This window comes from Pimephales promelas, chromosome 20, assembly GCF_988280905.1.
Source record: "Pimephales promelas chromosome 20, fPimPro1.hap1.1, whole genome shotgun sequence".
NCBI classification, from domain to species: Eukaryota; Metazoa; Chordata; class Actinopteri; order Cypriniformes; family Leuciscidae; genus Pimephales; species Pimephales promelas.
Genome location: NC_142788.1, coordinates 29,772,908 through 30,061,265, shown reverse-complemented (window position 1 = coordinate 30,061,265; position 288,358 = coordinate 29,772,908). Strand labels below are relative to the sequence as shown.

Sequence of the window (288,358 nt, the reverse complement as noted above, 5' to 3'; positions counted from 1 at the left end):
TGTTGAGCGGATCATCTTTTACTGTGGGCTTTGAGGAGAAGGCCGAGGGGGCGTTCCCAGAGACCGTCCAGCCAGAGACCGTCCAGCCAGTGACCGTCCAGCCAGTGACCGTCCAGCCAGTGACCGTCCAGCCAGTGACCGTCCAACCAGTGACCGTCCAGCCAGTGACCGTCCAGCCAGTGACCGTCCAGCCAGAGACCGTCCAGCCAGTGACCGTCCAGCCAGAGACCGTCCAGTCCGAGACCGTCAGCCCTGCCGAGCCTGCACTTCACTCAAGCCTCGCGAGTGATGAAGCTCCAGTTCAAGTGAGTCATCATGAGTCTTCAGTTCATGTGATTGAATCTTCAGTTCAAGTGAAACGCCGCCGCAGGAGGAGGAGGGCTCGTTCAGTTCGCCAGGCTTCGGTGAGCTTACCAGGACTCCTCGCCCTGCCGGCCCCGCCTCTGCGCCTCGCCCTGCCGGCCCCGCCTCTGCGCCTCGCCCTGCCGGCCCCGCCTCTGCGCCTCGCCCTGCCGGCCCCGCCTCTGCGCCTCGCCCTGCCGGCCCCGCCTCTGCGCCTCGCCCTGCCGGCCCCGCCTCTGCGCCTCGCCCTACCAGCCCCGCCTCTGCGCCTCGCTCTGCCTGTGCCTTTCAAGCTCTGTTCAAGCTGTGCCCTTCAATTCCCTGTGGACTTCTCCAAGTATTTTTTGGGGGGGGGCAGTAGGTGCCTTGTGAGGGCCATGGAGGCGATACAGACATGGCCTTCATTTCGTCCTGCTCCGTCGTGGTCTCCTGAAATGTCTTCACCGCCGTGGCCGCCCGAGGGGTTCTCACCGCCGTGGGCAGCCGAGGGGTCTTCACCGCCGTGGTCGCCTGAGGGGTCTTCACCGCCGTGGCCGCCTGAGGGGTCTTCACCGCCGTGGCCGCCTGAGGGGTCTTCACCGCCGTGGCCGCCTGAGGGGTCTTCACCGCCGTGGACGCCCGAGGGTCCCACAACTCCGCCCTGGTCACGTCCACAGCCTGCTCTGCCCTGGCCATGCCCACATTTTGCTTCGCCTTGGAAGCCCGAGGGTCCGACAGCGCCGCTCTGGTCTTCGACTGCTCCGACCTGGTCGCCTCCACAGCCAGCTCCGCCACAGTCTCCAGGTCCTCTTCCGCTCCACGGGCCTGGTCCTCCACATTTCTCCTGGACATTGTAAGGAGCGTCTGGAATCCGCTCCTTAAAGGGGGGGCTATGTAACGGTTACCAGCTGGAGTGCCCTATTTATCCACCAGAGGGCACTCCAGATAAGACTAGGTTTCACACGAACTCCATTTCCCATAATGCCCCGTACCTAGGTCTAATCACCAACACAGGTGTTCCTCATTTACCCCTCCATATAAGCTGCTCTCTGACTCTCAATCAGGGCGAAGTCTTGTTTTGCCCTGGCAACATTTCTGAGCGTTTTCCCTGTGATTATCTGGATTCTCTGGTTATCGACCCTCGACTGTTCCTGGACTTTGATTCTCTGTTTGCTGCCTGCCTCGACCCTTGCCTGTTATCCCTGGATTCTGATTGTTGCCGCCTGTCCTGACCTCTGCCTGGTATTGTTTATGCTCTGGATTTCCTGCTCTATATTGTATGCCGATCGTTGACTTCTGCCTGTCTGACTATTCTTAATAAATATAACTGCACATGGATCTGCACGCTTCTGACTCTTCATGACAACCTGACTGCTGTTCCCGCAATTCACTCTCATGTTTTTCTTCTTCCTCTTTTCGTGACGAGAAGGATAGTTTCGCTTCATTTTGTCATGGACTTCGTACACATTAATTAGCGCGCGACACGAGATGGAGGCGCGGCCTGAGTAATTTGCGGTGCCTTACCATACACACCGGTCGCGTGCAGTCTATGGTCGCGTGCGGCACTGCAGCCACGTAAACAGTTTGACTTTCCCTTTCAGTGCCCGAATGGAAGTGAATGAGGCTTTGCGATTTTTATATTATTTTTTTGTCTAGGCCTACGTGAAATTCTACATCCATTGTACGATTTTTTTTTCCTCGGAAGGGCAACCTGAGTCGAGAAGGGCATATGGGCAGTTGCCCGGGCAACCTGAGCAACCCCCCTGTGCACGTCCCTGGCTAGAAGGGCTCTCCTCCGATTGGTTATTTGATTTGTGTGTGTGTGTTGGCTTGGGTAAGGGCCGTTACATATGTTGTCAACGCGAGCTACGCGAGAAAGCAACGCGAGTGACGCGAGCGACGCGCTCCCTTTCATATGTCTGCGGCGCCCTCTCTTGAAACTGAGATAGAGTGAATACGACAGTTCACGAAAGCTGTTGCATTAACAGGTAGGCTTATGCAAGACTATGGAAGCTTGTTTTTTCGCCACAGAATGAAAAATAAAAAAGGCAATTGCAACTTTTTATCTCACAATTCTGACTTTTATTCTCACAATTGCGAGTTTACATCTCGCAATTCTGACTTTATTTCTCAGAATTGCGAGATATGAAGTCAGAATTGCGAGATATAAACTATTCTGAGGGGGAAAAGTTAGTAGCCTATTTTTTCCCCTTAGAATTGGCTTGAGACTCGCAATTGCGAGACTCTGTTGGGTAGGTTTAGGAATAGTGTGTGTGTGTTGGGTAGGTTTAGATGTGTGTGTGTGTGTGTGTGTGTGTTGGGTAGGTTTAGGAGTAGGGTCAAAACAGACTAGACGGGCTCTGCTAGCAGACAGCCTGCCATGAACGTGAGATGACGTTTCACGGCCAAATCAAATAACCAGAGCCATTTGTTTCAGAGAGTTCTGACAGTCCGGTAGACCGCCATTGTAACTCAGGAATGCGGAAGTAACGCGTGTCATGGACCCGCCCATTAGTTCCAACCACTGATAGTTCCAGCATTGAACCCCATTCATTTTCAGTGTTTCCGATGTCCTCTCGCTGGTAACGAGTGGTTATTTCAGTCAAAGTTGCTCTTCTATCAGCTTGAATCAGTCGGCCCATTCTCCTCTGACCTCTCGCATCAACAAGGCATTTTCGCCCGCAGGACTGCCGCATACTAGTGATGTTACGTCTGACACCGACGCTCCGAAGCTTGCTTCAAACTCGAAAGGTCCTTGTAATGAACCACTGCTTCGGAGCTTGTATCTTTACGTCACTAGTCACGTGAAAAATGACGTCTGAAGCAAACACACTGGTTCACTCCGTAGTGAAACGCCTGACTGCTTTGACAGCCCGATCCAGTGTTGACAGGTTTGAAACCTGGCGGCTGTATTTCTCATAAAAGTGAAGCCAGAGCATGGCAACACTGTGGGTTAGTAGTACTCGGTGTTTGGATTGGCGTTATTATTGAGAGTGGATTGAGTTTATTTTAGTGTTGTGATGGAGCCATCGAGAAAGTCGTTCGCAAGTTTGGGAACACTTTAAACTTATTTTCCCGAATAAGATTAGTTCTTTGACATTTCTGCATACAAATATTTTTCATATCTAGTGAATGATATGGAGAAAGATAGAAACTTTAAAAACCCTCTGCTACATTATTCAGGTTCAGCCATTTGCACAAGCACATAATTTCAACATACAAAAATATCAGTCCCACCAGTAAAGTTACAGAGTTCTGGTGGTTCCCATAGGAAAGAAGCAGTAGCTAATGTCATGGTTTCAATACTCATGGAAAACATGGTTAAAATGGTAAAAGAAAATGGTTAGGCTACTTATTGGTATTTTAATTGAAACTGTAATATCCTTTGGGAAGCGTCAGACATGAGGAAACATGGACTCTTCAATGAAGCTCTTTATTAATAGCATGTCCGAGCGGACCATGTGCGGACCATGTGCGGACCATGAGTCATCCAAACACCAGTTCAACAGCCAACATAATGACACACACACACACATCTGCCCTCTATTTCTGTGCAAAACCCACAAGTAAACCCCTTCCGCCCTCTACTGGACAACATTGAATAATAGGCTATAGCATTTACTACAGAAACCATTAGAATTTCTGTGATGGTTTCCAACTTTTTTTAAGCTGGTCTGATCTTCTGTCCTTGTCTAAAGAAATAATTACACACACTCATCATCATCCTTATTGTTTTATTATCAAGGTGAACACATGAAATTCATCCGTATCTGTAAAATTCACCTACACGAGTTTCACAGCACTAACACTGCTTCAGCTTTGATCGCTTCGGTAAACTCGTCATAAACGGGGCGTTAACACACGCCTACTTGCATTTTATGGTTGTCAGCTTTGTTGCATTACATTTACTTCACCAGGAGATGGTGCTGCCATTTCTATCTGAATGAAACTTCGAGTAATGAACCATTTTCGACACAATAGTATCAGAAAGCAATAATGCTTCAAAAAGCTTCATTTGGCCATCACTACCGCATACTGGATGTTTTTCCCTTCTCACACCATTCTTTGTAATCCCTAGAAATGGTTGTGTGTGAAAATCCCAGTAACTGAGCAGATTGGGAAATACTCAGACACCAACAACCATGCCACGCTCAAAACTGCTTAAATCCCCTTTCTTTCCCATTTTGGAGTTCAGGAGATTGTCTTGACCAGGACCACACCTCTAAATACATTGAAGCAAGTGCCATGTGATTGGTTGATTAGATAATTGCATGAATGAGGAATTTAACAGGTGTTCCTCATAATCCTTTAGGTGAGTGTACATCTTGGCTCTTCCAAGCTTGATGATGAGACTGAGAGTGAATGGTTGTATGTCTTTAGAAGCCCATCAAAGCCTATATATTCATGATTAAAGTGCTTTAATGTCTATTACAGTTACTGCAAGTAATACCCTCAATTTACAAGTGCGATTAAAGAGTAGCCTACCAGTTTATTCTAGATTGAATGTGTTAGTTTCCATCAATGCGCTAATGACGCCATCTTGTGGTAAAGAGTGGCTATTCTCTTCAGTTGCCAGTGCCTGTATTAAAGGCTCCAAACTGTTGTTAAATTCATATCTGTAAAGTATCATACAACTACTACACAAACAAACATGTTCATGTGAAATGTTCATGTCTCAAGCAATTTGATTTTATGAGACATTTAATAAATTTGGATAATTTCAATAATCAAAATTACAGCAATCCCGTCCTCTGATGGTTTGCTTTTACAGAAAAATAGGAATGTAAGAAAATGTAGGCATACAATTTACAATTCATGGGGAGACATGTTAAATGAGACTTGAATATTAATTTGTAAATAGAGCTAAGACTAAATTGCTAACCAGTTTATTCAGGGATTTTAATGTTACTCATTGGCAGATTATATAGCAATGCCTGGGAAACTCATTAAAATGAATTAAAACTTAAGTCATAATTTCTAAAGATTAAACTCCAAGATTAAGATTAAGAACTTTTATTTTGTACCACACAAACAAACATGTTCATGTGAAATGTGACCTCACACTCTAAAAAATGCTGGGTTGTTTTTAATACAATTATGAGTCAAATATCGTTGGGTTAAAAATTTTAATTTAAAAATGTTTAAATTGAATTTAAAATGTAACATTGGTTTTTGTCCATATTTGACCCAAAGTTGGGTTGAAACAACCCAGCATTTTTTAGAGTTCATGACAATTTAATTTCATGATCATCATTTTAACTCGAATATTTTTTTGTATTTTCATTTCTCGTTACGAAATGAGAAATGTAATGAGAACACTCACAAACCGTGTATCATCTTTCAGCCTAATTCATAAAGTATTTTAATCACCAATAATGAGCACGTTTTCTTTCATGTTGAACGATTTCTTTCTTTATTCTCACAAAGCATTGGGAAGAGGAAGAGAGTGGAGATGGCTCAACTGGGGTAACATAAAAACAACATAATGGTTTGTTTTAGTATGATATAAATTTGCCATATTGTTAAATGAAATGCCTCATTTTGAGGACGAGGAGCTGATTGGTGGAAGACATGTAACATGAGTGGGAAATATGAGTGAAATATGCAAAACAATGCTTGAAAATAACAGAAGATGTGGCTCAGTCTCTACTAAAGAAGTTTTTAATCATTTATTCTATCTGGCCTTTACAATATGTTGTCAATGAATTTTCACCTGAAAGCTGAAAAAAAAACCAAACATGTTCTTTGCATGGCATTGCGTTTGGAAGGTCATTATTACCAAATATGACAACAGTGTTCTCCGTTATACACATCGGGAAGTTCGGCTGTTTTGGCCAAATAACTCAATTCAGACTAACTATTTCCCCTTCTTCTAAAAATATACGCATATCCTAACGTAAATCATAATGTGTGGCTCTGATTCGTTGCATTATCTCTGATACATCAAACCTGCAATCTCAACAATAAAATAAAAGCTGCCTAACTGTACTTAAAACGATTAAAAATACAGATTATTAGCAGCAATGCCAGCTTACATGTTCAAATACAAATTCAATCTGTATTACCTCAAGTCTCAAAATTAGGTAGGCCTAAAAATTAGGCCTGCCTAATTTTTTTCCCACATAATACTTTCCTTTAAAACAAATTCGTATTGCATTAATAAATACAGTCATCTTAAACTGCACACTCAATACATTAATGTGTATAATTTAACATTTACGATATATTACTTAAGCAGTGAAGTTTAACCAGACAGAAAACACCAGATCTGCCTGGTTAAATAGAGTTAAAATAAAATAATAACAAAAGCTATAGAAACCAGCTGCAAATTGAGCTTGATGGCTGCATGACACACTTTCAGACACAGACAGCCCAACGAAATGGCTGTTTTCTTTTCAGCTTTTTTGAGCTGGCAGTAACACCAGAAACCTAACTAAATGCAAAAAAAAAAAAAGCTTTAAAAAAAGTGAAAATTTAATCCGATGTCCCAGAGAAAATGCATTTTTCTATAGTTTTAAAATATTAGTTCCAAAATATTAGTTACGAATGACAAAAATGGAAAATTAATTAGTCTAATGAGGGAACAAGACTCTGTGCTTTAATTTTAGGTGACTTTTGTAAATAGCAGATTTGATGATTTCAAATAAATAGGTTGATGAAACTGATCACTTCCTGATGAACCTGACATGTCATCACATGTTCACACACACACACACACACACACACACTCGAGTGAGCTCCAGATGCAACATCAAGAGAAGACACAAACCTTCAATCCTTCCTGGTAAATGTTCATCAGGATGTGGATTTTCGTTGTGTTTTTCATCGGTGTTAAAGGTAAGATTTCTAAAACCTCATTGTTTTTGTCTTTCATTAAACTCGTTCATTGTGCTCTCTGGTTGCTCTCTTGCTGAAACACTCAATAGTTGGTCGTCTTTGCACTCATTTAGTACCTTTTTGAACTTTTCTGTTCTTGAAATTGGGTATTACTGCTAATATTCTTGGTTCCTTTATTACCTTTATGTTTTTTTCTTTTACTTTTGGTCATGTGAAATATACAGAACAAAAAGTTTTATAGTAAATGTGTTTAATAAAAGTTGCTGTTTACATCAAAATGAACGACGTCCCACGGTTTTAGGGTAAATCTCGAAAGGCCCCCTAAATCACGAAAGTGTGTTACCTTTTGATGCACAAACTGTAAATGCAGTGGCGGCTGGTGAAAAATATTGGAGGGGGGGCTGAATAAGAGGGGGGTCTGGGGGTCCCCCCCCAGAAAATTTTGAATTTAGTAGATGTGATTTCCTGCATTCTGGTGCATTTTAGGCCTAAGGCCCACTAGGGGGCCTTAGCAAACTTACATGGGTCAATAAGTCTTAAAATAATTTAGATTTAGTTATATTAACATAATCTTAACTTAACTGTGTTCATTATACCATCAATTACCATTCACTAGTTTTCAACAATATAAATGAAGAAAAAAATACTGTTTTGCCCTTACCTATAGCCTACCAATAAAATAACTTAAACCAGTCAATACCAATGGTCAAATAATAGAATAATAATAATAACAGTTTGACAGTTAATGATAATGAACAAGTTGCATGTTTATTATGCTCTGTGTGCTGACAGAAAAAGTGAAAACGCATAATATTGATAAATTATAATATAGTTAATACAAAAAATAATAGGTAATACAACAATCTAGTTTAATCAATCCCCAGCTGTAGACTACATATTTTTGACAAATTGACAATTGGATAATGGATAACAATGTGTTGATACTAGAGAAAGAGAGAGAGAAAAGGCTCTGAAAGAGAGGGTGGGACAACATTCTTGATTGTAACACCCAAGTATGAGAATAAAGTTGATTTTAACTAGTATGAAACACAGTAATCCAGCTCAGAACTTAAAAACATCAAAAACAAAGCAAACACACAGGTATTAATATTCCTATAACTATTTTAATATCAAATGTGTGTGAAACAGTGTTTATGTGTGTGTGAGTGAGTGAGTGACAGAGACAGACAGGTCAATTCCCACGACTTACTTTACATTATTTCCACTCGACGTCACTGGCGCTGCCATTCTGCTCTCATCTGAGGTAAAAAATGTCCCGTGATGCGCGTGCACGGTGCACTCCCCTAATCGGATACTGTGGGCGATATTTTCAGCGCCCCTAAACCATAAAATTTGACGACGCTGATTGGCGAAATATAAACTTTTTTGCATAGCAACCGGGGAACCATTGGCTTAAATTCCAGCACTGTGGGGCTGAGCGAACTGGCGCCCTGAGAAGACAGCCTATTGGCTATACTACTACACCAACATGATAAAAGTAACGAAAGTGAATGCAAATATCATTCTGGTGAGTTCAAAACACTTTTCAAAGTAAAACCATTATTAGCATATAATTAACACAGATTATTTTTCGAAATGATAAATTTTAATATATATTAAAAAAACAGACAGACAGGTCGGAGGGAGGGCGGCGCCCCAGCGCCCTCTATGGGCGAGCCGCCCCTGTGTAAATGTATGTTTTGAGTTGGCTTCTTTTTTACAAATAATTGTATATTCAATTGTAGTTTGAATAAATGGCTGAAGTTTAAAGTCTTTGTGGAAAAATCAGTGGGTCGACCTCTTTGTGAAAGTGGAAAAAAAAGTTTTGTTTGCGTCACATTAACGGAAGGGTGATGATCTGAATACTGGCAGCGTGATGAACATTTCCTCTGTGGTTCACAGGAAATCTCACCTACAATAAAACAACCAAAGAAGTGAAATCACCTGCAAGACAGAAGTAGACCAAACCATTACTAAAACACTGCAATCTTTTAATCCTTATAGGGCATATACTGTGCCTGAACATCTATTCTGTGTGTGTGTGTGTGTGTGTTTTTGGAAATTGCATCTGGATGGTTCGGTCATACACTTTTAAGTGTATTTTTTTCCCATAGCAAGTCATGAGACGATAATATAGTTTTTCTTGGCGGATACTATCTTAGAAATTTGAATTGGACATGTCAAAATCTATATTTAATATATATATATGTACTATATGCTGTATATTATAGTTTATAACAGCTAGTGATGTTCCTCATTTGTAAGTCACTTTGGATAATAGTGTAATTGTTTTATTTGTGTATTATAAGTGTATTTGTTTAATTGTAAAAGTGTAATTGAAAAAGGAACACCTGTTCAATTTCTCATTAATGCAATTATCTAATCGACCAATCACATCGCAGTTGCTTCAATGCATTTAGGGGTGTGGTCCTGGTCAAGACAATCTCCTGAACTCCAAACTGAATGTCAGAATGGGAAAGAAAGGTGATTTAAGCAGTTTTGAGCGTGGCATGGTTGTTGGTATTTCACAATCTGCTCAGTTACTGGGATTTTCACACACAACCATTTATAGGGTTTACAAAGAATGGTGTGAAAAGGGAAAAACATCCAGTATGCGGCAGTCCTGTGGGCGAAAATGCCTTGTTGATGCTCGAGGTCAGAGGAGAATGGGCCGACTGATTCAAGCTGATAGAAGAGCAACTTTGACTGAAATAACCACTCGTTACAACCGAGGTGCAGCAAAGCATTTGTGAAGAAGTAGGGCTGTCGCGGTTATGGAATTTCCCTTGCGGTAATGTTGAGTGGCTCAATAGCGCGATATGCGGTATTACCGCCATTTATTTATTTATTTAAATAATTATATGTTTTTGTTGCTATATAAATAATGTTTACGATGTGAAAAAAAAACGAGGACATTTTCAGTAACCAATGTAACCGAAACTAAACAGCGTCTACAGTATATGCGCATTGAAAGACTTTCACTCAGCGCGCATATTGTTATGACAACGGACTTTGAGCGAGTCATTGAACCGTTCATTCAACGAACACGTTTAAAAAAGCTGATTCAACAAGATGTTATTTATTTTTAACTTTGAGATTCAACTTTTCAAGGCTCAGCTGAGCAGCAATGCGTCGCATAGGCAATGCTGAAGCTGATGCTTCACTTATTAGAGACCCATTGATTCAATGCGTGACTCACTGATTTTATTTCGGCTTCCTTGTGTTGTGGGATGCTGACCAGAGCTGCTGCTGACGCGGATTTATGGGAAAATACCCGTGAAGAGAACGTTAAAATGATGATGCGACAAATTTTTCGCTTCCCTTTGACACGACAAGCTTTTCACGACTTCAAAGACAGGCGCAGGTAATTGCACGCGCAGCGCGTGACGCGCTCTGCCGATCTCTTTCATTCACTGTCTGTGTGAAGCCTGTAGGCTACACATCACCATGATAAACAGTCTTGTTATCGTTATGAACTTGTTTAACATTCAATACACATGCATTAAGTTCAAAACAAGAAGGGTATAGCTTTATAAAAAAAAAAAAAAAAAAAAAAAAAACGTGAATATCGCGGTTGCTGCGGTTACGTGCTATCCTCTGCGGTTGACTTGTCAGAAGCGCGGTACTACAATATTGCGGTTACCGCGACAGCCCTATGAAGAAGACACAACACACACAACCTTGAGGCGGATGGGCTACAACAGCAGAAGACCCCACCGGGTACCACTCATCTCCACTACAAATAGGAAAAAGGGGCTACGATTCGCAAGACCTCACCAAAATTGGACAGTTGAAGACTGGAAAAATGTTGGCTGGTCTGATGAGTCTCGATTTCTGTTGAGACATTCAGATGGTAGAGTCAGAATTTGGCGCAAACAGAATGAGAACATGGATCCATCATGCCTTGTTACCACTGTGCAGCTGGTGGTGGTGGTGTAATGGTGTGGGGATGTTTTCTTGGCACACTTTAGGCCCCTTAGTGCCAATTGGGCATCGTTTAAACGCCACGGCCTACCTGAGCATTGTGTCTGACCATGTCCATCCCTTTATGGCCACCATGTCCCCATCCTCTGATGGCTACTTCCAGCTTGATAATGCACCATGTCACAAAGCTCGAATCATTTCAAATTGGTTTCTTGAACATGACAATGAGTTGACTGTACTAAAATGGCCGCCACAGTCACCAGATCTCAACCCAATCGAGCATCTTTGGGATGTGGTGGAACGGGAGCTTCGTGCCCTGGATGTGCATCCCACAAATCTCCATCAACTGCAAGATGCTATCCTATCAATATGGACCAACATTTCTAAGCACCTTGTTGAATCAATGCCACGTAGAATTAAGGCAGTTCTGAGGGTGAAAGGGGGTCAAACAGTATTAGTATGGTGTTCCTAATAATCAGTGAGTGTATATCAAAGCTGAGAATGCAATCTTGAGTGAGAGGAACTTGTTAAATAAGATTGATGTATAAACAACAACTTGAGAAAAGGTGAGAAATTGTGAGTCTCACACATTTTTCTGCACACTGATGCAAATGTCCTCCAGTTTTAAATACTCACTGTAAAAAAAAAAATCGAAACATATTTTCAGACAACCCATGCATTTTACAGTATAAAACTGTAATTTACAAACAAGAAATGTGTAATTTAAACTGGCAAAACCAACAAACCACACTGCTAAAATCTATTTTATACCTTTAACATACTGACAACCACCATAATTATGATAAATGAGGAAGCCACATGAAGAATCATCACAAGTAGCATTTCCACAAGCTGAATTACACATAGAAGCTGCTCAGTCATTAACATACAATCATACTAAAATAATGCAATGAATATTCATTAAACAACTTTTTTCATAGTGTTTTTACTACATTTTACAGTAAAAATTGCACTATTTTTTTTTATTACACTCTAAAAAATGGACAAACCCAGCCATTGGTACATTTTTAAATGACATTTTTAACCCAATGTTTGACTTTGTCCATATTTGATCCAAAATTGGGTTAAAACAACCCAGAATTTTTTAGAGTGTGCCGTTTGAACTGGGAATATCTACATCTGCAGCAGAATTGATGTAGGGCTGTAGCCGCTTTTTTTAATCATTATTCCTATGGCAGCCCTATCAACGGAACATAGAAAAATGATGAAATTTGGCACACTTGTAGAGATGGTCATGAAAAGTAATCTGACCAATTTTGGAGTCTCTAGGACCAACTCTATAGCGGCATCACAAGTTCAAAAATTCACTTTTCTAAAGATTACAACTTTTTAAACCTTTGTTTCATGAAAATGTTATTTAGTAGTTCACCCGATTTCTCTCTTCACGCTAATCATTTAGCAATTGTAATCATATTTGTCTTGACTTCTAAAGAATACGAAACAAATGATTACAAACCCAATCCAACAGCATGTAACCCATATTTAATGCATTGTTTCAGGTCTGGTGAATGGTGAGTGGGTAAAGACAGTGATGGAGGGAGACTTTCTGACTCTACATACAGAAGCTGAACCGGAGAAAGACTCTGAGGCAGTGTGGTTTTTTAAAGGAGAACATCTTACCACCCGTGTAGCGCAGATGAATAAGGGAACAGTTACATATTTTGAACAGGGACTTTCTGGAAGATTGCATCTAGATCAAGAGAGTGGATCTCTGACCATTTGGAACATCAGTACCAGTGATTCTGGACTTTATAAAGTAACTCTCACCATGAAGTTATATATCTCTGAGCTGAAATTCAAAGTTAATGTGTATGGTAAGTTGCAGCTGCTGCACATTTATTAAACATTACACTATTATTTGTTGTAGATAAAGGAAGTCACTTAGGATAATTCACCCAAAAATTTCAATTCTATCATTATATTTACTCTCCCTCGCCTCGTGTCGTTCCAAAGATAAGATATTTTTTTTAAATCTTCATTTGTGTTCCTAGGAGGAATGAAAGTCTTACGGGTTTGGAACGACATGAGGCAGAGTATGAATGACAGAATTTTCATTTTTGGGCTGAACTACCCCTTTTATAAACAAATCTCATATGGTTTCTGCAAAATGTCCTTAGTAAAGGATGCACGTTTCCTCTTGTCCTGAAGCACCTGTCTCTGAACCTGCTATTGAGTGCACCTCATTGGTAACTGTCGACCAATCTTCAGGTGAGTCTTTTAAATCAGTTCATTCTGTTGCCATCTTGTTTTTTATGTGCCTCTCTTGACTTCTATCATTGCTGGGCGAAAGGGGCATGTGTTTATGTGTCATCAAAGCCATATGCTGACAGAATAAAGACCTGGTGAACTTTAACACTGAAATGTAATTATGAAAAATCAATCTACCAGGTACTATAAAGCAGCCTCGAGCATCTGAGGAAATATGCTCTGTGCTTTGCTCTGTGAGAAACGATCGAGACGTGTCCATCTCATGGTATAAAGGGAGTGAAATGATGAGACAGACCAGCAATCCTGATCTCAACATCATCCTCAGTTTACCATTAGAGCTTCATTGTAATGATTCAGAGATCTACAGCTGCACGGCTGAAAATCCAGTGAGCAACAAGAGCGTCCGTCTTCTCACGAAAGAGATCTGCCAAAGACATGAAGGTACAAGAATTCATTTACCACAGAACTCTCTTCCTGCCACAGTGACCTCTTCTGCTTCAGTTTTTCCACAAACAAAGACATATGATGAGACAGATGTTTATTAATAAGTCTCTTCTGTTTCAGATTGTCTGGATCATTGTTGTGGCGCCACTATTCGACTTGTTCTGTCTGCTCTAGTAGCAATTGCCACTGTTTACTTTCTGGTTGACCATGTAAGGACCTGCTCAGTTGAGAGAAAAGCTGCTGCTTCTGTTTAATGATACTTTCATGAGAATTTGGTGGTTGTGAACTAGACATGGACTGTGTGAACTCAAAGGGTTGAGGTGTAAAAAACATCTAATTTAGTCCTCAGTTGTTCCCTTGGATGGTACCAGCTATGATAGTAGTAGCCCATGCTACACCTAGGCTAATTGCCATGCAAGTACATAAAATGCACAGAAACTTTTATGTAGCCTATAGTTGTGTATATATTTTTAACAAATGAATGTGTTTGACTTTTATTATCATTAATAATGTATTAAAGTTTTGGATAAAACTTTATACTTTGTCCAGCAGTGTTTGAGAACGACAGCACAATCCCGGCTTTTTTAATCAAGAACGATTGATTTACATAAAAAAAAAAATAATACATTTTACCCTCGTTAATGTCTTTCACTAATTCAGAGTCTATTAAAGTTTCCTCAACTTTCCTCATGTATAAAAGATAGTCCATTACGCTGCTTTAACGATGAATCAAATCCCACGTGACATCTGTTACTTTTCTCATCAGTAACCCGTATGAACAAATCGCTGTGGTTTATGATTACTCGATGAGGCACTTTTAAAAACGGAATACATATAGAAATACTCGGCGAATTTTCATGTTTTTGACATATTTGAATTTGTACAATGAGTAGATGTGAAAGATTACACTCGTTCCAGTAAAAACACCCACAGTGAAGACAAAAACCAAGCGGATATTTGAACGAGGCTCAATGGAGAATCGGTTCTCCGGTCCGCGAGCGCCGCCTAGTGAAATAATGGTGTAACGGGAACGGACTTTTGATCGATTGGAAGGGCGGGTTTCAGGAAAGCGTCTTTGATGACGTATTGCCGTGAAGATGGCGGAAGTTCATTCCTGATCTGAGCCGCCGGAGTCGCTTGGTACGGATTCTGTAATAAACTATTTCAGGACGGATCGGTTCGTCTTCACGTCTCACATCTGACCCAGAGACAGATTCAGGTAAGAAACGGTCATCTGTTCGAGGCCGTGTCGTAGTTCACCGTCTGTGTTTGTTCTTATCATGTGTACATTGCGTTACAGTGACACTGAGTCTTGTTGACAGGTTAACTAATCACTTTGACTATTTCAATCTCATATAAATAGCTCGTGTTAGACAATGAGAGTCAGAGGGAATCAACAACGTGACTGAATATGTATCTGTGAGTTTGTTGTTTGTAGTCATGATCGGGTCATGTATGATGAACACATGTGGCATGTTTAATACCCTAATATCAGATGGTCGGCTTCAAGTTTGTTGTTGGTTTTGGTTTCAGCTGATTTGACGATTTAAATATTTCCTAGCTAAACCGGTTTGACCTGAAGCTCACCTGTCCTCCATTATTATTAGCGAAAGACCGCGGTATCTCCCTAGTTTTACCGTTTTTTTTTTTATTTGTCATTAGCCACCACTGTCATCCAAAACAACATGGTAATACTATGGTACTTTGATGCCATGGCATGGTATTAATATGACCATAATTACGTCAAAGTGCTTCCTCAGGAGTTTTCATATCTTTTATGTCACTGACCCCACAAATAGGATCATCCTAAAATCCAAAAGACAGCTACATATTTTTGCAACAGTGCAAAAATGCAAGTTATCAATGTATAAAATAATTATTTTTTTATTATATTACTTTATTTTATTTTTCTACTTGTAGATGTAAGTTAGATGTATTTTTTTTTTATTCTAGTAAAATGTTTTATAAATTGTATTACTTCGCCTGTTTAAATTGATTTGGTTATTTACTTTTTATTTATTTTTACACCACTTTTCCTATTTTTATTAATTTAAATCCTTTAATTCATTTTAATGTTTCTTTAATAATTTAAGTTACATGTATTTTATTAGTTAATTATTTTTGTATCAAATTTTAATAAAATGTAATTCATTTATTTATTTTTACATTTAAATTTACACTGCTTTTGTTATTGTTATGTATTTATTCTAATTTAATGTATTCAATAATGTTATTTAAATAAACAACAATTAGTTAATGCATTATAACTGACATGAACTAACAATAAGCAATAGTCTTACAGCATTTATTGACCTTTGTTAGTGTTTGTGTATGTTAATGAATTTTAATGTTCACAGTGCATTTTAACAGATAAAACTTACAAATGTGATGGTAAAATTTCGAGATTATTTAATAAATGCTGTTGAAGTATTGTTCATTGTTTTACTAATAGTTTTTTTTATTTATTTCTTTAGCACAAATAAACACAACAAGAGTTGGCCAATGTGCTTTACAGAGTAAAATGTAGTTAACTGAAAATGAAACCTTATTTCAAAGTGTTACCAAAAAAAATGTGACTATATTACCTGATTAATACAGCAAACAATCGACAGATTAATGTTTACCAAAATAATCATTAGTTTGCAAACCTAGATTTGATTATAAAATGCAAAGTCCCGTGATCTCACCATCTGATGGTGTGTTTTTGGCTTTAAAACTGCATTGCTATGCGGTTGCTAGGGTGTTCTGCATGGTTGCTAGGTGGCAGATCTCTGATACACGATATCTCTCGGGTTCTTCTGTGTGTTTTTTATTTTGTCGTCACAAACCCTCCCTTCTCCTCCTCCCCCTGACAGGTAGCCCCGCCCCTAAACGCACGCTATTGGTCGAGTCAGACGTTGACATGTCGAGTCATTCAAAGCGTCACAGAGTGTTTGACTCTTCAGGTAGTCAAACCTACAAATGATTAACATCTAATGACTGAACATTGCAGACAGTGCTGGTGTTGAGAAGACGACACACTTCTCCTTTAAGAGAAAATATCTACTTTGATTTTCCAGAGCAGATTCTCTCTATAAAGGACTTTAAAGGATCATGTCAGTCGTGATCTATAACCTGGAGATTTAAAACCGTGTGTGTTTCCTCTGGGTTCGGCCCGTCGCCTGTTATTGAGGCTCGACACACGATCAGTGATGAATAATTAACCCAGAGATCAGCTGGAGTGAAAGTTTATTCAGATCTTGTGTGAGACACACACGTGAGCGTCTCGGTTTGATCTCGGATGAAGCTGTGTGATGTAACCGGAGGAGAAGCAGCGCCTGTAATCTGGAGTCTCTTTACAACACAGAAAGAAAACTATCAACACTTTCATTGCTAGTATATCTAATATTTGCACTTCTCCAAAGATTTTGCAGTGATTGTGGATTTTGTTTCATCATTGTGGAATATGGTGAGCTTGATTTGTTTCAGTTCCTTCGTCATGTTTGGATATGCCATAAATTCCTTGAAAAAAATTACATTTTTTCTTTTTTACCGTCATCCAATCTGACCTAGTTTACTTACTAACTCTTTTTTTTACTGTTTTACTTCTTACATTAAACATTTGAATCTATCTGGTGATTATAATGATGGTTCCTCTAAATAATTAAGCCCTTTTAATTAATTTCTGAATAAGTCTACTGAAAATTAGTCTGACATATCTTTAATATTTTTTAAATATCTATTTTTGAATACTTTTATTCATTAATGATGCATTTAATTGACCGTAACGATATAACTTAAATGCTGTTCTTTTGAACTTTCTATTAATCATGAAAACAAATGTTTCCTCTAAAATATGATCAGCACAACTATTTTTATAATTGATAATGATCATTAATGTTTCTTGAGCGTCAAATCATCATATTAGAATGATTTCTGAAGGATCATGTGACTCATGATGCTGAAAATACAGCTTTGATCACAGGAATAAATTACACTTTAAAATATATTCACATATAAAACATATATTTTACATTGCAATAATATTTCACAATTTTGTCTGTATTTCTGTTTAAAAAATGTCCGCTTTAAATCCGTATCTGAAGTGCAGCGCAGCCTCACGTGTTAAAACAAACACCACAAGACGTCAGTGATGGGTTTATTTGTCCTCTAGAGGGCGCTCGCGTACTATATAATTATATGAAAACACGTACGGTAATGTACTGTATAATATACCGTATGTTTTAAATCCGTATCTGGGGAATATTCGTTTATCTAAATACAATATTAAAGAATAGCAGAGTTCACACCACAGCTATAACCATAACTGCACAGAGGAACGATATCGTGGGAATCACTTTATCCAGCGGATGAACGATTAAAACACTGACAGCCAATCAGAATCCATCCTGCTGTCACGAGCTGGAGCATTTAAAGCGACAGACACGCACAATATCATCCGCTGGTGTGGTCACTGATATAGTTATCGTTCTTGGTGTGAACGGGCTTTTACAAAGTAAATTGCAGAACTGTATATTGCTTTGTGTGATGCTTTATATCCAACCAAGCAGGTTTGTAGCATTTGAAAGATACACAAATGTGTGTGTTCCTCGTCCAGAATAAGCTACATCATTAATCTCGTGTGTGTTGTTGCTCACAGGTCTCAGCGTAGCTCTATGTCATGGCCTGCAGTGTCGCTAAAGCAGGTCCTACTAATGGCTTCCCGATGAAAGCACAGCTGCAGATCATGGGTACGTTTGCATGTGTTCCCACCTGTCACCATCTGACACTTCCTCGTCAGCTGACCGGCCCAACGCTGGACTTCAGTCCCACTTTAACATATGATAATATTACACTTCTAACAGTGCTGAACAGCTCCCAGTCTCTACTATCTTAAATAAAAGCCCCAAATATATATATATATATTTTTTGCTTGAATTCATTGTTGATCTCCAAACTAAGGAAACTATCTTCAGGATAGTGCATGACTGTTAATATAAGCAATGCTAAAAATGTTAATGCTTATTTTCTGTATAGTATAGAAAGTTATTAAACTTCCTGATAGTTTTAATACTTTAACTTATGGTTTATTTGGTTTTGCTGAATTGCGTAAAACACTAAACCACTGACTGTGACCGAACTAGAAAACATCTAAAGTGACTTTTTTTTTGGAAATGGTTCTTTTTAATGCCAAATATGTTTGTTAGCACACAAAAAAAGTCTTGACCCCTTATCATAATATCTCATGCTTCTGAAAAGGACCTGTAATTTTACGCTTTGTGTTTTAAATTATATTACTAGTATTACTATTATTCGTAATAAGTAATTAAATATATTTATTATTTTAAAAAAATATTATTTTCATTATAACATGATAAAAAATTGGATTTTAATACATTTTTATTATATTTAAAAGTTCTTTAATTTGTTTAAAGGGTTATTTAAATAAAACCGTTTTATTTACATTTTGTGCTTAAAAACATTTTTGATAAAAGGGTCTGATAATAAATATATGACGTCACTTTATAATATGCAAATTTGTGCATATTTTTTGCACATTATTTTTAATAGGTACGACCTGTAATTTTACATTTAAGCATTTAAATATATAGCTAGTAATCAGGAGGTTTTTTTTATTATCAACATACGGGACTTTAAAAAACATAAAAAAAAAATTCAAACAAGTTTTATTAAAATAAGGCTTTAAACATGTTTATTGACACATTTGTGCTTATTTAATGAACATTATTTTTAAACCAATAGTTCCAACATGATGTATTTTTAAGATTTTGGCTGATTCCTTCTCAATAACGGCAGCTCTCCTGATGTTTAGGGTCACCTGTGTTTGCTGAAATCCGTCATGAATCATGCCGTGTTATTTTGAGCACGTGTTCTTCCTGTTTGCAGTGATCTCTGCCAAACTCAAGGACAACAAGAAGAACTGGTTCGGGCCGAATCCGTACGTGGAGGTGTCTGTGGACGGCCAGTCCAAGAAGACGGAGAAATGCACCAACACAAACTCGCCCAAGTGGAAGCAGTCGCTCACTGTGTGAGTGTGCTTTCATTTCAGCACTAACAAGTGTGTGTGTGTGTGTGTGTGTGTGTGTGTGTGTATAGCAAACACAGGCCATTGTGATGTGCCTCAATTCTCTATTAAATGCTTTTATCCTCCCGACGTGGAGTGATTGTTCAGAACGACGTCAGTGCTGTTTGTCGAGTCGAGCGAGTGTGTGATTCTGTAGTTTTCCAGGTTTGTAATTTCTGTGTTGTTCATCCATCAGGATCGTCACTCCGTTCAGCAAGCTGATCTTCCGTGTTTGGAGTCACCAGACGCTCAAGTCGGACGTTCTGCTGGGCGTGGCCACACTCGACATCAGCGAGACGCTCAAGTCACATGACATGAAGAGTGAGTTTCTGTGCTGAGTTTCTATATATATATATATATATATATATATATATATATATATAAATGGTCTTCCTGTTTACATCAAGTCTTGCGATTCCATTGTAGGTTTTAAGTCTTTGTTGAAGACATATCTATTTACTGTTGCTTTTATTTGCTTTAGCTAAATGTGGCTCTGAATGCTTTGTATCTATTTATGTCTGTTTTTTTTTTACATTATTGAAATGTGGATTCTGTAAAGCACTTTGGTCAACTCGTGTTGTTTAAATGTGCTGAAGAAATACATTTTTATTATTATTTATTATTATTATTTTATAATACACACGTCAACATTTGAAATGGATCAAAAAGTTGTTCAAAAAATGTTCAAAATTGATGTATAACTTTTTAATGTTTTGATCAACTTCAAATGTTGACTACTGTATATATAAAGTTTTGTATACATTTATCTTAAGTTAATGTGTAATGTAAAAAACAGTTACAATTATAAGAAAATATTGATATTGTAATATAATTTATATTATATAACGTAGATTTAATTTATCATATAGAATTGTAAAAATTGCATAAATTATAATATTATGTGTAATTTAATATAAATGTTTTATATATATATATATATATATATAAAATATGTTTTAATATATTTTTTATAAATAATCTTTAAAGTATTCAACAATTTTTTAAAAATAAATAATATATAATTGTATACATTAAAATTATATTTAAACTAAATAATACTTACATTAAAAAATAAACATTCTAATAGAAATATGTATATAATGTAGATCTAAATTTGTATACCTGTGTATAATCTAAATTATTTTAATTTGTATGATATATATATTTTGAATAAATCATTCAATGATGTTGTTATATATATATATATATATATAATATGTTTTAATATTTTTATAAATAATCTTTAAAGTCATTCAACAATTAAAAAAAAATAAATAATATATAATTGTATACATTAAAATTATATATAAACTAAATAATACTTGCATTAAAAAATAAACATTCTAATACAAATATTGATATAATGTAGATCTAAATTTGTATACCTGTGTATAATCTAAATGATTATTTAATGAATAAATCATTCAATGATGTTGATATATATATTTGTTTTCCTGTAAGTAATGTTTAAGTGACGTGTGTTGTTGTGCAGTCTGCGAGGTTGTGCAGTCGCTGCAGTTGTGCGCAGACCAAGATCAGGCCGATAACATTGGCGATCTGTCCGTGTGTTTGGACGGTCTGCAAGTGGATCCCGATCTTTTCCAATCGGCCGAGGCCAACAAGCAGAGTCAGTCACTCTATTCCTTTCAATAACAATGATATTTTTATGAAAAGATCACAAATGGCTAATGTTATTTTTTCTCCAGATGCTTTAAATGGCGAGTTGGAGCTAAACGAAGACTCGAGCAGAAGGTATCTTCATATCATTCAATAATTAACTAGTGTAAATGAGGAACTGATTGTCTACGCAGTGTTTCCTTTGTTGTTATATTGTACCATTAATGATCAAATGAACCTGTGATTGGTTGAGGAATGTCCTGTCTGTAATAATATTGAGTACATTAATTTAATATTCAACACTATTACTGATCTGCCTGCATTGACACCATTATACGAGAACTGAACTGAGCTGGACGATGACATCACAGTTTTCTCCAGAGCAGCTATTTATGTAAATTAACTAAATTAATAACTTTTGGATTCACAAATGTGTGTGTGTGTGTCTGTGTAGTAGCAGAGATCCTTCCCCAACGGTCTCGGACGGTCAGGATCGACCGTCTGCTCCTAACGGTCGTGTGAATGGATTGGACTCTCCGTCAGGGTCAGCGAGAGGGTCACGAGCTCCGAGACCCCCACGACCCTCGCGACCTCCCCCGCCGACCCCACGCAGACCCACGTCCTCCCCAGGTGAGACATGTACACACTCACTGAATCACAAATCGCCCCCTATTCACACAAATAGGGTTTTATTTGAGGGGACAGCCATTTGTAGTGGTGTCCAAAATTATAGATCAGATATAGATCAGATTTAGATCGGATATGTAATCAGGTATAGATCAGATTTACATCAGATATGTGATCAGATTTAGATCGGATATGTGATCAGGTATAGATCAGATATGTTATCAGATTTAGATCGGATATGTGATCAGGTATAGATCAGATATGTTATCAGATTTAGATCAGATATGTGATCAGATATAGATCAGATTTAGATCAGATATGTGATCAGATATAGATCAGATTTAGATCGGATATGTGATCAGATATAGATCAGATTTAGATCAGATATGTGATCAGATATAGATCAGATTTAGATCAGATATGTGGTCAGATATAGATCAGATTTAGATCGGATATGTGATCAGATATAGATCAGATTTAGATCAGATTTAGATCAGATATGTGATCAGATATAGATCAGATTTAGATCGGATATGTGATCAGATATAGATCAGATTTAGATCAGATATGTGATCAGATATAGATCAGATTTAGATCAGATATGTGATCAGATATAGATCAGATTTAGATCGGATATGTGATCAGATAGTGGTCAGATATGTGATTCTGGTGAAATCCCTTCCTCTTTACAGCTTCCTCCACTGGTTCGATTCCTGACGGCAGCGATTCGTCTCGTTCAGACACTCCAGTTCGGAATCCCTCTGGGGGAGGAGCCTCGGAGTCTAGCCCCGCCCCCACAGTGGACCAGCCTGGCAGGACGGCTCTCGGTGTGGTTCCCGCTCCCAGCAGGATTCCCAGCATCGTCAACACCGGACCTCTCCCACCCGGGTATGACATTCATATTACCCAGAAACCCCTTGAGAGCATTAGCCATAACTGCAAACAGAAGTGTTGGTTCCTCCTTACGTCACGTCAAGTCACCTTTATTTCTATAGTGATTTTTACAAAACCGATTGTTTCAAAGCAGCTTTACAGTGATAACAGGAAAATAATACAACAAAGTTTGTTTCTAGAAGAAAATAGCATCATAGTCCAATTAATTAAATAATTAGTCCAAGTTAATTTAGTTAGTTAATACATGATTAAATAACTGTATTTTTTCTATGTACATTTATGAAATGGTCTTTCTGTAAAGCTGCTTTGAAACAATATGTATTGTGAAAAGCGCTATACATTTAAAAAAAAAATTGAATTAATATATATATATAAATAGCCGCTTTGTAGAAAACCGTCACTTCCTAAATAACTTAATTTTGATCAATATTTCAGGAATCATGACATATCTTAAGTCATTTTGCATATCGAGTAAAAGTGTCTTAATTTAAGAATGTTTTAGAAATTTTCAATGGAAAACATGGAGACAAAAATACCGAGGAAGAACATCTTTTTTTGCAGTGTTTTTCTTTATGATTCAACCACTAACTGTAGTGTGTGTGTGTTTGCAGTTGGGAGCAGCGTGTCGATCAGAACGGGCGTCTGTATTTCGTCGACCATGTGGAGAAGAGGACGACTTGGGAAAGACCGGAGCCTCTGCCCACGGGGTAGGAAACTGCATTATGAGACACGCCCTTAAAAGAATGCAGTATGCATACTTGACTCATACTTTTGAACTGAAGCGCACAGTCAGAGTTTGGCTATTTCAGGTGGAGTTGTTTAACACTTCAGGATCTGGATGCTTAATAAAGGTGTTATGTTTGGACACAAGATCTCGTGTATATTGCATATTTTCTGATAATTATATTTAATATATACATGAAAAAAAAAAAACGGCCAAATGTTACCTAGGTCAATCTTATAAAGCCATTGTCAAGTTTCACAACAAAAGAATTGATTTTGTTTAAGAAAATGCTGCTTGTCTGTTAGGATCACCGTTTTCTGCAGTGATTTAGAGATGTGTAAAACTACATATTTGCCTAACAAACTTATCAGCCTGTAATTGGAAACCATTTCCTATGGTGTATTCACATAAAACACATTCTTGGCTACACGAGCAATGAGTATATTATATTTAAACTTGTTAATGCATAAACATTTTTGGCACTTTTATTTTTTTATAAAGCACTTTTAAAACGATAAGAATGGACCAAAGCGCTGTCCATAAATAGTAAATAACTAAAAATATTCAAAACACGACACCAAAAAAATCATAAAACCAATCACTCACCGTTCTCAGACCCAATTAAACACCAAAAGCTTGATTAAATAAGCAAGTCGTTTTTGAAAACACTCCACTAGGCCTGAAGCAAGTTTGTGAACATTAGCTGCCTGCTCTGAGATGACGTTGAGACTGGTAAGGGGTTAACATGTGCTTCTGTCTTGCAGCTGGGAGCGGCGCGTGGATCAGATGGGACGGGTGTATTTTGTGGACCACATTACCAGAACCACCACGTGGCAGCGGCCCACGATGGAGACGGTGCGAAACTACGAGCAGTGGCAGCACCAGCGCAGTCAACTACAGGGAGCCATGCAGCAGTTCAACCAAAGGTTCATCGTCGGGGTGAGGAACTCAAACACACAGACAGATCTGATATATGAAGACTCTAAACACGTAGGCCCTGTTTACACCTGATGTTAAAGGAGTAGTTCACTATTAAAAAAATTTTGCTGATAATTTACTCACCCCCATGTCATCCAAGATGTCCATGTCTTTCTTTCTTCAGTCGGAAAGAAATTAAGGTTTTTGATGAAAACATTCCAGCATTTTTCTCCATATAATGGACTTCAATGGGGACCAAATGGTTCAAGGTCCAAATGACACTTTCAGTGCAAACTGCAAACTGTTCAAAGGGCTTTAAACAATTCTAGATGATAAATAAGGGTCTTATCAAGCGAAACGATCGCTCATTTAAGAAAAAAAAAAAACAAAGAACAAAGTTTAAGTTTTATAAGCTCAAATGCTCGCTTTGTTCTGTAATGCTCGTTCGTAACTCTCCTGTTCGAACTCGTTCATCAAAATGAACGAATATTTTTTTTCATGTCATTTGGTTCATTCAACGAACGAAATGAACGAATTGACTCAGAAAAAGATTTGTTCGTTTTGATAAATGAGTTCGAACAGGAGAGTCACGAACGCGCGTCACAGAACAGAGCAAGGCGAGCATTTGTGCTTATAAAACTTAAACTTTGTTATTTATTTATTAAATGAGCGATCGTTTCGCTTGGTAAGACCCTTACTCATCGTCTGGAATCGTTTAAAGCCCTTTGAACAGTTTGCAGTTTGCACTGAAACTGTCTTTTGGACCTTGAACCGTTTGGACCCCATTGAAGTCCATTATATGGAGAAAATCCCGGAAAGTTTTCATCAAAAACCTTAATTTCTTTTCGACTGAAGAAAGAAAGACGTGGACATCTTGGATGACGTGGGGGTGAGTGAATTATCAGCAAATGTTTTTTGAAAAGTGAACTACTTCTTTAAATACAGAAATGTCAGCCCTCTGAAAAATATAATCATGCTAGGGCTGTCAAACGATTAATCATGATTAATCGCATCCAAAATAAAAGTTTGTGTTTACATAATATATGTGGGTGCACTGTGTATAATTCTTTTATATATAAAAATACACACACATGGTTGTATATATTTAAGAAATATGTTCATGTATATACTGTATATAGATTTATTTATAATTTATATTATATATAAATATAAATATTTTATACATAAATAATATATTTTTTTAAAATATAAATGCATGTGTGTGTATTTATATATATACAAAACAATTATACACAGTGCACCCACATATATTATGTAAACACAAACTTTTATTTTGGATGCGATTAATCGCGATTAATCGTTTGACAGCCCTAAATCATGCATATGTATATAATAAATATATTAGGTCCACCTTTTAATTACTGAAATACACAAACGTTTGCACGATATTCGAATTTCCCCTGTATTATACGTTATCCGTAACGCTTTCCTTTGTGTTGTTCTGCAGCTGCAGGATCAGGCCACAGCCACCCAGAATAAGGAGTTTGACCCGCTGGGACCTCTGCCACACGGATGGGGTGAGAAAGCCACAAACCAGGAGAAACTGCTGTGAAAACTGTGTAATATGCTGGACTAGCAGACACTTTTTTTATTGTTCCGCTAACCTTATTATCTGCACCTGCAAAGCGGCACTAAAATTAGCCGCTACATCCTTCAGTGTCCCGATTTAACAAATGAGAACCGATTGCCCCGTGCAAAAACCAGCTGGAGAAAATAGCTCAGATGCTGAGAATAGCTTTGAGGGAAAAGTTTGCAGAGGTTTAATCACATCTTGGCTCTATTATTTCTTACTGTCGTCCTCTTATCATCTTTTTTCCTCAGAGAAGAGAACGGACTCTACCGGCCGAGTTTATTTCGTGCATCACCCGACCAGAGCCACGCAGTGGGAGGATCCGCGCACTCAAGGGTCAGATCCTCTTTATCTCCTTCTTCTGAACGGTTAATGCTCACGTAATGAATAGCTGAATCCTCAGATAAAGCCACAAGTTGCAGGCGTGGTGTTTAAAATCTACAGAGAGACACAACAATGGACATTAATGACCTTCAGTGTTAAATAACAACTCAGATGTTTTCCTGTTGATATGCGAGTTAATGTTCCACATGATGTGGACGTTGTCCTGTAGTTTCACTCTGATGTGTGAATATGTTACCAATAATACATTTATGATCTTCATTTTATTCTTATTTGTTAGTGAAGTATTGATTTATACAAGTAATTATTGAGCAGCTTGTCTGAAGAGTCTGTTAGAGTGTTATAATGACTGTGTGTGTGTGTTGTGCAGTTTGCTGAATGAGAAGGCACTGCCCGAAGGTTGGGAGATGAGGTTTACGGTCGATGGCATCCCTTACTTCGTAGATCACAACCGGAGAACCACCACTTACATCGACCCACGGACTGGAAAGTCCTCCCTGTAAGTGTGAATGTCCATTAAACAAAACGTTAGGACTGTCAAAGTTAACGCGTGAGATTTTAATGCAAAATTCTTAAAGGGATACTCCACCGTTTTTTCATATTAAACTATGTTATTCCTTTAACTAAGACGAGGTGATGCGTACTCTCTCGCTCTGGCGTGCGAGACACTTTGATAGCGCTTAGCTTAGCCCAGTTCATTCATTAGGAGATGAAGTTAGAAGCGACCAAACACCTCCATGGTTTCCTTATTTAAATACAGTTACATGACCACACTTAGAAAAGCGTCACGTTTTATTTTGTCACCAATCTTTGTCGCCAGTTCGCGCCGTGTTAACCAATCAGGAGCCTAGCTGCTTGCTGCTGTCACGTGGTGAAGTGTCTGGATGCTTCAATAAATTATTTTGTAATATAACTAAATGCCTGGAGTGGTTTTAATGCACAACAAAGCAAATATTTTATCCCATAAAACTTGATTTCAATAAATGAGACTAGAGCCAGACCGATATATCGGTAGACCGATATTATCGGCCGATATTAGGCATTTTTCAAACTATCGGTATCGGCAGTTATAATGGCCGATAAATGAATATTTCGAAAATAAAATAAAAACGGATGAAACACGCTTGAACCATGTCATGAGTGTTGTGTAGTTTGTCCACCAGAGGGCGCTCTACAACATCCCTGTTGGCAACACTAGTTGAGTTGGTCACGATACATACATTGCTTGAATAACAATTAAAAGAACATCCCCATCAGTTCTCGTAACTCAAATAAACATGACAAAAAATAAATAAATAAAATATCGGCCGATATATCGGATTTTAAAACCCAAAAATATTTGTATCGGCATCGGCCTTCAAAATCCTTTATCGGTCGGGCTATTTATGAGACATATTAATTTTGTATTGAATTCTATTTATTCCATGTCTAGATTATATGAAATATTATTATAATGTAAAGACAACCAACATACATGTGCTTAATTTCGTGTCTGTGTTGTGTGAGAGAGAAAAACATCACAGGACAGGTTAATAACTTTTGAAGGCTGGCTCCATTTATCATCAAAACAAAAATAAATGACAGATTAGGTGGATGAGGGCGAGGGTGATCCTCACTCCCGTGCGGGACAGCAGCATAAATGTGGATATCTGTGGATATCTTCTCTTTTTTTTACTTTAGTGGAATCGATAAGAATCATAATCATTAAAATTGAAACGATACCCATCCTTAATCATGATTAACAATTTGAATCTATTGACAGGCCTAGGATAAGTCCTAAATGTAGTTTATCACCTTGAGGCTGACCTGAGAGATTCATATCGCATGTTGATTAGATTTAGCTTGGAGATGCACAATGATCCGTTTCAGGCCGGACCGTGTGTTCATCAGAGCTCTGATGCGTAACTGGAAAAACGGGTTTGTGTGTGTGTGTGTGTGTGTGTGTGTGTGAAACTGAATTCGTTTGTAATCTTCTGTGATGAGTCAGCTCAGAAAGTGCAAACACACCTCTCGCTGTCGAGCTGGAGAATGTGTGTATTGATTTACATCAAGTGTTCTTAAGGTACAAAGCGATCCTCTATGTCATAGGAATGTGAGACACGCTTTTGATGAAGAGATATTCTCAAAAAAAAACAAAAAACGGACGAGCGTCTAGATAAGACTGTTATTAGGGCTTTTACTCAGTGTTTCAGCTGATCTGGGTTCAGTTCAGGGACGTTTGTGAAGAAACAAAGTCATTGTAATATTTTGACATTGAATTGGTGATAGAGACTTCAAAACACTTCTGTGAATTATAATAAATAAAGATATTGCACATTTTTTCAGCAAGTCATTTGTTTCTCAAAGCTTTATTACTATTATTTGTGATTCGTGAACTTGCCAGTGAGGACTACAGAATAGAAACATGTTTTTTTTGTGACTAAAGAATCATAACCGCTCTAATAAAACGGTCTTTTTTGGCATTACTGCTATAGATTTAGTGGTCTGTTGACTCTACAGATGCAGATTGAAACTAGGACCAACATGTAAAACAGTTTTAAGACTTTTATCCTTGAATCTCTTCGTATAATGAGCTATTTCACTCTTTCCACAGTGAGAACGGTCCTCAAATCACATACGTACGAGACTTTAAAGCCAAAGTTCAGTACTTCAGATTCTGGTGTCAGGTGAGGGTTTCCCTATTTCATCCAAATGTGTTGTTATGGATGGATAAACACTACATTTTTAATTATTCATTTATGATAATGTGAAATTTATCTCTTTTAATCACCTTTTTGTTTGTTTTTATTGTCCCTCACAGCAATTAGCGATGCCACAGCACATAAAGATCAACGTCAGCCGCAAAACGCTGTTTGAAGACTCGTTCCAGCAGGTACTGTCGTACATCTTCGAAATATACCATAGCTATGATGTAGTTCATTAGTAGCTAAACCGGATCCCAGTTTTAAATGTCTTCAGACACAGTTAGCATGAGAGTCTGGTGACGTTGTTCATGTGTCTCCCGTCAGATCATGAGTTTCAGCGCTCAAGATCTGCGCCGCAGGCTGTGGATCATCTTCCCCGGGGAGGAGGGCCTCGACTACGGTGGCGTGGCAAGGCAGGTTTCACATTTCACTCTTTCTAGAGAAGAAATACCTAATCAAAACATTCAAAGTTATTTTTGACGCATATTTTGGTTATTTTAGCTTGTCTACAATGAAAGTACACACACAATGTTTATATATTTTTTATATATATGTATAAAAAACAGGCTTAGTTGACCCAAAAATGAAAATGATGTCATTAATGACTCCCTCATGTTGTAAATACAGACATCGCCGAAGTAGTCATGTGACATCAGTGGGTTAGTTGCAGTGTTTTGAAGCATCGTAAATACATTTTGGTCCAAAAATAACAAAAACGACGACTTTCTTCAGCATTGTATTGTGTTGTGGATCAGCGTTCAGTGACGCGGCTGACGTGTGTCTGGTGCGGCTGAGCTTCGGTTACAGTCTGAGGGAGACGCACACTGTACAAAACAATCTTCACAAACATGTCTAAGGATTTCCACTTGCATTTTGTTGCCCAGACATATTTATTTGAACCCGAATACACCACACACACGTCAGCCGCGGCACTGAACGCGGATCCACAACAGAACCGGAGCACAACACAATGCTGAATAAAGTCGCAGTTTTTGCTATTTTTGGACCAAAGTGTACTAACTGACCCACTGATGTCACATGGACTACTTTGATGATGTCTTCATTTCCTTTTATTACAGTTTTTTTTGTATTTTTAATAAAATAAATGCAGCCTTGGTGAGCAATAGAGACATCTTTTAAAAACATAAAAAAAAAAATATAATATTATAATATTATATTATATATTAGATGTATACAATATATATTAAAGTAATGTGTGTTGTGTGTTTGGTGCAGGGAATGGTTCTTCCTGTTATCTCACGAGGTGTTGAACCCCATGTACTGCCTGTTCGAGTACGCTGGCAAAGACAACTACTGCCTCCAGATAAACCCCGCCTCCTACATCAACCCCGACCACCTCAAATACTTCAAGTTCATTGGACGCTTCATCGCCATGGTAATCTTGTTCTGCCATATTTGGTCATTGTCCGATTTGTATTTCAGGTCCACTGTAAACACGAATAAGTTGGCTAAACTCAAAAAATGTAAGGCAGAACTTGCCTATTGTAATTTGTAATATGTTTTAATTGCTCTTAATATGTGAGCAAGTTAATTTATGCAAAACTTAAAATGATCATGTAATCTCAATTTAAATGCTCTTTAAAAGTGGAAACTTTGCCTAATTCAATAAATGCTTCCTTGCTAATTGGTGACACGTTGCTTTGATGGCATTTGCATAGCACTTGATGAATGAGTACAGCAATTAAAAACATTTATCACACACTGTTCTCATACCAAGCTCATGCTCCACTCCTAACAAAACATTAAACACTAGTAAATCTCCCACTTAACATTAATCTGACACAAAAAACATGACATAACTAGGGATGCACCGAATATTCGGCCGCCGAAAATTTTCGGCCGAAAATGGCCCAAAAGTGCATTTTCGGTTTTCGGCCGAAAGACTTTTATCACCGAAACAATACGGCCGAAATGTTGTGATGACGCAAACAGAAACCGCGACCTGCACGTGCTTGTCTGAAGCAACATGTCTGTGGTGTGGACGTATTTCAGTGTATCTGAACCCGCGATGAGACGGAAACCTTGTTTATCCACCTATAAACAATGCGTGCCGCCATGACGACGACTCCGGTTGCGAGCGGATCAAGAGCGGTGCGCGCACTGTCTGTGGAGACACGCGCTGCGGAGGCAGGCGAAAGTAAACAAGGCAGCGCGAGTCTCCACAAACAGCGCGTGCACCGCTCCAAACGGTCGAGGCGTTTATACTTGACGCGCTCTCCGTTGTAACTGTTACTATTCCTTGAAACGACAGGGGACGACTCAAGTAACTGTCCTCTAACAGGAATCGGTGAGAAGAAGACAGGGTAATACATGACAATGTTTATTTTTTAGTATTCCACCACCAATACAAAAATAATCATGTAAAACCCAGTAAACCTTGTGACATTACAAAAAAAATATGTATATGGGAACATAGAACTAAATTAATGCTCTCTTAAATATTTTCTACATTCACTAAAAATGTTTCATTAAGTTTCATGTACATTTGTATTAAACATGGACCATTGTTCATTTAAAAAGGCTTTTTATGCTATTGTATGCTAAATTTTTTAAAATGTAACTAATTTAGACGTGCAAACTGGGTGCTAATGTGATGAGAAGTTTGCGCTTGGCTTTGTTTTTGAGAGAACATTTCATTTTAAAACCTTTCTGCAGGCCAGTAGATTATTATTTAGTGTACACATGTGGGGTCAAGTTAAACATTTTAGTTTGAATTTTATTTTATACTGTGCATTGTGCTAAATATATATTTGCATAATTTGTAATTGATTTATTCTTTGAAAATGTTATATTAATTTATGCAATTGCAATGCCTTGATTTTAGTTAAGTTTGTACACAGTCATAGCCATAAATGCAATGATAATAATAATTAGCATAATTTCTTTCGGTGTTTCGGTTTTCGGTTTTCGGCCTTGGTTTCCTCTTTTTCGGTTTTCGGTTTCGGCCAAGAATTTTCATTTCGGTGCATCCCTAGACATAACACTTAATTTTAGCATTGACTCTCCCTTTTAAGTGTCATGGCAAAGCATGCCGGGTTAAGCATTTTGAGTTAAATTGAAGTTTGTCTAAATTAAAAGAAACAAGTTCATAGAACTCAAAAATCCAACTTACTTAAAATGTGTGTTTTGTGAACTCAAAAGCAAAAGTTCTCACAAAAGGTAATTTGATTGAACTAATTAATTTAAGTTGGCGTAATGGTGAGATTATTCTTTGGGAACGATTTGAACTGGGTTTGGGAAAATCTCTATGGTTCCAGTTTAACGTGTTGTTTTTCTGATTCCTGTAGGCCTTGTTTCATGGGAAGTTCATCGACACGGGCTTCTCGTTGCCGTTCTACAAGCGTATCTTGAACAAGCCCTGGGCTCTGAAAGACCTGGAGTCCATTGACCCCGAGTTTTACAACTCCCTCATCTGGATCAAGTCGGTTCACCTGCGTTACTCATCCATTTAGAATAAATATAATGCATTAAAGTCTGTATGTGCTTTCTTGGAATTTTAATTCACAGGTGAAACTCGAAAAAATAGAATATCCTGCGAAAGTTAATTTATTTTAGTAATTCAACTTAATTGGTTAAACTAATATATTATATAAACTCATTACATGCAAGTGACATATTTCAAGCCTTTATTTGTTATAATTTTGATGATTATGGATTACAGATATTTAGAATTTGGGGTTTTCATATCTGTAAGCCATAATCATCAAAATTATAACAAATAAAGGCTCGAAATATCTCACTTTGCATGTAATGAGTCAATATAATATATTAGTTTCACCTTTTAAGTTGGATTACTGAAAAGAACTTTTGCACGATATTCTAATCTTTCGAGTTTCACATGTAAACCATAGTTCTGACTGATTACCATATGCAAGTACGATGGATATTTACATAGTGCTCGAAGGTACTTCAAAGAAGACTATAATGCTTTTGGATATTTTGTTTTGTAAATATATGAAGAGTTCAGATGCAAAAGCCTCTAAATGCCATTTGAAATTTTCTTCTTTAATGATGATTTTTATCAAGCTTGTATATTTAAGTTCAGTAATTTCGCTTAAATGACAATTAATAGGTAATCTTCATTGCCATTTAAGTGAAATTACTGGACTTAAATATACAAGCTTGATAAAAATGATCATTTTAGAATAAAATTTCAAATGGCACTTAGAGGCTTTTGCATCTGAACTCTTCATATACACATTCATGTAAATATAAGTATTATTTACTTTATTCAATTAAATTCACATTCATTTGTATAGCGCTTTTCACAATACACATCGTTTCAAAACAGCTTTACAGAAAATGCATTACACATTACAGAGGAAACTGTTTATGTATTTCAGAAGTATTTCAGGAAACTGTTTATGTATTTCAGTTGTACATATACAAAATCACTGCTAGATAAAAAAATATTAATTTAAAATCACTGCTAGATAAAAAATATGAATTTAAACAGTGTAATAATAGTATTAGTATTAATAAATAGTCATTTAAGGCAGAAACAATGAACTCATTGTTTTTTTTATAGTCGCTTTAGACTATATACTGATAATAAATAAATACCATCCATTCAAATGATCACTAGAAATCATTGCATATGGATATTTTGTGTCGGTGCCATGAGCTATTATGACTTTCTGTGTATATTGTGAGTTTATAAACACCACAGATGTTTCTCATGTCTGAAACGCAGCTCAGCGTAACCTGGTTTACGTCACAAACACCTCTCAAAGTGTGTGTGTGTGTGTGTTGTCAGGGATAATAACATCGAGGAGTGTGGCCTGGAGATGTATTTCTCAGTGGATAAGGAGATCCTGGGTGAGGTTTCCACTCACGAGCTGAAGCCGGACGGCGGGAACGTCCTGGTCACGGAGGAGAACAAGGAGGAGTACATCAGGTGAATCTCTCAAACACACACTCTTCCTGCTTATCGAAGCCTCGACAAGCCGAACCACGGACGCTGGGACAAGTGAGCTGAACTGGATTCGACTAGTCGAGACTGTTTTCCAAAGATGGCTACTGTCTGTATACACGAAGTGGACTGTCTTTATAAAGTATCTTCAACATTTGTTATCTTGCAGTTTAAAAAGTCCCATCAGGCTCATATTTTGATATTTGAACCATATATGGAGAATATTTGGTCTCACATTAAACTCAGACGAACTGGGAGACGTTTTTCAACCACTTAAGAACTGTTTGAAGTCATTAACATCACTTTATCTTTATCTACAGTATTTATGCAATTCTTGCTAATTTCCTGACCAGTGAATTGTGATTTCAAATGGTTAAGACCATTAAAAAACTAAACTAAATATAAAAATAAATAAAATAAAAAATAAAAATATTGGTTTTTGGTTTGTCCAATTCTAATTCTGCCCAGGAAAGTGTATGTATAATTTGCCCGTAAAGTATGTTTCAAAACCAGGTTGTGTATTTGTAAGATGTTGTCTTTGAAGGTCAGATGTATGATTGGGATTGGACCGAAGCTGCTGGTGTTGAATGACTGTTGTTGGCTCTTGTTCAGGCTGGTGGCGGAGTGGCGACTGTCTCGCGGTGTCGAGGAACAAACTCAAGCGTTCTTTGAAGGATTTAATGAGGTTCTCCCGCAGCAGTACCTGCAGTATTTCGATGCCAAAGAGTTGGAGGTGAGAGACGCTGATTTAAAATCACAGAAATCCCACATGCCTAAAAAAAATAAAGCTTATGCCCCGTTTACACGAAGGGAAGACGCAGATATTTCCCTGCGGATTAGCCTCTCATTCACATGAAAACCCAGTTTTTATCACCAAAATTATTATTTTAAATAGTTGAGAAAATTAAAATGCTTAACGTCACGTGAGCGCCCAGTTTGATGGCTCTCGACGGCGTATTTAAAAACGATGTTGTGTGTACGATGTTATTATTGAAAACATAGGGGGGAAATATTAGTTTCTCTAAATAACCGCATGTGTAAATGTTGCCTTAAAGAAGACTTATTACGCCCTTTTTCAAGTCTTGATTTGTTTTTAGGCTCTACAAGAACAGGTTTTCATGCCTGAATGTTCAAAAAACACATTATTCTCCTCATATTCTCCATTGTTGCGGCTCCTCTATTCCCAGTCTGCCAGTAACGCTCTGTTTACTTCCTGTCTCCATGAAGCCCCTCCTTCTGAAAAGCACACTGTGCTCTGATTGGTTGGCTGGAGCAGTGCGTTATGATTGGTCAAGCGCTTCGAATGCATTTAGGAAATGTCCCGCTTTCCATAATCACACTACGATCTAACTCAACCAGGCCCCGCCCCTTTATTCTGCATATTCATTATTTAAATGAGGAATATTGTGACGTGTTCGTTCCCGGACACTGATATTGAGAATAACTGATCGTTTTCATGCTCAAACAGCAACGTTACACACTAAAGAAACGCCCTCTTTAAGCACATCTGAATATCATTGAATTAAATAACAAACTGCAGTGACATTAGGAGTGTGCAGGGTTTAACAGTGTTGTCCTGTCGTAGGTGATGTTGTGCGGCATGCAAGAAATCGATCTGAACGACTGGCAGAGGAACACCATTTACAGACACTACACCACGTCCAGTAAACAGATCCTGTGGTTCTGGCAGGTACCGACTCTTCTTCAACTTGTGTTCAGTTACTCATCTTTTATATTGCACCAAGTGTTCAGACACTCCATCCTTCTGTGTAGTTCATTAAAGAGATGGACAATGAGAAGCGCATGAGACTGCTGCAGTTCGTCACCGGGACCTGTCGCCTGCCCGTCGGAGGATTCGCAGACCTGATGGGTGAGTTATTCATGCACATCACTTTATTATACAGCACTTTTACAATACAGAGTGTTTCAAAGCAGCTTTATTTAGGAGAATAATGCAACTTTCGGTTGTACAGCAGATCTAGAAAAAGTAGTGTCATAGTCCGGCTTATGTAAGTTCAGTGATGGTTCATTTTTGTTGCAAAAAAGTTATTTAGTTAATGTATATTTATACATGCAGTATAAACAGCTGCTCTGGAGAAAACAGTGATGTTTTACTAACATAACAACATGAAATAGCATCTAACTTCCATAATGTGAGTTAAAGTAAGACACTACAAGTGAATAAAGAGAACAATTAAATGGACATGAATCTATTTCCCCCAGTAATTAATCACCGTACATGAAGACATTTGTTATGTAATACAAGTTTTTTGAAACGTTATGTTTAAATATGCAAATAATACAAATATGCACTAACTTCAGAACATAAATATGAACACCGGATAAAGGCATGTTTCATTTCGACATATTAGAGTTTAAGATATTTACTGAGGGGATTTTGGATATCTATTTTTTAGGGCTGTCAAACGATTAATCGTGATCCAAAATAAAAGTTTGTGTTTACATAATATATGTGGGTGCACTGTGTATAATTATTTTATATATATATATATATATATATATATATATATATATATATATATATATATATATATATATATATATAAATACACACACATGCTTGTATATATTTAAGAAATATTTTCATGGATATACTGTATATAGATTTATATTATATATAAATATTTTATATATAAATAATATTTTTTTCTTAAATATACAAGCATGTGTGTGTATTTATATATATATATATATATATATATATATATATATATAATAATTATACACAGTGCACCCACATATATTATGTAAACACAAACTTTTATTTTGGATCACGATTAATCGTGATTAATCATTTGACAGCCCTGTATTTTTTTATCACTCCATAAATCAGAAAATGCTGTCAAAAATAAAGTTTTTAGGTATAAAATGTTATATAAAACCAGTGTAAATGATGTATGAACACAACCTTCAGAATATAGATGTTTACTGTATATAAGTGCTGCTGAAGTGTAGGAAAAAACTTTAAAGATATGTATTGTAATCGAAATCTATAAAATGCAATAAAATAAAAACTTAAATGTGTATTTTGGATGTTTTATTTATAATTATCCCAAAAAAAATTCAGAAAACTGATCAGTGTATAGTTTTGCCTGTATTGTCTTTCCTTCCCCAGAATAATCACTGGGAAATAATGTGGGAACCAAGATTTGATTGGATCACACATGTCAGGCTGCTATGATATGATTGGTTTAATATTATTTTGTCCCGCCCACATAGCCTTGCTAATGTCCGCAGAGAAGAAACTTTTGATTGATTCTGGTGAAAACATGTATTAGGATTGTGATTGGCGTCAGGTCTATGTATTTTGCAGTAGATCACAGAAAACTCTTGGTCCGGTTCCCTTTACTCCATGATATCAGTGTGAGTTTTGGGAGTGTGATGTGTTTGATGTGTTTGGTCGCAGGGAGTAACGGAGCGCAGAAGTTCTGCATCGAGAAGGTCGGGAAGGAGAACTGGCTTCCCCGAAGCCACACATGGTACACACACACATTATATTCACATTTCTCTTGATGTGATCTGGTGTTGAATAGTTTCGTTGTTTATTTCTGTATTTAAGCGAGTACAGCGTGACATCATGTGTCAGAGCAGGCTTTTTTTAGTAGTAGTTTACATCATTTCTTTATGATTTAGGAAATGGATTAATATGTGACCATTTTATTTTTTAAATCACAAAATCTTTAAATGCACCAGAAATAATGTTGCCGCTAATCTTTGACATATTCAAGACTGTGATGATCCAAAGCAAAAGTTTTCTCTTTGCATTTAGTGTATGGAAAATAATTTCGTTTAATAATTTCGTTGTGTTTTTTTCCTCTTATACAAATTGATGGTATGAAAACTGGCATTTAAAGGGTTAAAATCCTGAAATTAAATACATACGTGGTAGTTATGATGAGGACTGATGCTGGATAAAAGACTTAACTTGTTAAAAGTGGAAAATTAAAATAATATACAATATTTTAGGCAATGTTTATGTTAGCTCAGGTCCATTAAATAAAATAAGTTATATTAAAATAATAACAGATACAACTTTTGATTTTATCAATGTATAAAAATTAAAAAATGCCTTAGTGTTTTTCATTGTTAGATCATGTTAACTAATGTCAAATTAATTGTAAAGTGTTACTAGTTATTATTTACTTTTTTATTAATTATTCAATAGTTATCTAAATTATTAAATGTAATCAGTTGTAAATCTTAAAGCATTTATTTACTATATTTTTTAATTAATAAATTGATAACATTGATTAAAAAAGTTGTAAATCTTAAAGCATGTTTTTTTAATTAAGTTATCAATTTATTCATTCAAAAAATATAGTAAATATAAAATGTAATTAGTTACTAAATTATTAAATGTAATTAGTTGTATATATTCTATAATTACATTTAATAATTTAGTAACTAATTACATTTTTTATTTACTATAATTACATTTAATAATTTAGTAACTTTGATAACATTGATTAAAAAAGTCATAAATCTTAAAGCATTTTTTATTTACTATGTTTTTTTTAATTAAGTTATCAATTTATTCATTCAAAAAATATAGTAAATTAAAAATGTAATTAGTTACTAAATTATTAAATGTAATTAGTTGTATATATTCTATAATTACATTTAATAACTTAGTAACTAATTTCATTTTTATTTACTATAATTACATTTAATAATTTTGTAACTAATTACATTTTTTATTTACTATAATTACATTTAATAATTCAGTAACTAATTAAATTTTTTTATTTACTATATTTATATATATATATATATATATATATATATATTTTTTTTTTTTTTTTTAACTAATAAATTGATAACTTATTCCTTATTGTTTTTTAATTGACACTCCCAGCGCTTCATATACTCGTGTGATTCTTTACACATTTGCAATATGTATTCATAGGTGTATACTGCATTTAATAATCATAAAATCAATAATTATTGAGATTTTACAGTAAACGTTCCTGTTTCTCTGCTTCAGTTTCAACCGTCTGGATCTCCCGCCGTACCGAAGCTACGAGCAGCTGAAGGAGAAGCTGATGTTCGCCATCGAGGAGACGGAAGGTTTCGGACAGGAGTGAGACGCTCACACACACACACACACACACACACACTAGTTTAACTGAGAGGACAGACCATGACTCGATCCGGCACACCGGTGCATTATGGGAAGTTTGGGGTTTCTGCACTCGCCTGTCACTTGGTATTCATTTTTCTATTCCCCATGAGACGAAGAGGCTTTATGCAAGCGTGCGAGAGACGTGACTCTACATGTGATCCAGCGAGACTGTGCTCCACGACTCCAGGAGAAGATCGTAACGCTTCACGAGAGCTCTGTGAATGTGTGTGTTTATGTTTCCTCGTGCCTTTTCTCCTCACTGTCATCCAAAACAACATCTGGGTCTCTGTGAAAGTGTGTCTCTCGCCAAAACATTCATTCATTTCAAACTGTCAAGAAACGCCCGTTTTCATCCCAAAATCAAAATAATATTTATTTGTGATATTTTGCATTGCGTCTTTGAAATTCAAACAGATTCATGACAAATTTTCACAAATTCTCATTGTAATAAGAAATAAAATATTTCTTGTTATAAATATATAAAAATAATAAAATATTTCCTGTTATAAATATATAAAATAAATGTGTTCTTGTTACGGGAAGGTGTAGACTTAGCAATTGTAAGTTTACATTTTGCTCTGATGAGTTTAACTTGTGCTGATCTAAATAAAAAAAATTAGAAAAATAAATATTTAACCGAATTAATACATATTTTAAATAACATACAGAAATGTTGTGCGGTAAATGTTTGATTGCCATGAAAAATTAAAATAATGATGCAATGCCAAAAATATTAATGATCCTAATGTTCTCTCTCTCTCTACTGTGTATATATATCTCATATATATATATAGAGAGAGAGAGAGATAGACAGAAATATATATATATATAGAATCTCTCTCTCTCTCTCTCTCTCTCTCTCTCTATATATATATATATATATATATATATATATATATGAAGAGTTCAGATGCAAAAGCCTCTAAATGCCATTTGAAATTTTCTTCTTTAATGATGATTTTTATCAAACTTGTATATTTAAGTTCAGTAATTTCACTTAAATAACAATTAATAGGTAATTATCATTGCCATTTAAGTGAAATTACTGAACTTAAATATACAAGTTCGATAAAAATCATCATTAAAGAAGAAAATTTCAAATGGCATTTAGAGGCTTTTGCATCTGAACTCTTCATATATATATATATATATATATATATATATATATATATATATATATATGCATGTTTGTGTGAATATTAAAACATCTATTAATACAGAAACAACAAAAGATATAAATAACTGGCCTAACCATCTTTTGGGGTTGAAAATACTAACGTGCCTGAGACTTTTGCACCGTGTATCTGTGTGTGTGTATGTAATTGCGTTTGTATTAATAGATGTTTTATTTCTCTCACACACACACACACATATATATTTTTTATTTTATTTTATTTGATGCGTATCTTGATTTTGTGGTGAAATATGGCCTTGACATTTCTAAAATGATGAAATTGACTTCAAGTTGGTGTTTGAGGATCAGAGCGTGGAGTTCTTGTACTCTCGTCTCTGGTGCGTTTAATTTCGCGCTCTGGTTCTTTAGCACAGATTCACATTACTGAATAATTTCTCTGAAATTGTGTCATTTTTTGATGCGCGACAGACGTGGCTCCGGCCTCGAATCCCTGAAGCGATAATGTGAGTTAATTTTGGGCCTAATATTTGGACGAGGGCAGTATTTATTAGCGGTGCGCGCGTCTGACCGACCGCGAGTGTCGAGCGCTCTAGTTCTATAGGGCGACTGCTTTTTAACGCGTCTTTTTAAGTATTCTGGAAGCTCTTTGGCTGTTCAGATTGTCGTTTATTTCATGTTTCATGAATTATTTGAAGTGATATTAGTCTAAACCACTGGAGCACAAAAGCCCCACTTAAAGCGTGCAGCTGTGGTTCAGTGCATTGCATTATGGGTAATAATATCAAGGCTCGAATGGGTGACTGTCTTTTTTAATTAAAGAAAATGAATCAACATCAAATATTTATTTCAATAGCTATTTTTATCCAAATTACCCTGTTTGAATGAGTATTTAACCAGTGAAATCCCCAGGACAATGGTTTATTAATAAGTGACAAGGCTTTAATTTTGGCTTTTATTTCCAACTGATCCATGTAAACCAAACAGCTTTGACTCTGTATATGAACTGAACCCTGTACATGTGTGAATACTCTCCTCTCTGTTCTGATAATTCAAATGATTTTAGTATTAAAGTAGAAGCGACTGCTTTCACGGTTGTTTCAGAGTTTATTTACTAGAGTTGATTTGTATGTATAGTCGAATGTGAAAAGATGTTCAGCAGCTGAATAAATAATTCTATGGGAAATGTCTTGTTGTTGGTGTTTTTTTTTTTAGATCTGAACTCTGTTCATAATGCAAGGAAATGAGTTTCAGCAACAAATCATGGGATGATGAGATGTCACTTTCAAGGGGTCATGACATGAGAAATCATATTTGCCTTGATCTTTTGATATGTAAAAAGTCTTTGTACCGTTAAAACACCCTGCAAGTTTTAGAGCTTGAAACATCATCCTCGTTCAAAACAACTCATTTATTTTACCAAGCTCCAAAAACAAGCTTTTGTGACGTCATATATTTGGATAAAACCGTCTCCAGCGAGATATTGACCAATAGTAATACAGCATTGTACCATAGGCCCCGCCCACTGAGGTTCAGTATTTTAACGGTCGACAGAAAATCGATCGCTTTGCCTTTGACTCTGAGGCGTCCATATAAATATAAACCTCTCATTATCGTCTGTGTGTATCGAGATTCAGAAGGATCCCAGCGTCAGAAACAAGTGGGTGCTTTATTCTCAATCGCCAGAGGATTATATGTTTGTTCAGAGCATTGTTTAATAATCGAGAGAGTTCGCATTCGCAAAGATAACGTTACTTTTCTTGACAGATTTGCAACGACGGTTTTGAATCTGACGGCAGCGGCAAACCGTAAGTAAATGATTTTATAAAGCTTTGTCTGTAAAAGATGGTTTTATTGGAAAGATTTTATATGGATAATGTTTTCAAAACACTTGAGTGCAATCGAATGAGTTTTGATGTTAGTCAATCATAACAGGCCATTTAACTGACAAGCCTTAAAGGAGCCGCGTCTTAAAAACTCATTTCAGAATGTAGAAATTAATCGTTTTCTGCTCATTTTGTTTTGTGTGTGTGTGCAGAACTTTATTAACGTTTTAAGTGAACCTCAAAGAACATATTAAAATTATAATGAAAAAAGTCCATGTCATGATGACCCCCTTATGGCATGAAACATCATAAAACAATCCACAGACAGCCAATGAAAGCAGCTATACCCGTACAGAGATCTATGTTTTTACATTTAATTTGTTTTTACTTTAGTTTTAGTAAATTTAGTACTTAAAAAAAAAAAGCCTTGTCAAGGGAGAAAAAAACGCTTAAATTGAAGGTTTGGTTGTCTTTGTCTCAGTTTAGTATTATAGTAGATATTAATTTGTAATTAATATTTAGAGTGAACTTTTGCTTTAATATTTCAGTTTTAATTTTATTTGAGATTTTAGTAAGTGCTGTTTTTTTTAATAAAAAGAATAAACTAATAAAATGTGCTTAAGTTAAGTTACTTAACTTTGTCCATGTAATATTTATATATTTCTTTTTTTCAGCTTTAGGCTATTTAATTAGCAAAATATATCTAGAATAGATTTGGTTTACAATAACAACAGCATTTTGCCAGGTTATTGGTCAATATCTCATAAATTGCACGATTAGAAAAACAAGCCATGATAACTGTACGGCAAACATGCAGAAATACAGCTCAATATTTTATTTCTGTATCAGGTTACAGTTCATCTCAACAAATGCGAGAAAAAATAAATTAGCTAGCAAGGATGTTTTAATATAAAACATATCAAATATTAAAGATCCTCTACAGGGTTTTTGTACCCTTGACAATGATAGACGTGATGCACTCGATTCATTGAGAATATTATCAGCAGCCGTTTATGAACACTGTTTATCCATATTACACATTTAACATAACAATTAAATAACTTGCAGTGTACACTACAGCATCCCAGGCATTAATATTTTAACGATTTATAAAAAATTAATTCATTAAAAAATTCATAAAAATTGTTCATTTGTGAAAATTATCTTAAGTATAATTCACTTTTGTTGATCGCAGAGCTTTATATATTTATATATAATCTAATAATCCAAAAAATAATCCGCTAATCCAAAAAAATTCAGATTCCAGTGATGTAAACTTCCAGGTTGGCCCACAAATGAACATCATCCCCGCTCAATTCTATCCGTAAACAACATGACACAGGTGTGGGGATTCTGGGAAATACATGTGCAAACACATCTCCTCATCCAGATCTTCATCAGTCCCCCGTCTGGAAGCACATGGGTTCAGACAGCAGTCTGACGGCTCGCTCTTCCTCCTGCATGTGATCCAGTCTCGTCTCGTTATTCCTCTCTTCCTCCTCATCCTCCTCTTCCTCTCGGGTCTGTTTCTCCTCTCCATCCATTCCCATAATTCCCTCCTGCTGCGTCTCGTTATCATTATCATCGCCCTCCTCTTCGCTTTCTCCGTGTTCGTCGGGCTCCATGGCAGAAGATCCGTCCCCTGAATGTTTCATGAAAAGTTGTGTGTATATATGTGTATAGTTAAACCAAAAATTATTCAGACATCAGATATCATTTTTGATATTTATACTAGTGTGTGCAGGACACTATAGTTCATTTATTAAATGAGAAGGATTATTATTATTAAAATGTTACAAATTATACCCAAAAATTCTTCATACAGTGATTACCTGTAAAAGTGAGTGTGTGTGCATGAGTGAGTGAGTACGTGTGTGTGTGTGAATGAATGAGTGTGTGAGTGGGAGTAAATGCGAATAAATGTGTGTGTGTGTGTGTGAGTGAGTGAGTGAGTGAGTGAGTGAGTGAGTGAGTGAGTGAGTAAGTGTGTGTCTGAGTAAGTGAGTGTGTGTGTGTGAGTGAGTGAGTGAGTGGGAGTAAATGTGTGTGTGAGCGAGTGAGTACGTGTGTGAATGATTGAGTGTGTGTGTGTTAGTGTGTGTGTGTGTGAGTGCAGCGCACGCAGCGTGTGAGTGAGTGAGTGCGTGGCTGCGTGCGTGTTAGTGAGTGCGTGTGTGTGTGAGCGAGTGTGTGAGTGAGTGCATGCAAGCGAGTGTGTGTGTGCTGTGAATGAGTGTGTTTGTGTGAGTATGCATGTGTAAGTGCGAGTGTGTGTTTGTGAATGATTGAGTGAGTGAGTGTGTGTGTGTGTGTGTGTGTGTGTGTGTGAGCGAGTGTGTGTTTGTGAGTGAGTACCTGCGAGCGAGTGTGTGTGCTGTGAATGAGTGAGTGCGTGCGAGTGTGTGTGTGAGAGTAAATGAGTGAGTGCGTGCATGCGAGCGTGTGTGAGTGTAAGTGTGTGTGTGTACCTTCGCTGCTGTTGTCCCGTCCCTGCGCGGCCCCCGCGAGCGGACACTTGTGATCTCTGTAGTATTTCTGGCGTGTGAAGCCTTTGTTACAGGCGGAGCAGCGGAAGCGGTAGTTGTCTGTGTGTGAGCGCTGATGTTCCAGCATATGAGCTCGACGACTGAACGACTTCTGACAGAACTGACACTTATACGGCTTAATACCTGCAGGAGAGAGAGAGATGAGAGAGAGACATTTGCTTTGCACATTATTATGCAGTTCCACAATATTTTCGTTGGCAAAAGTGAGCAAAACCTGACAATACTGAGTCTAAAATATGACAATATTAATTAGAATTATTTCTTATTCATTGAACTGTCGAATAAAATCAAATCGCTCGTTACTCGTGTGATATTACTTAACTATATAAGAAAAATGTGCGACCAAAACTCTTTTGAGACTTCACCTGAATGAGAGAGAATATGAGCTTTGAGTTTGTCGGGCCTGTTGAACTCTTTGCTGCAGCCCACGTGAGTCCTGCAGAGGAAAGACAATAGAAACGTTGACATGTGACTGATGTTGTGTGTGGCGATCTGACAGCTGTCACTCACCTGAAGGGACACTTGTACTTCTTGAAGGGTTCGTGGATCAGCATGTGCCTCTTTACTTTGTCCTTCCTGTTGAAGGTGGCTTCGCAGACGGAGCATTTATACGGTTTCTCCCCTGTAGAGCGAGAAAACCTCACTTAACATCACTGCAGTTCATCAGATGCTCCATCAAAGCAGATTCATTCATTTACTTGTTTGTTTTTGGACACATAAATCTTTAAATATGTTAAATACTTAATTTAAAGTGCCCCTATTATGCTATTTTAAAGGTTCCTAATTTGTTTTGGAGTCTCTTACACGGGTTTACATGCGTCCAAGTCAAAAAAACACGATTCTGTCTCTCTAAACCCCGCCTTTCCACAAGCTTCCACTGCTCTGATTGGTCAGATGGCCCAGTCTGTTGTGATTGGTGTACTCTGCTCTGATTGGTCAGATGGCCCAGTCTGATTGGTAGACCGCTTACAGCTTATTGATCTTTGAAATTTGCATTAGACTTTCTTACATTCACAAACAGCATTATTATTACACACTACATAAAAGGTCATATCTGAAAAACCATACTAGGGGCAATTCATCATTTCTGATGCAATTCATATACAAATTATATAACTAGCTACATAACAATAAAACTGCATTAAAGAGTAAAGGACATTTCCAAACCTGAGTGGATCTGTGTGTGTAGTTTGAGGTAGTGCTCGGTTTTGAAGAACTTTTTACAGATCTGACACTTGAATTTGCCGCCGACGCCGTGAGTGGAGAGATGCCTCCGGAAATACCTCTCGCACGGAAACACCTGCGACATGCAAACACACGACAGATCTTCATTCTCCAGTGCCATTCTTTTCAGACTCCTTCCGCTATTCTTGACTAAAGCTTAAAACAAACCTCTTAAAAGTCTGAAATAAAGCTACAGTGAAATAAAACAGGTATATTAGATAAAAAAAACTTAAACTTAAAAAACTAAATGAAAATTTGAAATTTTGCTCTTGCACCAGTCGTTTAAGCTGAAGTACTAAAACTGACATAGAATTAAACTAAAAAATAATAATAAAAATGACAAAAGCTCATTACAAAACTACAAACATTTAAACTAAAATTAAAACAAAAACTGAAAATCTTCAAATAAAAGCTAATTCAAAATAGTAATAAATACTATAGTTTAATATTAAAAGTGTTAAAAAATTAATTTTCGTTCATTTAAATAAAACTGAAATATAATATGTATATTGACAAACTTAAACTTAAAAATAATTACTAAAAGTAAAATCAAATGTTAAAAAAGCTAATTTAAAGTTTTAATAAATACTGTAACAGTGTATGAATAATACTAAAACTATTAAAAATAATTTTCATTACCTGAAATAAAGCTGAAATAAAATATGATTATTAGATAAAAAAAACTTAAAATTACTAAAACAAACTGAAATAAAATAAATTAAAAATATATAGAAATATATATAAAAAAATTATATAAAACTTAAAACTGAAGTATTAATATTACTAAAACACACTAAAATTAAATTAATTAAAAAATAGAAATATTAATATATATATAACTTAAACTGAAGTATTAAAATGACTAAAATAAAAATTAAAAATAAATAGAAATATTAAAAAATAATCATATAAAACCTAAATTGAACTATTAACATTACTAAAACAAACTGAAACAAAATAAAATAAATTAAAAATAAATAGAAATATTCAAAAAGATATATATCTATATAAAAGAGCAAGGGCACATGACATAATTACAAAAGGCTTTCGATGTGTGAATGTAAGCGGTGTAGTGTAGAGTACCTTCATGCAGTGTGGACAGGGGTAGTTGTGTGTGGCGTTCAGCAGATGCTGCTCCAGAGCCTCTTGTGTGGAGTATTTACTCTGACACTTCATACATCTGAACACAAACACAACCAGTTCAGACAGAAGCAGTCGAAGATCACAGCTCAAAACACGTCAACCTGAACTATCATCACTGAGAACCGCTGTGCTGTCGCCATATAATCAAATATCAGACTCATTTTTATTAACTAACATTAATGCTATAAGAACACGTTAGTTAACACATTAACTAATGTTAACAAATGAGACCAAATGTTCTTAAAGTAGTCATGTGACATCAGTGGGTTAGATACATTGAAAATACATTTCAGACCTAAAATAACACAAACTATGACTTTATTCAGCATTGTATTGTGTTCCGGTTGTGTTGTGGATCCGCGTTCCCTTTAAAGCGTTTACGTGAGGGCTTTTGAGTCTGATTACTACAGATGATTTGGAAGTCAGTGTGATTGTGTGTTTCTGACCCCTGCTGGTGGTGTGGTGTTACTGTGAGCGTGTCTGACCTGTAGTAGTTGGTCTCTTTGCGCTGGTTCTGCTGCGGACAGAAGCTGTGTGAGTACTGGTGAAGGCCGAGCTCGAAGAGAGACGGGAAGACTTTACTGCACTGGTGACAGCGGTACGTCAGATGCTCCTGGTGTGTGTGGATGTGCTCCAGAAACTGATCCAGCTTCTGAAAGGTCTGAGAGCAGCTCTTCACCACACAGCGGTACACCTGCACAACAACATGCGCTTCGATTAACTCGAAAATTCCCATTCCAATTCAGGAATCAAATACTTGTTATAAAATTAGAATTTCGATTCCTCTCACTTGTTTCCACCAAAAAAGAACTGGTTCGTAACTAGTGCTGGTTCAAAGATGGTTCAACTTGCGAAACGTCTCAGAACCTGTTTTTGTTTCCACTGACTAGAGAACCCAGCGAATTACGTCGTTATGTCACTGTGTACGTCACCATACGTCTCAGCTTTCCCAGAAACACTTGCGCCAACTTCAAGCATAACAATTACAATGGCGGACTACATCGTCTTTCTGCAAATGTTTCTCCTGGCTTTGCGATCCTATATTGTACTATATTATCCTATATTGATACTATCTTTCTACTAGCGCTGTGTTTTTAGCGATCCCGTATTGTTGATGGTCACATTAGCCCCGACACCTCACAAAATCTTTTTGACCCCAAACTTTTGAATGACAGATGTGGTACCTGCTCGTTCTTGTGCTGGGTCATGTGAGACTTCAGCTGGAAGTATGTGCTGAATTTGTCGGAGCAGAACTGGCACTGATATGAGCTGTCGATGAGGATGATCTGCTTGTTCGTGTTCGTGCCGTCGCTCTGCTTGTCCTCCGTCTCCTGGACCTCAGCGTCCGGCTCTTCAATAGCTGAAGACCAGACCAATGAGCTTCAGTTCAGATATTATATATCATTTCAGAGCATTGGGTATTGACACCAATTTCACAGAATGATTCGATTCACAGTTACGATTCAATCCCGATCTGTATCGATTCATTTGGATATACAGTCAAATTTATTAAATTCCTTCAACATTTCTCACATTATTGCAGTTTATTCGCTATAGTTTAGAAGATGCTAATACGAGTTCTCAGATCAGTGGATATTTGACTGGTTTTGTCCGTCCGTCTGTTAGACTCTCACACATGAATTATGTTGAATATCTGTCAGCCGTTAAATTAGATAATACCATTTTAGCTCAAACTATTACCAAGCAATGCTTCATGTGTGTGTGTAAAAAGAGCATTAGCAAAAACACTGAAGCAAAACACAGTCCGGTATAATTTTGATCCCAAATTTGTATAAATGTTCACTGGTAGTCACTGTATGAAGAGTTTTGGGTATAATATGTCACATTTTACACTTAGTTTGCTCTCCTCACTTACTAGCCAGTAAAAAATATCAAAAATGATATCTGGTGTCTGAATAATTTTTGGTTTAACTGTATATCAGGTAGAGTAAAGTGAATTTGGAAGCTAAGCCCAAAAAAGCACAATGTTTATTTCAATTTATTGGATAGTAGGTGCACTACAGATAATGTTTAGTGAAGTTTTGTTCACACACCAAATTAAAACAAGCAAGGTTCTCTCAAAGTTTGTTGTTTGTGGTGAAAATCCAGCATTTAATGTTGTTTATGTGTGTATGTGGTGTTTTTAATACTCTTTCAGACACACCATGTGTAAATTCGACAGCATTGCGGAGTATTTCCTCCTTAAACCTGCAGTGAACCAAAGACAGTCTCAAAAACACGCTTTGAAATCGCTGACGTCACAAACGACCTTGTAACCAATCAGATCAACCAGGTATGTGTGAAAGGGCCCTTAGTAGCGAGCGCCTGGCTGTGTGATCTCACCTTGCTCGTGCTCCTCTTCCTCGGCCGGCTGCGAGTTCTGCTGGTTGCTGAGAGGAAGCACGCGGACAGTGATGGGCATCCTTGAGGCGGTGCTGTGAACGCCGGCGGGCCAAACCTTGTGCGTCTGCATGTGTTTCTTCACGTTAGACTTCTGGGCGAAGGCTCGGCCACACACGATACACTGAAACGGCTTTTCACCCGTGTGACTGCACAGAGGACGAGAAGAGCGCCGCTGCGGCTCTGTTTACGGGGTTTTGCATCAAAACATTTGAATTTCATGCCGTTTTAAGAGCCCTGATATAAATCAAATCATTTACCTTCTTATATGTTGCTGGAGGTCAAAGTTCTTGGTAAACACTTTGTCACAGTAATTGCACTTGAGCTTCTGGGCTTTTCCTTTGGCTTGTCCTGCTGGAACAAAATAAGGCTGTGTTTACTTTTAAGGCTGTTTCCTTCAATGGGTGCTCTTGCCATTGTACATTTTGGCATGTTGGTAAGTTTTATTTTTATGTTTTTTAAAAAATCTGTTAATCAAAGAGCATTTATTTGAACAAAAATACAGTGAAAATTGTGAAATATTATTCTAATGTAAAATAACTGTTGTCTATGTGAATATATTGTAAAATGTAATTTATTCCTGTGATCAAAGCTGGATTTTCATCATCATTACTCCAGTCTTCAGTGTCACATGATCCTTCAGAAATCACTCTAATATGACATTATTTGAAATAGAAATCTTTACTAACTTAATAAATGTCTTTACTGTCACTTTTGATCAATTTAACGCATCCTTGCTGAATAATAAAACTTTGAACAGTAGTATTTGATTATTGAAATACACATGTGTATATGTATATTTCTGCAGGTTTGCTGGTGTAGATGATGTGTAAACTACCATCCTGTGTTTTCTTGGAGGTTCTGGCTCTCTTAGGGATGATGACCTTGTCGTATTCGGCCAGCTCGGAGAGGTTTGTGCTGATGGTGCAGCTCTTGTTTTTGGCGGTGTGTTTTCCTGGACTGTAAACCGGAGCGGCGCTGAACACCTGGCCCTCCACACACTGACTGGGGATCTGTCAAATCAGGTCAGGAAATGCTCAACAATCAGAGAAACCTGCATCAGTATATATATATATATATATATATATATATATATATATATATCCATATTTGTTTTTATTTAATAGTTCTTCTTCTTATTTATATTGCATCTATTTATATGCAACACCTATTTAAAGCTGAATATAAATATTTATATTATTTATACTTATATTAGAGAATATAAATATTAGTGCTGTCAAACCGATTAATCACATCTAAAAAATGTGTATATAAATATATATATGTGTGTGTGTGTGTGTGTGTGTGTGTGTATATATATATATATATATACACACACACACATATATTTACAAACTTTTATTAGATGTGATTAATGGCGATTAATCGATCTGACAGGACTAATTACAACAAATTTACTAACAAAGGCATACTTTTATTTTCAACCAGTGTTGTTTTTGTTATAAACGTTTTTTTGTTTTTGAAATAAAGCTAATAATATTAACATAAAAACTTATATAATATTAACATATACATTAAAAACTTAAATTGAAAATGTTGCAAGTAATTTTGTGCTACAATTACAAAACTAAAATTAAATAAATTAAACCTAAATATAATTAAAAAACAAACACTATTAGCAGTGCTGTTATTGTTAACACTTAAACCTTTAAAAATAGTTTTCATTAATTAAACAGAGCTGAAATAAGTCAATATTAGATGAAAAACCTCAAATTAAAAAACTTGAGAAAATTATGTTAAATGTTTTTATGCAAATAAGTGAAATATAAAAAGTGCAAGTTGAAGTACTAAAATTACTAAAACTGAAATAAAATAAATTAAAGCTCAAATAATATTAAAAAACAAACTGATACAAATAACAGAAGCACATATAATAATTACTAAACCTTAATCTAAAATTAATACCATGATGTTATATAAATAATACTAAAATAACACTTCCTACATAACAAAATTGCTAAACCTTAAGCTAAAATGAAAATAAAGAAGCTAAAAGCTAACTCAAAATATTAATAAATACTTTAAAAGTGTATAAATAATACTAAAAATAACACCGTTAACATTAATAATCTAGGTAATAATAATATTCAGAACATGAAATTATATAAGTTAGTTACTAACTGTCAAAAAAGCTGTATTTCGCTATTAATACTGGTGAGATTAGCATGACGTTTTTGAGCGCAGTACCTGAATGGACTGAAAGGACTGAAGCCCCAGCGCCGGCACCTCCGCAGTCCCGCCTCCAGCCATAGGGGGCAGTGTGCTGTACACCTGCACCACTGAGTTACTGTGGCTGGAGGACACCTGTGACGAGAGGGGCGTGGCCTGTGTGGGGGGGAGGGGCTGATGATGGTGCTGGAGGTACGAGGATCCCGCGTGCATGCTCAGATTGCTCTGAAAAACACCGTGTCAAAGGTCACCATTTCATTTATCCAATCGAGTGTGCAACTGGTGAAGTGATAACTTAATGTAATCAATCAAACTTTAATTTGTGTAGTAATATTTTTTTATCCTGATTATTTGTATAGTTATTGTGAAAAAAATGCATTTTTAGGTACGTTTTGCGACATTGCTCATTGTTATTAAGCAATACGGCGTAATATATATATATTTTAAATTACAACCATGTCATGTTAAAATTATTTATTATAGTTATGTTTTTTCATCCCCACATTTCTTCTCGTTTGAGAAGCCGTTTCACTGGGATATACGTCACAATGCCGTCTTGAGCCCTCACCCAGTGTTTACCTGGACGGATCCCTGCATGGCTGCCATTGGCTGATCCAGAGAGCTGAACGCTGATATGGCCGACATCAGAACCTCGTCACTGACCAACACGTTTCCCTGGACCAGCGTGTGTGTGAGCGGAGACTGCGGCACGGTGATGTACGTCGACACCTTGAGGAATATACAAATCAATATTAGTACTCGATATCAGTCAGTCTCTCGTGGTGGTTCGTAGTATCTGATAGTGGTTCTTCAGCAGGTGAGCTGTACCTGTCTGTTAGAGGGTCCAGTGCTGATGGACGGGACGGAGGTGTATGCGTTGTTGGAGGCCAGAGAGACGGTGGCCAGAGACGGCGTGTTGGACTGACACTGTTCACGCTTGTGTGTCATGAACGCCGGTAAAGAGTTGAACTGCTTCTTACATTTCCCACACAGAAAGACGTCATCATCATCTGCAGGTTTCATGTGACAAACAAGAACAATCACAGAGTTTTCAGAAAAAAGAACGGGCTGAAAACAATCAGAAATGCATAATTACTATGTACACTCTAAAAAATGCTGGGTTGTTTTAACGGACATACCCAAATGTTGGGTTAAAAATGTAAAAATTTAACCCAACGGCTGGGTTTGTCCATATTTGACCCAAAATTTTTTAGAGTGTACACACTACAAATCATTGTTGTTATTAACTAAAACTAAAATATTATTCATTGATTTAGGTATTTGTAATAAAGCTGAAATAAAATAAATATTAGACAACGAACTAACTGAAATAAATGAGTTGAAGTGCAAAAATTACGACTAATAAAAAGACAAATGAAAATGACAAAAGCAAATTATTACTAAAACTTCAACTAAAAATATATACAATATTTTTAAATATCATTATATATGTATTTACAAATTGTATCATTAGATTTATCAAGAACTAAAACTATTATTAATCATTTTAGGTAGTTAAAATAAAGCTGAAATAAAATATATTTAAATATTAGATGAAAACAAATGTTAACTTAAACAAGTACTAAAATTACTAAGACTAAAACTGAAATAAAAGTAAATGAAATCTTAATGGAAATGTAAAAAAATTTAAATGCAAAAACGCTAAAACTTAAATTAATATTTTAAACAATACTAAGAAATATTTAAATACTACTAAATGTTTAAATCAATACTATGTATATAAAAGTCATTGTACCATTAACTAAAACAACAACTAATTGTTTTAATTAAATTAAATATGAAGCTGCAATAAAATACAAGTATTAGATAACTTAAAAAAACAAGAAACCTAACTGGAACAAAATTGAAATAATAAAACGACTAAAATTGAAATAAAAATATATTTAAACCTTAAAACCTTAAAATAAATAACCAAATTACTAAGACTTAAACTAAAATTAAAATAAAAGCTTATATAAAATATTAATAAATACTATAATAGGATATAAAGAACACTGATAAATGCACACTTTGCCTTGATAGATTACATATACTACATTGTGATAAACTAGAATTTGTTGCCATATAAATGCATGAATGAGTCTCACCCATTGGCTGGATGGTCGTTCCTGAGACATTCTGTGAGCCCGGGTCCAAAACACCACCTTGACTGTCTAACAGTGACTGGACATTGAGCACCGTCTGATTGTCCATGCCTTAACCGATAAATCAATCCATCAATTATTCAACAAACCAACCACTTACTACCTGACAATGTGGCCCGTGCAAAATCCATTACAGGACTATTACTTGAGTTATAGTATTAATAATCACTATGAATCTCTGCACTACTTGATTCTAATCGGTCAAATTGGTTAAAATGACACTGAACTGTTTCTCAAGCACTTGTCATTAGTTGTCATTAAGTCCCTTTCTTTGCATATATTATGATTATTGAAACTAAAATCAATATTTCACACTCATTTATTTTTTATTTATTTGTTTAATTAATATTATATACAGTATGTAGTGCTGTCAAATCGATTAATTGCATTTAATGTAACTATATATATATATGTGTGTGTGTGTGTGTGTGTGTGTGTATATAATATATATGTGTATATATACACACACATACAGTACTATATACACACACATTATATATTTACAAACTTTTATGTAAGGTGTGATTAATCAATTTGACAGCACTATACTCTATATATATATAGGTATACAGTATAAACACTGTGTTGGTGTAATGCATTACTTAATGATTTATTACAGTAATTTAATTACTTTCCCCTTGAAAAAAGTAAAGTAAGGGATTATTCTTATCTTTCTGTTATTTAATTACAGTTACTTCTGATGTAATTGCATTGAATACTGTGTAGACTACAACAATTCTATATATAAAACAATAGTGGGTTTAACATCAACATGTAACATCTAATGTTAAATGTGTGTTTTTAATGTAACATTCTCCCTTTAAACACTTTAGTTTAAGAGTAATTTTATATTATTTATTTGAAATCATTAAAAGAGCAGTTTCATGGACATCCTCGAGATGTATATACACACACAACAATGATTTTAGAGTATCATAGAATCAATTGAGCATTTCCTTCCATCATACTACCCAGTCTACCATCAGTTTAGGAAAAGAGAACATCTGTAACATAAAAACAATCAAGTGTGGAGACAAACATAACTACTAATACTAATACTTAAATGAATTATTTCCGCTTTTATGAGAGAGTTCGCGTGTTTAGTGGCTTTTCCAGTGACGTGTCTCTCTCCCTCCGCCATGATCGGACGAGGCTGTTATTCTGATCGCTCTTCCTCCCTCCTCTACGTCAATCTCTCCTCACATACTTCAACTCAATACATCACATACACCGCGACACTGCGCTAGAATTAATATTATTATTTAAATATTAAAAAAATACTCTTCCTATTTAAACACAATGACATTTTCATGAAGCGAAACAACTGTGTAAAATGTGTTTCTTTGGGCTGTTCGTGTCGCGCGCGCATGCATTCTCAATCAAACATTAAATAATACATTATGTTTTGTGCATATGCGGGAAGATTTTAAATAAAGTGCATTAATACCTTCCAGAACCTCAAATATTGCCTGCGCCATCTTGTAGCTCCTCTGTGTATAACGCCAGCAGTGGGCGGAGTTTATCATTATTATTACAATAGTACAATCATCCACACTGAACTGAAAGTTTTAGATAGATAGATTTTAACTAACCCAAACCTTAACCCTAACAACCCTAATTAAATAGAAAGTATGTTGTTAATTACTATTACTATGTGCTTAATTGTATAACACTGTAACAAGGACACTAATAATAATGTGTAAACGCTGTTACCAAGATGTCGATATTTTTTATGCATTAATTAATTTAGCATTTACGGTGAATTAAAGCTTTAATCTTTAAATAAATGTTTTAATGAATGACAATTAAATGTGGAATATGTTAATATATATATTTAATTAGTCTAAAGAATATTTCTAATTTGTGCCAAAACATTAAATAGTATTTAAAGATCTATAAAGATTACATAGCCTAATAAAATTCACAACAATTTTATAATTAGGAACCAAAAAAACTTTATTAAACGATTAGATAAAAAGATAAGCAAGATGACTCTTTATTGCTATATAGCCCATTTATAATGACATTTCCAACCGATTGAAGTGACTTTCATAACGTCGTTGTTTATCTATCACCATTACTCATTCAAAAGAAAATAGATCAAATAAAATAAATCCAATGGCGTGTGTGAAAATGTAGTTTTCCATTCAAACAACTCTTATTTTTAAAACAAAAATAACTCGGAGAGGAAAAAGAAAAAAAAACAGGACGCCGTTGAGTGACAGCTGCCCCAGCCAACCAAAGCCTGGGAACTCTGACGTGAGGCGCGACGGACGCCACTTCTCAGCCAATCAGTGCGCCGCACACTGGCACGTGCCAGTTTCGCGGCAAAAAAGATTTGGCGCGTAAAGCTTTTAGCAGGTTCCGATCAGCTGGAACACAAAAAAACAACAACAACAAAAGTGATTCCGGTCGCGCCGCGCGCAGGGACAGTCGGACCGCACCTTCCCTCTCCGGACATGGATTTAAGCGTTTCAGGAGCGAACATCTGGGGATTATTCTCAATTTATTGACAATACTTCCTGGATGGAGTCATTAAAAAGGACAAAAGCGAAGCATATTTTGGATTAAAGTGTCCGAGGAGTAAAGAAACCGGACTTTGGCTTTGTTCGGCATCTGGATCGGGTTATACTGATGTTTTTACTTCATCTACAGCCATTTTATCATATTAATTACCCCTTTCTAACACGTTTACCAATGCTCACGTGAGAACAAACTTTGTTTCTCTTGATAATATCGCAACATCATCATTAATTTGAGGATTATACTGAATGCGTCCATGTTTTATGCACTTTAAAAGCTGCGATTTGTTCGTGATGTTGTTTATTTATAGTGGAATATTTGTTATGCTTTTTGCTGCCATTTTCAAAAGCACTTCCTTAAACAAAGGATTCACAACTATAAACTTATCATGCATGTGAAAAACATCTGAAATGTTGATCAATAACATGCATGGTCTAATCCTTCACTTTTACTGAAGTAAAGCGGATATTTTCGTTTTGCACCCTGAGGTTGACCTACATTTCTGGCCCTGTGGTTCGGGAGTCTCACCCATATGTTCAGCCCAGGCCTGTTTTTATCATGCGTTTCAGTGTGCACTTGTGTGAAACCTGTCAGAACATGGTTTTTACATTTCCACTGAGCCCTGTGCTCTCTCTTGTGCATGCATTTTAAGAAAGCAACCCGTTCCCATGCGCTGAAGGCCATCGCCAGGATTGAGAATAAACCCGGAGCCCGAGTAACGTTAACCCCTGCTGTTTTAGCACGATATGTCTGAGAGTTTTATATCGGGTCAGACCTCGGAGGATCTGCTGGCTGATTTTGAGTCTCTCTTGAACAATGGCAGCATTGATCTTAGTGACGATCACCAAATCGTCATCATCTCCACCCCGGGCACGGCCTCGACCAGCTCTGCCACGGGGGACTTCTTGCTGTTCGCCACCCCGCACCACAGCGCCACGACCGGCACGACCCTGGACCACAGGAGACCCGCTCTGGGCAGACCACCGGTGTGTGTGTGTGTGTGTGTGTGTGTGTGAACTTCCACCTCACATTCTGAGCATTCCAATCAATCAATCATTTAATTCTATAGCACAACCAAAGTGCTTTGTAAAGACAAAAAGAAACACTAGAAGTGAAAAATCATTTACTAAACAAAGAAAAAAATTTGAAAAGGAAAAAAAAAGAAAAGAAATGAAAATGATGTCATTAATGACTCTTATGTCGGTCCAACCCCGTAAGACACACGCCAGCCGCGTCTTACGTCAGCCGATCCACAACAGAACCGGAACACAATACAATGCTGAATAAAGTCGCAGTTTTTGTTATTTTTGGACTAAAGTGTATTTTCGATGCTTCAAAACATTGTAACTAACCCACTGATGTCACATGACTACTTTGATGATGTCATTGGAGGGACAGAAAGCTCTCGGACTAAATCTAAAATATCTGAAACTGTCCTGAAGATGAACGGAGGTCTGACGGGCTTGGATCATGAATGACATCATTTTCATATTTGGGTGAACGAACCCTTTAAATTCCATTTTGGAATGTGTGTCTCAGTGTTACAGATCTGACCTCGTGACCTGCGTGAGAAGGAGTGGTTCATGATGACCTTCAGATATACGTTCAGCTTGGATTAGTAATGGTTTTCTGTTGTTATTAGAGTAGCATTACCGTTGAAGATGTTGTTCTCTGTGACTGTAGGTGAAGAGGAAGCTGGATCTGGACAGTGATCACCAGTACATCTGCACGTCTCGGTCGGCTTCTCATGGACCAGCTCCTCCAGCTACACCCGCTCCACCCAGAGGTACTGACGCCTGGCAATACACTAGCGTTCGGGCTCGTTTGAAGTCTCCATTTACACAGGAAAATATGAAATATTATTGCACTTTAAAATAGCCGATTTAGACACAGTCTTCAGTGTCACATGATCCTTCAGAAATCACTCTAATATGATGATTTGATGATCAAGAATCATTATGGTTATTATCAGTGTTTTTCAGGATTCCCGTAAATAATGGTAAATAATGTATTTAGTGTCACTTTTGATTCATTGTTTTTTTTTTTTATTCAGAATTTTCTTGAACACTTGCTCAACAATGTGCATGTAACAACAAATATAATGTACAAAAACAAAAAAAAAACTAATATTATATGAAAATTGCTATAGCACAAACCAGCATTGGATAATACAGTATGTACTTTGGAAGTCAGAGTTAACCAAACATTGCAATCAATAATAGCCTCAGAGATAAGCAATAAAATAGGGTTAAAGGAGTAGTTCACTTTAAAAAATAACTTTTGCTGATAATGATCTCGCCCCCATGTCATCCAAGATGTCCATGTCATTCTCTCTTCATTTGAAACGAAATTAAGGTTTTTGATGAAAACATTCCAGGATTTTCTCCATATAATGGACTTCAATGGGGTCCAAACGGTTCAAGGTCCAAAAGACAGTTTCAGTGCAGCTTCAAAGGGCTTTAAACGATTCCAGACGATGAATAAGGGTCTTATCAAGCGAAACGATCGCTCATTTAAAAAATAAATAACAAAGTTGAAGTTTTATAAGCTCAAATGCTCGCCTTGCTCTGTTCTGTGATGCACATCGTGACTCTCCTGTTCGAACCCGTTCATCAAAACGAACTTATGTTTTTCGAGTCATTGACCGAAATGACCGCTCGTTTCGCTTGCTAAGACCCTTATTCATCGCCTGGTGTCGTTTAAAGCCCTTTGAACAGTTTGCAGTTTGCACTGAAACTCTCATTTGGACCTTGAACCGTTTGGACCCCATTGAAGTCCATTATATGGAGAAAATCCTGGATTTCTTTCCTGGAATCCTTAATTTCTTTTCGACTGAAGAAAGAAAGACATGGACATCTTGGATGACATGGGGGTGAGTAAATTATCAGCAAAAGTTTTTAGAAAAGTGAACTACTCCTTTAATCCTTTATAAATGACAAAAAGGGACTCCAGACCCTCTTAAATTACTCCAGTCTTCAGTGTCACATGATCCTTCAGAAATCACTCTAATATGAGGATCTGATGATCAAGAAACATTTCTGATTATTATCAATGTTGATTTTAATGAATGGAAACACCACTTATTTAAAAAAAAACACATTAATTTGAAATATAAATCTTTAGTGACATTATAAATTTCTTAAGTGTCACTTTTGCGTTGTTGCTGAACAGAAGTATTGATTTCCCTCCTCCCGCCGGAGTGTAAATCTGTTTTTAACGTGTGTTTCAGTCCCTAAACTGGCCACGGAGAAGTCCCGCTACGACACGTCTCTGAACCTGACCACGAAGCGCTTCCTGGACCTCCTGGCTCAGTCTCCAGACGGGGTGGTGGACCTGAACTGGGCGTCTCAGGTGCTGGACGTCCAGAAGCGGCGCATCTACGACATCACCAACGTCCTGGAGGGCATTCACCTGATCTCCAAGAAGTCCAAGAACCACATCCAGTGGCTGTAGGTTCTGCACCGTGTGCTTATTCATCTGCATGCAGGCTTTGAAATGAATGGTGCTGTGGAAAATATGATATTGTGAACTGGTATGTACCAGTGTGTTGGAGAAAAAGATGGAGATCCAGACCTGTTATTCAGCTAAAGCTAGTTTAGATTGCGTAAGTCATCTGTTACAGCAATCAAAACTCAAACATAAATAATATGCTGTATATTTTCAAGGTCATGAATAGTACATATTTTTACCATTCACGACTCATTTTGAAAAGGTCAAAGGTTATCTCATCTTGGCAACTCGTGCATCAAAATATTCTACGAGTTCCCCAGTGGATTTCCCAGTGGATTTGAAATAGAAATTTTATAATATATATATATATATATGATAAAGTTAATCTGGCTCATTTCTTATTTATTTATTTATTTTTTGGCTAGTAGAAGTTCTGAAGGGCCAGTAACTTAAAAATATAGAAGCAAAGTAGATTTGAAGCGTGTGTGTGTGTGTGTGTTTGCTGTGTCCTCAGGGGGAATCGCATCGACGGGGCGTCCGTGGCCAGGTTTCAGGAGCTCCAGAGGGAAGTGTCCGAGCTCACGGAGGCCGAGGAGAAACTCGACGAGCTCATTAACAAATGCAGCCTACAGCTACGGCTCCTCACAGAGGACACACACAACAAGAAATATCCTTCATCTCAAGGGCCAATCAATGCAGCAGAAAAAAAAAACAGTTTCAGCTCGATTTTCATTATTTACACACACACACACTGCTTACTACACACACACACACTGATTATTACACACACACACACGGAGTACACAAACTTTGCAAAAATTTTAAAAATAAGAAGGATTTGAATGTAAAAGATTAATATTGTGGACATAAACATATGGTGGAATCCAGGTTGTCCCGTCTGCTTGTGCTTTGACCTCTCTCTCACACACACACACACACACACACCATGAGCTGAGATGGTTAAACCAGGGCCCAGTGTGTCCGTGTGATAGTTCAGAGCATGATCCTCTGGACGTGTCTTTATTGTAGTCTTCTTCATGGGTCTGGGTGTAGATTTGAGCAGTTTTGGAGGTCAGGTCTGGATTCAGGAAGTGAGGATCTGATCAGCACACGTTCAGGTTGTGGATATTGTGATCTTTAACGTGAAGTCAAGCTTGGGTACGTGAGGTGCCAGGACCTGCGGGACACGGTGGACCCTCCGGAGCAGATCATCATGGTGATCCGAGCTCCACCAGAGACGCAGATGCAGGTGTCTGAACCCAGTGAGGTCAGCAAACACACACACACACACTTGCTTTATTTATGTAGTTGAGCTGTTACGCCCCGTCTAGGGGAAAGGGTGAAAGGGTGCGACATGAAAGACTCTGAAAAATGCAGAAAGTTTGAACAATTTGGGACTTTTGCTCTAGAAGCTGACTCGGCCAAAAACACCAAACTGAACTTCCTTATTTTCAGACCTCTTTATTAAACACTAAACGGAAAAGGAAATGCAATATTCAAATCAAAACTGTTCACAATAAACAAAACTGGCATCAGACTCCCTACTTTCCCAAATACCCAGATCATTTATTTACAATATATTTACAACTAGGCAAACGTGAAAAGTGCTGTCCAAATTACTCTCACACTCACACACTCAGTCCAAGACATTTTACCATATATAAATATGGTAAAATGTCTTGGTTTCTTGTGTGTTTAATTGTGTGTACTCTGTATTTCAGGGTTACCAGATCTCTCTGAAGAGCTCCAAAGGTCCGATCGACGTGTTTCTGTGTCCTGAGGACAGTTCTGGGGTCTGTAGTCCCGTCACTGATTGTAGTCCAGCGAAATCGTCCTGTCAGACCCCCCCGCGGTCTGATCTCGCATCACAGGAAGTGACATCATCAACGCCGACTACTCTCCCTAGCTCCTCCCCCCTGCCTCTCGGGACAGACTCGGGTATGTGTGATCCTTTAAACATGAGTGCATCTTAATTTACTACAATTGTTGGCCGTAACTCCTAATGTAACGCCTATATAGGAGCCATAAATATATATATATATATATATATATATATATATATATATATATATATATATATAAAACTCCTATCTATCTAAACTTTTAATCTTTTAACATATAAAGTCCAAATATTAAAGGTATTTTTAAATTGCAAAAAATATTTTAAGTATTAAAAGTAAATCTTAATCATAAATGTTAAATTTGAATTTAAAATGTGTGACTTAAATTCAAATTTAACATGTTCATTATTGTGAAATTATTTTCCAAATGTACATATTAAAGGTATTTTTAAATATTAAACATAAATGTGATGCTAAATGTAAATCTTTAGGCATAAATGTTAATATCAAATAACATTTAGATTTAACATGTAGATTTGAAATTATTATAAATGCAGATTTCAGATTTACATGTTCAAATTTACGTATCAATTTACATTTTTGTAAATATGTATAATATTACAAATATTTACACAATTATTTACATAATTTACTAATTTTACATATTAAATATAAATGTTATGATTTAAATGGGCATAAATGTTAACTTCAAATATACAATAATTAATTGTATAATATAAATAATTTTATATTTAACATTTATTTTACACACACACACATAAATATAAATATCTTAAATATAAATGTGATGTTTTTAAAAGCAAATCCATAAATGTTGAATTTATATATAAAATTTGTGAATATATAAAAATTTGTGAAAATATATTAACATTTATTTTACACACACACACACACACACACACACACACATTAAATATAAATGTGATGATTTTAAAAGCAAACCCTGGGCTTAAATGTTGAATTCAAATATAAAATTTGTGATTTTATATTTTACATTTATTTTACACACACATATATATATATATATATACACACATTAGTGCTGTGCAATGATTAATCCCATCCAAAATAAAAGTTTGTGTTTACATAATATATGTGTGTATACTGCGTTTAATTATTTTGTATATATAAATACACACACATGCATGTATATATTTATGAAAAATGTGTTATTTATATATAAAATATTAATATTTATATATAATATAAATGATGTATAAATATACATACAATATATAGATGTATATATTTCTTAAATATATACAAAAAATAATCGTGATATATATATTATTCTATTTGAATTGTATAGAAATAAAAGGCTTTTGAAAGCTGTGCTGTTTCATATAAAAAGTGCCATTCTAAAACAATTAATAATCTCTGATTGTTTACATTTTTAACTTTGTAATAAATTATCCAAAACTAATTTACTTCCCGAAATGATTGTAATTTCACATTTTCTTGAATCTGATGATTTCAGAGTCGTTTCTGGACTCGTTTCCTGGCATTTGCGGGATGCCCGATTTCGACCTGTCTCCTTTGGGCTCGTCTGAGTTCCTGCTGGAGCGGGGCGGCTCCTCGGACGGCGCGGGCCTGGCGCTCGACGGCTTCATCTGTCTCTCTCCTCCTCACAGTCAGGACTATCACTTCGGCCTGGAGGACCACGAGGGCGTCAGCGAGCTGTTCGACTGCGACTTCAGCGACCTCGGCCCTCTCGAGTTCTGACGGCCCGATCCAGAGTCAAACCGCTCTCGCATCGCTTCGCTTTTGAATCCAGATTTGCTCGAATGCTGCCAATTAATTTATTAATAGAAACGAGTCACCTTTTGGATTCCTGTTTATTGTAATTGATTGTACATGTAACGTCGTCGGAAAGGTTTTAGGACGAGTGTGAATATAAACTGACAGGTTTTATGGATTATTTCTCAGGTGAGTGATTACGTGCTAGTTACCGTATGTGTTTAGGGTCGGGTTATGTTGCATATGTTGGTTATGCAATGCTGCACGATAATCAATCCGTCGTCGCTCGCGCGGTGACCGAGAGGATTTACAGAAAATGAACTTTTCGATATTTCTTTTCTAATCACAATTCTATTCACAAGTTCTGTACAAATGTTCATCATGTCACAGATTCTCTCGCGTTCATGAGTTTTGCATTGTGTGTGCAGGCTTGTGGGATTTTTATCGCTGTTACAGGAGACGTTCTGTATTTATTTGCGTTCAAATCTGATCCTGGTACAGTAAATGTCCCCAGAGATATATATATATATATATGTATTTATTAGTGCTGTGCAACGATTAATCACGTCTAAAATAAAATATAATATATATGTGTGTGTACTGTGTATAATTATTTTGCATATATAAACACACACATATGCATTTATATATTTAAGAAATATTGTTTATATATACATAATTTATCAATATCAATTTTTTTCTTAAATATATACATGCATGCGTGTGTATTTATATATGCAAAATAATTATACAAGGTACACATATATTATGTAAACATAAACTTTTATTTTTTTTATATGTGATTAATCGTTGCACAGCACTAATATCTAAATATATATATATGCATAATATACCCCTAAGAATACACTTGTCTTATTTTTTTTAATTTTAATTTTTTCCTGTGCATGTGTGTACAAATTTGTATCCTTTCCAGCCTTATCTTAAATATTAATCTTTATATTTAAAAAAAAAAAAAGCACTATGTTTTTGTTTTTATTCCTACTAGGATTCCCTGTTGTCCAAGTGTAGAAATATCTCTTTTCTTACTGGAGTTGTACTTTTCTCCAGCGTTTGGGTGTTTTAGAGTCGTTATTCCACTTTAATTGTGCCTTAGCTACAGAATGTCAGATGAAGTATATATTTCATTTGAAAGGATTATAATGATATAATGTCATTTTAGTGAAATATATAAATGCATTTTGATAGAGTAGATTTGATTATAAGGGGCTCTGAAGTTCACGAGGACAATGTTTGATAAGCTCTTCGTCTTGTAAAATGTATAATTTAATGCAAATTGAGCTTTTGCATGTAGATTTTCTGGGATTTGCTTTATTCAGTTTTCTGAAGGCAGCTTTTGTCTTTTGTTTGTATGTGTGTTTTGTCTATTTGGTCTGTGTAAATCATATATGTGCATGTGTATGAGTTCTAGTTTTGTGTGATTCGATGATTGTTTTATGATATGAGGTCGAGTTGTCTGGGACAATTCGTACGACCGGATCAAGTGCGGATTCGGTGTGTGTGATTCATGTTTATGTGTTTGTACAATAGCAATATTTTTGTAATAGGGCTTTTTTGTGTAATTGGTTTTCCCGTTTACTTTATATAAACCACTTAAAAAGTGGCCAGCAGTGCAAATGAACGTGTGTAGACTTTTAAAATTAAGTACAAATAAAATCCGATTTTGAACTAAAGTCCATTTAAATTGACTCGGGAATTATGTGTTGCAGTCCAGTTGCAGTGTGTTTAGTTATAATAAGGTTTGAAGTTTAAGATGTGTGTTTGTTGAGTACTGATTCATAGTTTCAGCAGCAGAAGGGATGATTATGTTTGTGATGTCAATATTATAGATTATCTTTGGATTGTCTTTGTTCTGACAACATGAATAAAACTTTTGACCTAAAATCACTCATGATCTTGCATGATCCTTTCTTAACATCTGATGAGATGCTGTAACTGCTCTGAGTGGTCTTCTATAAGATCATTTTAATGGTTTAAATCAAACTTAACTTGTGTTTGCTTGAGAATAAACCTACTTGACATTTATTTTAGGTTTAAAAGACAACTGAAGATGTTTATTCTGAGAGATACTGAACATTTCCATCAAAATCGATGATGTAACTGCTTTAATTGTGTCCAGCCTTAACTTGTCATAATTGTATCTTTACTAGTAAGAATTACAATTAGAGAGCTCTCTAATCCAATTATGACTAGTAACAATTACAATTAGAGAGAGAGCCCTGTAATTCAATTATACTAGTAAAAACACGAATTAAAGATATGTAATATAATTGCAGGGGTCTCTAATTGAATTAAACAGCTCTGCAATTGAGTTGTTACTAGTAAGAATGCAATTTAAGAGCTCTCTAATTGTAATTGCTACTAGTACAAATTGAATTTTAAAGTTCTCTAATTGAATTCTCGTAAAAATGAAATTACGACGAGTAAGGCTGGGTACAATTTAAGCTAAAATGGCTTGCCATACATGTCCTTCTAAACAGTCATGTTTTTTTTTAACTTAACATTGTTATAATGTTTTGTCATCTTTGGCTATTTCTGGAATAACACATCATACTCATACTTTTCTAGCATACAGTAAATGCATATAAACTAAGCTAACAGGCTAATAAGGTAACTGTATGCTATGCTAGTACATAACCAAATACAGATATGGTCATTATAACATAGTTAAACAGCACCATAACATTTTGTAGGAATTGTAATCAGTTAAAAATAATCTGTATTCTATTAAAAGTAATTTTGGGGTCCTAATGGAGACCCGATATCGAGGAGGACTGATTTGTTGTTTTTCAATGTAAGCGCTAGACGGACGGGACTTCTCTCGCAACGTAAGTTAGTAGGCTACAAGTTAATGTAGTTCAGCCTTTAAAAAAACGTCCTGAGAACTTGACTTACACATTTTTAATCTCCACTGACCTGCGTCTCGTGTTTTAAACAGGAAAAAATTCGTTCGGTGTGAACCGACCACATAATAAATACTGCCATGTAAGACAATTTAACACAGAATTGCTTTTAAAAATACAAAATAACTATTTATAGTGACTATGTTGCATACGTTTATTGCTGAATACAGTTACACACTGCTTTATACAAAATAATAAGCGTTATACTGTGTCAACAGCCTTTGAAATTGGTAATGGTATTATGTGTAGCTGAAACTGTAAACATATTAATGACCAGCAGATGGCGCTCATCAACACTCATCTGGCACGAGTTTAAACTTACCCTTACCACTAATAATAATCAAATGGAAACATAAAGTTGTTTATATATATATATATTTATAAACAACTTTATGTTTCCATTTGATTATTATTAGTGGTAAGGGTAAGTTTAAACTCTACAACCAGAGTCAGGTTGATTTAATCAGCGAATGATTAACCTGCAGGTGCAAATAATTACCCTCATTAAAACTGATCTGGACCATTAATAAACCTCACAATGCTAATTTCTCTGTGCCGAGTAATGGCTAATTAGAATTTTCCTCTGGGTTTTAATTTGCGGTTATGAGGACTCAGGGAATCCCAGGACGGGCCGGTGCTGTTTTCACCTCTACAGAAGCTGCTGACGGAGGAAAATAACATAAACATCAGTGAACATAAACTCAGTCTGCGCTCACGTTTGCTGATAAATCTGTGAAACATCTGACCTCTGACCTAGAGTCACTACACACCTTCATCCTGCAGAGGTGAGACTGAACCTCTCTCTCTCTCTCTCTCTCTCTCTCTCTCTCTCTCTCTCTCTCTCTCTCTCTCTCTCTCTCTCTCTCTCTCTCTCTCTCTCTCTCACTCGCTCGAGTGTGTAAGGCAGAGGAAGGTTACAAACATGCTGTGTGCTGGTGTAAACATTCACAAGCTTCTCCATCATCACCATGGCATCGTGGTCATCATTCAGACACGAGTTTTCACTCAGTGACGTAAGTTCACGATCTCACCGCTTGGTGGCGCTATTGAGTCACTGCTGTTTTTGCCCCATATAAAACATCTCAATGTCATTCAGTCTCAGGTCAAAGTTGAGCACACACACACCTTTACTCTACATTAAACACCACAATTTCCATTTCACGACTCATTTACAATCAAATGCATCCTAAACGACCCTCGTATCATTCAGCAAGAGCGCATAAATCACCCGGGCCTTACAGTAGCCTACACCGGCTCAAGGTACAACCTAAAATAATGACATTTATAACGTATGTTTCATACTTTTGGTTCACAGACAGGCTGCACAAATCATTTATACTCTCCCGCTCACACACAGAGCACTATATCAGAGAAAAATGCTAGTGTGTATATAAAACAACCGAGCATATTTTTAGTGTATAGTCTAAAAAAAAATGCTGGGTTGTTTTAACCCATCTTTGGGTCAAAGTCCATATTTGACCCAAAGATGGGTTAAAACAACCCAGCATTTATTTATTTATTTATTTGGAGTGTCAATGCAAATATGAATAATCTCCCTGCAAACATAAAATTAAATTGATCTGCATCTGGACGTGGTCTCTCTCGCGTGGATGCATGTGAAGTTTAAAAACTTTAAATCACAATTTATTCCTTTCAAAAAGTAAAGTTTTGATGCATGCATAATGAAATGACATTTAGCACATCATGTTAATGGCCTTGCTCGTCCTGATGGTGCTGTGGGTGAATCAGGCTCAGATGATCATAAGCTAACGATGATCTGACGGCTGTGGTGTGTGTGTGTATCGACAGTGTTTCAGATGTTCAGTGGTGTGTGGAGGACGGGGTCGTGCTGATCATCACTTCCACGCTCGCTGATTTTCAGACAAATTAAATGTCAGGGGAAACGGGACTCGCTCGAGTACTTTGAAAAGCTGAGACCATCATAAATTATTAAGGCCTTCTTTTACTCTTCCCGAGCCTCTGAGATCCGTCACACCGAAGCTCAAGTCTCCCAACTTTATTCCAGAGTGAGGAATTACGGATCAGACAAAGTCCGTATCGGATCTCAGACACGGATAACCTCAGCAACCCGGTCACGTAGTGCCACTTTTTTCTTTCTTTGAATGATCTCTAATACCTTACTGTAGGGGGAAATTGCATTTGTCACTGTCACAGTGCGACAGGAATGAGAGGTGAGAAAACAGTCAAGAGGAAGACAAGAAAAAGGGGGAAAAAACCATAATAAAATAATTAACAAAAATAAAATGATAAAAAAATAGAATAAATAAAATTACATAATCAATAACTAAATAAAATAAAATGAAAAGTAAACAACAAAATTAAAATATGATCAAATTGAATAAAAAATAAAATAAATAAATAACAATAAAATCAATAACATTAAAATAGAATAGAATAAAATGAAATAAAAAATAAATAACAAATAAAATAACAAAATGAAATAAAAAGTAAATAACAAAATAATTATCTTTTTTAACAATAGAATAAATAAAATAACATAATAAATAACTAAATAAAATAATTTAAAAAATAAAATGAAAAGTAAACAACAAAATTAAAATATGATCAAATTGAATAAAAAATTAAATAAATAAATAACAATAAAATCAATGACATTAAAATAGAATAGAATAAAATGAAATAAAAAAATGACAATTGAAAAATCGAAATGAAATAAAGTAAATAATAAAATAATTATCAAAAATAAAATAATTTTTTTCTTCTTCAAAAATATAATAAATAAATAAAATAACAAAAAAATAATAAAAAAATATATGTCTTTGTCCCTTTAGATTCCAAAAATATAGAAAATAATAAAAATAAACAAAAAGTAAATAAAAACAACTATATATATATATATATATATATATATAGCATTAAATTCCCTGGCCCTTTGCAGTTCTACACCTTGGGCTCAAGACAGGCTTGAAATGTCAAGTTAAACTGTAAAACTGTAAAAGTATTTGAACACTTAAATACATATTTTGTATTAAGTAAGATATATGCTGTAAAACCACTTTAGCAAACTGTAAGTTCATTGTCTGATCACTGGGAGATGTGAAACACCAGAACAGAAACGGTCTTCAGTCAGATTAAACTAGCCTGTAATCTCCATGCTTTCTAGCGCTCAGAAGTGTGTTAACTAGATCTTCCTGACAGCAGTAATGAGTGTATGGTGACCCCATCCATCGCCATTATTAGCAGGTCAATACTGGACTCAATATCCCATTATAAACGCAATTCTAATGTGCCGTTGATATCTCGTCACATTACAGCCTCTCTGTTCTGACAGAGATTACCAGATCCCCATCACAGTTCAACTGATGCTCTTAGATGAAACCAGTCATTTGTTTTTTTCATTTTTTATTTACCCAATTCTACTGCAAAAATCATGCTTAGGTAAATTGTTATTACAATTATAACAATATAATTATAACTCTTGCAAATTGTCGCCTCTTTGTCCTATTTGTAGTGGAGATGAGTGGTATGGTGGGGTCTTCTGCTGTTGTAGCCCATCCGCCTCAAGGTTGTGTGTGTTGTGGCTTCACAAATGCTTTGAATCCCAGTAACTGAGCAGATTGTGAAATACTCTGGCACCAACAACCATGCCACGCTCAAAATTGCTTAAATGACCTTTCTTTTCCAATCTGACATTCAGTTTGGAGTTCAGGAGATTGTCTTGACCAGGACCACACCCCTAAATGCATTGAAGCAACTGCCATGTGATTGGTTGATTAGATAATGAGAAATTGAACAGGTGTTCCTCATAATCCTTTAGGTGTTTAGTGTAGTTTTGCACATTCTCGTCTACAGGCACCTTGAGGTCCACGGCCGTTTTCCTGACACTATCTTTAAGCACAGAGGGCAAATGTGGCATTATCTCCATGTCGTTCCCGGGGCGTTTGACCTCACGGTTTAACGCGGGCCTTGTCTCTCGTTCAGCACCGGGTCTATCAGCTCTCCTGCAGGCCGGTGTGGGAAATGTGTGTTTTATGAGGACGATACATCAACAGCGCCCAATGACACCGGCCATTTTTCTTCGGGCTTAAAGGAACGAATGGAAATAAATGGACAGGAACAAGCCTGTGTGTTTGTGGGAAAGGTTGAACGGTCGTCCACGCTGACAGAAGAGCTGAAGAGGAACAACAGCCTGACAGCAGGTTTCAATGTGTGTTTAATTAAATCAATACCACAGTCGAGTCCCCCAAAAGATTCAACTCCTGAGCAGGACAGCTGATGAAAAATGCAGAAAACACACTCGAGCCTTGAGGGTTTCATTCAACATGTTCACAAAATCATTTGTGCACGATTAAAGTGATCCAGAAAAGGCATTAACTGCAACCCATTCACACCTGTCATGAGCAAAACTAGATCCTGATCTGATTTTATCCTTTGGTAACAGCCCATTTCATTATATTTGTCATAATTATACACATTTTTTTACTTTTTGTCTCATAACTGTAACTTAGTAAGTTATAAGTCATCATTTTGACTGTAGTACATATAAGAATAAATAAATAATTATGGAAAAGTAACAATTATGACATGCTTAATCATAATGTGAAAAAAGTCAATTATGACAAATAATTATGCATAAAATATAATATAGACTTTTTATGTCATAATTATGGCTTAGTATAGATAATTAATCTAATTTAGGCTTTTTTTCATAATTTCATATTTTTTTAAGTTAATCATTTTAAAGTTACCTATATCTCAGAAATTTAGACATAATGTGAGAAATAGTCAAAATAATGAGATAAAAAGTAAATTGTGACAAAGCAAAATTGATTTTTCGATTTTTTTTCATATCAATTTTATTTAATCTTTTCAACTCTGTATCTTTTTTATTTATATTTATATCATAATTTCGACTTTTTATCTGATACTTATAATTTATCAAAGCATGATTTATTTTCTTATGTGGCAGAAATGTGTTGCATGCAGAGAAAATCGAATAATAAGCATCGATGAATAATTCACAATTAGACCAGAAAGATGTAGGCTATTAAGCAAATGGAGTCCATTTTGATTTCGACTATGATTACAGTGTGAATGAAAACAGCTGTTCACAGAAAAGGCAGGTTTATTGGTGTTTTGTGAAGACTTGATGACCTGCGTGAGTTCGGCTGGTTCCGAACACTAAAAAACAGCTTTTCTTGTGAGGGGAAAGTAAATCGCATCAAGAGCTTCAACCTTGAATGAGAAACACATTTATATTAGAGCCAGACCTCCTTGTCTTTTAATTTCACGCTGGGTGCGTCTCCATGAGAGAAATAAGGCTTCATTTTCTCCCGTGTTTCTAAACCGCTGGAAATGAAAGGCCGCGCTTCAAAAAGCGGGAGAATAAATATCAAAGTTTATGTTAAAAATGCTAATTTGTTGCTTGGGTCGTTCTCGGGACAGCCTGCTATTTGTGGCCCGTGTGTCCAATTATATCTTACTGTTAGGCCTAATGAACGGGACACTGATTTATGAATATTGCTGGAATGATATTTGCTTGTTAAGGCTGAGATCTTTAACCCCAAAACACTTTGTTCACAGTTTGTTCTTTTCAATGTGAGTTTTGTATAGCTAATAAGAAATTATAGGCTAGTATCTGCATAACAATGTTCGTAAGAACAAAAGTTGAATCTGACCATCGTGCAGTCATGATTGACACTAGAAACACACAATCTGCGATCATATTTACATCAAAACATCTCTTTGTTTTAATTTTATTCTGTCTTTATTTCTATGGCTATGTGTAATTCAGAAAGCCTTGTTATCAGCGACGCCAGTGGCCGTTAAGTGAACTGCAGCCAGTGACTTTATTGCTCACGCTCGTGCACAGGACACACGAGAGACGTGATTCAATAAATCACGGAGAAGGTCTTTATTAGCTTAACGAAGTTATACTGCTATATAAGATATAGTAACGAACCCGACCCCGTCCTGCTACTGAGAGCGACGGTTAGATGAGTATGTAAATACTGTAGCCTACACTTTTCTATCATAAAGTAAACACATCGGTGAGAAAGATCAGAAACATGTGGATGTTTACAGCAGCTCTGAGATTCATCGTGGCGACAGATGAGGTATTAAAATTACACTGTTATGATAGTTTGATTGTAAAGTAGGCCTATATAAGACCATTTTACAAAGATGTAAACAACACTGGCCCAGAAGCACTTCCTGTTTAACACAACATAAAAGCTGGGATAAAATACAACCAACAGAACATATAAAACTGAATCAAAAGTTAAACAAACATCTTTAAGATTTTTTTCTTTACATGTGAAATAAAGACAACAGTTACAAACTGAAACAGGAAGAGTTTCTGGACCAGTGTTGTTTACATCTTGCAAAATGGTGTAGTTCTGGCTATGTGAGACTATGAATCCCTTTTCTTTGCATGACGACACTATACAGCACCGAATAGCTCTTTCAGCGTTTTCCTGAACATTTAAGCATTTAATTCATGTGTCATCATCAGTGACAAGATGCTTAATTCACTTTGAAATTCATTTTTGATATGTTTTAGCTTACCTCAAGGGCATCCAAGATGTAGGCAGAAGTGATCTCTTGTCACTCTCTTGTTTATTTTGTACTCATAGACAACACCGGTTTGACCGAAAAATATCAAAATTGAAAATACTGTGGAAACAAAGACACCTATACATCTTGGATGCCCTTGAGGTAAGCTAAAACATATCAAAAATTAATTTCAAACTGAACTATCCCTTTAAAGCGACGCTTGGCCAGCCTAGTTTTGTCTCTTTCAGTTCATTAAAACAGCTTTTATCACCCTACATAAAGGCCCATTTTTTCAGGTTAATGCAATATTTAATTTCCTTTAGAAACCCAGGGCTTGTTATTCGGGTGAAGTTGAATCTCTTTAGTTGGAATTACATTGCCAGCACACACTGAAGGACATAAATGAGCCAATGGAGTCATTAATCAAGTCTCCCTCGCTGCTCTGAAAGAACATATTCCTCTCTGCCTTGAGTGTAATAGTTGTGGAGTTATCATCATAGTTATGGCTGGTGTCTTTGTAAGTCGATTGCTGATCTGATTGTGTGACCGATTCATGTCGTGACATTCTGAGATCTGTATATCTGCAGTCAGGAGGTCAGACACACACATCACACACACATACAGTCACACGGCCCTGTGCTTCTCTATGTGTGTTTGTGAAGTTTCATTACACTTACACGTGTGATTTTCAGCTGTGTGTTGCATGTCAAAGTCAAGGGCATTTCTACTCTAAAATTAAACAAAATAGCTATGAACTTTTAGGATATTTAGCTTGAAAGTAAAATAAATAAAGCCTGTTTAGATTAACTGTTATTAAAATAATGTCACAAGCACATTTTCACTCTTTAAAATTCTTTAATATCTGTGATTCAGAAAAGTTTTGGTGGCAAGGTCTGTTCTCACTATTAACTTGCTTATATTAGCATGCATATTAGGATATTGGCTGTTTATTAGTATTTTTAAAGCATTTTCTGATTCTATATCCCTTAATCACCCAACTATTAATAAGCAGTTTGGCTCGTTCAGGATGTTTTATGCTATATTCACACACTACATACTACTTTTATTTCAAAAGAGCTAGAAAAATGTTATTTACCATTATATGAAATACACGCAACTGATGGATTGTGTGTTATGATAATCTCATAAACGCGTTCGAGGCCAAACCTCAAATCAATAGGAGCCTGAAGCGTTTAAACTCTAAATAATAAATATTGTTTTGTAGTAACATGCCGTTTTGTATTTTTTGGCAAGCAAGACCTTGTGTAATCAGCAAACATTTACTCATTGGCTGTATTCACAACAGGATAGTTTACATTCTGTGACACATTGAGTTGAACAGGTTGATGATTAAGTCAACATGTCTGTCACGTCCTAAATAAACAGCAGCCGGGTTTGTTCAGTAAACAGATGTTGCTTCTCTCGCTATATGAAGTTAAACACAATCTGTCCTCAACCAATCAGATGACAGGAGATGTTCAGATTCCTTGAAACCACTTGTGTGTATCGCCTAGGCCCTGTCTATTTCTCATTGTGGCCTCAAAACCTCCCTCAAGTCTCGTTCATTTCTTCCAGGCTCATTTTCAAAACAAACATGTTGGTTTTGCGCAGGATTTATCAGGGCTGTCAGTGTCAGGTGCTGTTGTTGGGTTCAGGTGAGGGTGTGTGTGTTATCGGGACGCTGCAGCCGTGAGTCTGTCAGCGCAGACATCGCCTGTCCGGCCTGCTTTAGTTGTGGGTGTTTAAAATTAGATATAACATCTATCATTTCTGCGGGCTGAATGGCTCGGTGTCAGGGTTTGGCAGAGGCCATCCGTCAGCGAGCGTGTGTCTGCCCCGTCCCACCAGATCATCCGTCAAAGCAGCGGGAGAGAGGAAACATCACCGCGGGTCCAGTGCACACACACACATGCTGGACAGAACATGCAATGTTATGCATGGATGGATGACATTAAACAATTAATCATATTTTTTAACTGAAAGTAAAAAAAAAAAAATATATATATATATATATATATATTTAAGCTTATTCTTAGATCTATTAATATGTTTTGAACCGTTATTTCCCCTTAATGTGTATGTGAGTGTGTGTGTTTGTTTATGCATGTATTTTTTATTTTGTTATTTGTTTGTCTCTCTGGTGATCATGTATTTCTGCAATACATATTTTACTGTATTTAAAGTATAATTTAATATATAATATAAATATTATAATATTTTAAGCTAATTAAAAAACATTTTTGTCACTAATCTGAGTATAATTTAATACAAATCAAATAATTATCATAATTCAACTTTTTAATCACCAAAATATGACCTATGAATATATCTTATATTTGTATAATAATATATTACTTTTGTCACACTTTTGATTAGGGTCCAAATCTCACTATATTAACTACCTATGACTTCGCCCCAATAAACTCCTGTAAAAAACAAATAGTTCAGTTTACTTAATTTTATTTTGCAAACTTGTTGCCTTAATTTCATTAAGTAAGCATAACTTAATTGCATGAAGTTATTACTTAATCCATTTTAAGTTTTGTCAACTTAATTCTGTCTGTGTGTACTCTCAGAGTATGAATAAATGAATTGCTTTGTTTTTCTATTTTGGCTTTATTTTATACCATTACAATTTTATTTGCTATCGTTATTGGGGTTATACTTACAAGAGACAGCGAAAAAAGGGGGAGGTACTCAAACCAGTCAAGTAACGTTTACAAGGTTTTTCTGAGTAACGAAGGCATAGCATAAGAAATTTTAAGTAAGTTCAACAAATTATTGGACATTAAGTAAAATTAACAAAAAAATCTTAGTAAGAACAATGTAAGATTTTACAGTGATGGGCTTGAGCCTTTATTGTTTTACGTAGTGTAAGACAGGCCTACTTTTTTCCTTGGAACAATTTTAAATTGTGATTGTATGTGTGTATGTGAGCCTTTTTAACCAAAGACAAATTATATCACTGGTTGATCGATAATAAAGTTCTTTGAATTGAATTTAAATGTGAATTGAATTGAAGTCTTTGGTTGGTCAGAACTCTCTGATAAAAACCCTGCTTAGACCAATTAGGAAAAACAAACGTTTTACTGGTTGTGCTATGTTGTGTTGCGTTGTGTTATTTTATGTTTGATGTTTTATTATAGGGCAGCTGAATGCTTGAATTTGATTGGTTGACGAGCATTCTATGGCGTGCAGTTATTTTCAGGGAAACTCAGACTAAAGTAGTTCCAGGCCGGTTTTGACCGCATTACAGTTCCATATCACTTCGCCAAATGATTTAAATCATTTCAAAGAAGTTATGATTACTTATTTCAAGAACCAATAGCCACAAATAAAAACTGTCCAAGCAAATAAATATAGCAAACAACAACTTATATCCATGTTTATTTGCCACAGCATCACGTTTTATTAAATATGGAAAGCAGACGCTCTCTTTCCCGCTCAAACACGGATAACGGCGCTGTTCTTGAAGCAGATAAACGTAGTTTCACCATTGACACTGCGGCGAACACAATATCATCTCTCTGTAATAACTCTTCTATCAATGGCAGAACAAGCTCTATAATGATGTTCATTAGCATTGGATAGGTTGTAATTTTTCCATTAAACATGGATGATTATCTTTTTTCACATCACAAAAAACAGCTGTTTTAACAGGGGTGTGTATTTTATATCCTTTGTATTTATTGACAAAAACCAAAGTCTTGCTTTAGATTGCTGTGCATGGATGAACATTTCACTGTAAGAGCAGAAGTTGGTTTCGTGTTGACTTGGGCGAATCATGTATTGAGTGTGTGCATATTTATATGCATTATGCACAATGCGGTGGTTCTGCAGGAACACACAGATGAAGAGAGGTGTCGACATTGATGGGAGTCGAGACGCATTGATTATCCTGCAGCTCTTGCTGGGTTTGTTGATTAAATCCGTGTGTGGTCGGGAAAATCCAGTGTGTTTTGAGCTCAACAGTCCAATCAGACCGTGTTAAAACACCTCCAACACCTCGTCCTGAAATAGCACCCCGATGAACATTATAAAAGGTCAGGACTCTGCGTGTCGCCTCGCTGCGCCTCAGGTGACGTCTGACTCCAGCGCTCTGAGACACACAGCGCTAATGATCTGCCATTATGATGCGCAAGACAACTCTGGAGAAGAGTGTGTGTAAATGAACAGCAGGTGCTCTGATTGGTCAGATGGTTCAGTCTGTTGTGATTGGTCTGCTCAGTCTCTCCCGGTCTGGCTCATAACATGTAAAGTACATTTAGAAAAGAAACTGAATATTCAGCTGTAAATCTGAAATGCGTTCATAATGCTTTTAGTGTTGATTTAGTAATTAATTCAGCCATTATAAAAAAAGACCCCAAAAGTATAATATTTTATATCAATTTAAAGTATTATAATTTAATTTGCATTTTTTTCTCCAGATTTAAGTCTATAATTTAAATTATTATAATTATTTTTTTTGCCAATTTAATAATTTTATTAATTCAGCCATTATTAAAAAAGACCCCAAAAGTATAATATTTTATATCAATTTAAATTATTATAATTTAATTAGTAATTTTTCTTCAAATTTAAGTCTATAATTTAAATATTTAGGCTAGAATTACAATTAATTTTTTTTTTGCTACAAGTGTAATTTAATAATTTAATTCAGGCAGCCAATATGAAAAAAACAAAAAGATATAATTTGTTATATTAGTTTAAATCATTAATGTTTAATAATTAAATGTTCAACTATTTTATTGTTTGCTAATTTATATTATTCAGTCAGCCATTATAAAAACAAAATATATATATTTTTTCTACTTTTAAAACATTATTCTTTAAATATTTTGTTTTAATTATAATTCATTACAATTACAATTTATTTAATTTTTAGCTAAAAGTGTAATTTAATAATTTATTTCAGGCAGCCATACGGAAAAAAAGGTATAATTTAAATAATTATAATTTAAATGGTTTTTTATACATTTCAATTTGAATGAAGTTTTATGTTTATTGTTTTGTAATTTAATCAGCAATTGTGAAAAAAACAAACACTTTGGAATCCTTTATTGAACATTTTCATTTATAATCAATTAATGAGAGTTAATAAATGATTTTCATGTTTAGGCAAACCAAACTCTCATTACTTCATGCTTGTTGTTCACACTGGTGTGTGTGTGTGTGTGTGTGTGTGTGTGTGTGTGTGTGACGTGCCTGTGATTGGTGTTTTCTCCCTGTCATTCATGTCATGTGTGGAATAACGTTCACTTGCGCTTGATTTCCAGCTGACATCTGCTTTAGACGGGTGTTTGATTGGCGCTCACACTCACCTGTGATCGTACAGGTGTGATATTACTGTCATTTCACCTCTGCTCTCTCTTTCTCCACGGGTTGCATTTGATTTACAGCTCTTGCTCTGTTTGACAAAGGTTTGTTCAATATTTTCTACTCACCGTCACAATGAAATATATTCAGCTTCTTCCTTTGCATATTTTGTCTCCATATTATGGTTCAAGTTTCTTGCATTTTTGAGCTGAGGTGTGTGTGTGTTTTCTTAAACTGCAGTAAGTCTGTTTTTGAGAACATATTAACATCCAAAGTAGGTGGATGCAAAAATAGGAACGAGGTGTCCGTCAAGAAAAGGTGTATTGCATCACAACACACCAGTGCCAGTGTGGACAGCTTCATTTATTAAAGAGCCACTGTTGAGCTATTTTAAAGTTTTTAGAGTCTCTTACATCAGGGTTACAGTACATGCATCCAATTTCAAAAAACTCTTGAATTTTCTCATAATATACACTGCCCAACTCCTCATTTCTCAACAAGTTAGATAACGGTTCATTCGAAGATTCAGTCTCTCTAAACCCTGCCTTTTTGTGAGCTTCCTCTGCTCTGATTGGTCAGATGACTCAGTCTGCTGTGATTGGTCTACTCTGCTCTGATTGGTCAGATGACTCAGTCTGTTGTGATTGGTCTACTCTGCTCTGATTGGTCAGATGGCTCAGTCTGCTGTGATTGGTCTACTCTTCTCTGATTGGTCAGATGGCTCAGTCTGTTGTGATTGGTCTACTCTTCTCTGATTGGTCAGATGACTCAGTCTGTTGTGATTGGTCTACTCTGCTCTGATTGGTCAGATGGCTCAGTCTGTTTGTGATTGGTCTACTCTTCTCTGATTGGTCAGATGACTCAGTCTGCTGTGATTGGTCTACTCTGCTCTGATTGGTCAGATGGCTCAGTCTGTTGTGATTGTGCCTGTCTATGAAAAACTGGCATCAGAAATGTCAATGAATTAAAATTTGTGCATTGCTCAAAGTCATGCATACCCACTCATGTCTGTGTTTTTCAGTAAGGTTGTATTAAAGTTGAGTATTTCTGTCATGTTTTAATCAAATAATCCTTTGACTGTGTGAAATACACAGATGACTATAGTATGAGATAATGCACAAAATGCACCGTCATGCTTGTCATCACCAACTACTGAAGAAATTCTCTGAACTCATTCATTTTTTTTCCCAGCCGGCTCAGATGTGTTCATTGTTTTCAAGCATTCATTTTTGGTTCTGTGGATATATATTTTCATGCACCAGTGCTGGTTATGGAAACACAATACATCTCTCTTTAAGATTAAGGACAACAAGCATGAAATCAGGCCTTTCTCTTCTCTAATACAGACCAGAAATATGAAAATATCAAGACATCCGGCTAAGGTCAGATTACACATACTTTCAGTTAGATTTGAACAATTCAATTCAGAGGTGGACTATGACAGTGAAATCATTTTTCCTCTGTTTCTGCTAAATTTTGTATTATTTGTATATCTGATCCTTATTTTCATTTTATAGCACTTCTAAATAATTACAAATTTAAGGTAGCCTATATTATCTTTACTCACTATATTTCAATACAACATTTCTTTCCTTGCTATTTCTAAATAGAGACGTGCAATTCGTACGTCTTGAGTCGATTCTTTTTTTTGATGAACCTTTTTTTGATGAATTCTTTTCAATGAACCGTTTTCGCAGCGTTTCTCAAAACCATTCCAAGCTACATTAAGTACTGTAGGAAAACTATTAGAGCCAGTTGTCTGTACAATGACCTTTTTGCAATGATGCTTTTGGGAAATGCAAATTCTGATCTGTTTGAATCATTGAATCGATTCACTGACTCTATGGCGTCTGTGTATGCTGGTCTTGTATCATTGAATTGATTCACTGACTCTGGTGTCTGTGTATTCGGGTTTTGAATCAGTGAATCGATTCACTGACTCTATGGTGTCTGTATGCGGGTCTTGAATCATAGAATTGATTCACTGATTCTATGGTGTCTGTCTGTGTATTCTGGTCTTGAATCATAGAATTGATTCACTGACTCTATGGTGTCTGTGTATGCGGGTCTTGAATCATTGAATCAATTTACTGACTCTATGGTGTCTGTGTATTCTTGTCTTGAATCATCGAATCGATTCACTGACTCTGGTGTCTGTGTATTCTTGTCTTGAATCATTGAATCGATTCACTGACTCTATGGTGTCTGTGTATACTGGTCTTGAATCATTGAATCGATTCACTGACTCTATGGTGTCTGTGTATACTGGTCTTGAATCATAGAATTGATTCGCTGACTCTATGGTGTCTGTGTATACTGGTCTTGAATCATAGAATTGATTCGCTGATTCTATGGTGTCTGTGTATTCTGGTCTTGAATCATAGAATTGATTCACTGATTCTATGGTGTCTGTGTATTCTTGTCTTGAATCATCGAATCGATTCACTGACTCTATGGTGTCTGTGTATTCTTGTCTTGAATCATTGAATCGATTCACTGACTCTATGGTGTCTGTGTATACTGGTCTTGAATCATTGAATCGATTCACTGACTCTATGGTGTCTGTGTATACTGGTCTTGAATCATAGAATTGATTCGCTGATTCTATGGTGTCTGTGTATTCTGGTCTTGAATCATAGAATTGATTCACTGATTCTATGGTGTCTGTGTATACTGGTCTTGAATCATTGAATCGATTCACTGACTCTATGGTGTCTGTGTATACTGGTCTTGAATCATAGAATTGATTCGCTGATTCTATGGTGTCTGTGTATTCTGGTCTTGAATCATAGAATTGATTCACTGATTCTATGGTGTCTGTGTATACTGGTCTTGAATCATAGAATTGATTCACTGATTATATGGTGTCTGTGTATTCTTGTCTTGAATCATCGAATCGATTCACTGACTCTATGGTGTCTGTGTATTCTTGTCTTGAATCATTGAATCGATTCACTGACTCTATGGTGTCTGTGTATACTGGTCTTGAATCATTGAATCGATTCACTGACTCTATGGTGTCTGTGTATACTGGTCTTGAATGATTGAATGCTTTGACAACACGAGCTCGGGAGAAAATCGCAAATATCTCGGCAAAAACTCAATGTCCCAGATAACACAAGGGTATTTGATGTCCTATTTACATCTGGAAGACGTATTTTTAAGAGTGTTTGCTCATCTGCAGCATATAAGCTCATCTGCTATAAGACGTTTCCTTTCAGATGTCAAATAGACGTTTATAAGATTAACATCAGTTTAACATGCATTCTAAATCATTACATCTTAGAGACATCTTCTAAACGTCTATTTGACATCTGGAGGAAACGTCCTATAGACGTATTGATGCCAAAGTTTATGGAGTGGAGATCGAGTCGAGACCTTTCGAAAGAGACCGCCCCAGCCTCGTGGGCCCCCGGTGGCCCGAGATACAGGCCCCCAAAGCCCCCGGAAGCGAAAAAACGCAAATATCTCGGCGAAAACTCAACGTGTCCGGCGGCGACCGGGCTCATTCGAATCGTCTCGCCGAACTGGACAAAACCATATGCGTTTACTTTGTCCAGCCTTAATTGAATCAGTCAGATTCATGCCAACAACAAAGAACATGCATTTCCATCCAGAGTTGTGCATAAAACAAGTATTCAATTTTAAAAACTCAGATTCACTGCAAACGTCCCTGATGCTTTGACGGTTTATCGAGCACGCAACCGATTAAGCTCTCTCAGAAACTGTTTATACACAGATCCCTGGATCCTGAGGGGATTGTGCATGCTGGACAAACTCAGTGCGCAGAAGCTCATCGTGACGCCGCAGTTTAAGCAGACCCAGCAGCCCGCAGATCGATCGCTTACAAATGCCTGATCAATGGCCGTGTGCAGACTCTCTCAAACGATCTGGGCTGATTCTCGTGAGACGCATGAGCAAACCTCTCTGTCTTTCTCTCGGTTAATGTCGCAGTGCTGCGAGTCTGAAAGGCCCGTTACCACCATCAGCTCCGGGTAATGCAGAGAGACGAGGCCTGTCTGGAGCAATCTCAAAGCTCTCAGCTCTCTTACACACACACACACACACACATATAGAGAGAGACCGAGAGAGACTAATGGAGACGCTCAATGAGATCTCGAGAGAGAGACTAAAGCACACACTTGAAAACGCAGAGAAAGAAAGTTAGATGGGATAAAGTGACAAGAAAACTGAGGTTAAACGAGAGAGAGAGAGAGAGAGAGAGAGAGAGAGAGAGAGAGAGAGAGAGAGAGAGAGAGACGCATAATAAGGCTAAAAAACAATTTTGAATTTAGGCCTAATATTATTTATGAAAAAATTATAAAGGTTTTTTAATATAATTGCTTATAGAATAGTGTAATATATATATATGTATATATATAAAATTTCTTATTATAATATTATTATATGTATAATATATCTTATTATTATATGTATAAAAATGTAATATTTTTATATATATACTTAAAAGTTTATATATGTATATTGAGTGAGAAAATGTATAATATATTTTTTAATATAATATATTACTAATATATTATATTAAATATAATATAATTAAATATAATAGTGTATAACAATTTAGTGTAAAATATAACATTCTATAAAAATGTAGCCTAGTGTAATATATATATATATATATATATATATATATATATATATATATAGTATAAAAATGTTTTGTTTTATATATATATGTTTTACAATATATATATACAGTATATATATATATATATATATATACATATTTTATTTCTTATTATAATATATTATATCTTATTATATGTATAAAAATGTAATATATTTATATATACATATAAAAACTTTTATTTTATGCATATAGAGTGAGAATAATATTTTATATAATAATATATTACTACTTATGAAAGCAATGGACAGTCACATCACACTGAAAATATGAGCTCAGTTTCCTCCAGTTTGCGCATCTAATCCTGCAAACAATACACTTCTATTAAAGAGCCAGAGCCATTGGGAATCAATGTGAAACGCTCTTAAGGTTTGGGAAGAGGTGAAACAAATTCATCAAATAATGTTTGGTAAGTGGTTTGGTTCTGCGGGCGGTGATTTATCATCGTTATGTGTGAATCAGGAGGGACGGGGATCTGGGTAATTGGGGTGGACCGCTGACAAGAGTCTGGCTTTAACACTCCTCCAGACACACACTGCAGCGCCGCTGGCGTGTCTCGCCCTAGAAAACACTCCAGAAGTTAATGTTTTAAGAAAAAACTACTTCATTTGCAGGTGTGTATAAAATCATAAATGACATCACTTTCATATCTCAGATGCTCAATCCAAGACTTTTGTTTTGTCTGATTAACATGTTTACATGTTTCTCCTCTATAGAGTTTCAGAACAGATTTGCAATCAAAGGTAAGAGATCTCAGTATTCGGATTAGATCCCGGATCAAATCAAAGGTAACACTTTTATTGTGACTCGTGATATTGCTTAGCTGCTCATATAAAAATCTGGGTCAAAAAATCATTCAGGGGCATTTTTGTCCTGATATCTTTAATTTTAGGTGCATTATGACCACACACACACACACACACACACTTCTTGAATGTATGAGCTCAGAGCTGACATACATGCACTAAACGCCATAAAACTCTTGATTTCACAGGGTATTTACAGTGATTATCGAGGCTTTATGAGGGTGTTGGACAGATAATCTGAGTTCAGGCGCCGCTAGCGAAGGAAAGAGGAAAAGAACAAATCGTTGTTTACCGACAGAATCCATTCAGTGACCATGGCAACCTCATTCCCACCAAACAACTGACCTAATGTAAAGGTCAAATGGTCTTTGCTCGGCGCGGCGTTACATCAGCACGGAATTTTCAATCTGTTCCACGGATTCCATTCCAATGTTCCGAAACGGAACACGGAACTCGTTTTGATGCCTGTTCTGGAGATTTGTTTTCCATGTTAATGAAAAAACAGCTCAGATAATGGAATAGCTTAATATATATTGATTTTGTTGTGGAACGGTTGTTTGCTAATAAGAGCCGAAACGGTTTCTTTCCCTGCGTCTGGCCTCTCCGGTGTCTCCGACAGGCAATCAGGAATAGCCATGTGGATATGTGGAGAAATTTACCCCGCATACCTTCTCTCTCACACACACACACACAATTTTATCTCGGAGCAAATGGAAAACCACTGAGAGAGAAAATAATTTCATCACAGCATTCTCAGTGCTTCCGAGACAAGAAATTCTGTCAATTCATCAGGGGTGAAATATCATCACAGTTTAACTCACAGGATGAGATGATTCACTGTTCAACCCAACACACTTAAACAACAGACAGACCTCAAACAGACAGAAAGAGGTGGATGAATGGATGAATGGATGGATGGATGGATACACATGGATTACATAGATTACATAGATTATTCACATAAGAATGGAAACGTGCATTAAAATATATTGAATTTTAATTTAATCTCTATACTTTAAACATTCTGTCAGACAAATAATATGTTTAAATGTTAATAAATTGCATTGTGCCATTTCACACTAAAGTAATACATTTTAATATACTGTATGTTGTTGTAATGCCTTCAGTTTAATAGTAACATTGGCAGCTTTACAGTTTAACATGAGCTTCAAGATGATTTTAGGAGAATCTAATGCTGTATTTCTACAAAAATCTATAGAAAATCATACTAAAAGCGTTTTAAGACACAAAACAATGTTCACTTGTTGAGTTTTAATGGGATATATAAAAGGAGTTAATATTATCCATATTTTGGGAACACAAAAAAACATCTGATCCGAAACATGGTTTAAAAGCAGAAATGTATATGGTGAAAGTGCTTATTTTATAGTTCTGTAAAATTATTTATATTTAAGTGGTCTGAATCATCCTTTTGAGGAAGTTATTTTTTAGGTGAATGAAATTCATGTAATTTGCTCTACTTCATGGAGAATTACATCTCTTTGGTATCCGAAGTTCACTGAACTGGTGAATCAATTATACTGTCTGTAGAGTTGCATTTAATCTGGAATATATTATTAAAAAAGTTATTTTGTATTAGATGTCCTTTCTCAAAATCTTGAGAGCCCCTCCTTCTGTAAAGCACACTGTGCTCTGATTGGTCGGCTAGATCAGTGTGTTGTGAATGATTGGTCAAGCACATTCGAGTGTGTTTAGGAAATGTCCCGCCCCTTTCCACCAGTTTTAACACATTACGCCACTCAACCAGGCCCCGCCCCTTTATTCTGCGCATTCATTATTTAAACGAGGAATATTGTGACGTGTCCGTTTCCGGAAGAAACTCGTCAAGACTACGATGTAGGCGTTTCAGGAGTTCAGAAACACCGACACTGACATATAGAAGAGCTTTGTAACTTTGCAGAGCTTTTTCAAGCTCAAACAGCAACGAGAACCTGGCAAAAGCGCCACTTTAAGTGTTAAATATAGCCCCTTTTATATTCTGCGCATCCTCGTTTCATGTTCGGTTTTGTCGCGCAATTAAACGTTTATCCCCACAGACGTGCAATTTGTGTTTGTGTGGCACACCTGCTGTAATTAAGACCAGCTCGCGCTCTCCGACGAAGCATTTAATGTGTCAGCTCAAACGGGACTCGCGCGGCCCTTAACGGCTTCAAACCAGACTTCACAGGCTGCTCTCATTTACATATTAATGACATTTTCATGCTACGTTTCACTTTACGCAGTGTCACTAACCGCGGAGAGACAGTGGAAGAGAATAGAAGAAAAGGCCGACGCATAATAACAAGCTGTAAAACGGAGAAGGTAGCTGTGAACAAAATCATAATTGCACGCGGGTGAGTTAGGGTTGCCCTTCGAGCGCCTGTTGAGCGGCGAATACGTACTGAATTATGAAAACAATAACTGAAAAATAGCGCGGACAGTCGTAGATAAACGCGAGTGGTGACTAGCATGTGGTGTAAATATGAATGAGGGGCTTTTGGCTGTTTCTGATAACAGTAATCCGCAAAACACAGCGTTTCCTACTGTGTGATAAAGAAAACGTTTAAAGGGAAGGAACAGCTGCTGAATAATAAAGCAGAAAACAAATAATTCTACACATGGACTATTGTTCTTTTCCTGCATAACTCGAAAACTCCATTGTTTACTTTGGTAAATGTTTAGAATAAGTATTCTATATAATATAACCTCTACATGTCAAAGATAATTATTCAAATTAGACCGTTTCAACTCTAAAATCTGATTGGATGTGCCAATTCTAAATTACGCGGCACGTTCTAAGGTTGCTTGTCAATCATTTACAAACCAGAGTGAAACTATTTCAATTGCTTATTGAATACTCTTTGTGAATATTGGGTAAATATTGGCCACTGTGATGAAAATAAACTTCTGAAAGGGAAACAGAGCTTAACTTTGCGATAACTTGCAAATTGATGCAGGTCACAACAGACTTTCTCTCGCTCGACCACATGCTGATTTACCCGATCTGCCAATCTCTCCAACCTATTTATCAATACTTAACCGAGGAGACACGCCGTCATTTCACAGGTCAATTCACTCTAATTACGGCGTGGCGATTTAATCTGGTTTTAAACAGCCAGACGGACACTTTAGAAAAATTTCATTAACCTCCCAATTTTCAATCTCTTCTCTTTATTAGAGGGGGCATCCTGCTTTCCTCTTGCACGCTGATGAACAAAAGTGATTTAGATCAGACAGACAGAGGGAAAACAAGAGAGACAGACCCGCTTCGTATTCAAAACCATGCGAGTCGCCTATCTAGACAGGATTTAGAGGCATCAGATCATGCCAAAGCTTTTCCAGCAGGATAATGAAGACGCCTGAAAAAAGTTTCAATCACAGAGAATGCAATTACTCAATAAGTGCAGTGCAAAAAATGAATGCGCAAAGTTTAGAGAAATGTTGATTTTGTCCTATTATGCTTTTTCACATACTTTAGTGTGTAATGTTCCAGTTTGAGCTTTTGCAAAGTTATTCTATATATCAGTGTTTCTGAACTCCTGAAACGCCTCCATTGTAGTTTTGAGTTTCTTCGGGGAACGAACACGTCACAATATTCCCTATTATAATAATCAATACGCAGAATAAAGGGGCGGGGCCTGGTTGAGTTAGATAGTAGTGTGTTAAACTGCTGGTTATGGAAAGGGGCGGGACTTTTCTCAAACACACTCGAAGCGCTTCACCAATCACAACACACTGATCCAGCCGACCAATCAGAGCACAGTGTGCTTTTCAGAAGGAGGGGCTTCATAGAGACAGGAACTAAACAGAGCGTTACTGACAGACTGGGAAGAGAGGAGCCGCAACAATGGAGAATATGAGGAGAATAATGTGTTTTTTGAACATTCAGGCATGAAAACCTGTTCTTGTAGAGCCTAAAAACAAATCAAGACTTCGCAAAAGGGCGTATAATAGGTTTTCCAAAAAATATCAGTACAATTTTCAAAGATTTTATCCAATGTGTACTGTTTAATTTTCTACAGTTTTTGCATCTTGGGTGTAATGCACCTACCAAATCAACAACATTTTGTCATTTTAAGCTATTTGCTCGAGATTTGTTCTTGGTTGGCACATCAATCCTAATGTCAAAAGTCAGGAGATCCACATGCAGAGCTGGTAAATGCACAACTGTAACGTTCAAGTGTAGATTTTGCATTTTCACAGCCTGACGGCGAACGACTCCGCGCTTGTCAGACTTTTAATTGAATTTCCAGTGGAAGTCTTATCAGACATTCATATACCTGATTACCTGCGTGACCCTTGAAGCCCGACAGCAAAAATCTCAAATCTGACTGCTTAAAAAAAAAGAGCAACAATAAAACAATTTAGGAAAGATAAGTGAATATAAAGTACTACATTCAATGTGTTTTTCAGGACAAGGAGCCCTCAGATTATATAGACACCAACCATATTATGATACACTCTTAGAAGAAATGGTTCTATTTAGAACCAGAAATGGTTCCACCCCCCGCTTCATATATGGAACTCCAAAATGATTCTATAGAACCATTTTTTTTGGTAAAAGGTTCTATTGCCCAAGTATGGAACCCCAGGGTTCTATATAGAACCCAGAGGAACCCTTTTTTTAAGAGTGTATAGAACCTTTTAGGGTTCCAAATACGTAGCGCTGATAGAACCTTTTAAGGTTCTATATAGAACCTTTTCTTCTAAGAGTGTAGTTATGTTAAGGCAGTAGATTATAACTAAGCACATTGTTGTTGTTGCACATGCATCTTTGTCTGTATATTACTTTTCATTGTTAAATTTGAGATTTATGCATCATAACAAGGTCACATGTTGCGATAAAAATCACAATTCATTAGTTGTTCACCGTTGATGTAAATGATCTTAAGTCATACATTTTAATGAGTATATTTTAGTTCTATTCTCAGAACTGTGATTGTGACGAACCCCTTGGCGTTCTTCTGTCGTGTGTGTGTTTTGGTGTGATAGGCTCCGCCCCCTGAGCAGATGTCCCCCTTGACCTCTCACACCTGTTTCAATTACAGCTCGTCACCTCGAACCTGCGCCCGCCGAGCAGAGACTGACACAAACACACGGGTCACAGACACACACACACACACACATCCTCAGTGATTTAGTTTAGAAGCGCTCAGACATATGCTGATGGCTCATGATGTCAATCACAGGAGAGATTTACACGCACAAAACACTGATGAATTGAGTTCTACACAGGGTTACACAATATACAAAAGTAATGTTTTCATTAATTAAAAGCATTGAAAATATCTATCTATCTATCTATCTATCTATCTATCTATCTATCTATCTATCTATCTATCTATCTGTCTGTCTGTCTGTCTGTCTGTCTGTCTGTCTGTCTGTCTGTCTGTCTGTCTGTCTGTCTGTCCGTCCGTCCGTCCGTCCGTCCGTCCGTCCGTCCGTCCGTCCGTCCGTCCGTCCGTCCGTCCGTCCGTCCGTCCGTCCGTCCGTCCGTCCGTCCGTCCGTCCGTCTATCTGTGTATCCTCCATCAGCCTTCAGCGCGACTCATTGCAGCTTCTCTGTGTCAGTGTGAGATGTTTGTGTCTCACATGATTCAGTTTTACAGTGTAAAGTCATTATTCTCTGTCGTCTGAGTGTCTCTGCTAAGAGCTTCTGCTTGTTTTCTCTTATCTGCGCCGCTTCACCAGAAACATTCCCACATCTGTCGGATTCATCCTGGAACCAATCACGAGTCTGCATGCTTTAATTGAACAGGAAGTGTCTAACACATTAGACGTGTATTCGTTTCAGTGTTGAACTCGAGAGAGAACGAAGCCTGTCCTTGTTGTACTTCAAGAACTATTGCCATATGGTGATTTGTAACTGCTAAATAATATAAACATTTTTGCTCCTCTGAAGGATATATATATATATATATATATATATATATATATATATATATATATATATATATATATGGATCAAGGACGCAGCATGAGAAGTTTTCAGGGTCCAACCTGTCACATTCACAGAGCCACATCTGAAAATGTTGCTATAGTAACCATTCATTTGGACGTGCTAAAACAGGAGGTGACATGCAAATATGGCTCTCTGCCTCCCTCGCTTTCTCCCTCGATTCCTCCTCTACACCTCTTTTCCCCATTCTGTCTGTTTCTCCGGATCTCTCTCTCTCTGTGGTTGTGGTATACACCCTGGTGTAGTTTGACAGCTGTGTGTGATGTAGAGGTCTCTGGCCTCATTTTTCTCAGTGCATGCATTCATTATGCATGATATAATTCACCGGTTTTCAAATATAGATGGTTTTTATACGCCGCTGGATCCGCATTGAGATTTTGTAGGAACGTGGATGCAAAGCGATGAAGGCATAAAATGAAAATCAGTCACTGTTAAAGCACACATGTTGGGAATGTACCACAATTTCTACACAACGTCGCTTAAAGTTTCTTGCACATCAAAAAACTTTTTTTCTGGACATGTTTTCATGATATGCACCTGTCTACTGTACGTCCTACTGTACAAATAACATTAGAATCAGAAGTTTTTGATATCAGCAGAAAAGCAAGATAATGAATTGAAACACAACCCTGATCCGCCCTGCATGACGGGATACGAGGAATATTCGGTTGGTGAGTCAGGCGGAAAATCGCCCGTTCAGTTGGCATTACTTTTTTCTCGCATTTCTGACATTTTTCTGCAATTTTGACTTTTTTTCTCTTAATTCTAACTTTCCTCTTGTGCAATTCCAACTTTAGCATTTCTGACTTTATTAATCGCAATGCTGTTTTTTCTTAGCAAATTATGACTTTTTTGCAATTCGGACTTTTATCTCACAATTCTGACTTTTTTCTTGCAATTCTGACTTTTTTCCCTCAATTCTGAAAATGTTTCTGCAATTTTGACCCTTTTCTCGCAATTCCGACTTTTTTTCGTACAATTCTGACTTTTTTTCTTGCATTTCTGACTTTTTTTTCTTGCAATTCTGATTTTTTTAATCACATTTCCTATTCTTTTATCGCAATTTCGACTTTTTTAATCATAATTCCAACTTCTTTCATTGCATTTCTGACTTTTTTTAATCACAATTCAGTTTTTTTGCAAATTCTGACTTGCAATTCCAAATTTTTTATCGCAATTACGACTTTTTTAATCGCAATTTAGTTTTTTTTTGCAAATTCTAACTTGCAATTCTTACTGTTCTCAAAATTCAGACTTTTTTCCTCGCATTTCGGACATTTTTTTTCCTGCAATTTTTACCTTAATTCTAACTTTTCTTTTGTGAAATTCCAAATTTTTTCCTTGTATTTCTGACTTTATTAATTGCAATTCTGTTTTTTTCCTTGCAAATTATGACTTTTTTCCAATTCTGACTTTATTTCTCGCAATTCTGACTTTTTTTTGCACAATTCTGACTTTGTTTCTATAGCAATTCAGAATTTTTTTTATCGCATTTCTGACTTTTTTGAATCACAATTCAGTTTTTTTTCTTGCACATTCTGACTTGCAATTCTGACTTTTCTCACAATTCTGACTTTTTCCCTGCAATTCTGACAATTTTTCTGCAATTTTGACCCTTTTCTCGCAATTCTGACATTTTTTTGTATGGCCTACTGTACAGTTATCATGCATGAGAATGCCAGAAGTTGAACTGACTGAAATAGTTCTGCAATGGCAGCAGAAAAGCAAGATAATGTACTCAACACATCCCTGATCCGCCCTCCAGTACGGATTCATGACGGGATGAATATTCCTCGCAGGGCGGCTGGTGAGGCAGGCGGAAAATCACCTGTTCAGTCGGCATCATTCTGGATTTATGAGTGTTGTCCCGATAGCGCCTCTGTCTTGTCAAGACTCACAGGAGCCAGTCATCCGTGACATGTATAAAACCGACCGGACAGAAGCGGCCGGGCTTGAGAGAGAGAGAGAGAGAGAGAGAGAGATGCAGGAGACAGATACACAAATGAGGCCTTTCAATCACTGCAAATCCTTTGCATTATTTAAATAACCAGTAAATATTAATTGGCCGTTATAGCCTCAAAGACCAGAAAACCTCAATGCCTGGCCAACATATTGCCCACACAGCTAATATGAAATAGTTTGCAGTATAATTGCATAATCTACATATCTGTGTTGCATTATGAATTGTTTTCAGACAACTTTTACAACAATGCAACCACATAAAGCACAATATATATACAGTTAAATGAATAACATGCACTGAATTAAATATGCAACATGATGAGGTCATGTGAAAACAATGTTTAAAACATATATCATTACATAGGGATGCACAGATATTAATATTTAACTCCATTATAACGATAAATATTTCTATTTGAAAGCCGATAATCGTTATATTGGTCAATAAATCTAATTCCAAATTTTTCTATTATTTTTGAGAGCCTGATTACACATAATGTCTCAACATTAAAATCCACATCCCAAGCACACAATTATAATGTTCTCATTATAATATTATGTAGCCGACATGACAGACATTTACTGTATTTCCTTTTTTGAGTTATTCCAATCATATTTCAAGCAATTCAAACCCATCATGTTGAACAGGGCATCTGAAGTGTCTCAGCTGAAGGAAATAATCCATTATTTATCCGACATATTTTCTTATTGAGCCGATACCGATAACATTAAAAATGAACATATATCGGTCGATACCGATATGGTGGCCGATATATCGTGCATCCCTAATGCATACTGTTTCATATATTATGAAAATGTTATGCAGTTTGCTGTAAGCAGGAAGTAATTTGCTCGTTTTCCAATAAGAGTGAGATAAAGGAAAACGTGTTTCTGCAGTCTCTGACTGTGAATAATTAAAGCTGCCGACTTACTTGCTTATCTTGGGGAAACCTGCAGCAAAGTTTGCATAAGCCAAACAGCATTGGACAGGATGACTGTTATAGATTTGTGCAAGTGATTTGAGGTAGTGGATTAAAACTGTGTCTGCTAACAATGAATGCCGCATCATCGCATGAGGTTTAATTTAATTTCCTGTGTATCCAATACACGTATTAATACACGTTTCTGGACCCATTGTGAACCATTACTTAGTTATTTCATCGTGGCATGCAATACTTTTTAGAATTAAATAAATCCTGTCAGATAACGTTGTGTGTGTGTGTTGACTTTGCAGTGTGTGTTATTGTGGTGTAGTTTGTCCTCCTCGCCTGCTGGTGTCGCTGCTGAGTTTCGCCTCCTCGTCTCGCGCCGGTTTAGTTCATCACGCGAAGAACAGACATCAAGTTTTGTTCACAGGCGTGTTGTGTTTACACGCTGCTATTCAAAACAAATACATTTTCAGGGATTATAACACAGAGAAATCATCATGGATGTAGGAGAGCTGCTGAATTATCAGGTACTGACAAGTTTAATGCGTCACCGTGATCTTTATTCGGATGGTTGAACTGTTCTGCTAACGTTACTTGTGTCAATATCATCTTAAACTTAAATATTTAATGCAGAAATAAACTGTTTTAGACGATTACAAATGATTTAAACGTGTTTTATGGTTGTTTAAGAGGGTAAAAGCTTTATTATCCTTTAACTTACCCAACTAACGTTAGTACATACGCATGCGTGTTATTGAGTGTTTGTTGTTAATATACGTTTATAAATGCATTAATTTGTCTTTTCCTCGTTGATATAAAAGTATTGTGGTGGTGTAGTGTAAATAAGCTGGGTCATGGCACTGAATAATTACTAATTATGTCCATTATCATGTGTCTTGAAATAATACCTTGACAACATGTCCAAAAACTACGGTAACACTGTCATTTTATAAATTTGCTATTAAATAACATTTTCTGGATTATTATTGGATTAAAAACGAGGTGTCTTTTAGTGCTGGGCAACGACTAATCACATCCAAAATAAAAGTTTGTGTTTACATAATTTGTACTGTGTATAATTATTTTGTATAAATAAATACACAAATTTGCATGTATATATTTTAAATAAATATGTGCATGTGTATATTTTGCATTATTTATACATAATTTATATTATATATAAATAACACATTTTTCTTATATCTATACATGCATACATGTGTATTTATATATACAAAATAATTATACACAGTGTGTGTGTGTGTGTGTGTACATGGGCTGTGCAAAGATTAATTGTGATTATTCACATCCAAAATAAATTATTATTAAATTAAAATAATTATTAAATAATAAATATTAAATAATTATATAATTATTTAAGAATTATTTTCACATAAATACTATATATATATATATATATATATATATATATATGAAGAGTTCAGATGCAAAAGCCTCTAAATGCCATTTGAAATTTTCTTCTTTAATGATGATTTTTATCAAACTTGTATATTTAAGTTCAGTAATTTCACTTAAATAACAATTAATAGGTAATTATCATTGCCATTTAAGTGAAATCACTGAACTTAAATATACAAGTTTGATAAAAATCATCATTAAAGAAGAAAATTTCAAATGGCATTTAGAGGCTTTTGCATCTGAACTCTTCATATATATATATATATATATATATATATATAAAATGAATAGTTCATTTTCTTTAATATATACATGAATGTGTGTGTATTTATTTATATATACAAAGTAATTATAATTATACACAGAACACACACGTATATTATGTAAACACAAACTTTTATTTTGGATGTGAATAATCGCAATTAATCTTATATAACATATATATATGTTTGTGTGTGTGTGTGTGTGTGTGCAGGTTTAAATTATATTGTGGGGACCACACATCCCCAACAAGGAAATTCATAAACATCCTAAATGATATTTTTGTGGAAATGTAAAAATGCAGAAAGTTGTGTGTGATGGGTGGGTTTAGGGGTCGGTTAGTGTGAGGGGAGAGAATATACAGTTGGTACAGTATTAAAACCATCATGCCTATGGAGAGACCCCACAAAGATAGGAAACCAGTGTGTGTGTGTACAGTACCGATCACAAGTTCAGAAACCATACTATTTTTAATGTTTTTGAAAGAAGTCAAAATTTTTATGCAATAACATAAAAATAGGTGGATAGAAACATAGTTAGTGTTGCATAGATGTTGAGAATGGTCCGATGGACCGCTTCACTCTCGTGTGGTGTCCTCTTCTCAGCCGGACCGCGGAGCGAAGAGACCCCGAGAGGAGGACAGCCATGAGGAGTCCAGAGGCAAACAGAAGAGCGCGGGTCGGGACGCCGGACGGCTTCTGGTGAGGTCAGACCTGGACAGTGAGGAGCAGCCCGGAGACGGGGACAAGATCCTGGAGAGACTGATGGATCAGGACGGAGAGGACCCCGAGGTGAGAACAGAGCATGTTCATGTGGGTTTAGTCTACATGCAACATAGAGGTTAAAGGGGTTAGTTCACCCAGAAATGAAAATTCTGTCAGTATTTACTCTCCCTCATGTTGTTCCTTCGTTCATCTTCATAACATGCTAAAGCACTCGCTACATTCCCTTTAGCACATCTAGTGGATGCATAACGCAAACCCAGTCAAATGTATGTATATAATCCGGTGCGCCTTAGTGCGGAAAATACGGTAACTGTTTAACCTGTTTTTAATCAATAATGTTGTTTTTTTTCCAAATGGATTGTAACTGATGTTGCGATGTGATTGCCGATATTACATATCTATAGTGTTTTGCATATTTTTTTGATGAATTGTTCATGCGTCAAATTAAATTAGCCATCAAAACATATCAACAGATGAATAACTGTTAATACTTTTTTAGAAAACTGGTGTAGAAAGAGTATTTTTAACTGGGAAAAAGTCTCGTATGCAATTCAGAGGCACACTGTAGATGAGAGTCGTGACCTTTGACCTGCTGTGTGTTAACAGGGGGAGCCCGTGGATGAGAGCACCGTGAAGAAAATGATCCTGACCTTTGAGAAGAGATCCTACAAAAACCAGGAGCTGAGGATCAAGTTTCCCGACAACCCAGAGAAGTGAGTTACGGAGAATTAAACCTCTCCGGCGTTCACTTTTAAATGTCAAACTATGTGTTTTCTGTCTCCGAATGCTTTTTAATATTCGCTATTCCTTCAATGCAAGTGAACTTAGGGCTGCAACAAACGATTATTTTGATAATCGATTAATCTAACGATTATTAGAACGATTAATCGACTAAGTTTGGAATGATTATTCAGCTTTTTCAATTAGTTGAACATTGAGTTATACATATTCTTACTATAATATAAAAAAAGAAAATCAGGTCAGCTTTTGAAATAGTTGAGCCAACTAAACAGGTCATTCTCTTTCTACTAATACAAAGCTTAATGCTAAATCCTGAAGTATCCCTTTTAAGAAAAAAAGAGAGAAATGACATCACTTCCTGTTGTTGGCAGATTCATGGAGGCGGAGCTTGATCTGAATGACATCATCCAGGAGATGCACGTGATCGCCACTATCCCGGAGCTGTATCATCTGCTGGTGGAGCTGAACGCGGTCCATTCTCTGCTCGGCCTCCTCAGCCACGACAACACTGATATCCTGCCGTCATTCCAGCGTTTTTCTCCATATAATGGACTTCAATGGGGTCCAAACGGTTCAAGGTCCACATGAGAGTTTCAGTGCAGCTTCAAAGGGCTTTAAACGACACCAGACGATGAATAAGGGTCTTATCAAGCGAAACGAGCATCATTTTGATCATTTCAAAAATAAATAATAAAATTTAAATTTTATAAGCACAAATGCTCACCTTGCTCTGCTTATTACGGACGTCACGAACGCATCACAGAATAGAGCAAGGCGAGCATTTGTGCTTATAAAGCTTAAACTTTTTTTTTATTTTTGAAATGGCCGCTCGTTTCGCTAGATAAGGCCCTTATTCATCGTCTAGTGCCGTTTAAAGCCCTTTGAAGCTGCACTGAAACTCTCATGTGGACCTTGAACCGTTTGGACCCCATTGAAGTCCATTATATTATATTTCAGCATCATTACTCCAATCTTCAGTGTCACATGATCCTTCAGAAATCACTCTAATATGATGATTAGAAACATTTATGATTATTATCAGTGTTGAATACAGTTGTGCCTCTTCATATTTCAGTGGAAACGTTTGTTTTCATGATTTTTTACGTTAATTTATTTGAAACTGAATCTTTTGTAACATTATCGCTCTTTATGTTTGATACATATTTGCTGAATTAAAATATTAATTTGAATAATTTCTTTAAAAAACAAAAGCAAAGTATAAACTCATTGTTTATATATATATACTGCTCAAAAAAATAAAGGGAACACTTAAACAACACTTAAAAAGTAATAACAAGAAAATGTATTTAATAAGATTATTTCATTCATTCAGATCTATGATGTGTTATTTTAGTCTCCCCTTTATTTTTTTTAGCAGTGTATATCATTGCACATAAAAAAACATGTTTTTTTTTTGCCATAACACACCAAGAAATATCAATTTTTGTGAAAAAAAAAAGTCCTTAACGTCGAGTCACATATCAGCATCGCGGTGGTTGATCTACTGCAGGAACTGACAGACATCGACACGCTTCACGAGAGCGAGGAGGGGGCCGAGGTGCTCATCGACGCACTGGTAAGGAAATATTTATTTAATAATCAGAGAAAAACATCCCGAGTGTCGTCGGCAGAGGAGATTACAGGCGGATTCACGAGCGGTCCGGCATTATAATGAGGAAATGACATGAATTACTACAGTATGTGTGAGAACTTCGTCAGGTATTGGGCCTGACTTTTGCAAGAGAAAGGATGTAATATCCAGACTGTTGTTGTGTGTGTGTGTGTGTGTGTGTCAGACGGATGGAGGAAACAGGAGGAGCTCGTGAACAATCAGAGGTTGATTGAGTCGTGTGGGTCTGATTGCTCCATCTAGTTCTTGTTTTGTGCATTCAAGCGAACGTATTAACACTCGAAAGACTGTTTAAATGGCAGCTCTGTGGACAGGCTACAAAATAGGGCTTGAAACGTAGTGTGTGTGCTTTATTTAGCATAGATTAGTAGCATAGTCAATAATTATATCCCTTAAAACTGTTTGTTTTTCCTTCATGCCTTAAAATATCTTGAATGTAACTCCACACCCTTGCCTCATTTAGTATGCGTGTTTCTATGAATATGCAAATGAGCCCCGCCTCCACTCACTCCCTCAGCTCAGAGATCCACTGGTGGACGATCACACGTTGATCTGACTGGTTACAAGGTCGTTTGTGACGTCAGCGATTTCAAAGCGTGTTTTTGAGACTGTCTTTGGTTCACTGCAGTTTTAATACTCAGCAATGCTGTCCACTTATGAACTTACACATGGTTTGACTTAAAGCGTGTTAAAAACACCACACACACACACACATAAACAACATTACAAGCTCCACAGGGGACTTTAAATTGATCAAAAGTGTTGGAAAAGATTTATATTTCAAAAGATGAATTATCACAGGAATAAATTACTGTTTAACATATATATTCACACAAACGGCTATTTTAAAAAGTAGTAATATTTCACAATGTTACTGTATTTTTGATTAATTAAATACGCCTTGGTGAGCAGAAGAGAGGCTTAAACTTCAGCAATTTATCATCTACTTTCAAATTTGTATTACTTTTTATTTATTTATTTATACATCACAAAGTTGTGTAGTGTGTCTACATTTAGTTTTGTGAATGTTTGTGAAATAGCTTTCCTTTGTTCGTTTAGTTGGAGGGTCAGGTCGTAGCTCTCATGGTGCAGAATATGGAGCGCTTGGACGAGACGGTGAAGGAGGAAGCGGATGGAGTTTATAACACTTTAGGTAAGACACTACACACACACACACACACACACACACACATATGCATTAGAGCTGGAGTCAGCCAATGCACAGGGTTTTTTCTGTCAAAAGCAAAACAAAGTCATGTTTGCAAATTCCCAAACTATAAGAAGCAACAGCTAATCTATATATATATATATATATATATATATATATAAGTGTATGTATGTATGTATGTATGTATGTGTGTGTGTGTGTATATATATATATATATATATATATATATATATTTATATACATATATATGCGTGTGTGTGTATGTATATAGCACACAGTATATAGTTATACTTTGAACACACACGCAAAAAAAAAAAAATATTTATGTGTGTGTGTGCTTCAATTGCAAAGGAAAGCGCTATGTAAATGTAATGAATTATATATACCGGTATATAAATATATATATATATATATATGTGTATGTATGTGTATGTCTATATGTGTGTATATATATATATATATATATATATATATATATATATATATATTAGGGCTGTACAAAAGTGAATTGCGATTAATCGCATCCAAAATAAAAGTCTGTGTTTACATAATATATTTGTGTGTGCTGTATATAATTATTTTGTATATATAAATACCTATGCATGCATGTGTATATATTTAAGAATTATTTGCACTTAAATTCTGTATATATTTATAAATACATAATCTATATTATATAAATATAAATATTTTATACTGTATATGAATAACACATTTTATTAAATATATACATGCATGTGTGTGTATTTATATATACAAAATAATTATATACAGCACACACAAATATATTATGTAAACACAGACTTTTATTTTGGATGCGATTAATCGCAATTAATTTTTGCACAGCCATAATATATATATATATATATATATATGCGTGTGTGTACACAATATAGCCACTATATATAAAATATATAAATAAATGTATTATATGCAAATAATCATATAAATAAACATTTTATGTATTATAGATATGCGATATAATTATATATGTATTGTAAGTGTTCCATCTGAGCATAAGCCGTATAATAGTTTTATTATACGTTTGAGGCGGTGAAATGCTCCAGCACTGACTCTTTTAAAGCGTGTTGGAAACACTGCGACTGGCGTGTGTTTACAGGTTGTGTTGTGGACAGACGCTGTTCAGCTGCAGGCAGAGATAAATGCTCTGAATGAACGGATTTAAACGGCACATTTCCTCCATTTCTTTCCCTCTCGCTGTCTTCCTCTCCCGTTCCAGCTCTTGTGTAATCTCTTTCCCTTCCTCATGAGATTTCTCTCTCTCTCTCCCACTCACTCTCTCTCTCCCACTCATCCGCTGTGAGATTCTTCACCCATCATGCCTCTGATTGAGTTATCAGGTGTCTTCAGAGTCTTTTATAATACAGATGAGTCTCAAACTCCCCTGTGATGTGTCATATAGAGCTGTTCGCTCTGCTCGCTCTTTCCGTCTTTTTGTGTGTCCCACGCTCGACAATGAGGAATTTTTTTCTGCTGGTCCAGGAGGCGGTTCAGATTTTTAGTGGTTTCTCTGGCCCTGAAAGGGAGATATATATATATACATTTTTTGTTGCTTTTATTGCAATTTTTAATTGAAGAGTCATATGCAAAGCATATTTTTATTAAAGCAACATTTCTCCCCAAAATTAAGTTTCTTCTTTTTTACATATGATATCTATGTGCAGAATATGGTAACAGTATATGGTTAAATTGGATATGGTAACAGTATATGGTTGTATATGTGCAGGATATGGTTACAGTATATGGCTATATATAAGCAAGAATATGTTTATATATGTGCAGAATATGGTTATATATATAGTTATATGTGTAGAATATGGTTATATATGGTTATGTATGTGCAGAATATGGTTAAAGTATATGGTTATATATGTGCAGGTTATGGTTATATATGGTTATATTATATGTGCAGAATATGGTTATATATGTTTATATGTGCAGAATATGGATACAGTATATGGTTATATATGTGCAGGATATGGTTATATATTGTTGTATATGTGCAGAATATGGTTATATATGGTTATATATGTGCAGAATATGGTTCTATATGTTCATATGTGCAGAATATGTTACAGTATATGGTTATATATGTGCAGGATATGGTTATATATTGTTGTATATGTGCAGAATATGGTTATATATGGTTATATATGTGCAGAATATGGATGCAGTATATGGTTCTATATGTGCAGGATATGGTTATATATGGTTATATATGTGCAGAATATGGATGCAGTATATGGTTCTATATGTGCAGGATATGGTTATATATGTGCAGAATATGGTTATATATGTGCAGAATATGGTTATATATGTTCATATGTGCAGAATATGTTACAGTATATGGTTATATATGTGCAGGATATGGTTATATATGGTTATATGTGCAGGATATGGTTATATATGGTTATATGTGCAGAATATGGATACAGTATATGGTTATATATGTGCAGAATATGGTTATATATGTTCATATGTGCAGAATATGTTACAGTATATGGTTATATATGTGCAGAATATGGTTATATATGTTCATATGTGCAGAATATGGATGCAGTATATGGTTATATATGTGCAGAATATGGTTATATATGTTCATATGTGCAGAATATGTTACAGTATATGGTTATATATGTGCAGAATATGTTACAGTATATGGTTATATATGTGCAGGATATGGTTATATATGGTTATATATGTGCAGAATATGGATACAGTATATGGTTATATATGTGCAGAATATGTTACAGTATATGGTTATATATGTGCAGGATATGGTTATATATGGTTATATATGTGCAGAATATGGATACAGTATATGGTTATATGTGCAGAATATGGATACAGTATATGGTTATATATGTGCAGAATATGTTACAGTATATGGTTATATATGTGCAGAATATGGATACAGTATATTGTTATATATGTGCAGAATATGTTACAGTATATGGTTATATATGTCCAGGATATGGTTATATATTGTTATATATAGGATATGGTTACAGTATATGGTTATATATATGCAGAACATGGTTATATATGTGCAGAATATGGTTATATATGGTTATATGTGCAGAATATGGATACAGTATATGGTTATATATGTGCAGAATATGGTTATATATGTTCATATGTGCAGAATATGGATGCAGTATATGGTTATATATGTGCAGAATATGGTTATATATGTATATATGTGCAGAATATGTTACAGTATATGGTTATATATGTGCAGAATATGGTTATATATGTTCATATGTGCAGAATATGGATGCAGTATATGGTTATATATGTGCAGAATATGGTTATATATGTTCATATGTGCAGAATATGTTACAGTATATGGTTATATATGTGCAGAATATGTTACAGTATATGGTTATATATGTGCAGGATATGGTTATATATGGTTATATATGTGCAGAATATGGATACAGTATATGGTTATATATGTGCAGAATATGTTACAGTATATGGTTATATATGTGCAGGATATGGTTATATATGGTTATATATGTGCAGAATATGGATACAGTATATGGTTATATGTGCAGAATATGGATACAGTATATGGTTATATATGTGCAGAATATGTTACAGTATATGGTTATATATGTGCAGAATATGGATACAGTATATGGTTATATATGTGCAGAATATGTTACAGTATATGGTTATATATGTCCAGGATATGGTTATATATTGTTATATATAGGATATGGTTACAGTATATGGTTATATATATGCAGAACATGGTTATATATGTGCAGAATATGGTTATATATGGTTATATGTGCAGAATATGGATACAGTATATGGTTATATATGTGCAGAATATGGTTATATATATTTACTTGTGTAAAGTGATGTGACAGTACAGCGATGACCCAATCCGCTCGCATCGGGTCGTTGTGTCGAGTCCTGTGCGTTCATGTGTCGACTCGGATCTCACTGCAGTTTCTCCATCAGTTATCATGGCCACTAGGTGAAGCCAAAACTAGGTCATAATACAACACACACGATTCATTAATGTCGGCGTGTGTATGCCAAGCTTGGCCGTCCACTAACAGCAGATCTGTGTGTGTGTGTGTTTGTGACAGCTGTGATCGAGAACATGGCTGAGTTTCGTCCCGGTCTGTGCACAGAGGCGGCCCAGCAGGGTTTGATGCAGTGGCTGTTGAAGAGGATCAAGGTAACGCAACTGCAATCACTGATGGCTCTTATGAATGTTAGTCTGCTTATTAATAGAGTCTGATAATGGAGTTTGAGTTTAAATGATTATTATTCTGGCTTAACAAAACAAATATACTGTTGTTGTCCAAACATGGCTTGAGTTTTTCCTAAATCTCTAACATGACACAATTTTCCTAGAGATTTAAATATACCTCTGGTTTGTTTGTTTATTTAATTATGCATTTATTTATTTATTTATAGACTTGACTTGAGTTTACTCTAAATTCTCTAAAATAAACCAAAGTTTCTAGAGCTTTCAAACTTACGCATTTATTTATGCATGCATGCATTATTTATTTATGCTTTTGTTTATGCATTTAAGCATTCGTTTACTCATGCATTTATTTTTTATGCACTTATTTAGGTGTTGATTTATTTAGTCATTCGTGTAAAAATGTTTGTGTTTATTTTTGCGATTATTTAATCATTTTATCAGGTTATTTTTGCATTTATATTCTTGGCTTGGGATTCTCTAAAATAACCCAATTTTCCTTGAGTTTTCAAACGTCATCTGGTTTATCCATTTATTTATGGATGCATGCATGCATTTATTTATGCTTTTCTTTATGTATTTACGCATTAGTTTATGAATTTAATAGTTTACTCATGCATTTATTGACTTAACCTGGAATTTATTTATGCACTTTTATAAACTTTTTTTAGGTGTTTTTTAATTGAATCATTCATAAGCATTTTTGCGTTTAATTTAGCAGTTATTTAATAATTTTTTAACGCATTTATTTAATACTTTATGCGTGTACGTACAGTTACAGTTACAACTTTTGCTTAATTAGCTTCATATCTATGCATGAAGACACGGTCAGCAAGTGTGTAATTTCCGTGCATCAAACAGAATTGCAAAAATAAAGTTGAGTCATGTTGGTATTTTAAAAGCACACTTTTGATATTACTTAGCGTTGACTCTCTGCACACTAAACTGGGATAGACATCAACAAAATTACACACTTCACCCTTAAAGTTAAAAGTCAAGCAAAAATAATATATTTTTAATAACTTCAGCCTTTCTTCATGGCGGTGAGCAGAGTGTCAGCTGGTTTGAAGTTGGCTGTGCTTAATGTTGGGTTTAACTCGATTATTCATTACTTCTGAGCTGGATTTGAGATTTTCATAAGAGCTGTAGGCCTGCTTCCACAATTCACTGTTTCTCATCCACGTGAGGGGAAATCCTCCGCACATTTACCGCTGGCTGCCGGAATAAGAGAGCGTCATGCTGTTCGAGTCTTAATGCTCCCTGAAGACTTCCATGAATCCAGCGCACCAGCAATTACACTGACAATAGCCAAGATCGAACGGGACGCTGCTGCCAACGCCATTGAAAGTGTGTGTGTTGTGTTCCCAAACAGGCCAAGATGCCTTTTGATGCCAACAAGCTGTACTGCAGTGAAATACTGGCCATCCTGCTACAAAACAATGACAGTAAGGACAAATAAGGGACGGATTGCTTTGCCAACGACTCATTAAATCCGTGCTCGTGAATAATTGCAGGCTCGGTGTTGAAAATATGGAGTAACAAACTGTTAAAGGGCTTTTCACATCAATAGCAACATTCACAGCGTGTTCTTGATGTGAACGGGCCTTTAGCTTGACATTTTGTGACATTTCCAGTTGATATTATCCCTCTGGTACTGTTTGTGTGTCTGTCAAAAATGATTTGTTGATATTATGTAAAAATTGATGTATTAGTTTAGATAATTATATAATATTTTGCATTGTATGGGACTCAATTATATTTATGCAGTAGTTATAAATAATCCCTTTTTTAAGTATGTACATAAACAGTCATAAATCTTTAATAATTTGGAGCACAGACTTAAGTTTGAACACATTCAGGATTATTGTTGAAGTGATAAAAAAAAGTGAGCTTAAAGTTATAAAATTTTACATTATTGTTATTGATAAACAATGTTCCCAAATTTTTTTTTACTTGAAAACTGAAAATCAAAGCCATAAATGTAAACAAGCTGTGCTCCAAATTTGAAGTTGATATCTGAGATGAAAAAATGAGATTTCAGGATAATTTTGTTTGTGCGCAGTACCGAACATTTCCACTAGGTGAAATTCGCTTCCCATTCATTTCCAATGCGCTCATTTTTCTCCGCGAACAGCGACTATTTCTTTCAGGACCGTTTAACCTTTTTAAAATGTCCATGATTGTTTTTTATTTTGTGTGTTCACACAGTAACGTAAGTAAAGATGAAGTAAAAATAAAAATAAAAAACGTAAAAAATGACTCAGCAGAACATATAGTAAAATTATATGTATTTACATTTATATATGCATCAACTACCAATGATGACATAATTTATAAATGCTATAAAAGACGTTTATAGCAAGTGCTGACATCTAAGAGCAGAGTCATTGATATATTGCTGATTTTACCCTATATTTACTCTAAATATATGCAGAAATATTCTGCATGTAACACTTTAAATTCAATGAAGGTGCACAGTTAGTTATTGTCGATGTCAAGATGATCAAAAAACGAATTTTAGGGTTTAAACAACTAATATTTTGATATATACAATTACTTTAATATATTAATAAGGCCCTATGATTCAGAAAACGTAGACTGAAACCAGTCGTAAAATGGACTTAAGAAGAAATCAAAGGTCTTCGCAACGACCCTCCAAAATAAAAGTTTATACAATTATAGAATAGAATCTACTAAAAACCGGTTTGTTTGCCAAAAATAAGTTGAATTTTCACTTGATTTACATTCTAAAAGATTCATTAAATTCTTTTAAGTTTTATACATCCACTGTTTTTGCATGTTAAATTTGTATTATGTCATAAAAACAAAAAAAATCCAGAAAGTGCGAAGCAATGACATGCATTTTGGTTATCAAAATTTAATTAAACTATAAAAACGAAATCTATAAAAATGTAAACGAAAAACAACATAAAACCGATTTCATAGTGCTTGTTCATCGTGTGTGTGTGTGTGTTCCTGCACAGTGGGGTTTCATTGACCCGTGTTTATCACATGCTCATCTCTCTGTCTCTAAGGTTTATTAGCACACTCAACTAACATTCATCATCTTTTCTCTATGTCTGTCTCGCACCACTCACTAATTTCTTCCCTCCCCCTTCGATATCTCTCTCACTCTCTCTCTCTCTCTCTCTCTCTCTCTTAGAAACAAGGGAGCTGTTGGGAGAAATGGATGGTATTGATGTACTACTGCAGCAGCTTTCAGTAAGTCTCTCTCTCTCTGTCTCTCTCTCTCTCAGTGTGAGACTCTTTAGAGATCTTTATGACCCAGAACACACGGGCGGCTTCTTTCATTGTTCTCCACGCTGCTATTTTCTCATTTAACAATCTTTTCAAAATCTTCATGTTGCAAAATCAAATCGTTTACTTGCAAATTTTATTTATTTTATTTTCACTTCATTTATATAGGGACAGTACAAAAAAAAACATGATCCCAGTCAAAGCTGGAAAATCTGTATTGTACATAGAGAGTCTAGCGAGAGCTAATTTGCATCTCAGGTCCCTAGAAAGGCTTTTCTAATAAAAAACATAAAGTCAAATAAAAGAGAGGCTGGCATTATGATAAATATTCTGTGTTTTATAGTTAAATGGCCCTGGGATTAAAAAATTGCAGTTTCAATGGGGACATATTTCAATGTGGAAGTATTTTGTGTAGCTTGTGCAAAGAAGATTTGGCGGTGAAATGGTAAAATAACAATATAAAAATACACACCTGTGCCAAATTTTATGCAGTTAGCATAAACGCAGGCAAAGTGATTAAAAAAAACCCTGAAAAGGATAAAAATGTCCATAAGGATGCACAAGGGTTAAAGCATGAGCAAATAATGAGCTTTTGTGATGGCGAATAAGTGTACTCTACCGCTGCATTTACGGGTTAGTTCGGTATTTTACACTGTTTTAAGATCGTTTCTGATGAAATAGTACAGTTAAGGTTGAAATTTGGACAAATGCTGCTTTTCAACAGGTTTATTGTAGTTTTTGTACCATGTCAAGTCAATGGAGTCGGACAAAAACTACAATAAATAATACTATATATAATACTTTATTTATTTATTTTTAAAACATTTGTTTTGTGGGAGTAATCTTATTGGTGTGCTCCTCACAGGTGTTTAAACGCCACAATCCAGCAACGCCGGAGGAACAGGAAATGATGGAGAACCTGTTTGACGCCCTGTGCTCCTGCCTCATGCTTCCAGCCAATCGGGATCGCTTCCTCAGGGGGGAGGGGCTTCAGCTCATGAACCTCATGCTCAGGTCCGCCTCCCCCTTCGTTATTACTCTTCTGCGTTCACTACTCTGATGTACTTCTTATATCTTTTTTTACTCTTAGAATTATTATGAGAGAATTTTTTGGTTGAACATCTATGGAAAGGCGTAACTGAAAGAAAAAAATAATATATAATAATAAAAATAACTGAAAGATTATTAAGAAGATTGAGCTTACATTCAATCATAACATCACAATAATTATTATTTTATTTAATTGTATTATTTTATGTTTTATTTTCTCTTTATGTCTCTCTCTCCCACTCACTCACTCTCTCTCCCACTCTCTCTTTCTCTCCCACTCACTCACTTTCTCTCTCTGATTAGAATATCTGTGAACATTTGATACCACAGTGTTTCAACATATATAAACACACACACACACACACACACACATTACTGCGGGTCACTTGTGGTGGACATTAGGGAAACACACTGAGGTCACACACACACACCTGCTGTCTCTCTCTCTCTCTCTCTGCCAGTCTGTGTTCCTCCTCTTCTTCTTCTTGACATGTGAAATATTTTCCCGCGGCGTTGATAAACTGTTGTTTGTCATTGTGAGATGAAGGAAGTGCCAGTGTGACGGACAGCTACATTTCCCTTGAGCGAGGCCATGATAGTCGGCTCGTGTCTGTACAGAAACGGTTCCCGGCGTCTGACACGCTGCTTGTGTCGGCTTCATGTTTTATAGATTTATAAAACTGTTCCTAGACTTTCAAAATAACCCATGAATATGTAAACTGAAAGTGGACAAGGCTTTGTGAATGAAATTAGTTCTGCGCGTGTTTCTTGAATGAAGTCCAGTGTCTCTTGCTCCAAGTCCAAGAGTTTAGCGAATTCTAAAAAATAAAATGAATATTTAGTTTTGCTGGTTAGGTTTATTCAATTTGAATTTATTAGTCAAATTTATTTGCAAAATATATAGTGAAACACTTAACTTTATCACTGCTTTTATTATATAAATATATATATATTATTTAAAGTCTGTAATTGTACATAATTTCTTTATTAGTTTCTATATAATATAATTGTTTATTTTATTAGTTTGTTATAAAAATGTATGCAATACAATAGTTAAACAATAGTTATAAAATTTTGTAAATTTTTATGTTAGTTGTGATTAATCACAAAATAAATAATATAAATAATTTAGTGCTGTCAAATCAATTACTTGAAATTAATATATAATAAATATTATATATATATATATATATAAATTGTTAGTAACAGGCAAACAATTGGGCAAAACAATTAAATAATTTAAGTAATATTTGTATACAAATTAATTTATAAAAAATGTGCTTTTAGTTTGTATGCAATACAATAATTAAATGAATATATTATGTAATATATTTAATTTTTTTTACATAATACAGCGCTTGTATATTTTTTTTGCACAATTTATTGTAAATAAACTAGTAAAATATTATATATTTATTATCATAGTTATTTTTATTGCATTCATTTATTTGTGAATGTATGCAAATGCACATTTTTTTTACCAATTAAGTTTTGCTCTGAATCCTAAAAATTGCACATTTTGTCCCTTAAATGTCTTGTAAGTTGGTAATTACTTCTTGTCAGTAGTTTCAGTTTAGCTAACTTCTTAGTTTAGTTGGATTGCAGTTCTTTGAGGATGTTTTAGATATTTCTGATGGTGTGTGTGTGTGTGTAGGGAGAAGAAGATGTCTCGCGTCAGTGCGCTGAAGGTCCTGGATTACGGGATGATCGGTCCAGAGGGTTCGGATAACTGTCACAAGTTTGTGGATATCCTGGGCCTCCGCACCATATTCCCTCTGTTCATGAAGACTCCCAAGAAGATGAAGAAAGTGGGAATCTCAGACAAGGAGCATGAAGGTTTGTGGAAACCCAGAACACTCGAGGAGAAGTGTGCTAGTCCTGAAACGCCTCTTCTGTTCGCTCTCTTTTTAATCTCTTTCTCACCAGTTTTATTCTTTTTAAAATGGATTTAGTTTGGTGGAGTTGCTCAATTAGCGGGAAAAACACACACACAGAGGCATTGTAATATGACGGCGAGTTCACACTAATATCTTTTTCCCAGTTATTATTTACACTTCATCCTGCGGTTTATTCCACGGGGAGTAAACTCTGCGGCGGCGGCTCTTATTGTTTCGCCACCGCTTTACAAATAAGCTCCTCTGACGATTGTTAATGCTTATTAGAGAGACGCTGCATCACACTTTGCCCCCTTCTATATGTGATTTTGCACACTAGAGGAAGCGTTTCACGGATGTGTGGAAACAGCAGTTTCAAATCAAGCTGAAATGAACCATATTCAGGATAAATGACTGCCATATTTAGTTTGAATGTATTTCAGTTGGACAGTTTTGTCAGCTGCAGTAGCCGGCACGGCAATGTTAAAGATGAACTGAAAGAATCAACGTTCATGACGTGTTGTTTATGACAATTAAAAGTAAATTACACACACAAAAAAAATGTATTTAAAATATCAATGTGTCTAATGCTTAAACATCTTGGTGGAAACTGGTTTGGTTTCGATTGGGAATTAAATATGCAGCTAAATTAATTAAAAAAAAATGTTATAACTGTATTCAACACTGATAATAATCAGAAATGTTTCTTGATCGTCAGATCATCATATTAGAGTGATTTCTGAAGGATCATGTGACACACTGAAGAAAATTCAGCATTGATCACAGGAATAAATTACACTTTAAAGTATATTAAAATAAAAATACATTATTTTTTTCTGTATTTTTGATCAAATAAATGCAGACCTTGACGAGCATAAGAGACTTCTTTCAAAAACAAACAAAAAAGTAATATTTCCAAACTCTTGAGCGGTACTGTATGTGCACAAATATATTTTGAATATGTTGCAGCAAGTCCTTAACAGTAACTCTTTATCCTTGAAAATGAAAACATTTGTATTTTTCGTATATTGGTTGGTTTGAAAACGTGATGGTATTATGATGATGTGAAATATGGTTGTTGTGAGATTACGCCGCCATCAATCATCTGTTCGCGTCTTAATCCTCGACGTTCGTTCAGAGACAAAAGGTGCTTATGAAGTTTGACTAATTCAACAGCTAAGCTCTTACTCTTGATGGAGAACCTTCAGACTGATCCCTGTCTAAAACTCCCTGTGAAATATATTCCTCTCCATGACGAGGGACCGCGCGCATTAGCATTAGCATTCGTAATTAGCTGATTAGCGGAGAAGAAAGATTTACCGTGGAGAAATAACGCCTTCGCATTGATTGTGGGCCAAGTCTATTATTGACGGATAATGGTTTGAAATGACGGCAAAAAAGTTTCCGTTAATCACCAAACCAGTTTACAGCGTCCTCCTTTTGTATAAGAGCCGTAAATGAAGCGTCCGCAGGTAAACAATCCCTGACAGGCTCAAAGAAAAAGAGACGGTGTTAAATTAATCTCCCACTGTGTTTCGGGCTCGCTTTCTCTCCTCTAGAGCGGCTTCGGCCCAATAATTACATGTCATTGAGCTGAAAAGCGGAAGAATTGTCAGGATGTGTTTTAATTAATGATGTCATGACAAGCTGAACTTCTGTCGCAATCGCAGTGAACTTTGAACTCAGCACTGCAGTCAATTTAAACTACTTCAGTGTGGTTTGGATGTTGTGTGTTAGGGTGAAAACCATCAAAAAAACAAAACAAATGTGGGATGGACGATTATAAGTGTGTGTGGGACATGTTACCAACACTAAAACATACCCTGAGACTGTAATGTCTATCTAACTTAAAGGGATACTTCAGGATTTAGCATTAAGCTTTGTATTAATAGGAAACCTGTAGTAATTTCGAATTACAATGCTTTCCTCCCTCATATCCCCCTGAGATGAAAGATTTGTGTTTTTTTGTCTGGGAAAAAATCCTCCGATTACGCAGAAATCGTCATTTTGCATAGTAGGGTCTGTCCCCATATGTCCTCAACCCGCCCATAGAGGGCGATCTCACTCACAGAATGAACACATAGTGTCGGCCATTTTTTATTTTGGAAGCTAAGCTAGCAGGCTCTTGTTCTGTGGAGAAAGTTGAGTAGTAGGGGTTCCTATCCTCTTTTTCCTGGACATGTCCGGCCGTCGATGTCCGGGATGCTTTCTGCAGTCGCCATTCATTGTTTACATGCACAGCTTTTGTTTCAATCTAACTGAATTCATTCCATTGGTGAATCTGAATGTAGTGTTTACATGAACGCTAAACAAGTGATCGGTTGATGTGCGTTTTAACATCGCTAAGAAAATCCCCGCTCCTCCGTGAGAGATACGAGACCGGTGCGTCTCACACTTGACTAGTAGTTTAAAGGCTGAGTTGGTTTAGTAGGTTTCCTTTACAATACATTTCACTCAAACATTCAATTAAACCACACTTTTACAGTGTTTGACTAACTTAGAAACATCTAAATCATGAATTAATAAGGAACAATAGATACAATAAACACTTGTTACAGTATTTATTAGGGCTGGGAATCTTTTGGTACCTTTCGATTCGTCTAAAAATTGATTCTCAATTTTGATTCGAAATATGCTTATATTTAATATCAGATATTAAGCTAAGTTTTTCCTGACTCTGAAAGCGAGTCAAGCGTCAGTCTGATTATTTCTCAGTGTTTATAGAGTCATTTGAGTCTAAATTGCTGGAGCGGTTTGTCTGCGGCGGAGGATAATGATTCTTTAGAGAGATGTAAGACAGCGACAAACCCATTTGCTTTGACGTCTCGGTGGCGACTCAAAATTGGCCAAATGTGAACCGAACAAATGGCGGAGGGGAGAAGCAGCAGTTCATTTCTTTCTAATGATGGTCTTTTAACTGCTTTTTAATCTCTACCGGACACGTGATAATTGCGGGAAGCGCTGGATCGCTGTGCTAAATTGGATCAGAAGCGTTGGTGTAATTTGCTGATCTCCAGAGCTCTGTTAATTCTCTCGCTTCAAATGAAACTTGGAATCGGATCATTGTTCTGCCGTTCTCAAAGGTTTCGCTAATGGATTCATTATTGAAAATTAGCTGTTCTTTGGCTGCAGATTCGCGTGTTGATAATGTGATAATCGGCTTTGTTTCGGAGGGATTTTCCTGAACTGTAACAAAACACCTTTGTCTTCTCTCTGCATATGTTTCATTTGATTATTCAATTTCTGTAGTATTTCTTACTAAACATAGTGTACCTGAAAATGCCTTTCCACTTGCATACTGTCTCTTCACGTAGTGTTTCATAACACATGCAAATGCGAGTATTAAAGATTTGAAAGGGATTTTTCGCTCAATTTCACCCTCTTGTTGTTGCGAACCTTTATGAGTTTATCAAGCTCCATAAAGTTCAAGCACAGTAAATGTCCTTGTGACTTGTGCACGGTTCCACTTCTATTTTATATGAGAAACACTGACATTTAGTTGCTCTCAAATAAAAAATGGTGTCGTTGACCTCAGAGACATTTGGGTGCTGTGTTTAATGTGCCATTTTCTAATCCATTTAAGCTTTGGCAGATAGTAATATCACTGAGTAACTTTACATTTCTGTCAGCTCCTCACACATGTATGACTTCTAATGGTTTGGAATATTTTATGAAAATTTAGTAAATATTAATATTATTTTTGTGGATTGTTCTTTTAAATAAACAACCACTCCTACTCGAAATCCTGGTGATCATAAACAACACAATTACTGTGTCTATGTATGTATGTGTTTATATATATATATATATATATATATATATATATAGTTATAATGTATGTGTGTATATATATATATTATGTATGTATATATATATAATGTATGTCTGTGTGTGTGTGTGTGTATATATATTACAAATATATAATACACATGACTATATTTACAAACTTTTATATTAGATGGGATTAATTGTGGTTAATCGATTTGACAGCACTAATAAATACATAAATAATTACTTTAATACATTTGATAATTTATAAATTCTGTAAAATTAATAAATACACAATTTACATTTATTTTAAATTAATGTTAAATAAAAACACACACACACACACACACACACACACACACACATATATATATATATACATTTTATTACATGTATATATATATACACACACACACACACATGCATATCAATTAAATATGTATATATATCATGTTTTTAAATAAAGTATAAATAATTTATTATATTATAATTTAAATATTTTTATTCATGAATATACTATATTGTGTATAATTAATAAAAACACATATTTATTAATTATATACACATTTTTATAAACTATTACATTTATTGTATTTCAATTATTACATATACATAATATTTTTAATGTATATATAATTTATTAATTATGTTTTAAATACATTTTTCTAAATGTATTTTATTTGTAAATGATTTATTATAATGTATAATAGTAAACATGCATATTTATTAACCATACACATTTTTATAAATTATTACATTTTATGAAACTATTTTCCATTTTATATATATATATATATATATATATATATATATATATATATCATTTTGTTAACAATATTATTTATAATATTAATTATATACATTTTTCAACATTATTTTAAATTAATTATTTATGCATGCTATTTTTTTTAAAGGGGTTCTTTGTTTGGTGCCTAATGACAAATGATAGAAAATCATTTAACAGTGTATTAGTTTATAATTATAAAAATGTTAACGTTTTTCATATTATGAGCTAAAAATGGATCAAATTACACTTTTCCCCATTGTATTTGTATTTCATTGATCCTTCTTGTTAGAGTAGAGCCCCGCCCCTACCAGAAGCCCCGCCCCCCTTCACACCCTGCCAGCCAATGGCCTTCCCCCTTGTTGCCACGACGACCTGGAGTGATGTATTTTTGGTAGCCGAGTCTTCTTTCCTGCGTGTAATGATGACAAAAGCTTTCCCGAGGCAGAGCTGGGAGATAACGCACTTATCTCAGACCTCTCTGCTCTCCTCCGCTCCCCGTGGCGCTGTTCCTCGCCCCAGACACTTTATTCCTCCGCTAATAACGTTCACTTTTCTCTCCCGGTGGCCTCGACTCGACATCTCCGCAGTGCTGACCGAGCGCTTCTCCTCGTGCTCTGTGATTAATGCGTCTCCTTCGTTCACCCGGCGCATTAGAATGCATGTGTTGGTTAAGAGATGCTGTTTAAACTCATTTGTATTCAGCGGCGATGAAGGCCAAGGCAAAATTAAACGGTTTTATCAAGGCTTCCTGATTATATGATGTGAGTGTTTGTGCAAGACGCTGTTTAAATATTGATTTTTAACCTGATGAAGGACTACTCTTATGAGCTTGTTTTAGAAGATGTTAAACGTGTTTTTTTTTTAAGTATAACCTTCTCAAACACTCATACAGTGTTTTTTGAAGCGTGTTGAAGTTTATAAAATGGATAGTTCCAATCCTTGATTCTGATTGGTCAATAGCTGTGCTTTATTCATGATAAAACACTGCTATGACGCTTTACCCAACGGTTCTGTGTATCACTGCGCAACACTGCGGTTCCTATGTTGTGTTTATTTGAGCTTTCATGCATATTACACGTTGCTGTTCACGCTCAGGGACTATTTTCTTTCTAGCGGAAGGAAGGCTTTTAGGGATTTTACTTCATGAAAGTTGCACTAATACATTTTTTTTTTTTACTTTAACAAAAATGAGCTCAGCGATGTCCTAAGCTACAGCCAATCAGAGCAAGGCATGGTTTGAGGTCACCGGGCAAATCTTATTTTATATTTTTTTGCATTTTTTTCTCAGAGCAAATCATCGCGCAAACAGTTAGCGCTAGTTTCTGTACGTCCGTTTGGATACGTCCGTATTCGCGTGTACGTGGGTATTGCCGCGCGGACTGTTTCATGTCATTTTCGGTTCGTTTTATTGCGTGATTTTTTTGTGCCACTGCCAAAACGTGATTTGTAGGCTAGATAGAATCGTTGCGTGACAGAGTTGTCGTGACCTCCTGGTGCGGATCAATCCCGTTGTGTTGTGTGGTGTGAACAGCTCAACAACTTGAACACTCCTGATTTTACACAGTAAAATCTGGGTAATAAATATCGATTTCTCTATTAATCGATTCTCATTTTTACGAACCGATATCGATTCTTAAATCTCATGAATCGATTAGTCATCCTGTTTCATTTGAATGAATGGGACATTGTATCACGGCTGTGCGCATCCAAAAAATCGCAATAATCTTTGTCCTTTGTTACTATTGATATGAAACAAAGTCTCAATTTTCTAATTACGTCCATTTTCTTTAGAAATTCAAAAACATATATAGTGTTTTGTCGCTGTGGCGTGAGATCGCTCTGGAGAAGCAGCAGCGCTGATCTCTCTTCCAGCTTAATAATACGAGTCACAGCGCCAAATAAACATGAATGAGCATCTGAAAGTGTGTTAAAGATACAGTACAACTTATCCAAATCCGGATCATGTCACATTGATTCGCTCAATCAGCGTTTCAACCGTGGAAAGACGTCAGTTAAACAGCTTGTAATCAATGTCGTCATATTTACCTCAGAAAACCCACAAACTCGTTAGTCAGCTAGAAAAAATAACTCTAGAGAGGAGCATTTTGCTAAATATATACACCATATTACATATGCATTATAATCTTAATGTTCTTCAATATTTAATGCATATTTGAATAAATCTGGCAAGTTTTTATGACAGCCACTATTTAAATGTTTATATTTCATATAATCTTCTTATTATAAAAATAAATAAAAGTGTAATTTAAGTGTTTGTATGGCTACAAAACAGTTAATTATTACCTTCATATTAGGCTAATGAAGCCTATTGGCTACAACTAGACTCCCATAGTTTACAGCATTTAAGAGATTTGATTCCCTTGAGAAAAATGGCCATTTATTGTAATTGATATCCAAAATAATCAATATTGAATCGAATCGAAATCGAATTGTGAAATTTGTCTCAATAGCCAGCCCTATCATGTAGTGTGAACCGCACAGTTCAGCCCGATGTTTAAAATCATGTAACGTGAACTAGGCTTTAGTGAGCAGAAGGGACGACTTTCAAACACACACACACACACACACACACACACACACAACTGACCCCAAATTTCTGAACGGTAGTGTATAAAAGCAATTCAGAGTGAACTCTTATATCAGGTTTGTGTGTTCTGCAGTTTCTCAGGTCAACTTTACTGTCGGCTTTTAGCAAAATCACTTTTCAAACTACAGGAGAACGAGGACGTCTGATCTCCAACAGCTGCATGTTCTCGCATTGGCCTTTCACGGATGTCGTCTCGGTGTTGTTCCTGTGTTTAGTGTGAGTGTGTGACAGGGGTGTGTTAAACGAGGGCACTAACGCTTGTTGTCTCCTTCTCCCAGAGCATGTGTGCTCCATCATCGCCTCCATGCTGAGGAACCTCAAAGGCCAGCAGAGAAGTCGTCTCCTCAGCAAGTTCACAGAGAACGACTGCGAGAAGGTAAAGATAAGACAGCTGACGCGACGCCTTATTATCTCCTGCTTCTATATTCGGCGAGAGCGCGGGCGGACGGCTAAGATTGTACAGAACACGCCGTCTAACTCATTTACTAACAAAACACAACCGTCTTGGCTATCCGTGTCGGTTATTGACTCATATTATCACATGAAAAACACTGCAGCATTTATTAATCATAATGTTCAATTAAACATTTACTAATGCATTTAGTTAATGCACTCATTCGTTCTTTTTCCTCTTTGTTCATTTTGTTTATTTATTATTTTATTAATTATTTCAGTCTACTCTTTATTATTTAAGTTTATTCTTTTGTTTGCTCTTTCATTTGGTGAAAGTTGGTTGTTTTTGCTTTCTCTTTTTTGTTTAATTAGTTTTTTATTCACTCTTTTATCAAAACGTTTGGTTTGTTCACCCATTTTCCTTTATTCTTATAGTTGTTTCATCGTTTCTTGATTTCCTTGTGTTTTGTGATTTTTGTTCACTGTTGGTTGGTTTTTCAAGTGTCATCCCCCTTTATTTTTGAATAGACATGAAAATGCACATTTGCAACTTAAATGGTTGTAAATCAAGAATGCTTTGGAATATAGACTTGGTCTTGTTTTAAAGAAGACATTTGGCAGATTTTTAAGAAATAAATTAAGAAAGTGAAACAAAAAAAATCAGAAGAATTTTAGTTTATGAAAAGGTACAATGTAAAAAAATATATTCATATTTTTGTAAAAAAAAAATATATTTTCAAAACCTGGGCTACTCTAAAACTGCAGAAAAATCAAAGCCAAAAATATGAACAAGTTGTATTTAAAATTTTAGGTTGATATCTCAAAAAAAAAAAAGCTTTCAGTGAGATTTCGTTTGGGCGCAGTACCGAACGCTTCCACTAGGTGCACAACCAGACTCCTTTAATACCCATATAAGGGCGCCTCCATTTCCATATGTGTTTTGAGTGATCTGAACCATTGTTCCCACAATTTTCATACAATTTATGAAGTAGAGATCCTATTCAGAAGTAATATGCGAAGTTCAACCTCTAAGAAACGCAGAACACGCATGCGCATTAAAGTTTCCTCCCACATCACAAATGGTGAATTTATTATTATTTTCTTTATATTTAAAACAGTTTCAGACCTTTTTTTGTAAAATAATTGAATGGATGGTATCTTTTGAACTCTTGGCATTTTCTACCTATTTTTCATGTTCATTGATATTCAAAATAAAGGTCTGAACACGCCTTAGGAGTATGAAAATATTCTTGTTGCAAATTGATAAATTACGGCTCCTCTTTCAAATGACATAGTTTGTTCCAACAATATTACTAATTGTTTTTTCTAAGATATTATTGTTTTAAAAATATAATGGCAAGCGTCCCACTTGTGGTTTTGTTCGGTTTTTGTTTCTTTCATTTAGCTAGTTTTGGCTTTTTAAAATTAATTTATTAATTCAGTCAGTCTATCATTTATTTCTTTTTGATTTTTTTTTTTTTCATCTTTTTTCGTCTATTCTTTTGTCTTTTGGTGTTTAATCTCCCTCAGTTTCGGCTCTTTCCTTTCGTTTCCCTTGTTTTGTTGACTTTCTCGTTGTTTTGGTCGTAATGTGTCCTGCGTGTGTGTTGTCCTGACTCTCTCTCTGCGGTGTTCATGCGGTTCGCTTCATCTTGTGTTATACGTCTCCTTTAGTCTCTGTCGGGGGTCTCCATACATCACCTGGACGAACACGTGTGCTGTTATCGCTCAGCAGTCACTACACTTAAAATAACCCTCACAGTCCTGCTGGGCCCTGTTTCATCACTCTGACAGGAGCAGTGCATTATTGGTAGTTTCACCAGCTAAAAGATTTCGGCCATCATGTTTTCTGTTTTCTGTCACAGGAATCGCTAAGAAAGAGGATGACATGTCTGTTTTTGTCTTTAAATAACACAAGGCCATTGGTCTTCGCCGCAGTTGAATCCGGCACGTCTTTTCTAGCTGTGGATGGTGTGTTTGTGTGGCGTTTCGGTGCATTTGTAACGTATGCTCACCCTCTGCAGGTTGACAGACTCATGGAGCTGCATTTTAAGTACCTGGAAGCCGTTCAGCTCGCAGACAAGAGGATCGAAGGAGAGAAGCACGTAAGAGTCACACACACACATTCACGCTTGATTGGCAGTATCTCCTCTGCGAGGGCAGATCTGTGTGTGAAGATAAGAGCAGACCTACCAGAATCAAACCAGTGCAGGTCGACACGCTGCTTTGTTGGTCCGCTCGCCTTTAAAACTGAACGCTGTTAAACTTTTACACCGAGCGGTGATTGAGCACACATTCCCATCAGCCCTAGAGTCTGTGAAGTCGCAACTCAACAAACACCCAAACAAAAGCCTCATCATTGGGTTGGTCTTGCTCCATTTAAAGGAGCAAGCTTGTGTTGGTGTGATCCAAATACTTCTTCAGATGTTCTCGAACTTAAAGGAGTAGTTCACTTTTAAAAAAAAACCCATGTCATCATATATATATATATATATATACAATGGACTTCATTGGGAACCAAACGGTTCAAGGTCCAAATGAGAGTTTCAGTGCAGCTTCGAAGGGCTTTAAATGACACCAGACGATGAATAAGTGTCTTATCTAGGACCCTTCGAGTCATGACTCAAAAAAAGATTTGTTCATTTTGATAAACGAGTTCGAACAGGAGAATCACGAACGCTCATCACAGAACAGAGCAAGGCGAGCATTTGTGCTTATAAAACTAAAACTTCTTTATTTATTTTTTAAATGGCCGCTCGTTTCGCTTGATAAGACCCTTATTCATCGTCTGGTGTCGTTTAAAGCCCTTTGAAACTGTATTTAAACTCTCATTTGGTTCCCATTGAAGTCCATTATATGGAGAAAATCCTGGAATGTTTTCATCAATAAACCTTAATTTCTTTTCGACTGAAGAAATAAAGACGTGGACGTCTTGGATGACATGGGGGTGAGTACATTATCAGCAAAAGTTTTTTCAAAAGTGAACTAATCCTTTAAGACCATGATGCTGCATGTTTGTTTGTGGGAAGTTAATGCAGGAACAGTCATAATTCGAGAACCGGCATCGTTTTGTTTATACTTTACAACTATAATGTTACCTCGTAATACTTCAATTATTTCTTCTTCATAATAATAATAATAATTCGTTTTTTTATTCATTAAGTCATGTATGCATATATATGACTACTGCATTCAAAAAAAATCTTATATATACCTGTATATATCAATGTACATACACCGATGAGCCAAAACATTGAGCAGTCACAGGTGAAGCGAATATCGCTGGCCACATATTAAAATCCATAATTGTAGTCAATAATTTTATCCCTTAAAACTCATCTTTGATCACCAAAATTACATGTTTAAGTGTTTTTTCCTTTAAAAAAATCATCATGCCTTAAAATATCTTGAATGTAACTCGACACCCTCGCCTCATTCTATGAATATGCAAATGAGCCCCGCCTCCGATAATCATTACTATTATTTGCGGACCGGACACGGACCCAAAACACACCCCGTCCTCTGTCAGGTGAGTCAGGTGACTGTACATGCGCGAAACCCGTTTTAATGGCAGTTTTGAGAGAAAAAAAACATTTTTTGAAATGAATTGGCTGGAAAACCTCCTCATGCGAGCGTAAAAACGTTTTTGCAATACATTTTTGCGAAATTGACGTGTTTCCATTGAGCGTATTTTCATTTCGCAATTTGCGCAAATTGAAGGGTAATGGAAATGCAGCGACTGTGGGATGATGGGAGTTGCTCTGGTGTGACTAAACGTTGCTCTAAGCATCCTCATGTCCAGTTGGTTTCCGGGTGGAAGTTCAGGAATGGTTTGAGGAACATGATGAAGAGTTCATGGTGTCCAAATCCCCCAGATCTCAGTCAAAGTGAGCATCTGTGAACCCACCCAGTTCGCTCCACCTCGCCAACCACAGGACTGGAGGATCTGCTGCTGATGAACCACAGCACGCTTCAGACACACACACACACACACACACACGACCGGCTGCATGTTAGCGGTGCTCAGTGTTTGGCTTGTCTGTGGGTCCATCAAGCCAAACGCTGAAACCATGATTTATCTTTTAGAGTTTGAGTCGTTGTATTCTTTTTTTTTTTTTAATGATGTAAAAAGTTTGTGATGTTTGTTGCAATAGTTCACAATATGATATTATTACATTATAATATAATACATAATACATTATTATTATTATTATTATTATTATTATTAAGAAGAAATGTAATAATATATAAATAATTGTAATAATATATAATAATAATAATTTATAAAATTATATATATATATATAATTAATTGTAATAATATATATATATATATATATATATATATATATATAATTAATTGTAATGATATATAATAATAATTTAAAAAATTATATATATATATATATATATATATATATATATAATTGTAATAATATATAATTAATTTATATTAAATATATAATTTAAAAAAGATTATTTTATTTTTTTAGTTGGCATTTAATTGGCATGTGGTCACAGGTGTGTGTGTGTGTTTAAAGACTTTTTTTCAGCCAGTGTTAATTAAAGTGGAGATGATTAAAGGCAGATCTTAATGGATGATAATTGGCAGGTTGGGGTGATTAATGCTCATTGTGTAACTGGTATGTGTGTTGTGTTAGTGGGTTAGGCTGTGCTGTGTGTGTGATTATACTGTATGTGTGTGTGTGATTGTACAGTGTGTGCGTGGGTGATTCATACAGTTTGCGTGCGTGTGTGTTCGTGCATTGTGTGTGAGCTGAAGGATATTGGCGTGTGTGTGTGGATGTGAGCTGGGCACTGATCAGGACTCCTGCGGCTCGTGTCTCATCCATCCTAATGTGTGTTTAAGACGGGCGTTCTGTGTTCACGGCTTCTTTAGGTTGGGTTTTCTCAACATGCTTGACATCGAGATGTCTTGAATAATAAAAAAAAGATCCCCAAACTAAGAGAAATGATCATATTAACCAACCAGTCGTCTTTCAGAGCGGATTAAGTCCATCTAGGAATATATGCAGTAATCCAAGTGGACTTTCAATGCCATTTTAACAAAGACAAGATCATCATCGGCCCCTTTAGAGACGTAATAATTTGTAAATCTAGTATAAAAATTTAGTAATTAAATGTTTTGTTTGTTTTTTTAATGTAAAAATGCTGAAAGTTTAGTGTTTTAGGGGTCGGTTAGTGTGAGGGGACAGAATATACAGTTGGTACAGTATAAAAACATGACTGTGGAGAGTCCCCATTTAGACGTGTGTGTGTGTGTGAGAGTGTGTATGGGGAAATCATTGATCATATTTCAGGTCTTTGTACAGGTGTAAAACCGTGTTGTGTGTGTGTGTATTTGTATGTTTGTGTGTGTGTGAGAGTGTGTATGGGGAAATCATTGATCATATATTTCGACCAGCTTTAGTTTCAGGTCTTTGTACAGGTGTAAAACCATGTTTTGTGTGTGTGTGTGTGTGTGTATGTTTGAGTGTGTATGGGGGAGTCATTGATCATATTTCAGATTTTTGTACAGGTGTAAAACCATGTTGTGTGTGTGTGTGTGTGTGTGTGTGTTTGAGCGTGTGTGTTTGTGTGGGGAAGTCATTGATCATATTTCAGATCTTTGTACAGGAGTAAAACCCTGTCGTGTGTGTGTGTGCGTGTGTGAGTGTGTGTATGGGGAAGTCATTGATCATATTTCAGATCTTTGTACAGGTGTAAAACCGTTTGTGTGTGTGTGTCGTGTGTGTGTGTGTGTGTGTGTGTATGGGGAAGTCATTGATCGTATTTCAGGTCTCTGTACAGGTGTAAACCTTGTCGTGTGTGTGAGTGTGTGTATGGGGAAGTCATTGATCATATTTCAGATCTTTGTACAGGTGTAAAACCGTGTGTGTGTGTGTGTGTGTGTGTGTGTGTGCGCAAGTTCCCCCTCCCCCCGCTCTGCCTCTCCTCTGCGTGTTCTTCAGGCCTGTAAATCGTGTCTGAGAGGCGGTGACAGGAATATGAGTGTGGAAATGTCCGGTCTTGTTTCACTCCCGTCGACTGAACGCACCGGCACTCCCTCCAGATGGATCCGGCGCTCCCAGCTTTCTCCGAGCGCTATAAAACTATATCACCCAAAGCAGAGCCCTTGTTTAAGGACGCCTCGGAGCGCCGTCAGCCGACCCGTCTCGCCTCCTTTTACTGCCTAATGACAGCCACAAATTCTCTCCGGATTGCATTTCCTAAACACAGACCCCATAAAACCCCCTCCGCGTTCGGTGCCATCTCGCTTTACCGCAGCACTCTTTGGGAAGGATCCTCGGAGGAAGCGTTTGGCAGGGTGTGCTGGGATTAATTTGGTGTGTCCCGTGAGACTGGATCACAGGTCCCGGCGCTGCTTTGTTCAGCCTGTCATATTAACACCTGTGCCAGCCTGCCGTTCTCCAACATGAAGTGACTAAAAATCACTCGGTTCCTGGAGGTGAAGCCGCTTGTTATTTGCACTGATGTAATTGACTTGCCGAAGGCTTTCCCTCTGTAACGAGACTCGAGTAACGAATGCGAAAGATCAACCGGTTCTGACATCCAAGTGATGGTGAACAGATTTTTTTGCACACATAAAAGTATGAAGTAAAATTCCTGAAATTAACATGTTCATTAGTGCACATTAGTTTTAATAAAATGAATGTTTGCCTTTTTAATTTTTCATTAAAATGTGATTTTACTTAAATTTACTCTCCCCCACGTCATCCGAGATGTTCACGTCTTTCGTTCTTCAGTCGAAATGATTTCGAATCTCAAAGCGTTTGATTAAGTCTTTATAAACACTAGATCTGTTCTTACGCCTACGTCCCGCTTGACCTTTCAACGTGATTATATGTAACGTGTGACGCATCACAGCTCGTGCAAGATGAGCATTTGTGGTTAAAAAGTAGAGCCCGAACGATAAAGGATTCTGAAGGCCGATACCAATACAAATATTTGTTGGTTTTAAAATCCGATATTCCGATATATCGGCCGATATTTTTTTATTTTTTTTAAGAAACGCGCAACAAAACATTAACTGATTTCCCCAACATTAGTTATTTGTAGTTATTTATGAGTTTTAACTAAAATAATATGATGATGCATTTTAAAAAGAAACTTGTTTCTTTTATTGTCACAACAGATAGTGGCATTAGCTAGCTTTGTGGTTAGCGAGTCCATGATGAGCCGTAATTTAGCAATGGATAACGTCGTACGGCAAATTGTAAAACATACATTTTCAATATAACAGGCCAAGGAGAGATGATGCGTCTCACTGCTAACTGTCACGCGCTATTAAAGAAACACATTGTCAAAAGTGTTAAACAAGAAAAAACAAAACAAGTGTTGCGTCCTCTGGTGGGCAAACTATAAAACTCCAACATTAATGACATGGTTCAAGCGTGTTTCGTTCGTTTTTATTTTATTTTTGAAATATTCATTTATCGGCCATTATAACTGCCGATACCGATAGTTTGGAAAATGCCTAATATCGGCCGATAAATCGGTCTGGCTCTATTAAAAAGTATATAAACATTATTTTTTTTTATAAAATAGCGGATGGTTTGTCTAGGTAAGACTGTTATTATTCGGCTGGGATCGTTTTGAGACTTTGAAGACCTTTAACATGTTGGACCCCATTGGAGAAAAATCACAAATAATGATTGGTTTGAAAAGGAAGAGCCTCTATTGAGTTGCTCTAAAGGAGGAACTTGACCTTCATCCTCATGCCCGGCTCAAAAATCCTATTGTTTACCGGATTAAATCACAGTCTGTTCTTAGAAATGCAGTGAAAGCATCTATATTTCCAGCAGAACATCTGAATGGTGTTGGCCAATCTAATTCTCCCAGAAAGCCTCTCTCAACGATGTAAGCCTGTGTTCTGTGTGCCTTCAGCAACCCGTGTCCGCTGTGCACTTCAGCTCTCGCCAAGCTGCTGTTTCTGCAGCGTTCTCAAGCCTTTCTGTTCATGTGCTTCCCAGTGTTTTATGCTGGAAAAGATCTGAATCCCCTGGAGAGAGGCCAGTGTCAATCGCCGCAATTATAGCATTCAGCTAATGCCAAATGTCTTTGTCCCTTTAGATTCGGCTGCAGGTGCTAAAAAGCTGAAATCTGTGAAAAAGCAGCCTTTTAAACTGATCTGAGATCAGCTCCCACGACATTATCCTGAACCTTTTCTAACAGGAGGAGAACACATGGAGCTGCATGGCAATATACTGCTCTGAATGGGATTTCCTTGCAAATCAATATTTATTTATTATGAGTCTACTGGTCATCATTTTATGATCTCTCTATTAGGGCTTCGCGATATTGAACAGAACTAGTTTTTCCGCAATCTATTATTATTATTAGAATTTATTAGGATTAACCCTTTGAGATGTATCATCTCGTTTTCGAGGGGTCCTTACAGTGAAACAATTAGGATTAGCAAAAACATAACAAAATTACATATTAGGTATGAAAAGATACACAAATTTTCAATGGATGAATAGAATAGCTAGACTTGGAAACAATTAATCATTCAAGAGTGAGTACTGAGTAGGGTGATATGTATCGATATATATCTTTAAAAAAGTATGAATTTTGAGTGCCAAATCCTTGTAAAATTTGAACAATTTAGGAAAACTTGCGAGAAAAATGCGAGTGTTCATACTTGGGTTTGTCTAAACCAAGAAGCAGCTTTCAGAAACCATAAAGTTGAACAAAAATAGCCCACTAAATTTCATTGGCCAAATTCCCACAGTTTTGTCACCAATTCATTGACAATAAAATAATAATAATTTATTGTGATTAATATTAAATAGAAACAATATATACCAACTGCAAAATATATTGTAATAAATTTTTTTAATTTTTCAACAGTAAGCATTTTTTGGCATTTTTTTATTATTATTAAATAGAAAATTAAAGAAATATATTATAATAATACTATTGTTCTGTAATGTGTAAAAAATCGAGTAATAAAAATACTACTAATTTTTACTGTAATATAAAAAAATGAGTAATAAAAATACTACTAATATTTACTATAATATAAAAAAATGAGTAATACAATTATTAATTTATTCATTTTCAAATGTTAAACCATCAAGCTTTTATTTTGACGGGTTGCTGCCATTAAAAATATGCACTGTGTATGTAAAAAATATTTACATGCTAAAACCGCTTCACTCAGAAACCGGTAGCGTATAGATGTATTATATTAAAACACAGCCTTGCACTAAGCAATAATAGTATGAATTAATTTTCAGTAATCTCTGTTTGTGCTGCTCAGGATATGGTGCGGCGTGGCGAGATTATCGATGACGCGATGGACGACGAGTTTTACCTGCGCAGGCTCGACGCCGGACTCTTCGTTCTTCAGCTCATCTGTTACATCATGGTGGAGATGTGCAGCGCTGGCGTTCCTCAGGTGCGTCACACACAACCCTCGTCACACAGGCATCGTCTCAGGTGGAATTAAAGCTCAATCCTGTGTGTCTTCTCCTCCAGTTACAGCAGAGAGTCCATCAGATCCTCAATCTCAGGGGAGGATCCGTCAAAATAGTTCGGCATATAATGAGAGGTAAGATTATAAATGATATTGTGAGATTATCAAAATGCTAACATCAACATTTAAAGAGAAATTATATTTTGTATATTAAAATGAAGGCTATTTTAATTACTATGATTGTGATCTTTTTGCACTGTGACATAAATGAAAGATTATTCACTTAAAGTCCCCATGAAATCAAAATTTGGCTTTTAACGTGCTTCAAAACTGATAAAATGTGCATTTAGCATTTAAAACTTAGTCTTTCACTTCACCCATATGGATCAATAAGTGTAATGACATCACTCTGCACTTCAGCTTCTAAATATATTTTTTTGTCCAATCGAATGCTCTCTAGAATCTGAAGCTCCGCCCCCTACATTATACATAGACGCTGAAGCTGCAGCTGATTACTATCTTCTACCTGATGACTGGCACATAGTGCACTATATAGGGGATAGGGAACGATTCAGGATGGATGGATAGATAGAGAGAGAGAGAGATAGATGGATGGATGGATGGATGGATGGATAGAGAGATAGATAGATAGATAGATGGATGGATGGATGGATAGAGAGATAGATAGATGGATAGATAGACAGATAGATGGATGGATGGATGGATGGAGAGATAGATGGATAGATAGATAGATAGACGGACGGACGGACGGGTGGATAGATAGATAGATAGATAGATAGATAGATAGATAGATAGATAGATAGATACATAGATAGATAGATAGATAGATAGATAGATAGATACATAGATAGATGGATGGATGGATGGATGGATGGATGGATGGATAGATAGATGGATAGATGGAAAGATAGATAGAGAGATAGTTAGAGAGATAGAGAGATAGATAGTTTGGTCATTATATGAGGCCTTGCAAACCTTCAGCACTCTTAGTTTTGAGACTCGGTTCTCTCTGCAGTCCGGTGTGTGTAAAAGCGTAACAGTATCAGGAGGATTGTGTGAAGCGGTTGAAGAACACACTTCCGCGGGCGATCAGCTCATTCCCTGTTGCTAAAGCAAAGGGTTTGCTGTCCGCTGCAGTGCTGCTCGCTAGCGGCATATTTCACTCGCTCTCTCTCTCTCTCTTGAGCGAAATTACTTGTTCGGCTTCGCCCACTCTTCAGCCCAGAGCACCTTGATTAAGTCTTGACAGCTTTCTGTTTTTCTCTCTCTCCCTCCCTCGTTTTAAGCACTACTCTTTCATACTTCATCCAGTATTTCTCTCGGGAAGAACCCACCTCTGCTAGATTTTTGTTTTTTATTAAAGTTTAGTGAACATTGTGTCTGGAGGTCATTTCGTGATGTTGTTTTACATCCGAATGATGAGGACTGGATATGTTTGTGATTTGTGTATTTTTTATTTCGCCATTAAGTTTCCTGATCCTTGCAACTTAAAGGGATACTCCACTTTTTTTTGGAAATAGGCTCATTTTACTCACTCCCCCAGAGTTCAACAGTTGAGTTTTACCGTTTTCGAATCCATTCAGCCAATTTTTTGATATTTCGAAGAATATCAGTATCAGTAACCAGACTGTTTCTGGAATCATTGACTTCCATAGTAGGAAAAAAATATACTATGGAAGTCAATGAGACCAGAAACTGTCTGGTTACTGACAAAAAATCGGCTGAATGGATTCGAAAACTGTAAAACTCAACTGTTGAACTCTGGGGGAGTGGTAAAATGAGCCTATTTCCAAAAAAAGTGGAGTATCCCTTTAAGGCCTGTTCACACAGGGACGAATTTCGAATTTTGGGACGAATTTTTTGTGGTCAAATTTATGTCTGATCTGGACAATCAATCTATGCAACTTTTCAAAAGCGGTTGGTTTTCCATCTTCACTACTGTAAATTTAAAGCGTTTGATGCTGTAGATATTTCCCCCCAGTGTACCTGATTGAAATCTCAAACCCACTGGAAGCCTTGGTTGGGATTAGTCGCGGTTTGTGGTGTCCTTCAGACTCTGAGATTGGCGTGTGGTGTACATGTGAAGGGTTTAATCCGAGCCGCAGGTCTGGACGATCTCAGCTGCTGGAGGAGTGTGTGTGTGTGTGTGTGTGAGAGTGTGTCCCAGCAGCTGGTGTGGGCAGATCTCTGCTGAGAAATTGAAGATTTCACCTGCCCTCTGTAGCAGCTGTGCCCGTGTCTGAGCCGTGTCAGAGCCGTGCCCGGGCGTCGTGCCCGCAGGTCTCTCAGTTCTGCAAATGTGCTTACAGCGTATTAAAGGCAATCACGGGAAAAAATGAAAACAAATGTTACACGAGGAATCGGACAGGTTGCGTTTGCTCTGCGGTTTAACTGTTATTGCAGTTTGTTTTCTGGATTGACTGATGGAAATTTCCCATTTCATTTTCTGCAGCATCGGAAAATGGTGAATAAATCTATCTGTCTACCTTTCTGTCTATCTATCGATCGTTCTATCTATCCATCATCTATCATTCTATCTATCAATCGTTCTATCATCTACCGTTCTGTCTATCATTTTATCTATCCATCCATCATCTATCGTTCTATCTATTTATCAATCATTCTATTTATCTATCGTTCTGTCTATCATTCTATCCATCCATTATCTATCTATCTATCTATCTATCTATCTATCTATCTATCTGTCTGTCTGTCTGTCTGTCTATCTATCTACCGTTCTGTCTATCTATCGATCGTTCTATCTATCGTTCTATGGATCGTTCTATCCATCCATCCATCATCTATCTATCTATCTATCTATCTATCTATCTATCTATCTATCTATCTATCTATCTATCTATCTATCTATCTATCTATCTATCTATCTATCTATCTATCTATCTATCTATCTGTCTATCTATCTATCTATCTATCTATCTATCTATCCATCCATGGATCGTTCTATCCATCCATCATCTATCTATCTATCTATCTATCATTCTATCTATCTATCAATCCATCCATTCATCATCTATCTATCTATATATCTATCCGTCTATCGTTCTACTGTTCTACCGTTCTGTCTATCCATCCATCCATCATCTATCATACTATCTATCAATCGTTCTATCATCTACCGTTCTGTCTATCATTTTATCTATCCATCCATCATCTATCGTTCTATCTATTTATCAATCATTCTATTTATCTATCGTTCTGTCTATCATTCTATCCATCCATTATCTATCTATCTATCTATCTATCTATCTATCTATCTATCTATCTATCTATCTATCTATCTATCTATCTATCTATCTATCTATCTATCTATCTATCTGTCTGTCTATCTATCTACCGTTCTGTCTATCTATCGATCGTTCTATCTATCATTCTATCTATCGTTCTATGGATCGTTCTATCCATCTATCTATCTATCTATCTATCTATCTATCTATCTATCTATCTATCTATCTATCCATCTATCCATCTATCCATCTATCCATCTATCCATCTATCCATCTATCTATCTATCTATCTATCCATCCATCCATCCATCCATCCATCCATGGATCGTTCTATCCATCCATCATCTATCTATCGTTCTATCTATCATTCTATCTATCGTTCTATGGATCGTTCTATCCATCCATCCATCCATCATCTATCTATCTATCTATCTATCGTTCTATCTATCAATCCATCCATCTATCTATCTATCTATATATCTATCCGTCTATCGTTCTATCGTTCTACTGTTCTACCGTTCTGTCTATCCATCCATCCATCATCTATCGTTCTATCTATCAATTGTTCTATCATCTACCGTTCTGTCTGTCATTTTATCTATCCATCCATCATCTATCGTTCTATATGTTGTCGGGTGTTATTGTTAATTTGCTGTAGTTTCAGCTAATGGCGTTTCCCAGATAGAAAACCGCTTCTACGCAGGAAATCGCTGGCGAACCCAGGCTCATCTGCTGAGTTTTGCTGCAGAAACTCTGAAATGAAAACGCCTACAGAAGCCTTGACGCACTCCAAGGCCACGTCTGAGTCACAGGGACTGTGTCACTGTGTTGTGAGCGTGACCTTGCGTGTGTACTGGTATCAGTGGGAAGCTCCTCTTCAGTGGGATGAGTTTTCCAGCATCTCGCAGCTCATAATGGATAATCCTCTCAAATCTTCCAGCATGCAGACTCCCTCAATCCTCGCTCTGTGTTTCCAGCCACTTTCTCCAGCCCTCGGGCTTCTGTTTTAATGTGCCACTGTGCTTTTTCTTCCTCTTATTGATTTATTTATTTATTTAGTGTTGGGTTTGATCCTCTGTCCCAGGGCTTGAGCAAGGCTTAGCAACTAATCCGAGAGCATGTCTACCTTTACACGCTTGCCTCTTGTGGTGTACACTTCAAATCAAAATGGACCCGATTTCCTTTCTTGATGCACTTTCCTGTCTTATTGTGAAGGATTTATCAATGCTGGTTATTTTAAATAATGGCGTTCCTATAGCTCAAATTGTTGAGCATGTCGCCAAGGTCATTGGTTTGGTTCTTTACAAATGCAAGAACTTAAAAAATGTAAACTGTACCTTCAATGCAAAGTGTTTTGGAAAAAAGCAAATGTCAAATGCATAAAGGGGCGTTAATAATCTTTAAACCGTTCCCATTATGCTTTTTAACATTTTCAAGTTTCTTTAGTGTAATATTTAGGGCTGCGCCCGCTGAGTTTCAGTTCATTTTTGTGACGTGCTTCAGTTCACGAAAACCAAGATGGCAGAAAGTGCTTCTTGTTTGTTTTCTTTATTTTATAAATGCACATTTTGTTATTGTGAGTTTACACAAATTAAAATAGTTTGGAATGAGGTATTACTCTTATCTGTACGACTAAAAATGACAGAGTAGTTTAAGTTATTAAAATAAACTAGCAGACAAAAATGCTAGTGAATGCGCTAGCTTCCACACTCCACATAAAAAACTTGGATATACGCCTATAATAGTGCACATTTATCAAGGTTAATACAAATAAATTTAATAAAGTTGCTGCTACTTGCATGTTTCAAATGATAAGCCATATTTGAGGTCGATGCATGATAGGTGAACGTTTAGGGTCCTACCGTCTGTCCTTCACGGACCTGAAACGCCTCCATTGTAGTCTTGATTTTCCTTCCGGGAATAAACACGTCACAATATTCCTCATTTAAATAATTCATACGCAGAATAAAGGGGCGGGGCCTGGTTGAGTTAGTTAGTAGTGTGATAAACTGGTGGTTATGAAAAGGGGCGGGACATTTCCCAAACACACTCGAAGCGATTGACCAATCACAACACTGCTCCAGCTGACCAATCAGAGCACAGTGTGCTTTTCAGGAGGAGGGGCTTCATAGAGACAGGAACTAAACAGAGCGTTACTGGCAGACTGGGAAGAGAGGAGCCGCAACAATGGAGAATATGAGGAAAATAATGTGTTTTATGAACATTCAGGCATGAAAACCTGTTCTAGTAGAGCCTAAAAACAAATCAAGATATAGATCCATTTTAAAGGAATTATCAGACAAATGACTGATTTTTTATTATTTATTTAATTTTTTCTCGCCCTCATGTAGATGCCTACCTGTATGCTCTTATTTTTTGTATTGAACAAACAGTGAGAATTTAGTTTTTATGGTTCCTTTCCCCTTTTTTGAGGGAGGAACAAATTCTAATCGTTATTCATTGATAGTCGGGTTGATCAGTGACGTCAAACCTGGCTTTTTCAGATGCTACTGCCATTTCAGAGCTTCAGTGGACAACAATAAGGTCTCTTAAACTCAGTCGAGGAGTGTTGCAAGTGCCCTCACTGCGCTCATAAAAGTCTCATTTTAAGCATATGTTGCCTTTATCGTAGTGTCTGTGGCCCTATGAGCTCTCGGGCACCGATCCAGCTCTCTGCAGGTTATAAGAAACCAGAGTGTCCCGAAATAGCCAGACGTCAATCAAAACGGCAGATTTGATCTGACTGAGGGACACGCTCTCAACGGCGCACATCAAACGGCCACGGATCTTAAAGCTATTTGCCGGTACTTCTTAAATCCCGGTACCTCAAACCCAGAACTGCACACTTTAGCTTTTTCTAAAGTCATTTTTCCATCCATGGCTCATGCATGACGAAGGAGGTCTGAAAATAAACTCTAGTGGGCTGTCAAGTGATGTGTGACAAATTTTTTAAAAATACTTTCAAGGATGCAAAGTCTCACTTTGATTTTTTTATTTTTTGGGGATTAAAGTATGCAGCCTCTCCTTTGAGACGGCGTTAGCGAGGGTTTCTTAGCAGGGATGGTTTATGTACATGAAATTTATCCAAATTACTAAACATCCTGTTTCTTCTTTCCTCTCGTTTTTCCAGAATATGCAGAAAATATTGGCGACGGCAAGAGCGAGGAGTTTAAGGAAAGTGAGCAGAAGAGGATTATGGAACTACTTGAGACCTTCTAAAAATCCGGCTGGAGCTCGATGTGTTTTTCTTAGTAGCATTTTTCCGTGGTAAGGTTGACGACTATGTGATGCTACGTGGATTTTGACTTTCATCGTCATCCTGTCCTGACTTCTTTAAAGAAGCTGAGAAGGAAAAATTTGCGTGGCTGATTGTATCCCAATAGAATGTTGATATCTGACACATTTTGTTTGTTTATAGTTGTTTTTTTTTAAGGATGGATATTTTGTGTCAGAACAACTTACATTTTCTTGTAATAAAAGTTTGTGCTTCGGTTTTTTGGTGCGGTTTCCTTAACTAGATTTCATAGATCACCTTCCAGAAGAGTTAATGTCTCATTGGACCAATTCAGGCAGGGAACAACTCTTGTGCTGCTGAAACATCATTTAGGAAAATGTCGTGTTTATGACTCTTTTCTCCACTCCAGCGCTCCGGCGATGAGCTGATTAAGCGAAGACTTGTGTCTTTTCTCTCTTTTCAGTCTTTTGTTTATCATTTGATCATTTACGCACAGGCACAACCTTGAGGCGGATGGGCTACAACAGCAGAAGACCCCACCGGGTACCACTTATCTCCACTACAAATTTGAGGCTACAATTTGCAAGAGCTCACCAAAATTGGACAGTTGAAGACTGGAAAAATGTTGCTTGGTCTGATGAGTCTCGGTTTCTGTTGAGACATTCAGAATTTGGTGTAAACAGACTGAGAACATGGATCCATCATGCCTTGTTCCCACTGTGCAGGCTGGTGGTGGTGGTGTAATGGTGTGGAGGATGTTTTCTTGGCACACTTTAAGCCCCTTAGTGCCAATTGGGCATCGTTTAAATGCCACGGCCTACCTGAGCATTGTTTCTGACCATGTCCATCCCTTTATGGCCACCACGTCCCCATCCTCTGGCTACTTCCAGTAGGATAATGCACCACGTCACAAAGCTCCAATCATTTCAAATGGGTTTCTTGAACATGACAATGAGTTGACTGTACTAAAATGGCCGCCACAGTCACCAGATCTCAACCCAATAGAGCATCTTTGGGATGTGGTGGAACGGGAGCTTCGTGCCCTGGATGTGCATCCCACAAATCTCCATCAACTGCAAGATGCTATCCAATCAATATGGGCCAACATTTTTAAGCACCTTGTTGAATCAATGCCACGTAGAATTAAGGCAGTTCTGAAGGCGAAAGGGGGTCAAACACAGTATTAAGATGGTGTTCCTAATAATCCTTTAGGTGAGTGTATGTATATATGTATAGGCCTATGTTGCAGTTGCTTTAGATTTGATCTTTCTCTTTCCATTAGAGGAATCGACTGCTGTGATTCTAATGGCCATTAATTAGATGTTTGTCCAGTGGTGATGAGCCAGACATTCAAAATCCCTTGCTAATAGCAGGCTTGCTGAGCTAGCGTAAAGATGCTACAACTCTCTCATTTTCTAACCTCTCGTTAATTTACAATCCCTGCCTCTCTCTCCCGCGGGAGTTAGCGTATGTATCGCCCCGGCCAGGGAAACGTTCTGCCGTATAGAGACAGTTTGCTTTCTAAGCTCTCCTTCAGTATGGACAGTCTTTAGCTGAAGGTTGAGAATGATTGTTAAAGCTCTAAAGCCAAATTGAATCAATCCAGAGGAGTTCTTCGACAGAGCAAACGGGGGGCCATTACATTGGATTTATACGCACTGGAGGGCCACCGCTTTAACACAGACATTATGAAGGGAAATTATTATTGTAGTAACAAAAACATCTCGTGTGGCTCCGGGGCCTTGATGAATCGGCTTCGTTTGACGTGTAGAGAAGGACGGCGCTGCATTTCTCCAGCTAATTAAGTGCCTCAGTCTCATTACAGCGGCACTTTATCAGACATCGACAGATCGAGGCCCCTGTGGTCACCGCCGCTCGCCCTACACCGGCTTCCAAGCCCGTCCTACAGTCAAAACTAAAATTATTTAGACTTCATTTTTTATGTTTTTTTTTTTTTACTAGTGGGTGCAGGACACTATGAGGATAGTAAAATAAAGTAAACTGTGAAATATTACCCACAAATTCTTCACAGTTACTACTAGTAAACAAATTTGGGATCAATGACCCATGTTTTGGTTCAGTGTTTTTTAACGCTCTTTTTACACACAGACTGAACAACATGAAGGATTACTTGGTAATAGTTTGAGCTAAACTGGTATTATCTAATTTAACAGCTGACAGATATTCAACATAATTCCTGTGTGAGAGTCTAACAGAAGGACGGATAAAACCGGTGAAATATCAACTGATCCGAGAACTCGTATAATTAACATCTTCTAAACTATAGCGAAGTGTGAGAAATGTTGAAGGAATCCGAGTACATTTTGGTTTGACTGTACATGCACCAGTTAGACCAGTCAAAGACCCTTGTTTAGACCCGTTTTCCGTGATAACACCTTGTCCTTTAGCCCCGGGACAAGTGCACTTTCTCCGCACGTTCTCTTGTTTATCCATCGGCCTTGTCCTCGGAGGAGCTCCACTTTCCCCCGCTCCCGCCTGATGCTTCTGGCATATTAAATATTCTCTGGCTGTCCTTTCCGTGCTTCCATTGGCGTAGCACAGCTTTATTTGTGAGATCTCTGTATTTCCCAGCGTCTCTGGAGACCAGTGATTTCCCGCTAGTTTTTGTTGTTACCAGGGAGATGGTTTTCAGAGAGAGGGAGGCGTAAATACTGTAGAGGAATCCCGACAATTGGAGGAGGTGATGTGCGACAGTTACCCATCTGTTGAATTGTACATCATGATGAATAGTATGTGCTGAGAACATTATTGATGCCTCTCTGCCAACGCATCAAACTTGCAATGCAAATGAGCGGTAAGTAGAGAACAGGGCGAGCGCCTGGCGCGCTTCAAGGACACGCTCATTACCGTAGCCAAGCTTGTCGCTAGCAAATGCCAATCACTTTCGTCTGGTTGGTTTGCAGAGGCCGCGGCGACTCACGCAGAGCAACATCTGCTTCCACCCTCCCTTCCTCTGAAATCACCCATATAAAACTCGGATCGTTATTTGCATTTTGAATTGACGGGAAGGGCAGGTATCCCAGCACGCATCTCTTATCAGTGATTATGACACCGGCGCGCTAACGGTGATTCAACAGCAATTTCACAGCTCAAAGAGCTCGGAATAATTGTCTTTTTATGAGTGATTGAGTTGAGCTCGGCGAGCACTGATTTTCACCTCTTTGCATCGGCTCAAATGATACGATCCTGTGGCGGGAATGTTCTTTTTTTTTTTCCATTTTATAGTCTCGCTATTGTGCAGGTCACAGGGAAAGGTTGGATTGAGTCATGAAGAACTTAGTAGGTCAGTAAGAAGTTGGATATTAACATTCCCTGAGTTTTCTTTTTTTTATATCTTGACAAAAAGTAGTGGTGTCAAGGTGCTTCCTATATATATACAGTATACACATGTGTGGGCCTTTTTAGTCACATTCAACCGTGAAACTACTCTTATGGGTTTAAGGGCATTTTCATATCTGAAAGTCCAAACCAAAGTTCACTTTTTGATATTTTATACTTTCAGAAAGTTTTGGTTGTGTTTCACACTGCAATTATGCGAGCGCACTAAAGAACTTTATGTAATATACTTGCGTCCTGTCCTCATCATCTATGTGGGCTGCATCTTGATATTGATTGGTTTGTAAATGGACGTGCGTCTGACGTCAGCGTGTTGTCAATTCGTTGGGTAACTGACAACATGAATGAACAGACGCATATTGTTGCAACTATATGGTTATTTTTATGGCATAATTACCTACAGCACCAACTAGACACAGGGCTAGTTCAAATTCGCCAAGTGAACGTCCTCATCGTGCAAACTTTTTATCGTCACCGGCAGGAAAGGAGGAGAAGACTCTAAGTTGACTTCTTATTATGTCAACAGACCATACCGTCTCTCCCATGTGCTACACGGCACATTTCTCCTGTCACCTTCTGTTTTTTGGCTTTTTGGGAACCATCAGAACTTCCTGTAAAAGGTTTGAAAGTCCGAACCATACAGAAAGGCTTTCACACTAGAACGAACCAAACGTTTGTTCGGTTTGTTCCGGACCCGAGACTACCTTTTATTTACTGACCAAATTTCATCTGTTTGGTCCGGACCGGGGGAGGTTTCACACCTGTAATTTTGATTCGGACCAAACTGAAAAGTCCGAAAGTCCGGACCAAACAAGGTAGGTGTGAAAGGGCCCTAAATGTCATGAATCCATTTTGTTTTTCTGTGCATTTTTACTTGAGGTTTGGTATCTATGCAACCAAATATTCTGTAAGTATTATATTTTTATTAATTATCGAGCTTAAACAGCCTTTACATCATTGACTATGTTCAGAATAGCGTAATAGTACTTTTACTGTGTTCAATACATTATATTATGCAATTGTTTATGCCTTTTCTGATTGGTATCCAAAGCACGCTGTGATTATTGTGTTCCACAATGCGCTTTACTTCACCATGTTCAGCGTGGTTAAAGGCCTAGAGTAGAGTTCATGTTTTTTCATTTTCAATTACTCCTACTCATTCAATTAGTAATATGATAACTCAATTTGTTACATTTAACATGCAGTCAAACTACATTTAGTCAGACACCTTGCTTACATAAATGAACTGTCCTGCACCCACTAGCAAAACAATATCAAAAGTGAAACATGGTGTCTGAATAAATTTTTTTGACTGTATTTATACCAATTTGATGATTGTAAAATATATGCACAATTGCAGAATTTAAATAGTTCACATAAAAATCATTTACTCGTTCTCATTTCGTTTCAAATCTGTATTTCTTTCCTCTGCAAAAAAACATTGATAGAGATTGTCTTCTTTTGTGAGGAACTAAAGTCAGTCATACAGGCTTGGAACAACATAAAGTTAGTTAATGATGACATTTTCATTTTTAGGTGAACTATCCCTTTTATCAGACGGATCACTTAAGTTAATCAGCCAGTCATTAATATTAATAACATAATATCCTTCAAACATTATGAGCGCAACAACATACTTGTTGGACAACCCTTGTTTGAGATGTTTATCCTTTCATATTCCATATTGTTAAACACAATATGTTTATAAAAAAGTAGGCAAGATTCAGTTCAAGATACTGAAAAAGTGCTCATTAATCTAATTTTGCTGCCAACTATTTGGGCCTATCAATATCATATTTGTTCATGAAATAAACCCTCTACATTTAAAAAAATAAGTAAAATTTACCTCAGAAACACTTTCAAACGGAATTTTACCGCCACCCGCGATGACCGTTGATCTTTGACCGTTTGCGCGACGCTTCGCAGTTATAATTCTCTTCATAATATTATTCCGCCTGATTGAAATTGCCCAATGACAGCCGCCGCACTCCCGCTCCTGGTGCTACATCCCTCCGCCGCGTTGGTTAGATCCGGGGAGTTTCTCTTCGTGGAGAATCAAATCGCATCAGTGGGCGACTGCAAACACACACAGCCTCCTCTCATCCTCTCCTACCGCTGCCATCCGGGACAAAATCCACCAGTAAACACTCACCACACCTGGATCTATCTCTTAAAGCCGTCTATTTTCACCTGATGTGAGAGAGTGTTTCACAGGGAGCAGTGATGGGCGCGTTTGGAGTGATCCTGAGGAGTTTACATTGTATGGGACTCTATATCCAACTTAGTGCCAGTCTCAGGCAAGCTGGAAGCGACGACGTGGAGAACCACATCTCCAGTAACGGTAAGATTTGTGGGATCGATCCGGTCCTGTACTCGAAGATTCACGGGTTTGAGGTTCGTAACGGGTGTAATTTGAAGCCGAAACGCGCGCAAACGGAACAATGATGGAGATGCGCAGAGCAGTTCATCTCACACAGTCGAGACCACACAACTGCACTGTGTTATTGACAGGTGGTACCATGGTATTTGATGGTGATATCATGGTACTGGATAATTACCTTATATACAATGGCACTTTAAGGGATAACTTCAACGAATCTCGTGCTATTGCCATCATTGGTGTTAGGTGGTGATTGCTTGGTAGGAAACTGTCTATCATATTGGCTACTACTACGGTCCTTTAAGGTATTTCAAACAATACCACTATATTGGACTAATCTATAATATGGTAGCTTATTATCATAGTTAAAACACGGTGTTTCCATTCTGTGGCTTTTTAACCATAGTCTTGTGGCTGTTCTGTTTCACTAGTGTTAAATGATGATCTATCCTACTGTGGTACTGAATGGTTTCTGTATTTATAGCCATGATATAAGCTTTATGGTTATGTCCAGAAATATTATTCTGCGGCTTTTCAACCTTATAAAAAGTATTATGGGCCAACGATGACAAAGGCAGTGTTTTAAAGGCAATTTAATGATGTCGTAGTGGTGATATTATATTTATAGTCTCCAAAAAACACGGATTTGCAATGGTTAAAACAAGATGTTTCCATTCTATTACTTTTTTATTTTGATACTTTAACATTAACTATAGGCTACTGAATGATTGCCATATTCATGTTTATTTTATCGATATAGTAGGCTAGGGTCTGTGAAAACATGGTTGAAATTTGGTGGTAGTTAACCTATCAGATGTTGCTTAATAATTATCATATTCATACCTTCATTTTGTTATATCACTTGTTTTATGGGTTATATACCTCGGAACTACTTTGCATTGCTTTAGTGAACTTAAGATGTCTTCCTTTTTAGCCAAATTAAGTTGCATGTGATTTTTTTTTAAAGGCCTATTTCTTATTTGCAAAAGAAACATTTTTTTTCTTATTTTTTTGTTCTAGCCATAGTGCCTGGATATTGAACATCCTTCAAACTATATATATATGCATTGGGAAATGGTATGGATATTTCATAAATGCCTATTCTGTATTCATTGAAGAAGTTTTTTTGAATTGCACGAACAATAGATGACTAATGCAATGAATAAAGCAGTGCTGATGAACCCAGGCATGCATCATGCTGATGAAAGAGTTCACACGCTGAATTGTGGGTCGCTCACCATGAAATTAAAGGGCAGAATGTGATCAGAGCTGATATTCATGAGGAATATTAAGAGGGCCAATATAGTGGGATCGGGAAACGGATCTGGCCTGGACTTTTCTATGATCTTAGGATGGATTTATAGAGTTTTTAACTAAGACGGTTTCCTTCCAATGGAGAGATTAGGATCATTTTTTTGTTTGTTTTGTTGATTCACCCAAGTGTTCATGGGTAGACATGAATTTAGGCCCATTAATTCCTATGGTTTTCTACTCATGAAGGCTTGTTTGTCTTGAAAATAGTCATAGTGCAAAACAATAGACTCTATTTTCTTAATGCAGAATAAAAATGCATTGTTCTTCCCTTCGGACTGGCCATGTTCTGGTGAGATTCCCCCAATTAGGTCGGCCTGATTGTGCTATTGTTCATTTTTCATCTAAAACAGAACCGGTTCCAGCGTCTCGGGAGTGATGGACAGCTTAACGTGCTTGTGTTCAGGACCTGTGTGTTAGTCTCGCTGCCGCTGGGAATGCGGTGGCCTGCCGTAACGAGGCTTAATTAATGTCAACAACAACTTAAAACCTCTGTTTTCCTCTGACCTCACAGTAATGAAACAAAGAGCGCAGACCTCGCCGCAGAGCACCACACATCAGGTGAATAGCAATGGCGGAATCTCATTTTCTACGCCAATAGAGTTTTAATTCACACACACACACACACTGTGTTTCTAAACATCCGGTTGTCTTTGACTGTCTTCAATCATGGCTGAAGTGCTGCCTGTCTTCAAGATGTAGTCAACATGAATTCAATATTCACCTTGTACGCTTCCTCGGCTTATGAAAATCAAGTCCCATTCTTTGCTTTGTTTCACTGTTTTGGATTGTGAATGCGGTTTCATGTTGATTTTAAGCAATCGTTTTTCAAAGTTTGTTTGGTGGATCTTAAGATCCTTAAAAAAGTTCATCAGAAAAGTTATTTATTTGTTGTGTTCTTTTAGACCTTTTCTATTGATTGGCGAATAAGATTGATGATCTGTGAATCACAAGATCCTCAAAAAACATACATTTTTCAGATTATTTATTTATTTTGTCATTTATTTTAATTTATATTACACTATTTATTAAATTCTAATATTTTTTATTGTGGTTTTCCAGACTTTAAGCATAATAAAGTTAAACAATCCTCAAAAACTAATAAATTCTTTAGAATATTTATTTATTTTACATTAATATTTATGTTTATTAATTGTATCTTTTTGCTTATTTATATATTTTGTGGTTTTCCAGCATTAATCTTTCAAAGGGTTTGATTTGTGAATAATACATTCTTACAAATTCAGAATATTTTCTTTTATTTTGTTGATTTTTATTTTATTTTTTTCAGACTTTAACCATTGATCTTTCAGAGAGGTTAACTTTTGAATCATAATATCCTTAATAAAAACAAATCAATTCTGTTTAGAATATTATTTATTATTTAATTTCATTTTACGTTATTTATTGATTTATGTTTATTTTTCGCGGTTTTTCCAGACTTTAAGCATTGATCTTGAATATTTATGTAGTTGTTAACTTATTTTACCTTTATTTATAATTTTTTTGGTCGTGGTTTTCCAGACTTGATCTTTCAAAGAGTTCGACTGGTGAATCATAAGATCCTCAAAAAGGATTTGTTAATAATTTTTTTGTACTTTTTCCAGAGTAAAGGTGGATAATGCAGGTTTTGACTTGGACAAAGGCCTGTATTCAGTGGGAATCTGTCTGGACTGTCATTTCTTCAGCTCTAGGCTGGTCAGGGATCAGTGTTTTGTCTTCGGCCGTTCAGCGGTCGCACAGTGACCGCTCACACTCATCTCAGCTCCTCTAATTCTCTGTGGAGCGTTGTGTTTCTCCTCTCAGTGTGTGTCCGGGTGAAGCGCTTGATCGTGATGTGCTATAGAAGATCAAGGACCAGCGAGGATGGAGAAAGTCATTTTGTTAAAAGCTGTGGGACTATTGGAGATCGTCTTCTCGTAGAAGCTTAAAGGCAGAGTACGCAATGTTTTTCATAAACACTTCTTTGTTACACTGTTTGAACCTCTCTTCACACCCTGATAGCAAATTAGCAATAATAGAAGTGGTCTAAACATTAAAGGAGTAGTTCACTTTAAAAAAACTTTTGCTGATAATTTACTCACCCTCATGTCATCCAAGATATCCATGTCTTTCTTTCTTCAGTCGACATCTTGGATGATGTGGGGGTGAGTAAATTATCAGCAAAAGTTTTTTTAAGTGAACTAATCCTACTCAAAATGCATGAGAGTCAGGCCAGAGCTCTTTAAGGTGCTCGTGTTCATTATTACTGTAATCTTATGTGCTTTGAGACATGAGGTAGTTTAACGCGGTCTCTGCTGTGTGTGTGTGTGGGTGTGTTCATGTGTTTTGAAGGAGACATGGCTTTGGAGACACTTTGCGATCTTTTGCTTTTAAAGCCGGTTTGCTGTAACTGAAATACTAAAAAAAAATTTTAGGCCATATTTCACTCCAAAATCAGAAGAAAACCATATATATGCATAAAAATGAAGCCTTTTTTCAACTATTAATATATATATTATATATATATATATAGACAAATACTTGTTTTATAATAAGTGAATCATGTTATCTGGCTCTATTATTATTTCTTTAAACTAAATTTAAAATTTAGTTAAATTTAGTGAAGCAAATACCACACTAATGTCTAATGTGTACTACAAACGTGCTTATCAAATATAAATGAGATATTAATTTTTTTTTATTACCTCACAGTTTGAGAGGGGTGTGGAAAATCGTAATAATATATATATTTTCTTTTCTTTTTTTGGCATGAAATATGACCCTGAGAATTTTTGCCAAGTTTTATGAGATTTACCCTCAATTTTTAATGTATGATGTCTTTGTGTAGTATTGTGTGTCAGGTGCAGTCTTCTACGTCACAATTGTTTATATATATATATATATATATCTGGCCTGTGCGTGTGTGAGTTAAACATCTGGAGTTCATGTCCATTAGTGTTTTTAACAAGTTGGTGACTGGTTTGTTTACTCTGAAGAAACATCTGCAGTCTGTGAACACTAATAAGCATCAGTGGTGATGTGTTCATGAGGACACACACACACACACTTCATTTCTCCAGCCATCACTCAAAACAATGGCCACTGACAACACTTGCCGCTCTGGCTGGTTTTTCTTCTTCTCGTGAGCGGTTTCGGTGCTCGTTCAGTGTTTCCGTGTGTGTGTGTGTGTGTGTGTGTGTGTGTGACTGCGTTCAATACGTCCGAGTAACTCGAGGCGATTTTACAGATTGCACACAATTTACCTCTGGGAAAAAAAAACAAGTCTTCTAGCAAGATTTGTGTGTAGAACATGGGCATGTAAATTATTATGGAGCTTAACTTATTGTCTCACAATATAAGTGTGTGTGTGTGTGTGTGTTTTTGAGGTATATTATAGTGTCATAATATCCATTTCATATTGACTAGCTTCTGGCAGCATTTTAGGGTCTATCATGTAAAATAACAGCATTTAATGTGACAGTAAACATTTTTTTTAGAGCTCAGCCAATCAGTCTGAAGCTCTAAGTCACATGACTATCTATAATATTTAATTTAATTTGCATATATTCTCTCATTAAATGTTTTTTAGTCTCTCATTCTCCCTGTATGATTCTTCTAATATGATTTTGTCCATCATCTTGGTTTAGTGTCATCATGTGCTCATCCTCCATTTCCGATGGGTTGAGAGTGAAGAAAACGTCTAAAATTTCTGGTAAGTGAATGTAGTGATGTCATGGGCATTTTTACATGGAGGCCATTTCAGTGCACTAGAGTGATTGTAGTGAGCAGCCTACATAGGTGGTATCCTAACTATACGACAGCTCATGAGTGAGTGATTTGAAGGGTTGTTTATTGGCAGCAGCTCGTTAGCTCTCTCGCTCTCTCTCTCTCCTTGCCTAGCGCTCACCATTGATTACACACAGTTTGAAGTTGGCATGTTGCTAAGCTAATGATATGCTGCTCTAATAAGCAACCCACACAATTATTGGGTAAGTTTACCTGGCCTATGAAACTGCTTTAATTTGACAACAAGCACTTTTTTATAGAGCTCAGCCAATCATAGTGGAGCTCTTGAGTCACATGACCAACTCAACCTATTTTTATTTTTACACATGCAATTTCATTTGTTAATTTGCATATTTGTTTTGTTTTCTGCTCACTAATGGCTTGTATCATTCTAATATGATTGGTTTTCACTGTTCATGTTGCAATGCATTCTGGGATTGCCTTTTCCATAGCATATATATACATGGGCTTCATCCGAAATCGCTTATAATCGAATATAGACACAGTTGTGCATTTAGCTGGTGGTGAAATGATTATACGTAAAAATTTATTAGATGGGCAGCTTAATTGGTCAGTTTTGAACAGGACTAGTTTTGATGAAGACGTTGCATCTGAATTTGGCTGTAAAATAAACCTCTTTGTAACGATGAGACTGGATTGAGCAGGGATCTTGATGCGTTAGTCCGCATGTTGTGCGAGGATTGCGAAGTTGATTTTCCCGCTCTGCTCTTGACGTCTTTGTGTTGTGCTTAAAACTCAGACAGTCTGAAGAGACACTCATTTACATCACTTAAACAGAATCAATCCGTTAACATTGTGACAGAAAGTCTCTCTCTCTCTCTCTCTCTCTCTCTCTAATCTGTAAATGTCTCTCTCTCTTTTCTATAATCTATAAATGTCCCTCTCTCTCTCTATAATCTATAAATCTCTCTCTCTCTCTCTAATCTATAAATGTCTCTCTCTCTCTCTCTCTCTCTCTCTCTCTCTCTCTCTGTAATCTATAAATGTCTCTCTCTCTGTCTGTCTGTTCCACATGTATTAATCGAGCACATTTACATCTGGCCGATGTCATTGTTACAGCCGTTGCTCGTCTGTAGTGTGAAGCTGAAACATTCCCTGTCGGAGTAACGCATTCAGCAGATGTTTTGCCGTGTTTATGATCTAGATTGTGTGTAAATGAACTCTCTAGATGATTGAGATCTAATCAAAATACAATCGATCTGAAGGAAAGTTTGCCTCTCTCAAAGTCGGCTGAGTGCAATTCAGTTATATGTATGTGTGTGTGTGTGTGTGTGTGTGTGTGTGTGTGTGTGTGTAGCATATCATTATTTTTTATCTTTTTAACATGCTGTATTATCAAAATTTCATTAATTTTAATTAATCGTGGAGACTGTCTCACAGTTAAAGCACCATCGCTGAAATATATAAAATATATAAAACAAGGAAAAAAAGAAATAGAGAAAGAATTAGATATAGAATAAATGTATTAATTGCACTGTAAAAATATATTTTCATGATTTGTAATCACAAAATGTTTTCTTTTGTCAAATCATGTAGTTCAGATAACATAATATTTTGAGTTTCTGATGATTAAATCAATCTCCTTCATTGTATTAACTCAGTTTTTCCCATTTCAATGAACTTAAAATTTTAAGGCAACCACGTTACTTCATTTTTTAAGTTAAACCAACAATATTTTTTACAGTATACAATATAATTAATTGTTTAATGTTTGTATATAATATTTATTTATTTGTATACAGTATATCCTATATAATGCATTATATTTATTTATATATAGTATATCATATAACATTTATTATATTTATTTATATATAGTGTATCAAATATAATTTGTTTTACTTAATTCATTTATATACAGTATATCTTATACCATTTATTTTATATATGTTTTAATGTGTATATAAAGATTATAATAAATAGTAAAATACACATCTTTTTGTTTATCTGTTTTTCTTTCTTTCTTTCTTTCTTTCTTTCTTTCTTTCTTTCTTTCTTTCTTTCTTTCTTTCTTTCTTTCTTTCTTTCTTTCTTTCTTTCTTTCTTTCTTTCTTTCTTTCTTTCTTTCTTTCTTTCTCTCTCACATTGTGTGAGCAACTCCCTCTCTCTCTCTCTCTCCCTCTCAAGCGGCTTGTGTTTCAGTCTTTCTTTCTTCTCTTTGTGACCGCCATCTTCCCCTCCTGCCTTGATGTGAAGAGCAAAGAGCGAGCGCTGAGTTATTCTCGGTTTGAGTGCCACCTTATCTCACATTAGACACGTTTCTGCCAGGCTGGCCGTCGCACATCTCCCGGGGAGCCGTTGGCATCGAGAGAGATGAGTGATTCAACTCCATGTCCTTTCCAAACAGATCTCACACACACACACACACACACACACACTCCAACACGTCTTTCTCGTCAGCGCTGGTCTTTGTTTGCCTTCGAGTGCTGAATCCACAGGAAACAGCAGCGAGGATGAAGACGATCCCGTGGCATTTAGACGTTCAGGTTAATTGAGGAGCGTGTTGGGACTCGATTGAGACACAAATGAAGACGCAAAATGTTAAATAACCCTGTTTAATTAGCTGTGTTTACAACCCAAGATTCACTCGCTCAGCCAAGTTACCTAAGCTCTGTCCAAACACCACTGACGCTTCCCCAAAACCACAAAACCCAGTCTGACTGCGGCCAGTCTGATGAAAACATTCCAGGATTTTCTCCATATAATGGACTTCAATGGGGTCCAAACGCTTTAAGGTCCAAATGAGAGTTTCAGTGCAGCTTTAAAGGGCTTTAAACGACACCAGACGATGAATAAGGGTCTTATCTAGCGAAACGAACGGTTATTTCAGTTATTTCAGAGTCCCTGTCATTAAAACAGAAGTGTTGTTATTCAGCATCTGCTATATACTGCATCCTTACACACATGGAAAACTACACTTTTGAAAACTTCACACACTCTTGAAGTTGCATTTGAATTTCACAGTATGGATAAACTATTTTTATTTGACTTTTCAGCACTGAATGAATTATAACTACAATTTCCCTCGACTCTGTCAACAATCTTATGTATTTCTTCCACAGAGGAGTATTTTGCAGTGCATTCTGGGATTGGCTTATCTGTGACGGACACATGTGGCCTGATTTTGGCCTAAAGAAGGCAGCCGACCTGATGAAAGCGGTCTACGTTTGTGTTGATTCCTTTAGTGTTAAATGCGAAAAGCATCAAAGAGAGATTACAGTAAGTAGAAAAAAGAAAAAACATTTTGATTCAACATAGAATTTATTACACAAACTTTCAGGCTCCAATGACCATGAGGGGGAATAAATGATGACCATACTGTAAATGTTTTATTAATACGGAAAGAATATATGAAATTATTTTTTTTAAAGAAGCAATAGGCTACTCTAAATAAGAGACTAAAGCTGCCAGTAGGTGGCGGTAAATGTCTAAAGTCATTGAATCATTCATTGATTTGATTCGTTTAAACGTCTGATTCATTCAGGAATTATGTAAATGGTTCTCTTTATGAACGACTCATTGAATTGTTTGTTGATTCGATTTGTTTAAACGGCTGATTCATTCAGGAATTATGTAAATGGCTCTCTTTATGAACGAGTCATTGAATCATTAATTCATCAATTTGTTTAAACGGCTGATTCATTTCAGGAATGATGCAAATGGTTCTCTTTATGAACGAGTCATTGAATCAATAATTGATTTGATTTGCTTAAACAGCTATTTCATTCAGGAATGATGTAAATGGCTCTCTTTATTAATAAGTCAATTAATCATTCATTCATCAATTCGTTTAAACAGCGGATTCATTCAGGAATGATGTAAATGGATCTCTTTATGAACAAGTCATTGAATCGTTCGTTGATTCGATTCGTTTAAATGGCTGATTCATTCAGGAATGATGGAAATGGCTCTCTTTTTGAACGAGTGACTGAATCATTGGTTCGCCCGATTGAATCGGTCAAACAAACAGAGCTTTATAGGTACAATTTTCTTTGGCAAAATCGAACTAAAACAGACAGTATAAATAAAGCACAATATTAACCATTTATTTATTGAACCGTTGTATAAAATCCACATCACATTTTCACTAGGAACATAAACGGCAGTCGTGCTACATTGCTTGATCATATATGATACAAATATGTGACAAAAATTCATACAGGGGCATTTTTGCCCTTATATCTCGAATTTTAGGGTCGTTGGAACGGTGTTAATCATGTTTTAAATAGGTTCACACACACAGTGAGCTGTTGCTCTGCTTCATGTTCGTCACCAATCAACTGTACGAAGTGTAAGATGAACTACATGGGGGGCGAGTGCGTTAATTATTTTAACACATTATTTTTTCCCCATAACTAATTAATTCAATGAACGTGTTGAATGTTAAACCGACTGCACGTATAGCACATAAATGAAAATAACCTGCGATCACATTATAAAAACTGGACAGTGGTTTCTTCCCGTGATGTGCATCAGATTCTGTCAATATACTCTAGACTGTGTTGGTAAGAGTGTGTGTGTGTGTGTGTACGGTAGCAGGGAGATGTTTGTTGTCAGGCGGGGGTGTAGTGGGGGCGCTGCCATCTCTCGCTTCATCTGTTTGTTTATTCATTTCATTGCCGTTGCGTTAAATAATTCATCTCTCTGCCCCTCTCCTCTCTCCTCATACTAATGATTCTCCAGTGTGTGTGTGTGTGTGTGTTTCTCTGGCTTCTCCATCATATATGTGCATGTTGAATGCGTTAAGCTACACACACACTCATTTGAAGCAGAATTGTGTGAGCGGCGCAAGTGATGGCCAGCACAAGAGATATCCCACATGCTCGTGTGTGTGTGTGTGTGTGTTTACAGGCCTGATGAATGTAGGACAGCCATTTGTCCTGAATGTCACTGTGACAATCACACACACTTTATCTCTCGCTGTCTCGTTTGATCATAACTAGTACTAGTTTGAGTGTGTGTGATTTCTGACATCATTTCCTGCACCCATCACCATTATGAACGTATTTGGGGGGACTTTAATAACACGTCAACATGAAGCCGCTGTATCTTTTCATAATAAGTGGATTAATGCAAACACATGAACATATTTACCTATTCATGGTTACACTTTTAAAATGAAATGCGCTTGATTACATGATATATCACTCTTAGAAGAAAAGGTTCTATATAGAACCTTAAAAGGTTCTATCAGCGCTACGTATTTGGAACCCCTAAAAGGTGCTATACACCCGTAAAAAAAGGGTTCCTCTGAATTCTATATAGAACCCTGGGGTTCCGTACTTGGCCAATAGAACCTTTTACCCAAAAAATGGTTCTATATAGAACCATTTTGGAGTTCCATTTATGAAGCGGGGGATGGAACCATTTCTGGTTCTAAATAGAACCATTTCTTGTGATATAGTCAGTGTTATTAATATAGTATTATTATTAAAGCTTTTGTTTTGTATTTTCATTTTAGTTATATATTTTCAGTTTTTGTCATTTCTACTAGTTTTAGTTTATTTATTATTATTTTACTTCTAGTTAGCTAATATTTCTAGTTATCTTTATTTTTATGTAATGTTTAGTTTTAGTAATATTAGCACTTCAACTTATGTATTTTCCATTTAAATTTAATTTTCATTTGAGTACTTTTTACATTTAAGTGTAAAATGTATATTTTATTTCAGTTTCAGTTTATTTCAATTGATAATACAGTTTTTTATGATGAATTATATAAACAGGCTTCAATTCAAGTGTTCAATTGAAGTGTAAAACTTTATTTTACAGTGCTATGTTACAGATGTAGTTACTAAAGTAATTGTTTTTAATTACATGCAATTAACCCTAATCCTAACCATTACGGGTTATGGTTAGGATCCTAACCATAATCTCTATAGAGCAAGTGCATGTTGTTTATTAATATTACGCAGTACATAAATGTATAATTACTTTTTTTATTCTTTTTTTTTTTATTCTGCCTGTGTCTTTTCAGGCAGATTAAATTTTTTCATTAAACCACTGTTTAAAAAAAAAAGCAATTTTATCTTTCTAAACTGAACCGAGACGTCAAAACCGTGGGAAAACCGTGAATAATGTATAACTACTATTGAAGCTTGTTTCCGCCATAGAATAAAAAATAAAAAAGGTAATTGCGACTTTTTAATCGTGTGACATAAAGTCAGAATTGCGTGATATAAACTCGCAAATGTGAGATATAAAGTCGCAGTTATCTTTTAAAGTGTTTTATTCTGCCTGTGTCTTTTAACCTCATTATTTTTATATAAAGTGCTTCGAGATGCTACTTTTAAAGGCACTATATAAAATAAAGATTATTATTATTATTATAAATTCCACTGTAACACGGACACCGTAAAATAAAGTGTATTTTGGGAACCAGCATGTTTTATTACTCTTTCCCGCTGCCAGATGTACCAGAAATGTATAATATATTATTTACAGTCATGCTTTATGATCCATAACAGCAATTTCTGATCATTTATGTGTTAAAACACGCAATGTTGAGGTGAAAACGGAAGAAAAGTGTGATCATAAACAACAATGAAGTGCTTTAGATCCACACAGAGCACAAAGCGCGTAATGGAAATGTGTTTTATTGGTACTATGACTGGTTATTATCAGCTGGTTTGTCTGTGAAACACAGCGCGTCTGGTGTGGCCGCGGGGCTGGAGATGTGCTCGTCTCTCTTTGTCTTGGTACTTGTCCCATGACATTACACTATAGATTGTGCTTTATGAGGCGTTGCATGAGAGAAATGTGAACGGATCGGAGCCGCCCGAGGGCTGAGGCAGTCGCTCGTGAAGCGCTGTCGTCCAGGCGCTAGTGAACGGTCACTGACAGGTCTGTCGACACGAGAACGATGCTGTCATCGCAACAAGACATGTTTACAAGCCCAACCATCCCTGAGATTCACCCCTGACTGTTTAAAGCACAATTCACACGGATTTAAAGGGACAGTACGAACTTATTTAGCAAAACACTCATCTAAAACTAAGTTATGTCCGTTTTTGGTGATGTTAGAAATGGATTTGTTGGGGAAAAAATGCTGTGAATATGCTATTTTTTGGGAATATAAAGTCAAATTTATGGCAATATATAGAAATTTCTCAATATCCCATTATGGATATTACCACAAAAAATGCTGTGAAGGTGTAAAATATGGCGTTTTTTGGCAATATAAAGCCAAATTTATGGCAATATAAAGAAGTTGCTCAATATCCCATTATGGATATTACCCCTAAAAATGCTGCGAAGGTGTAAAATATGGCATTTGTTGGGGTAATATCCATAATGGCATATTGAGGAATTTCTTTATGTTTAAATTAGTTCTGGGCAACGATTAATTGCATCCAAAATAAAAGTTTGTGTTTACATGATATATGTGTGTAATCATTTTGTATAGCCTAAATACACACATGCATGTGTATATTTTAGAATTGTCTTTCTTTATATATAAAATATTTATATATAATATAAATTATGTATAACTATTAGGAGTGTAACGTTATTCAAAACTAACCGAAAAAACGCGATACAGAACTCATGATTCGAATCGCGATACTCTCATTGCGTACCAAACACCAAAGCAGCAGCGCGCAGGTTCAATTTTTTCATTAAACCACTGTTTTAAAAAAAAAAAAAAAGCAATTTTAGCTTTCTAAACTGAACCGAGACGTCAAAACCATGGGAAAACCGTAAAAGTTATACACAGTACACACACATATATTATGTAAACACAAACTTTTTTTTGGATGTGATTAATCGTGACTAATTGAATCCATTCATTTTTATTTAATTTGATGCTTCTTTGTAAACTGATCAATTTGTAGTTAATTAAGTGCAATGACAGGATCAACAGGACAAAACATTTGTTGCATTATTACGCAGGTTTGTAACAGTAAGTGAGACTGGAATTACTGACGACTCGTTTCTGCAGTTCAGAATTGATTTTTCTTTTTCTTTTAAAGGAGCTGTATGTAAGATTGTGGCCAAAACTGGTACTGCAATCAGTCTCAAAAACACGTTTGAAATCGCTGACGTCACAAACGACCTTGTAACCAATCAGATCAACGTGTGATTGACAACCAGTGGATCTCTGAGCTAAAGGAGTGAGTGGAGGCGGGGCTCATTTGAATATTCATAGAACCGCGGATACTAAATGAGGCAAGGGTGTTGAGTTACAATCAGGCATGAAGAAAAAAATGTTTAAATATGTAATTTTTCTGAGTTTTAAGGGATAACGTTATTGACTATACAGTCGAACTTTAACTCACGTGTAATTTTAGTTTTTTTCAGATAAAATAACATCATTTATCCAGGGAATGCATTTCCAAACTGTCACTCATTCATGAAAAGTGAGCCCATTTTACACACTCCATTAGTGAAGTCAGTTGTAATGAAGCTCTCATGTGTCGACGGTGTGTGTGTGTGATGTTTCTGAGAGATGCAGTCTCTCCCGGTGTGTGGCTGAATATTGAAAGTGACACACTTTCCTTTGCTGTTATTCTTCTTAATACGGCATGGCCAATTCATTCTCCCCTCTCCGCTTTTGTCTTGCTGTCGCACAGGCCGAGTGCTTTCAAAGACTCGCGCTACACTAATGTTCTTGTGTCACTCTCGCGCTGGGAAGATTTGAAATAATTAAGTCTAATTTGCACACCACTACTGAGGGATTCAGTACTTAAGCCTTTATTCAAAGGCTTTATATAAAGAGAATTTATCTAAAGGTTTTTATTTTTTATTTTTTGCAATTGTAAAAGCGTACACGCATAAGTTTGTTTTTAAAGAGACAGTCACCTAAATATTTAAATTCTGTCATCATTTACTGGAACGTCAAGGCAAGATTATATGGAAAAGGTAATGTTCTTTTCAAAATATTTAGGATTTAGTGTGTGTGTGTGTGTCAGAGTTATTTTAGTTGTATTAATATTTTGATTGGCTTTTTATATTTTTAGTTTAGTCCAAATGTCATGAAAACATGTGAAACTTTGCCTCTAACCACAGGTCGAGAGCTGTCGTTCAAACCACACAACTTTGCGATGCAGTTTGCGAATGTTCGTTGGAACGTTTGTTTCGGGAAACACCGACTCGTTGAACTATGCTGATAACGACGGAACTTGCGATGCATCGTTAGCCAACTATGGTCGCAAGTTCCGTCGTTACCAATAGAGTTCAATGGAAATTGCGACCAACTTGTGACCATAGTTGACTAACGATGCTGTCGGGAAACGCACTCCTGGTTCGCACTTAGTTCAAAATAAAGCACGTACGCTGTACTGTGATTGGTGGCTCGTTTGACCAGTTACGTTTTTATCCACTCGTAAATAAAAAGGAACGACTGATTTTGAAAATGTAGTAGAGTAAAAAGTAAGATATTTGACTTTGAAATGTAGTTAAAGTAGAAGTCTCCCGAATTTAAATACTTACAGATACTCAAAAAAGCTACTTAAACGAATTACATTTACTTAATTTACAGAATCTCACTGGAAGTAGAGTACTGTGAATTTGGTCTTTTTTCTTTTGTCACATACTGTTTTTCACAGACTGTGTAGTAAGGAAGTACACTCTAAGAAAAAAAGGTACAAAAGCTGTCTCTGGGGCTGTACCTTTTCAAAAGGTAAACTTTTGTCCATTTCAGGTGCTGATATGTACATTTGAGGTGCTAATATGTACATTTTAGGTGCTAATATGTACATTTTAAGTGTTAATGTGTACATTTTAGGTGCTAATATTTACATTTTAGGTGCTAATAAGTACATTTGAGGTGCTAATATGTACATTTTATGTGATAATATGCACATTTTAGGTCCTAATATGTACATTTTAAGTGTTAATGTGTACATTTTAGGTGCTAATATGTACATTTTAGGTGCTAATGTGCATTTCATGAGCTAATATGTCTATTTTAGGTGTTAATATGTCCATTTTAGGTGGTAATATGTCAGTTTTAGGTGGTAATATGTACATTTTAGGTGATAATATGTACATTTTAGGTGCTAATATGTCATTTTCATGAGCTAATATGTACATTTTAGGTGCTAATATGTTCCACTAAGGTACCAATATGTAGCCTTTGGATAAAAAAGTGTACCTTTTGAAAAGGTACAGCCCCAGTGACAGCTTTTGTACCTTTTTTTCTGAGAGTGTATATGTGATTTCGGATGCAGCCAAAGTCTCTCTCTCTCTGGCGTGGTTATTGGTGCGGCAGCATCTGTCTGGTTTTGTTGTGTTCATGGGAAGGTTGCTCATGTCCACCTGCGCCGTGTCGTTTGTCAGTGTCACGCTGAACGGGCCGAGAGCGGGAACAGAAACTCGACCCGCTGTGTTCAACTCCCTGGACTGCATGTTCTCCAAAAGGCCTGTGTTGATCCTCAGGTGCTGGTGCAGAGAGACTGTTAACTAATCCTCCGGAGACGAGCCCAGCTGTGGCGTTTCTGAGGGAAACTCACGGTCCAGGATGCTTACGGTGTGGATTCAGCCAAACCCTAATGTGTCCACACTCTTAATAGGAAGCCTCAGAGATTTTAGGTCTTGGGAATTAATTACCTCGTGGATAAAAATAGGATGAGTCAATGAATTGTTCATGAATGTGTGTGTAAGTGTTAATTTAGTTTTATTAATATTTTGAATAAGCTTTTTATATTTTTAGTTTTCAAGTTTATTTTAGTTAGTAATTTGGTTGTGTGCTTTTGTCATTTTATTAGTTTTTTGGTGTATAAATATTGCTATTTAGGCCATTTATTTTTATTTAAGTCTCATTTTTAGTTACGGTATGTCTGTTTGTCATCATTAGATCTGTCAGCAAAAATGCTTATTAATCACCAGCTTAATTTACATTAAATATAAATAAAGTAGCAAGCATCTAGATTTTTATTGTTTTTTTTTAAGAAAATGGGTCTCATTTAAATTACTAGTAGTCCATATGTTTTCATTTAGACACTGTGGTTCATTGATGTGTTACTTATTAGTTTTGTTGACATATCAGAGTTGAAGGTTTTTACTGAGAGGATTTTGAATCTCTTTTTTACCGCATAAATCAGAAAATACTGTCAACAAACAGACTGTCACAATGTTTTTAGAAATAATGTTTTGTATAAAATCAAATGAATGATCTATTAACCAACCCCTCAGTAAAAACCTTCAAAATATAGAAATAAAACTGTAAATTTTGGTTTATGTAAGTGCTGCCGTGTGAGCCCATGAACATCAATAGGGTGTGCTGGCTGGTTGCTAGGGTGTTTCTATGAGTTTTCATACGTTTTTTTGTTGTTGTTATTCCTCTTATGCAGTTGATATGGTGTGGGGTGGTTTCTAGGGTGTTCTGGTTAGTTGCCAGGGCGTTACTAAGGTGTATTGGGTGGTTGCTAGGTGGTTTCTAGAGTGTTCTGATTGGCTTGTCAGTGTTGCTGTGTGGTTGCTATTGTGTTCTGTAAGTATGCGTGCATATCTGCTATGCAGTTGCTAGGGTGTCGTTGTCGCTAGGTGGTTTTAAGAGCGTTGCAATGTAGTTGCGATTGTGGGTGCTTGCATTACTGCTATGTGGTTTCTATGGTGTTCTGGGTTGTTGCTAGGGTGTTGCCATGTGGTTGCTAAGGGTTCGGTTCTTGCATTCCTGCTATGCAGTTGCCAGGGTAGGATAGGTATGGGTGGTTGTTAGAGCGTTGCTAAGGTGGGGTTGTTTCTCTGTTCTTTAGGGTGTGCTGGCTGGTTGCCAGGGCTTTGCTATGCAGTTGCTAAGGTGTTCTGAGTGATTTTTTTGTGCATTTTTCCATGGTGTTCTGGGTCGTTTTGTTTTCTAGATATGACCTGTGTTTCTTCTTCAATGAATGTTGTATAATTTGAGGAATCAGTAATGTTTGGAGCACAAATGCTGCACTTTAACACTTTAAATTCTAGCTTCTAAGTATGAGCAATAGTAATACTGACGGACTTATGCAATGCAAACATTATCCGTGTGCAAACAAAATCCTAACATTTGCATGCCGTTGTGTAGAATCAGGTTTAAATGTGCTGAATGCATGATGTTCATGAATGTGTCGGGCCCGCCGGGCCTCTGTCTTCATGTGTTGATAAGGAGATTAGACCTGAAGCGCAGATATCTGTAAACACAGCCCATGCTCTGATCACTATCAGTCTTCTGTGGGTGGCTGGATGCTCTCCAGTGGGTTTTCTCTGGTGGGCAGGGAGATGGGAGATGTGTTCATTCAACTCAAACATTATCTTTGATTTTACTTCAGCATTGAAAATGTGTTTGGTCTCATTTGACTGGTGTTAAGATGCATTTTGGTCGTTTTGATCACAAGACATTTTTCTGTTTACACCTGGTGTTTTAATCCGCCTCTTTTGTCCACTTTTACACACTTCTGTCCTGATTTCTCCAAGGGGAGGCTCTATGGGTGGGTTAATGCATTTATTTTCTCCAGATCTTTCGATGGACAAAAGACGTTTTTACAATTTACATATGAACGCCCTTGGATACGACGAAAACACACAAAGCATCAGCTTAAGTTGATGACCGCGAGACCATGCCGAACGCAACCATACCTTCATATTAGGCTAATGAAGCCTATTGGCTACAACTAGACTCCCATAGTTTACAGCATTTAAGAGATTTGATTCCCTTGAGAAAAATGGTCATTTATTGGAACTGATATCCAAAATAATCGATATTGAATCGAAATCGAATCGAATTGTGAAATTTGTCTCAATACCCAGCCCTAGTTGCCAGTCGACAAATTATAAAGGGGCACTTGGCAACTATTTCAACTTAATAAAACCATTTCGAAATCATTTGGATGGTTCAATAACCTGTTGGTGGCTTTCCCCAGCGTCCCCAGGCTGAAAACCAACCTTGCGACGTGAGGACTAACGTCCCAGTATGTTGGAAATAGAAGTCTTGTGAGAAGCGTGAACGAGCGAGAAACACAAGCTGCTTTATGGCAATTCAACATAATTCTATGTTACTGTGTATGATATATTACCCACTCGCGAGACACAGCTCCACACGATAGAGTTGGCCGGCTCCGATAATAACAAATGCGGATTAGTAGCGTTAGAAAGTGGGAGGAAGGCGCCACAAGTGAGTTTTTTAAGACAGTGTTGTGTAATATACGCCGCACAACTGTAGGGGGCGCTGATGAGAAAACATGCGACAACAAAAGTGAAAATCAGCGAAGAAATGGCTAGAGGTCCCGTCTAGCTAGAGCTCTTCCCATAATGTTCACTCATTAGGCCAGTAGACGGTCTTTTGTGGCTCTTCGAACACATTTCCAGACCAATGCGTTTTCAACAACCTCTGGAAGTGGTGGAACGTGGACAAAGCGTTTTAGAGCCCGTTTGCACCTGTATTTAGGGTCATACACTAAATCCGATCAACTTAAATGCATCTTAATATCAGTAACAGGGCCACTTTAAAGATCATTCAGAAACTCAGAATATAATGAAAAGAATTATATATTTGATATTTATATACAGCGGGTTAAATAAAAAAGTATTGAACACATCACCATTGTTCTGAGTAAATATATTTCTAAAGGTGCTATTGCCATGAAATGTTTAGCAGATGTTGGTGTAATAATGTGAAATGGGAAAAAAGTATTGAACACACTACTGATATTTATTTAATACTTTGTACAAAAGCCTTTGTTGGTAATGACAGCTTCACGACGCCTCCTGTATGGAGAAACTAGTCGCATGCTAGGTATATATTTACTGAGAAAAATGATGTTTTATATATATATATACTGTGTATGTATATATATATATATATATATATATATATATATATATATATATTTGAAGAGTTCAGATGCAAAAGCCTCTAAGTGCCATTTGAAATTTTCTTCTAAAATTATCATTTTTATCAAGCTTGTACATTTAAGTTCAGTAATTTCACTTAAATGGCAATGAAGATTACCTATTAATTGTCATTTAAGTGAAATTACTGAACTTAAATATACAAGTTTGATAAAAATGGTCATTTTAGAAGAAAATTTCAAATGGCATTTAGAGGCTTTTGCATCTGAACTCTTCATTTATATACACAGTATACATACAGTGTATATATATATATACATATATAGTGTGTGTGTATATAATCTAAAACAGATTTGTGCTGCAGTTTTAAAAGGGGTGTATTGATACCCTCATGTCACAAATCAATACATATCATGATACTGAACTCACAATACGATATTATTGCGATACTCCAGATATTGGGTAAAAGGTTCACAAACCTGTACTGTTGATTAAAATGCTAACTTTTATATTACATTGTGACAGGCTTGGACTTGGTGCTGATAACCCAAAGCACAGAGACACCAGAATAAACATATTCATGTTTCTGAAGCTGAAAATACAGAATTATTGTAAGGCAAGGCAAGTTTATTTATATAGCACATTTCATACACAATGGCAATTCAAAGTGCTTTACATAGAAGAAATGAAAATAATCAAAAGAAATCAGAATAATTAAAACAGTTTAGAATAAAAAATAATGAAAAATAAAAATTATGATAAAAATAAAATACAGTAAATTAAAACTATTCAGAATAAAATGAAGTGCAGCGACAGTTGGACGAACAGTAGATGAATATGCTTGCACTGTCACTGACTAGATATATTTATGAGTGTTTTAATGGTAACATAAGATATTTGGCATTATCAGGACTAGGGTTGGGTATCGAGAATCGAGTATCGATTGGAACCGGGACTAACTTTTCGTTTTCCCGGAATCGTTCAAAAGTTAAAATTTCGATTCCTAGTTTCGATATTCACAGTCCGCCGAGCGGAAGAAGAAACCGCTGAACAACACCAACGAAGAAGCGTCTACCGGAAGTGTTGGCATAACCACGCGAGTCGAACATGAGTAGCTTACGTCGGCGCTCCAAAGTGTGGCTTCACTTTTCTAAAAATAACGAAATCTCGGCAAAATGCAAAATTTGTGACAAAAGGAGTATTTCCTTCAGAAAGGAGTATTTCCTTCCGAAAGACCGTTGGTTAGCAAGGTTAGCTAAACTTTTTTGACCCTGCCTCTTAAAAGAATCGGAATCGAGAATCGTTAGGAACCGGAATCGAAACAAGGAATCGGAATCGGAATCAGAATCGTTCAAATTCAAACGATACCCAACCCTAATCAGGACCCATAGATATTCCCCCATGCATTATTATACATTATATAGTAGTTTAATGTACACTAAAACTTAAGTTTTTGGTTGAATTATACACAATACATATTGATGCATTTTTGTATTGCGACATATATTGTGACAGCCCTAGTTTTGAAGTCTTTTCACTAAGACTGCGTGTGAGTTTGAGCTCAGTATCAGTGTCCGACCTCTTATTGAAGCACTTTATTATATTATACAAGAGTGACTCTTACGAAATAGCAATATGAACACACTCCACGCTCGTCTTTTCTTCAGCAGTCGATAAAGGTTTTAATGCGTGATGCTGCTTCATTTATCACAGCGCTCCTCTCGGACGGACACGCTCCCTCTCTTCTGTTGGGTTGATGATGAAGAACCGTCACTGAGGTTTGCTGTTGTCATGGAGACATCAGATGAAATCGGCACAGAGAGAGAAGTGAGTGAACAAAAAGCTATCAGGAATTGTGAAGTTTCTTGAACACTGTCCTCGTTTTGCTAAAGATTTCTCTGGGGTCGTGAGGCGCTGGAGTGCTCGTAAAGCACACCGTGGACGCTTTTACAGCTTATCTTTAAACCATCTGAGGTTAACGATTACAGCGACCGTACAGACGAGGGATTTTATAGTGTGGGACAAAACCCTGCCCGCACAAAACCTTTCTCTTTATTTAAATCGTACAGGCAAAAACAGGAGATTTTGGGCTATTTGGCTTTTCAAAACAGATTACAGTGAAAGAAAACATCCGATATATAAACTTTTACGCGTTTATTTTATTGCACTTTATCTATTTGCGTCAGAAGATTTCAATTGCAATGCTTATTTTTAAAGGGTTAAAAGTTTTTTCCTCCACTTTACAGTTTTATTTATTCCCATCTGCATTCTGAAGGTTTTTACTGAGGGTTTGTTCATAGATAAAAACATAAAAACATGGTGAAAATCTGTTGTTCACACAGTATTTTCTGATTTATGGAGTGATAAAAAGAGAGATCAAAAATCACCTTTAACAGTGAAACTTTAAACCCGGCTTTATCCAGTGTTTATTTATTTTCTGGAGATAATGCATGATTTGCTTATTTAAACATAACATTTCAGAATACTAATTGTTTTTTGTTGTTGTCCAATTCTTAATGTAATTAATAGAAGTATTCGTTTTTTAACCATATTCACCTGTTGTATCTTGAATTAAGTGATTTTCCATTTATAATATTGCGTTTATATTAGGGATGCCCGATATATCGGCCAGCATATCGGTATCGGCCGATATATGTTCATTTTTAATGTTATCGTTATCGGCCTGGTAAGAAAATGTGGCCGAAATATTAAAGCCGATAAATAATGTATTATTCCCTTCAGCTGAGACACTTGTTGAGGACTGTTTATGTTTTTTTGAATTTCTTGAAATATGATTGAAATCTCAATATGTGCACAACATGCGCACCGCAAATCTGTCATATCGGCTATACAACACTATAATGAGAACATCATTATAATTGTGCGCTTGGGACGTGGATTTAATTGTGAGACTTTTGTTTTTGTAATCAGGCTCTTAAAATTAGATACAAATTTGGATTTAAGTTTGCCGGCCGATATATCGGTTATCGGCTTTCAAATATAAAGAATTATCGGTTATCGGTATCAGCCAAAATGTTTATATCGGTGCATCCCTAGTTTATATATGCATATTTAATTAATTAATGGTACCAAGTATCACTATCTCTATTGCTTGCACTGTAATATATCAGTATGAGATATTTCTGTTCTTCTTCAGCTTAAACTGGATCTGTGAGTGACAAGACTGGCTTCCCAATTCCCAATCCCAAGTCGCTCTCGGCAATAATGACAACACAAAGATGGACAGATATTAAGAAAAAGTTAAACATATCTAGACCTGAATATTACTGAGACTTGAAGGCGGACTAATGTACGGCAATGCCACATCAACCAGCCTAAATGCCACGTTTGCTTTACATTTTAATAGTCACTTTAGTATTTTTTTTCTTAAAATGTTAATTTTTGCAGGGCTTATTTGCATTAGTCATAGTTTTTATCTTTTGACGAAAATGTAATTTAGATATCTAATCAAGTTATTATTCATGTTTTTAGCTTTTACTTTGATTGAAATGTATATATTTATATTTAAACAAATGTTTAAACGTTTTAAATTTTTTTTATTTCAGTTAATGTTTATTTTATTTCCAGTATTTTAACCCTGTTATCAGCACAAACTAAATACTTACATAAAACTGTCCTTGTAAAAAAATATAAGCTCCTAAATGGTGATAGTTTTAACATTTTTTAAATCAAAAACAAAAGCAACACGCATTTTAATTAGTAATTTTGTTGACGAGATAAAATAGCATTTATTGAATTTACTAAAGTTAAAAATGTACTTTACATAACTTTATATTAAATATACAATGACATAATATAATGTAAAAATAATTTAAAATAATGATTCTAAAAATGTGTCACATTACTATAACAAACAGCAAACTGTCATTTGTAAAGTATTGTCTTTTAAAAATGTACTCTTTTCTGTTCTGTTTAGAATATTGCATTGTGTGTAATATGTTGTTATGGCAACCGCACATTCACACGTGCATGTAACCCAGTTCACCTTTGTATTTGCAACATTTTTTAAATCAAAAACAAAAGCAACACGCATTTTAATTAGTAATTTTGTTGACGAGATTAACACTGATGCAGTAGGCTGTGTGTAAAGTGTAAAGAGTGCTGTTCATTTACAGTGAGTGAATCAGTGTTTCTGTGTGCAGAAGTAGGTGTGTGTGTGTGTGTGTGTGATCCGCCAGGGGATAATTATAGCTCAGGTTGTTCTATCACCTCCTACTTACACAAGCAAACAAATCCATCAGTTTCTGCTCTGTGTCTTATTTGCTCTGAGATTCCTGCTGGAGTGGTTAGTCTGGATTAGGACATGTTGTGTGATTTGAGACAGGAGTGTATCATTTCCTCTGTCTCTCTGAACACACATCTGTCTCAGATCAGGTGCAATGCGAATTATGTTTTCTCTAAAGCTCTTTCTCAAACCCCAGTGAATCTGCTGTCTGCAACACTGTCTACGTATCGCATTAAGCACTGCATTTTTAACTAGACTGATAAAAACTAATTTAAAACTTTGTATTGGACTTTTTTTGTCGTTGAAATATTTCAAAAAATATTTTTTTTATTGTCTGAAATATTTTCATAATTAAAATCATATTTATAATTTATTTCTAAATAAATTTGGTGTTTGTAATAGTGTATTTTTATGCTTAGTGTAGGAAACATGTTAAATTTCTGTGCAAGAATAAAATTATAACAGCACACACAATTATGTAATTTAATATAAAAATGATTTATTATATATTTGTATTACGATATATAGTTAATTTTATACTTAATAATATTTTATATATATATATTAATAGTAATAGTAATAATTAATAAAATAATCAGTATTTTGTTTCTATAAAAATAAGGATAAAAATACAAAGCACACACAAAATATGTCATTTGTTTATAATACACTATAATTTCATTGTAAATTTAATATTTTGAATGAATTAAATTAGACAATACTTTACACATGACAGTTTTTATACACATGACTGCTTATTATAGTAAAAATGTGAAATGTTTTTACAATAATACGCATAAAAATACATAATACACAAAAATGTAAATTTAATTATTGTATAATTATCTTAAATTATTATTACATTATATTATTTCCTTGTATGTTTAATAATATTTAATATTAAATTTAACTGGACTAAATAATTTCATGTCAATATGTTGCTTATTATAGTAAAAACATTAATTTGTATAACCATGAAAATACATTGCACACTCAAATATGTAATTTAATTAATTAATTTAATATTTAATAATAACTTTATATTTAATGAAAGCAGACACAACTTTACAAAAATATTTTTCAGTATTACATAATTAACATTATTTTGACAAGTTAATACTGCACTTGTCATTTTGCTCCATTTCCGAATATTCTATTTTAGTGGGCGGGGCTTTTGAACGGAGGGGGCGTGTCTAATTCACATTCTAAGCGAATGGCAGAAGTTCAAACTGTTGACATCACTTACAGAACCTTTAGGTATGCGCATCCTGCACTGCGTACTTAGTGTGTTTGTGTGTTTGTGTGTGTTCCCATCAGCTCACTAGGTTTTCTCTTCTGATTCTCTCCATCTCTCCTTTCTTTTCAGTCCGCCAGCTGCTGTTTGTCGTTCACCTCCTCACATCTTCTGCTTTCTGTATGATGACTGTCATTTCCTCGTCCTCCACTCCTGTTTTCTCTCGCTGTCCCGGTTTTATTATTGGAGGGAGGCGGCGTTGTGTATCTTTACACGAGTCGGAATCCATGCGGCGCTGGTGTGATTCATATCAGCAGATTCACTGCGGATATAATAACTGGATAATGTGAGCGTTCATCATTCTCAGGGCCCGTGTGTCCGCCTGTCCTCCCACTGACACTCATAAAGCGCACGCTCTCTTCATAACACACACACACACACCGGGAATGACCAGCATGTGATGAAACTGCTGAGCTGTTTGCACATGATCTAGAAATCCCTGCTGGATGATTGTGTGTGAACTACGTACTGCGCAGTGTGTGTATTTATTTTCATTTTACGCTCCGAAGAAGATATCGCCGGTTCATCAAGATCACTTAAGCCCTATTCACACGGGATAAGTATTATCTGGTGACCTCAGGTGACCTCTAGTGACCTCTGGTGATCTTAATCCCGTGCGAATCGGCCATGTCTGTAACTTAAAGTAAAAAGTCCACTGTCGTCCACTGTCGAGAATACCGGCTTTTGTGACAAAACGTGATAAATATTCTTTCTTTTTTTAACGTGGTGTTTATTGGTGTTTGCAAATGAACTCTTCATATATACGTATATAAATGCATACATACATACTGTACAGTATAGGCTACAGTGTGCAGTAAGCTTGTGTTCACTGGTTGAATTTATATTAGCATACATCTGGAGTCTGTTTTGTGATATTAATCAGGTTGGTGTGTCGCTTGAGGAGGTTTGGCTGCTGTCAAGTCAAGTCAGCTTTATTTATACAGATTGTTTCAAAGCAGCTTTACAGATATAATAGGAAAATAATGCAACAAAGTTTGCAACAACAGTCCAGCTTATTAACGTTCAGTGATGGTTCATTTTTGTTGTAAAAAAGTTAATTTTGTTAAGTTCTGTTCAGTTCTCATATAATGGTGTCAATGCAAAATCTGAGAGCAGTTTGAGCTATTTGTAAGATCCTTTCTGGGAAAATATAGAAGAGACTATAGATTTTTGTTGTGTTTTGTTGTCAATATGGATGCAGTCACTCATGTGAGGTTATAGGAGAAAAGAGAAAGTGGAGATTTAAGTCATAAAATCTCACTTCTGTCCAGACGAAACACTTGAGATTAAGATATTTCTTTTCTTTTCTATATGTTTAGTTAGTTTGAGCAGTAATATAACAGATCTTTGTCAAACTGAGTAGGAAGCTTTCAGAATCTGTTGTTTGGTTGTACTTACTTAGTATTTTTGTCTTGTTTCCAATCCAAATAATAAAAAAAAAATCTTAAATCAAGATGCATTTATTTATAGATGAGATAAGATATTATGTCCAGTTTCTGGGGGAATTCATCAAAATTAAGTGAGTTGATGCTTAAAACAAGCAAAATTATCTGCCAATGGGGTAAAAAAAAACTCTTTTATTAATTCAAACTGAAACGAGATTATTTTTCTTACCCCATTGGCAGATAATTTTGCTTGTTTTGAGAAAAAACTCAATTTTAACTCAATTTTAGTTTATTCATTTTCCCAGAAAACAAGACTTAATGTAATTTCACTTAATTTAAGAAATGTTTGAGTTTTGGAATGGAAACCAGACAAAAATACTAAGTAAGAAAAGCATTTTTTGCAGTGTAGAATATGTAACTTTAGTTGCTATGGTAATTATGGTTACCATGGTACATTTCCATAAAGAAAGATGTTTATGAGGCTTGTGTCACTGTTACAGGGATCAATCAATATCGGTTCATAAAAATAAAAATCTATTAAAATGGAGAAATCAGTATTTTTTTTTTTTACCTAGCCCTATTCTTTGGCGAACCAAAAATGGTTAATCTATGACATCACTGTGAAAAAAAAACAATTTTAACTTTATATTTTATTTAAAAAAATATTTTCATATTTCATATTGGTTGTTTCAACCCAACTTTGGGTCAAACATGCGCTGTGAAAATTAATACGCTATATCTACTCAATAAAATTGCGGCAACAGATTACAAGCAATATTATTAATTGAATTGAACAAATTGAGTAATAATTAATCAAATTAATTCCTTAAAAGTTAGCCATTAAAAAAAATTAAACAAAAATGTCTGAATAACAGACAGACGTCAAAGATGAATTAAGAAGTCTTTATTTTTTACTGCCAACATTGAAGACACCTAATGTTAACAAGCAGAATCACTGAAGGAGAACACCGTAATTTTAAGTCACCATTATGGTGATCAGTGTTTGTTTTAGTTGGGCTCTTGACCCTCATTAACTTTAGGTTTTGTTTGGCGGCGGTACCTGAGTTATAACAGCCAGATGAATAAATAGAAAAGGTGATCTGATGGTGTTGGTTATGTTTAAACGTAATAATTATTTCACAATCATTTGTCCTGAATCACTGAACTCATATAGAGCCCAATATCTTAGTTAGGTTTACTTCATTAATTATAGCAGTACTGTCCTTATACAGTCAGCATTTTACAATGTAATCCAAATAATTTCTAAAAAGTTTCTCTTATACAAAAAAAGTGACACATAGTCTCTTTTTTAACAAACCCAGTCATTGGGTTAAATTTTAAAATTACTTTTTTAACCCAATGTTTGGGTTTATCTACATTTGAACCAATACTTGGTTAAAACAACCCAGCATTTTTTAGTGTAAACATACGTAAAATCTTGAATCCAATTCAGGCGTTTGCATGCTTAAAGTTTCTCCCTTTCGATCCGATCGGCTCAAACGGGTCGATGATGTGTCTACTCGAAGGCTTTCCAGGGATTGTGTGAGTGCGTGTAAAAGCTGTTCTGCTGTGTGTGTCTCCTCCCGCTCGGAAGAAGTGATGGTACGTGCGGATCACCTCTGGTTTCCAGGGGCAACGGGAGCACTTGACTGCCACTCGAGCTCATGGACGTGAGGGTAAGTGCAGATTAAACGCCACGTTTGCTTTGAAGTGAAGCTCTTAGTCTCGCGTTTGACACGCCACCGTCAAGAATCATGTGAAATTTCAAACGTTTTCGCTTTCATCTTGAATATCGAGCGCTGTCCCGCCCAAGAAACGCAGCAGCAAAAGTTCCCCGCGTCATGTGGAGAATAAATATTAGATCGTTTCATGAAGGGCTTTTGTGAAGTATAAATCTGGAACTCAGAATCCAAAACTGATAAAATAAACGAAATGAGAAGAACGAATGATTGAAGGCGTGTTGGTTTGAAACGGTCTAAGTATAGATTGTTTGAGTTTTCTCTGTGACGTCCTCTCTGGGCTCCTTCTGTTTGTCCAGGCATTGATGAGGTTTGAGGAAGGATCTCACCCGCTTGAAAATGTCCCGAGACATCAGGAGGAGCATGAGTGACTGTTGTCTCAGATCTCAGCTGATTTCTCATGCACTCATAAGAGTGTCTTTTTGGGGTCAGGCTTTCATATTCAGACGCTTGACTATCAGGAGAACTGTGTAGGAAACAAGAGGTTTCTTGTAAAGGTGCAATATGTGGGATTTATCACCACCAGGGGTCGCTTTACCTCTTACAATAACAGAAGTGTATATTGGTGACGCAAAGCATTAAGCGGAATTATGGATCTTTAATGGATAAGTGAATACATTGATGTTTTTAACATGACTGTGGTGTGAAGCAGGGCGCGATTGCTAGACGTATACCAGCGCCACACACAATGAAAAAAAGGACATTTCATTCTACCGAACTACACGTAAGTGCTGAATTAATACTCACACAGGTCAGTTTATTAGAAGAATTAAACTTGAGGTAACGCAGCGCTGCTTCACTTGCTCTAACAGTTACACTATCACACTAATGGGCGTTTGAACAAAACAACAACAGCGTGAGCGTTAGACATAACCCAGTTGTCCACGTCTGTCACCATGGTTACCATGGCATTACAAGCGGAAACTGAGGGTAGCGCGGATATGACGCCATTAACTGGTGACTTCTCACCCCTGCTCACACACCCCGTTTCCTTGGTTAAAATCGCAATTTACAATTTAATCGCAATTTAAATTTACAAATAGTTGGAATCATTAGGGATATTGTAAGTAATCAACTAAACAAAATATATAACATTGGCCTAGTGGTTGTAAAATGTAAAAATGAAAGGATTTTTGAACCTCTCTCTCTCGTTTCATAAAAATGCAGCTGCTGTCATTTTGCGATTAAAGATCTAATAAAATATTTCAACTCAGATCAGTATTTTGTGTGTAATTATTCACTTATGTGGCAAGTAGACGGATAATGTACATCCAGCCGGTTGTTATCTCAGAATAAACCCCTTCAGGCCGATGGACAACTTGATCCTGATCACCCTGTCGGGGTTTATTCTGAGATAACAACCGGCTGGATGTACATTATCCAGCTTATTACTTGTCTACTGGATGTACATATCATATGTATATTATTATATTCCTTATCCATTGTTGCGGCTCCTCTCTTCCCAGTCTGTCAGTAACGCTCTCTCAGTCTCTATGAAGCCCCTCCTTCTGAAAAGCACACTGTGCTCTGATTGGTCGGGTGGATAAGTGTGTTGTGATTGGTCAAGCACTTAGTGTGTTTTGGGAAATGTCCCGCCCCTTTCCATAACCACCAGTTTAACACACTACTAACTAACTCAACCAGGCCCCGCCCCATTTATTCTGCGTATGAATTATTTAAATGAGGAATATTGTGACGTGTTCGTTCCCGGAAGAAACTCAATGGAGGCGTTTCGGGAGTTCAGAAACACTGACACTGATATAGAGAAGAACTTTGTAACTTCACACTAAAGTAAAGTAAGATGAACATGTAAAAAAAGCTCTTTAATATTAATTTGCTAAAATGAAGAGTGAACTAGAGCTCTTCACGGGTCCAAAACTTCATGCCCGAACCGGAAGAGACCCGTAAATGTGCTACACCGAACCGACCCGGACCCGTCGTTCATTTCAAAAGTTGGACCCGGACCCGTGCAGACCCGAGAAATGCCATAAATGTACTGCCCGGACCCGACCTGGACCCGTCTATTATTTGAAAACTGGACCCGAACCCGGCAGGAAGACACAAACCCGACTGGACCCGATTGTCACATATTTTTTCACATGAGTTACGAAAAATAAAACGTTTTGTCTTACCCAATTTTAGTAGCCGTCGTCTCACTTCCTTGTAACGTTACCTGACTGACTGTGATGCATTACAATCCACCGACAAGAAAGCTCTATCCATGTTATTTCTCTCGTTATTCCAAGCTTAATCCACTCATTATTTCAGCTTTAAAAGTCCACTTGATGTCACGGTGATGGATGACATATTAAAATATATATTAAACATATTAAAATATAGACCCGAACCCGTACGGGTCCCGGGCGCACTGTAAAGACCTCTAGAGTGAACATGTCCCTTGTTTTCACAAGAGATGCGCTGGAAGAAAACGGCATATTTCAGTTGATTGAGAGTGTTTTACAACTATCAAGCATGTAAATGTCTTTTTCAGAATAATATTGTTGTGCATGTATAAGTGTTGCGCGGCCTCTATCCTGGGCTTGGCTGGTGTGGTTTTCTGATTATTTATGGTCGTGCGTGTGTTATATATTTCACAGCAGCTGATGTTGTAGCGTCTCGATCGTGTTTCACAGTATCTGAGCAGAATAACCGCGTGAGACGCTTTGATCTTAACTCAATCAAGCAGAGATTCACATTTCAAAGGTTCGGGACGAGAGACCTGCCGCCTGCTTCTTCAAATGAGTGTCTCCCTGAAAGGAAGGGCCTCCGCCTCGCTCCCCGCTGCGATGTTTTGGGCGTTTCCCGCTCGTCTCGTCGGCTTTTTCATTAAAGAGTTTGTTGTGCTGATGGACTGGGTCGGACAGGCTCTCAGTGTCTGATAGAGATGGTGGTTACGCTGATGTCGCTCTTGTATCTGATCTGCCTTTTCTCTGTTCCCTGTGAAATAATGATGCCCCAGGACCCCAATTATAATATGCAGATGGGCTAGCAGTAATTACTGCAACACTTCCCTGTCATCTCTGTCCCAGCGAGGCTTCGGAGAGCTTTAGAAGAGCTTTTGTGGAGGGAAACGATGCCAGAGAGAATCTCACCGACGCGTTCAATGCGATCAGGTTTCACTCTGTGGATAAACGGGGGAGAATGTCATTCACTGAAATGTATATTAGTCATTATATATGTAAATAAACACATTTAAGAATAGTACTGTCTATCTATCTATCTATCTATCTATCTATCTATCTATCTATCTATCTATCTATCTATCTATCTATCTATCTATCTATCTATCTATCTGTCTATCTATCTATCTGTCTATCTATCTATCTATCTGTCTGTCTGTCTGTCTGTCTGTCTGTCTGTCTATCTATCTATCTATCTATCTGTCTGTCTATCCATCTATCTGTCTGTCTGTCTGTCTATCTATCTATCTATCTATCTATCTGTCTGTCTGTCTGTCTGTCTGTCTGTCTGTCTATCTGTCTGTCTGCCTGTTTGTCTGTCTATCTATCTATCTATCTATCTATCTATCTATCTATCTATCTATCTATCTATCTATCTATCTATCTATCTATCTAGCTATCTATCTATCTATCTATCTATCTATCTATCTATCTATCTATCTATCTATCTATCTATCTATCTATCTATCTGTCTATCTATCTATCTATCTATCTATCTGTCTGTCTGTCTGTCTGTCTGTCTATCTATTTGTCTGTCTATCTATCTATCTATCTATCTATCTATCTATCTATCTATCTATCTATCTATCTATCTATCTATCTATCTGTCTGTCTGTCTGTCTGTCTGTCTGTCTGTCTGTCTGTCTGTCTGTCTGTCTGTCTGTCTATCTATCTATCTATCTATCTATCTATCTATCTATCTATCTATCTATCTATCTATCTATCTGTCTGTCTATCCATCTATCTGTCTGTCTGTCTGTCTATCTATCTATCTATCTATCTATCTGTCTGTCTGTCTGTCTGTCTATCTGTCTGTCTGCCTGTTTGTCTGTCTGTTTATCTATCTATCTATCTATCTATCTATCTATCTATCTATCTATCTATCTATCTATCTATCTATCTGTCTGTCTGTCTGTCTGTCTGTCTGTCTGTCTGTCTGTCTGTCTGTCTGTCTGTCTGTTTGTTTGTCTGTCTGTCTGTTTATCTATCTATCTATCTATCTATCTATCTATCTATCTATCTATCTATCTATCTGTCTGTCTGTCTGTCTGTCTGTCTGTCTGTCTGTCTGTCTGTCTGTCTGTCTGTCTGTCTATCTATCTATCTATCTATCTATCTATCAATCAATCTATCTGTTTGTCTATCTATCTATCTATCTATCTATCTATCTATCTATCTATCTATCTATCTATCTTGTCCCTCTGCTTTTACTTTAATCACCCTTATTCTATGCGATACTGAATGATATATTCATTCATCATTTTTATGCTTCACGGTATCAACTCATTTTATGCGTAATGAACAAATGACTTATCTCCAGGCTGTGATCGGAGCGTGTGCAGATTTCCCAGCATGCCTTTTGTCTGGACGTAAGTCTGTGGACCCCCGTGGGTTTGACTGTGGACCCCACTGCGTCCTCGGCCGTTTGAACGGGATTATGGGTAAATGAAGAGGCGCTCCGGAGGAAACGCTTAAGAGGATTTAAGTGTGTTATTAGCCATATGTTGAGGGATTGGTTCGTTTCAGAGCTCGTTTGAGCGGCACACGCAGAGAACCTGACGTGTGTTTAGAGGAACGCTCGACCGCTGGTGGTTCAGGAGATTCCCCCCCTTCTACTTTGAGTGCCCAGAAAAACGATATATAAATGTAACAAATTATTATTATTAGACTTTTGACACTACCGTTCAAAAGTTTGCAGTCATGTTTTCGGACCTTGAGGTTTCTTCTGCTCACCAAGGCTGCATTAATTTGATTAAAAATACAGAAAAGAACTGTGAAATATTATTAGAATTCCAAATAAATGGTTTTCTGTGAATATATAGTAAAACGTAATTATTCTTGTGATCATTTCAGCAACATTTCTCCAGTCTTCAGTGTCACATGATCCTTCAGAAATTAGTGCTGCTCAAGAAACATTTATGATTATTATCAATGTTGAAAACAGTTCGTATTTTAGTGGAAACTGTGATACATTAGGATTTTTTGGTGAAGAGAAAACATTTATTTGAAATAGAAGCGTTTGTAACATTATAAATGTCTTTTTCTGTCACTTTTGATTAATTTAACACGCACATGTCTTTGTGTCGTCACCATGATCTCAGATCTTAGTTAAAACTCCAGCAATGCCATTCAATTTAGCTGCGAAAGCGCCTTATATCTGTAACGTCTTCCAGAGATTCATGACTTCCTGTGGAGCGTCAGGTGTGAGCGGTTTCTCTTTGAAGTGTGCGCATCACTTCCTGCAGGGCCTGTAAGGATTGATAAGAGAGAAATGATTCCTCCACACTGATTTGCGCTGGTTGTTTCTCTTCTGCGCTTCGGCCGGCGTTTGGTGTTCGGTGGAGGGGGACTCATATCTTCAAGGCTTTGACGTGAAGGATAATTGAATTGTGTTTGTCTGAAGTCGCGGATGAGCTTGTTTCACTCGCGAGGTCAGTCAAGGGAAACGCTGCACTTGAGTGTTTTAGCTTCTGAGAACAACTTTATCCAGTAGCTAGATGCTTGTTTTCTTGCGATAAAGCCTCTGAACGTTCACGGATATCTCCGGATCTGATGTTGGCCGTTCAGGTGTTGGACATTTTCAAAAATGTTATCTGAGATGATAATGGTATCTTGAAGAAAAGCGAGAAGAGGGAAGATTGAGTTGTTCACAGATTGACGTTCAGGCTTGTTTTTAAAGAGGTTCACTTGTATAATAGTGCAGATGATGTTCAGACGTTAATGGGAATATTAAATCTTCAATCGTCATCATGTCGTACGCTGCCTCTGTGAAACTCAAGAGATGTTTTGCAGAATGTTCACGCTGTTCTTTTTCAATACAATTAAAATAAATGAACAGAAATGACATTTATTTTCTCAAAATGTATTCATGCTTGTGTTCAGTGCAAATATGACTGGTCAATTTTTTTGTAAGGCTTGATGCAGTGCATTAACTAAAACTAATCCCATAAAAAAATTATACTTGAAAAAATTTTCAAGTATTTTCTATTTAAAAAAAAAATATTTATACTTGAAATAAAATAAACATTAACTGATTGCCTGGACAACATTTTTCTTAAGTTTTGTGTTATAGTATCTTAATCACATTTGTTCATTAGATCCTTTCCTTGGATTTATTATATTGTTGTATTTTGTTTTATTCAAAGAAAATAATCAAAACCAAACAGATGTTGTAGTTTTAGCCAGAGCATCTGAGGCACGAGCTGTACTGGCTCCGCCCTCTTCTGGAAGGGGGCGTGGCAGCAGCTCATTTGCATTTAAAGATACATGCACGAAAACAGCGTGTCTTTCCTTCCACTCAAAGATGCATTTACAACATGGTATAATAAATCATCTGTGGGGTATTTTGAGCTTAAAATTCACAGACACATTCTGCGGACACCTGAGACTTGCAGTCAAACCCAAAATGTATTCAGACCAGTTCAACACAGTTTATTCGCTATAGTTTAGAAGATGTTAATAATATGAATTATCAGATCAGTTGATATTCGACTGTTTTTTTCCATCCTTCTGTAATATCTGTCAGCTGTTAAATTAGATAATACCACTTTAGCTCAAACTATTACCAAGCAATGCTTCATGTTGTTCAGTGTGTGTGTAAAAAGAGTGTTAGCAATTACAGAAAACACACTGAAGCAAAACACAGTCCGTTATCATTATTGATCCCAAATTTGTATAAATGTTACTGGTAGTCACTGTATGAAGATTTTGTGGGTATAATATGTCACAGTTTACTTTATTTTACTATTCTAACATAGTGTCCTGTACCCACTAGAGAAAAAAAAACATTAAAAATGATATCTGATTAATTTTTGGTTTGACTGTATATTAAATGTAGTAAAAAGAGGCATAGGTCTCCTTTAAATAGCCTGTCTTGTCTTCTTCCTCAGCGGTGTTCACAGAGGTCCCTCATGACATCTCGGCACAGAGCGGTCAGGACGTGGAGATGGCCTGCTCGTTTCGAGGGGCGGGGTCACCGTCCTATTCGCTGGAGATCCAGTGGTGGTACATCAGGAACCACAGAGAATGGACGGACAAGCAGACGTGGACCACCAATCAGGTGGGGTGAATTATTATTAATTGGACCTGAAAACGTGTAAAAAAAGAAAAAATCGAAGGAGAAACCCGAACCAAATCTTTTCACAGCAGATAAGAAGAAACCACTTAGCAACCACTCAGAACACCCTAGCAACTACCGTAGGGTGTGTTTCCCGTACAATGACGTAACTCGCTGCTTAACTACTACACTGTAAAAAAACATTGTTGGTTTAACTTAAAAAAGTAAGTAACCTGGTTGCCTTAAAATTTTAAGTTGATTGAATTGGAAAATATGAGTTGGGAGATTGATTTAATCATCAGAAACTCAAAATAATAAGTTATCTCAACTAAATAAATTGTTTAAGTTGATTTGACAAAAGAAAAAATGTTGTGATAACAAATCATTTTACAGTGTATAGTACGATGCATCGTTGAAGAAATCAACCAGCTCGTCACGACTGTTTCCCGAAACCATATTGTCGCAAAGTGGTCGTTGGAGTAATAACTCATTTTAATGGATCTCTTTGAGATCGAGATGTTTTGATAATATAAATTACAGAGGAATATTTCACATTTTTCTCAGTTTTTTGCTTTATTTCTGATTCAATATTCTTTCGCTCTTACACACTAGAGCTTCATCTTTTAAATCTCTTGACAAACTTAAAGACATAAATTACATTTGTATGTATTCTGAAGAAAATATATCAGGGTTTCCGCGGGGCATTAAAAAGCATTAAAAGTCATTAAATGGATTTTGCGAAAATTAAGGCCTTAAAAGGCATTAAAAAGCATTAAATTTGATTCTTACAGGCATTAAATTTTTTTTATAGTTTTGAAGAGAATTTTATACAAATTTATTTGAATATAGCCTTCATAATTAATCATTTGTATTTTAGGCTTCCGGTTCGGTACGCATACAAACCGAACGATTGCTTGGACCATTTTTCCTGCCAGCAAAATTCGTGCTGACGCGGCCAACACAACGTTGCGCAACATCAAATGGCAAGCGTAATGAAAGCAGAACGAAACTGCGCTACTCGTTATGTGCTTCACGGATCGTTTATCAGTTCGGACCAGCAACATCTATGCAGCGCGAGCCGATCTCGATCAAGCAACACTGTTACTTCACAGCGCTAAGAGATCCGGTAAAGAAAACATTTGAATTCGCCACTGAGGTAATAACATCGCTGCGAGATCTAGAGAGAAGCGTTCACATTTCTCCGTTATTAACCGTAGATCTCTATTAGATCAAACAGCGCTGTCATGGAAACCAGGAGAAACATTGTGCCGTGAATGAACTAGTACTTTACGTCCACAGACCAGCAACATTCACCATGGATTTAATATAATAACACTAACCGGAACCAGTTTGGCTAGAATGGTGAAATGCTTTCAAGTACTTCACACATCTTTTTCCAGCACTTCAAAATTCAAATATTATATAAATAAATATATATTTAAATGTTATTTTTAACGTGATGACCAAAACATTATTTGTTCATCCTTCAAAGATGACCCCCATTTATAAACCTGAAAGTTTCAAGATCTAGGAAAACTCACACTTATTTAAAAATATTTTTTCTTTAAACAAATAGGAAATTTCTCTGGCATTTCTTTCTTTTTGCTGTATCGAAAATGTACTGAACCGTGACTTTAAAACCGAGGTACGTACCGAACCGTGATTTTTGTGTACCGTTACACCCCTAATATATATATATATATCCGTGGTTAGTCATGGGTCGTGTATGGCATTATTTTTTTTTAAATGGCATTAAAAAGGCATTAAATTTCATTTGAAGATACCTGCAGAAACCCTGTATATAGATTGCACTGAATGTCAGCTTGCATATTTGGCTCAAGATAAGGATTTATTATTATCCACGTGTCTGCAAACAAGAAACTGCTTTTAACCACATTTGTCTTTACTCTGTTTGTGAATGTTAATTAGAACGATGGTTTCGGGAAACACCGATTCGTTGAACTGCTGATAACGACGAAACTTGCCAACGACCAACGATGCTTTTAAAAAACACACCCCTGAATGAGACCTTTAACGCTGGTATATGATGTGAGCCGTTCGCTGTTAGGTTGAGGATTCAATGCCAATGTGTTGAGGATTAAATCTGATCCAGAAACCAAAGTGTTACTAAGATCATAATCCCAGCGTTCTGTCAGCGGCGGCCCTTTACCTTCACACAGATCTGCCCACAATTACAGCACAGAGAGCGGATAACTATCGCTAACAATACTCGGAACAATATGATCCTCAGCGGGCCTGCTGTCACCATCTGCAATTAGGAGCCCGCTCTCCTCTTTCTCTCGCCACTCAAACACAGAGTCCTGTTTTAAGAGTCTGAGAGAGAGAGAGAGGGTTCAGCATCCTGTCTGACACACACACACTCACACACACCACCAGTTTAATAACCAGCTGCCAATCAAAGGCTTCAGCTGCACAGCATCACCTGCATGAATACAGACAGATCAAACCTGAGAAATTCAGCAGAACATTCTAAAAGAACCTTTTGTGGAACGGAAAGATTCCGCTGATCTTAAAGGATCTTTACGGAACCGTCGATTCCAATAAACAAGCTCTATTTTTAAAGCGTAAAGCAAGTGAAAAATACGTCATAGAGAACAGAAAATCGGAACAGGTTGCAAAATATGACCAAAACAGAATATAAAGATATAAACGAAGCACCTGAAGAGAATAATTTCATCTTTTCTGTACTCATAAACACTCCAAATATACAACAAAATGCATTTAAGGGATGAAAAAGATGATTTAGCATGATATGTCCCTTTTAAGCGTGTAGCAAAACATCAAAGCAAGTGTCATTTGTTGCAGTGAAAGATGCACAAACAGAATTTACAAGAAAACACTTGACAAAAAGACATTTGAAATCAATCGAATAGGTCATTAGATCTAGTGTTTGTGTTTGTGTAGTATTGAAGGGCAGCTGTGATTTGTCCTATATTGATATAAATCAATTTACACTATAAATATTGAAAAGTTTCATGCTCACTTTAAAAACCAATTCACATTTTGGTGACACTTTAGAATAAGGTTGTTTGTTAACATATGTTAATTCAAAAGAACTAACAATGAAACAAAGCATTTATTAATCTCAATTCATTTCATCACTTACTAATGCATTATTAAAATCAATAGTTGTATCTATTTAATGGTGTGAGCTAATGTAATATCATTAACAAAGATTAATAGATACTGTTACAAATTGCTAGTTAATTTAGTTAATGCACTTAATGTTAATTAACGTCACCTTATTTTAAAGTGTTTCCTATAGTTTTTTGTGAAATTTCATGTTTCAAAATCTAAACATGCAAAAGCAGCAGAGAGTTAATAATAAAGGCCTAGTTAAATGTTTTCAAGGCCGTCATATAACAAAAACACTTTGAAATCTGTTGGTTTTAATAAAACCGCTGGGACATATAGTGGCCAAAGTTGAAGAAACATAAATATGAAGTGAGAACAGGAGAGGATACAGTGGTATTGATGGACTCGAGAGGCTGCGGCAGGTAACAGTCCACACTACATTAATCACAACGGTGGAAATAACTGCAGGTTCCCGAGAGAGAGAGAGAGAGAGAGAGAGAGAGAGAGAGTGCAGGACTTCCTGCTGTGAGCTCAAGATGCTCTTTAATTGGATGGAGGGATGAAAAGAAGGACATGGAGAAACTCTTGCTCACCTTTGCGTCATGTTTTATTCATGAAGGCTCTTGAGGATCAGTTCAGATTCCAGCACTTTATATGTTTGTGTGTTTGAGTGCTGTTCAAATGTCCTGCTGCACGCTTTGTTTCACTGCATTAAACACACTAATATTGTAGAGCAAGTACTATATCGCATATTTCAAGTGCTTGACTGTTTCATCATCGAAAAATGCACGGTTTATTTTCACCCAATGTATTAAAAATTGGACTATTGATAGTAGGCTACCTGCGTGCAAATTTTGCGTGATTATTGAAATTATTGCTTATTTTACTTTTAAGATGGCAATATTTACAATACTTTATTTTGTTTACAAAAATAACTATTTTCTATTTTTTTTATATATATTTTGAAATATTTAATAAGCATTAAAAGCTATCTGTGTGTTTCCTTATTTTAGAATCACAAAGATAGGATTAGGCTATGCACTCTTTCATGAGAAAAACAAAAACATACATACATATTTACAGTATAAGCCTTGCCAGTGACATGAGAAATAAAATAATCACTCAATAATCGTAATCGAGATAACTCGTTCGATTAATCGCGATTATGATTTTAGCCAAAATCGCCCAGCCCTATTATATTATCACCCAATATATTAAAAGTTGGACTACTTGATAGTAGGCTACCTGCGTGCAAATTTTTGCGTGATTATTTAAATTATTGATTATTTTACTTTTAAGATGGCAATATTTACAATAATTAATTTTGTTTACAAAATAACTTTTCTATTTTTTTTTTAATATTTTGAAATATTTAATAAGCATTAAAACCCATCTGTGTGTTTATTTTAGAATCACAAAGATAGGATTATGCACTCTTTCATTAGAAAAAAATACATACATATTTACAATATAAGCCTTGCCAGTGACATGAGAAAGAAAAAAATTTAAATAATCACTCAATAACCGTAATCGAGGTAACTCGTTCAATTAATCGCGATTATGATTTTAGCCAAAATCGTCCAGCCCTATATCATATTAAAAGTTGGACTTCTTGATAGTAGGCTACACCCTACTTTACCTGCGTGCAAATTTTGGCTGCGTGATTATTTAAAACCACAGTATCTCGCTAAAGTCACTACGTTGAGTTATTTAAAGAGAACAGTATACACTGTAAAAATGAATACGCTTTATCTAATGAATAAAATCGTGGCAACAGATTACAAGCAATATTATTTATTAAATTGAACAAATTAGAATTGAGTAATAGTTAATCAAATTAACATTCTAATTAATTTTAATTTGTACAATTTAATTAATAATATTGCTTGTAATATGTTGCCACAATTTTATTGATTAGATAAAGCATATCAAGCAGCACATAGACTACTCTAAAATATATCCAAGTTTTATTTCTATTGTGTTGTCCCTTGAGAAGATATACTAAAATGTTTGCTGAAGTGTGAGGGGTGTACTCTCTTTCGTGAGATACTGTAAATCCCGATGTGTTGATGTTTGACTACGATGTGTCTGGTTGCAGGTGGTGCCACAGAATGAGATGTCAAAGGATGCCACCAAAATCAGTGTAAGTGTGTAATTTCCTCCTTATTTCCCTCATGAACGTCTCTTTAGTGTTCGCTCTCAGCTGTTGTCATCTAAAAGTTCATTATGTGTGTGTGTGTGTGTGTGTGTGTGTGTCAGGAGGGCAAATAACTGGAGCATGCAAACACATCACACTCGCTTGGGCTAAAGGTGATTTGTTTGAAACTCGCTCGGCTCTTGTTGGTTGAGCCGCTGCAGGGTGTGTGTGTGTGTGTGTTCATGTTTATTCCCCACAATTACAGTAAAACCTGAAATCACCTACATTGTGGGGTCCAGTCCGCAGTCCCCATGAGGAAAACAGCATATAAATCATGCTAATTAATGTTATTTTGAAAATGTAAAATGAGGGGTAGGTTTAGGGATAGGGGCAGGGTAAGGGGATAGAATATACAGTTTGTACAGTATAAAAAAACATTACGCCTATGGAGAGTCCCCACAAACATGTGTGCGCCTGTTAGTGTGTGTGTGTGTGAATAAATCAAAGCATCTCTCTCTGCTGCCCCATAAAATATTCACAAGGACTTTTGCTTCCTCTGAACGCAGAGCTGTTGATGTGAGACTGAGAGTCGCTGCTAACACACCGTCCAGACGCTGGCGTTCACTGCAACACACATGACCTTCTCCACACCGTGTAGATTTAGCTGTGGTCTTAGAGTTGCTGATAGCTAGTGTGTGTTTGTGACCATCCTCGACATACGGTACGCTGTGGAGACGAGTTGATGTAAGTGTGTGTGCGTGTGGGTTTGTGAATGTATGTTTATTTATCCACCTGATCCACACTCAATCTGTTTCACTGGCAGACGCTTTATTGAGCGCCTGGACCCGCTGGGAACGCTGACCGCTTTACACAGAGATTGTCCTGTTGTCTGTGTGTTTCAGAGAGAGAGAGAGATGTTGAGCGAATGTCTCTCGTCCGTCTCTGCGGTTCTACATCTGAATCATTTCACTCTCCCACTGCATTCACTTCCGCTAGGAATTAACCCTTTCATTCATTTATCCTAAACGACTTACACCTGAGCAATTTATCATAAAGTGCTGGTAATACAAAGACCAGGGAGAGATTACAACCTGAAGCTAAAATAGGTGTTTTTCACATATCTAAAACAGTGTGCTATTGTTTTTGTCATCTTTTTCAGAAAAAAAATATTAGCTTTCAACAAATTACAGTTATTGACCATTATTGTGTGTCGTGAGTTTGTAAATAGAATTTAAATAGACAAAAAAAAACGAGACTACATTTTCTGATTTTTATTTAGAAAACCCCCCAGAAAAAACACGAACGAAAGAAACAAACACTTTAGGCAAGGCAAGGCAAGTTTATTTATATAGCACATTTCATACACAATGGCAATTGAAAGTGCTTTACATAGAAGAAATTAAAATAATCAAAAGAAATTAGAATAATTAAAACAGTTTAGAATAAAAAATAAGAAATAATGAAAAAAAAAATTATGATAAAAATAAAATACAGTAAATTAAAACCATTTAGAATAAAATGAAGTGCAGCGACAGTCGGACGAACAGTGGCACAGTGCTCATTCAGTAAATGCACTTTAAAGCTCTAAAATATAGTATAATACTTCTATGTAAGTCTATTTTTGTGACATTGGGTTGCACAGTTTTCATTTATACAAAGGAAAGCATGAAATTACTGTAATAAGCCGTACAGTATATTGCAGAAAAGGGCATGTTGTCTCCTGTCGGGGGTAATTTGAATGGTTTTGACAGTGCGAATGGTTGAGAAAAGTTAAATTTTTGGGTGAGCTGTCCCTTTAAATGTGTATTTTAGATGTTTTCTTTCCACTATTTGAAAGCCAAATGGTCTAAAATCTCAAAAACAATGGTTGTCTCTCCTTAAATGTTCTCAAAAAGCTTCTCTTTTCTAAAATACGATGCATGTTTTGACCAAATCAGTCGGAGTCTGTTTTAAATCAGCATTTTCGAGGCTGATTCATGATTTAATACCCTGACCGATCATTTTCAAACCTCTCAGCGGTTCTCCTGTCCGTTTCTCCGCAGGTGGTGAAGGTCGCCGGAAGCAACATCTCCCACAAGCTCCGACTGTCCAACGTGAAGCCGTCAGACGAGGGCACGTACGAATGCCGCGTCATCGACTTCAGCGACAGCAAGCTACGCCACCATCGCGTGCGGGCGTACCTGCAGGTGGAGCGCGCGGATCCTCCGTCCCACCAGGGGGCGACGTCACAAGAGGACGTTCTGCCGTCCGAGCACCACAAGCACCACGCTCACCACAAACCCGGCCGAGAGCTCAGGAAGAGGTCCGCTGATGATAGTACCACTGACTGCACGGAGAGCTGTGCACTTTAGGTTCCTCTTATCGTTACTTATTACCCAACCAGAGCACCCGTACGCCCACATCGTTCCTTACACCGACCCCTGAAGTTGGGATGGTTCATCCAAAAATTAAAAATTCAAAAATTTTCTCTCCCTCATGTCTTTCCAAACCTAAAACGTGAAGCCAAAGCGCCTCGATCGCCCTCAGGTGGTTGGCTCCAGTATAGGTTGTAAACACTGTAACGTAATTGACGAGTCAAACTAAACACTAAAATACATTTTTTCCAAAGATGTTTTCTGTCATTTTAGGTAGTTTTTAGTACGTTCAACATCTCACGACTAAACAAAGGGTTCGCCGATGTAAGTTTGCACACCAATGCACAAAACGCGTAATTTTTAAAAAAAGCGCCTTTTTGGTTTAATGCGTCGCGTTAAAAACTGACCGACCAATGAGATTGCCGCTTTTGTGCTCGAGCACAAAATGATCTTGCCGAGTAAACATTGATAGAAGGAAGACGACGAAGAGGAAGTAGACGAAGAAGAAGATGAAACGAGGCAAGATTAAGGTAAAGCTGCTGGTGTCTAAACACAAAGATCGTTGACCAACGCCACAACGACTACAAAAATCTTGATTAGAGGGAGTTGTTATGGATATGAATTGCACGTGAATACTGGCTCTCTTCTTCTGTGTGACAAGTGAGTGTTAGGAGTTGCGCAGCGCCACCTTGTGTACCGGGGTATTTCTGTTTTTCAATAAGCGCCATCTACATTCAGGGAGTGAAATTGCGTTCACACGGCGCATCGCCAGTGAAAATTGCTTGATTGGGAACACACACAAAAAAACGCTTCGCAAAACGCTGGCGAAAAGTGCACGATAATCGTCCCAGTGTGCACGAGAGATTTTAGCCAACTCGGTCATCAAACTTTTTCAGCGATTTTGATCATATTTTACTGCTGTTTCTATATAAAGAGTTTTTTATGTCCCGTTGACCAGTGATAGTGCAGTTCTGACTCTCTGCCCATTCATTTAGATACAGATATTAGAGCCTGGTCTTGTTAGTCCGAAATAGCTGTCCGGAGGCGTTGCCAAGATGGCGGCCGAGTGGCAGGACTTTGACTGTACTAACCGTTTTTGTGGGAGTGTGGGCGGCTCCGCTTCACGTTCACTGCTGCGCAGAATCAGGTCTCAAATATTTTCGAATTTAGCGCCAACTGGAAAGTTCAGCGCTTGATTTACTGACAACGAGCACAGTAATGAACACAGACAGAGCCGGATCATTTCCGTAATGACCAACGCAATCTACCTAGAACAGCACATATTAGCGTCTGGTTTAAGACATGCTGCTTTTGGGCGGTAAAATAACGGCACAAACACCAGTAAATTGACTTGCGCAAACCTTAGTAAATCATCTTGTGTGATTCGTTTAAATACTCCCGTCCCATACATTTTGCGTCTGAAAGGAAAACTCCTACAAATGCATACGCGATGAGGTCAGTCGCAAAAATAATCCTGTCCATGCCTTTTCAGCGCTATTTTATTTAGTAAATACTGACTGTAGTTTTTTAACGCCAAATGATTGTTTCTCTGGAGCAAACTGTTAGTAAATCTTACCCATATGCTTTTTTTTATCAAATACTTTTATTACCTTTTATTTTATTAGTCCCTGGTCAGTGTCTACTTTCAAAGATCAGCTTAGACATTCTGCAGAATAAATCAATTTTGTGTTTTATGGTAGAAAGTGAGGTAAGCGGGTTTGAACACGAGGGTTGAGAGAATAAATAAGAACTGAATTTTCATTTTCGAGTGAACTATCCCTATATCAACTGTATATTTGTGTATAAAAGCGAAGGTAGATATCTGTTCACCACAGCGAGTGCATGTGACAAACGTTTCTAATTATATTTGCCAATGAGCAAGAAACCAAATTGGACAGTTGATTTACACTCTTTGGTCATTCTTAGTTTGATCAGATTCATGGTTTTGATACGATGTAGACAGTAGACGGCTAGGAGCGCCAGAACAAACGTGAATGTTTGAAATATTCTCCATCAGGTCTAAACGATGACATTTACATGCTGTAATATTACTATCATTGTTTACATAATGTTTCGGGCACCAGTTTTCTGGACTGGCATCACCGTTGGCACAAGTGCGATTTAATAGGTGCCAGCTTTTGCAAATATGTTTCATAAAGCTTTTCTGTCAATAGAAGGATGGTGCACACACAATATTACGATGTTTTGTGGTTTTTATGCAGCTTTAAAAGATCTTGAAAACACTCACTGTATGTTCAATGGTATTAATGACGGCTTCGTTTCTGGTTTCTTTGCTTTTTATGGTTTGATTCAATTGTTTTTGGAAGTAATACATGTACAGATTGTGTATATTACAATAATCCTACAAAAGACTGGTTTCACCTTAAATGTATGCCTTTATCAAATAAATAAAAACATTGTACATTGATCATATATGTTTGTGTCCTATTAATACGTGATTTTTCTTGTTTAAATTTTTTTAAAATAGTTTGTAGCTGTTTGTCGCCACCGTACTTCAACCAGACATTTTGAAATATTTTTAAAAAGACGCCACAGAGCGTGACGTGACGTCATCTCTCGTCCAAAACAGTGATTGGTCAACCTGGAAATAAGCATTTTGGTAAAAACAAAACACGTCTTTTTCTGATTTCACGCTTGATTTTTGTAGTAGCTACGCACATTTTTGTAACAAGTGTTTTTTATTTGTTAATGACAAGTTGGAAAAGGAAGGAGAGCGGAAAGAGTTGTTTTCAGAAGTTTCGAAACAGTATTTGGAAAGCTCCATCTTCCAATGGTAAGCCAAACGTTTGTTTTGTTTAGAGATCGACATGGTCGCAGTGTGCAAAAAATTATATATGGGCTCACTTTGTCGTTGCTTATTTAATTCACTTTCAAGTAGGCTACATCCACATTAAATGTACTTTCCCTGGCCGTAATTTTAGGTTGGGGATTCTGGTTCTTAGCGCTAGTTTCTGATTAATATTTTAGCCTAATAGCTAAACACACACTTTTGACGGAGGTTGCGTCATTTCGGCTGAGGGTTGGGTTGATTGATAGCTAACGTTAGATTCATACAGTCGCCTTTTATAGAAGTGGTGCAGAAACACTGCAAAAATATCTTTCCAAGATATTATATTAGACAAAAAACTTAAGACAACATGAGCTGTCGACGATCATAAACGACCTAGGAGCTTTATACAGCTTTTTAAACACGGTAAGTCCATCCCTCACACGCAGACTCGCTTCTATATATGCCATGGCGCTGAGCCTCTGAATAAGGTCTATGGGCTCTCGCTCGCTGCAGTTCCAGTTTTCACCACTGATTTACATTGGAAAGCTGAGGGGCGCTGTAGAGCTGAGGAGGACTGTGCACCCGTTGAACCGCAGTATTGGTAAATTATCATATTCACTTTAAGACTTAAAATAGTCTAGAAAATATTTGTTAAAGAATTCTGAACACATTTACAATTGATTAAGTTTATTTAGAAGTTTATGTTTTTGATGAAAATTTTGGTGGGGCTCTCACTCTGCTTCACAGATTATCGTTTAGTTAAATCGTTCTTGATGTTAAAGCCAGGGCAACATGGTTTAATTGCTTAAAAGTCTCTCCGTGGTGAAAATCCAGCTTTTAATGTTGTTTATGTGTCTGTGTGGTGTTTTTAATATGCTTTAAGACAAACCGTGTGTAAATTCATGTCAACACCATTGCAGAGTATTTTCTGCTTATTGCTTAAAACTGCAGTGAACCAAAGACAGAATATTTGCATATTCATAGAACTGCATACTAAATGAGGCAATGGTGTCGAGTTACATTCAAGGCATTAAAAAAATTAAAATATATAATTTTGGTGATCAAAGATGAGTTTTAAGGGATAAAAGTATTCACTACAGGCCAAGGGGACATAAAGTAAACTACTTTGGCTGGCATTGGGCCTTTATTATAAAACGTTCCAAACAGTGACGGTACAATTGTAGATAATGATGATTCACATTATTTATAACTTTCATTCTAACAAAGAGCTTTTCCACCTATTTAACCTCAAAAATCACCTCGATTCTTCATTTCATCAATTTGCTTTGTCGTCTTTAACAGCGGCGAATCCTTCAAACAAAGCTCATGTCGAGCGGTTTGACTCTATAATGATGCTCCGGCACTTATCAGAAGCGGCGGGAGGAAATTGCATTAGCCGCGTATGAGGCATGTCAGCCGGTCACCCCGGCGCCCGGGCCCGGTGAATAATAGCGCTCTGTCAGCCCTGGCAGGAGGATAAATAGCAAAGTACAGTCCAGATAACACTACAGCAGGCGAACACAAAGCATACGAGGCAGCTTTAATGTGACTCGCACAGGCCACACATTTATTAGACTGTCACGGAAGAACCCGCGACCACACGAGACCCAACACCCAACCAACAGGTCACAACTACATTAACTATAATAATGATGGTGATTTGGCAGAAAATATTATTTAAATGCCATTTTTTTTGTAAGGAATACATGTTTTTATTTTTTCTCAATCAGTTTGTTTTATTGTATATATGGCAATCTGTCAACTTTTAACAGTATGTCCAAAACGTCTTCCATTCATACGTGTAGTCAATGAAGATCAGGATACAGGACTGATTCTAGCGTTCAGACATAAGCATCCCTGTTATTGTCATCTAGTCTCAGGAGTTTCATCTGTTCGCCTGCAGGGAATCAAACTCCTCCAGTAATTTCAGGACGTTGTCGGTGAATTGGTCTCTGGGCTTGTCGGATCCACTCAGTGTCACGGGGAGAAGCTGTGGATGAGGCGGCTCGTACGTTACAGGACAGAACATCTCGTTCAGAGTGAACCAGCACATATCAGCGTCCAGATCCATCAGGGACCGGAACACACTGCGGACAGACACGTCATACGACAGCTATTAGGGTAATTCATACTGTTAAAGCAGGGTATGGGAGTGTGTAACAGCACATAGTGAACTGGACCAGAGAGACAGTTCACCCAAAAATGACAATTCTCGTCATCGTCTACTCACCCTCAAGTCGTTCTAAACCAGCATGAGTTGAAAACGAGATATTTTGAACAATGTTGGTAACCAGACTGTTGATGGCACTTGGAAATGTTGGAAACTGTCTTGTTACCAATATATTTTTAAACATCAATTATTATTTATACAGGTTTAGAAAAACATGAGGGCGAGTAAAAGATGACAACTGTGGGTGAACTCTCTCTTTAACGGCCAATTTGTAAATTAATATCTAGACATAAGTGTAACCCTGTTTTTGGACTGTCAATACCGAAATCTAAAGGTGTGTTCCATATATATATATATATATATATATATATATATTAGGGCTGTGCAAAGATTAATTGAAATTAATTGCATCCAAAATAAAAGTTTGTGTTTACATAATATATGTGTGTGTGCTGTGAAGAATTATTTTCTATTTATAAATACATATGCATGCATGTATATATTTAAGAAATATTTGCACTAAAATACTGTATATAAATACATAATCTATATTTTATATAAATATAAATATTTTATAAATGAATAACACATTTTCTTAAATATATAAATGCATGTGTGTGTATTTATATATACAAAATAATTCTACACAGCACACACACATGTATTATGTAAACACAAACTTTTACTTTGGATGCAATTAATTGCAATTAATCTTTGCACAGCCCTAATATATATATATATATATATATATATATATACATGTATATATACACACATACATATGGCATGTTCCAAAAAAAAAAAAAAAAAAATATATATATATATATATATATATACTGTGTATATATATAAAGTGTAAAATAAGTGAATTCTCCAAAACACAAAAACAATATATATATTTATTATTCTTATATATATTATTTTTGTTCTTAATTTTTTTAAATATGTACAAAATAAGTGAATTTCACTGATATAAATTTTACTTATAATTTACACACACACACACACATATATATATATATATATATATTTTTATTTTTTTTTATTTTTTTTTTTTATTTTTTTTTTTATTTCACTTATAATTTTTTAAATATAGAATATATATTATACAAATTAAGTCAAAATGATTTGTTTGAAAATGTGTGTGTATAACATTATATCAAATTATAATTGCTATTATTTTATATATACTAACATATCTGTCAGGAAGCTTAATCAATTTATATTTGCCATATATATATATATATATATATATATATAAATCTTTTTTACCGGATAATTTCAGAATAGTCAAATTAATTAATCTAAATCTCAAATCTAAATTAATCTAATCTCAAAATAACCAAATATTACTCAATAGATAGATGTTTTGGCTATTTGATAAATTACTACAGCTGACAGCAAAAATTAATATAAAATATTAATTCAATATTAATAATCAAACTGTTTAGATTTCCTGAAAATGAAAAAAAAAAAAAAAGTTTAAAAAATGTTCAATTCCAGTTTAGCGCTGGGTTGGGCTTTACCCGAGACACGCCTCCTGCAGTTTGATTGGCTGTCGACAGCTCAGGTACGGAAGACACGCCTCACACACACGATCCAGATCCTCCTCCACTGCACACACACATTCAGAAGAAAGATTATCTTCAAACGCCAACAGGACTGAGAATATCAATGAAAAACTGATGGAAAATCAACACTAAATATTAAAATGTAACAATAGCAAACAATTTAAGACATGTTAGAGTTCAGATCTATTTGACACCATGTACACTATTATAGATCTGTTTTAATACTCAGTGTATGTCTCGGGTGACTGGAAACTCGCAGTGAGCGCGTCTGCGTCATAATGGCCACAGATGTTCTAATATATTCTAATAGTCTCCATGGCAGCATTATCCTAATTAATTAATTAAGCAGTGTGATGTAGAGCCTCATTACTCTAGAAAAATGGAGGTGAATGCAGAGGGACGGCGAGACCAGAGAAATGAAGGATGGAGGGAGAATAATAATGTGTGTGAGAGAGAGAGAGACAGCACTATAGCCAGCTGGGAAATAAACAGTATGACCTCTCGTCTTTCTGTCTGTCTCTCAGGTGTCTCACATAACCATGGTAACTCTATCAGTATTCAGTATTCCCTCCACACACACACAATCACACCAACCTGCACAAATATTTCTCTCTCCACATGGCAGCTCAATTAAACGACAAATCACTTCAGCGTTTGCTTTGCAGATTACGATTACAGACGCACGAATTCAACTGGAGACTGATAGTCGATATTTGTGTTTTCAACAAGCATTTTTACAGGCATATGCGGAGCGCATGCAACACGTGAGCTTATCCATGAAGAACAACTGATGGACTGAGCGAACCCCCCAGAGCAGAGCATGATGGGGTCTGTCACAGGAAGCTCTGGGGCTTCAGATGGAGCTGTGATGTGACATCAACAGGAACACACTTCATCCTCACACTGGGATTGGCTTTGACATGTTCACTGCAGCTGTGATCAAACACTGACGCCAGTTTGCCATCTAGTGGTTACGGCGTGCATGCAAATGTAGGATTATTGTGTGTGTGTTTCATAATCATAAGGTAAGATGCATTTTTTCTACCTTTAAAAAAAATGTTCGAGCTTTTCTGACATGTTAAAGGAGTAGTTCACTTTTGAAAAAACTTTTGCTGATAATTTACTCGCCCCCATGTCATCCAAGATGTCCACGTCTTTCTTTCTTCAGTTGAAAAGAAATTAAGGTTTTTGATGAAAACATTCTAGGATTTTCTCCATATAATGGACTTCAATGGGGACCAAACGGTTCAAGGTCTAAATAAGAGTTTCAGTGCAAACTGCAAACTGTTCAAACGATTCCAGACGATGAATAAGGGTCTTATCTAGCGAAGCGATCGCTCATTTAATAAATAAATAACAAAGTTTGAGTTTTATAAGCTCAAATGGTGCTTGATTCGAAAAATGATTCGTTCATTTTGAAGAACGAGTTTGAACAGGAGAGTCACGAATGCAGATTACATTTGTGCTTATAAAACGTATTTATTTTTTAAATGACCGCTCGTTTCACTTGATAAGACCCTTATTCATCATCTGGTGTCGTTTAAAGCCCTCTGAACAGTTTGCACTGAAACTCTCATTAGGACCTTGAACCGTTTGGACCCCATTGAAGTCCATTATATGGAGAAAATCCTGGAATGTTTTCATCAAAAAACTTAATTTCTTTTCGACTGAAAAAAGAAAGGCATGGACATCTTGGATGACATGGGGGTGAGTAAATTATCAGCTAAAGTTTTTTAACCGTGAACTACTCCTTTAATCTCTCAATAAGGTATTTATCATTAAAGATATAGAGTTCGGGAACCCAAAATGGTCTTGTATGACATCACTGCGAAAAAAACAACCTTTTCGCATCCTTTATTTTAAGGAACGCTGAGAAACTTTGATGTTCTCTCTCAAAAGGATTGTAATAGAGTTTTTCCTTCTTTTAGTATTCTCATCACTGGTTTTGTGAGATAACGCAAAGTTACCTGGGGAAATCAAAATCATTTTTTCATATTGTTTTTTCCCCACTGCCAAGACCTCTTCGAGGTTTCTGTATGTAACCAAGGTCAAAATGAAATATCAAGCCCACTTCAAATGCTAAAGTTATTTTTCAAGCTGAATATCCGGACATTCAGCACATTACTGAAAGTAGATGCATTTTATGTAACAGTTAAACTTAATATCTACATTATATGATGTTTTTTAGGACTGAGTGTTGCATTTTCAGCTATATTTATACAGTTATGTGATTTGTTATGATGCTGACACTGCACATCCATTATATCACAATTATAATTGTACATCACATTTTAATTTGACTTAATGTGGGACAAACAATCGCTGAATCTGCAATACTGTTGAATTTCTAAATTAATAGCTTATTATTATTAAGTGCTATTCAATATCAGCAGGCGTTTGGGACACGGATGTCCTCCAGACTTACTGAGGTCCAGCTGGACACACAGAGGTCCGAGGCCCTGCAGCACAGCGAGCTGGAGTTTGTAAGCCAGTGTGTGTGTGTATGCGGGCCCGGAGCGAGCGCTGATCTCCGCCTGCTTCATCAGAGAGGAGGTGAGACGGGGAAGAACCTCTTTAGACACGCGTCTCCTGAGGAAATCTCCACACGACTGCCCGAGAACACACAGCACCTGAGAGACAGATTCATGGAGGAACTGATGATCTCCTGCATCTATAATACTGCTCCAGTTCATATATACAAAGGTTTGGACGCTTTTTAAAGAAGTTTCTTATATTTACTGAGGTTGCATATATTTAATCATATTGTGAAATATTATTACATTTTAAAATAGCTGTTTTCTATGTGAATATATTGTAAAATGTAATTTATTATTGTGAATTTTCAGCATTATTATTCCAATCTTCAGTGTCACAGATCCTTCAGAAATCACTCTAATATGATGATTTGATGCTCAAGAAACTATAATTATTATCAATGTTGAAAAATATTGAGCTGCTTAAAGTAGTTCACTTTAAAAAAACTTTTGCTGATAATTTACTCGCCCCCATGTCATCCAAGATGTCCATGTCTTTCTTTCTTCAGTCGAAAAGAAATTAAGGTTTTTGATGAAAACATTCCAGGATTTTCTCCATATAATGGACTTCAATGGGGTCCAAACGGTTCAAGATCCAAATGAGAGTTTCAGTGCAGCTTCAAAGGGCTTTAAACGATTCCAGACGATGAATAAGGGTCTTATCAAGCGAAACCATCGGTTATTTAAAAAATAAATAAAAAAGTTTAAGTTTTGTAAGCACAAATGCTCACCTCGAAGGCGAATTCGTTGAATGAACCAAATGACTCGAAAAAGGATTCGTTCATTTTGATGAACGAGTTCGAACAGGAGAATCACGAACGCTCATCACAGAACAAATCAAGGCGAGCATTTGAGCTTATAAAACTTAAACTTTTTTATTTATTTTTGAAATGGCCATTCGTTTCGCTAGATAAGACCCTTATTCATCGTCTGGTGTCGTTTAAAGCCCTTTGAAGCTGCACTGAAACTCTCATTTGGACCTTGAACCGTTTGGACCCCATTGAAGTCCATTATATGGAGAAAATCCTGGAATTTTTCATCAAATCCTTAATTTCTTTTCGACTGAAGAAAGAAAGACATCTTGGATGACATAGGGGTGAGTAAATTATCGGCAAACGTGAACTACTCCTTTAATATTTTTGTGAAAACCATGATTCTTTGATGAATGGAAAGTTCAAAAGAATAGATAAAAGAATTGATAACACAAGATTGTGTTTATCCTATAGAAATATGCATGACTTTTAAGGTTTCATTAGTTTCCATGGCCTTTTAAAACACCATTTTAAAAAGCATGGTCATAGTTTCCTTAATGTTTTATAGATAAGTGGATATAAGGACATCGTCTCACCTTGAACGCTCGCGGTACAGCGAGAGGGTCATCGTTGGTGAGGCGCTGGAGGAGAGCAGGCCAGCACCGGTGCACCATGGGAAGAAGCTCATCCTCTCGCTCACATAAAACACACACGCACAGCTCCAGGATGTCCAACACCTGTAAAGGCACATGCAGATTTTACTAGTCTCGTCTCAAGGAAAACGGGCCTGCGGCGATGTAAGTATTTGAACAAAAAAGTTATAATACGTGAACAGAAGAAATTTACGACCTTAAGTCGGGTTCTCAGGTTGGAGTCGGAGAGCAGGTGAATGCATCGCTCCATCACGTCTTTTGCAATCTGGATATGAAGAGGAAGCTCCTTTTTCTCAGCAGGACCTTCCATGTCCTCATCAGAAACGGACGCTGGTGGAGGAACGTCTGGACAGGAGATACAATTCAAATTAGAAAATCGAATTGGTAATTTTCCGTCGCCTTAGGAAAGTTCAATGTGCATTAGGCCCCCGTGAACATCACCATACAAACACAAATAACAGCTGAAGCCATAATAACAGATCATTCAGGGAATTTGACTCTGTGTGGTGTTGGTTTAATGATCAGAAATCTGAGCCCAGAGTTGAAAGTCTCAGCATGAGGAGGATTAAAGCTGAGCTTGAGTGATCATAATTCTGCTCTATTATTGCATCTGTACCCTTGTGTAAAGCATTTTACCGTACCGTGACATGTGACTACCCCTGTTTCAGATCTGCAGTTATGAAGAAACCTTCAGAAGAACGAGCGCAACGGTTCTAATCGCTTATTTTTATACGGTAAGGTCTTACTGGGTCAATCCTGCCATCTGCTGTGCAAGAATTAAATTACAAGCGAGCATGACTATAACAGATGGTGCAATGTTGTATTAACCATCGTCTTCTGGGTGGTTGCTAGGGCGTTGCTATGTGGTTGGTTTTTAGGTAGGGGTGTAACAAATCGCAATGCAAAAATTATACCAAATTTAACATGGACTGTGTCAATCTGTATTGTGTGTAGTTCATCCAAAATGAAAATTACTATGAGAAAAAATTCAAGTTTAGAGAGTTTTAGTACTACACTAAACTATATATAATGTTGAATATAATGGAATATTTTTGGGTCCTGATAATGCCAAATGCCTCATGTTAACTGTAAAAGTGGCTTACATTATGTATTTTAAATATATCTAGTCATAGTGACAGAGTGCAAACATATTCTTCTAAAATAATTCTGTATTTTCAGCTTCAGAATCATAATTATGTTTATTACTCAATCTCTGTTGTCCTGTGCTTTGGGTTTTTAGCATTAAGTCCAAACCTATTCATTTACACCCACAAATGTAACACCACATTTAGCATTTTAATCAACAGTACAGTTTTTGTGAGCCTTTTACCATATGTCTTGGAGTGCCGCAATAATATCGTTTAAATTAATATTTAAATTAAATATTGGGTATGCAAGTAACCAGAAATTTCTCCAATACATTCTCAATTCAGGTTCGAATGGACCACAACCCTGATGGATTTGGCTGAAGTCCTAGTTTTATCATCCAGGTAAGTATGATTGCTTAGAAAGGTAACATCTTTTACATTCAAGTTGCTGCAGAACAAACATAAATAAATCAAAATTACAAACCTAGTTCATCTTCCTCCTCTACTCCAATGCCTTCAGCAAGCTCCTTCTGCTTCTTATAGTCCAGGAGAAACTGCCTCAAGTTCACACACTCTTTACTCTGGGTCTCTTTGCTGGATGGCTTCTGGTGTCCCATAGTAGCAGGGAACCATCTCACTGTGGTAAAACACAGGCTTTTTCAAACTCAAAGAGCACATTTTGCAACTAATACGTAATAGTAGCATTATTCCATCCCTCTGATGCTCTTCGGTCATTTTTGACCGAAACAATTTACGTTTTTTAAATTTTTTTTTTTTTTTACATCATTAGACTGGTACGAAACTTGGTAAATGTTTTGGCACTTGCTATATGAACACAAAAACAAATCAGGGAAATGACTGGAAAAGGTTAAATGGTACTGTAAAAAATAATCACACTTTAGCTCCTCGCGGTAAAAAATGTATGTAGTATTTTTGTAAATTTTTCATAACAATTCAAGTAAAATTCTGTTACTTTTTTTTTTAAGTTCACTTATTAAAACGTTTTTCACTTCAGCAATAATCTGCCAAGTGTCGTCTTTGAAAAGAGATCTAACTTAAATCCGTCCTCTAAAGCATTCAAGATTTACGACAGTTTAAGTTGAAAATTTAATTTTCAGGTCTATGCTCAAAAAATGAATAAATAGATTGTAAATACAGCGTAAATATAATTTAGTATTAAAAACTCAACCAAAAATACAAAATAAAAAATATTATCAAACTAAAATATTGTACATTATTTCTATGACAAAAAAAAAAAATTCGGTCATTTTTGACCGACACGCGAAGAGCACCAGAGGGCTAAGTAAGTCAATTTAAGTAAGTAAGGACTCACCAAGTGCCTTCATGAGTAAGTGCAGGACACTACAAAACTGTGGCGTTCTCTGGTCATAGCTGAGATCAAGCGCCGTTAACACGTCCTGCACCACATCGGCCACTAGAGGCAGCAGACTGGCATCCGAGTGAGTGAACATGACCGCAAGAACTCTCGGAGCATGAGGGTGAATGCTGGGTCTGGCGAGGTTTAGAGAAACGTCATTCAGGAGGTAGTCTGAATTCTTGATGACCAGCTCCTTGGGAGAACTATAATCGCAAGCCTTGCAGAGGTCGCACATTGCGCTGAAAGCCGCTTGGCTGACGAGAAGCGACTCATCTCCGGCCTTCTCCAGCACAGGGTATAGGGATGACATGAGAAGCAGACGGAAATCACTGCCTAAAGCCAGGGCGAAGCCTCCGATACCCTCCAACTGGATGCAGATTTGCCAGATGTTGCTGTTGAGTTGGTGGAGCGTTGGGGTTTTGGATTCGGGAAGCAGTTGGAGACAGTTTCGTTCTGGGTAATTGGGCACTAAGGAGGTTGTAGTCTCCAAGGCCTCTGAGACTGTAGGGAGATGCCAGTTGCTCAAACTGATGTACTCCTCGATGATAGACATCATTGACGATTTCAAGTCTTCTTGATTTGCTCTAGACTGGTTCATTCCTGAACTATCAATCCTAGAGTTGTCCGGCTCCACGCCAATCCCTGCAGCGCCAACAATTACCTCATTGAGGACCAACGCAGCTTGCTTTCTGTAAACCGAGGACTCCTTGTACAATTCCAAGAAGTGGTCAACAAGAAGGTAGAGGTTTCCGTAGTATCCCAACATGCGGCAGATCTTCCCGAGCGCTGAGAATATCCTTTCGTCTGTGAAGTAGAGGAAATATTTCCTCTGGGATGGGACTTGGTGCACATCAGGTCCGAGGTCCGTTGAAGACTTAAGAGTTCTCTCCTCGATGATTTTCACGTCCGTAACGTCAAGCTCCATCACCTGCATCAATGCTTTGGAGATACGCTCAAGATGGACCGATGACCTTAGTACCGCATCGACTTTAGGTCCCAGAATCTTGAGGTACCCAAGGAACACGTTAAGGACAAAGAGCTTGCGTTGGTCATCCGACGTTCTCATGAGTCGAGGTAAGGATGACGCCAGGCTGTGGAGGTTTTCAGACAGAACGTCTGTAAAGTCCTGTCCGCCATTGGCTTGACCTTGTTGTGCCACTTCATTCAATGCAGCATTGCACCTTTTCTTAACCTCAGGCTCCTCATCGTTGATGGCACCTACCAATGCTTCCAGTAGAGGACCAACACATTCACCCACTGACCGGCTGCATTGAGAAAGGAGAAGATGGGATAGGTTGACCAACTCAAGCCTGACTCTCCAGTGCGGGTGGGAAGAAGTGCAAGAAATGATCTTTTGTAAGACTATGCCAAGCCGCTGGGAAGTGGCTTTGCGCCAAGTTGGAGTCCTCCTGACAACCAGCTCCTCAACCCTCCACAGATCCCCAACTGCCCTGTCAATGTCGGTCTTCTGAAGCTGCTCATCGGCCATTACCAGTCCTATCGTTTTGTACCAAACCCTCATCGCCTTCATCGTGACTGCATGGCCTTGTCTTACGTCTCCGCTTATTACCTCACTCAGGGCTCGAGAAATGCCAGGCAAAAATGTGGCGAGGGCACTTCCAAGAAGATACCTCTCGTTTGGTCCTGGCTCGATGTGTTCCTCCTTGCAGTTGCATTGTAGAAATAACGAAAGGAGACATTTAAGGGAAGCTAATTGAACTCCCCTTGCCTTTTCATGCTCCGCAAGTGCCAGAAGTAGCGACACGGCTGCTCCAAGTCCGGGCAACATGCTTGGCTCGTAGAGTTTAAAAACAATGTCACCGTAGGCCGAGTGCAAGAGGGTGTCAAGGCATTTGAGGACGGCCAGCTTAAGTTCCTCCGAGGAAACGGCGGGCTTTCCCGGGTCTTTTGGGGAACAAAGACAAAGGCACAACTCGGAGAAAAGATCCCGAAGGGAATCCCAACGCTGTACGCATGTGTTCTCCAGCACATACGTCATGGTTTCCATGACCACCTGGATAAATCCCTCCCGCTTGGAGCCGGGGGTTTTCAGGACAAATCTGAGGGGAAACAGTACATAGTCCTGGAGCTGTTGGAGAGCTCCATCGCTTATACCGCGGAGGTGACCGCTAAGAGCTTCTACGTTCGCGGATGTTGGTTCTTTGGTCAGGAGGACACATGATGGGCGGAGATATGCAAATGCAATCTTTGGGTCGTCGATCTGATGTTCAGCCATTCTCCGTGTATGGAATATGAAATCTGCAAAGGAAGATTATAAAAGTCATCATGAGAGAATTTATGACAAAGAGAAAAGTTATTTCGATATTATGCCTGCGATTTCTGCAAACCTATAAGATCATTACAAATCACACTGTACAACATGGATCTAAAAAACTTGGGTATGATATGTATGTAGACTGTGCGATGATGATGACACCTATTTAATCATAGGTTAGTAATAGAATTAAAGAGTAAAAACGACATTAGTATGCGCTACTCATAAACAAATAGAGCAAGATGAAAAGAGCACCACACTATGGCAATTGTGGTTTTATGTGCGATGCAAAAAAGAAGAGGAAGCAGAACAGGACAATATGGATGCAGTCATTTCTAGGGAAAAGAGGCTAACTTGGCACGCCAATAATGCAAATGGAGCTTCAAGTAAGTAATTTTAAGTTTTAGCGCCATGTCGCGTTAATCAAACGTCATTTCATGTTGGATTTTTATTGGCTAGTCAGTAGATGTAGGTCATACAGCTGCTACACACTATCATTATTATGCTAAATTTTTGATACCGTCAGAAAATTATCGCAGGTTATCTTTGGTTGCAAGATCGCGACAAAGAACCTCGATGTAGAACCACCGTTTAGGAGCCACAACCACAGAAATCACCATGATTGGTCATTGGTCTGGGACAGCCCAAAATTGGACAATGTGTAACGGGCATTGCAATTATTCAGTGAGTACTTAACAGTAGGCCTATACTTTTCTGAACTAGTTAGCAAAATTAATTGATTTTTACAAATTGTATGGCAATTAAACAAAGTATTAATCACCAGTTAGTAATCATTGACGGATTTATTGACGATACGTTTTGGTTATATAGTCTAGAAAATGCAAACAAACAGGCAAAAAGAGAGAGAGAGAAAAAAGTTTGACAATTAGGCTACCAACTATGAATCACATTAAAACGTATAATTTCCTGTATCATATTTGTTTGTGTGCATGATTATTAAAATTATGCCTAATCAGTATATTTAAAACTTAAATCTGTTAATTGCAATGCAAATACAACTTGTCTAATTGTCAAGTTAAATTTTAATATAAAAGAAGAAAAAAGCTTATTGAATAATTATTTACAGCCCCTCCCCTGAAAATCCCCATAATACTTACTCTCAGTGGTTCAGTCCAGCGAAGTCATGTCAGCAGCAGCACATATGCAGTTTCAAGCTTAAATAACATGACATTAAAGTCCTCTTTAATTTTTATTGAAGATAAAATTACCTTTCAGTCTATATAGAGAAAAACAATCATCAATATCAGCGACCAAACAAAGGCTGGGATTCATAAACCCCTTTTGTAAGAAACAAAAACAGACATCACTTGCGAATTATTGCCATTTCTATTCAGAACGACACAAGTAGTGAAGAGTACAGTTCTGTACAACAAGACACATCCAGCATGATGTCGCGTGTCAATGACGTCACCCGCGCGCGACGCTCGTTTGTTTATCAACCCAACTTGCAACAAAATCCCATCGTGTTCAAACATTCTCCAAAAGTTTCGAGGAATATATACAGAGGTTTGTACCTTATTACTTCGATTTATTAATATTTCGACTTAAACTACCCTTCTAATCCGCGGTAGTTGCTATTTGAGGGGTTTCCGCGTGTGTTGTGCCATATTGAAGTTAAATCCAGATTAGCCAACTAAAACTGCTGACAGGTGAGAATGCATTTAGCTGTATTTTTAGTTGTTGGCTTGATTAGTTTCTGTAATCTGCTTAATTTGCATTTTCTGTATTGATCTTGTTTGTTGCATGTCTCAGAAATGATGCATTACAACTTATCAATAACTCGGACTATGCACGGAGTTCAAACTCTCTAATATCTCATTTATTAATCACACACATGTATGCAACCACACTACATCTTTATATAGTCACGATGTTTTACTATACGAGGTAAGTACAAATTCTCCATGTGGTTTCTCTAATACAAGTAGGTCATGAATCCTGAAGCATAATAATGATTTAAAATTAAGCTAAATGCTTTTCAAAAGTAGTTTAAGATGCTGTACAGTATATCACACCACAATATTGCATGTACATGCATAATGTGCATCTATGAGATTAGGTGAATATATTTAATATCAAACTTCTAGATTAGAATGAATGTAACCGTAACTGTATGAGAAAATGTGTGTATTTTAGCACCATTTAACATTTTTTTTCCCATTGGTCCATTTTAAATGGCCCTGCTTTAAAAGCAAATACAAATATTCCTTGTAGCCATAATGTAATGTAATGAAATATAATAAGATAATTAGATTTTTAATTTAAAAGTAGTTTCAGATGCAGAATGACAATCATTTATCAGTGTCCTATATGACATATCAAGTCGACTACCCATATTCTTTATACACAGTATTATATTATAATGAATGTTAGGGCTGCATGTTTTGGTATCAACATTTAAGTAAGTAAATGCAACTCTGTGTCATGAGAGGCTTCAGGCCTGTGTCTAACCGGATGTGTCTTCCTAGGGTTGTCTGGAGAGAGAGCGATCAGCATGTCGTCGTTCTCCGAGTCCGCGCTGGAGAAGAAGCTGTCTGAACTGAGTAACTCGCAGCAGAGCGTTCAGACGCTGTCTCTGTGGATCATTCATCACCGCAAACATTCATCGCTCATCGTGCGTGTGTGGCACAGAGAGCTGAAGAAAGGTACGAGACCTGTTTCAGGGTCACATGGCTGGTTAAGGGAATGTAAGACTGTGTTTACACTTGGCATGTGTGGTGCGATTCTTTACAGTAAGTGTGAACGCTGCCATCTGAACCCTGATGGCAACAAACATGCGGACGCTGAAAAGATGTGTCTCGGGGTATGATTGCACTTGTGCCACAAAAAAATTGTCCTGATTTGTATAGCGTTCAACCTAAAGGCACAGGGACACTGTATTGTAGCTACGCTCAAACAGCAAGCTCATTTATCCCAGAACACTGCATCGTTTTGGTTGTTTGGTATGGTGAAATATACTTAAAAAAAAAAAGCCGACCAGTCGGGGTGTGAACGTCTCACTATGCCTTTAGCTTTGGTGTTAAAATGCTAATGTGAACGCTAAGCTGATCAGGACTACATTTTCATTATTTTGTATGATCTGGCCAAAGAAACCAAGCAAACCGAACCACAAGTGTGAACACAACCTAAGACCGAACTTTAACTTTCTGAGTTTAATCTGCACAAGTCATGGTTAAGCTTCAGAAATGACTGAAATGCTCAGTAGTTCACTTTAAAAATAAACTTTTGCTGATAATTTACTCACCCCCATGTCATCCAAGATGTCCACGTCTTTCTTTCTTCAATCGAAAAGAAATGAAGGTTTTTGATGAAAACATTCCAGGATTTTCTCCATATAATGGACTTCAATGGGGTCCAAACGGTTCAAGGTCCAAATGAGAGTTTCAGTGCAGCTTCAAAGGCCTTTAAACGACACCAGACGATGAATAAGGGTCTTATCAAGCGAAACGAGCGGCCATTTTGGTCAATGACTCGAAAAACATTTGTTCGTTTTGACGAACAAGTTCGAACAGGAGAGTCACGAACGCACATCACAGAACAGAGCAAGGCGACCATTTGTGCTTATAAAACTTAAAATTTGTTATTTATTTATTAAATGAGCAATGGTTTCGCTTGTATTTGTCGTCTGGTGTCATTTAAAGCCCTTTGAAGCTGCACTGAAACTCTCATTTGGACCTTGAACCGTTTGGACCCCATTAAAGTCCATTATATGGAGAAAATCCTGGAATGTTTTCATCAAAAACCTTAATTTCTTTTCGACTGAAGAAACAAAGACATGGACATCTTGCATGACATGGGGGTGAGTAAATTATCAGCAAAAAGTTTTTTCAAAAGTGAATTGAAACTGAGCCTTTTTTTAAAAGTTAATGATGATTAAGTCTAATAAAATGTGTTTGTTGTTCAGCTAAAAGAAACAGGAAGTTGACGTTCCTGTATCTGGCTAATGATGTGATCCAGAACAGTAAGAAAAAGGGTCCTGAGTTCACCAAAGACTTCGAAGGCGTCCTGGTGGATGCCTGCTCACACGTGGCCAGGTAAACCCACCCTCATATGTGCGTCACTCGTCCGTCGGCAAGGTTGTGTGCGTTCTCATGCGTGTTGTGTCTGTTTCTCTGGCAGAGATGGAGATGACGGTGGGAAGAAGCACATGGAGAGGTTGCTGAACATCTGGCAGGAGCGTAGCCTCTACCGTCCAGACTTCATCCAGCAGCTCAAACTGGCTATCGAGGATTCGGACAGTCCCAAACACAAGCCCACAGGTCTGAATAACACCAGCACACTGCAAAACACACAGTATATACTGCGCACTGCCACATATTTCACTGGTAGTGTATGTTTAGTGTGTCATACTACACATTTTAATTTTGTAATATGTGCATTGTGCTCATTAAAATATGCAAATGTCCTTATCTTCCAGATTTGGAAACAAAAAAGTGATAACAGTAACAAAGCATATCTAATAATCTAAAATGTTCTCAGTGCATTTAATCATGTTTTTGTGTGTGTGTAAAGATGTCTGTCTTAACATCTGGCAGTCTTGTCAAATAATGAGTCAAAAAGATTGATAGATCCCTATTATATAATAGTACGCCAACATATGTCTGAATTCATAAGACCGCATACTATCTGTCCTAAATAGCATTCAAAGTTAGAATCAGAGTGTCCCAAATCATATTATTGTGAGTTTTCCAAAGAGACCTGGATGGGTATTTTGCACTTTTTTGTGCGTAAAACTAATTAAACCTGGGAGAAAAATACAATTTGCATGCTGTGCACAATATACATACTGAAGAAATTAGAAATTAGTAGTATTTATCACTAATCAAACTAAAGTTTTCATTTCTCATGATCTTGAAGATGTTTTCATTTTAAAGTTTTTGCTAAAATAATTAAAATTAGCTTTGAATTTCGTTAAAATCTAGAATTGAAAAGCATGATGAAGTGCTCATCACATGTTCCTCCTGTTATGGTTCTTTAAAAGCATCCCAGAATGCACCTGGTGTGGTTGTTTGACGAGCAGAGCTGCAATCTAGACACAAAGAAGCTCTGATTTTATTTCTGTCACTACATCATTCCCAGAGTCCCGTGTGTTTCATGGCTGCACTATTGTTCTAACACTAGATGAGTGTGTGTGAAGTAACAGTTGTGTGGTCTTTTGTGGCAGATGATAGAAAAAACTTGAAGAGAAGCTACCAGAAGGTGCAGGAGGAAGAGGAGGAGGAAGATGATGATTACAGAGTTCAGTACTCTCCTCATGAGACGGACGCTGCCGCTCCACAGCTGGTACGACTTACACAGACTCAAAGAAACATGAATCTAATGAGTTAACACCCGCCAACACGCCAAAAAACTAACGAGTAACGCTCTCAAATCACCAGCTAATTTGGTGTTACTAAATATATTTACTCACTTTCCTGGGGAAGTTTGTGTAAGCAAATCTGCGCAGATTTAGAGCAAATACTCACCTCGAGTCATTATAATATATTAAATACAGAGTATTGTGCAGAATCTGCTCATATCTGTCTCGAACACACACGTCACTACACAACAGATAACAGCACGCTTGTTCATTTACACTGAAGCAATAGAGAAGATTAAAAGCATTTGGTGAACAGAAAAGACATTGTAATTGTCCTAAATGTTTTATATGTTCTTTGTACTGTATTACTGTATTTGTACTGGATTTTGTTTGAATAAGAAAGGAGAAAATTATATATATATATATATAGCTGTGCCTGTGACGTAGTTAATCTGGTTTGATTCTTATTCTTTCTTTTATTTCTTTTCTCATTTGTGATGAGTAGAAGTTCTGAATGGCCAGTCAAGTCACCTTTATTTATATAGTGCTTTTTACAATACAGATTGTTCCAAAAGCAGCTTTACAGAGATATAATGTTGTAATAATACTGTTAAATATAAAATTAAAAGTCCTCAAATAAGAGCCAATGGCGACAAAGGCCAGTATCTTAAAAATGTAGTAGCCAAATTGGCCGGTGAGTGAAAAAGTTCATTTCTAACCCTTGATTCTTTGATCAATTATGGTCTTTGTTTCCACTGCTATTACAGCGATGATGTCATTTTGAACGTGGCTCATATTTTTATTTATATAGCGCTTTTTTTTTTACAAAACAGATTGTATCAAAGCAGCTTCACAGGGATAACATGAAAGTAATACAACACAGATCAATAATATAGTTGAATATTAAACTAATATGATCAGATCACTCATCTGATCAGATCTCTCCTGATGATTGATTGTGAATGTCCTGATCCCGCAGACGGAGGATCTGGTGAAAGCGCTGCAGGATCTGGAGAACGCGGCGTCTGGTGACGCGGCCGTGAGACAGAAGATCGCATCACTTCCACAGGAAGTGCAGGACGTTTCCCTTCTAGAGAAGATCACAGGTGAGGCCTCACAGGCGACCTTGTAACATGCATTAAAAGTAGAGGTCAAACGATACACATATTCGCATTGAACCGTTCGTTATGAGGCTTTCGGTTCAGTAAGATCTCTCACCACACTACAAGATCTGAGAGATCCAGTGAAGAAAGCATTTGAATTCAACACTAAAGTAGTAACATCACTGCGAGATCTAGTGAGAAATATTCACATTTCTCTATTATTAACGGATCAAACAGTTGCTGATGTGAAAACCAGGAGAAACACTGTGCCGTTATAGGCGGATCTGCAACATCCACCGTGGGTTTACTGTAGTCACACTCACTGTAACCATGGATGTTTGGCAGGAATAGTAAAAGACTTTCACTTTCAGAAGTGAGATGTATTTACTAGATGAGTAACATGAGATAAGTTCTGTAGGAATTAATTAAAATTAGGTGAGTTGATTCTTAAATAAGCAAAATTATCTGCCAATGGGGTTAGAAAAATAATATTAATTCAAACCAAAACAAGATGATTTTTCTTACCGCATTCGTAGATCATTTTGCTTGTTTTAAGCAAAAAACTTGCCTACTTTTCATTTATTTCCCCAGAAAACAAGACTTAATCGCTTATGTCATGCTACTCATCTACTAAATGCATCTTAATTGTTAGGATTTATATGAAGAGTTCAGATGCAAAAGCCTCTTAAGTGTCATTTGAAATTTTCTTCTAGAATGATCATTTTTATCAAGCTTGTATATTTAAGTTCAGTAATTTCACTTTAATTGCAATGAAGATTACCTATTAAGTGTAATTTAAGTGAAATTACTGAACTTAAATATACAAGCTTGATAAAAATGATCATTCTAGAAGAAAATTTCAAGGCTTTTGCATCTGAACTCTTCATTTGGACTGGAAACAAGACAAAATACTAAGTAAGAAAAGCTTTTTTTTGCAGTGTTAAGATTAATCGTTGGGTAAATCCCCTCTCCATTCACACCTAGTTCTGCATGACTGGTCCTGAATCTGTGTGAGAGGGACGGTGTTGTGTGATGACTCTCGCTGTGTTCTGCAGATAAACAGGCAGCGGATAAGCTGTCGAAGACGGTGGACGAGGCTTGTCTTCTGCTGGCCGAGTATAACGGACGGCTGGCCGCGGAGTTGGAGGACCGTAGACAGCTGGCCCGTATGCTCACAGAATACATCCAGAGCCAGAAGGAGGCGCTCAACGAGAGGGAGAAGAAGCTGGAGGTACCAGAGACACTCATTAAACTAGTATGATCATCTCTCTTCCATGGGAGAATCTCTGCTGAATATCAGAGCCGCTGCTTTCAACACATTTACAGTCAAATTGACTTCACTTTAAAGACTTGTGTGCTATATTCCAAGTCATCCAATATCTTTGTGTGACATTAAATCAATATTCACTAATAAATCTTTTTTTTTATTGCGCTTGAGCCTAAATTTGGGTTTAATTCCTCACAGGAGACTTTGAATATAGCGACGTCATATACACTACTTTTATGATACTTTTGAAATTTTAATGAACACAAGCTCTGATATTCGGTAGCGCTTCCTTTTGTGTTTCATGGAAGAAAGTAAGTCAAATAAATTTGGAAAGGCAATTTCCTTTAAAGGAACACGCTGACTTTTTGTGACTTTTGCTTATTCACCGTATCCCCCAGAGTTCGATAAGTCCACACACACCCTTCTCATCTCCGTGCATGCCGTATCTCTGTCTGACACACCCACCGCTAGCCTAGTTTAGCTCAAAGACTGGAAGTAAATGGCTCCAGCTAGCATTCTCTACTCCCAATAAGTGAAAAAATAACGCCAGTATTTTTCATGTTGTGAAAAAACACTTCAAAAGTATAGAGTTCATAAGTTTTATTTAATATTTAAGTTAAAAAGTATCTTATACTTACCAAGGCTGTAGTGATTTGAAAAAAAAAAATTTGAGGAAAAATCAATAATATTGGGAAAATATTATTAGACTAGTGTGAATTTCAACGTGATGCGTTAGTTTTAACAGTGAGAGAGGGAATCATTTAATAACTGACAACTGTTTAATCATAAATATTACTATATTTAATTTTATAATTCACCATTTTAAATAGAAAATATGCTATAATTTACAACATGATTAATGTAATTCATAACTGAATGTGACGAGACAGGAACCTTTAGTGTTGTCAAAGTATTAGACATGCGATTAAGAGTGAATATGTGCATATTTTAAAATAAAATGTTATTTGCAAATAGTTTAAATTGATCACTTCATAACTACAATTATACCTAGAACTTATTTTGCCATTCCTATTTCTTACTCTTTACTCCCATAAATCCATTATTTAGTTAAAATAATTTCAATAAAAATGGTTTGGTTTTAATAAATGAATGAATAAAGCTTTATTATTGTGTCATGCGTATGATTACACCTTACAAGACACCAACATTACTATACAGAAAAAAGAAAAATAATATACAAGATAGACATGTCCAGAGTACATCAAATACATTGCTTCAAAATAAAGACAAGCATTAGAAACGAAATAGCAGGGTGGCCGCGGGTCCTTAAAAAGTCTTAAATAAAGTTTTCCTAACAAAAGGCCTTAAAAAGTATTAAAATGTCGTAAATTCAGATTCTAAGGGCTTAAATATTTCTGTTCACATTACCGCAAACATTTCTCCAGTCTGACGCACCCAATGTCCGTCAAATAACCAGTGAATCGAATCAATGATCTTGAATTTAATAAATAAACCGAGATCGATAATGGTAATGTATTTCTGGTAGCGCTGTTAATACTCTCTGTGATATTTTATACTGAGCAATCAAAACAAATGAGCAGCACTCATCAGCACTCAAAAGAAAAAATAAATAAATATATATATATATATATATCACATGAAAAACATACTGAGGTAAAAACTCAAAATTTTGAGTTTTTTTATTTATAACATGTCATGATATAGTTTAGTAACATAACATGGCGGGAGCTATTTTGCTGAATATTCTCACGATTGCAAATGTAACATTTGATTTTAGTCCAATAAAAGGGTAGTTAATATTAAATTACTTGGGTTAAATATTAAGTTTGTAATATATTTCCATCACAGGTTTGGTCTTAAATTTCATTCAAAGTGGCATTAAAAGTCTTAAATTGAACTTGTTTATATCTGTAGACACCCTGTAATAGTGCACATGTACTCCGATACATACATGCATAATAAATTCAAATAACCACCCATACACACCCGTATGTACATGTCTGATCCGTTCGTTCACTGATTATCATGTGTCCTTTCAGGAATACAAGCAGAAACTGGCTCGTGTCACACAAGTGCGGAAGGAGCTGAAGTCGCACATCCAGAGTCTCCCGGATCTGTCTCTGCTCCCGAACGTCACCGGCGGTCTCGCACCCCTGCCGTCTGCCGGAGATCTCTTTTCCACCGACTGAACTTAAGTCCTCTAAGACACTGGCGTCCTCCGACCCGCAGAAACACCAGAGGAGAGCGACTGATCGAGATCTCTCGCACACTTTTGTATTTCAGTAGTTCTCATGCCAGCCAACAAGGTTACGAACCTCACAGAGATCCAACCACCAGTCGACCCGCCATTAAACCGGACTCAGAGTGTGGAGATTTTGTTTTGGTGTGACTTTGCTGTGGAAAGCAAGCCTCTTTTGCTTTTGTCTTATACCTGTAGGTTTTTAGTTTTAACGCTCCAAGTACAAATTTTGCTTCATTTTGGTTTTGGAAGAGACTAAACATGAGGATTCGATTTTAAAGCCCTCACAGTTCTTTATATCAAGAGAAATGAATTATGAAACCCAAGCTCATCACCAAACTGATATATTTTGGTTATCTGTTCTTCTTCAAATGATTTATTTGCTGATAAATACAACAGATGTGCTGATATTTGTGGAAAAATACAGTGTGATCCCATTTTCTTCTATAGTCACTGTATGTTTACAGTGTTTCTCATTAAATGACCGAACACATTCAACAACTAAATGCGTTTTGATACGAGTGAATTCTTGATTATCAGAGGGATGCGTAAATGATGCTGTGAAAGCGTCTGTAAAATATAAACTAGAATCTAGACAATCAAGCAAAAATGATAATGAAGTTAGCTTTTTCTATGGATCTATCTATTTATACATACACACACACATACAGAACTGAAACCGGGTGAATGAAATGGGATTTACAAACAGGAAAGCCAGACGATAACCAGCACTAAACACCAAAACAGAAGAAAACAAGATTACAGTGGGTTAAGGAGAGAAGCAGAAGTCATATCAACTCAATTACATGAACGGCCAACTGCTATTTGAGAAAGTTGGAAACAGATAGATGGGGATTATTGTTTTTCATTAGTGAAGTCAATGCCTCAAATTACTCAAACTGTCATAAAAGTCGGAGGAGGAGCAATAAAGCACTAATTGTGTGTTTTTTGTTGCTGTTGATAACATTTTTTCCCTCAACATTAAATGATTACATATTTTTTATCTGCTTGATCTGGGATCATGCAAACATTTTTTTAATAAAAAAGTAAGTTGTTTTGTTTAAGGTGTGTTTAAAGCCAGAATGTTAAGCTATTGAGCAAAAACTTTGTTTGTTATAAGGTAATTAAGCTGTGTGAACATCCTGGGGTGATTTCATACTTTCTGCCAGGAGTTGTATTATTCTTATTAACTAATTCAAATCTGGAAATTGTTAAGCTGAGAAGCCATTTTGTCTATATCAATGCCCATGACATGTCTTTATCAAAACTTAAGAAGGGGAGGGGGGGAAAGACATCCGTTTTGTGTGTGACGTGACCCATTTTCTTTTTTTTTTCACTATGTGTGACTCATAGTCTCATGACTAGTGGTTTAGGTGAGCACAGACCATTCATGAATCTCACACGAGCGTGATGCGTCTCGAATCGATTTCAGGAGCTGGTTCATAAATTGGGTCACTATGTGTATTCAAGGTAAGCCGTTATTAAATTTGCACGACAAAGATGTTTCAGTCTTCTCAATTGCCATTTTTTCAAACTTGTGTTCATATCGTTAAAGAAATCAATGACGCAATATGACGACCAGCACTTTTTCTATTACTGACAAGACGATGACGACACCAGTCATTAAACGATATATGCAATAGCGCTGAAGTTGGATAAAAGAAAAGACAAAACATCACAGACTGGTTTTAACAAAGTCACTACGAGCTGTCATGCTTAGGCATGACATAGGCATAGGCATTTAGGCATAATTTAAATCCCCAACCAGAGCTTCTGTCAAAACAAGTGTTGTATCCAGTGTAATAATTGCAATCTAGTTACCATGTGCTCGCGAAAGAAGCGCCGCTTATTTGAAAACACGAGCTGTCTGCAAACATGGACTCACGTGCTGCTCATTAAACGCTGTCTCTTCCGCGTTTCCGAGTTCACTTGTGTAAAGGCGGATTTCAAATAAAGAAATTATTTACAGTATTTTACACCTTAAGATTAATAACAGTCAATTTTTATTTTGGTTACTTTTCTTAAATAAAACATCATTGATGACGTAGAGCACGACGTGACAACCAACCGGAAACAGCTCAACCCAGCTGACACTGACAGTTACTGTTTACAAACAAATGCTACTCGTTTCGCATGAGCGCTGCCTTAAAATGTAGCCGAAAATTGCAGTTTTATCTTTGTTTAAATATCGGCGGAGATTGTGATTTCTCAAGATTACCAGGTCACGGCCAGGATCATCGTTCTCGGTCACACCCTGATTACGCCGCAGTCTTATTCCTCATGCTTTAGAAACGCTGTTATGTGATGATTTTGACTTGTTTCATGTCAGACAAATGATTATATACCCGACTACTTAAACTGAAACATCTCCTTTGTATATTTCTTGTATAGGCTATGATCATTTGTAGGCTATCACTTCATAATAACTTGTATTGCGTAACGGTAACTGTAAAACCATGTATTGCGCAACAGTCCATAACACACGAGCTGAGTTGGAAAGAGGAAGTGTATGTAAGTGGCAGTTGATGTAATATTAAATAGGATTACATCACCAGTATCTTAAATAGACCAGAGAGAATATGATAAAAGACAGCTGTGGATTGTTATGACTAATAGTAATAATAAAAAAAATGACATAATACTGTACAACACAAACACCACTATGAAAATTTAAATGTTTACAGTGGATATTACTGAACAATTTGTTAAATTACCACAAAATTGAACAAAAAAAATATAGGCCTATGATGAATGATGCACAGTTTGTACAATTACTTAGTGGATTTTATAATAATAGCCATACTTTGTACCTCTGTTTGGCAGTAGATCATTAGATTCATTTTATCTCATGTTCAATAAATGTATGTATGACCTGCATAAATGTAAACTCAAAATAATTACATCATCATCCCTGAGAGTCCTGAAGAACCTGTCGAGCGCCTAAGCAACTTTCCCAAAGTCCCCTCAATGTTCAAACCACCCTTTAGTCTTCATGCTGTCACATACACCTAATGAGAACAAATCAAAATAATATAAACAAGAATGAAAACATGTTAATGCCACAAATGTTAAAAAGCAGAATAAATCATCTATTACTGGCCTGATATTGATAAACCCCAAATATAACCTATTATATAACCTAACTTTCCCCAATGCAGGCTTTAGGATCACAATGTTTGTTTCAAGTGACCTTGATTATTTAAAAGATTCAATTTTGATATAAAATAGTTTTGTTGTCAAGACAGTATGCAATTGTTGATGCGTTCTAGACTAAAACAAATATTGTTAACAGTTCAGTATGGGGTTTTAAAAATTAAATTAAATAAAAAATTCTCATTTTTAACTTGTTGCTTATTATATTGGCTGTTTATTAGTAAGCTACTTATAAAACAAATTAATGCCTTATTCTACATCCATTAATCCACCCAACTTAACAACAATAATATTTAATAACAAAAATAATATCAAACCATGCATATGGGTTGACATTCTCTGGATTTAATCTTAAAGCTGAAAGTGCAATAATTCTAGTGAAATAGTGTGTCTGACATATCTCTGACCAGCAATAAAAAATTGAATTAAAATCTTCCTTTTTTTTATCTTTCATGTGTTTATTTGAATGATGTAATTTAGAGTGGACGAAGTGGACACGGAACAACGCACATCTGACAATATTACTCCCGATTGTCTTGTGTTGCTCTAAGCCACATTATATTACATTGTAATAATTCAAACTGGAATGGTTACATATTATCTTAATTAGTAATGAGTGATTATTTAAGTATGGCTCATACAAAAGTCAAATTTATAAAATAATAGTAAAGAAGCTCAAAAAAAAGTTGTGATAAGAATTCTTTAAATGCATATGTTGTTTAAAGTAATATATCTATATCTTTTCAGTTGCAATGGTACTTTTTGTGGCCAGCGTCACGAGCTCTAACGTTCCCACGACTGTGAAGACCGTTCAGCAGGGAGAGACTGTGAATGAACCTGTTTTAAGATTTTCTGCACTGGGTGAGCATGATCAGCTAATGGTGTACCATGGAAGTGATTCAACAGAGATAAGTGCTCAATATTTTTGCAATAACGGGATATGTGAGAACAGCCAAGCATTGGTGTGCCAGTTTCAAGTTCGCTCAGGGGATGTGTGCCTCATCATCCCCAATGTCAACCTCAGCAACTCTGGCGAATACAATATCGTTCTCAATGGACATACGGGTATCCGGACCTTAAATCTTACAGTTCTTGAAGGTCAGTATGTTACAGTACACTTGTCCTGCATTTGTAGCATGTTGGCCTTAGTAGTGTCCTTCATCTTTACATTGGGTGACTAAAGTTAAACTGAAGGTGTCAAGAACAAATGTGACTGTCCTCACTGCAAACAAACATGATGATGTATGACTAATCGGAGCCAATGGTTGATTCTGAGGATCTGATTGAGGTATATCTGATGTCATGTGTGAACTAAAGTTGTGTTTTTTCCTGTTTTTGCCATCCTTTACAGCGGTTCCACAACATTCCCACTTAACATTCCCCTTAGTCCCTGTTATTGTTGGATCTGCAGCAGCTGTCCTCTTCTTGGTCATTGTCATCTTCTTGGTCATTCGTTTTTACTACAAGGTAAGTTTTTTTTTTCCTGTGGAAAAAAAAAAATTCTTCATGCCTTAAAATATCTTGAATGTAACTCGACACCCTTGCCTCATTTAGTATATGCGGTTCTATGAATATGCAAATGAGCCCCGCCTCCATTCACTCACTCAGCGATCCACTAATTGACGATCACTCGTTGATCTGATTGGTTACAAGGGTGTTTGTGACGTCAGCGATTTCAAAGCGTGTTTTTGAGACTGTCTTTGGTTCACTGCAGTTTTAATACTCAGCAAATGCTGTCCACTTATGAACTTACACATGGTGTGTCTTAAACCGTATTAAAAACACCACATAGACGCATAATTGAATAGTGTGTGTGTTACATCACTTTTTCAGAGGAAAAATACCATATATGTTTAATACCATATAGAAACCAAACCAAGCATGTTCTCTTACCACAAGAAAATGTAGTTTTGAGGCGAACCGCACTTAAATTGTATTTTTAGCATTAACAAGTTTACAATTCAATAAGTTTACATTCTGTAATTGTGGTTTTGATTTGTTTTACAGAAGCTCTGCTTTCAGAGACAGGGACGACTTCGATATAACTTTCTTTCATTAAGCATGAAAGAGAAGGAGACTCCGGACCATTCTCATCAAGGTCCACAATTACAAGATGCTCAGGGAAATGTGTAATGGGATATAAGGGATATAAGCTGGACCTTTCAAATGCTGTATTACACACACACACCCATCCAGTTTAAAGGGATACTTCACAAATTAGCATTAAGCTTTGTGTTAGTAGAAACCCGGTAGTATTTTCGAATTACCGTGCTTCCCCCCCTCATGTTCCCCTGAGACAAGAGATTTATGTATTGTGTGCCTGGAAAAAAAACTTAGATGACTCAAAATTTAGCACCATTTCGATTTTCAAAAAACGCTAGTATTTACTAATTTATCAACTAACTCGTGTCAACTCACGATAAAACAGCGTCTTTTCAGTTTCGAATGGTAGCCTAGTTGTATCATTTCTTACCAGTAGTTGTCAAAAATACTCCTACTCTCTCTCTCTTTCTCTCTTTAGCTGCTTCATTACACTAACAGTGTACATAACTACGTATAATAATATATTTATTTTTGCTTGAAATTTGCACTCCTGTTTCTTAACCGTCCATGACACTTTTTAGAACTTGATAAATGTAGTGTATCTAATTTTATTTTATTTTTTATTAGTAACAATGCATTTAGATCAAATGTTACATCATCATACTATGCACATTCTCGTTTAAGGTACAAACAAACATTTCTTCAGACTCTAAATTCTGGATGGATGAACAACATTCGAAGTTCTTGTAAAACGTTGATATGCCACTGTGAGTTAGTTGATTTCCTGTCCCAAATTACAATAATGCTGCTCATCATAAACCGTTAGCAATCTTTAGTTTACAACAAAATTGCATTCAGTATAAACCACACAGCTGCCTGAAAGATGCCTTGTGCCATTACAGGGGTGCTATCAAATATTTTGTAGTGATATGACCCCTTTTCAAGTCATATCTGTATTGTTCTAAATTATTTTAAAAAAATTTAATATCAAGAAAGGTTCAATTTGGTGCTGCTTTGTAAAATATGAGTGCTATTTTCAGTGCAGAACATATAATAAACTGTTTATTTATAAAACCTTTCTTTATTTACAATTTTACTTGCTGTGTGTATTTTATATTTTGTAATATTTTACAATCAAGACTGGAAAAATCAGAAATATTAATATGACTGATATCATAATGATTTATTTTGTGCACAAAGACCTTAGTAGAAGTGACTCACTGTGAGAATGGCGATATGCATCGCTTATGTTATCGATTTGTTTTTGTTATCAGGAAAATTTTATATTCACCAAACTAAATTAGTAACTCAAAAGCCAAGTTTGCTCATTTTTAAGCAGCCTTTAAAATGTATTTAGAGTCTGTAAATTTGTACAAAAACCAAAATCCCAAAGATCTGTCTCTGCCAAATGAATTTAACACATGTTTGTGATACACTTTATTATGTTTGTTGTTATTGTTGTTTCAAGTTGTACTTGACAAATGTGAAATTTTGTAAAAGAGTGTCAAGAATTTTATATTGTATATTGTAATTTTTGAAAATTCAATAAATTGTTTTAAAAAACGAATAAACTGATCACGTGATGTCGAACATCGTCGTCATCATCATCATCATCATCATCACACGGAGGATTGAGCTCCTCTTCTGGGAGTGCAACATCTGATGTGATCCAGCAGAAAGACCACAGTGGCGATCGCCACCAGACCAGACAGAACCAGTCTGACCAGAACCTCAGTCTCACCACAACTCCCCACAGGGTCTGAGGATTCAGGAGCACAAACACACAGGCAAGTTGTTATTCATAAACTTAGCTCACATAACTACTTTTGTCTTTGTGTCATTGTACCTTGATGATTAGGGAACAGCTTGTTTGTGTTTGGACGGGTGGCGCTGTTGCTCGCGTGTGATCCCCGTGATGTACCTGTGGACAGTTAGAGTTTGTAAAGTTATAATTATTCGAGTGAGTATTTTAAAAGTACTGGCAGTCTGTTAGTGATGATTGGTGACGCTTTCGAAACACTGCTTAATGGAGAAACGGATCTTTTGTTTCGATTCAGTGATTCGGAGCTTCAATCTCGAAAAGTCAGGTGATTTCAGCAAACGATGCTTTGTTACGCCATGTTTCGAACGCTGGCTGATCTATGTCATTAGATCAGTGGTTTCGAACAGGTTTCGAACCATAATTCTAATGACGTGATTCTAGATGACGTTGATCTGGTGAAACTGAATCTGGTTGATCTGATTTTTGTAATTAATACTTACAAAAAAAGAAACTGATTTTCAAGCCCTGACTAATAACACAAATCAAGGACTACAAATTCATTATTTAATATATACATTTTTTAATGGTATTTATGTGTTACATCTAATAACATGTGCAATTGGTTTATAAAAGTGCCAAATACTCATTACACATGTTTGTACTGAGTTTGGTTGCATTTACACTGTTTGACCACCAGGCGCCGCCAGATTCCAAACAGTAAATCACTTTATGAGCTTAAAAAAATCCTTGTTTTCCACCACTAATCATAACTAGGTGCAACCTGTCAAGTTTGCGTGTTTTTAGTATTTTTTCTGTCTCCATTGAAAGCCAGACAAATCAAAAATGGATATTAAATGTTTAATGTTGAAATAATCAGGAAATTACCTTATATTAATTATATTAATTTATGTTTCTAGTCTTATTGTGATTCACCAGTGCAAGATGTTTCAAAGAAAAAGTTTCACACTTAGTGTCCTGCACCCCACATGCCTTGAATATCAGAAATCATGACGACAATTTCAGATGATATTTGTATGGTCATAACACAAAGACAGATATAAACAGAGACTCACCTGATACAGTAACTGCTGAGCTCCTGGCGGCAGGAACGGTGACGGGTGCTTTAGGACGAGAGGACGCATGTACATATATCACTTTACACTGAAATATATATCATGACACCATTTGAGATCCTATTAGCAGTTATTATCATGAATCTTATTGCTTTGATCCCATATTGTGTTATTTTTCCATATTGACTGCTTACCATAAACTTCCACTTTGTATTTATTCACTGTGACCTTTTTATTAACAATGATTACTGCTTTATACAGTCCAGATTCATTAGTCCTGATGTCTGCGATGGTTAAAATGCCTGTTTCTCGGTCTAACTGTACTCTGCCAGTGAGTCTCTTGTCATAATGTGTGTATATTTTCCCTTGATGCATCTGTGCGACACGAGTACTTTGACTGTCGCTTTCAAATGTCCACAGTATCTGAACGTCTCCTTTTACTTCATGAAGTCCTGGATACAGATTGAGGAAATCTCCCTCCTTCACTTTAACTGTTTCAATGGCTTCAACCTTTCCTCCCACTGAAACAACATGAAAACAGGTTTAAAGGGATAGTTCAGTTTGAAATAAATTTTTGGTATGTTTTATCTTACCTCAAGGGCATCCAAGATGTAGGTGTGTTTGTTTACACAGTATTTTCAATTTTAATATTTTTAGGTCAAACCGTTCTTGTCTGTTAGTCATATAATGGAGGCCTATGGTCACCACCTCAAAGAGCATGACCTAAAAATATCAAAACTGAAACTACTGCGGAAACAAAGACACCTACATCTTGGATGCCCTCGAGGTAAGATAAAACATACCAAAAATTAATTTCAAAGTCAACTATCCCTTTAATATACAGGTGAACAAACAAAAGAATATCCTATAATGAGATCTGCTGCTTCCAACAAATGGTCGGGTAACTTTATAAGAAAAGATCTTGATCGTTATAATGCCACATATAATCTATAAAAAAAACGATAACCATTCTGTTAATGTTAAATGTGTTTAGAAAGTGAAAGCTTTTTTGGGTGACTGTCAGTGCATTGGGTGTAAAATATAATAAAATATCTATCAGAGGTTCAATAAGATCAGTTTCTATGGATTTTAAACAAAACATTTAATAAACAATACAATGTTTAATGCTGTTAGAAATATATTTTTTCATGCATAATATATATCTCAGATAACCCCACCACTAAACACCAAGTACACTGTAAAAAATGATATCAAAAGTTATGCCAAATATGTTTTTATATTGCATTTTAACCCTGCAAAATAAGTTTATTTTTTATATTTTTATAAGATTTAACAGATTTTTAAGTCAGTTTTAATGTAATTTAAGTTGAAATGACTTAAACATTGTGCAGTTGATGTTACTTAAATTTAAGGCAGCAACTTTTTTGTTTTGTTTTACAGTGTAAAAATAACTTAATAATTGCTTTACACATCAGATGGCCATTTCATTAGTGGACAGTTCTTAGCAATAAACTGAATTATGGACCAGACCTTTTGCCGTAGTCGTAGACTAAAAGAAAGTGAGATCACATTACATATTTCTTGCAGCATTGCAACACTAGTGTTATAGCAGCCAGTGTTTGCGGTCTGACTGAGAGCGAGTGGAAAGGAAGTTGGTCATTTTAAGGGTATAAACAATTGTGGATGGAAATTACCTGCAACCAACAGTGAGTGTTTCTTTGAAATTGAATTATGGCATGACACATTTTCTGCTAAACTCACAGTAGTCATGTCAGATGTTTGCTCGCTTCTACCCGTGTGTCCATATAACTTAGTTTTATCTGACATTTAATGTGAGAATTGTTTTCTTGAGAAAAATAAAATCACAGCATACGCCATACGTTAATACAAATATGTTCCAATAAGTTTCTAGATGAGGGAATACTAAAATAAATTAGAAAAATATTATAAAATAAAATAAAGAGACCTCACCCTGTTGCACACTGACGAAACCCAAGACAAGAGCCAGAACACTGATGGACATCTTCAAGGAGAATCAAATATATTTAATATGTTGCGACTGGAGCTCGTGATGCACTTTCTGTAAAGATATTCTCTCTCGATCGTCAAGAGGAAGTGAGTCCTGTATCGCAGTCATGAGATGTACGAGTGTTTTTATGAAACTTTACTCTCAAAATAACGTCCAGTTTTACACCGATGGCAATCGTGCTGAGAGAAGAGCTTCACCAAGACGGATGTTCAGAGTTTAGATTCATAGTCCTGATGTCTGTGATGGTTAACATTTCCATTTCTTGGTCCAGGTAGTAATGCATGTCATTTCTCCATAGATGCATCCGTGCAACACGAGTACTTTGTCTACAGTCTAAAGTCCACAGTGTCTGAACGTCTCATGATCATCGACTGAATGCAGACTCAGGAAACCTCCTTCCTTCACTTCAACATCATCCACACCTCCACCCACTGAAACAGGTTATACGCATGTAAACACACCCTGGTTATAGCAGTTACTTCCATCAGTTAACACATCATACGAGACCTATAGCGTTAGACGTAATAATCAACCTATAGCGTTATCGTAATAGTCAAGTGAATCTAAATGAAGAGTTCAGATGCAAAAGCCTCTAAATGCCATTTGAAATTTTCTTCTTTAATGATGATTTTTATCAAACTTGTATATTTAAGTTCAGTAATTTCACTTAAATAACAATTAATAGGTAATTATCATTGCCATTTAAGTGAAATCACTGAACTTAAATATACAAGCTTGATAAAAATGATCATTAGAAGAAAATTTCAAATGGCACTTAGAGGCTTTTGCATCTGAACTCTTCAAATATTAACCCATCAACTAGTTTTCAGGTCATCTAATGGCAACTGAACACACTACCAGAATTGTTAGTTTTCAATTAAATAAACCTTGTTTTTCTCATCTCAAGTGGACCTTTATTAATGTAGAGTTATATATATGAGTTCATGTATACTGTGAATAAAGCAATGGCATTTTATCCAGGGATAGTAAATGAATGACCACATTGTCTGCATGTCTGTATTGCAACACTATCGCTCTGAGATTTGACAGCATGATCTAAAGAGGTATAACGGAAGTTGATGTTTTTTTGTGGTTTCAAAAAGTGTTGTACTGTATTTGCCCTTGACCAGAAGTTCCTTTAAACTTTAAAGAGTGAAATCATAAAATATGGCACTTTTTAGTTGAACATATAAACCATTTTTTTTGCAGGAAATTAATTTAAATCAAATATTAATTGATACAAATATTTTTTTTTTGTTTCTAATGTGAGCTGTGTGTGAACATGAAGACACACCGTTCAGTTCTACAGGCAGGAAATTGTCACTATTTCCACTCTTTTTTTACTACAAATTTTCATTTTTGGGGTGAACGATCCCTTGTGAATGTAAAAATGTCACCAAAACATATATAATGAAAACAAATATATATATATGAGAACATATTTAATATTATTAATATAACAAATGTAATATTTTCTAACATTTTCTAATTGTATTTAATAAGCTATTATAATTTTTACAAACTGTATATTGAAATTAACTTTTTGATGGATGGTATTTTTACCTTTATAAATCTTTTATGTCAAATTCTAGAAGTTAATCAATAAATTATTAAAAATATGAAATAATGGAAATTAAACTAAACCAGCCAATAGGTGGCGGCAAATCACTGTTTTAAAGACCCCCTCCGATGAAAAAAGAAAATTTCTAGGTGTTAACATGTTCTTGTGTCATTTTTCTAATGTTAGAGGGCGTTTCTTGAGAAAAATAAGCTCAAAGTTGCATTTCTGAGTATTTCTACATTCAAATGGCTGTGAATCAGTAGCAGACGCTAAAATGCCGGCTAAAATAGACTGGAGTTGTGACGTATTAACTCCACTGGGTGGGGCCACAAGCTCATACTCCCCTCCCTCCATACTGATATTCCCTAAGCTTTTTACAAACAAGCACGTAGATAATGTATACTATACTGTAATAGTAGTTAATTCATGTATAATATATAATAAAACACACCACAGATGCACAATATAGAAAAGAGACGGACAGGGACAATATGAAACTTTTATTTTTCAGATAATGTTTTATTTTGTTATTTAATATAGATAAAACAATATACATTCAGATGCAGTCAATAATACAAAACTAATGTATTTCATGCTAGATACCAGCGGTCAAGTGACAAAAGAACGACTCATACCCTAAGACTCGAGAGATGAACTAATCATTTCTCTTTCCGGGGTACTGACAGCATAGCCTCTAGTCTATGGGACTGACGGGAAGAACCAGAGCCCGTCTAACGGAGAGCCTTGTTTGCAGTTCCATTAGAATTCCACTGGGGGTGATCACGGGCGAGAGCAGAATGAATGGGAGTCTATGGAGCTAAACGGCTAAATGTGTCTCTTTCACCTGCTTGTCGTTAAATCAACAGATTTTATTGTTGATTCCGCAAGTTCAATATAGATTATAGGCCAAAAGTTGAATGAACGAGTACTTATGTCCTTTTGATTTCTTACAGGTTAGGCCGTTGTTGGCCGGAACACGCTAGCATTCTGCTATTGTGTGACCATCACATTTTTGAACTGATTTTTAGAACGGATAAGTGAACTTAAAAATGCAATTTTCAGCTGAGTGTGTTTTCTTAGCCCTCCCTTTTGAATGCAACTTACAAATTACTTGACAAAAAATTACATCCTGAGAAAAGTGGATTTCTGGGGGTGAAACCCCAGACAGCAAACTGACATTGAATCAACGTGGAAACGACGTCTCTCATGACATTGAAACAACGTTGATTTGCTCATCGAATTAACATTGAACCAACGTCAGACGCGGCATTCTTCAAAGCTAAATGAAAATCGAAAATTGGTTTGCTTTCATAACGTTGAAACAATGCGTTGATTTCAAGTTGATTTTCCGTTAGTTTTGAAAGAATGACGCATCTGACGTTGGTTCAACGTTAATTCGATGAGCAAAACAATGTCAGATCAACGTTGTTTCGATGTCATATTTCCACGTTGATTCAATGTCAGTTTGCTATCTGGGACCCCATTGACTCCCATTCATTCTGCACTCGACCGCGAGCGCCCCCGCATGGACCGAGACGCGTTACTGCAACCAGTCCAGAATCCGGAAGTAACCAGCCAGTGCCAATTCTTGAAGCTCAATATGGGCATTCACTTCCTGATAGCCGAGCGTTCTGCGCAGGCTCAAACTGAGCTTGACGACGTAGATGTCACGTGAGCAAACTGACTGACAGTTGTAAATATGCTTGTTTGAGATGAGCAAAATCTGCGCAGAATCGATCACCGGTGATCAGCGTGCCGGTTAGAAATGTGTCCGAGAACGGTCCACCAGGCTCTGATGTCATGCCGACGTATGTCAAAAAACTCTCGCAAGCGCAAGGCAGAAGTGTCGGATTCTGCAGTCGCACGCAGTTGCTCTCCACCGACTGCGCTGATCAAAAGCATGATGGGAAACAACTTGCTGATGACACAGCTTAATGCTCATTGGTTTAAACAACAGTGATGTAGGTAAATTCCATATATCTAAAAGCTAAATTCTCCAAATCAAGGCCATGTTTTAATTTTTTTCAAACTGAAACTGATATATATCGTAAGTCTCTTAAACGGGTTAAAAATAAGAAAGCTATGTCAGTAACTCAAATATACTCAAAAATGTTCAAGTGAAAATTAAGAAAATATCTCTCATTTTATAGATAATGAAGTTTGTAAGTCTGTCTATTTAAGCTAAGCTTATTTTGATTTATTTTTATATTATTAATTTTATTATGATGTTTTATGATTTTATTTATGATGTTTATTTATTTGTCGCTGTATAATATTTGTTTCACGAATTGCGGTGCTTGTATGTTTGTAACTTGCATTCTAATAAAAAATTAAATAAATAATAAAAAAATAACAGTGATGAAAAATGATTGATAAACACATATTTGGAATGTAATTAAATAACAAGTACTTTGGGTGTCTTGTTCATTATATTTATTTTCATATAAAAGCAACAGAACTTGAATCACATCCAGTTTATTAGCAACACGTGCACGAGAGTGAATCCAGTGAATCCAGCGATATCAGACTTTGATCTCACAGGTGTCAGATCCACTGCGAGAACCGAGATTTGTCTGGCTTGATTGCGCTTTTTTTCACTCCTCCTTTCACTGCAGCCGCCTACTCTCGACTACATTTCAGGCGAGGCGAGGCGCATCTCATTTATATCGGAGGAGAGCCCTTCTAGCCAATCAGAGGCGAAAAAGGCAAGAGGGGTGTCTCCAAAAAGGCGGGACCTTCCCCTGGGAAAAAAAATATCGCCGGTGTGGTGAAGAGATGGGTCCGCCTGAAGAGATGAGTCCCACCTTAGGACCCAAGCGATCCGATTGGTTCAAAGCTAGTTTTATGGGTAATCGCTTTAATGCCTGGTTACAAATCACTTTATTAAAAGAGACGTTTGAAGTACGTTATAACGAGTCATTAATGTATTTTAACTTATATGTTTTATATACTAGTATATAACCGAAGCTGTAGATTGTACATTTAAACATTTCTCGTTCTTAGTGTTTTTAGTTAGCTTAGTAGCATAGCATTTATCCGATGATTCGTGCTAGCTGAGATTTACCGCAGCTTATACTGCCTTACCGTATTCGAAATGCAATTATAATTGTCACTGTTTTTGTCTTTAGAATCAGTGCGATGTTGATCATTTGAATTGTTTGTCTAGCCTTGATTACAGGAGAGTGTAATAAAAATCGTAATTTAATCATTATCAAACTTTATTCATATCATAATTTTATTTTTTTTATCCTGATTAATGAAAGAAATAGCATTTTCAGGTATGTTTTGCAACGTTAAGTTATTTGTTATTTAACAATAAGGCATAATAATTTTTTTTAAATTACATTCATGTCATTTTGTGTTCTAATTCATATAATATGAATTGTTTGTCTACCCTTGATTACAAGACAGTGTAATAAAAATTACTGAATCACAAATCGTATAATGTAATCATTATCAAACTTTATTTATATCATAATTTTATTTTTTATCCTGATTAATGCAATAAATAGCATTTTCAGGTATGTTTTGCAACATTAAGTTATTTGTTATTTAACAACATTTTTAAAAATTACATTCATGTCATTTTGTGTTCTAATTCATATGATTTGTCATAATTATTTCTTAAAACAGAACATCATACAATACAATAGCATTCAATGCAATAAAATTAGTGAACCAAAACTTACAGGCTATAAAAATGACATCTGATTAAATTACACAATACGATACTAAATTATTTCAACTGAATTATGAGATGTAATGGATTATATTGTTATTAACACAGAACTACAAGCAAAATGAACATTTACATGGACATTTATTGAGCTTTTTAAAATGCACAACAATACAAAACAGCTTTAAACAGACTATAGGAAACTTTCATTTCCCAAATACTTTTGTGATAATCCTTCTGGTTAAATATTTTGAGAGACAGTGTTTTTTTTTTAGGTCCATCCTGGATTACCCAATTATACTCAAATAGATGCAGTGTCTTTTGCTGTATGTAAAGTTAAATCTGTAATTGATTCATATTGTATGTGCAGTCAATTTTTTTTCTTGAGGCCTCGATGATGCAGTCAGGTCATGAGACGTGGAGGCTGAGGAACTCTGAAAAACACACAAACATGCTGTAACACAGCAAGAGAAAGTATCCTGTCAATTGTATCCTAACCAGGGGTGTTACTGGACCCCTGTGGAAGAGCAGTATATTGTCCATTTTGAAGTGCATACTTCAGTGTTTCCCAACCCTGTTCCTGGCGGCACACCACTGCGCGTATTCTTTGTCTCCTCAATCAAACACACCTGATTCAACTCATCAGCTCATTAACCCATCTGATTATGAGCTGATGAGTTGAATCAGGTGTGTTTGATAAGGGAGACAAAGAATACGCGCAGTGTTGGTGTGCCGCCAGGAACAGGGTTGGGAAACACTGGCATACTTCATTATGGACAACATTTTTTTTTATTGTGTATGCGTCCATTTTTAATGCAGTAGATATAGGCTACAAGGATTTTTTTTGTTTGAAAAGTTTGGTGGCCCTGGGACCTCGTTCAGGGGCCGAAAGGCCGAAAAAAGCCCATCTGCGAAACCGCTATGCCTTTTTAATGGCCCGTGGGACAGCCCCTGTATGCAGACGCAGGGTCGTGGTAACTTGGGATATCAGATTCCAACTCTCTAGGGGCCCCTGACGCAGGGCCCCGAAGCATGGAACTCTAGGGCCTTTGCTAAAAATCGCCCCTCCCCCTTCATCAAATCATTTAAGAGCCTGAAAGGCTCTTTCAGGGTGGGATTGAAACATCCTTGAGCAAGAAATTTTGCACAGAGGCTAAAAAACATTTGCCTTGGCTCTAGAGCCCGGTGCTTTCGGTATGTCGCTCGGGACGAAAAGTTTGGTGGCCCTAGGACCTCGTTCAGGGGTCACAAGGTCAAAGAAGCGGCCGTGATGTAGGGTTAGCGTAAGGGTTAGAGGCTGACAATGTTTTGACTTCGCTCAAGAGCCTGGCGCTTTCAGTATGTCGCTCGGGGAGGGCCCAATGGTCAGCTTGCTGAATTTGGAGCCCCTGGGACATTTCTGTAAAAATCCTACTCGCCCATTAAATTAATGTATTTTTCCATAGTGGTTTCGCGGGCACCTCTTCGAAATGGCCGATCAACTAGGGGGCACCGTTTTTCTGCCACGCCCCCCTGGTGCGGGCGGAAACGTTTGGTGGTGGTCGAAAGATCGAAAAAGGGAAACTTGTCTGCGAAATCGCTATGCCGATAAGTGGCCCGTGGGACGGCCCCCGTACGCAGATGCAGGGTCATGGTACATTGAGATTTGAGATTTGGACCCTCCATGGGTCCCTGATGCACGGCGAAGGGTGAAAACCTAGAACCTTCCTGTAGCAAGTGTGCCACTTTTAACCAACTTTCACTCAAAAGGCTCTTAAGGTACATGAGTCAAAGAGACTGTAGGGCTGAGATTAGGGTTAAAGGGTAAAAAAGTGTTGTCTTAGCCCTAGAGCCCAGCGCTTTCGGTATGTCACTTGGGTAGGGCCCAAGGGTCAGCTTGCTGAATTTGGGGCCCCTGGGACCTTTCTGTCAAAATCCCACTCGCCCATTTAATGACTGTATTTGCCATAGTGGTTTCGTGGACACCGCTTCGCAATGGCCTTGCGACTAGGGGGGCAACATTTTTCATCTTGCCATGGACCCCTGGTGCGGGTGGGAAAGTTTGGTGGCCCTGGGACCTCGTTCAATAGTCGAAAGGTTGAAAAAGGCTGAAAAAAAGCTAATTTTAAAACTGACAGGGGTCAAAAAGGTCAACCTAATGAAACGAGCTGCCATAAGGACACGGAAGGTCACAGGACCCCGAAACTTGGCGAGTTCCGTCGTCTAGGGACCTTGAGTCAGGCCCCAGAGTTTGAGGGCCCTAGCCACTTTCTAAGCGTTTCCTAACCCCCGTTCGTGATGAGCCTATTCATTGTGGATGGCGACAGAAAAATGTCTGATTCTGATGAGGGCAATGAGACAAGTCCTGGCTCTCTACACCTCTCCTGACCTGAGCTATGGACATCCCACGTAGCACATATTCCATTGTACTAAATAGTGGGTTCATGGACAGTGGAATATCCACGGTTGTGCGCATCTGTCTCTGTGTGGTGTGTTAGGACAGACAGCGAAATCTCTTCAGTTTTGTCGGACTTGTATGGTTTAAAATTAAAAAAAAAAAAAAAAAGTTTTTCCCACTTTTACATAAGTGTCTGAAAATTGTGTCCAACATTATTTAGTAAACACAGCAAGAGAAAGTATCCTGTCAATTGTATCCTAACCAGGGGTGTTACTGTCCCTCTGTGGAAGTGCAGCATATCTGTCCATCATGAAAAACAAACTTTGATAATTTTTTTGCCAAAATTTAATCTTCTTGTGTCTTACATTTCTGACATCAGTAATGTGCTTGCTTCCATTTTTAATGCAGTAGATAGGCTAGGATTTTTTCGTCTATTATAGGAAATAAACTCGTATAAGCCTAGTAAAATATTTTATTCATTGTAGAACTGAACACCACGTTCACACCATGTTTACAATACTTTAATACACAACACTTTATTGGAGGATACAGCGTTAAGTTGATAAAATAGCATAAACTATGTACAAAAAGATTAAAAACAATGGATCATCAAAATACATTTACATCTATTCACCACTGCTGAAACCACACAAATGAGTGCCACAGAATCCCATCCTAACTATGATACAGAAAACAGATTTGATATTTATATTATTAATGATTATTATAATTGTCTTGCTCTTTCCTGTACATGTCTCTATCATGTATCATGTTCTTATTTTTCTAAACAGTTTCTGTTCAGTTACTGGTGTACCCTAACTGATGAAAAGAAGATGTGATCAGTCACTGGTGTTGCTTTTTCTCAACAGACAGAAAAAGAAGTGGTGACATCCCATTCTTCAGTATTCTACTAGTAATGACTCAAGTGTTACTAAAGACATTTTCTAAAAGTTACTAAAGTTCACCAAAAATCTCAAACGGTTGCACAAATCATGACTAGATCATGTAGTAACACTTGAGTCATTACTAGTTAGTTCCAATGATCTTCACTTTATAATACGAATCCAAATAATTAGTAATTCCCACAGAAGTATCTAATAACACTTTCATCTGTGAGCTATTACTTACTAATTCGTTAATAAGAGTTTCTTTTAGTTAATAGTAGTTACTAGATTGTTAATAAACTTTTTCAGTAGTTCTCTGGGAAGTAAAAAAATTGTAGTTATTAATTACTTAATAGTGAACTACCACTTTCGTCTGTGCGCTATTACTTATTAGTTCGTTAGTTAATAATAGTTACTAGATTGTTAATATTGTGTTACTCATTAGTTCTTGTGTAGTTATTCACCAACCGTATTCTAAAGTGTTATCAAAAATTCTTATATAAGGTACATGAAATAATATGACACAATCCTGTCACTTTTTGTTAAATTTCAGTTTTATTGATCAATAATAGACATTATTAATAAGTAGCCTAAAAGGTAAGATAAGCTCATACAAGTCAAGAAATAAAACAAGTTAAAAGATTCAGTCAATAAGTCAGCAGGCTACAGAACAAATCTAAATCAGAACAATGTTTTAAAAAGGCGCTATCTTTATAAATAAACCACAGATTTGAGCTTTAAAAAACTATTTTATCGACTTTTAAACTCTTAAAATTACATTTCATGACAAAATAACAGTAATATTTATTAATATTTATACAATTTCGCGGACTTTCTCCTCTGCTGTTGACGCAACCTACTATGAAAAGCGCTAAACAAATAAAGGTTTTACTTGAAAAGCGCTAAACAAATAAACGTATTACTTGAGGGCAACAAACTGCTTTTATCAAGTTATCGCGAGAACATATTTTGATCAGGCATACTACTGGCATACTATGGGGTCCTAAGGTGGGACTCATCTCTTCAGGGGGACCCAGGCCATCCTTAAAAATATTTTGGTTTGCAGTAACAGCAATTTTTTTTTAAAAAAAAGGGTCGGTAGGTAGGTCTATATTTTTTTTTTTCCAGGATTCAGTGTAAAAAAAAAAGTAAAATTTTGGTCATGGTGATCATGAATTTTTATTTTTTTATTTTTTTTTTTTAATTGCATACTGTGACGTCACTGACTGGGTCTTCAAACTGTGCATCCACCACTAGGTGTTATTGCAACCTACAACCGGTTACGTTTTTAGGCCAGTCACAAAATGAATAAATATCTAGGCCTACTGTATTTGTTATGCAGCAGTGTGCAGGCTTTTTTTTCCCCAAATACATGAGATATAAGCAAAAACAAGTACAAACACATGGTGAAACAAAGAATACAATTAAACAAAGATACAAATTAGCCTATATACACAGTGCTTTAATTTCAGAAAGGTCTAAAATTAGCTACTTTTCAGTTAAGTGTGTTGCGCTGTCTGAAAAGAAATTTAATTTAGTAAATCAAATGTAAAATGACACTGCATGGTTTATCATAGTTAGATTAATGCTTATTAAAGTTTAAGTTAATAATTCAAGAGCTGCGAGTGATTTTTCTCTGCCTTTTGTTGTGTTTGATTCCCATTACTGGCTCAATCGTCACATGTTTATTAGACTACTGGCCCCTTTAAGACTGAGTGCGGATCTAACAGATGACTGATGCACCACCATATCCTCCCAACTATTCACATCCATTTAAGACATAAACTGTGTTTAAATGAATCTCAGAGCAGGTCATTTTAGATTTTATGTATATTTGATAGTTTAGCTGCGCACATGAAGCCCAAAATGAGGCTATAGCCTACTTTTCTTGTCCCGTTGCAGTGCATTTCGGAGCACGCATCACCTTGTGAACAGCGTCTCTTGCGCAGACTTTTGTGCTTTTAATAGCTCTTTTAATGATTGAACCCGTATGCAGTTTAGCAACAGTACAGACTGCATTTTACAACAATTACCGATCGTGCTGATTCTGACGGTACGTTTGGGTTTTAGGAAGAAATGACAGCGCAACGCTGTGAAGGGAAGGAAGTTGCGCTATAGACAGAATGCGTCTGTAATGGTTTCATCTCAAATATCTTTTTATAATATTTGAAAGCGGAAATCTAAAATACAATTAGAATAATATCCCAGATCTAAAGTGTAGGTAACCACGTTCTGTCCTCATTGTCACTCATTAAGCAGGGCTGTCATGTTCGCGCTGTGGCTCCGGGTGAGAGATCGCTCTCTCTCTTCTGGACTGGGAATAGCAAAATTGCATCAGACAAATTGTTTAATATTATTATTATATATAGAAATGGTTGATATTCAGCCCATTTAATACCGGGTTTACCAAGCGGGAACACTGAATGAAACGAAGCGAACGTATGCCTTATAGACAGTGTGACACGGGTAAACCAATCGTGTAAACATAATCAGATGACTATGACGCCACGGGTTTTTATTTAAAAGAAAGAATGTAGCCTACGTTTGTAGACATAAGAAACTTTCACAATACTAACTAAAATATCATTTTATGGAATTTGAATTAGTCGTTTGAAGAGTAAAAAAAAAAAAAAAATCGGTCGGTCGGTCTGAACGCAAGTTACAACCGGCAAGTCGGTCGGACTAAAAGGGAAAAAAAATAAAAAATTGGGTCGGCCCTAAATTGACAGGGTCGGTCGGGTTACGGCAAACAAGAATATTTTTAAGGGTGGCCCCATCTCTTCACCACACCGGCGAAACTACCGGAAGTAAGCGGGGCGCCATTACTGAGCTGTTACACAGGCATATAGACATATGCACCGCTATGTAAACAAACCTCGTTGATAACGCGAACTCACCCTCGATGACGGCTACAGCCAGGCAGAATGACTTGTTGGTTTGATCTGTGACTGCAGTGGCCTCCAGTCACAGATGAAGGTACAAACGATCTTACAGATTAACGTTATTTATGAAAATAGCTTGGCAAGCTAGCTAGGCTAACGTTTGCTAACGAGGAAACTATAAAAAGATCTGTCCATTTGGCAACAATAAATAAATAAATGAATGAAATCAAATAAACAAATTCATGTTTTTCATTTGTGTCCATTATTTATCTCATTTTACATAGCAACAGGCAAGGGTAAGGTAACGTTACAGCTAGAAAGTATACATAATATCGACCAATTAGTGTTTTTAAACCATGGAAAGAGGTCAATATAACAGCAGGAAAACAATTATGTAACATAACGTTACATTTAGCTCAGGAAAACCATTTAATGACCATAGCATGTTAATTTAATAGAAAAAATAGCAAGAGAGGAGATTTTGCTGATCATTATATCACATATTTATTATATTTTTTTTACTTATGTCATTAAATAATTGTTATTATACGCGAATGTCCGCGTCTTGTACTCGCCCAGGAAATCTGTAAACCGTACGGCACCAGACAGGGGCAGTCGACCCGGGGTATTCACAATGTTTTCTCTTCAAAATTTTAATTTTACTGCCACCATTGAAACAATTTATAACGGAAACTGTTTACCCACTCGACATTATACAAGGGCTAACGTTGTAACGTTAGTGAAAGTCGTAAATTGCGGGCTGTTTATTCCAGTGGACGCAAGTTGCAACTAAAACAATAGGAGGCAATGGCGCAACGCTACCCAGCAACAGCTCAGTAATGGCGCCCCGCTTACTTCCGGTAGTTTCGCCGGATTCGTCTATTGAGAGAGTTGCGACACGCTTTGATGTCGCCGCAAGGCTGTCACGTGGTTCATGGAAGCCCCAATAGTTCCAAAACAGACGCGGGCTGTCATGTTCTTCAATGGACAGACAGCAGCGATTGCATTATTAAACGGTAAATATAAAATAAAACGCGCACCAAAGTACTTTTTAAGCTTTTATTGCGTTTGATTAATGTCCGTGTTGCATTTGGAGAGGCAGGGTGACAACTTAGATGTTTTTTAGGCTATATTTTTGGAGGGAAAAGCTTGTGTTCATGTTCGCATTGGTAGTTGCACTGGCTTTAGCGGCTCTAACTTAACTTTTCCATGTCATCTGATGATGGACGTCTCATGATATTTATTTTAGCACAACTGGGATGTAGGTTATTGATTCCCGTGATCTTGCTTATAAATTCCGATTCAGTCATTAGCCTACCGTGATCACGCAAAGACCCGTGGACCAGTGGCCCGTTCAGGATAACAATCACGACAACCAACGTAAAATATAAATAATTACGCTGTGCATGTACAAATGAATGATTTAGGAGGGATATAGACTGCTCCCATGACGTAGCAATGAACATATTTACAGTAATGTTCGGTAAATTTTAACTGTTAGGTATCTTTTCTATTTTGAATGTACTTTATTTTGTATAGTGCTATGGACCATTTAATATGTATGTCCTGAATAAAGATATGGTGGTGATGATGATGATGATGAGTTAATGAGTAAAATATTTGTTCCTAAATATGATCCTACCCTATTCATAGACTAAACCATTCATCAGAAAACACACACAAATACATTTATACGAGGTATATATATATATATATATATATATATATATATATATATATATTGTATATCTAATATTATATATATGTATATATAATATTTTATATATTTGTTAAATAATATAATAATATGTTATATATTTATATGATGATATAAAAAATATATACATCAGGTTACCATAAGTTAGCTAACAACGTTAGTGAAGTGTTGGTCACGTAAGCTATCGCTGCAATTAACCTATTATCTTCCAATAAACATTTACTAGATCTGGCTACATAACATATAACTACAGACTAGATTCACGAGAGGTCGGCTAATGTGTGTAAAGGTCAAAAATACAGTAATTTCATTAATTTACCAGCGAGAGGACATCGGAAGCACTGAAAATGAATGGGGTTCAATGCTGGAACTATTAGTGGTTGGAACTAATGGGCGGGTCCATGACACGCGTTACTTCCGCAATCCTGAGTTACAATGGCGGTCTACGGGACTGTCATAACTCTCTGAATACATGGCTCTGGGTAGGATACGCTATCGGTTACCAGCATCAAAGAACGTATATTGACCTCTATGATATTGACAAGAAGTGAAAGCCAATAGAACGTTCCATTGCAACACCAGCGCCCAGCAGCAGCCCTACGCTTCCGCCATTTTGGGGTGAAAGCGACTCGGCAGTCATATAATATATAGTTAGTCCAGTGCAGAGATCATTTTTAGGTTGAAATAATTAGGCTAGGTGATTATTTAACTCACAACAGTTAACTTTATAGTAGTTAAAAAAAGAAGTTGCTACTTAACCGGGCTTTTACCCCCACATAACTTGAGACAGGGAAGTTTGAGGATTTAATTCATTATATTACTCTCTACATTAAGTGTGGTAGGTAAGAATAAAGTGATATCAGTTCATAAAGTTATAATAACATTAGACCGTTTCCCGGGAGGTACACATAACGTTACTTACAAAAATAAGTTATCAATGAAATAAATTCAGCAAATAAATGTTGTACTAAAATGTAAATGTTTGACAATAAATATATAACAGCAACAGAATAGCTTTACAGTAAACAGTTTTTTTTTTTTTGCAGTACTAGCCTATCTTATATTAATGAAGCAAAAGACCATGTAAACAAACAAAAAAAACCAGCCAATGTCCAAAGTGGCAATTAGTTAAAGGATAACGGACACAGAGCATCAATGATCATCATGTTTGTAGCATGATCCAGGGGATTAAAACGTCCAAAATATATTTCAGGCCTAGTGGAGTTGGTAACTAATAATAGTAGTAAAAGTGTAAAGTTACATACAATGGAAATACTCACTAATGTAAGAAAAAAACTACCTCAAAAAACTGTTATCTGTGCTGTTGTCCAGTAACTCCAGTTGGAATTTTCACCCCGATATGGCGGCCGCGCTACCGAAGCGCCATCTAGTGGCTGTTACCAAAAAAGCATCAGAGTTTCGCCTCTTGTTCTTCTATACTCTTTGCCATTATAGACAGTAAAAGAAATGGACAGAGCGATCTCATTGGAATTCCATTGAGACGATTGAAGCCCGTTTTTGGCGATTTTTTTTTTTTTTTTAGCACTTCCGTCCCTGACGCTCAGACTCAAACAGAGCTGACTACGTGAGTGTGACGTGAGTGACCCGTCTGTCTTCTAGTGCTGTGGTATGAGAAATCTGAATCATTCCCTTCCGAAACTCGCAGAGGCGGAGACTGTGAATAGGTGCTGTTCATGAGCTAGGAGAAGGAAACAATTTTGCTAGGTTTTCTGATTAATTATTTTGTCATTTTGCCTCCACGTTTCCCCGATTGCGCGCAAGCTTCTTCTCATGTCCATAGAGTGGGGGTTCAGTCTTCAACTGGCTGGCAGGTCACGTGACCTGTCAGTGGCTGACTGGCAGCTGCCAGTGGCTGGCTGGCAGCTGCCAGTGGTTGTCTGTCAGTCTGCCTTTGGCAAGTTTCAGAAACCATTGATTTTTTTAACAGTTTTTGTGTTTTGTGTTCCTCCCTTTATAGCTCATTTATTATGCATCTGTTGAAATTATTGTTATTTAGTAGTAGGATCCCAATTTAACTAGTCAAATGGCCGTGATCAGACTGGCAGCTTACAGACGCTCATCCAGTCAGCCACGGCTGAGACTGCGAGTCTAACGCGTCGCCTGACACTCTCGCTAAAAGGAAATAAATTGTTTTCTTATTATGAATATAATGTCATGCCTTTATTCTTGTGTATGATTGGTATTTTGGGGCCGTTTATCCCGATTAAACCAGTCAAATGGCCGTGATCAGACACATTTGACTGGTTTAATCGGGATAACAGTCCCCAAAACATCAATCATACACAAGAATAAATGCATGACATTATATTCGTAATAAGAAAACTATTTATTTCCTTGTAGCGAGAGTGTCAGACTCGCAGTCTCAGCCGCGGCTGACTGGATGAGCGTCTGTAAGCTGCCAGTCTGATCATGGCCAATTGACTGGTTAAATTGGAATAACAGTCCACAAAATAGCAATCATAAATAAAGAACATTATTCATATCAACAGATTCATAATAAATGAGCTATAAAGGGAGGAACACAAAACACAAAAAACTGTCAAAAATCAATGGTTTCTGAAACTTGCCAAAGGCAGACTGACAGACAACTATAGCCAGCCACTGACAGGTCACGTAACATGCCAGCCAGCCACTGGCAGCCGCCAGTCAGCCACTGACAGGTCACGTGACCTGCCAGTGGCGGCTCCTGCCAGCCAGTTGAAGATTGAACCCCTACTGTGTCCATACGGTAATCTCAATACTGTGCGACAGAGAGTCGCGTGGGTATGATGCAGTCGTTAGCCTACTTTCACTAAAACAGCTTCTACGGGGCCATAACATAATCTACAAGGTAATGGAGCTATTTATACATTGTCGTGTTTCTTTAGATATAAATAAAGGACAAATGGGGTCTTCAAACGCCACAGATGTAAAGTTATTCGCTGTCAAAGTGACGCCAAAATGAATGGGAGTCAATGGGAATGCAAACGCAAGTGAAGTTCTGCTGCAAGATGTCAGCTCCCACGAGGCTTCAACTTCCGGTCGATGGATTACCCCCTTGGTTACCAGGGGCAACGCCTTTAGAACCCATAGACACGATTAAACATTCCAGAGCTCTTTAATTTTCGCGCATTTATTATTTTGGCAGGATAGAGACGGATCTAAGAATACGAGAAAAAAAGGAAGAAAGTAAAGCAATGCTAAAAGATAAGGCGAAAGAAAAGGGACCTTACAGGAACAAACTCACACAGTTTTATCAGTACGCGTGACGAAGCCTTTTCTGCGACAGCTCCAACTCTCCGACGCACAGTGTAAACGTCAGCGTCCGAATTCACTCACTTCATCTCGTTCACTCCTTGCAGATATAGTGCACTCAAATGCCATACACTATATATGGATTAGTGAATGAGTGAACGAGTGAGCGGTTTCAGACACAGCTAAAGTGCAAAACAGCTGTATTTGGAGAAGCAGCATCAATATATTTGTTCTTTTGCACTAATAACAGTATTATTATTTTATTATTATTACTTATGTTGTCCATGAAACTTATGTTGTCCAAATAGCCTATGTATTTCAGTTCTCAATAAATATTGTTAAGCCATATCAAGTTGTTTTAAACATTTATTTCAATGAAATAAAAAAAGTAATGAACAAGGCACTCAAACAACACTTTTGCATATGTTCGTTAAGGCAAAGCAAACAGTGAAAATCGTATGCTAAAGGCATCAGCAAACCCAGCAATCCGCGTCTCCTCGTCAGATCAGTCTCTCCCTGATGCTGTGTCCATTTCGGTAACCCCAAAAACTGTATTCCATTGTTCCGATGTTTTCCATATGTATCGTGTGAGTTACTGGAGGAGTTCTTAACGTAGCAGTTACTTCCAGGCATGGTAAAACAGTGCCGTATTGCGAGAAACTCCTCTACTACCGAGCTAAAAACACACGTAAACAATACTGTTTTGCCGTGGGAATCCTACCAACATGGCGGAGAGGGGAGAGGCTCTGTAAAATGACGTCAACTCCTCATTCTCAATAGCTTGTTTTCACTTGACGTCACGCCACGGCGTTGCCATGGCGCGAAACGCAGATGGAGGGCAGGAAGTGATTTCTATATTTAGGAAGCACTATAACACACTCAAAATGCCTATGTTTTGCGTCGTTTACGGTTGCTCAAATCGATCAAACCACGAGGAGTTTTATCGTGTGACAAAAGTTGTTGTTCATAAGGGGGGAAAATACAAGAAATTGACAGAAAAACACCGGGAAAAATGCTTTGCAAACCTACGTCTGCGGTCGGGAGCCGAATGGGAAAATGCCTGTGTGTGTGTGTGCAGTGATCACTTCGTCAAATGTGAGTTAATACATTATTTATGTGGCTTATAATTACATTATTCTGGTGTTTAAATATACTTATGTGGCTGTTTGTGTAACGTACCAGTTTCCGAACTTTGTAAAGTCAAAGTAGCCTATGTCTGTAAGACGAGTTAGTTGCTGATATCTATAGCCTCGATGGCAGGCAAATCTCTCAATTCAGTTGAAAATCGGTCCTCTTCATAATGTAAGGATCACGTCCAACATATGTTTCGATTTTCTGTTTATATATTTCTCTTGTAATAGCGTCTAAAGTAGTACAGTACGGATTTTCCTCCATCTCTAAACTCCTTGCCCTCCATCTGCGTTCCGCGCGTCAACACAATCACGTGACTGCAAACCACCTATTGGTTTTTAAAAAGTCCAAAATACTCATTACACATGTTTGTACCATAGACAGTAAAAGAAATGGACACAGCGACCCTGTTGATTTCAACGGAGAGAGCTGAAACTCAACATGGGCAGTTGGGCACTCACTTCCTGATAGCCAAGCGTTCTGCGCAGGCTCAAATTGAGCTTGACGACGTAGATCACGTGAGCAAACTGACTGACAGATAGTAGCTGTGCCAAGTCAAATTATAATCGTGCACAGAGACGGCGAAGCGCAACCTGGAGCAACTTTTGGTAAGTATTCTGATTAAATATTTTGTCATTTTGCTTCTATCTATGCCATGGGCTGACTTTAGCAGTAAAAGATTGCGTGCGAGCTTCTCCTCCGGTCTATACGGTAACTTCTCTACTGTGCGACGGACAGTCGAGTGGTTATGACGCAATTTTTAGCCTATTTTTACAAGAACGACTTCTATGTGGCCATAACATAACATACAAAGTAATGGAGCCTTTTATACATCGTCGTGTTTCTTTAGAAATAAAAAAATGGATAAATCGAGTCTTTGGACGCCTCAGACGTAAAGTTATTCGCTGTCAAAGTGACGCCAAAATGAATGGGAGTCAATGGGATGCTAACAGCAGGTGATAGCCCGCTACAATGGCGGCCCCCGGCGGCAGCTTCAGCTTCCGGCTGATGGATTACCCCCTTGGTTTGTACCAGAGAATCCCTGCGTCCCAATTCGCATACTATCCATCCTAAATAGTATTCGAAAATAGAATTAGTACGTCCCAAATCGTATGTTGAAATGAGTGTTTCAAAGATACCCGGATGGTCTACTTTTTCCTGTCAGAATCCGAAGTGTAGATCGATGCACACTAACGGCTGATATTGCCCACAAACCATTGCGCGTTGGATGAGGATTTGGTTAGAACTACAAACACGAGTAAAATGTGTTAAAAAAACTACAGACACGTAGTCGATACGGAGGTCGCGCGAGTCCCCGCAGTTGTGTAGAGAGGTTTAGATAAAGAGCTTTGATTGATTAATTATCAGTATCTAACCTAACGAAAATAAATTTATTCAATGTTGTCCATATTATATTGCATTTGCAGCAGCATTGTGAACTTTTGTAAAGACACGTTTAGCCATTACGTTTTAAATGCATCATTATATTCAAATTGCAAACACATGAGGAGAGCATGAAAGACCCACAACTGGCAGATGAACGTGCTCTCCGAAACGGTAGGAAATAAAATTAGATAGAATGGAGGATTTTAACTGTGACAAGATGATTGACAGGGCAGTTTACGGTGACAGGATGAGCGCAGCACGCGACACAGCCGTCCGTTAAAGATGACGTGATAGTATGTCCCTTTTGCTACACGCTCAAAAGTATGTACTTTTTCCTCACAAAAAGAGTACATACTTTTAGGGCGTAGTATAAGTAGGCGAATTGGGACGCAGCAAATGTCTAATTGAAGAGAATTGGCACTGGCTTGTTACTTCCGGGTTCTGGACTGGCTGCAGTAACACGTCTCTGTCCATGCGGGGGCGCTCGCGGTCGAGTGCAGAATGAATGGGAGTCAATGGGGTTTCACCCCCAGAAATCCACTTTCCTCAGGATGTAATTTGCAAGTTGCATTTAAAAGGGAGGGCTAAGATAATACACTCAGCTGAAAATTGCATTTTTAAGTTCACTTATCTGCTCTAAAAATCCATTCAAAATATGATGACGTCACACTCAAACAATAGCAGAATGCTAGCGTGTTCCGGATAACAACACCCTAACCTGTAAGAAATCAAAAAGACATAAGTACTCGTTCATTCGACTTTTGGCCTATAATCTATATTGAACTTGCGGAATCAACAATAAAATCTATGTTAATTTAACGACAAGCAGGTGAAAGAGACACATTTAGCCGTTTAGCCCCATAGACTCCCATTCATTCTGCTCTCGCCCGTGATCACCTCCAGTGGAATTCTAATGGAACTGCAACCAAGATGATACACAACGGGGCTAATAGGAAGTGCCAAGGCTCTCTGTTAGACAGGCTCTGTTTGTACTGAGGTTCGTTGCATTTACACTGTTTGACCACCAGGCGCCGCCAGATTCCAAACAGTAAATCATTTTATGAGCTTAAAAAATCCTTGTTTTCCATCACTAATCATAACTGGGTGCAACCTGTCAAGTTTGCGTGTTTTTAGTAATTTTTCGGTCTCATTGAAGCCAGACAAATCACAAGATATTATATGTTTAATGTTTTTTTTTTCTCATGCCTTTAATATCAGAAATCATGAGGACAATTTCAGATGATATTTGTATGTTCATTACACAAAGAGATATAAACGGAGACTCACCTGTAGATACAGTAACTGCTGAGCTCCTGACGGCAGGAACGGTGACGGGTGCTTTAGGATGAGAGGACGCATGTACATATATCACTTTACACTGAAATATATATCATGACACCATTTGAGATCCTATTAGCAGTTATTATCATGAATCTTATTGCTTTGATCCCATATTATGTTATTTTTCCATATTTGAGTGCTTACCATAAACTTCCACTTCGTATTTATGCGCTGTGACCTTTTTATTAACAATGTTTACTGCTTTATACAGTCCAGATTCATTAGTCCTGATGTTGGTGCAAGCAGGGCCGGATTAAGAGTTCAGAGGCCCCTGGGCACAATGTCTTGTAGGCCTTCTCTTAAGCAGGCCAAATGTATATTTTGTCCAAGTACATTTTAATTTGGCATTTATAGTTTTACTGACTTAAAATTAACTTTGTTGAACTATGCTGGAGTAAAGTTCATAAATGGTGGTTCTTTCCTATAGGAATTTGTTAAAGTATGTTGGGTGGACCCTTAATATAGCATTTACAGTTTTACTTAGTGATTTACTGTTCCTCTAGGGTCAGTTCGGGGGCATGCTCCCCCGCAAGAACATTTTGTACATTTTAAGGTTAAATGCATCAATCTCGTGCTCTTTGAGAGATGAAAATTAAGAGCTTTAACCCATGAACTGCTCGTTGAACAAAGAAAACGCATTGATTTGTACCAGGACAATAAATAGGGCTCAAACATCTTTTTAGAGTGTCAGTCTACATTACATCAATGGCGTTTTAGGATCCCAAACAATTATTATAATAATGTAATAATGATTTATATAATTATTCCTATGACGTAAAATCCATAAAGCTTATAAATGTACTATAGGCCTATAAATGAATATTTCAAAAGTAGCCTATATTTTAGTCTACATTACACTATAATATAGGAAAATTAAAATACTTTTGTCCTTATTTCTTCACTTGCTAGAAATAAACCCTTGAGCTTGTATTTCGGAGAAAACACCAGATGACCATGATGATCGCGTGAGCAAAGTGCACACTTTTCTTTAATTCACCCAGCACTAACAGGATGCCCATTCTTTTTTTTTGATTTACTTTAATAATCCCAGGGGGGAAATGTATATGTCACAGCAGCACATAAATACAATAAAAATAAAATAAAAACATAACAACAACATACACAACAACAACAGGTCTTGTACTCAAATATACATTTTTCAAAGCATTATGAGCATGATTATATATATGACCATCATCTGCATCATCTTAGCACTGATTGTAAAATCTAATTGCAGTTGGAAAAAAAGATGTTCTAAAACGCTCTTTGTAACAGCGTGGATGAATTAATCTTGAGCGGTGGGTACTCGCATAAGCTTGAGATATTTCATTAAGAGGATGATGGTCATGATTAATCATAAGAGAAAGTTTTCCAATCATTCTATCCTGCATTATCTCATCTACAGTGGGTAACACACTCCCCACGACAGAGCCTGCCTTCTTTAGAAGTTTGTTTAACTTATTCTTCTCCTTTTCCAACAACCCCCCTCCCCAACATGTAATGGAGAACAAAATAACAGATGAGACTACAGAATCATAGAATGTCTTAAGTAGTACCTGACGTACCCCAAAGGATCTCAGCCGTCGTAACAAATGAATACGACTCTGACCCTTCTTATAGACATACATCGTATTATCCGACCAGTTGAGCTTGTTGTTCAGATATACACCCAGATACTTGTGAGTTGTTACAATCTCAACCTCTGATTCTTTTATGTTTACTGGTACCACTTTATGAGGATGTCTACTAAAATCAACCACTATTTCCTTTGTCTTACAAGCATTTAGCCTGAGATCGTTTTTATCACACCAGACCAGTCCATGAAACTCTTTATTAGCTTCCTATATTCACTCTCATCATGGTGCTTAATACAGCCAACTATTACAGAATCATCAGAAAGAGATGACAAGAGATGACAAGATTTTGAATTATACTGAAAATCTGATGTATAAAAAGTGAACAAAAATGGTGCTAAAACAGTTCCTTGAGGGACTCCAGTGCTGCACTTCACTACTTGAGACACACAGTCCTGCATCCTTACATACTGTGGTCTATTAGAGAGATAATCAGTTATCCAATTGACCATACCCTGATGTACTCCAGCATTTTCCATCTTACTTCGTAGTAGTGAAGGCTGAATAGTATTAAATGCACTAGAGAAATCAAAGAATGTAATTCTAACTGTGCAGTCCGGGTTTTCTAAGTGACTTAGGGATTTATGCAAAAGGTAAATAAGTGCATCATCCACTCCAACGCCAGTTTTGTAAGCGAACTGTAATCTATCCTCAGCACCACACAGTAGTGACTTTATATGCTTTAATACCAATCTTTCAAAAACCTTCATTAACTGTGCTGTTAATGCAATAGGCCTATAGTGCGAGAACTCAGTGGGATTTGATAATTTAGGTACGGGTACTACACATGATGTTTTCCATAAAACAGGTATTTTTTCTAAATGCAGACTTAAGTTAAAAATATAATGAACCACCCAGCAGATCTGATCAGCACAGGCTTTTAGAACTCTAGAATTAATACCATCTGGATCTGGAGATTTCTTTATCTTAATTCTCTTTAGCCCACTTCTTACTTGTTCAACTGATAACGAGAAACCAGGAACATACTCACGAATGGGAGAAAATGATGAGCTTAGAGCTAGAGATGATGAGGAACTCCGCGGTAAACTACTTAATAGAGAATGTTTAAAATCATTTGACCCAACATTAAATCTATTAAAAAATACATTTAATTCATCTACCCATGTCTGATCACCAGAGGCAGTGTATCTTCTTACTTTATTCTCATGTCCTGACATCATGTTTAGATCTTTCCAGACCTCTCTCGTGTTCTTTTGTTGTAATTTTCGTTCCATTTTTGACTTATAACTCTCTTTCCCCTCTCTAATTTTTACTTTTAGTAACCTCTGTACTCTCTTTTGCTCATCTTTATCACCCACTAGGAAAGCCCTTTTTTTCTCATTTAATAATAATTTTAACTCAGTGGTCACCCAAGGTTTGTTATTTGAATAAATTTTGATCTTTTTAGTAGGTACTGTGTTATCAACGCAAAAGTTTATATAATATCTAATACACTCAGTTAAGCTATTAATGTCATTATCATGTGATTTACAAAGAACGTCCCAATCAGTTGTTTTGAAACAATCCATTAATGCTTCATAGGCTGGATCAGACCATATCTTAACAGTTCTTATGACTGGCGGTTGCTTTCTCACAACCGGCACATAAACGGACCTAATATATACAAGATTGTGATCTGATCGTCCCAATGGTGGAAGTGGTGAAGATCTGTAGGCTTCTTTCACATTTGCATAAAAGAGGTCCAAGATTTTATTGTCTCTCGTTTCACAGTCCACATACTGAGTAAACGTAGGGAGAGTATCACGTAGGGAAGCTTGGTTAAAATCACCAGAGATAGTAATCAGTGATTGGGGATATTTTGACTGCATCCTGGCGTAGCAGTATTAATATATTCACAAGCATTTGTCACATTAGCCGAAGGAGGGATATACACCGTTATTGCTATAACATAAGAAAATTCTCGTGGTAAATAGTACGGTCTCAGCCCCACCGCAAGTAGTTCTATATCCTTATTACACAGTTTTTCTTTAATCGTGATATGACCTGGGTTGCACCAGCGTTCATTTACAAACAGTGCCAGCCCGCCTCCTTTCCGCTTACCCGTCTCCGCGACACACCTGTCCGCTCACACAAGATGAAAGCAATCCAGTTTTGCAATCCTGTCAGGCGTTGTCTCACTCAACCAAGTCTCAGTTAAACACATAAAACTGCATTTGCGATACTCCCGTTGCGTCCTTTTTAGTGCCGTGAGCTCCTCCATTTTATTCCCAAGTGACCGGACATTTCCCATGATAATCGCGGGTAAAGATGGTTTATGTCGTCTTTTCTTCAGTCGCTGTTTTACTCCAGCTCTACAACCCCTTCTCCTCCTCCTTAGTTCCACAGGAATCTCCCTTCTCGGCACCGATGATATCGCTGTGTGCTGAAGTGCCAATAGTTGTTGTCTTGAATAAATAATGGAGCAAAAGTTTGGTGCTCCCGATACAGTCTCAACAGTTCCAATTAAGAACACCAAAATGAAAACAATCATAATCCAATGCTTCTTGATATTCTCGAACTTGGGACCACACATAAAAACATTCCTCAAACATCGATAAAAAGAGTTAATAAGATAAGAAAGATAAAAGTTAAAAACATTCAGAGCTGCTGCGACAGGCTGCCACATGCACGGCGCCATCTTGGTTGTGACGAGCTTAAAGTCTTGTGACCGCTTAAAGTCTTGTGCTGTTTTATAAAGGCAAAAATCCATATCATGGTTTCGATTTTAGTTCGTTGGAAAAATATAACGCTGGAGACCTTATTGTTAGGTTATATATTTTACATCTCATTTGTGTTGGGAAAAGGGAGAAGAGACTTCGGCAAAAGGCGGATTCGAACTCGCGTTGAGCACATCAACCTACGCCAACCAACAACCTACGCCACTTTAGCTGTGACATGACCGGCGTCTTTTTTCATAAAAGACAGGCACTTAGTGCAAACATGCGTTCTGTTTTATCAAACCGTCCCTCGTGGTCTCAACTCTACCGGCCCACCTGGAGACTCCCGACTCTCCCGATTGCCACTGGTGTCCAGGGCCCCTTAGATGTCGTGGGCCCCTGGGCAAGTGCCCAGTTGCCCTGATGGTTAATCCGCCCCAAGACTGGAAAACTGAAACTCAGTCTCACCCGAGTCCTCTGAATACAAAGTAATAAAGATCTTGCTTGCAAATTAACATGTGAACAACTCACTCGCGCACACACACACACACACACTCTTGCAGAGATCGCTCACACAAGAATATATGTTTTTATTGTGAATGTGATAATAATCTTTAAGGATGGTTCGATATCATTTTGAAGGTCTCAGGGTGACTGGTAATAATGTCTAATTTCCAAAGAAGTAAAAGAAAAGGTAATAAGGTTTTTAAAGGAGGGGTTGATTGCGATTTCACTTTTTTGATTTTAAATAGTGTGTAATGTTGCTGTTGGTGCATGAACAGTATCTGCAAAGTTGCAGCGCTGAAAGTTCAATGTAAGCAGAGATATCGTCTTTTAAAAATCAGGAACAAAAACGACTCGATTGGGACTACATCTGGGTTTTAGACGTCACTAACCCACACATTTACATCAACCCTCCCTCCAGAAAATGCAAAAATGGCATGGCCATATTTCTGCGGTTGGTGGAGTGTGTTGTTCACGCAGCTGTCAGGTCTTCTGTGTTCAGGCTTCCCATCGACGCTGTACTTCATCAACAATGGATACAATTTATGTTTGATTATGTTCCTGAAAATGGCGATCGTAATCTAGCTCTCTGTGCTGCGCATTTTACGGAAGACAGCTTCCAGAATCTCCACGAGTTCAACACCGGATTCAACAAGAAACTGTTACTAAAACACGAAGCACTTCCAACTTTAAAACCAGAGGCAGCAGTTGTTGGGCCACAACCTGTAAGTAGGCTAAGACTTCATCATTTTAAATGTATTTGCATATTTAATTCCAGACGTAGTCATGTGTTTTAGTTTTATCAAATGCCAGCGCTGGCTTTAAAGCCACTAGGCTACTAGTTATGCTATTTTGTGTCTACGACAAACGTGTACAAACATTATGGACCTGAATTTTGTATAAGTACTAATGTTGTAAATGTATTTTTCATATATATATATGCTTTATGACGTTATTTTTGATTTGATCAAGAACGTAAACCAATGCCGAGTCTCTTTGTGTATATAACGTTAGTGGCCAGTTAGTTTGATGCTATTGTGTAAAACAAACGTGTATAAAGGAAAAAAATAGGCAAATTATCATTCAGAAACGTTTAGTAAGAGCCGTGTGTGGTGAGGTTCTGTTTGCCTCTCTTCATCGCCGCTTTCTGGGTCTGATTCTGCCTCAAACTGATACTGCAGTATCGACACCATTATTTCAGCGCTGCAGCTTTGCAGATACTGTTCAAGCACCAACAGCAACATTACACACTTTTAAAATGAAAAAAGTGAAATTGCAATCACCCCCCCCCCCCCCTTTAAAATTAAACTGAGCAATAAAGAGAAAAAAGAGGATGCTGTCCAAAGGAATGCCTTGTGTAAGTTTTGTTGGCTAGTAAGTCAGTTTAACCCTCGCATATACTTCACTCCCTTCAAGAGAAAGACTCATTTGAGAAAATAAAAAATGTATGTGACGGTGAGGAAAATTCCACAGGTTAATCGACATGTGACAGCACCAGTAATACCGGTTTCCCCGCTTTTCCCCCTCGCTTTAAAATCGCTCATGAACGCCTGTGTGACAGTGGAATTATCAGCAATTCAGGTGCGGCATTAGCTGGAATGGTGGGTTCATTATTCTTAATGAAAAATACAACAACAAAACAGTACAATGACAAACTCACTTATTAATCATACAACTTATTAAAAATATAAAACAAATAGGATAGCTTTATTAGCAAAAGGAATAAGTACACTATACACCACGTGACTGTGTAGTTGTGTAAATGTGACTGACGCTGATCTGTGCTGCGACTCGGTCGGCACGCTGCATTGAGCTGACGTGTACAGTTTTTAATTATTGTCTCTGTTCTCTGACCGAACTACAGTAGGCTACATTATTTTTATTACTATAAAAAAAATCTAAACGACGGTGGCGCGGTGGGCAAGTGATGTAATCGATGTGCGGTTGAACACCAGTAACACCAGCAACACAGTCGCAGCAAGCCTAGTTTATAATGATAATGATGTTGCAAAAATAGTATACTTTTCTGTGTTCCCATTTGCACAAATAGCTAAAGAAAAGCTCCACAATTGTGTGTTTTGACAACTTTCAAGATGTAGAAAAAAATAGAGAGAGAGAGAGAGAGAGAAAGAGAGAGGGAGAGAGAGAGATTGGCAGTCAGAAGAGTGAAAAATATCAACTTTTCCGTCTGTCACTCCCACACCCTCACAGTTTAACTAGTTTAACTGGTTTGGGCTAGCATGTGTTTCAAAACCAGATAGATAAAAACAACCTAAAACATTTGGAACATTGTGTGCTCCATTGTAAGAAAATGTACGGCGTAATGATGTAAATGGCAGATTTATAAAGATATCGTCATAGAAGGTCATTCTGATCTGTGCGCGGTCAGACAAAATATCATTTTAAGTTTACTGATTACTTGCGTGAAAGAATGAACATGAAAGCGTAAACACGTTTGCAAGTAAAAATCTATCAATCATTTTGACACTCTGGGCCCTATTTTAACGATCTGAAACGCAAGTGTCAAAGCGCATGGGGCCAATTTATACTTCTGCGTCGAGGGTACGCCGTTCTGAACGGCGTTGGCTACGTACGTAGGCGACGCCTTTTTTAAGGCCAATTTATACTTCTGCGTAGGGTGCACGCAGTAGGTACGGCGTAGCATACGCACAGACGCGTCCCATTGCGCGTACCCTTCGCCGTCGCCTGACGTGCACCTCCTCAAAAATGTAACTACACGTCGCGGCGACGCGGACCGCAAGATCGGTGATTGGTCGGCTTGGTAGCATCGCATTTCCTCCTACGCATTTCCGCACGTACCTTCTCACGCATTTCCATCACTGTCTATGATTTCCACACGTACCATCTCCCCCGACGTCTTCTCTCATTTCTGCCTTTCAGTTTTAGTAATTTCACTAAAGTGAACTGTTTTTCCACCTCAATAAGCTCCAACTCCAACATGATCCACTCTCTTTCAATCGCTATTGCTTGTAGTACCCTAGCCGCGAGGAATCTAAACACAGTGGAACATTAAAACTCTCCGCCGCCAACTAGCGTTTCGGAGCAGTACTGCAGAGCAACCAAGACCTGAACGCAGAAGTATAAATGCTCATAACGGCGTCGCCTACGTGCGTAGCCAACGCCGCACATTGCGGCGTACCCTCGACGCAGAAGTATAAATTGGCCTTTAGCCTGTTTTATGCTTCTGCGTCGAATCGACGGCGTACCCCCGCAGACACCTATCCGTCGACGCGAACCCCTCTCCGACCCCTCCGCCGTAGCTCGACGTGCACCTCCAAAAATTTGTAACTACGCGTCGAGGCGACGCAGACAGCAAGGGCTTTGATTGGTCAGATTAAACATAATTTCAGGAGTGTAGCTTTTCCGATTTCCCCCTCCTGTTATAGCGCTATTTTTAACATTTGCACCCTCGTTCTTTTAATTATAACACTCTTAAAGAAAGTAACGTTAAATAAAGAATTAAACTAAAAATAAACTGTTTTTTTATTTCATTGTTAATATATATGTCTATATTCTTTTCTTTCTTTCTCGCAATAAACTTCAATCAATCAATAAATCAACGTTTGTTTTGAAACACAGTTTGTTGTTTATTTTCAATACAATGTTCACGGTTACATCATAATACACGGGACACATTATCCTGCCATAGCAGTTCCATGTGGAGACTGAAAAATCCTTCAAGTCATTCCGAACAGGTATCGTTATGGCAGCTCGGGTGGAACCTTTATTTTATTGTCTATGGGTGGAACGGGCCCTGGACATCCGTGTTGATTCTGTGGGGATAAAGTTTTGTGTCGTCTTGTTATTCAACGTCGATTAGCTCCAGCCCAGCTGCAACAACATTATCTCTCTTTCGCTCGCGGCGCACTTAACCAAAGAGATTCGCGAACCCCCCTAGCGTTCTGGCGGCGAAATGCACTGCGAAGCACCACAACCTCACGCAGAAGTATAAAACGGCCACGACGCCGTAGTAGTGACGACGTAGCTATGCCGTGGAGTTGACGCAGAAGCATAATGAGGCCTTTAGTGAGCATTTATACTTCTGCGTTCAGGTCTTGGTTGCTCTGCAGTACTGCTCCAAAACGCTAGTTGGCGGCGGAGGTTTTTTTTTTATTTATTTATTTTTTTTTATTTTTTTTTTATTTAACAGTCAGACATACATACAAACAAACCAACATAGTGCAGTAGTGAGCAATCTTGTAAATCCATAATTCCAGCAGTGACAAGAGTGATTAAGTGTTTGATCTAAGTGTGTAAGTGAGCGTGTATGAGCGTGGGTATGTGTATGCGTGTGTACACAAAGTAACCATTTATTATTTATTACCATTGTCATTACCATCACTCCCCACTACCACCATACTGCCCATATTGTTTTTGTAGATTTTTATTTCCATCCTTCCTCCTATGTAACAATTGCCATTGTCAATCCTGTACAAAATATGATAATATAATAATATAATATAATAATATAATATAATATAAGACAACCTTCCCCCACATCTCATCAGTCCCTATCTTTTCTATCTTTTTCTTTTTTTGTGTGTGTGTGTTATGTGCAATGTCTAAAGTGCATTAAAAGAGGGAGTACAGTGCGAGAATGTCTCAAATTGGGCCAGAGATGCTGTCCCGTTGAAACTACTTCTCGCCTGTCTTGCCTGCCTTGGTGTTTGCGATGTTTATCCAAATATACTTATTCTTTTTTTTTTTTTTTCTTTTCTATGTTGTGGTGCATTAAAAACCCATGAAGAGATAAGGGGGAAGTTATTGCATTAGTGATGACAATGACGCTTAATTCTAGTTCTACATTCTAATTCTACAGCATTGACAATGGCAATATTGATGATGATAATAATAATAATAATAATAATAATAATAATAATAATAATAGTAGTAATAATAATAATAATGAATGACAATGATGATGGCAGTGGTGATCACAACGGTGAGAGCAAAAGACAGCAACAACAGCAATTACAACAATGAAACAACAAAAAATTAAATAAAAGTGAAAATAGTAATCATAACAGTGACAGTAAAGATAGCAATAACAATGATGACAAAAACAAGTTCGAACAACTAAAATGCACAAATATTCGTGGGTTGGTTATAGTCTGAGTTAAGAACAGAGAAGGGATTCATAGCTGTAAGAGGTCAGAAAGTGTTGGACGGTAGAGGTCAGTTTCCGATGTGTAATTATGAAGGGGAGATGCGAGTTCCATTGCAATGAAGTCTGTAATAAGATTTTTCCAAATGTTAATGTGTAATTTATTTCTGGTTTTCCAGTTCATGAGGATAGTTTTCTTGGCGAAGGTTAGCGCTATGAGGAGTATTTTAGAGTTTATAGTTTTATCAGTGATTATTGTAAGGTCCCCCAGCAAGCAAAGGGAAGGCGACAATGGGATGTGGCAGCCAACTATAGTGGATAGTGATTGTGTGACCTCTTCCCAAAAGTGTTTGATTGGAGTGCAGTGCCAGGTTGCATGGATGTATGTATCTGTAGAATTTTGATTGCAATGTGTGCAAACTTCTGATGTGAAACCCATTTTAGCTAATCTATTGCCTGTGTAATGTGTTCTGTGGAGTATTTTGTATTGTATTAACTGAAGATTCGCATTTTTGGACATGAGATGGACATGACATGACATTTTTACAGATTTGGGTCCAGAAGTTGGCATCAGTGGCTATTGAAAGATCATTTTCCCATTTTATTGTTGGTAAGTATATAGTCTGAAGTTGATTTGAGATAATTTTGTATATTTTAGAGAGCAGTTTTTTTGGAGAGGAAATGTTGACCATGTCTGATATTGCCGGTGGAAGTTCTAAATTTGTATCTCTGATGTTTATTTTTGCCAGGACAGAAGATTTGATTTGTAGGTATTTTAAAAATTCGTTGTTCCCGATGACATACTCCTGAGCCAGTTGTGGAAATGGTTTAAATGTGTTGGCTTTGAAAATATGCTTAATGTGGGTGATACCCCTTTCCGCCCATGTGTGAAAATTCAATGTTTTTTTATTGCTTATAAAATCACGGTTGTTCCATAGTGGAGTGAGGTTAGATGGAGCTAATGTAGAGTTTGTGATTTGGTGAAATTTCCACCAGGCTGTCAGAGTGGACTGGAGGCTATAGTTACTGCATTAAAACATGTGTGTTGTTTAATTGATTTGGTGAGGAACGGTATGTCAGCTATATTTAATTCTTTGCATAGTGATTGTTCTATATCTAGCCATATAATATCAGATTGGGTGGGGTGAATCCATTTGTATATGTACTGCAGTTGGTTAGCCATTGAGTAATATTGGAAATTTGGTGCTTCTAGTCCTCCTTGAACCTTACTCTTTTGTAGTGTAGTGAGTTTTATCCTTGGCGTTTTATTTTTCCAGTAGAAGTGAGTTATAATGTCTAGTGATTTAAACCAGGTGAGTGTGGGGTGGGTTGGAATTAGGGGTGTCACGATTCTCCAAATCCTCGATTCGATTAAGTTATCGATTCTAAGGTCACGATTCGATTCGATTCTCGATTTTAAAAAAAATGTAAAGCGCAGATTGCTATGCAATTTTTAGACTACAAATTTATGCATTATGCAATATAAATTTGTTCACAATGTACACCACACCATTGCCAAATTTAAAATAATAACAAAAACAAGTAACATCATAAATGTAACAATGACTTTATTAAGTCAATTGGAAACTTAAGAGAAACTAAATAGCAGGTTACTTTGCTTTTGTAACTGCAGTCTTCTCATAAGATGACCTTTATGTTCACGATCACAACAAAACAAACAAAAGCAATAAAACAGCAATGTCCATAGACTCCACACTAGTCTTCTCTGAATAATTAAGCATCTTAAACTATTTCCGAACAGTTATATTCTGTTATAAAAAAAAACATATACCACACAAATAACTACTTTTTATCCCCTGAGAATGATGACTGTATTTTTCATTATTTTATAATTTCATATTTCAGTTTCATATATGGGGCGAGTTTGAAGGACTGGATTTTGAATTTCCCAGTATAATGTGCTGTGACAGTCATGAAGCTCTGTGTTGCTCTGGAGGTCCAGCAATCTGTAGTCAAGGCCACTAAATGTGCACTTCTCAGACCTTCAATAACTTTCTCCTTTGTTGTACAATGAGGGTATCACCATACGTACTTGGGATTTCGTAGCGCGGTTCTAGCACGCTAGGCCGGATTCACATATAGCGCCTAAAAACGCGTAGAAAACGCTGGGCGCGCTGCATTCTCCATTTTGCAAAGCGCCAGGGCGGTTGCGCTTCAGTTGGTTCTTGTCACATGACCTATTGTGTGCGTATGGTGCGCTTGCGGTATTCTGAAAAGTTAAGGCCAATTTATACTTCTGCGTCGAGGGTACGCCGTAGTGTACGCCGTTGGCTACGCACGTAGGCGACGCCGTTGTGAGCATTTATACTTCTGCGTTCAGGTCTTGGTTGCTCTGCAGTACTGCTCCGAAACGCTAGTTGGCGGCGGAGGGTTTTAATGTTCCACTGTGTTTAGATTCCTCACGGCTAGGTTACTACAAGCAATATTGACTGAAAGAGAGTGGATCATGTTGGAGTTGGAGCTTATTGAGGTGGAAAAACAGTTCACTTTAGTGAAATTACTAAAACTGAAAGGCAGAAATGACAGAAGACGTCGGAGGAGATGGTACGTGTGGAAATCATAGACAGTGGTGGAAATGCGTGAGAAGGTACGTGCGGAAATGCGTAGGAGGAAATGCGATGCTACCAAGCCGACCAATCACCGATCTTGCGGTCCGCGTCGCCGCGACGTGTAGTTACATTTTTGAAGAGGTGCGCGTCAGGCGACGGCGAAGGGTACGCGGTATGGGACGCGTCTGTGCGTATGCTACGCCGTCCCTACTGCGCGCACCCTACGCAGAAGTATAAATTGGCCTTTAAGATGTTTTTATCTCGACGCGGCGCGGACGCGCATGGAAAAAACGAGTGCGCCCCACCGCTTCCATTATGAGCGCGCATACCGTGCGCCTACATTTGAAATAACGAACTTGAGCGCGCAAAAGACGCGATATGTGGCCCTAAATCCGGAGTTTTCCACCACCGAATAAGGTCGAATATCTGCAGCGATGAATACTCCTAAGGCGCTTGTAATTGCATGAGTTGATGTGTCATGATGTGTCAGTTAGAGGACTCGCAGCCTTTCAACAGGTGTTTTGTTTTCCGCACTGTGATGAGTCGTTCATCATGAATGAGTCATTCATCATAAACGATCTGTTCATTGCCTCTGTCACGCGACAAATGAACAAAAGACTCGGAAGGTAAAGTAATTATGTTCTATGTAAATTATTTTTCACTGCATTCAATATGTACATCTTCTTCGGGGAATTTTCATGTTAATAGTATAACATTTAAAGCCCCTGAAATGACTAGAAAAAAAGTTTAGTTAATTTTGATGAACGAGATTGAACAATAGAGTCAGTAAAACGATCCGAACTTTCCATCACGGACGCGACATGGGGCGTGGCAGTATCGACGATACCATTTTTTATTTCGATTTCGATACCATTGAATTAATTTCGATCGATTTCGATTTAATATCGAAATCGTGACACCCCTAGTTGGAATCATTGAGAATAGGTAGTTAATTTTTGGTAGAATCGTCATTTTTATTGCTGCTATCCTGCCGATCATGGAGATTGGGAGGTTGAGCCACCTGAGCAAATCGTCTTCTATTTTTTTTAGTAGTGGTGTGAAGTTGAGTGTTACCAACTCTGACAGTCTGGAGGAAATCTTAATGCCTAAGTAAGTGATGTGATCCTGACAAATAGGTATTGGTGATTGATGGGGTGCCACATCCCATTTGGTTTTATGTAAAGGGAGGATGGAGGATTTATTCCAGTTTATTGCATAATCGGATATTTTTGAGAAGGACTGGATTGTTTTAATTATTTCATGAGTAGATGTTAGGGGTTCTTGTATATATAGTAGGATATCATCTGCATAGAGTGAGATTTTATGTATTTGTTGTGGTGTTTCAATACCTTTGATTGCTGGGTTTTGACAGATAGCTGCTGCTAAAGGTTCAATAAAAATGGTAAATAGGGATGGAGAGAGTGGACATCCCTGCCTCGTCCCCCTATGCAGTGCGAAGCTTTGTGATGTTAGTCCATTCGTTGTGACTGTGGCCGATGGTGATGTGTATAAAATCTTGATCCAGTTAATAAATGACTCTCCAAAGCCGAATTTTTGTAACGTGGTGAATAAAAATTTCCAGTTGACCCTGTCAAAAGCTTTTTCGGCGTCTAATGTGGCAATGAGAGTATCTTTCTGTTGTGTTGATGAGTAATGCATTAAATTGTATAATCTGCGGGTGTTATTAGATGCATGTCTACCTTTTATGAAGCCAGTCTGATCAGGATGGATTATGTATGGTATAATTTGTTCAATTCTATGGGCTAATGCTTTGCTAATAATTTTTATGTCGACATTTATGAGTGAGATAGGGCGATAGTTAGATGTGAAGGTATGGTCTTTGTTAGGTTTAGGAATGAGTGATATAAGTGCTGTATTCATGTGGGGAGGGAACTTTGCATTGTGTTTTATTTCTGTTATTGTTCTGCTAAATAGTGGGTATAAGGTTGACCAAAAATGTTCGTAAAACTCAGCAGGGAAGCCATCTGGACCTGGTGCTTTATTATTTTGCATGCTTTTCAGTGCGGAGTGAAGTTCTTTTTCTGTGATTGGTAATTCTAGTGTGTTTATTTGTTCCATGTTGAGTTTTGGTAGAATGATGTTATCGAGGAATTGGGTTATGTCTTCTTGGTTCGGATCAAGATCGGATGAGTATAATTTAGTATAGTAATCTTGAAATGTCCTGTTTATCTCAACTGGTGAATTGGTTAGCTTCCCTGCCGAGTTTCTGATGGAGGTTATAGCTGTTTTTTCTTTATTTCTTTTAATTTGACTGGCTAAATATTTTCCGGATTTATTGCTATGGTGAAAAGTTTCTTGACGGAGCCTGTGAATCAGAAATTGGTTTCTTTTGTTTATTATTTCATTGAGCAAAAATTTGTTTTCTCTAATTTCTTTATAGATGCTTTCTGATTGATTATTTGCGTGTAAAATTTCTAGTTCTTTTATTCTTTCTTCCAGTTGTGCTTCTTTTTCTCTGTCCTTTTTCTTTTTATGTACTGAATATGATATAATTTTCCCCCGTAAAACTACTTTCCATGTTTCCCAGAGCAGTGATGCTGACAACTTTGGAGAGTCATTTATTTCAAGGAAGGATGTCCACTCTCTTTTGAAGTAACTGTCAAATTCTGGATCTTTCAATAGTGATATATTAAAACGCCATCTGGTGGGGTGCTTCTGTATTGCAGATGGGTTCCATGTGAGAGTTACCGGGGAGTGGTCACTGATAGTGATCGGATGTATTTTGGTTTCTAAAATATTTGGTATGATTGAATTACTGGCTAGAAAGAAATCAATGCGGGAGTAGGTTTGGTGAACGTTAGAATAAAAGGTGTATTCTCTGGCGAGTGGGTGTTGTAGCCTCCAACCATCGCAAAGACCAAAATCACTCATGAACTGCTTTATTGTTTTGGAGGATTGCGGAGATTTACCTGTATGTTTTGACCTGTCAAATGATGGATTGATTACAGTATTATAGTCTCCCCCTATAATTATTGGACCGTTGGAAATGTTTGAAAGAGAGGAGAAGAAATTTGCAAAGAAGGAGGAATCATCAGAGTTTGGTCCATAGATGTTGCCAATTGTGATTGGATTATTATTGATTGAAATGTTAATAATGATAAAACGGCCTTCAGGATCGGAAATGGTTGTATGGCGGAGGAGGGTTTTAATGTTCCACTGTTTACATTCCCCGAGGTGCGGCTAGGTTATTACAAGCCTGAAAGAGAGCGGATCATGTTGGACTTGGAGCTTATTGAGTTGGAAAAACAGTTAATTTTAGTGAAATTACTAAAACTGAAAGGCAGAAATGAGAGAAGACGTCGGAGGAGATGGTACGTGTGGAAATGCGTGAGAAGGCACGTGCGGAAATGCGTAGGAGGAAATGCGATGCTACCAAGCGACCAATCACAGATCTGGCGGTCCGCGTCGTCACGACGTGTAGTTACATTTTTGAGGAGGTGCGCGTCAGGCTACGACGAAGGGTACGCAGTATGGGACGCGTCTCTGCGTATGCTACGCCGTACCTACTGCGCGCACCCTACGCAGAAGTATAAATTGGCCTGGGCGGGTCCCGGCGCTGTTGCTATTTTCCCGGCGGGATATATGCCTCTTGCGCCTGGCGCAAATCTAAAAGGGGTTGGTCTGAAGTAGCTACTTCATTATTCATAGGTGTGGTTTGGGCATAACGTGAAATAAACCAATCCGAGCGCCATCCAACATACCCTTTAAGAGCAGGGGCGCATGTTGCATGACGGATTGTTATTATAACGGCGGGTTTACCAGGAGCGCCAGGGGCGTTCACAGCCGATGAGACCGACGTTCTTGTCAGGACAGTGTAAGAAAGGTGATGTTAATATGGGGATGGGAGAAACTCTCGCACATCAGCGTCGGTTAAACATTATAGCCTATACGTATGTTTCTTGCTACTATATTGGGCAAACAGGTCTGATCCAGTACTACAATTAGCCTTAAAAAATGGGTAATTTGTTTTTTTCATCTTCATGTAAACCACAATGATTTCCCTCATGTGTTAATATTTTTGCTTGTTGTAATGTATGATTTGCAAAAATAAAAACTACTGCATCTGTGTTGATGAGAGAATCAGTGTATGTGCGTTGTGTACCCGCTACATTATGGCCAAGCATGCGCGCTTAAAATAGCATTAGGAACAACGCGCAACACGCCACTGACTTTAGACCAGGCTTTTTCTGGTCAGTGGCGCAATTGTGTTCTGGAAGTGTAAAATAGCACCAGGGAATGTTTGCGCCAAAACACGCCTCCTTTTTGCGCTGATTCGCCCAGGGAACGCAAGTTCATTCCCTAGTTTACCGACGTGCGTCTGTGGAGGGGAAAATCCCGCTTTGCGCGCGTGCAAAATAGGAATGAGACATGCGTTTGTGTATAAAGTCATTTGCGCCGGGTGCAAGATAGGGCCCTCTATCGTAATAGACAGCCCGTTCACATCCCAAGGCGTCATATAGGCTACTGACACTTTTGCCAATGTGTTGTTGACATCCAATTCACATGGCACCCTTTAGCGTCAAATATGAGACGCAGATATATATTGCGCAGAAGGCACCTCCTAGTGGTCTAACCCTAAACCTACCCCAGAACTAAACCTACCCATATTCTGTGCGTGTTGTATTGATGCTAAAGAGTGTCATGTGTGTTGGATGTCTACGCATTGGCAAAAGCATCAGTATGTGACGCCTGGGGATGAGAGTGCGTTGCAATAGAGGAGAAGAAGCATCAGGATGAAGTCAAGTCAAGTCACATTTATTTATATAGCACTTTTTACAATACTGATTGTATCAAAGCAGCTTCACAATGATAACATGAAAATAATACAACACAGATCAATAATGTTGTTGAATATTAAATGTCCCCAAGCAAGCCAAAAGCCAAGGCAACAGTGGCAAGGAACCAAAACTCCATCAGATGATTGAATGGAGAAAAAAACCTTGGGAGAACCCAGGCTCCTCTGGCCAATGAAAGAACAGTGATTTACAAAACAAATTGGATCGAAACATTAAGAGAATATGTCCATTTCCATCTGCTTGTAAGTCAAAGTAATCATGCTGGTTTGGAGACGAGATGTTGAGGTTCATTGCCGATGGCTGTCGTGTCTATGAGTCGGGATGGGTCCAGGCGCAGGTCCACCATAGAGGGTCCCTCGGGATAAACAGAGAAACTGATATTAGCATAGACACCATCCTCCTTATGATGTACCATGTACATCAGGATATACGGGACGTGTTCCCGGTTCCAGCTGATCTAAACTATGCAGCCTAATTTGAATTTAGGAAGTCTATAGTGTGTTATGTGTATGCTAGGCCAAGAGATGTGTTTTTAGTCTAGATTTGAACTGACAGATTGTGTCTGCTTCCCGGACAATGTTAGGAAGATTGTTCCAGAGTTTTGGTGCTAAATAGGAAAAGGATCTACTGCCTGCAGTCGTTTTTGATATTCTAGAAATTATCAACTGGCCGGAGTTTTGAGATCGCAATAGACGTGAAGGACTATAATGCGTTAAGAGCTCGCTCAAGTATGCTACTGCGGAGCTAAACCATTTAGTGCTTTATAAGTATTCAGCAATATTTTAAAATGTACAGGGCAGATCTGGAGTTTCAGTCACAGCGGAAGAAGAGGGAGATCTTGATCATGAAGATATTAAAATTAAACTGAGCAATAAAGAGAAAAAAGAGGATGCTGTCCAAAGGAATGCCTTGTGTAAGTTTTGTTGGCTAGTAAGTCAGTTTAACCCTCGCATATACTTCACTCCCTTCAAGAGAAAGACTCATTTGAGAAAATAAAAAATGTATGTGACGGTGAGGAAAATTCCACAGGTTAATCGACATGTGACAGCACCAGTAATACCGGTTTCCCCGCTTTTCCCCCTCGCTTTAAAATCGCTCATGAACGCCTGTGTGACAGTGGAATTATCAGCAATTCAGGTGCGGCATTAGCTGGAATGGTGGGTTCATTATTCTTAATGAAAAATACAACAACAAAACAGTACAATGACAAACTCACTTATTAATCATACAACTTATTAAATATAAAACAAATAGGATAGCTTTATTAGCAAAAGGAATAAGTACACTATACACCATGTGACTGTGTAGTTGTGTAAATGTGACTGACGCTGATCTGTGCTGCGACTCGGTCTGATTTTTGTCTCTGTTCTCCAAACGAACTACAGTGCATTATTTTTATTACTATAAAAAAATCTAAACGACGGTGGCGCGGTGGGCAAGTGTAATCGATGTGCGGTTGAACACCAGTAACACCAGCAACAAAGTCGCAGCAAGCCTAGTTTATAATGATAATGATGTTGCAAAAATAGTATTATAATTTTATAATGTCTACAGTAAACTCATAGTGGTGAATGAGAGACATTACATTATTTACTTTTCGGTGTTCTCATTTGCTCAAAAAGCAAAAGAAAAACTCCACAATTGTTTTGACAACTTTCAAGAAGATGTAGGAAAAAAATATAAATAAATAAATAAATAAATAAATAAATAAATATATATATATGAAGAGTTCAGATGCAAAAGCCTCTAAATGCCATTTGAAATTTTCTTCTTTAATGATGATTTTTATCAAACTTGTATATTTAAGTTCAGTAATTTCACTTAAATAACAATTAATAGGTAATTATCATTGCCATTTAAGTGAAATCACTGAACTTAAATATACAAGCTTGATAAAAATTATCATTCTAGAAGAAAATTTCAAATGGCATTTAGAGGCTTTTGCATCTGAACTCTTCATATATATATATATATATATATAGAGAGAGAGAGAGAGGGAGAGAGAGAGAGATTGGCAGTCAGAAGAGTGAAAAATATCAACTTTTCCGTCTGTCACTCCCACACCCTCACAGTTTAACTAGTTTAACTGGTTTGGGCTAGCATGTGTTTCAAAACCAGATAGATAAAAACAACCTAAAACATTTGGAACATTGTGTGCTCCATTGTAAGAAAATGTACGGCGTAATGATGTAAATGGCAGATTTATAAAGATATCGTCATAGAAGGTCATTCTGATCTGTGCGCGGTCAGACAAAATATCATTTTAAGTTTACTGATTACTTGCGTGAAAGAATGAACATGAAAGCGTAAACACGTTTGCAAGTAATTTTGAGGGTGGAGAGTATTAAAGCGCACACACACACACACACACAAAACACAGCACTTACAGGTGTGTTTCTCTTCTCATCCTCCGTCAACCAAACAAAATTTTTCTTTAGATTTTGTTACGAATTTATAATGGCATCCAGTTCAGGTAAGAATCAAATCATATCTAAGAAATGCTGTAAAATATGCCGTTACAAGTAGGATAAAGACCTGCTTTATGGAAATGCACTTTTCTTCTTTTGAAATCTAATGGAGAAATGCAGTTTGTTCGAATACATTTTCTTTTAAATTGTTTGAATAATAAGGCAGTTAGGCATGTGGTAAATGTGAGGCCTAAGTAATAATAATATTGCAGCACGTTTATCAGCGCTATTTCAGTAATATGTAATTAAAAGAACATCCTCAAATAGTGTAACATTTTATCTTCACAATACTCATATATGGCTGGCCTATATTGTAAAAAGAAGCAGATTCATGTTTAAAACTTTGAGTATGTTTGTTGGAATGAAAAGGGAGATCCACTCACTCATTCACCTCAAAAAAAAATGAATAGAAATAAAAGCTAGAAATAATAACGAGCATATTTCTCCATCGATATCCATCTGATCTTTGACTTTGACACATTGCCTTAAATTTCAGATAGATATGGCCAAACACTGCATAATACTGCAGCCATCCAGGAAGAACATAAATCTGATGCAAAACAGATAAAATAATAATAGTTTCACTGATTTTCATTTTTTTTTCCACCTGTCCATATTGGGTTAAATTTTGCTTTAATTTAAATGCAAGGAATAGAAGTCTTTAAAGACAAAGCAAAGATCCCCCAGACAAGGCATCCATTAACACGATTGGTGGTAAAAAACAACAACAACTAAATATCACACAGATTTAAATAGTATTGGAAAAAAAAAGTTATTTAGGCCTTCTTACCCTCATGCAGGATATCAACTTATGTGTGTTATGAAAGAAAGAAAATTATTCTGAGGTGGATTAATAAATGTTGACAAATAGTTAGACAAATAGTTAAATAATAGACAAATAGTGCAAGATGCCCATAAAAACCTAGCGTTTCTGAGCTGGGCTCAAAACTAGGGTTGAAAATAGAGGCCTAGAAGCCTATGGATGAGTGATCCAGCTTTCGATTTAATCAAAAATATCTTAATTTGTGTTCTGAAGATGAATGAAGGTCTTACGGGTTTGGAACAACTTGAGGGAGAGTCATTACTGACAGCATTTTCATTTTGGGGGAACTATTCCTTTAAAGGTGCCCTATACTGTGAAATTGAATTTATGTTGGCATAGTTAAATAACAAGAGTTCAGTACATGGACATGACATACAGTGAGTCTCAAACATCATTGTTTTCTCTTTCTTACTTAAATCTCGTTTTTGAAAAACACCCCTGAAAAACAGGCGAATCTCCACATAATACCGACTCTGACGTAAAAGTCGGGATCATTAATATGTATGACTCCAAACATTTGCATATGCCAGCCCATGTTCAGTGATAGACGGAGCTGCGCAGCCGAAGCATGGCAGTTGATCAGTGAAAAATGCCTTTTATTTCTAAATTATTACTATTTTTGATCTAAAAAAACATACTAACATTAAGGGCAACCCAGGAAACATTATAAAATAATTTAAAAAACCATTATAGGGCACCTTTAAGTGTTTTACTTCCTGCTGATCATGACGTAAAAATCGTCATTTTGCGTCACGATAAGCAGGAAGTCATATTTCATTAAAATCTTTAGAACTACATTATTATATGGCTCATTATTATGCCAGGGTGTGGGACCCATAGATATCATATAGAGACTAGATACCCTATTGGCCGCTGGAAAACGAGAAATCCGGCCGCCATCTTGAACCGGTCGTATTCCTAGTTTCGTTGCGTGGCAGCAGATAAGATGCCAGAGCACTGTGGAGCATTTTCCTGTTCTTATTTCAAAATGCGCCCCTTGAATATTTTCTGTCTTTTCTCGGTCAAGCGGGCACCAAATTAAAAAAATTATTTTACGTTTCGACTACATATATGATCCACTTTCAATAAAGATTAATGTTGCAATGAGTGAAATGCTTCTTTAAAAGAAACTGTGTGCCTTCTGGGTCACATTTTAGCACTGCATCCACACTCTTTGCTATTCACATGGTCTGGGTGGAAAACCAGGACTGACACTCACCCAACAGGGTCTCCAAAACAGGAAAATAGAGCTATTGGGCCCATTTCTCTTTCATGGTTTGTGTGATGTTTGTCTGGTATTCTCTTTGTCCAAGGGAACTTGTGACAACAGAGAAATCCTACGTAGCAGTTCTTTTCACAGTTCCCTTATGCGTGTGATCGTGTTCATCTTCACTGACTGAAATGTCAAGTTAATAACAGAATGCTTCAATCTCCATCCATTCTTCGTCCCACTTTTCAGTGGTCCTCATGTTCTCAAGGCCGTTTATTGTAGATTCCATGACACTTGAGGCCTGAGGCAGTGTCGTGTCTTTCTTTTGTAGTGCCTTGTGTTCAACATGGATCATACTGAAAACATGGTAAAACACCAACAGACATACACAGAACGTGGCCTTCTTGAGATGGTTCAAGAGACCGGATTTGCTGAAGTTTCTCTCCCTTTGTTCCCTCTTAGTGCAATTCCTTGTTCTTCTATATAGAGCAATATGTCAACAATGGATGCTGCATATTCCCTATTGCTGTGCACTGAGGCCCTTTAAGGATATTCCCTTAAAGTTCCCCTCCGATCATATTTTGATCTATTTTATAAACATTCCCAGTGGTCTTTAAAATATGATTATTCGATTTTTAGCCAAAATCACAAAACCTGTGCCGACTTCACTTCAGCAGAGCGGCAGTAGCTCATTAGCAATTCGTCTGGGTTGTGGGCAGACTCAAATGTTGTATTAAAATATTAGTTGTTGAGTCTTAAATTCAGGCTATTGCAGTCTGATAATGTTAGTTCACCTCACCTCCTGATCCGAGACATTCTTTCCTTTGCATCTTTATATTTATCAGGTTTGTTCTCCTCCTCTCTTGTCTCGATACGTTAGCTGTCGACTCGTCAGTGTCTGACTCTGATCTGTCTGCTGGGCCGTGCCGTGTGTGATACGGAAGGACCGGAAAGAGTAATGATTAGTTCATATTTTGAGGCTCGAGTTCGGGTTCTGCCGCGTCCGCGTCTTTCGTTCTCCCTGTCAGTCCCATAGACTAGAGGCTATGCTGTCAGTACCGGAAAGAGAAATGATTAGGCTAGTTCATCTCTCGAGTCTTCGGGTATGAGTCGTAGCCTACTTTTTCACTTGACCGCTGCTATCGCATGAATTACATTAGTTTCTAATTATTGACTTCATCTGAATGTATATTGTTTTATATTTATAGGCATTAAATAACAAAATAAAACATTATCTGAAAAATAAAAGTTCCATATTGTCCCTGTCCGTCTCTTTTCTATATTGTGCATCTGTGGTGTGTTTTATTATATATTATCCATGAATTAACTACTATTACAGTATATTATAGATTATCTACGTGACTACGTGCTTATTTGTAAAAAGCTTAGGGAATATCAGTATGGAGGGAGGGGAGTATGAGCTTGTGGCCCCACCCAGTGGAGTTAATACATCACAACTCCAGTATAATTTAGCTGCCATTTTTGCATCTGCTACTGATTCACAGCCATTTGAATGTAGAAATACCAGAGATGGGACCAAGTCACACATGTGCAAGTCTCAAGTAAGTCTCAAGTCTTAACCGTCAAGTCTCAAGTAAGTCCCAAGTATTTTTTGGGGGGGCAAGTCAAGTCAAGTCACAGGCTATGTCAAGTCAAGTCAAGTCACAGGCTATGTCAAGTCAAGTCAAGTCTTGTAGTAGGTTAAGTCAAGTGCAAGTCAAGTCACCTTATTATATATGGATCATCATTTTACGGTAGGTGGCGGTAAAACTCCTAAGCGGAGAGCAGCCGGTAACAAAAAGTAGTCGAAGGAGAAGAACATCCTCGTCTCAGTTCTCGCGCATGCGCCCATAAGGAAGTAATATAACAGTCGAATTAAGTCGATATTTATGTTTTTTTCGCAAAAAAAGTAGTCTCGTCGCTTGATAAACTTATAATTGAGCCGCTGTAGGCACATGGAATATTTAAACCTTTTCTTAAATGACTTTATGGGCCGTCAAGAGCCAGTCCCTTAGGCATCCTATGTAGGACTGATCCAGCTCTCAGATTCAATCAAAAATATCTTTATTTGTGTTGCGAAGATGAACGAAGGTCTTACGGGGTTGGTACAGCATGGGGGTGAGTAATTAAAGACTTAATTTTCATTTTGGGGTGAACTAACCCTTTAACATGAACTAAGAATGAATAATACTTGAAGCATTTGTTAGCCTTAGTTAATGTTAATTTCAACATTTAATAATGCATTATTATATTCAAAAGTTGTGTACTAAAATTATAATGCACTGTGAACTTGTATGAACAATAACTATAAATTGTTCTAACTTTAACCAACTATATTTGAATTAACTAATCTTATAAAAGATTAATAAATACTGTAAAAAATGCTCATTTTTTAGATCATGTTTTGCTAATACATAAACTAATATTAACAAATGAAACCTAATTAAAGTGTTAACAAACCTGGTTAATTTTAGCTCTTAAACCTTTTCGTAGCACCAACATTAAAGAGGACAAAATGCTTACTTCAGCATTACAGTGAATATAATTTTGTCTAAAAAATAAAAATAAAATAAAAATGAAGAAATCCAAAGGCAAAAAAAACAAGAAAACCAAAATCATTTGTCACCAAATGTTTTGAAGTAGTTGGAAAGTCCTGTTTATGTCAATGTCCCGGTGCTCTCCAAAGTAAATGTGAATGGATTTGTTCCAAAGAGGCAGGAAAGTCAGGAAAAAATACCTTGAGAAAAAAAAAAAGTAAATAAATTTGTTTATAAAACAGATCCAGTCCATTATTAAATTTGGCTCAAATGAATGAAAGTGATAGATATTTTCCCTTTAACGTTTTACACACACCTTGCAGTATCTGCAAAATGTTAGTAATTTTAGCAATAAGAGGGAACACAAAAATGTATATGTTGTCTTTTTGTTTAGTACTACCCTGATGAAGCAGTTTATTCTGCAAGGTGTACGTAAACTTTTGACTGCTAACTGTTGATGAATGTGTGATGTGATGAATTACCTCATCAGCGTCACACATAAATTATTGGAAACATGATCAATTTAGCTCCCGAATCTATATTGCGTATAGCAACGTTACTATCTGCGATTAAAAAGCACTCATTGCAATATCAACTGCGGTGGAAAAAAAAAATCAATAAGGAAAGCATCAAGATATACTTACTTGACTAATTATTTGCAGTATAACATCTCATCTGCAAACAGCCAAACGTGGCACTCCTTTTGTTCTCTTGTTTTCATTTCCTCATGCATCGCGATTACAGAAACACAACCAGCGCATTTTTCAAACTAAGGGGAAGTAGTGCGTCATCATGACGTCTGGCGCATGCGCATTAAACACCCTGTTCATATGCAGTATTTCTTTATTTCAACTTTTCTGTTTAAGTTGAAGTTGTTCTAACTCTTTGTGTTGTTATACTCTGTAAGTTCACAAAACGCTACTCTTTCAACCAACTGAAAGTCAATATTTTTGTTCAGTGTAGATTGCAATTAAATGTGTTTAATTGACTTTCTCACATATGTAAAGTACAACACATTACTGTTATGCTAAGACTCCTCTCATAAAATTACATTTTATTGTCATATATTATGTAGAAAACTGACAAAAATGTCAACAATAAGTTGTCCTGGATTATACTGTATTGCAATTTTTTTTGTAAAAACACATTCCAAGTGCATTAATGCACACAGTCGATATATTCTAGATTAAACACATTTAAAATAAATGAACTAATTGTTTTTGGACAACACACTTGACTTGAAATTAAAATGAAATACTTTCCATGTTTTCCATTAAAATTATTATTTTATTTAGTATATTAGTCAATTCATCAAAATACATTTCATTTAATAACTTATAACTTTAATAACTTTAAAACACTATAAAATCATAATTATTTAAAATGTAAAACTTAAGTAGACATTATTAAAAAAGGATTTTTTTAAAACATGCACTTAGGTGTATTTAGAAATATTGTGATGAAAGTGTACTTACTTTAAGTTAAATTTAATTAGATATTATTACAAAGTGAATTTGTAAAAATTACACTTAAGTGTGTTTATAAATATGATAACGAAAGTGTACTTTCTATAAGTAAAACTTAATTAGACATTTTTACAAAGTGCATTTTTAAAAAGTACACTTAAGTGTGTTTATAAATATTGTCATGAAAGTGTATTTACTTTAAGTTAAACTTAATTACATATTATTACAAAGTGCATTTTTAAAAAGTACACTTAAGTGTGTTTATAAATATTGTCATGAAAGTGTACTTACTTTAAGTTAAACTTAATTACATATTATTACAAAGTGCATTTTTAAAAGTGCACTTAAGTGTGTTTATAAATAATGTCATGAAAGTATACTTACTTTAAGTTAAACTTAAGTGGTCTTTAATTGTAATTATATTATATTATCTGCAAGTACACTTTTCAAAAAGTATACTTTCATGAGTTTAAGCACACAAAAAGTACACTTTCAATACAATTAAGCACACTTCTTTTTCACAAGGGCAGGGATGGAAATTAACTTTTTTGTCCACCGGCTACTGTGGCTGGTGGATTTCAAAATCTACCAGCCACTCAATGTTTTTACCAGCCACTTTCTTTTAACCGACAATGCATGTGAAAATTAACACTACAAGATCTACAATACTACTTAACCAGTTTATTTAATCAATATTTAATCAAGTCTCAATGAAATACTGACATTTTCTCTATCTCTCTTATACACACACAAACCATAAACTGATATACATTTCTTTAAATTAGTAGGGCATATTAAACAAAAAACTGAACAGATGCTAAACCGCACTCTAAGCTGGAGGATGCTCTCTCTGCGAGAGTAAGTTACTGTAAAACTTCAAATAATAGCCAAGTAGACGCTATTATCTTTTACATGCCTTGGTGTGGCGACCAGGCCAGCAGACAGTCTTGCCTGGGCCCTGGACAAGATAATCTTATGGGACCCCCTATATGCCCAGATCTCTCATTTTCCCTTGCTCTTTCTCTCCTGTTCCCCTCCTCTGCTCTTCCATCTTCAAAAGACTTCCATGTTTTTTTTTTTGTTGTTTTTTGTTGTTGGTTTTTTTTATATATATAAAACACCATATACTTTTACCCACTCTGAATAAAAACACGTTTAAATGGGTATTTTCTTTTCTGACATAGCCTACTGCAGTTCTTGTTAAAACACACTAGATATCATATTTATTTTTGTGTCCATCAAAGTGTGCTTTCACTTTTAACAGTGACTCACTCAAATGAACTAATCATTCCTCTTTCCGGTGATCTGACAGCATAGGCTTAATGGGACTGACAGGAAGAACGAAAGACTCGGACCCGGCCGAACCCGAACTCGAGAGATGAATTAATCATTTCTCTTTCCGGTGCTGACAGCATAGACTCTATGGGACTGACAGGAAGAACGAAAGACTCTGACCCGGTCGAACCCGGACTCGAGGGATGAACTAATCTTTAATCTTTCCGGTCCTGCTATATCGCATGGCACGGCCCAGCAGACAGCACAGATCAGAGTCAGACACTGACGAGTCGACAGCTAACGTTTCGAGACATGAGAGGAGGAGAACAAACCTGATAAATATGAAGTTGCAAAGCAAAGAACGTCTCGGATCAGGAGGTGAGGTGAACTATAACAGGGTCAGACTGCAATAGCCTGAACTTGAGACCCAGCAACTAATTAATAGCTAAGTTGCTTTTGGCTTTGGCTGCATTATTTATGTTATTTTTACAAATGTAATTAAGATTTTCGTAAGTACTAGACGTTTTGGGATATTTAACATGACATTTTAATTATATAATTATGAAATGACCGAAATGAACGAAATGACTTGATAAAAGATTCGTTCATTTTACTCAACGAGACTCAAAGATCCGAGTCAGTAAAATGATCCGAACTTCCCATCACTACTGCAACTGCTAGCGCTGCCACCGGAAAAAAGTTTACCCTACTTCCGGTTCGGCGGCCATTTTTGTGAAATAGGCCTATCCACAAGTTTCCGAGGGGCGCTCCTGTAAAAAACAAAGTGGGTGAAACTTCCGGTGAGGCGGCGGAAGTAGCATTCCAATGGTATTTTGTGTGTTAGTTAGCGAAGAGGCTAGCTGTTTTTCAGAGAATTATTTTACTATTTAAAGACGCAAATCTTTATGAGAGATGTCGTTACGGAGCTCAGGGACAACATGTGCTGTTCGCGGTTGTATGTATAACCGGACTAAACTAATTTAGTGGCTTAAACGTGATTGTTTTGAACATAAGCTGAAAACGAAATCAGAGTGATCCTGCCAGAGCCCGTCTCTGATCCTGCCAACGACTGTAGTTTCCATCACCTCCCAAACGACGACGAATCTTCCTGTGTACATTTGTTTAAATTCTTAATGTTCTATAAACTCTATCAGCATGTGATTGGCTGTTCGCTACTGATGTTACACCTAAACTCAGGAGTTGACAGAATACCAAATGTGCCACTTAATGTATTCAAGTAGCACATTCATTTATAATTTTGAATAAACTCCAAAGCACAATGACTAAGTGTGTATTTTTTATTTTAATTGTTTGTCAGCTCGCACAACTGTCTGTCACCATGCCTTGATGAGTATTGATTATTAATAATGTTATTATAATACTCCCAGCCAACTACTGTTATTTCTTGTAAGGTACTGTTATTTCACCCTTTTGAATTTCGTTGAGGTTGTGTTCCCACATCGTTAGCTAGTTTGGATCGCTATAACTTGAATGACTGTCAACTGTTGAATGAACAATTGTCAAGTATGTCAAATCGCGCTTTGTTTACTTCCAACCGGAAGTCGCGCCCACTTTTGACGCAAGGCCTCATGGGGCGTAGGAAACTTGTGGATAGTAGATCCGGGAATAGTGTGCGGGTAGATGTTCACGCGGCTAGCTCTTTACCACACGAGAGAGCTGGACGGAAGAAACGTGGGGGTGTTGAAGGTGCGCCTCCTCTAAAAGTGTCCACCGTCGGGTGAAACAGTATGCATGCTATTTTTATTTACCCGCCACGGTGGCTGGTAGGTGAAGTGAGTTTACCCGCCACAACACAAAATCACCCGCATTTGGCTGGTGGCGGGTGCTAATTTCCATCCCTGGATGGTCCAGAACTCGCACTGCTCGCACTCACACTCTTTGGGGATGCACCCTAAGTGTGCGCTTCTGAAGTATGAATGAAACTAATACAATCCTGATTGGTGTTGCGTCGTGACGTAACATGTGACGGCATAACCGGATGCATAAAAGTGATGCTGACACACACACACACACACACATCATCTTTCGCTCTTCAGCAAGCTCTCTCCGAGAAACTGTCTGTCTTATTTGGTGTTGTTTGTCTGTGACAAAGCTCTACATAGGATGAGTGAACATTACACTAGTGTGTGTACCCCTGCCCTGATATATCTCATGGGCGGGGACACTCATCAGTTGTGTGTGTATAGTTTACTGTGAAACTGTGAACACTGTAAAGCACTTCCTATTAGAGTGCAGTGCTCCCGCTCGGCTATAGTATTTTCTGATGATGGCCAGGCTCGCGATTCGGCTCCCGCGTCCGTTGAGGCGGCGTGGCGGCTTGGATCGCGGGGATCGCAGAAGGATCTCGTGGATGAGAACAAGACTGCTGAGGCACTTTTTCGTTCATTATCTGCAGATTCTATAACACTCCTTCACAGGGTTCGTACGTTTTGAAAAAACCTGGAAAAGTTATGGCAAATTCCAGGCCTGGAAAGGTTTTGGAAAAATAAAAAGACCCAGAAAGTTGTGGAAAAGTCCTTGAATTTTTTTTAAAATTCATTTTTAACTCTGCATAATATGTGATTAATACAAAAACTGTTTAATAAAAAAAAATATTTTGTGTAACGTCCTGAAATTCGGGCGGCATAACGTTCAGTTCACTTCCGGTTCACTTAACTTACTTGTTGCCTGAGGCGAATTCGGTGCTGACGGCTCCAATACTGCCATTTTTGCTGGATCAGGTAACTTATGGATCAGATGAGGCTGATTAAAATCCTATGTGCGTAGGCTACTAATCTGTGTTAAGTCATTAAATTCAAGATCATGTAACTTTTCCCTCCTCTGCAGCTGTCCGTCATTCTCCATCAGTGTTCAAACAGCGCGTCACGTTCGGATCATGGTTCAGATACAGTCAATGATGATGAAACTATCTTTAAGATGATTCAATGTTAATACTATTATACTTGACCTGTAGATAAAGGTCTATGGTTTCGAATAAAGAAACTTTATCTATTATCTTGCTGGACTTAATCATGTTACTTTCTACCGGGTGTCGGACACTGTCTGTTAGATCACAACACCAGAGGAGAGTAAGAGCACTATAATTGTTCTTCACGCACACAGTAACTGAAATTTAAAACTAATGGCTCAATAAATTAAAAGAATGGCTCAATAAACGATTGCATAGATAGATACTGTATAATACACTGTCCAGAGTCCATCAATATCTATTTCCTTTGTGCTTTGAAATTCTCAATGAATGGGGACTCGACGCGCTGCGCGCTATAACTCCGTGTGGCTTCAAGCGCATCATTCTGCACTCGTGATGCGCATAAGCGCTTTGTGCCGCACTGTGTTGGAGTCTGTCATATCATAATGCAGTGACGCAATGAAAGCTAATTGATAGCCTTTCTTGTTCCGTCCTATCTATCATATGTTGCTGCCTCATTAAACACCTGTGCTATACATTTAAAACATGTCTCAATTTTATAGTAGCCTTGGCTATATCTAAAATAATAATCTTTTTGATTTTTGTTATGGTATTTTGTTTTTCATGAATGTATATTACAACAATAAAAAGAGCAATGTGTATTATCCACTAATCTAGTTTATAATAGCATTTGTCAATATTTTTTTTGTTGTTTATCTTTATAATGAAGTTGTCTGTATTAAGTAAATTGTGATTAACACACACAAGAGTGATTATTAGTTCAACACAGAGTTATAGAAATTCTACTTGATAAAAAAAACTGCGCTGGTATCGGTCGATACTCAGAATTTTTGGTATCGGATCGATTCTGAAAAAGATGCTATCGGTGCATCCCAATGTAACATTTACTATGTTCATTTACTATTACTAAGATAATTAATATCTTTAAAATGGGAGAATCAGCACCAGCTAGCATGCTAAAGATGCCAAGTACCAGGCAGTACTGTCACTGGCGGACTTTTTCAGGAATACATAGTCATGGAAATGTGCCAAAGTCATGGAAAAGTCATTGAAAAGTCATGGAAAAGTATTGGTTAAAATGTGTATGAACCCTGCCTTCATGGCGAAGCGGTTTCTTCTGCCTGTGACGAGTGTCTTGCTCGAGCTATCTGTTTCTGAGGAAGTAGATTATGCTCAGCATCGGGAACGAGCAACATGAGTCACACTCGCCGGCTCATGTTTCTGCTTATGTAGAGCTTGTGGAGGTTGTGATGCATAGTGTGGCCAGACATAAAATTATATATGTATATATATTAGGGCTGTCAAAACGATTAATCGCGATTAATCGCAACCGAAATAAAAGTTTCCGTTTACATAATATATGTGGGGGCACTGTGTATAATTATTTTGTATATATATATATAAAACACACATGCATGTATATTTAAGAAAAAAATATTATTTATATATAAAATATTTATATTTATATATAATATAAATTATATATAAATCTATATACAGAATATACACGAAAATATTTCTTAAATATATACAAGCATGTGTGTATTTATATATATATAATAATTATACACTGTACACCCACATATATTATGTAAACACAAACTTTTATTTTGGAAGCGATTAATCGCGATTAATCGTTTTGACCGCCCTAATATATATATATATATATATATATATATATATATATATATTAGCTGGCCACAAACTAAGCAGGATAATCCCTGTCAAAGCAAAAAGAGCTAGACGAGAGATTCCTGTAGCACTATTCACAACTTCAGCGCCGGGCTGTTTTTCCCAGATCATTATAAAGAGATAGAAACTCTAGATCTTGGGAAAAATGCCACTCTTTTTCATATCTCATCACATTCATTATATCATTATTTGAATGTGGTGGGTGTGACAGAGGCAGGTTATGGCAAGAAGCCGTAAAATGTAGGAAGCTTTAGGGAGCTATCTTTCTCCTGATGTGGCATCTTTGCTTAAAGTCCCGGCGCTGCCCAACAATTGTGCAGGGACACCTCTGCACTGGTTGGCTGGGCTTAAATGGCGGTTGGTCAGGCTGGTGCGTTCCTGCACTCTATGACGATTTTGCAGGCGTACCATGGCACTAAACGTGCCATAGCTCTATGTAGCAGCTATGGTGGCTTTGGAGAGACATCTGTGGCTAAATTTGTCTGGTATAAAAAAGGGAAAGACAAACATTTTCTGTTGAACGCTCCGCTATCACCTTCTGGCCTGTTCTCCGACGCAGTCACTTCAGTCGTCGACAGGTTTAAAAAAAAAAAAGTCAATGGTGTAGCAAATGCAACATTTAATAATATACATAAAATGTATTTAAGGGGGCCGAAGGCCAATTTAGCTCAAAGGGAAATGATTCATTGATTTGCAATGAATCTATGGAACCGAATCACTGAACCGAGCAAATGACTCGCTTAGAATTCATTTGAACGGGTCGTAATTATCACCTTTGCAAGGATATAAATACCAAATCTATAGTGAAACACTATGTCTTAGCAAGGTAACTTGAGATCGAACAGTACAAGACATTAAATGTGCAAACACAACACAAGGCAATTATCTTTTCAAATATATGGAAGACTTTATTAGCTATTCTAAACACAAAACTAAGATCTAAACAAAATCACACACACATTCATACAGTCGCGGAGAGGAAAGAGTGAGTTGGAAAGACAGAGAGAGAAAGTTTCAACTTTCTATATGCACGTAAGACATGACCTGAAAGGACCACCAAGTGTTAATTTAAACCTTCGTTTCTTAGAGAGGTTATTCAATTTACATTAAAGCACCAGTTCAGCCAAGAGTCTGGAGTACTTGCTTGTGTCTTTGCGTGGCTTAGAGGATTCCTTTGTTGCGTTGCATCAAAGGGCGGTTTCCCGGCCGGGTCCGTTGCGTGGTTTGTTGTCTTTGAAGTGCAGGGATGGAAGTTCCTGAGTTTGCCGGTCACGTGTGACTAGCAGCCGAATGAAAAGTCTTTACGATTTCGAAGCGCGTTGCGGAGAGCCGTTTAAAACGAAGCTTTGCAGCAAACTTAACTTTGAAACGAGACTTTTACGAAAAAGGAAATAAAGTAAAGAAATGAAAGTAAGACGAGTTAGATGGCTTAAAGGTGCAATACCTAAGATTTAGAAGCCGCTAGAGGGCGCTACATTCAAAACAACAACAACTGCTTTGCTTGATGACGCCGTGGAGGAACGTGTAATGATGGGAACTGTTGTTTACAACTCCACCGTGGATAAATCAGTCAGACGGGAATCGAAAATTAGTTGTCATGGATGAGGTAAAGTTCGATTTCTATAAACGTTGCGTTTAATGACATGCTTGTTTTTCCTTAAACTGATAACCGTGAGAAAAGTAAGGTTTAAAAGTAAATTAGTTAACACAGATGTTAGGGGAGAGCAGGGACGGTTGAAACACTTTTCAGATAAACGTCGTTTTCTAAGATAAAGCCAACAGTTCACATTCCGAGAAGTATTCGCGGTGAATATGACCTTACGATTTTTCACATCATATGCATAAACAACAAGATTATTCTAACAATAATACTAATTGTTTTGCATGGTTTACTGACATGAAATTTGAATACAGAACCCGGTGTTACTCACCTGTCAAGTAAAACATATGCAAGATCGGCGTCTCTTTCTAGTTAGAGTTTTTCACGAAGTTCTCTCCATTTAGGAAATGCCACAACGATGTTGAGCTGGTTTTATTTCTTTTGTCCCAAATTCTTCTCGGGTCGTTTGGTTGACCCGTTCGTTGACGTTTGCGTTTATGAGACTTGTCGACAGAACCAGGTGCAATCGCTAAAGAATAATTGTGCTCCATTCCATAACAAATGCGTGAAACAAGCTGATAGCTGATGCTAACGCACAACTACAACTTCCGCATTTGTCCAGGACTACACGCAGTACGAGCGGAAACCGAGGTAACGCGAATATGACGTGATTTACTGGCGACTCCCAGCTCACCCCTGCTCACACGCCCCGTTTCCTTGGTTAAAATCTCAATTTTCTCGCGATTTAAACATTGTTTGAAACATTTGGAATATTGTAAGTTATCATCTTAACTAAATATATAACACTGACCTTGTGATTTAGGTATATTTTAATACAAAAATCTTAGGTATTGCACCTTTAAATGAAGCTGTTTTAACCCCGATCTGGATGGGTTATTGTGTCTGCTGGTCGAATTTGGTCTAGCCGATGTAGAAGCCGATGCGAACACGCTCTTTGTTTCAGAGAGAAGCGTGAACGGGAACACTCTCTTGCTGTGTTAGAACTGAACGAACTGAACTGAACACGAACAAAAATCAATCTGCATGGAACAGAAATCTAACATGAGGTCTTGTTCCTTTGTTCGGGTCTTTAACTTAAAACTCAGTCCAACCTCCCAGAAACTTCTGGCCAATGAGACCATGGAATCATTTTAGGAGGTGGATCTGACTTCTTCTTATCACTATCTTGTGATCTGCTGGTTTTCCAGCACTTAGCAGAGGAACAAGAGAACACGGTTTAAGATTATATATTATAATCATAAAACAAAGCATTTTAGACAGATTTCAATCAAGCCATCTTTTGAATTAGGAGAATACGGTTCTTTTGATAGGAGGCACGACACATTCACACTCCTACTGGTTGTATAACAATTACAAGAGTTAATAGTTAACAACAATTACATGATTAATATGTGATCTAAGCATCAACAAACACAATACATGAATTGCAGAAAGCAATAAGAAATGTGAGGTTTGATTATAAGTCCAAGAATTGTTCTGTGGTGAGTTTATATGATTTTATGTGTGAGATCTTAGATCTCAACAGTGAGGTTACTGTGTGTTGAGGAGTCAGGCAAAGTTCTTGCTGATAACTGAGTTTAGCAACAGATCTGTGTAACATCTCTGTCAGGGGATCAAAGGAGTGCCCCCTTTCTGTGGTATTCTGTTGGTCTGCAGGACCATAAAAAGTCTCCTGAGGGGGGGTTTATTATCCCCCAAAGCAGACCCTTGGCGCCGTTCCGTGACTCTGGAATGTGGGCTCCAGAACTTTGGAGGGCTGAATCACATGTGGATGAATTCCATGAAACATTAATTTGTGTTTGATTTGGCCCCAAAGTCTCTACAATGGTATTCCAACAGTATCTTAGCCGTCAATCAGCTCCTCCCATCGGCAAGAACAGTAGGAGAGCATTACCTCTAGGGGCTCTGCGGGAGCCTGTCAACAGAGAAAGCACTCTTAACCGTAGTCTTCCAGCCAGAAGGATGACCTGATGGTCGTCCGTCTGGCAAAGAGGGCTTCAGGAAAGAGGTTCTAATGCAGTGTAGGACCTCTGAGGGCTGCACTGCTGTGGAGCAATCAAGGTTGTTTTAGCAGTAGGAGCCCTCGGGGAAAATATGCTGTCCCGCCATTTTGAATGTTTTGGGCTACATCGATTTCCAGCGAATGCACACCGTGGCATTTGCCCCAAGAGCTTTCAACCGGGCACCGACTATTGTCACAATTTTTCTTGTAGTGCTAAAAAAAGGCCGGTCTCAAGGGGTTGGTTCCCTTAGTAGATTTTGTAGAATGGCAACGCCTTCCGATTATATCTATATGGGTCCTGAATATTTTTAAATATGGTACAGATTGCAGTTCGGTCACCAACCTCCCAAGTTTGTTGGGGTCGTACCGACTGCAGTGGTTCTAGAACAGGCTCGGGTTATGGAACAAAAGTTACAGACTCAACTGGAATTAAGAGGCCACAGAAAGTGTTCCCCTACCAGACAGGAAGTCCAGGTTTTACATCCAGTACTGTATAGTTCCAAAGAAGGATGGTGGACTGAGGCCAATTTTAGATCTGAGGCTTTTGAATTGTTCTTTGAGGAGTTCCAGGTTCAAAATGCCAGGTTCACATGTCCATGTGTATGTATAATGATGCGGCTCTGGCTCCACTGAGGCTTCAGGGCATCCGTATAATGAATTACATCGAAGACTGGCTCATATTGGCCCAGTCTCGAGAAATGGCAGTTCAGCATCGTCCTTGGCCAAATTTAGAATCGGGGGTTGAGACTCAACACTAAGAAAAATGTGTTGGACCCAGCTCAGAAGACTGCTCTTCTGGGCATGATATGGAATTCGGTTCCAATGCAGGCACGTATGTCTCTCGCTCGTATCGAATCCATCCTGGCCATGGTGTCCAGGATAAAGCTAGGCCAGGCCATCACTGTAAAGCAATTTCAAAGACTGCTGGGCCTCATGGCTGCGGCATCCAACATTATACATTTGGGCCTTCTACACATGAGGCCACTTCAGTGGTGGCTGAGAGGCAAGGGTTTTCCCCCAAGGGGAATCTGTTCCGTATGATCAGAGTAACGCACAGATGTCTTTGTTCTCTGTTAATATGGAGGAATATGGAGTTCCTCTCAATAATATGGAGGAAACCTTTGGTTCCCGTCCCAAGGGCCAGTGTTAGGATCATCTTGTTGCCGGAAAACTGTTTCGACAGATGTCTCCCTCACTGGCGGGGCACGGTCATGGACGGCCGCTTCGCCAGGGGTCTGTGGCAGTACCATCATCATTCTTGGCATATATAATTGCTTAGATATGTTGGCTGTGTTCAGGGCTCTGAAGAGCTTACTTTCAGACATCAAGGGTTACCATGTCCTAGTACAATTGGACAATACATCAGTGGTAGCCTCTTTAAACCGACAAGGGGGACTCAGATCGCGCCCTCTGTACAGACTGGTGCATTAGATTATTCTTTGGTCCCAAGGGAAAATACTGTCTATCAGAGCAATGTATGTTCTGGAGGTTCAGAATCAGCTGAGGCCCGGGAAATGGAGACTTCATCCAGAGATGGTAAAGTTGGAATGGGAGAGGTTTGGACCAATAGAAGTGGATCTTTTCGCGTCTAGAGAGACGTCCCACTGCCAACTTTGGTGCTCCCTCTCACATCCAGCCCCACTGGGGTTGGATGCCATGGTACAGGCCTGGCTGAGGCTTTGCCTGTACGTATTTCCCCCGATCGCTCTGCTCCCGGGAGTCCCGGAGAAGGTCCGTGAAGAGGGCATCAGTCTCCTTCTGGTAGGAAGGAGGGATCTGTTGTCTCATGCGGAGGGCACAATTTTCCACCCTCACCCGGAGCTGTGGAAACTGTGGGTCTGGCCTCTGAGGGGGTTCAGTACTCAAATGCTGGTCTATCAGCCGGAGTGGTTGAAACCATACTTAGCTCTAGGGCTCCGTCTACTAGGAGATTATATGGTCTCAAGTGGAATGTGTTTGTCTCTTGGTGTAGAGAACATGAGTTAGATCCAGTTAACTGCCCGGTGGCTTCAGTTCTGGAGTTTTTCAAGATCGTTTCTCTGTGGGTCTCTCCCCTTCCATGCTTAAGGTGTACGTGGCTGCAATTGTGGCTTTTCACGTGCCATTAAGTGATGGGCCTCCGGGGAGGCACCAGGTTGTCATTCGTTCTAAAGATTTGTTCATTCGTGACTAAAGATCTTATGCTTAAATTGTTCTTTCTCTTAGCTATCACCTCTCTTAAGAGGGTGGGAGATCTCCATGCCCTGGCAGTGACACCAGCTTGCTTGGAGTTTGCCCCTGGCAGAGTAAAGGCCTTTTTGCACCCGTGTCTGGGCTATGTGCCTGCTAATACGGCTTGGTCTATGGTCCTGCAGGCGTTCCATCCTCCACCTCATGTGTCGGCAGAAGAAGATAAGCTTCATTTGCTCTGCTCCGTCAGAGCTTTGAGAGTTTACCTTGATGTCCTCTTCTTGGAGGAGTTTGGGCCAATTGTAAGTGTGTGTTGGCTCACCTAAGAAGGGGCTCCTGGCATCCAAGGAAACCATTAGGCTAGCAATTGTATTGTTCAGGCTATTACTTTGGCTTACAAGGTGCGCAATTTGCCTTCACCTTTGGCTGTAAGGGCTCATTCTACTAGAGGCATGGCGTCCTCTAGGGCCCTCCTTTCGGGACTGCCCCTCCAGGAGATCTGTGAGGCAGCCGGTTGGGCTACCCCGCACACTTTTATTAGGTTCTATACTCTGCACCTCCCTAGTACGCCTGGCGCACACATGCTCTCGTCCTAGCTGAGTTCCTGAATCAGTTTCACTCCAGGACAGGCCTATTCGGTGCGTGGCCTAGTGGGCCTTCGTTCCCCAAAGAGTCGTTTTTCAACAACGCAGTGCAAGTTCCCTCGAAAGGGAACATCTCGGGTTATGACTATATCCCTTGTTCCCTGAGAAGGGAACAAGACACTGCGTCGTCCTGCCATGCCCCTCGAGGCCTTGGAGCATCTTGCTTCATCGCGAGGCTGATGTGTGTGTGTGTGTGTGTGTGTCAGCATCACTTGTATGCATCCGGTTATGCCGTCACATGTTATGTCACGACGCAACACCAATCAGGATTGGATTAGTTTCATTCATACTTCAGAAGCACACGCTTAGGGAGCGTCCCCAAAGAGTCGTTTTTCAATGACACAGTGTCTCATTCCCTTCTCAGGGAACAAGGGTTATAGTCATAACCCGAGACATTTCCTTTTTGCCCAAATCCACAGGTGTGCTGCTTTTATTGGAAACAGAGTCAAAGATCCGTTTACAAGGCTCACCAGCTGTATCTGTTGATATCTGTGAAGATGAGCTTTCTTGTAAGTTTTTGGCCTGTCATGGCAGGATCGGGTCCTGAACACCACCTTGCTGAAGCTCACTAACAGCAGTGACATGTACACCATATTCCGGAGGAGGTGACTCAGATGGATCGGCCATATACGTTTTTATCCCAGATGAACGTCTCCCAAAGTCCATCTTCCATGGGGAGTTAGCTGTGGGACATCGCCCTTGTGGCCGACCCAAGCTCCGCTTTAAGGATGTCATCAAGTGGGACATGAATGTCTTTAACATCAACCCTGACCAATGGCATAGTGATGCGCGGGTCGGCTTTTTTTCCAACCCGCGGGTCCCGCTTTTATGAAATTATTTGGCCCGCCCCAGCCCGCACCTTACCACTGTCTCTATTTTTACAACCCGCACCGCACCCACGACCGTTAAATAGACATAGTAGCTTCTAGACATTGTAATGTAAATGAAAACAGCCTTTATTTCAGCCTAAAAGTGCTTGGAAACATCGCCCTGTAAACTGGCAACAACAGACGATTATGAATATGAACCATATGATAAATCAGATCACATTAATAAGCATTTTCAACATTTACAAAGCAGCATTGTAATTCTTCTAATAGGCTAAACCTTTTTTTATTTCTTAGACCCCCCACAAATATGTTTTGACATGCTGGAAGTGCCCATATTGTGGCGCTACTGTTTGTATATTTTTCACACGAGTTGCACTTCAGGTAACGTTAGCCGAGACGAGACTACTGTTGCAACTTGTAGGGAAGTGGGTTTTGGTGCTCCACTCCCTGGACGTGGTATGGTCCAAGATAAAAATGATGGCCCAACTCGCAAATGCAATATGGTGCAAAATGATGGTTTATTTACATTGAGGTGGAACGTATTTACAAGTGAGTCCCGAACTGTACAAAAATAATCAACTATTCCACCGGCAAAAATAGGATAACAACAAAATAAAAATAAACAAAATCAGGTAAACGCGTATCCACAATACACGGGTTCAGTACTACATAAACTTGCACTAATAAACATTAAACATCAATATATACCCATAAAATACATACCAACAACAAGTAATATTCTTTTAAAACATAATTTAACTATGGACACAAAAACATTTCCCACATCACATGACACATAGTACCCTCTGTTCTGGGTGACGCCATTATTGCGGAGACGCGACAGTGCGCTATAAATAGCCCATGATACCAACAATCACTTTCAATCGGTCTCTTTCACAACTAACAGCCACTCATCCTGAACAGGTAAATCTATTTGAACATATGTATGCGTGTATATGCGATGTGAGCTTATTGTAACAGGATGATGAGTACTTTGTGTTTGCATGATCAAATGCTATGTGTCTCGTGTGCACCCGGACAATAGCGATAACAGGAGCGGCAAATTTGAATGTGTGTGTGTGTGTGAGAGAGAGAGCCAGTGCCAAACTCCTGTCAGATTAGTTCTTCTTTACACAACTACTTATGAGAACTGCTTCCAAATATTAGATTTAGGAGCCTGACCTTTTTTTCTTTTAATCATGTATATTCCCGAATCCCGACCTCAATTTCTCCCGCCGTACATCATCTTCCATCTTCACTAATATTTCTCCGTTGATATTGTTGTCGAGGCTGGCGGCGGGAGCTGCTTGGCGTGCCGCTTTTGTGATGTGTCACATGACACCAAAGGTTTGGGAACCTCACGCAATTTACGTTGCTATGGCAATCGGATTGTAACCTTATCAAATAACCTTATAAAATATGAAAATAGATATTCCCAAATATTTAATATAGGCTGGAAATTGCAAACAACATACATGACCCGCCCCAACCCGCCCCGCAAATAAAGTGACAATTTCTTTACCCGCCCCAACCCGACCTGCGGGTTACCCGCGGGGCCCGCGGGTTACGAGTTGATCCACGCGAATGGCATCACCTTGCGGAAGACCGGGCTGCTTGGTGGTCTGCGCTGACAGAAGGCACGATGCTGTCCTGCCATGCCTACACCAGCTTCTGCACAGAAAGACGGCATGCTAGACAGTTCAGATCGGCGCTTGCGCTGTGAAAGGCCTTGATGATGATGATAAATATATATATATATTTATACCTATGATATATACCTAGCAAATGCAAGGCTATGGTTCTGTCGAGAAAGAGGCCTCCATCCCGTCCGGACCTGTTCTTTGGGACAACCAGAATAGACCTCTTTGAGCAGTTGAATATTCTGGGACTATGTTTCGATAATAAGTTGATATGGAATAATCACCTGTCAAACATCTGTAAGCGTGCTGGACAATGTCTTGGAGTTCTGCGCAGGCTGGCCAACAAACTTGATGTCAAAGGTAGGGCCAATGTCTACAAGGCACAAGTCAGGAGTACCTTGGAGTACTCTTGCCTTGCCTGGATGAACGCATCACAGACCACCCTCGGGCAGATTGACAACATCCAGAAAAAGGCACTGAAAATCATTGGGGTGGATGAGGACACTGCCCTAAGGAAATATGCAATCAGTCAGCTCAACCATCGGAGAACTGTTGCAGCAACAACTGTGCTTTTCAAAATGCCCACTGAAAACTGTCCAGAGGATCTCAAAGCTCTGCTACCCCCACCAGATCTCGTCTGCCGAACCACTCGAAGAGCACGAGCAAGTCATGCACTAAAATTACCCAAGTCTAACACAAAATGCTTGGGAAGGAGCTTTCTTCATTCAGCTGTAACAACTTGGAACTGCCTCCCCTCTACCGTAGTAGGTGAAATCACCTCAAAGAATATTCAGGCCTTCAAGAAGAGACTAAACAAACATCTCCTTAGCATAAAACTGTGATATTTTGATGCTTATTGATACTTATTTACACATTCTTAGTTCTGAGCAGCTGCAGATCACGATAGGCTCTCAGGCCACAATCTGTTAAAGCCTGTATCTGCCAAAGCACAAATAAAAAAAAATAAAAATAAAAATAAAATATATATATATATATATATATACACACACACAGGGGAGGCAGGTTGGGCTCGCGTGGAACTCTCCACTGTCACTGTACCCCGAACCCTCGAGGTTGGATGATTGGTATCTCGGGGTGGTGCGTGCTGGTGTTCAGCAACCCACCCCAGTGCCCTTCTTCTCTGAAGTGCATGAGGAACTCATGGGGACGTGGACACCACCTTTTACTGCCAGAAACCGTTCCGGTGGCTCCTCCTCACTCACCACCCTTGATGGCGGGGTAGCTAAGGAATACACCCGTATCCCGCCAGTGGAATGCAATTCCGTTGCTATGCAGCTGTGCCCTAACTCCACTAGGCGTGGAGAACCATGTCTCCCTTCACGGGCCTGTAAGTACTTGTAGGACTTAACCGACAAGGCTTACATTGCCTGTAGGGAAGCTCCCTCTGCCGTGCAGGCTATGGCTAAGGGACTGAAGGACCTGCACGAGGGTGGTCACAACCCACAAGTTCTTCAGAAACTTTGGCATGCGATGAAGGTTACCGCACGCTCAGTGGGTCGTGCGACGTCCACACTGGTGGTCCAGGAATGCCATCTCTGGCTGGCTGAGAGACCGACAAGCTCTGGTTCCTTAAAGGAGAACTCTGGCGCAAAATGAACCTTTGGTCTAATTACACATTGGTACCTAGTCAACCGTTCTCTGAAATTTGTTTTCATGATAATCGAATGTAAAGAGTTTTATCTCTAAAAACTGATTAGCGTATAATGCTAGTAATGGGGGCATTTAAGTAAGTAAAAAGAAATCGCTAGTTTATACCACTAAACTTTGCTGCTGACTCCATAAATGAAAAGGATTTAATGATATCTGTGGATCATTAAATGTATGCAAATATTTGACTATTCTTTTTAACTCTTTAATGAAAATAATAACAAAGTCCGTTAGAATAAAATTAGATGTTTACAAATTATTAGGTTGTGTAAATGTGTCATGCCAATTTTATAATAGTTCAAAGATAATCAGTACAATAACATCAATACAATAAATGCTCTAGAATAAAGAGAAGAAATGCGAACCCGACATTAAAGGGATACTTCACCTCTGGAAAGATGAATGTGTATTTAAATGGATCATTTATGTAGAAGAAATGTAAAAAAAAATTGAATTTGGAGCTTTCTAGACTAAGGGGAAAAAAAGAAAAAGTATTTTTGGCTTATGTGGGTGAAGGCATCAATTCCCAGAATGCACTTGCAGAACAAGAGCCTGCTAGCTTAGCTTCTAAAAAAAGGATATCTGACACTATGTGTTCATTCTGTGAGTGAGATCCCACCATCTATGGGCGGGTTGAGAATATATGCGATACAAAAAATTGTCATTTTGCGTCATCATTCATGCGTCATTTTTTCAGACAAAAATACATAAATCTCTCGTCTCAGGGGGTATGAGGGTGGAAAGCATGATAATTTGAAAATACTACATGTTTTCTACTAATACAAAGCTTAATGCTAAAGCCTGAAGTATCCCTTTAAGAAAGACATGCTGAGAGTCAAGGTCTCCACTCTCAGCCTCAACGCTCGTGCAGTTCACTTCAGTTTTGTCCAGTCCGGTGCCTCATACTATGAGCCTCGTGGTGAGGAGCAGAGAGTTCGCTCTGATTAGTTGCACTAATCACTCCGCCCAAATAGCAGTGCTTCGCATTCAGAGAACATAGTTTCGAGTATGTATACAGTTAAAAGATGGCTCTGTCTCATATGACCTTGTTATTTGTACACACCGTGACAAATCATAACATATAAATAGGAAAATTTTGGCATTATTTTGTCACTTATTGGGAGCAGTATGCTAACTGGAGCCATTTAAATCCAGTCTTTGTGCTAAGCTAGGCTAGCGGTGGGTGCGTCAGACAGAGTTACAGCACGCACGGAGATGAAAAAGGTATGTATGGACTTATCTAACTCTGGGGGATACAGTGAATAAGCTAAAGTCCCCAAAAGTCGGCATGTTCCTTTAAAACCAGTTTCAGAAGGCCATAAAGAAAAAACTAATTTCAGGAAATTGTCATAGATTATCTGTTTAATACATTTTCTTCATGTCACATGCATATAATTGTCAATTAAACAATTAAACATGCACATAATTGTCAAATTGACACAAAATTCAAATTCTCAATATTTTTTATTTCACTTTGTTCTTTTGTAATTTGTAATAATTCAGACAGATTTATCCTAAATGTTTCTTAGCAGCATGACTCAAGCAATTTTCTCTTTTTCAGATTCATTAGAGGATTCAGATGATGTGAGGATTGTCCTGCTGGGAAAAACTGGAGTTGGAAAGAGTGCAACAGGAAACACCATCTTAGGGAGAGAAATATTTAAAGAAGACATGTCTCAAGAGTCAGTTACTAAAGAGTGTCAGAGAGAGACGGCAGAGATTGATGGCAGACTCATTACTGTGATTGACACTCCAGGTCTGTTTGATACTAAAGTTAGTCATGAAGAGATCCAGAGAGAAATCACCAACTGCATCTCCATGATTCTGCCAGGACCACATGTGTTTCTGTTACTGGTACCACTGGGACGATTCACTGAGGAGGAGGAAAATGCTGTCAAGATCATTCAAGAAACTTTTGGTGTGAACTCCCTAATGTACACCATTGTGCTCTTCACCGGAGGAGATAATTTGAAGAAGAAAAAGAAGAACATTGAAGAGTATCTGGATAGGCCTGGATCTGTTTTGATGAAGCTCATTGGACAGTGTGGAAACAGATATCATGTGTTCAATAATAATGAGACTGGAGACCGTGGGCAGGTGTCTACATTACTGCAGAAAATCAATGACATGGTGACAGCAAATGAAGGAAGTTACTACTCATGTAAGAGGTTCAGACAGATGGAAAGAGAGAAACAAGAAGCACAGATGAAGATACTAATGGACGAAGTGGAGGAACTGAAGAGAGAGAGAGAAGAACTGCTGGCCAAACATGAAGAAGAGAAAGAGAAAATAAAGATGAAGATTGAGGAAGAAAGAAATAATTATGATGCAGAGAAGAAGAGACGAGAAGAGGAATTTGAGAAAAAGATGGAGAAAGAACAAAAGATGTGGGATGAATCTTATCAGAGACTTAAAGAAGAGAGAGATGAAAGCAAAAGAGAGAAAGAATGTCTTCAGGTCAAACATGAAGAAGAAATAGAAAAGATGAAGAAGATGATGGAGGAAGAAAGACAGAATCATGACACAGAGAAGAGGAGAAGAGAAGAAGAAATCAGAGAAAATGAAGAAAAATACAAAATACAACTAGAGAAATTGGAGACAAAGTTACAAGATGAAAAACAGAAGAGGGAAGAGGAAGATGAGAAGAGGAAGGAGAAAGAACAAAATATAAGAGATCAATGTGATGAGAAAATAAGAAGAGAAAAGGAGAGGATAGAAAGAGAGAAAGATGATCTTCAGGCCAAACATGAAATAGGAATAGAAAAGATGAAGAAGATGATGGAGGAAGAAAGACAGAATCATGACACAGAGAAGAGGAGAAGAGAAGAAGAAATCAGAGAGAAAGAAGAAAAATACAAAACACAACTAGAGAAATTGGAGACAAAGTTACAAGATGAAAAACAGAAGAGGGAAGAGGAAGATGAGAAGAGGAAGGAGAAAGAACAAAATATAAGAGATCAATTTGATGAGAAAATAAGAAGAGAGAGAGAGGAAATAAAAAGAGAAAAGGAGAGGATAGAAAGAGAGAAAGAAGATCTTCAGGCCAAACATGAAATAGGAATAGAAAAGATGAAGAAGAAGATGGAGGAAGAAAGACAGAATCATGACACAGAGAAGAGGAGAAGAGAAGAAGAAATCAGAGAGAATGAAGAAAAATACAAAATACAACTAGAGAAATTGGAGACAAAGTTACAAGATGAAAAACATAAGAAGGAAGAGGAAGAGGAGAAGAGGAAGGAGAAAGAACAAAATATAAGAGATCAATTTGATGAGAAAGAGGAAATAAGAGAAAATGAGAGGATAGAAAGAGAGAAAGATGATCTTCAGGCCAGACATGAAATAGAAATTAAGTTAATAGAAGAACAGAAGCAAGATGAACTAAAGAGAGAAAAATCTGCAAACTATGAGGAAGACATGGAGAACATGATGATCTGCTCTCAAACAGGCTCAACTCTACAGGTGAGTGATCAATGTAAATCAAGAGTCAGGAGCATTTACAGGTTTTATAACCATCATTCACATTTCTCAACACTACATATTTACAACCTACAAACATATATACTAGACCTGTGTATATAAAATACAGAGAATTATGTGTATATTTCTGATCATTGAATCAGGCTATTATCTCTGCTAAAGTGACAATAACAAATTACATTTATATGTTTTATGTGAATCTGTTCATGTATTTACAGAAAGATGAAGCTGGTCAAAACCAAAAGCTTGGAGCAAAAACCAATGAACCGCTTGAAGAACTCTATGATAGACTAGATCTGACAGAACGATATCAAGATAAAATGAAAACGGCAGATATTCTTCAAATCATCAAATCTTCATTTCAGTCTCAGGAGCCACAGGAAGAGAATGAACTGGTAAACTCATTCCTACACAAGCTGATCAACATGGACTACAGAGCAAGATACACATCCATAAAACACAGAAAGAGAAAAGGTATCAAAGGCAGTGCAAACCCTGATATTCATCCAATGGATGTTCAGATGGCTGTGTTTCATTGTGCCGATGGTTTCCTGAAGCAGCTGATGGTGACTAAACTCTCTCAGTGTCAGTATTCACTGCCTCTGCTTGTTCCTGATCCATTCACACAGCAGATTGAGTTTCCTCTCTGGACATTCAGACAAATCAACAAGAGCTGGAAGAAGAAAAACTCCAATAATGAAATCATCAGTCAAACACAACCGGTCTACAAGGCTGAGACTCCAATGGTGGCTTTCTTCAGGTTTGGTTCAGTGTCTTCATCAAAGTCTCAGCTGATAAACGGCCTCATCAATGAGAAACACAAGACGTTCTTCCACAGGAACTGCTCAGGCAGCAGCAGAACCAGATTACTGATGGACGGAGTGGTGGAGATCGCCTGGTACTGCCCTTCTGGGAAAAATGATGCATTTGATGACTGTGTTGCTTTCTGTAATCTTCATGGTGATGCAGGAACCAGTGAGAAACAATATGAGATATTGACCAGCATGGCGTCAGTAAACGTGCTCTTCTTACCTGATTTTGGACAGAAGAACCATTACAAGGATTTGGTGACATCACTCTTCAAATCTCCTCAGCCTCTCATTTGTCTGCTCACAGACAGTGACTGTGATGAAACTGAACTGGGGAATGGAAAATTTAAAATTGGTATTTTGGGCAAAAACCAATCTGATTTATCTAATCAGATAAAGGAGATGATCAGAGTGAGTTTGACTGAGCAGAAAAAGACCTTCAAACTTGAAGATGTGGCCAAACACACAGGGATCAGAGTAGATGAGGAGGATCCAGAGTGCCGGAGTGGGAAAGAGGCAGCGGTTCAGATCATGGGATTACTGAGAGGAAAGGATCCATCAACAGTGAAAGAAACAAACCTGCCCTGTCAGGGGAAACTGTGGCATGACTGGTGTAAAATCAACAAAGAGCTGTATCATCTAGAAGGAAATCTAGAGGAAGATAAAAGTACCAAACTCAAGAACATGAGAGAAATAAGAGAAGAGCAAGTGGCCCAAGGACTGGGTGAGTTCATGAAAACATTTATTGAAAGAATCAAATCACAGAGTAAGAATGAAAAAACCTATTTCCTCAGATGGATGATGAACCTGTTAGATGACTTCACTTCTGAGAAGATCTTTGATCTTCATAAAGAGTATGACAAAAAATGGCAAGAAGTCTTAGCATTGAAAAAGACTTCTAACAAACTAATAATGACTGAACAAGCAAACCTGGAAAACATATCAGAGCAAATCAATAGAACAAGTTTTGGCTTGGAGCACATCCTGAGAGAGTTCGGTCAGATCTATGAATCGTGGTCATCTGTGATGAATAACAAGAAAGGCAATCTGCAGTTTGACTTCTGTTCTCTCCCGAGTCTTGCAGCTGAGATAATGATCTCTGGATTCCCAGTGGAGATGATGGATGGAGATGCTGCTCATATTCCCCTGACCTGGGTCACTGCTGTTCTAGAGGAACTTGTTAAGAAACTGGGAGATCAGAAAGTCTTTGTACTGTCAATTCTGGGGGTTCAGAGCTCTGGGAAATCCACCATGCTGAATGCCATGTTTGGACTGCAGTTTGCCGTCAGTGCTGGAAGATGCACTAAAGGAGCTTTCATGCAGCTGATCAAAATATCAGAGGAGATGAAAACTGAGCTGAGGTTTGACTATATTCTGGTTGTTGATACTGAAGGACTTCGTGCACCAGAACTGGCTGGAAGGTCAACAACACATCGTGACAATGAAATGGCCACATTTGTTGTTGGTCTTGGAAATATGACCCTGATCAACATCTTTGGAGAAAACCCATCTGAGATGCAGGACATCCTTCAGACTGTTGTTCAGTCCTTCATGAGGATGAAGAAGGTCAGACTGAACCCCAGCTGTATATTTGTGCATCAGAATGTCTCTGATATCACAGCTGGAGAGAAAAACACAGAGGGAAGGAGGCGACTGCAGGAGAAACTGGATGACATGACAAAACTCGCTGCTAAAGAGGAAGTCTGTGATGCTGAAAGATTCAGTGATGTGATTGCGTTTGATGTACAGAATGATGTGAAGTATTTTGCTCATCTCTGGGAGGGCAGCCCACCCATGGCACCACCAAACCCAAACTACTGCGAGAACATACAAGATCTGAAGCAAACTATTCTTACACGCGCTTCAAAATCAGACGGCATAATGCTGACGCATCTAAGAGACCGTATTAAAGATCTGTGGGAGGCTTTACTTAATGAACAATTTGTGTTCAGCTTCAAAAATACTCTGGAAATCACAACATACAAGAAACTAGAGACTGAATACAGCAAGTGGACCTGGAGCCTTCGGAGTGCCATGCTGGACATCGAAAACAAGCTTCACAACAAAATAGAAAATGATGTAATTCATGATGTTGAGGAAGCTGATCTTCAAACAGAACTAAATGCCAAAAGTGAAGAAGTGAAAAAGACGATGTCTGATTTCTTTAAGAAAGACGGAGACGCAGCTGTACTGAATCAGTGGAAAGGTTTCTTTGAGATAAAAATCAAACAGCTTCAAGAAAACATTGTGAGAGAAACTAAGAGGAAATTAAATGGGGTTCTTCAACAGCGTCACCTGAAGAAAAATTTGGATGCTGAGAAGACAAAACATGAAAACACACTCTTTGAAAAGAGCAAAGAACTTGCTTTACAATTCAAAGAACGAGCAAATGATGAAAATTTCATGAAAACACAATTCGATATCTTTTGGAGACAACAGACAGCTGAGATCATCAGAGACACTCCTTTAGTCAAAGATATTGACATATTAATGGATGTGAAAAAGATCCTCATTCAGAACTATAAAAGTCTCCCTTTAGACCGCATGAAAGAGAGCAGTGAGCAGAAAGATATGATCTCTTTGCCAAGCTATTCAGAATATGTACAGTTGAAGATATCCAGTGGATATACAGCACCTATAAAAAATGTGTTCAAAGGAGCTAAAGAGAAGTTTGGTCTTGTTTTATCTGAAGAGGATGAAGTCCAGATAAGATCTTTAATCACAGACATTGCTGAACACACAGATGAAATGATTCAGTCATTTAACATTTCAAAGACGGGCTATAACAACAGCTGCATTCAACAACTCGTAGATTACATAAAGGCAAGAATAACACAGCATGAGGAAGGGCCAAAAGCGAAATATGTCTTCAAGAGTGAATTCTTCATGGATCTGGTACTTTTCATATGTCACAGAACAAACAAGACATTCACTGATCAATACAAAATGTTCAGGGAAGCCAATGATCCTGTTCTCTATTTTGAGAAGAAGAGTCAAGAGTATTACAGGATCTTCCAGAAATATTGTCAAGGAGCAACATCAGCTGCTGTTTTTGGTGATTTTATTTGTAATAAACTTAAGGAGCCCATTAAGCAGACGGTCTACAAACAAACTGCCAGAGATTTAGCAGATGAAATGAGGACAAACTGTGAATCACTAAATGGGAACCGATCAAACCTGGAGAAACACATCTTGAGGAGACTGGCAGAAAAACGTGATTTCAAAGCTTACATGACCTACATTAAAAATCCCAAAGAACACTTTAAGAAATTCATCAGAGATGAAGTCAGTCAGTACATCACTGAAAGATTTGAAGATAGTGTTCGACCCAAGATGGAAAACAGCATTAAACAGCTGGAGCAGAAGATCACAAACGCAGCACGTGAATCCACTAAAGATGTTCATGCTGATTCATGGTTGTGTCATTTCACACAACAGCTCTCTGATGTGCTGGTATTCTCTGTAAATGACCTCACTGGATTGAATTGTAATGATGTTAAAGTCAATTTTGTAGAAGAAGTGATATCGAAAGAACTTCCTTCTATAATATCTGATATACGCAGTAAATTCTGCACAGAAACGTTCCCAGTAAAGCTTCAACACACAGACAGACCAGATGAGCTTCTGATCGATCACTTCTGTGACTGCTGTTGGGTTCAGTGTCCTTTCTGTGCAGCGATCTGCACGAACACAATAGAAGGCCATACTGGAGATCACAGTGTTCCTTTCCATCGTAATATTGGACTGAATGGATGGATTTACAGAGGAACAACAAACCTATCTATCAACATCTGCACATCAGCAGTAGCCAGTGATCGATCTTTCTATCCAAATAGCTCAGATGATACAGTCCTCTTCAAGAAATACAGAAAAGGAGGTCCTAAATATGCATCATGGAGTATCACTGCTGATCTCTCTGAGCTGCCGTACTGGAAGTGGTTTGTGTGTGAATTCCAGAAAGATCTGGAAAAGCACTATGGAAAAACCTATCAGGGAAGTGGCAAGATTCCAGATGAATGGAGAAGATACTCTCAAGAGGAAGCTATTGAGAGTCTGAATAAATACATTTAATGAAACAATTAACAAGGACTCTGATCCACAATACACAGCTGAAATCAGATTACATCACACACTTCAGTGAATGTTGCATGTCTAAACTATAGCATACTAAAACTGCTCAAAGAAGGAGTTCTCAGATTATATTCAAGATTTTAAAGAAATATACAATCAAAGTGTTCTGTTAAACACAACAGAAACTGACCTTTTTTAAAGACAGATGATTAAAGATTATACCAAATATGTATATTTTTATTTCATGGGTGAATACTGGTAAAGTGGGACACTTTCTGATAATTTATATTCTGCATACTTTTTTATTATGATCCAAATGTCTTAGCCACTCATGATACTATTCTAAATAGCTTAAGAACTCTACTATACTATACACAATAGAAAAGAAAGAAACATTAAACACAGGATGGATGACTCCTCCTTAAGCCCGGAACACACCAAGCCAACGGTCGGCCGTCTGGCAGATTTTGTGCGTCGGCCAACTAAGTCTCCTCGGTGTGATACGCACGGTTCCGTGCCGTTGGCTAAAAATAGTCCTTGTCGGCTTTGTTTCTCCCGATTCGACATGTTGAATCGGCATCGGGCCGTTGGGGAAAGAGAGAACTCTGATTGGCTGTTCAGCTTAGTGAAAGAGTCAGTGCACGAGAATAAAAGCAAAACAGCAAGCAAAGAAGTCAAAACGGTAAAGATAGAAGGCTGTTCTTATGTTACGTCTTCTTACCTGAGTGTTCCTTAGCGAATATTTCAATATTAACGTGAGCGGAGTGGAATAAAGTGTTTAGCAGGATTGATATTCAACACGGTGAGCACGCGCTGCTTTCTTTACGTTATGTGTATCTGCAGCCGGCAGCGAATATATAGCCTACTAATATATCTGCAGAAATAAACAGTTGGCTTATGCAGCTTTTTACCTCGACGAGAGCGGACGAGAGGCGACAACACAGTTGGCTTTCATCAGCGCTAGTTCGTTGGCGTCGGCTTGGTGTGTTCCGGGCTTTAAACACACAATGTCCCCAAACCACATTTTTCAAGGCTCTACTGTCAAACTGGGACACCTTATTGACAAACTGGGACACTTATTAAATTGTTATTTAAGTGTACTAGGTCTTATAAAAGAAATGCACAATAACAATATAAACAACATTATAATCAACAAGAATAATATAAACATCACTTTTTTTTAAGAAGGGGTGCAGCTACAGCAGATTCAACCCACCCCCTCCCTCGCCTGCCCACAACATTTTATATTGGGTTTAATTGATGTAATTTAATTTATTTTTTAATTAAAAAAAAAACAGTCCAGATTTGCATGTTTTTGTGCGCTTCCTTCAGGGTCCAGTGGCCTTGCGGCAAGTGGTCAGACTTGGCTATACACCCCAATGTGTATGAGCCATGGGATTTACTGGGTACATCCCAGTCCCCCTGATGCCAACTTGAGCAGTCTGTGCCTCCATTAGCATTGCAAGCAAGCTCAATAAGTAGTTTAAGTCAGTCTTTGTTGAAATATCTAGCTAAGCAAGGCAAGGAAAGTTTATTTATATAGCACATTTCATACACAGTGGCAATTCAAAGTGCTTTACATGGAAGAAATTAAAATAATAAAAAGAAATCAGAATAATTAAAACAGTTTAGAATAAAAAAAATCATAATAATAAAATAAAATACAGTAAATAATTAAAACAATTTAGAATCAAAAAATAAATGAAATACAGTAAAAACAGTCAGACGTACAGTGGCACAGTGCTCATTCCGTAAATGCACAGCTAAACACACAGTGTCAGCTAAATGCACAGTGTTTTGAGTCTGGATTTGAATGTGA

General features: G+C 37.2%; 11 protein-coding genes across 16 annotated transcripts; 8 read left to right on the top strand and 3 right to left on the bottom strand.

The window, feature by feature from the left end:
- The first annotated feature begins 7,018 nt into the window (after positions 1 to 7,018).
- LOC120480991 (CD48 antigen) lies at positions 7,019 to 14,292 on the top strand. Its single transcript, XM_039674406.2, has 5 exons — positions 7,019 to 7,158; positions 12,603 to 12,917; positions 13,252 to 13,311; positions 13,492 to 13,752; positions 13,876 to 14,292. Exons 1-5 carry the CDS (start codon positions 7,110 to 7,112, stop codon positions 14,007 to 14,009), a joined length of 819 nt encoding a protein of 272 aa, XP_039530340.2. The 5' UTR covers positions 7,019 to 7,109; the 3' UTR covers positions 14,010 to 14,292.
- Positions 14,293 to 14,817: 525 nt separating this feature from the next.
- Positions 14,818 to 40,009, top strand: itchb (itchy E3 ubiquitin protein ligase b). 2 transcript variants are annotated; one of them, XM_039674417.2, is made up of 24 exons: positions 14,818 to 14,974; positions 18,395 to 18,485; positions 19,642 to 19,783; positions 20,016 to 20,140; positions 21,312 to 21,446; positions 21,526 to 21,571; positions 21,891 to 22,066; positions 22,756 to 22,951; positions 23,569 to 23,664; positions 24,446 to 24,620; positions 26,068 to 26,137; positions 26,442 to 26,526; positions 26,903 to 27,031; positions 29,126 to 29,198; positions 29,333 to 29,404; positions 29,541 to 29,629; positions 30,453 to 30,612; positions 32,525 to 32,658; positions 33,994 to 34,134; positions 34,762 to 34,882; positions 35,735 to 35,839; positions 35,923 to 36,019; positions 37,577 to 37,649; positions 39,155 to 40,009. In XM_039674417.2, the coding sequence occupies exons 2-24, from the start codon at positions 18,416 to 18,418 to the stop codon at positions 39,252 to 39,254; spliced, it is 2,610 nt and encodes an 869-aa protein (XP_039530351.1). In that variant the 5' UTR covers positions 14,818 to 14,974; positions 18,395 to 18,415; the 3' UTR covers positions 39,255 to 40,009. The 2 variants fall into 2 exon arrangements, with proteins under 2 accessions (XP_039530351.1, XP_039530352.1); XM_039674418.2 differs by lacking the exon at positions 14,818 to 14,974 and adding an exon at positions 16,746 to 17,203.
- A 3,061-nt stretch (positions 40,010 to 43,070) lies between these two features.
- znf341 (zinc finger protein 341) lies at positions 43,071 to 55,444 on the bottom strand. Of its 2 annotated transcripts, none has more exons than XM_039674420.2 (16): positions 55,366 to 55,444; positions 53,862 to 53,969; positions 52,582 to 52,763; positions 52,333 to 52,482; positions 51,772 to 51,978; positions 50,402 to 50,576; positions 49,824 to 49,917; positions 49,507 to 49,712; positions 48,348 to 48,523; positions 47,649 to 47,857; positions 47,104 to 47,200; positions 45,964 to 46,096; positions 45,307 to 45,418; positions 45,162 to 45,232; positions 44,719 to 44,919; positions 43,071 to 43,892 (listed from the first exon to the last, which is right to left on the bottom strand). In XM_039674420.2, the coding sequence occupies exons 1-16, from the start codon at positions 55,442 to 55,444 to the stop codon at positions 43,648 to 43,650; spliced, it is 2,445 nt and encodes an 814-aa protein (XP_039530354.2). In that variant the 3' UTR covers positions 43,071 to 43,647. The 2 variants fall into 2 exon arrangements, with proteins under 2 accessions (XP_039530354.2, XP_039530356.2); XM_039674422.2 differs by having other exon boundaries at positions 49,824 to 49,914; positions 55,366 to 55,421.
- Positions 55,445 to 56,141: 697 nt separating this feature from the next.
- e2f1 (E2F transcription factor 1) lies at positions 56,142 to 64,104 on the top strand. Its single transcript, XM_039674423.2, has 7 exons — positions 56,142 to 57,427; positions 58,125 to 58,227; positions 59,671 to 59,890; positions 60,406 to 60,558; positions 61,044 to 61,158; positions 61,613 to 61,829; positions 63,231 to 64,104. Exons 1-7 carry the CDS (start codon positions 57,188 to 57,190, stop codon positions 63,473 to 63,475), a joined length of 1,293 nt encoding a protein of 430 aa, XP_039530357.2. The 5' UTR covers positions 56,142 to 57,187; the 3' UTR covers positions 63,476 to 64,104.
- Positions 64,105 to 92,933: 28,829 nt separating this feature from the next.
- On the top strand, positions 92,934 to 132,701 carry ctnnbl1 (catenin, beta like 1). The gene is made up of 16 exons (XM_089124358.1): positions 92,934 to 93,095; positions 94,854 to 95,039; positions 95,580 to 95,686; positions 96,086 to 96,230; positions 97,198 to 97,290; positions 98,404 to 98,497; positions 102,640 to 102,731; positions 104,137 to 104,209; positions 105,928 to 105,986; positions 106,888 to 107,036; positions 108,727 to 108,908; positions 116,388 to 116,485; positions 118,527 to 118,607; positions 125,788 to 125,925; positions 126,006 to 126,078; positions 132,340 to 132,701. Exons 1-16 carry the CDS (start codon positions 93,066 to 93,068, stop codon positions 132,426 to 132,428), a joined length of 1,689 nt encoding a protein of 562 aa, XP_088980484.1. The 5' UTR covers positions 92,934 to 93,065; the 3' UTR covers positions 132,429 to 132,701.
- A 5,127-nt stretch (positions 132,702 to 137,828) lies between these two features.
- Positions 137,829 to 182,954, top strand: vstm2la (V-set and transmembrane domain containing 2 like a). Of its 3 annotated transcripts, XM_039674436.2 has the most exons (5): positions 138,066 to 138,142; positions 143,122 to 143,186; positions 172,773 to 172,942; positions 178,134 to 178,178; positions 180,215 to 182,954. In XM_039674436.2, the coding sequence occupies exons 2-5, from the start codon at positions 143,129 to 143,131 to the stop codon at positions 180,521 to 180,523; spliced, it is 582 nt and encodes a 193-aa protein (XP_039530370.2). In that variant the 5' UTR covers positions 138,066 to 138,142; positions 143,122 to 143,128; the 3' UTR covers positions 180,524 to 182,954. The 3 variants fall into 3 exon arrangements, with proteins under 3 accessions (XP_039530371.2, XP_039530370.2, XP_039530374.2); XM_039674437.2 differs by lacking the exon at positions 143,122 to 143,186 and having other exon boundaries at positions 137,829 to 138,142; XM_039674440.2 differs by lacking the exons at positions 138,066 to 138,142; positions 143,122 to 143,186 and adding an exon at positions 145,426 to 146,500.
- A 2,086-nt stretch (positions 182,955 to 185,040) lies between these two features.
- Positions 185,041 to 196,986, bottom strand: tti1 (TELO2 interacting protein 1). The gene is made up of 8 exons (XM_039674425.2): positions 196,857 to 196,986; positions 193,419 to 195,722; positions 192,570 to 192,722; positions 191,194 to 191,342; positions 190,941 to 191,081; positions 189,484 to 189,688; positions 187,014 to 187,101; positions 185,041 to 185,404 (listed from the first exon to the last, which is right to left on the bottom strand). Exons 2-8 carry the CDS (start codon positions 195,697 to 195,699, stop codon positions 185,203 to 185,205), a joined length of 3,219 nt encoding a protein of 1,072 aa, XP_039530359.2. The 5' UTR covers positions 195,700 to 195,722; positions 196,857 to 196,986; the 3' UTR covers positions 185,041 to 185,202.
- rprd1b (regulation of nuclear pre-mRNA domain containing 1B) lies at positions 196,894 to 206,155 on the top strand. 2 transcript variants are annotated; one of them, XM_039674426.2, is made up of 8 exons: positions 196,894 to 197,265; positions 198,228 to 198,404; positions 199,664 to 199,793; positions 199,879 to 200,018; positions 200,924 to 201,042; positions 202,038 to 202,164; positions 203,217 to 203,392; positions 205,450 to 206,155. In XM_039674426.2, the coding sequence occupies exons 1-8, from the start codon at positions 197,145 to 197,147 to the stop codon at positions 205,597 to 205,599; spliced, it is 1,140 nt and encodes a 379-aa protein (XP_039530360.1). In that variant the 5' UTR covers positions 196,894 to 197,144; the 3' UTR covers positions 205,600 to 206,155. The 2 variants fall into 2 exon arrangements, with proteins under 2 accessions (XP_039530360.1, XP_039530361.1); XM_039674427.2 differs by lacking the exon at positions 196,894 to 197,265 and adding an exon at positions 197,270 to 197,408.
- An 867-nt stretch (positions 206,156 to 207,022) lies between these two features.
- On the top strand, positions 207,023 to 211,677 carry LOC148970679 (uncharacterized). The gene is made up of 4 exons (XM_089124357.1): positions 207,023 to 207,119; positions 209,550 to 209,900; positions 210,154 to 210,269; positions 210,810 to 211,677. Exons 1-4 carry the CDS (start codon positions 207,107 to 207,109, stop codon positions 210,933 to 210,935), a joined length of 606 nt encoding a protein of 201 aa, XP_088980483.1. The 5' UTR covers positions 207,023 to 207,106; the 3' UTR covers positions 210,936 to 211,677.
- Positions 211,678 to 211,821: 144 nt separating this feature from the next.
- On the bottom strand, positions 211,822 to 216,016 carry LOC120481019 (uncharacterized). Its single transcript, XM_039674434.2, has 5 exons — positions 215,613 to 216,016; positions 213,875 to 214,201; positions 213,681 to 213,728; positions 212,692 to 212,766; positions 211,822 to 212,604 (listed from the first exon to the last, which is right to left on the bottom strand). Exons 1-5 carry the CDS (start codon positions 215,662 to 215,664, stop codon positions 212,465 to 212,467), a joined length of 642 nt encoding a protein of 213 aa, XP_039530368.2. The 5' UTR covers positions 215,665 to 216,016; the 3' UTR covers positions 211,822 to 212,464.
- A 63,706-nt stretch (positions 216,017 to 279,722) lies between these two features.
- LOC120476268 (interferon-induced very large GTPase 1-like) lies at positions 279,723 to 286,746 on the top strand. The gene is made up of 2 exons (XM_089124561.1): positions 279,723 to 281,641; positions 281,878 to 286,746. The coding sequence occupies exons 1-2, from the start codon at positions 279,854 to 279,856 to the stop codon at positions 286,537 to 286,539; spliced, it is 6,450 nt and encodes a 2,149-aa protein (XP_088980687.1). The 5' UTR covers positions 279,723 to 279,853; the 3' UTR covers positions 286,540 to 286,746.
- The last annotated feature ends 1,612 nt before the right edge of the window (positions 286,747 to 288,358 follow it).

Coding starts and splice junctions, on each gene's coding strand:
- LOC120480991 (XM_039674406.2), top strand. CDS start 7,110: ATGTTCATCAGGATGTGGATTTTCGTTGTGTTTTTCATCGGTGTTAAA. Junction 13,312..13,491: donor AACTGTCGACCAATCTTCAG/GTGAGTCTTTTA, acceptor TCAATCTACCAG/GTACTATAAAGCAGCCTCGA. Junction 13,753..13,875: donor GATCTGCCAAAGACATGAAG/GTACAAGAATTC, acceptor CTTCTGTTTCAG/ATTGTCTGGATCATTGTTGT.
- e2f1 (XM_039674423.2), top strand. CDS start 57,188: ATGTCTGAGAGTTTTATATCGGGTCAGACCTCGGAGGATCTGCTGGCT. Junction 57,428..58,124: donor CCGCTCTGGGCAGACCACCG/GTGTGTGTGTGT, acceptor CTGTGACTGTAG/GTGAAGAGGAAGCTGGATCT. Junction 61,159..61,612: donor AGGTGTCTGAACCCAGTGAG/GTCAGCAAACAC, acceptor TCTGTATTTCAG/GGTTACCAGATCTCTCTGAA.
- LOC120476268 (XM_089124561.1), top strand. CDS start 279,854: ATGTCTCAAGAGTCAGTTACTAAAGAGTGTCAGAGAGAGACGGCAGAG. Junction 281,642..281,877: donor AAACAGGCTCAACTCTACAG/GTGAGTGATCAA, acceptor ATGTATTTACAG/AAAGATGAAGCTGGTCAAAA.
- rprd1b (XM_039674426.2), top strand. CDS start 197,145: ATGATGTCGCGTGTCAATGACGTCACCCGCGCGCGACGCTCGTTTGTT. Junction 199,794..199,878: donor GCCTGCTCACACGTGGCCAG/GTAAACCCACCC, acceptor TTTCTCTGGCAG/AGATGGAGATGACGGTGGGA. Junction 201,043..202,037: donor ACGCTGCCGCTCCACAGCTG/GTACGACTTACA, acceptor CTGATCCCGCAG/ACGGAGGATCTGGTGAAAGC.
- LOC148970679 (XM_089124357.1), top strand. Junction 209,901..210,153: donor AAATCTTACAGTTCTTGAAG/GTCAGTATGTTA, acceptor CATCCTTTACAG/CGGTTCCACAACATTCCCAC. Junction 210,270..210,809: donor TCATTCGTTTTTACTACAAG/GTAAGTTTTTTT, acceptor TTTGTTTTACAG/AAGCTCTGCTTTCAGAGACA.
- tti1 (XM_039674425.2), bottom strand. CDS start 195,699: ATGGCTGAACATCAGATCGACGACCCAAAGATTGCATTTGCATATCTC. Junction 192,723..193,418: donor CTTACTCATGAAGGCACTTG/GTGAGTCCTTAC, acceptor GTTTTACCACAG/TGAGATGGTTCCCTGCTACT. Junction 191,082..191,193: donor ACCTGAGAACCCGACTTAAG/GTCGTAAATTTC, acceptor GTGCCTTTACAG/GTGTTGGACATCCTGGAGCT.
- znf341 (XM_039674420.2), bottom strand. CDS start 55,444: ATGATAAACTCCGCCCACTGCTGGCGTTATACACAGAGGAGCTACAAG. Junction 46,097..47,103: donor CCTGTCCACACTGCATGAAG/GTACTCTACACT, acceptor TGCATGTCGCAG/GTGTTTCCGTGCGAGAGGTA. Junction 45,233..45,306: donor AAGTACAAGTGTCCCTTCAG/GTGAGTGACAGC, acceptor TTTCCTCTGCAG/GACTCACGTGGGCTGCAGCA.
- LOC120481019 (XM_039674434.2), bottom strand. CDS start 215,664: ATGTCCATCAGTGTTCTGGCTCTTGTCTTGGGTTTCGTCAGTGTGCAA. Junction 213,729..213,874: donor ATACAAAGTGGAAGTTTATG/GTAAGCAGTCAA, acceptor CTCGTCCTAAAG/CACCCGTCACCGTTCCTGCC. Junction 212,767..213,680: donor CTCAGCAGTTACTGTATCAG/GTGAGTCTCTGT, acceptor AACTGTCCACAG/GTACATCACGGGGATCACAC.
- itchb (XM_039674417.2), top strand. CDS start 18,416: ATGGCCTGCAGTGTCGCTAAAGCAGGTCCTACTAATGGCTTCCCGATG. Junction 29,199..29,332: donor ACTTCAGATTCTGGTGTCAG/GTGAGGGTTTCC, acceptor TGTCCCTCACAG/CAATTAGCGATGCCACAGCA. Junction 34,135..34,761: donor AACAAGGAGGAGTACATCAG/GTGAATCTCTCA, acceptor GCTCTTGTTCAG/GCTGGTGGCGGAGTGGCGAC.
- vstm2la (XM_039674437.2), top strand. CDS start 138,025: ATGGGCGCGTTTGGAGTGATCCTGAGGAGTTTACATTGTATGGGACTC. Junction 138,143..172,772: donor GAACCACATCTCCAGTAACG/GTAAGATTTGTG, acceptor CTTCTTCCTCAG/CGGTGTTCACAGAGGTCCCT. Junction 172,943..178,133: donor AGACGTGGACCACCAATCAG/GTGGGGTGAATT, acceptor GTCTGGTTGCAG/GTGGTGCCACAGAATGAGAT.
- ctnnbl1 (XM_089124358.1), top strand. CDS start 93,066: ATGGATGTAGGAGAGCTGCTGAATTATCAG. Junction 95,687..96,085: donor TTTCCCGACAACCCAGAGAA/GTGAGTTACGGA, acceptor TGTTGTTGGCAG/ATTCATGGAGGCGGAGCTTG. Junction 96,231..97,197: donor GCCACGACAACACTGATATC/CTGCCGTCATTC, acceptor GAGTCACATATC/AGCATCGCGGTGGTTGATCT.